Below are 288,358 nucleotides of genomic sequence, written 5' to 3'. Positions count from 1 at the left end.
AGAAATGTAGGTCCAAGTTTATTATCTTGTACCCTGCTGTACAGACTGATGATTACTTAGTACAATAATATGTTGATGCTTTCATCAAATGGGTATTGAGTTCCTACCAGTTTTCTGGGGGAAAAAAAAGAAAGAACCAATTCCTGCTCTCGTGAGACCTAAATTTTACTAATTCAAAAAATGAATGGGTAAATGTAATTAAAAATCATGAAAAATTTATATTTATTATTAGAGAACATGGACCTTTATTAGAAAGATTTTTTTTAAGATGAAACTTGAAAAATGCAAAAGAATTGGGCATGCAAATTGGGCATGTCAAGAAAGAGAGCTCAAGGGCAGTAAGTACAAAGCTTGTAGGGGGAAAAAAAGAACCAGCTTTCTCCCCATGCTCCAGGTCAGCACATCTAGAACCTTAGTGGGAGAGAAGTTGCAGTCACAGAAACTGAAACTAATGCAAACAGACTTAGACCATGACATGGCATTTGGATTTTATCCTATGTACAAGAGGAACCTATCTAAGAATTGTAAGGAGGAAAAAGATGTAATCAACTTGCTATTTAAATACCATGCTGGTAATCTTTGGAGAATAGATGAGGGTAGAGCAAGAATGGAAAGAGAAGTATAACCAGAGGAGTTTGAAGTGAGAAATGATGGAGACCTACTTAGCTAAATATGACAGCAGTAACGACTGAGAGGTGTGGAAAGATTTGAAGCACATGATTGGAGAAAGTTCAGATATGACTTTATGCTGGTGGTATGTAGATGGTGAAGGAAGATGCAGAATAAAGGATGACTCTTGGGTTTCTAGCTCTGGATGGCAGGTCAGAGACATCCAAAAGGAGACATCCAAAAGGTTTCAAGTAGGTAACTGAGTGTATGGATCTGGAGTTCAGAGCAGAAGGCTAACCTGTAAGCTATGGGAGTTATCAACAAATGGGTAATATTAAATATCATAATAATGAACAAGATAATTAGAGATTTTAGAGCAATAGAGCTCAAATACAGTCCTGAAGAATTCCAACACTTAGAGTAGGAAAACAGTAAGAAAACTCAGTGAGGATAAAGGAAAACTAAGAGAGTGTTTCAAGAAGGAAGAGAGGGTCAGGAGCATCAATGGTTTCCGAGAAGTGGAACAAGATGAGAGTAAAGTGACCATCATGGGGTAGCATCAGGAAAATGGCTAGAGATTTTGACAAAGTATTAATGGAATAGTACAACTAGAAGCAGAGGAAGTGCATTAAAAGTGAGAAAATGTAGCAAGTATACAGATATTTTGCTGGGAAAAGGTATAGTAGCTAGAGGGCTTGTGTGGTCAAGAAAGGTTTTGCCTCTGTTTTCCTTAAGCATCTTAGCACTTGGCAGCATCTTAGCACTTCCCTCCCCATTCAATGCCATAAAAACTAAATTCCTGTGATTAAAACAAGTTTGACATTACCCCGGCTCTAAACCAGTTGGTTTTTAAACTCTTTTCAACAGAAAGTTATATTTCTGGGAGGTTAACTTAGGGCTACTGCAAGAGCCAAGGCAAGCCTCCTTCATTACAGCAAAAGTAATTGAAATTTAAACCATTTTATATGTGGTAATTTAGGATAAGATATCACTTGAAAACTACTGATCTAAGGGGAATATAAGGTGTCCAAAACATCTCACTGTACTAGCCTCATAGATGACAGACCACCTGATGAATCTATATATGTATGTAATCTTAATTATGTCACCTATGCCTCTTCAGGCAAAACATGATGATAAATTGTATCTGTAGCACAGTTTCAGGATGCTAACCAAGTTTGTCATTGTTTCACAGCCTCTTGGCAATGATAAATTAAGTAGTTGCTTTTATACTAAATTCTTCAGGAAGTTCAACATACTCAAACCTTGGTTTTCAATAATTTTAATTAATATATTCCACAGTCAATAGTTTTGATAAACTTGAGACATCTCAAACCTGTTTTAATAAAATTGACTTACTAAATAGAAAGGAAGGAAAACTGCATATAGATCTTGACAGCTAAACAGACTAACTCTTTATGTACTCAGTAAACACAATGTTTTCATAAAGAGATTTCCTGAGTTTTAGATATGCAAAATAAGACATGAGCAATGATTTTGAATACAGAAAATGCAATACAGAGCACAGATAATTTTTTAAGCATTTGAGAAAAAATGTTGTTAGGCAATAGGGAACAGGAATAGGCTCGTAAGAAATTCATTACTCAATTAATCAAATAAAAGTTATTTTTCTAAAGGATATTTATGATGGTTATGACCTTCTATAAATTACTCTTATATTAACTGATTGTGTTGGTCATTAAAATTTACACTGATTATTACCTTAAAACACTATGGCTCTGTTTCTCTACAACAGGATTTCTCAACCTCAGCATTATGAACATTTTTGACTGGATAAGTCTTTGTGATGGGGGACTGTCTTCTGCAGTGCAAAATGTTTAATAGATTTCCTGGCCTACATCTACTGTATGTTAATAGAACTTCCCTCCCCACCAGTGGCAACTTTCAAAAATGTCTCTGGACATTGCCAAGTATCCCCTAAGAGTCAAAATTCACTCCCAGTTGAGATTTTGTTCTACAAGATAGTATAATTTCATATTCTAGAGCTTAACGCTATTTTCATAATTCTCAGGAAGATACTTTGTCTCTAACTGAACAGAATGAAGATATTGTAACACTCAGACCTAGCTGTTCAGGTAACTGGACTAGGGAGAGTAAACATACCTCAGATGTGACTAAATATTTATTCATGAAAAATGATTCAATAACACATGCCAAAAAACCCCACAACATCTAGAACAAGGTTGATGCCTTACAACTAGAACCTCATCACAAATGATCCAGTTATTGACCTTCACATGAGGAAAATGGTGAATAAAAGCACTTTCTGGAGTGCTGCTATATTTGTCCTTCCATTAAAATCAGCAGAGTAGCAAAACTACATGAAAAACCTCGTCAAGACATTAAAGGCAGGCAGATCATGTTTGGCTATATCCATTGTACATGCAGTCATGAATTATATTACTAGTTTTTAAATGAAATGCTAGTGAGAAAAATACTAAGAGGGAAATTTTTAAAGGCAGAACTGAGCTGCCACCTAGAGAAAAATCGAAATGGCAGCATCTTAGCCTGCTGCACTTACTGCCCGAAAATTCCTGTCCTAATAGCTGAAACAGATGAATTCAAGATCTCAAAAGCAATGATAAATTTTAAAGTTCTCTTTAATAAGAGATTATTATTCATAAAATACACTTAAAGTTCTTAGTACTTTTAAAAACTTTAACAAGAACAAATTAACAGAGACAATCTTTCAAAAGCTTGAAATAATTTTGAAATGATCATTACTAGACAGTAGCAGGATCCCTACACAGAAAATAATGTACTATTAATACATCAATAAAGCCTTCATCAATTTTTTTAATTCTCAATAGAAAATTTATTAAAAATCAATCAGAAGAATAATGAATGAGATCAAATGGCAGACTTTCAACGTTTACCACCTTTCCTAAAAATCACTCTTTTAAATAAAGCCAGTTAGGGACACAATTACAGCATCTCAACTCCAATAAAATCATTAACTGGAGGGAAGGGAGTGCTATATAGGCAACGTAATAGAAGCAACATATAAAATGTAAGAGAGAAAAAAATCTGAAGGGAGCAAGAAGGTTAAAAATAACCTGACTTAACTTAGCTAAAGCATAAAGCAGATGTACAGTTTCTGGGAAAATATGAGTCTCCTTTTCTAAATGTAATAGTGTAATTGAACACTCATTGGGTTCTCCAGACCATAAACCATTGCCTGGTTAAGGTAGGCATTTGGGAAGCTGTGTGAACTCTTTTGGGTCATGAGGGTCCCATTTAGTAAATTACTACTTCAATGCACTGAATGATACCCTTGTGGCCTGGTAGTGGATTCCAAAAGAGCTTAATTTACGTACTGGGAGAGTCTGGTGCTCATTAGGAATGAGAAGTATGCCTGCTCACATGTTCACAAAGAACAGGTAGTACTATCCTCATCGAAAGGGGGAGTATCACAATATGGCCCAGAGATTCAAGTGTCAAATTATCTTGGAGTGGTATACCCACATGGCCTAGACTATACTTTCTTAAGACTTATATTTGAGATATCCCCTCTTTACAATTTGAATTACTGCTTTATCTTAACATAAGTTTTCCCAATCACCAGTTTTTAGTTTTGTATGAAGGATTCTAAGTTTTAGAGTGGCACAACTACTTCTCAGGGATGCTTATCCAACGGTCCTCCATGCCTAGATCTACCTGTACACATCAGTTAATAAAAAACAATTGTGTAGATGTGATCATCTCAATCCATTTTTGGTAGCATAACACAAACTAATATCTACTACTACACTCTACTGAAACATTTTATTCACCAACTTGCTGCTATATCACATACTAGAGATAATATCAGGGTTTCTTGTGTTCCAAGAATTCAGCTTAGATAGTTATAGGATTTATATTATGTATATTACATCATTTGACCTAAAACTGAGCATTTACAAAATCAGTAATTTACATGATGATTAACATCTTACCTGTTCTCATATCGGACCAGTAAAGTAATATTTTACATAAATCTCTTGAAATGCAGATTTCTAAAGATGACTCACACATACATGTGTACCTCAGATGCAATTACAAATCTCAAATGATAGCTATTCATATCACATAATTGTATCACCCATCTCAAAGCTATTCATTTGCCTATTCTTAGATAATGTGAAGTAGAACTACCTTTTATATGGTAAATACATTGGATCTCTCAAAAGTGCTTATGACATTTTAATGCCCCCTCAAAAAAAGAATGTTTTCAATGAACATGAGTTTTCTTGTGTGTTTTTTTTTTTTTTTTTTTTCAGAAATCTGAACTAAATAATCTACCAGAAACACACAGTTCAAAAAATTCTGAGGCTCATTTCTGAAATGGTAATGCCTCTTTATGTGAATATTCTAATTTTAAAGACAATATTATAATTGCTGTGTTTAAAAGCATGGTGCTAGGGAGTTCTGGTTCAAGATGGTGACGCAGGAGATCCTGAACTCACCTCCCAAAAACATACCAAGGATACAGCTACATATGAAACCATTTCCTTTGAAAAACACCTAAAACTAGTGGAGTGATTCCTGCATATTGGGCAAGAGAGAAGGAGATCACAACAACGCAGGCAGGAAGGGCTGAAAAACAATCTTCCTTTAAACCCCTGCAGCACAGTGACCCACAATGAGGAGAAAAATCAAAACTCAGAGCTTCTCACTAGGAAGCAATGGGTTTGAACTCCGCATCTGATAACCCAACTATTAAGACTTACACCTGAAAGAGTAGTTCCCAGAACATCTAGCTTTGAAAACTAGCAGGGCTCATATTTACCAGATCCACAACACTAGAATTAAGAAACTACTCTTAAAGGACTTGCCTGTGGATTTACTTGCCACAGGGCCTAGAGCAGAAAGAAGCTGTTTGAAATGTACCCACATTTGATGTGAAAGAAGGTCAATTCCCTGTTGGAATGTACTCCTGGGACGGAGTTTGATGGGTGCCATATTTCTTTATTACTCTAGATTTTTTTCCCTCTTTCCAGCAGATAACATTTCAAGTCTGTCCCTGAAGCTATAAAACTCTTGGAAGAAAACATATGGGATAAGCTCCTTGACATAGGTCTTAGTGATGATTTTTTAATCTATCATCAAAGGCAAAGGTAATGAAAGCAAAAATTAAAAGGGGGGACTACATCAAACTAAAAAGGTTCTACAGTGCAAAGGAAATCACCAACAAACTGAAAAGGGAACTTACTGAATGAGAAAATATATTTGCAGATCACCTATCTAATAAGGAGTGAATATTCAAAATGCATAAAGATCTCATAAAACTGAGCAGCAAAGAAAGAAATAATCCAATTGTTCAAATGGGCAGAAAATACAAATAAACATTTTTCCAAAGAAGACATAAAGATGACCAACAGATAAGTGAAAAACACTCAACATCACTGATCATCAGGGAAATGGTGTCAAAACAACAATGAGATATCACCTCATACCTCCTAGACTCACTAGTATCAAAAAATCAAATAACTAGTATCAAAAAACCAAATAACAAGTGTTGGCAAAGATGTGGAGGTGCTTGCCTGCCTTCAGACTAGTACTGAAAATGGCTCTTCCTGACTCTCTAGACTGAAGCCTTTAGCCTGGAAAAACTTTGGGTCTCCAGGGTCTTCAGCTCACCAAGTGAAGATCTTGGACCAATCAGTCTCTAATTGCACTAGCCAATTCTTATAGTAAATTTATATCTTATTAGTTGCATATATCTGGAGAACCCTACACAAGCAATGGTTCTCAACATGTGGTCACCAAACTAGCAGCATCAGCATTATTTGGGAATTAGTTAGAAATACATATTCTCAGGTCTCACCTCCACCTACAGAATCCGAAATTCTGGGGGCTGAGTCCAGCATTCTGGGTTTTAACAACTACCTGCAAATGACTGCAGTGCATATTTGGACTTGAGAACCACTGCACTAGTGCAAGGTTCCTCAACAGGGAGAAGGGAGAAGGTTCCTCAACAGGGAGAAGGTACAGATAGAGGGCCTGTCTTAGAGGAGGGTATAATTGTGTACTATAAAAGGAGTAAAAAGAAAAGGAACTTGGTAAATAAAGGTAGATTTGAGATTTGGTCAAGGGAATTTAGATGAGTTCTTACCCTGGCTTCTATTTTTTCTGTAAAGCAGAAAACAATATGGTTTCCTGGGAGAAAGCAGGGACATGGTGGGTGAAGAGATTTGAGAAAAGTAGGGGGTAGGGGTAGGATGAGGGAACTCCTGAAATGGCATTACGGAAGTACAGATTGTATACAAATCACTCCAGTCAGGTGCAAGGTTTTACCAGATTTGATCAACAGTCCCAATATGCAGGGAAGGATTATAATTAGATCCATCCAGTACTGGGGTTTTGCCACATCAATAAAATAACAATGAAAAAGAGAACATATGTGGCATGAGAGCAGTGCCACTGCTCATTGAATCCAAGCAGGGTAGAGACAGGAGTGATAAAAAGAGGGGCTGGAAGGAACAGAAGCAGAAAAGTCAAGGATTTCAAGTGAGCCTGATGATATTCAGGGACACCTGAATGGAGTTCTCCTCCATTCAGGGACACCATTGCCACCTCCTGAAAAGTGTGCTAATAAATTTACCCAGTGCAATGAGATAACAGGAAAAAGATTTTACTTCTGGTGCACATGTACAAAGACCTAGATGAGGAGGTGGAACATAAGCAACCTTGAAAAATTTTGATACACAAGCTTGGCATAGATTTAATAGCACAGACAGAGTATATGTGGAGCAAGTGGAAGAACAGAAAACATTCTTTCCAATACAACAAGGATTTCAATTTAATGGGGAGAAGTCAAGAAAGGGGTGAAGAAATAATAAAAGAAAAGAAATTGCATTAAGTGAACAGATTAAAAGATACACAGAATTTATATTTTGGAGAGCTCTGGATTTTACTTTTACACTCTAAAGAGCTATTAAAGGCTTCTGACAAGTAGAATGACATGATCATGGCAACTAGCACTTTTCCATCATAACATTTGTAAATATAGTAGAGACTGAACTGCCTAACTGATAGGCAAACTAGATGCATTCCTGAAGTTGTTCATTAAAATTAAAGTTAGTACATGAACTAATATTTTACCTTTAAAAATGAACATTCCTGACATGAAAAATAGTAATCTCCCTAATCAAATGGACAAAAAGGATATAAATAAACATTTTACAAAATAAGAATGAGACTGGTAAACAGGAAAAAAATGCTCAAAGAAAAAAAATTAAATATAGTATTTTTTCAGGCTTAAATGACATCACCATTGCTAAGATGAAGTGATTATATGGATCACATTACTTCTGATAATGTAGTTGGTATAATCTTCCCAGAAAGCAAGTTAACAATGGATATAAATAATAATTTTTTAAATACTGACCCTTCTGACCTGTATTTCTACTTCTAAAATGAAATTTTGAAAAAATTATCAAAATTATGTTTCCATCAGTCTTTGGTTTTAGTCCTCTAGCACTCAAATATTTATGAATAAAATGTTATTATAACTTGTTATTAAAATTTAATATAATATTCAATATCAAAAGAGTGTTAATGAGTCATGATAAATCTTATGATGGAATATTTGGCCTTTAAAAATGGTGTTTACAGAGCATATTTAAACAGTATAAAAAATGTCAATAATACACTCTGATAAAAACAGTGAAAACAGTAAAAATGTATAAATAATATAATTTCAACTATGCAAATGTGAGTTCAAAAATATGAAGAAATATACTGAAATCTTAAGTGTTGTTAGCTATAGAGTTAGGAAGGTAAATGCCTTTTTCTTCTTTATGTTTTCTACATTCCATAAATTATTAATAACAAGAATCCAATGTGTAATTAGAAAATTAAATAAATCTTTATGTTAATATTGAAGGAGAAAGTTAGGAAACAGGTAGAGGTGGTCAGTTAAGAAGAGGATGCCCCAAGCTCCTAAGTCCATTCATTCGTCTGATTGGAACCAGAAGGGCATCCCTCCCTCCCCATCTTTCCCTCCTAAGCCCTGGGCCCATTTATGAGTCTGATTGGAGAGTTCAGAATACCAGCACAATAACACAGTGCTAAAGCAATGGAATAAGGCTAATTTCAGGAACGTAGACCATGTAATATGAACAAACTCAGTGGGTCTGTGTAGCCTGGGAGAACCCCACAAACTCAGTAGACCTAGGTAGCCTCGGAGCGCCCCCCCCATCCCCACCAATAAGCAAGAGACACAATGCAGAGACACCCAACAACAAAACCCCCACTCCTTACCCACAATTCCCACGTAAGCACCTACTTCTCACCACCTCAGTAGCTACCTACTCGGGACCCCACTCCACTCAGAAAGCTTTCCTGTTCTTATTTTTATTGATCAATATCAACTGGCTACCCACTCGGTACTTTCTCTGCTCAGAGAGCTTTCCTATTCTTCTTCCTCCCACTGTCAATAAATCTCTTGAGTTTTTGTAACTTTAGTCTTAACATTTAATTCATTCCTCCATGAAGACAAGAACTGAGAAAGAGCCTGCAAGGGATCCTCAGACTCCAGACATGCTCCCAACATCCCCAATTCAATATGTCTGTAGCAAAAATGAATCAGCACTAGAAAGAAAAAAGTATCATTCCTTGCTGCCCACAAAATATTTTTTTCTACAAAATCCATTCAGGTCTATCTTTCTCCAAAAAATGGTATAACCCATTTCTGACATTTCGCAGTTTATGGAGGAGGTGGACAGGCATTCCTCCTCACTCTTAATGCCACATGGATATTGTTAATTATCAAAAAATGATTGTGTATGACAATTCTATTTTCTGCCTGAATTTCTCCATTATAGGTTAACCATTTCCCAGCAACTCAGACTTTTGGAGCAATGTTCCCTATTCAGATTTCCTCAAATCTGAGCTCAATCTTTGTTATAAAGTGCTCAAACTGTAACTGTACCCCAAAGACATAACTGAGCCTCTACTTCAGTGGCTCTTTACTGCTAGGTGTGAGCATGTCTAGACAAAAAGAATGGTCAACAGACCACAGGGTCATTTTCACCAATAAAAAAATAAGAGAAATAAAAAATAAGGTTCTCATTCTATAGACTGAATGGGTCCTTTTAAAATTGTGTAGAATTTTCCAGGTAAGGTGAAATGAATTTCTTCCTTGTTTCATAATCCCCAATTTGATCAAACTCTTCATTGGGAGCTAGTTTTCAATACACAAAATTTAAGAATTAAAAATATAGTAAAAATACCCATTCTTCTTGTCACATTTTGAATTACTTGAACCCTGCTTAGTAGGTGAAAAATAACAATGTTTGAAATTACCCTGATGAGGATACTTAGTGATTCCTCTTACTTCAACTTATAAGCAAGGTTTTCAATTATCTTTCTAGAAATAAATTGGTAGAGATATGAACTTACTTAGCAAAGAAACTATGATTAAATACTGTTATCTACAAAATTGCCTATATCCACTAATTTCATTTCAGAAAAGCAATCAAATTTATGAATATATTCTGCCTCTGCTATCCTCTACAAGTTTATAGATGCTCTCAATTTATACTATTATTTTATTATTCTTGCTATAAAAGAATGATATTATTATGGCTTTGTTTTTTAATAATTCATAAAGTCTCATGATATGTTTCAGGATACTTCCATCTACTCTCTCAGTGCCTGCTTTAAGTACACCAGTTAAATATTTCTACTGTATGTTTAATCTTCTTCCTTCTCCCTATTTATTTTAAAGTTCACCCAGAAAAAAATCTTCCAGCAATTATCCAACATCTGCGATATTTCACTTGCTTGAAGAGAAACCATATAAGCAAATAATAGCTGTTTTCATTCTACACAACTAATCATGCAGTCACTGAATTCATTTCCAATTTCCAGCTACAGATTAGATGAAATCACCCATTAATATGATTTTCATGTCACCCTAATGTCTTTCATTACTATATAAGGGCTAAATATTTTTTAAATGTGTTTATTTCTGTATGTGACTTTTGGAATCAATTGCATTATGATGTGGACATATCACATGGTTAATTCTACCCCTAGCACATTATTGTGGGGAAGAAAAAAAACTACAGCCAATTCCCTGTTCCAAAGATTTCACGGGGAAGCTTTCAGCCAAATAAAATCAAGAGTTAAAACAATCACACATTCTCAAATCAAGTATCATCGGAGAGCTGAGAATTGAAGGTAGAATATGAAAGGAAATAACTGTGTACTTTCAATTAAAAAAATACTTTAGTAACTTGGAAAAAGTCATGAACAAAAAGAAAAGGGATGAGAAATTTTTATACTGGAACAAAATAAACAATGACAATATAGATCAGTAAACAAATGGTTTCATATCAGCCTTTGACTTTAGCCCTAACAATACTTGAATTTTAAATACCCTTTTTCTTGACAAACACTGCTGAGTACCTGCTCTTAGATTTGTTCAGAGCCCAGAGTATAGGAAATTTCTATACTTTATCACAATTAACTGTAACATGTGGTATATTTTTACTCCTGTTTTCCTTTCTATTTCCTTTCCACCCCAACACATTGGAGAAAATGTCACAGTCTCAATATATTGATTCTGTGAATGATCAGTCTTTATAGTGGGCATCTAGGAATATATGTGGGCGGACCACAAACAGTTAAGGTCAGTACAGGGCCAGCCAGCCAAATTGACATCAAATTCTGCATCGTCATTCCACATTAAAAGACTCATACTAGGTATAAAATCTTACAATGCCAGAGTTCATTCTCAAATATAACACAGCAAGTGGAGCTTAGACATAGCAAAAGTAAAATATACATACATTAACACCCTACATTCAAATCAGTCATGAGTGACCATGAAGATAATAAATGTTCAGATGGAGGGATCAAGAAAAATACCTCAGCGCCTAGTGTGTTAAACATATGAGCACATACTATATGGCAGGTAGCATTCTGGGGTTTGCAGCAGTAAATAAAATAGATTAAAAAATCCTGAATTTCTAGGGTATACAGGGAGTAGATGACAGGTAATAAGCAAGATAAATACAGAGTGATAAGAAATAAATAAAACCAGAAAGGATGCAAAAGATAGTCCCAAAAGGTAGGCACCACCAATTCCACCCCTTCCTGTAGTCATATTCCGTTACCCTACTTAAATTACAGTGTCTGTTATCAATCTCTTTTAATTTGAGCTGGCCTCATGAATAGTTCTGATTAATATAATTGGCAGCACTACCAGCTCTAAGCCCTCAAGAAACCTGGTAGCTTCTGTTTGGGTTCTCTTGGAACCCAGCTGCTATGCTCTGAGGAAGTCAGACTATCCTGCTGGAGAGAGAAGCTACAAGGAGAGACCTTGGATAATGAGATGAAGGTGGCACATCTTGGATAACAGATCAAAGAGCAGCATATGAGGACTTGCACCAAAACATCTCACACACCTGACCCTCAAGCCTAAGTTGGAGGTCTTCATAGGTCAAGATTCAGGGGAATCTTTGCAAGTGATGAGTATATTTTGTAGGTGAGAGGGATGTATATCACTTGTGGCCAGAAGCAGCCTACCCCACGCTGGGATAGACTGTTAGGTAAACAGCCACAAAGCCAGATATTCAAACCCTGTGTAATTTCTTGCCATATTCACAGTGGTCTTGGTTATATGACTGGCTTTGGCCAACAGGACATTTTCAAGTGTGACACAAGCAGAAGCCTGTGAAGTCAGTGACCCTGGGGCCTGTCCTCCTGGAACTTCTATTTAGACAGCAGTTTCCATGATTTAAGGAAAGCCTGACTATTCTGCTGGAAGCACAGGAAAAGATCCTGTAAGGGAGTCTTGCTGCAGAGAAAGAGGCCATGTGAAGAGAACTCAGAGATACCGTCAGAGCATAATACGGAATGTAGGAACTCCATGGAAGGGAAGAAGAATCATCCACCTGAAGAATTGTCTTAAATAACAAATCATTGCTTCTTAAGTCACTAACTTTTAGACTGGTTTGTTATGTAACGATAAAGAGACAATCTGACATAGGAGATAAGGCATAGGAATATTTCATTGAGAAGACTCAGAGGTGAGAAGTCATGTACATATCTGGGAAAGGCAGTCTAGTTGGAGCAGAATGAGTTAAAGGCAAAACTTTTTAAAAAATATTTATTTATTTATGCATACAAGAGCTGGAGTATAGACCAAAGGTGTGGGGGGGGTGGTGAGAATATTCAACAGAGGCAGAGTGGGGAACAGAACAGGCAGACCAAATGAAATACACTGCTGAGGGGAGCAGCAGGCACGACAGGAGAGGTCTGCTGCACCATGTGGGCTGCTCCCTGGCTGGCTGGGGATCGAACTCATGCTGCAAAGGCTGCAGATTGCTTCATAGTGCTGTGCTTAATCCCTTGCACCACCAGGGAGGCCCTAAAGGAAAAACTTTTAAGAGATGAAGTCAGAGCAATAACATGCGTCAGATCAGTCTGGACTTTGTCCATCATTATAAAGACTTTGACTTTAGCCCAGAGATTCGTGAAAAGCTATTGGATATTTTTATGCATTAATCAATGCATTTAACAATTATCTATTCAGCCTATGTGCTAGTTTCATAGTATTTAACATGCAACAACTTATAAGATTGTATGCACATGCGTGTGTGGGGGATGTGTGTATGTGTGGGGGGGTGTAGGAGGAGGAGGAGGAGAAAGGGGGGTGGTGGTTGGTAAGTGTTGGGAGAATTGAAGAAAAGGAATGGGATGAGGGAAAAAAAACTATATTGGGGAAAGATGGCAAGAAGATTGTTTTTAGTTGCCTTAAGCCAACCTAAAAGCTAGAGATCCCTTCAACCAGGGCACCTATTTGCTTTCCTCAAAGTCTCATTTCAGGATAAGTTGCTACATTATACCTGCATAAAAAAGCATGCCGTTTTGAATGCAATTTAATTTCCTAAAAGCCTTTTCCAAACAAATGGTGACGTTTCATCAGTCATGCACATGTATTCTTGAAGATCTTGCCAGGCTCTAGCATTCTGAGCTCTAAGTGTGTGTCAATACATTTATAGAAAAATGCTCTGCTGTATTTTAAAAGAATCTCTTCAAAAAGACACTATGTACTTCCCAAAAGGTACTTTACAAATATAGTACTTTACAGATTGCAGTGAGTTTTCAGAACAATTGACTCACCATGGCATCATATTCTTATAGCTAAACTAAATGACAAAGTAACAAGCAAGAAGGGCACAGAGCTAACATTATTGTAGTTTTAAATAAAAGTTCAAGGAGCAATTTTCGTTAAGTGTGGTGCCACATACACCAAAGTATATTTGATAATGATGGAGTAAAAAGAGGATTTTGTCAGGATTTGACATGAATAGTTGCTGGAGGATTTTGTGCAGTTCTGATTGGGGGAGGGAGTATAAATTGTGATCCTCCAGCTGGTTAACCCATCAGTTTACAAGTTAACACTGAATCTGGTCTCCCTACTCAGTTCTGACTATATTTAGAATAATAATATCATAGAACTCTTGTCAAACACACTATCTTTGTGGGAAGGAAACAGAAATGCTCCCTCAACTTAGGCTATACTTTCAAGAGTTGGTAAAGATGGAAAAAAATCTCAAAAGACTTTGCTGCTTTAGAACAGACTTTTGTTTAACTCATTTTTCCCACCAATACAGAATGGTCTTCTTCATCTTATATTGTTTCTTAAGTTCTAATTACAGAATTTCAATTTCTGGTTACCTGATAGTTGATGACTTTATGGAGCATTTGTCCCTTACCAGCAGCTCCTATTTTTCTGACTTAGGGCCACATAAAATAAATAAGAAAAATCTAAAAATACTATTGTGTCTACTAACTCTATTACCCTGTGTCTTTGAAAAGCAATCTTTCTATAATATTTTTGTTTTCCATTTTAAATTACTCGCTCTCTAAGACCTATTGTTTAGCTTCTCTTTGAGTATGATTCTGATTTTAAGATATATGACAAAATTTCTGGTGCTCTATGTCATTATTGCAATCTTTGTACCTGCTCTCTGGCCCTACACTTTACTCTCCAACACAATCTGAAACAATAATTTCCAAATATTCCAATCAGTCTTATTTATTTACCTCTTCTCAATGGGGTAAGCCAAAGTTTCTCTAAATGTGTCTCTTGATTCATCTGAATCATCTCATTCGTTGTTAAATGCTCCAGATCCTGAGGTTCCATCTCAGACTTCTTGCTTGCAATTTCTGGATGTGTGGCTGGGAATTTTTGAAAAAAATTCCAATTGATTTGGATGTAATAGAGGTTTGAGGAACGCTACACCAGGCAAGCCCTATGAGAATCTGATAAATACCACCACAAATGCACAGAAAATGCACAGGACAACTATATCCTCTAAATTCTCTTCAGGAATTCACAGAAGCCCCGATACCTACCAATGAAAACTTTCCCCAGCATGCTAGGACTTCAGGATCAGAACTCCTTCTTTAATAACCTTCACTTTGAGGCTTCCAGGGAAATCATTGTGGAGAAAGCTGTTTAAGCACCCACTGTGCTCTGTTCTGTTTTGTTGAGAGGAGCCAGTGACAATTTACATCTTATATCTCAACCTCAAAATGAAGAGTGTTTCTTCTTATCCAGTTCACACAAGCATTGTGAAGCTGAAATTGCTTTAAGAGCTTTAGAAGAAAGGTACCATATAAATGCAAATAATAGGAGATTTGATATAAAAAAGTCACATCGAAGTGCACAATGACTGCCCTATCCAAATGAACAGTCTGAGGTTTCACAGCTATTGTCATTCACTATGCATCAGAGAACAAAGACTATGAAGTGAGTCCTCTAAAATTCTTTTCTGCTTGAATTGCAGATATATTTTTTTCATGCTAATCTGCCACCTAGAGAAATGAAAGAAGACATTAAGGATCATACATTCTATAGACTTGCTACCACCACTTCAAAAGTATAAAAGGATACAGGGTCTCTATCACTGAAGGCGAAATTCTCTACAACTTCCCGTTCAACCACAGCAAGGAAACTCGGGGAGCTCTGAAAAAAACTCTCAGATTGCCACTCTCTTTCTCTCTCTGTGGCAAGATATATTGTAATGCTTAGCACAAACATCCATCCCCACATTACAAAGTCTGGCATTTACCACTTTAATTGCTCAGGTTGGCATGCCTACCCTGCCCCCTGATCCATCAAGTTGGTTTTTGTAATCAGGGCAACAGTGCTGGCAGTCAACCTAAGGCAATATTGGGGAGTTAATTCAATATCAAAAATAATAAAAAGCAGAATCTATTCTTTCTAGACACTCCTGTTCTTTGGATGATATATAAGCAACTATTCCCAGACTTTCTCTGAAACTACTTACAAGTTAGCCAATAGTGGACCACTGCAGCCCTCCCTTGGTTGCTCCTAATTGAGGAGCAGTTGAATAAAATACATGGCAATGAATGAGTGGTCAAGGAAATTTTAATGGAAGATTTCTAATTCTGTATATGATATAACAAAGCCCTTGGAGAATAATGAAGGATAGGAAAGTAACTTTACCTGTAGAGCAGCAACCTCTGCACAGATTATTTTAGCTGAACTCCAGAGCCTAGAGTAGACCCTCCACAATTGCACATGACAAGAAAGGAGAAACTGATAGCCTATCACAACTCAGGCAGAGGAGACCTTACCTTGACTTGACACTATTATTATTCTTTTTATAATTAGTGCTCTTTTAGGTCAAAGTATTAATTTTCCCCTTGTTTGAAGAGATGGGCAGTTGGGGATATTTATTTTACTTTTCAATAAACTCATAATCAATCAATCCTGATGGAGTTAAGTTGAGGAAATTGGTCAAATACAAAAGCCAAGACCTAATCCAGGAACTACCAGATGAGAGATGGAAGATAGGAGAGAAAACTCATGCTTTTGAATAAAGACTGTGGATGCTATAAGTCCAAACCAATATATTATCTTACTTTCTTCCCATAGCTTCCCTACAAAAGAAACACAAAACCAAAGAGAACTACCTATGTGGCCCAAGATCAGTCCCCAATTCTATATACCTCCTTGCATAGTTATTGGGCCTGAAGGGCAAGAAATTCAATGCTTAAAAATAGAGAGCATTTTGTGTCTTTAGCATATCTTTCTGTCCATTTAGAAAAACTTCTAAATATTCTAGCACATATAAAAACCAAAGTCTCATAACCACAGCAGGAAATACTGTCTAAAGAAGAAAGCTGACAATTCCTACTTGAATAACTTTTCTTTTGCTTCAGTTCACAAACTTTGAACCTACAAAGCTTTGATGATAGCTCTGTTCAGAGGAGAGATTCACAGAGCTAAATAATTCTATTTTCTTTGTCATATAGATTAGAGCTACTATAGATAGGACTGGAAACCTTATAAAAATCTCCATTTTACTGGATATATCAGTAGAATTCTTCCATCATAATACCAATGAAAATAATAGATCTGCATAAGACATTTGGAGTAAATGTTACATCTTTCTTTGAAATTGCTTATTATCTTTCCTTTTTAAAACCTAATACATTCCTAGCACAGCCTGGGTGTACTATTTATGAAGAGGACAGAAAAGTTCTACCTGTGATAGAACTAGGATATTGTTCTCTCTCATGTTCAAAAATGCTTCCAGTGCTATTTTCCATGCATGCAAATGGGGTTTTAAAAAATGAAAAGCAGTTTCTTCTCCATTTGATACATGTAAAATCCATTTTTCATCAACAGCTCTTCGAAGAACCCACCACTGATTGCTGCTCTGCTTTTCTCATCACAGTCTGATGGATGGTTTTGCTCAAAATAAGCTGCCCTTTGCTGATTGCTGCAGGCTGCTTGGTCTGTCAATTGTGAAAATACAGCATTCCCCAGCTAGGCCGCATTGCTTATTATAATCAAAGAGTCAGATGCAAACATTCATTCCAATGATACCCTGACTGAGATCTCTATTTGCTCTACTATGATGTTCATTTTGGTTGTAAGGTGTCCTCAGAACACAAATGCAACAGGTTAGAGATCAAGTTACTCACCCCCAATGAGTTAAAATCTTCCTCTCAGTTAAAGAATAAGACTCTCATTGTTTATGAAAGATGTACAAGTGTTAAGTTTGCTTTTAAAATACAACTGAGGGGCCTCCCTGGTGGCGCAAGGGGTTAAGCACCACACTATGAAGCAATCTGCAGCCGCTGCAGCACAAGTTCGATCCCCGGGCAGCCAGGGAGCTACCCACATGGCTAGGCAAACCTCTCAGCAGTGTACTTAGGTCAGTCTGCTTGCTCTGTTCCCCACTCTGTCTCTGGTGAATCCTTTCATCCCCCTCCCCACAGCTCTGGCCTGTACCCCAGTTCTTGTATGCATAAATAAATAAATCTTTAAAAAATAAAATAAAATACAACTGATTGGAAGTTGTGATTTTTGATAAAGATGCAAGAAAATACCAGTAACTAAAGAACTTGCAACCTTGACAGCAACTTTGAATGTTATGAACTTTGATCTGGTCAATCAGAGGAGTGTGTGTCAACACATTGCCTGAATATGTCATGCAACAATATGGAGAATGAAGTGGTTAAACAAAAAGGTCCTGTGATACTTCCTAAGCACTGCCGGAAAGAGATGTGGGTTTAATGATGTTAATAAAAAAAATATCACTACACTATATTCACATTTATATGCAATGAAGATCCATTTTAAGCTGCTCTTCCAAGTAGGAAATTACTTTTCCTGCCAAAAGGGGATCACATTCATATTAACTAGGACTAGGTCCAACTACATTTAACAGAAAATTAATGTCTTAAATTTTTAGAAGAGAGAAAGAACTTATGTATCTCATATATAAGAAATCTGGAGATAAGTAACCCAGTGCTGGAATGAGTGGCCAGAGCATCATCTCATACCCAATCTTTAATCTTTCTTCCCCATCCTGGTGCATGATTTCCATTCTAAAAATCAGCTTATTGTCCAGGTGACTGCAAGAGATCCAGCCATTTCACCCGCAATCTAGATAACAGAAAGAAAGAAACAAGGAAGAAAATCTCTTGATCTCTATTTTTTTTTAATTTTATTTATACAAGAACTGGGGTACAGGCCAGATTCGCGGGAGGGTGCGGGGATTCACCAGAGACAGAGCGGAGAACAGAACAGGCAGACTGACAAAATACACTGCTCAGGGGAAAAGCGGGAGAGATAGGAGAGAGGTCTGCCACGCCATGTGGGACCCTCACCAGCCAGCTGGGATCAAACTGGCACTGCAGAGTCTGTGGACAGCTTCACAGCACTGCGCTCAACTGCCTGCGCCACCAGGGGAGGCCCTTGATCTCTATTTTTAATAAGAATTTTGGGTAGTGCCACACAAGACTTTCATGTGAGAACCTGGTCACATGATAATACCTAGTTGCACCAAAAAGGGAAACAGCCTAGGCCATAACAGGCCAGCTAAAACTTAGGGTCTCTGACTAAAGAAGAAGGAATGGCAGATATTTATAAAAAAAAAAAAAAAAAAAAAAAAAAAAAAAAAAAAAAAAACAAGCAATTCTTGCTATAGTACTCATTCTTCACCAGCATATCTGCCATTAGAGATATTAAACGACCTTGTGCAAGTCACATAACTCTCTCTGGACTTTAATTTCCTGAAAACTAAAATGTCTACCATGTACATTTATTTGAAACTTAAGTGAGATGACATGTACAAAGGGACCTAGGGCATTTAGGTGCTCAGTGAATATCAGTGTCCTTCAACATATCAATAGGAGTGAGATTAAACTTAATCTGATAAACTACTTGGAGCCTGAAATTGGGACCACTGTCCCCTCTCTAGAACACAGGATGTGTTCTAGTTTTTTGTCTGATACTGGATTTCCTGGCTTTCTCTTTTTTCCTATACTATATCCCATACCCAGTCTTTGTGACAGAAGCCTAGGCAGACCTGACAACCGGGTCCATTGAGGCTGTGACAACTGGAAGACTCATTGTATAGGTAGTATTGGAGAAATAACACAGATGGTTATGACTTCATTTGCCAGAAGGACTCGAAATTTTTGGGGGGAGAGCAGGGAGTAGGGAAGAACAATAAGCCATTCAGATGTCTAGCAATTTCTATCACCTTCTCAAAGGTAAGTCTTTCTAGATAGCCCCCTCCCCTGTGTTTTATTTCTCAAGTCATTTTTTTCTGAGAAATCACTGAAAGACTAAATGATTTGGGGATACTCCATTACCTCTAAAGACCAAACACTATCAATACACGTCCTCTTATAATGCCCTCTCTTTTATGAGGAAACCAGAGAATTGCAGATCAATTACCTACCACCATAGACCAGATTCTCTGGAAGCAGATGCCAAGATGGAGTTTTAGATGCAAGATGTTTGTAGGAATAAACACTGTGAACAGAAGGAGAAGTGAGATTTAGTAACAGAAGTTAAATTGTATTGAAGGCCACACAAAGTTGCCAGGGAACTCTAGAGCAAGTATTGCCTAATAGAAGGTCCTCTATCAGGTTGCAATGGTCTGGTCTTTATACCATCGGTCCTATTGGCCAAATCCCACAAAATCAATTGTGAGCAGCTGTTCTAGAAGGGCATCACCTCAGTTGAGGCGAATCCCATAAAGAGTGGTCAGCTTCGGGCTGTCTGCTAACTGCCTCCCCCACACACAGCTGGGTAGCAAGACCTTCTTGAAGGGGGACTGGAGTGGCACAAGTCTACCTCACTTGCCATAGAAAGTAAAATCAGCCATAAAATAATTTCACTGCATTCATGGCTCTGCAGTTCATACATTGATTTCTTACCACAAATAAAGTTAGCACAATAATCACTGTATTTCACAACTCAACTCACACAACACAGAATGTATGCTTAATTGATAGTAGGCTTGTAATTCTAAATAAACAACTCAATTTAGATTAGAAGATTGGAGTCAGATTTACTCTATCAGCTTTCTAAACATCAATGTATATAAATAAGATTTTTTCAATTTAAAAGAATATTTGAATGTACTCTATAATCAATAGCAAAAACCATAAAGATAAGGACTGTGGAGGAAAATGATGCTTTGGCAGATTTCCAATATTTTCTAAATTTTGTTTTACCAGGAAGCAAACTTGTTTTCATACTTATTTTCCAATTTCCAGTTTCTACTGAGATGCAATGGATGCTTTTACTTTTCAACTTAAAATGTTCAGTGGTAAGCGGAATTTCCTCAATCTCAGCATAATCCTGCAATCACTATGTGTGTCCTTCTATGGGGATTCCATCTAAGAAATGGTAGGCACCCTGTTTATTTCACAAAATTTCCAAACTCTCAAGAAGCAAAATACACCAACAGGGTTTTGCTGTATAGGAATCAAAATCATTCCTTTGATTCACCAATGAAACAAAGTTTTTCATATTTCTAAGTGCAAATCTACCACAGTCTAAAATACAGACCAAATTCACTTTGTAATAAATCATTGAACTTTTTAGGGGGTGATGGTGGGAACCATTTAAGAAACTAGCACCATAACACAGCAGATCACCCAAACAAGATTTCACCTTGGAATAATAGAATTAACTGCCAGGTTCCATTTTAGCTTTCTTAAGGAGTTGCTTTTCCAATAACTATTAAAAAAACTTGTTGCCCAAATAATATCATTAGGGAATGTACCAGAAGGAAGAGAGAAAGGAGAAAATATGAAAGAAAGATGACAGCATTTAACTGTGTGGTGGTGTTTATGAAGAAGGAATCTTAGCTGGAAAAGAGCTTTTGAAAGGACACCAAACAAGAGGGACGAGTCTAGATAAAGGGTCAAGAAACCACAGCCCGGGCCTCCCCTGTGGCGCAGCGGTTGAGCGATGGATTGTGAAGCTTCCCAAGGCTTCTGCGGCGCCAGTTCGATCCCCAGCTGCTCCCCGGCCACCGGAGGAGGGTCCCACATGGCGCGGAGACCACTCCTGCCACCCTCTGCTCCCCTCAGCAGTGTACTTCGGTCCTTCTGCCTGCTCTGCTCTCCACTCTGGCTCTGGTGAATCCTCTCACCCTCCCGCGCTTCTGACTGTACCCAGTGCATGTATAAACAAAACAAACAAACAAATTAAATAAATAAAATATGCCTCTATAAAATAAAAAAAATTAAAAAAAATAAAAAAAAGAAACCACAGCCCATCTGGAACAAGACAAGGATGTCCACTCTCACCACTGCTTTTCAATATAATACTGGAAGTCCTAGCCAGAGCAATAAGACAAGAGAAAGACATCCAAGGAATCCAAATAGGAAAAGAAGAAGTCAAACTATCACTATTTGCAGATGATATGATAATATACATAGAGAACCCCAAAAACTCCACAGAAAACTAATTCAACTCATCAGTCAGTTCAATAAAGTGGCAGCATACAAAATCAACACGCAAAAATCAGTAGCCTTCCTATATACAAACAATAAATCTGAAGAGGAAGAAATAAAAAAAAACCATCCCTTTTATTATCGAAACAAAAAAAAATCAAATACTTGGGAATAAATCTAACAAAAGAGGTAAAGGACCTATACAAAGAAAACTATAAAACACTGTTAAAAGAAATAGAAGAAGACACAAAGAAATGGAAAGACATCCCCTGTTCATGGATTGGAAGAATAAACATTATTAAAATGGCCATCCTACCAAAAGCAATATACAGATTTAATGCTATTCCAATCAAAATTTCAATGTCATTCTTCAAAGAAATAGAACAATTATTGATGAAATTCATATGGAATCACTAAAAACCCCAACTAGCCAAAGATGTCCTGAAAAAAAAAGAAGGGAATGGAGGCATCACACTCCCAGACTTCAAACTATACTACAAAGCCATAATCATCAAAGCTGCATGGTATTGGAACAAGAACATACACACAGACCAATGGAATGGAATAGAAAATCCAGAAATAAACCCACAGATTTATGGTCAACTAATCTTTGACAAAGAAGCAAAGAATATGCATTGGAGCAAAGAAAGTTTGTTCAATAAATGGTGCTGGGAAAACTGGATCTCTACATGCAAAAGAATGAAGCTTGACTACTACCTCACACCATACACAAAAATCAACTCAAAATGGATTAAAGAGCTAGACATAAGACCTGAAACCATAAAATACATAGAAAGAAATATAGGCGAAACACTACGGGATATGCACATCAAAGACATCTTTACAGACACATCACCCAAAGCAGTGAGAGTGAAGGCAAAGATAAACAGCTGGGACTACCTCAAATTAAAGAGCTTCTGCACAGCAAAAGAGACAATAACAAAAACAAGAGAAACCCCACCGACTGGGAGAACATTTCTGCACACAACACTAATGATAAAGGACTGATCACAAAAATCTACAAAGAGCTGATGAGACTCAACAAAAACAAAAAAAATATTCCAGTCAAAAAATGGTCAGAAGAACTAAAAAGAAATTTCTCTGAAGAGGAAATGCAAATGGCCAACAGGCATATGAAAAAATGTTCAACATCACTTGTAATCAGGGAAATGCAAATCAAAACTACCATGAGATACCATCTTACACCAGTGAGAATGGCACATATTAAAAAAACTAGCAACAACAAATGTTGGCGAGGTTGTGGAGAAAAAGGAACTCTTCTGCACTGTTGGTGGGAGTGCAAACTGGTCCAACCACTATGGAGAGCTGTGTGGAGATTTCTTGATGTACTAAACATTGAGCTTCCATATGATCCAGCAATTCCACTCCTAGGTATTTACCCAAAGGACACAGAAACATCAATTCCAAAGAGCACCTGCACCCCTATGTTTATAGCAGCACTGTTTAAAATAGCTAAGCGTTGGAAACAACTCAAATGTCCAAAAACAGATGACTGGATCAAGAAGATGTGGTACATATGCACCATGGAATATTACTCAGCATTCAAAAAATATAAACACATGCAATTTGTAGCAACATGGATGGCGCTGGAAGAGATCATGCTCAGCGAAATAAACCGGAAAGAAAAAGAAAAATACCGGATGGTCTCACTCAAAGCAGGAATCTAGAAAACTTAAATAAGGGACCAGTAAAAAGAATAACTATAAGAAAGTGAAAACCAAAATCAACAAACAACTATGAACCAGAGACACTCTATGGGAGTGGGGGGGGGGAAGGGATTGGGGTCAAAATAAGGGGGTCACAATTGTATGGGGAATATAAAAATAAAATTTATAATAAAAAAAAAGCTAATAAAAAAAAAAAGAAACCACAGCCCAAAGGCCAAGTCGAACTCATCCTGTTTTTGTCAATTAAGCTCTTTGGAACATGGCTGACTCCTTTGTTTGCAGATTGCCTATGACCACTTTTGCACTACAACAGATGTCACCATTGAGCCCATGCTACACAAGATTATATGATCTACATAGTCAAAATATTTACAATTGACCTCTTTACAGAAATAATTTGCTGACCTATGCTTTAGATGGTTAAGCAGCTGACTCACAGATAGCACCATGCCAGTAGCTATGATGCAGACTTAGCTCAAGTAGAGCTAAGGCAGGGTCTTCATGATAACCAATGATCTCTTTTAATTTCTATGTGCCACAAGAGACTATGGTGATGATTCACGGATGATGTGGTGGTGGGAGATTTATGGTGACTACACCTGAGAGGAGAAATCAAATATGGTATAAAAATGAACAACAATATAATAAAATAAGAAAGTTTAATCAATAAATAAATAAATAATAAATAAATAATAAATAAATAATAAATAAATAAATAAATAAATAACTTCTATGTGCCAAACCAGCCAAGTTATATCTATCTTCAAGAAATTGTCTCCTCTGGCAGTCCCTTGACATGGGATGATTCACATATTTTAGTACTATAGCTAATTTAGAAATGATTTGTTTAAATTTTCTTTTCATATTAGTCAAGTCACATCATCACCAGTATATTCCTTTAAAAAAAAAAAAAAGCAACTAATACCTACGGGCATGTTCTCTCTAACACTTCTCACCTTGTAGCCCAGTCACTGCAACTTGCAGGATTCAGATGTCAGTGAAATTTCAATGTTACAGGGCTTGAAAAGACAGAAGCTAGTTTTATAAGCAAAATTAAGGAGGCCTGCAGCTGAAAATTTATTATTTTCATGTAAAAGGATCTTTTGGACATCACAAACACTTTTAGACATTTAAACACTTTTAAAATCAGAAGGAAAGTAGGTAAAAGGAAACCCAATCCTTTGGGCTTTTGATCCTCTGTGTAGCTTCAATGAAATCATTTCTTTCTGTACCTCTTTTTCTCTGTTTTTGAAGCAATAACTGTCATCTCACAATCTTGAAAGTGTTATTTAAAAACTAAATTCTATGAGTTTCTCTTGGCCTCATTTTCCCATTTGAAAAATGATGAAATTGTATCAGACACTCATCTAAGTTTGTTTTTAGTTTCAAAATGCTATGACTCCAATAGGTCAAATTTACTCCCATTAAACTTAAAGATATTTTATCCAGAAGGTACCTGGCCAAATACAGCTATGTTATCCACACAGAATAAACATTTAATTATTAACACAAATAGAAAGTGTAAATTTAAGTTGAGAAGGGAATGAAACATCTGATAGGAAATAGAAGGTCAGAACCACATGACCTCCAGAAAGAAGAGAGCCATGAAGAGGTTAAGCCCAGGGCTCTAGTTCAAGAGTGCTTTCATCATGGTAGATGTGCACGGTAGATGGTAAACTTTCTTGAAAGCAGGAGAGGGAATCAATAGTGCAAGGATAGGGAAGACTCAAAAGAGAAATCTGTGGACCATGAAAGACTATTTTTGTTGAATCTGTGGGTGTCTTGCTGTACAGATAGATTTTTTTTCCTAGAAAACTTTGCATGATAAAGTTTTCGCCAGCACTTAAGAAACCAATTTTGCAATGCCCATGAAAAACTTGAGAAGTTTTCAGCTAAGGAATAGTTTACTATTCTGACAGAACAAAACATAAGGGACACAAAAAAAATTGTTTAAGAGGCAATTGTAAGGTACCAAGATTTTCAGATAACTTAGAGAGGTCTTTTTTTCTTATGTAGAGGAAATATATGATATGAAAAAATCCTGTTACTTTGTGGGAAATGATAAGCAAAATTCAGTCCCACAAAATAGCCTGATTATAGGGTATCAAGAAGACGACTTGATAACACTGTTGATTTTGTAATACCTCCCTTGCTGTGAGTATAGGATGATTCATAAAAGAAAAATAATACTTGTGGAAAGGGAAGGATAAAAAAGGTGAATCATGACAAAAAGGAAGCTTCATTTATAACATATACTCATTTATAGATGGAGTCATTCTTTTAAAAGTTTAGGTTAGTCATAATTAATCTATGATTACAGGGTTATTCTGTAGTCTGAAGCAAAAATGAAAGTTGGTGTAATTATCCATGAAATTCAGGGATATTTTTTAAAACCACAATTTTGGTCTAACTTACTCAGATATGACACTGACTGTTCAGTTTGTTCTATGGGAGAAGTGCATTCACCGCCACTGTACAGTAGAAGTTGACATTATCCCTGAGCTTCTTCAAGTGTTTCTGAACATCTGATTACTCATAGCCTACAACTCACAAATTACATAAACCTTTTGAGAATTGAAAACCAATGTTTTTTTTTTGTTTGTTCATTCCCATTACATTAGAAAGTAATAGCAGTATCTCTGAAAGAAATTAGAGGCCCACAGCTAATATTTACTGTGGACAATCTTACTCAGAGTAATCCTCAGTAAATGTCAATTGTATGTACAGTCTACTAATCAAAGATAACGGGAGCCCTCTAAGGGAATTATGACCCCACAGAGACTTGAGTCTATATGCTCTTTCTAGAGTAAAAGACTCATTTCCCTAAAACTAGAATCTGAGTTTTCTAACTTTCAGGTAGGGTTCTTGCCATTGTCATGTACTTCACTAGGAATCAGGGGGCAGGTGGAAATATTTTGACCTTCTAGTAGGATCTACCACCTCCCAGCAATGTGGTCATGGAAAAAACCCTGACTCTCTAATTTTCTTGTGTGTGAAATGAAATTTTGTATTTAGCTCATATGATGACTACAAAGCTATGTAGATAGATGTAGATATATAGATATGTGTTTGTGTATAGACATACATGGTTGTATACATATACATAAAGTTTATATTACCTATGGTTGCCTAAGGTCATGTTGCATCAAAAACCTTAATATCTTAGTGGCTTTCAGAAACAAATATTTATTTATTTTTGCTCTCTTGTACTTATCTGAGGTTATCCATGTGTTACTATTCAGAACGTTAACTGCAGTAGTAGTCAGTGTTGAGTTCAGGAACAATAGTCAAGAGTTAGAGGGCAACTAGATACTCACCATGAGTCTAGAAACCTCAGTTCACTGAATATTTTTATTTCTGCCCATATTCCAATCATTACAGCAACTCATGCAGCCACGCCCAAAGTTAATAGGGAAGACTACCACCGCTCAAGAAGAAGCAAAAAGTTGGGAATGATGAACGGAGCATCAGAGTACATAGAGAGAAAATATAATCAGAGCTTCCTTAATGGTGATCCCACTCTCTATTACCTCTCTGAGTCTGTGTTCCCAGGTTTGTAGATTATAGGTGTTCACTAATACATTGTTGAAATATAAAATAGCTGGTTGGCTAATAATTGTCATCAGACAAGAATTAGAAACAATAACACAGGCTTTAGTCTACAAATATAACTAATCTTCTTTTGGATACCTGAGCACATATTTTAATCACATGGATTTTAAATTATATTGTTCTACAGTTTCATGTTAAATTATTTCTAAGTCTTTAGAGAAAGTATGTTTTCCAGTTCAGAAACTTTCATTAGTAAAATGTTGAAAGTATTAAAATCTCTAACAATAGCTTCTTAATTGCATAAGTTGTACTTTAATAACAAAGTTAAAGTCTCAAATAATAATTATCATGACTTGGATAACTACAGTAAAAGTATATAACATTTTGTTTTTGTTTTGTTTTGTTTTGTTTTGTTTTTAAATAGAGGCATGTTTTATTTATTTATTTGTTTGTTTGTTTGTTTTATACATGCACTGGGTACAGTCAGAAGTGCGGGAGGGTGAGAGAATTCACCAGAGCCAGAGCGGGGAGCAGAGCAGGCAGAAGGACCGAAGTACACTGCTGAGGGGCGCAGCGGGCGGCAGGAGAGGTCTGCGCGCCATGTGGGACCCTCCTCTGGTGGCCGGGGAGCAGCTGGGGATCGAACCGGCGCTGCAGAGGCCGGGGGCAGCTTAGCAACCCAGCGCTCAACCGCTGCACCACCGGGGAGGCCCAAAAGTATATAACATTAACCAATATGCATAGATAATGCAGGTTGAAATAACTTCAGGGGTAGTTTTAGAGTAGTCACAATTCTAAAAGTCTTCAAAAACAATCACAAAGGCATATGATACAAGAATATATTTATTATCACTTAATATTAATTTTTACCAACTAGCATCTTGCATCAGAACTCCCAGGGCACCAGGAAAATGAAGAAACTATAATTAAGAAATAGGTGTTTCCACTTTCATTCAAAACTACCATTTGCATGAAGGTGACTTTGTATAAATTACATTCATCTTTGTTGAGAATCTTTGGCTGTATATCACAATGAAATATTAACTTGTGTATTCACAGAATGCCTAGTTAAGAAAGATATTCTCTTGGGTTGATTACAATGATGCATTTAGAGTCACTGTTCCTCTCTCTCAATGAGAGAGTCTATTTTATATAGGACAGCTTCATTTATAAAATGCCTCAGTATTAAAGTGACCCTGAAACAATAAAAGATGGACATGTAGTGCATGAAAAGGACTGTTTAGAATGCATTTATTTATGTACCATTCATCAAAAGAGATTAGTTATTCTCTAGATTAGTGTTATGCCATCATTACTGCCTTGTATAGATAAGACTTTCACGGTGATTTTTCCATTTTCATCAATCTTTTAAATTAAATTGATTTTTAGCTACAAGAAAAGAAAGCAGTTTCCCAAGGGAACTGGTTTTGTCCTGAGCACTGTTCTTCAAAACCACACCCTCAAATCCCAGGACTTTATGCATTCACTCTCTTTTAATATCACACTGATTTCAAATATGAGAAACATTGCTAAGAAGAATCCCTAGGTAGGATGCATCAACAAATTTATTTAGGGAACAAAATGTTTAGGGAATTTTAAAGGAATAGGATTAAATGCAAGAAAACTGGCAACCAAAACATTGTGTGATTTTTAGCAAACCAACAGAAATCCCTTGCCCAACCCTCCAAAATCTCTCTCACCCAGTTGTTGAAGTTTAAAATTCCTCCACACAAGAAAATAATGCCTTCTACCCATAGTCAGGCATAATACTTAAAGTGTACATAAACTGTAAAATGACAGCACATTATAGTCTTGAAAAATACATAACTAATTCTCCTGGAAAGCATCACTCAAGAGAGTGAGAAATCAGTCTGAAATGGAGTATCCCAAAATGGGGTGGGGTTTAATCCATGGGGGTGGGAGGGCAGAGAAAAGAAGCATTCTATAGTCAAGTATGTTTGGAAAAACTGAGTTAATACTATTAGACAGAGACAGATTCTCACAGACTTTAGCTATTCATCACAATTTTAAGTCTCTAAGAGAGACTCAACTGAATCAGCTTTTGAACAGAAATCTGCAGGAACTGTCATTCTAAAGAATGAAAAAGAAATATTGGACTTACAAGTTTGGACTTAGTATCTAGTGTTCAATGAAAGTTAAGATAACAAAACATGTACTTAGAGCCTCATCATAAACATCTTAGCTAATTCTAAAGACCAGAGACAGCACCCATTGTTGGGCATCAGCTAAGTATCAGTCCTAAACTATGGGCTTTACATATGCTATCTCCTTTAACAGCCCAATGAAATAAATACTATTGACCCCACTTTGAACTGTCCATCAGAAGTTCCTCATGTCAGCTTCTAAGTCCTTTTGTGTTTGTGGTTTTAAATTTAGGTTGGAAATTGTCACCAGTTGGAGAACATTAGGAATACACCAAATGAACTTTATTTTCAACCCTCCTCATGAAAGAAACAATCTCTACAAAAAATATTCAAATAATAAAGAGAGAAGTCTTTTGAAGAGGGGGGCAATGAAGATTTGAATTTTCAAATGGAGCAGCTGAAGTTTCAGAGTCACGAATGATACTAGATAATATATTAGATGTATAAAACTAAAGCTAAAAGCTCTCAAAGAACATTTATGGAAAACCTCCAGCTTTACAGGAGAGGAAATGGGACTCATTATCAAGAATAAGATATCAAGTATGCCTTGTGAATCAGTAGCTCAAAGAGAACTAGAAACAGCAAAGTTGCCTCTACTAAAGCTGCAACTGTGCCTGGCACTTAGTAGATGCTCGGTAAATGAGATTAGGCTGTCATGCATCATTCTAGAACAAGTATAGTTCCACCAATAGTGAAAGCTGGGAGCCTGCTATGTTCACTTTCTTTCTTTGCAAGTGAGCAACATCGATGGTTGAAATTTAAAGTAGTACCTAGTTTTTCAGCACTGAAGTAAAGGAGCTGGGAACTTTGCCATTTTCTTAGCACACATTCCAGCATTTGTTGTGTAAAAAATTAGTTCAAAATTTAGTGACTTACAACTACAAATGAGTGATTAAAGAAGATGTGGTATATATATATACACAATTGAATGCTACTCAACTATTTTTAAAAAATGAAATCTTGCCATTCACTACAACATGGATGGAACTGGAGGGGATTATGTAAAGCTAAATAAATCAGAGGAAAGACAGATATTGGATGATTTCACCCATATGTGAACTATACAAGGATAAAACTAATCAAAACAAACCCTAGAAATCAGACTACAGAACTGAGACTACTAGAGCTAGAGGGAACAGAAGAAAAGGGGGAAGGGGACCTAATGGACTACTGGTAGAGGATTACTGGTGCTTTGGTGATGGACATGGTACAGTAATAAAAATCTGAAGAGGTGTGAACCTATACCCCTAAATCATGTACAATGTTGTAAACCAGCATTACCTCAATACAGAAATATTTTAATATAGTTTTAAATTTTAGTGGCTTAAAATAACAATAATAATTTATTTTGCTTACAAATCCATGATTTGGGTTATCCCTGTAGCAACAGGAATTGCTAATGTGTGCTCCATGTGGCATCATCAGTGGCAGCTCAGACGAGAGTCAGGGACCCACTTTCAGGAGGACTGTTATGGCTGGCTTGTTGGAGCTGCCTATAATTTGACAGTTCACCAAGAGCTGTGTGCTGGATGTTCCATGAAGGCTGTTGTCCTGGCTGCTCAGACATCCTCAAGGTGGCTGGATTCCAAGAGCAAGCATTCCAAGAAAGAGAAGTGGGAGCTGCCAACTTCTTAAAGCCTGAGCCAGAGACTGGCACAGTGTGATTTTCACTGTATTTTACTGGTTGAGCAGTCAGAGAGTACTCAGTCAAGCAAGCAAAGGAAACAAAGATTCTACCTTTTAATGAAGAAGTGTCAGAAAAGTGCGTGGCATTGTTTCAAAGTTATCTTTTTACAGCAAATAGGATTCCATTTTGTTGCTTTGGTAAATAATTGAGCATTTTTGGATATGAGTCATAGATATCACAATTACAATCTATTCAAAGGTATTGATAACTCACAATACACTAATCAGCCCAAGCAGACAACAGATCTACTAGTAACAATCAATCTTTTCTTCCATTTACAGTTCCACACAAGCAGGCTAATAATAAGCTCCCATGGGAAATGGGAAGGCTTATTTTTAGTTATAAAGTGTACTTATAATTGCCTTAATACATGCCTATTGATGGTGAGTTATCTATGAAACATCCTACAAAGATGAAAGGTATAATCATTAGGTACTTAAATAATTTTGCAACATGCATCCTTATAGGTTCCTTGGACAATTACCCATGACCAAATTGCAGAAGCCCCCAATTAATTAATTTTGCTGAACATGTAGTTAAATATCAAATCTTATTTTTAAAAAAGATAGTTATTGTACAATTCTTTTAAGTACTTGATTAGATGACAAGGAGAAAGATTTATTGGTTCTAAATTTTTACAAAAGAAGCAGTGTCTGATGACTACCATAGAATCTCAGAAAATCACTGCAAATAAATCATGTTTTTAAAGCTATGCTTAACACAATCTATTTCCTCAGATTTCCCCAGATCCTCCAGCAACAATCTTACTCAGAATCTAAATTTTATCCAAAGGTAGACTCTTTTTAACATTTTAAAACTGCAGAATCAAATTGCCTTTCTCACTATAGCAAACAGGACATTTTCAAGTTTAAGGTGGTGTGACTAAAGATCTTAAAACTAGCTCTGCTGGTGAGGAAAAGCCAGTCAGTACCTTATTTAATCCACAGGCAAAGTAACCAATTGGGATTTTCCCACAGGGGTCCTAGGATTTAGGTTAAATGACTTTCTATTAGGCAATTGAGACCACAGAAAGCTATAACTTCCTCAACTTAGCCACTTTGGGAAAGAGTAAGTAGTTAAAGAAGATGAAATTTGTCCTAACTAAAAATGGGGCCTACAGCTGGGAGGTTGGTTTCTCAGGGACCAAGGAAAAGAAAGCTCTATTATCCAATTAGCATTCCTACTGCCAGAAAACAAAATGAGTATAAAACAAGACTCGCATCCAGCCAGCCAGTGGGCCTTAGTTGTGTATGTGTATTTTGTGCTCAAACAGTAATTCAAAGTGCAATGCTTAGCTTCAGTATGATTCACTATCACCCACTTATGTTTGTAACACACAACTCCTTTAGGAGCTTTGCAGTTTCTCATTGTAGACCTATAGATCAGAATCCAGATTAGCTGGATTAATATGAAAGTATTTTCAAGGATCTCTCAGAGAGTACATTTGGTGTAAATCTTTTTCAGCCAGCTGAAAGATGACACCATATGCCATAAGCCAGAAACAGTGCAGAGAGAATCTAAGCTGGTGAGGAAGTGTGGTCTCTATCACACCCTAAGACAATGGTCTCTCTGCTGTGCCTATCCTAGGCCACCTACTAACACCTTCTCTTGCTTTAGTTTAGGAGATATTGGTGAAATGTTGAAAGTAGCCTTTAAGAAACAGAAAACAAGGATTTCAAACCTCAAAATGATTATCGGCTCCAAGTTATAAATAGATAGACAAAAATGTTAGTGCAACTTTAAGTAAGACCAAAAAATGAGTGAGGAGACATTCTTAACAGAAAGCAGATAACCACTTATCTAAATACAGGACTATGTGCAAATGATCTCAGTTATCCAGAAAGGGTCAACAAAATTTGCCTGAGCTTCAAAAACACCTATTTGATTATGACTATTTGATGATGGCCAATCCAACTGACCAAAATGGAAAGTCATGTTCATGACTTGAGTCACTGATAATATATAAAGCATTTCCTTCAATTTGCTAACGTTGAAATATTCTGTCACTTGTTAAATTATAAATTAGAAGCCATTTTTTTAGCATGCCCTCTCCAATATTTACAGAATTAGAGCAGTTGTGAAGGAATTGAGAAATAGGCCTTGACTGTAGATTTCTCCAAAATCCATCCATAAAACAGTGAAGGCTGTCTTTTTAATAAATTCGCCCAGAAAACCACATACTGTGCTCACTGAAGCAAGAAGTAAAAAAGAAATGATTGGACAATATTAAAAGGTGGAAAGTCAGACTCTTTTCTTTATAGTGTTTTAATGCTGAAATAAAAGGCACTAGGTAACCCTTGGCTTCACCAGCTGGGACACAAGCGCCCTGTCCCTCCTCATGCTTCCAGGACAAAGAGTCACTGGAAAACCTATTCCTTCTCCATATTAAGAAAAAAATTAAAGGCAAAGCTTCCAACTAGACTTTCCAATCTCACATTTTCTGATGATGCTATCAGCTTGTCTGCTAAAAAAAAAGTTGGAGAAACAGATTTTGTTTAGACTTGGACTAAAGTTACTACTGCCTCAATCCATTTTCCATTTCAGGCTGGGTTTTTTTTTTTAACCAAATATTTTGTTACCATTCAATGGTACTTAATATTTTTAAAGGTCTAGGCTGATCATTGAAATAAGGAATGGTGTTGCAAAATACTCTAACTTCTAAACTTCTAGTAAGATTTCCACAAAACCTTATCACTGAGCATCTTGTATAAGCCCACACTTTCAGTAGGAAGAACATATAAGGGTAAAAGGGACTTAAAATGCATGCTTGATAATCACCCATTGTCTGTATTAAGCATAAGCAGAATCAACAGGCATGAGAGTATTTTCTTGCGTTTTATGTTCAAAATTTTTATAGTGGAAATACTGTTTCCCCATTCCTCTTTGCCTCCATCCACTCCACTACCACCACTCACAGGCCAGGAGGAAGAACCTATGATCAATTGCAGGCCCAAAATTTTAAATATTTTATCTCTAGGGAATTTATCTAGCTTGTTAGCAGCAGAAACAACACATACCAAAAACATCTAGCATTAAGATAATCCTTTTTTTTTCCTACATGTCTATACTTTGTTTCTATACAAATTGTTTCCCCCCAAGCACAGTTGAAAACTGTCACCCATCATGTGTCCTACAGGTGAATAGTCTCACTTTCTCTTTCAGATATCTGTATACAAAGATTTTTCTTATCACAACATGATTTATTTTTAAACTGCCTTGTTCTTCAGGCAGAGACTGATTCTTAACAATGTAAAGCACATAATACCTATAAACAGTGAGAAGGTATAATTTAAAATTTTTTAATTATGTTTTTGAATACTTTTAATGGAATTTTCAGAGTTCAAGAGCTAAAGCTGCCAATGAGTAACAGAGAACAGTGTGGTGGGGGGTACACACAACCAAAGGAAGTTATAAGATCAATGGTTTCATTGTTGCGGACCTTAAATACAGTTCCATGCAGCTTTTAGAAGTGTCTGCCTGGGTCAGAAGTCTCCAAAATCCTAACAGGCTTTCTTTTCTTTTCTTCCTTTCATCAATCTGAGAATATTTCTCCTTTCATATACTATTATAGTATCTTCTGCTATTGAACTGTTACTTACAGCATGTTCTGTCTTTGTTCGATTGCATTCCTTTTAATATCTGAAAAAGTGACAACTCATTTTATTTATATTATGAATACAGGCTCTGGATTCAGATTTCCTGAACTAGAGTATCAGTTCCAACACTATTAGTTGTATGGCCTTGGGAAAGTCTTTATGCCTCAGTTTCCTTCTGATGGGAATAATCAGAAGGTTGCTAAAAGAAAATTCCACTTTTAAATGTAGACAAAGCACATAAGAAAGTACATTATGATAGTAAATACTCAATATTTATGAATAATTAGAAGCTGGAGGGATTTTTTTAACTATTATGCACTGAATTTACCTGCATTGCTCTGTTAATTTAATTACTTAAAATGTTTTTATTTATGGTTTCAGCATGGAATTACAGCTCTTATATTTGCAACAAGAAGAAAACTTGACAGACAGCAAATAAATAACATTTGGTGGAGCCATCAAAGATCTAAAGTCACAGGACAGTCTTCCTGAAATCAGGAGAGATGTGGGGGTGCCCATATAAAAATAAAAAGGGTGTGCTAAGCATTCAGGGATCCTAAAAGCAACCAGTCCCTTCTGATGAACTATTTTTCTAGCAATTAGTGCTTCAAATATAGTCTTGGTAATTTTCTTCTTTCCCATACACCCTCTACCTGCCTTCTCTTCTCCAGGCCACAGGAAGAATAGAAAGGAGAGAATTTTCAGGAGATGCTTGAATGAGCAGCAGCAGAAACACTAATAATGAAAGTTCACTCCCAACCAGATCGAAAACTCAAAGTCACGCATTGTTAATCTAGCATTTGGAAGTTATTTTCATTGCAAAACAGCAAATAGAAGAACCCAGGGCACATATGCAAAAGTGATCAAGTGATATTTACCTTTCACTGCTTTTATCCCATCTCCTGAGTCTCTAGATCCTTCATGTAACACTATCATAATCCAGTCCCAAAATCCCATTCACACGTGCTTTCTCAAAATGTACTTCTCCATCGTCCCCTGTTATTGAAACTACTGAAATTTCCCTTTCTCTGGTGGTTTCTGCTCTCAATGAGGAGGATATTTATTATTTGTTTTTGACATGTATTCTTTACAAATTACTGTTAGTATTAAGGCTCCCCACTTAGGAAAACATAATTGTTATGAACAAACCATAAAAATAGTGTCCTTCTCCCAATCTTTTCCACCAAAAACTACTCTCTGTTGCTCATACTCTATCCAAGCTGCACTTAATATGATAAATCTGAATATTACTATTCATGTAGCATCACCAAAAGCATGTTTTTATTTAATTTATTATTTGAAAGGTAGAAAAAATGAAAATTACTCACAATTTCATATTTTATGGTTATATTAAAGCATGCCCTCATCTAATCCAATCCCAGAGTTAACTACCATTAATACTTTGGGGTATACAGTCTTCCCATTTTTTCCAAAAAGACTAAAGTCAAAATGGTAACAACATATTCTCATATATCAATAATCAACCTAAAAGTAAATGACTGAATTCATCAATCAAAAGGCAGAGTGGCTGGTTGGATCAGAAAACAAAATCTAACTTTCTGCTATCTCCAAGAGACCCATCTGAGCTCCAAAGATAGGCTGAAAGTAAAATGTGGGAAAACAATCCTATAAGCATATTGAACCCAAAAAATGGCAGAAAATGTTATACTAATATCAGATAAAATAGACTCTCAGCTAAAAACTGTAACAAGAGACAGTGATGGACATTATATAATGACACTATAAGGATCAGTACATCAGGAAGACATTACACTCGTCAAATATGTACAGCAAATGAATAAGCATCATTCATTTATTACTTGAAAAGTGGAAAAAATGAAAATTGCTCACAATTTCATGTTTTATGATTATATTAAAGCATGCCCCATCTAGTCCAATCCCAGAGTTAACTAGTATTAATATTCCTAACCATCATATTCATACTTGCTTTCTCAAAATGTACTTCTACATCCTCGCCCTCTGGAATTGTAATTGAGATGCAGTGACAGACATCTGAAGAGGTCTGTGTAACCTTATGCCTTTGGTCAACTTACAGTGTTGTAAACCAATGTTACCTCAATTTTTAAAAATAGATACAAATGAAATGAGCAATACTAGGGCAGTTTGAAACCACTGATACATTATTTTGTAATAAATACAAATTTCAAATTTCAAATATAACATTCAAAAAGTATTCTTAAACTGAGTTTATCCTAAAATAAACTCAACAAAGAAACAAAAGAATATTTCCCTAAATACAAGAATTCTTTCAACATTTTAAAAGCAACATAATAAATAGAAATCCATAAAGTGTTGGTGAATAATATCTCTGAGGAAAAAGCATTAGATGATTTGACATAACTGATTAATAAAGTCTTTCAAGTGCTACAAATAACCATTATTTATTATCTATTTTCCTGAACTTCCCTGTAACTAGAGGGAAACGTCTTGTTAAAAATGGTAATAAATCTGAAATGAGGGCTACCTCATTCTTCTTCAAGTAGGAATCCATTAATCATAAAGGGTTACATATTCTCCTTTAAGATCTTAGAACTATTAAATTGAAGGGCAAATTATAGTTGTTTTGAGAAAAGAAAACTTACACTTAATAAAGCATTCTTCTCGGTTAGCATTAAGACCATAGACACAGTCTGTAACAGAAGATCACTTTCTTTGAATTACATGCAATTGACTTCAATGTAGTTGATAATGTGTTGATTAAGGAAATGCAAAGATAGACAAAATCAACAGGAAGGGAGTAAAAAGTGTGGTGGAGACAGTTTTGAATTACAACTCATACAATCTGTATTCAAGCCTCTACTCTTAACATTTACCCTCTGTAATTAATATTATTAATCATTTTCAGTCAGATTCTATATTTTGATAATGAGATAACAAAGTTATCACAGAGGTATAGTGAAGAATAAATAAGATAATGTGTATTAGAGTATTTTGAAAATGATTTTAATGATGTAAGATGTGATTAATCATTTAAAATAGATTTTACAATAAATATTGTAAAAGATGCATTATGATTGTTAATACAATAGGCAAAAATTTTGCCCAAAAGTCCAACACCATACACAATTCAGAGTAAGGTACACTAACGACACTGAAATTTTCAAATGTCCAATAAACAAATTCGATAATAGGTTGTAATATTTGCATACAAAAAGGCAAAGATTCTGGAAATTCTATCCTCTAAAATCAGCTGTAAAAAAAAAAGTTGTTTGGAACCTTACTTAAGATTTTCAAAACTTCATTTTGCAAATTATTATTTACAGACAAAATTATGCTAGAAATTTTTTTAAAGATTTATTTATTTATGCATACAAGAACAGGGGTACAGGCCAGATGTGTGGGAGGGTGAGAGGATTCACCAGAGACAGAGCGGGGAACAGAACAGAGAGACTGGCTGAAACACTGCTGAGAAGAGCAGCGGGTGAGACAGGAGAGGTCTGCCGCACAATGTGGGTATCTCCCTGACCAGCTGGGATCAAACCCACACTGCAGAGGCTGCAGACAGCTTCACAGCACTCAACTGCCTGCACAACCAGGAAGGTCCTAGAAATTTTTAAATGATGGGTTTTTTCCACATGCTTCAACTTTGTCACCTTAGCTTAAAATTAATGAAACTTTGGAGTAGATCTGGCATGCTATCAAAAGTGTAAGTAACAAAACTATTAGTGTTTTCTCCTTGATTTTAAAATCATTTCATAACTCTGTTTCTTTTCCATACCATAAGGAGATTCTTCCAAGACACTATAAAGGTTCACAAATTCCTATGTAAACTAGCACTTAGATATGAAACAAAAATTGAAGGAAAAAAAGAAAATTAATAAGTTCATGAATAAAAATGAAAAACTGAAAACAATTTTAAATGATTAATCCCATCTTACATCATTAAAATCATTTATATCCCACATCATGAAAATCATTTTCAAAATACTTTAATACACATTATCTTATTTAGTCTTCACTATAGCTTAAGGAGATTTTAAGCATTAAATAAAACTCATGGAACCTGGAAAATCTGGAACCTGGAAAACTCATGCAACCTGGAAAAACTCAAACAGTCACAATATTTGTTTTGGAGTAGTGTACAGAAGCAGCTCATACTATTAATAATAAAACCAAAATTGTGAAGTGAGTCATCCTGACGGGAAATATTTTTGAAAGCTTTATTCAAACAATTAATTCAGTGAGTTGACTCAGAGTTCCTTTTGCTACTCACATCTAATGTGCTAGTTCTCAAATTTCAATGTGCTTATGAATCACTGGAGGATCTCTTTAAAATGTATATTCATCTTTACAGACACATCACCCAAAGCAGTGAGAGTGAAGGCAAAGATAAACATCTGGGACTACATCAAATTAAAGAGCTTCTGCACAGCAAAAGAGACAATAACATAAAAAAGAGAAACCCCACCGACTGGGAGAACATTTTTGCACACAACACTAACGATAAAGGACTGATCACAAAAAGTCTACAAAGAGCTGATGAGACTCAACAAAAACAAAGAAAATAATCCAGTCAAAAAATGGGCAGAAGAGCTAAAAAGAAACTTCTCTGAAGAGGAAATGCAAATGGCCAACAGGCATATGAAAAAATGTTCAACATCACTTGTAATTAGGGAAATGCAGATCAAAACTACCATGAGATACCATCTTACACCAGTGAGAATGGCACATATTAAAAAAACTAGCAACAACAAATGTTGGCGAGGTTGTGGAGAAAAAGGAACTCTCCTGCACTGCTGGTGGGAGTGCAAACTGGTCCAACCACTATGGAGAGCTGTGTGCAGATTTCTGAACCTACTAAACATAGAGCTTCCATATGATCCAGCAATTCCACTCCTAGGTATTTACCCAAAGGACACAGAAACATCAATTCCGAAGAGCACCTGCACCCCCATGTTTATAGCAGCACTGTTTACAATAGCTAAGCTTTGGAAACAACCCAAATGCCCAAAAACAGATGACTGGATCAAGAAGATGTGGTACATATACACCATGGAATATTACTCAGCATTCAAAAAAGATAAACACATGCAATTTGCAGCAACATGGATGGAGCTGGAAGGGACCATGCTCAGCGAAATAAGCCAGAAAAAAAAAAAAGAAAAATACCAGATGGTCTCATTCATAGCAGGAATCTAGAAAACTTAAATAAGGGACCAGGAAAAAGAATAACTATAAGAAAGTGAAAATCAAAATCAACAAACAACTATGAACCAGAGACACTCTATGGGGGGTGGGGGGCGAGAAAGGAGGGCTTGGGTCAAAATAAGGGGGTTGTAATTGTATGGGGAATATAAAAATAAAGTTTAAATTAAAAAAATCAAAACAAATAAACTTATTTTAATAAAAAAATAATTAAATAAAATGTATATTCAGATTCAATAGATCTGAGGGGATGCCTGAGATTCTGCATTTCTAATAAGCTCCCAGGTAATGGTAATACCACAAGTCTACACAGACATACTTTAAGACAACAGATTACCAAGAGGCAATGTCACCCAAAGAGAAGTTATTTGTTGATCAATGTTAAAGTTTCACAGTGGTAAATTTGCCTAACAATCCATTCCCTCAAAAGTATCCAAGCAAGGATATTCTCCCATCTTTAAAGCACAAAACTCTCAGTCTTAACCCAAAGCCCTTTTTAGCGACAGAATAGATTTAGAGCTAATGTTCAAGAAAAGTCTGCCTCCTGTGCCCACATGCATGCAAAATTGGGAGGCTCTCAACTAATCCTAGACTACAAATTAGGCAAAGATCAGCATCTTCACTGTCTGTGCTCCTGGCACCTAGAACATATTAATCTTCCTTCAGTCAACAACGGAGACTGAATGCCTTCGCACAGACACTGATTATCCATCTCAGTGGGGAATTACCTGTCCCATGGTTCCTTTGTAAAGCCCTGTAGAGACTATTGATATTCTAGAGGGGAAATGTAAATTAGGTTGCTCCCAGATATTATTTTAGCAATAAAACCATCTGTCAAAAAAATTGAGACACTAATATAGACAGTAGTATTTATTTATTTTAAGTTTAGCTTAACTCAAATTTACAGAAAATGAAGTTGTTCTATTAAACCCCTAAGATTTTCAACTGGTGGTAATATGTTGTCAATTGTAGCTACATCATTTTCAGCATTCAATTTGTTTTCATATTTTGTTTTGGTTGCATAATATTGATACAATATTTCCTATATCCCATAGAAAATTAATCTCAACTGCTAGCAGTTTTACAACATTTCAGTCTGCACCCTCAGAATTTTCTTCACTAAAACAAAGATGGGGCCTCCCTGGTGGCGCAAGGGGTTAAGCACCACACTATGCAGCAATCCGCAGCCTCTGCAGCAGGAGTTCAATCCCCAGCCGTCCAAGGAGCAGCCCACATGATGAAGCAGACCTCTCCTGTCTTGCCCACTGCTCCCCTCAGTAGTGTATTTCAGTCAGTCTGCCTGTTCTGTTCCCCATTCTATCTCTGGTGGATCCTCTCACCTCCCCCCTCCCCCTGCATCTCTGGCCTGTACCCCAGCTCTTGCATGCATAAATAAAGAACCCAGGTTAAAACTCATGTAAAAGACATATAAACCTCTTCCTACTAATTGCTTTACCTTATGTTGCTCTATATTAATTCCTCAGAAAGTTATACACCTGGAACATACTATTCTGTGAAACAATATTCACATAACTAAGTTCTAACTTTCTGATTTCCAGATTAACCAGAAGATGACAGAAGAAATGCTATATGTTGTTCCACAATATTTAGAGCAGGGTTATTTACAATAGCAAGGATAGGGAAGCAGTCTAAATCTCCTTTAAATAATAATTCATCCAGATGTGTTACATATACACCATGGAGTATTACATTGCTATAAGGAAGGGTGAAATGCCGTCATTTTCAATAAGGTGGAAAGAATTTAAGAGAATTATGTGCAACGAAGTAAATAAGAATGATAAAAATAACATTACATTTTCACATAGTAGAAAATTCAACAACAATAAAATACTTTAAAAACTAGTGGACATCAATAAACATCCTAAGGGTTTTGAGGCTAAGAGGGAACTTCTGAAGTTAAGAGAGTTCTGAGGTTAAGAGTGTAGTAAAAGGGACAAGGGGGACACAAAAGATGATGGCTAGGGAAAAAATGTTCTGCTAACTGAATAAAACAAGCAGATGAAAGGAATATAGAAGTTTTGTGAGCACTACCAAAGCATTGTGATCAATTAAAAAAAACAAAAACTTTTTTTAAAAGAAACAATGAAAGAAATAATGAATTCCATTTTTATAACAGTTCATTAAAGATATAATTTTGTCATGGACTTTTCTTACATACAAGTTTTAAATAGCTACCTAAAAATATCCTCAATAAATTTTTCTAAGGTCAGGAACACACACACACACACACACACACACAAATCTCTTTCCTTATAAACTCATATTTCTCAAACACCTACAAAAAAATATTTTAACAAATGGTTACTTTAGCTTTTTTAAGTCTTGAATGTTTTATTTTTTTTTTGATTAAACGGAAGAATGGATCAGTACTATCGAAGATACAGAAATAAAAAGAGCCAAAAGAGAAAAGGAGACAGAAGTGCAAATGAAGCAGTATGAGGAGACTCTTAGACAATTATCAGACTCCATGAAGAGAGGAAATGTAAGAGTTATAGGCATTCCAGAAGGTGAGGAGAGAGACAAAGGAACTGAGAAATTATTCAAGGAGATAATTGAAGAAAACTTCCCAAGCATGAAAAACGAGATGAATATAGACATACAAGAATCGAGAAGAACCCCCAATTACCATAATGAAAAGAAAACTACAGCAAGACACCTAATAGTAAAGTCTTGAATGTTTTAAATAAAAAAAAATTATTATTTTCTTTCAACTCTCCTTTTATATGTCACTTTGTCTTTTTATTATTTCTGATTGTCTTATTCTTATTGCATCTGGGTGTCTGTATACAGGACATGCTTCAACAGCGTAGGTGTCAAATAAGATCAGCATTTGGTACAGAATAGGTTAAACTGAGGCTTCATAGAAACTCAAAAGCAGGTGAGTCAAGATAGAAATATCTCCTATGTAATAGTCAGGGCCTTAACTCAGAATACAAACATCATATTGCTCACATCTCATTGATCAGAATTCAATGATATATCATCCTAAGATGTAAGACTAGAAATGTAGACCTTACACAGGTTGTCCAATTGCAGCTAAGACTCAGGAAGTTCTATTTCTTAATGAGCAAAGGGAGAATAACACCTGAAAAGCAAATAACAATTTCTACCAGGCAGTCCTCTTTTCTCCTCCAAATTCACCAATTGTCCACCCAAAAAGAAATTCACAATTGGTTTCACTAAACAAAAACCGAATTCAGGATCTTGCATTACTATGTATCCATAAGCCCGAGTACTGATGATGTTTTAATAGTCATCTCAGTGATAAATGAGTTTTTTTCTGACATTGTTATATCATTATGGACACAAGATTTTCACATTTTTTATTTTCTTTATTTTTCAGTACACTGTTTATATTTCAACTTAGTGTAAACTATTTACAACTTAGTGTAAATATGTTTACCACCAAGTATGGTTTCCAATCACCACCATACAATTAATTTCCTTTACCCGTTTAAACTATCACCATCCCCATTCTCCTCTGGTAACAATTACCCCGTGACAGTCTAAGGGTTGGGTTTGAATTTGTGGTGTATGTTCATTTTCTTTGTTTCTTTATATTTCACATATGAGTGGTATTGTGGTATTTGGCTTTCGCTGCCTGACTCCTTTCACTTGGCATAATACCCTCATGTCCACTGATCAATCACAAACTTGCTTTCTGTCCACATTCTTCCTATTCTTGATACTTCATTAAATGGAAATAAGCAAAACGTGACATAACATACCTGAACTGCTTTACTTAATATAATGTTTTCTAGGTTCATCCCTTGAAGCATATATCATCATTTATGATTGACTAATATTTCATTGTATTAATATACCATATTTTGCTTATTTATCAATTAATAGATATTTTGGTTGTTTCCACCTTTTAACTACTATAAACAACTGTGCTGTAATGATTGCTTGTACGTAAATTTTGTTTTCACATCTGTTTGCAATTCTTTTAAGTTAGGTGTAGATTTGTTGGGTCATATGGCAATTCTGTTTTTAACACTTGACCAACTGCTGAACTGTTTTTTCTAGCAGCTTCACCACTGTACATTCATATCAGCAAAATACAGAGTTATAATTTCTGCACATCCTCACAAACATTGTTACATATGTGAAGTGGTATCTCAATATACTCTTGGTCTGCATTTCCCTATAAACTGATGATATAGAGCATCTTTTCATGTGCTCATTGGCTATTTGCATCTTTTCTGAAGAAATGTCTTTCAAATCCTTTGTCCATCTTTTACTTAGGTTGCCTTTTTGTTAAGAGCTTCTCTATATATGTCTTTTATTATATATATGATTTGAAAATACCTTCTTCCATACTAATTTTTCACTCTCACAATAGTGCCCTTTGATGCACAAATTGTTTAATTTGAAGTAAGTTAAACTAATTTTTTTCTGTTGTTGCTTGTGCTTTTGTTTTCATATGTATAAAAAAATTTTCAAATCACAGATCTGATAAGGGGCTATTCCTAGAATACACTGGAACTGCATTTACTATTCCACTCATTGAGAAGTAGAATATTTTTCTATCATTTTGAAACTAGGCAATTTGTTTCAACCAATAGATTGTGGTAGAAGTAACAGGCCAGCTAGAAGCCTATGTTTGAATAGATACCACTTGAAAAGAAGGGTCAAATGGAGGAAGAGATAGTTACCCAACCAACAGTCAACACTGAGGCCCCAGACATGTGAGAGAGGTCGTCTTGCAGGCTACACCATTAGGCAACTAAACCATATGTGGAATCCTAGCCAATATTACACGGAGCAGAACTATCCAGGCAAGTCAGAGATTTAAAAAAAAAATTGTTTTAAGTCAAGTAGTATAAACGAAATATTAGCAAGTTCTAGTTGTAGGAAAGTAACATTAGATTTAATACATCATTCAGTTGGATATTGACAATAGTTCCAGAAAGGAAAAGTCATATGAGATTCCTAAAAAAGTGGCAAACATAATTTGATGTTTGATTTCTAGTCTATATTCAAAAAAGAGGAAAAACCGCTGAGTAAGATTATACCAATAATCTATTTGACTCATTTAATTTGACAAAATTATTTTAGTAAAATTAATGTGCAAACACAGTTCTCTCAAAATGAAAATAATTTTTAAGAAACTTTAATTTGAAATAAATCAAAAGCACAACAAAATATGAAATACAAAGATGGAAGAAATTCAAATGAATTAGAAAATGTGAAAGTCTTTAAAAAGACTCTTTAAGAGACTGCTCCAAATAAAACTAAAAATGAAAAAAAGAGAACCTATTCCAAGACATATAATGACACAAGTAATAGAAATATTCAAGGTTTTTAAGGAAAGGATAATTTAAACCTGTTAATATTAAACTTTAACGTTCTAATATACTAAGTTATTTCAACTTACAGGGAGCGAGATAAAAGCATGATTGCAACTGAAGAATGTCAAAAATGATAGCTTATAAGTTTTCTTTACCAAAAAGCAAAAAACAATGAGTCAACATAAGGTTTCCCAACAGAATTTTATTTGAAAGTTAATGTCACTTCAAAATCATTTCTCTGCAAGACTGAAAAGACTGCTTTTCATTTTAATATTCTTCAAAGACTTGTTTTAATGCTATTTACCATGATAAGAAAGACAATTAATATTAAGCCACAGTAAAGTGTTATGTTCCAATTGTACAGATCTGTTACTTACAATGTGTCAGAGAAAAAGAGAAAAAGGGCTATTGAAATATAATGAAAAACTGCGGTGCTTAATAGTAATAGGATTTTTTCCAAATGTTACTGGCAAGCCCACAAACTGAAATGTCCCGGTAGAGATCTTTATTTAGTTTGTAAATTACTTTTAAACTCTAGGTTTAAGAAGAAATAAAATCAAACCTCAAACTTTCAAACCTTTCATAAAATATCAGTGAATATTTTTATATAGCATCCCTCAAGGATTCTTCATTCCATAAATTATATTTTCAAAAAGTCAAGTAAACTATCACCACATTTTTAAAATAGTTTAAAAGAAAGCAAGTGTGTGTGTTTCCTGACACAAAGTGCATTGTTAATTTACTGTATCAGATACAAGCTCACAGATATCCAGAAAAGAATCTTAAGAGACTATTACATGCCTCAGTATCAATCTATTATTATCAGATCTCTTTTGTAACAACTCCCTCCAAATTAAAAGAAAAACACAAAGCCAAAGAGCATTAAAGCTATTTAATATAATGTCTATTTCTTCAATGGACTTGTTAGCAAATAATTAAATACAATTATAATTAGTTTTAATACAAAACATTATTGAAAAGTGTTATGACAGACACACACACCAATGGAATAGAACTGAGAACCTAGAAACAAACCTGCACAAGAATGGACAGTTATTCTATGACAAAAAAAAAAAGACCCAAGAGTGTACAGTGGAGGAGAATCTCTTCAATAAACCATGCTGGAAAAACTGGACAGCCATATGCAAAAGAATGGAAGTAGGTCACCATCTCACAACTTACACAAAAATTAATTCATAATGAATCAAAGGCATAGCTGTAAGACTCAAAACTACCAAATATACTGAAGGAAAAACAGGCAAAACACTCCACAACAGTAGCTTCAGAAATATCTTTGGAGATTTATCTCCAATGGTTAAGAGAAGCAAAAGCAAATATAAATAAATTACAAGCTAAAAATTTGCCTAGAGAAAGAAACCATCAATAAAACAATAGACACAGTATTGAATAAAAGGAAACATTTGCATATAGCACATCTAACAAAGGACTAATATCCAAAATATATGAAGAACTCATATAACTCAAAAAGAAAACAATTTTTTAAGATTTATATATTTATGCATGTAAGAACTATGGTACAAGCCAAAGGTGCACGAGGTGAGAAGATTCACCAGAGATAGAGTGGGGAACAGAACAGGGAGACTGACTGAAATACACTGCAGAAGGGAACAGCGGGCGAGACAGGAGAGGTCTGCTGCATCAAGTGGGTAGCTCCCTGGTGGGCAGGGGATTGAACTTATGCTATAGAGACTGCAGATAGCTTCACAGTGCTGTGCTTAAACCCTTGTGCCACCAGGGAAGCCCTCAAAAGGAAAACAATTAATCCAATCAAATAAATAATGGGAAGATGAACTAAATAGACACTTCTTCAAAGAAGACATACAGATGGCCAACAGGTACATGAAAAAATGCTCATCATCACTTGTCATCAAGAAAATGCAAATCAAAACCACAATGAGATTATCATTGCACACCAGTAAGAAGAGACTACATCAAAAAGACCAGAAACGGGTGTTGGTGAGGATGAGGGAAAAAAAGGAACCCTGTGCACTCTTGGTAGGAATACAATACAATACAGACAATAGAAAACACTATAGAAATTACTCAAAATATAAAAAATAGACTTACCATATGGTATCTAGGTATCTACCCAAAGTATACAAAAGCACTAATTCAAAGATACATATGTATACATATATATGTGTGTACTTGTGTGTGTGTGTATGTATACATACTCCTATATTCATGGCAGCTCTATTTATAATAGCTAAGTCATGGAAATAGCCTAAGTACTCAAGGACAGAGGAGTATATCAGAAAAATGTGGCAGGCATACACACACACACACACACACACACACACACACTACTACTACTACTACTACTACTCAGCTAGAAAAAAGGACAAACTCTTGCTATTTAAGAAAATATGGATGAAAGTGGAGAGGATAATTCTAAGTGAAATAAGTCAGGAAAAAGACAAATACCCATAGGGCCATAACACACACAATGATAAAATTTTGGACCTTGTTTTATGGAAAAAAATTAAGAGCTCTTTTGTTGACTTGGCAATAAAATGTAAAATTTGAAATGCATTTCACTATTTAAAAACACCCTGCCAATAATTGCATTATTAAATTATTTATTTATAATACAATAAGTATATGATGGTTAAAACAAAATAGACACTTATTGAGAATTTGAAATTAGCTAGGTAAACATTGTTAGGTGTTAGAGATATAGCTACAAGAAACACAACTTTTATAGGAGTTAATGATCTATCAAGCAAACACATGTAACATAATGCAATGTGAAAAGTATAGAAATTAAAGTATGCTCAAATTGTTGTAGAATAAAGAAACAAATTGGCTTTGTCTAAATCAAGATTACCAACAAGTTTGTCAAGTTGAAAACTTTTATGATCAATTTCCCCTTCTTACATTTCTATATTATTCTACACAGATTTTTTTCACCAACCTAAATGTTCACACATAAAGAAGAACAAATGGACTTTGGTTTAGATTAGAAGTTTTCAAATCAGCATTTAGCATTTTCTATGATAATTTTTCAACTTTTATTTATATTTGGATAAAAATCTCAAAGAATTAAAATAAGCATATTTTCAATCATCTATGACTATCTTTTAATTTAGTGCCATGGGTAAATTATTTCCTTCAAGTGAAGGTCAACTTAATTTGTTGTGTTAATGAAATATTCACAATAGTGCAAATAGAGAAAAGCCGTAGAATAATTGAATTCTGACATCCCACAAGAGAGTATAATAATGCAGAACTGAAAAATGCATCCTTATAGTCAATAAAAGCAACATCATTAAAAGTAAACATGAACAGTATTAGTTTTTAGTTTTAATACATTTCAATTGCTAATTTACCTTTTACTGTTGCCTAGACCTTATAAACAAAGGACTAGCTTAGTTTGATATTAATATACATCTTAGTTAGGTTTTGAATAAAAATGCTAATTCAACACTGGTAATGCCTATAAAATTGTGAAAAGTTGCCTTTGAAAATAGGAAATATCTTATGAAATGGAGTATTATATAGCTTTGCAAATGACAAGATTTTGATTTATAACATTTCACAGACTAGAATACAAAATATGATTGAAATCTCATTTTTTTCTATAAGGGCATTCATGACAAAAAATTTTCATTGATTATAATGAGTTCTTATAGATCAATAAAAAAATCAAATAGGAAAAATGGGCAAACAACATGAACAGAAAATTAAAAAAGAAATAGAGATGATCAAAATATCCCAAAAATCTCAACCTCCTTAGTAAAGAACTAAAAATTCAAACAATCATTTTTCATCAAATATAAAATATTATGGTATTTTTGGTGATAATGTCCTGTATTATCCGGGTTTTGTGAAACTGGACAGTACTTTCAGGAAAATAAAACAGTGGAATATAAACTGCACAGGCTTTATGAAGGATATTTTGGCAACACATATTTTAACCCATTAGGTATATCTCTAGTGTTTACACAAAGAATGTAGCACCTAAACAAGGAGGTTCATCTCAGCACTGGAAACAAGCTAAGGTCCAACAATAAGAGTTAACTATGTATATCATTGAATAACTATACTGTAGGTATATTCTATACTCTTGCCTATTTGAAATTATGTGTGAATTTTCTTTTTTTTTTTTTTAATAGAGGCATGCTTTTTATTTTATTTGTTTGCTGGTTTGTTTTGTTTTTTTGTTTTTGTTTTATACATGCACTGGGTACAGTCAGAAGCGCGGGAGGGTGAGAGAATTCACAGAGCCAGAGCGGGGAGCAGAGCAGGCAGAAGGACCAAAGTACACTGCAGAGGGGAGCAGCGGGCGGCAGGAGAGGTCTGCGCGCCATGTGGGACCCTCCTCAGGTGGCCGGGGAGCAGCCGGGGATCGAACCGGCACCGCAGAGGCCGCGGGCAGCTTCGCAACCCAGCGCTCAACCGCTGCGCCACCGGGGAGGCCCATATGTGTGAATTTTCATGCTGTAACGTAAAACATATTTGTGGTAAATGTTGTTTTTAAGACGTGTGTTACAAAAGTGTATAATCCCATTTTATGAATTAAATTATATTTGTGCACTACTATACACATATATACAAGAACACATACACATACACCTACAAAGGACAGAATCAATAGTGCTTCTCTCTGATTATTGGAATTATAATTAATTTTTATCCTTTTTCTGTGTATTTTTCTATGTATATGTAATAAAAATAAAGGTATTATTTAATAGAAATGTGCCTATACCTTAACAGTGACCTGACATAAAATTCTGAGAACCAGAAAAGTTTTTCATTTTTAAAGTTAAGCTCAAGGGCCTCCCCGGTGGCGCAGCGGTTGAGCTCTGGGTTGCGAAGCTGCCCGCGGCCTCTGCCGCGCCAGTTCGATCCCCGGCTGCTCCCAGGCCACCAGAGGAGGGTCCCACATGGCGCGCAGACCTCTCCTGCCGCCCGCTGCTCCCCTCAGCAGTGTACTTCAGTCCTTCCGCCTGCTCTGCTTCCCGCTCTGGCTCTGGTGAATCCTCTCACCCTCCCGCGCTTCTGACTGTACCCAGTGCTTGCATAAATAAACAAACAAACAAACAAAAATACATGCCTCTTAAAAAAAATAAATAAATAGGACCTCCCCTGGTGGCGCAGTGGTTGAGCGCTGGGCTGCAAAGCTGCCCGCAGCCTCTGCAGCTCCAGTTTGATCCCCGGCCACTAGAGAGGGTCCCACATGGCATGACAGACTTCTCCTGCTGCGTCCGCTGCTCCCCTCAGCAGTGTATTTCGATCCATCTGCCTGTTCTGTTCCCCACTCTGGCTCTGGTGGATTCTTTCACCTTCCCACGCTTCTGACTGTACCCAGCGCTTGTATAAATAAATAAATAAATCTTTTAAAAAATAAATAAATAAACAAATAAACAAACAAATAAATAAATAAATAAAAATAAAGTTAAGCTCAAAAGAAAAGACACTTTAAAGACTTTCCTATCAAGTTATATGAGAACTCATTTACTCTGTTTTGTTGAAATTTGCATTTATTTATTTTGATATATAAATGTGCCACTTGATTGTTCCAAAGCACAATCTCAACCTAAAATTTCTCACATCACTGACTTCATTGAATATCTTCAATATTTTCCTCCACAGCATTTTGAACATTGCAAGTACTCAAAGAATACACACCACATATACTGTATTAGTAAATCTCATCATTTTTCTAGTTCATTCAAAGAATGAATATAGACTGTGTTCCAAGAGCCCTTCAAGGAACCATCGCTTAATACCTGTTAGTGAAATTCATACAAACAGCATTTGACTGTGTATTTTGAGAAACTGGCACATTAGCCAAGAATGGCACTGCATAAATACTTTCCTATGGTGTTTTTGGTGGCACATGAGCTTACTCATCTGCCTTCATTGCATACAACTTAAAGTCACTAAATTAAAGTTTAACTCTCTAATAGACTGATCATTAAATGTTAAGAATTTTTCTGCTCTTTAATATGTAAATTGGAGTTAATAGAAATCTTTTATAGGCAGCTATTACCTTCAATATTTCAACTTCTTCATGCTGAGATCTTTAAAACCCATCCACTTTTCAGAATGGCTTTCTCATTAAATATCAACCATACTGACTACTAAGTAAAGATAACTCCTCTACTCCTTGGGAATTGTGGAGGAGGAGAGGAAACTTTAGTTGATTTTGAAAAACAAGCTATTACAGTATTTTCCTGCTGTCAAATTTTTTAATGTTTATAATAAATACATATTCTGTTTTCTGTTACTCTGCACACATCATCTGGATGTTGTTTCTTAGCTTACAACACCCACAAGTTAGTCAGTGGTTGTATCAGCTACAGGGGAGGCAGAAAAAGTTATGATCCTTTGATGAATTAAGGATAAAATATTTTACAACTCAAAATATATCATAGAAAAAATGGGAAATTATAGTAATAAGATTGATGGACCATTTCTTACCTTTGTGTTAAGGGATAATAGGCTTTATAACTTTAACTAGTAAATAGCCCATATGCATTCTTGCTTATTTCTTCTAGCCTTGTTGAGGCAACAGTAGCTTTATTTTAACCCTATGAGACGGCATGCTATCTTTCCCTGAATTTTCATCATATAAATAGAGGAATATATCAATATAACCAGTTTGGCAGCCGTAATTTCATCATGCACTACATAATATCTTTCATCAATCAAATCCCTTCATCAATAAATAAAAAATTTAATGAGGAACAGAACCATTGGAAAGAATAAATAAATGACATTTAGATGTCATAAGTTTTCTTTATTTATAAATTTATCATGCCTGGCATAGTAGCTACTCAGTAGTTTTTAAAATGAATGTATGAATGAATGAATGAATTACATCTAATATACAACATTAGTAGCTTCCCCTTAAACATCATTTCACTGGAGGGAGCAGTAGAAATGGAGAGGAATGCATGAGATTAAGTGGCAGCTCAGAGGGGTATAGTCACCTCTCTTGAAGCTTTCACAGAGGAGATGATGCCTGAGCAGTCACTTGAAAGATGAAAAAGAGTTCACACTCTCTACAATCCAGAACTACTCCTAGTTTTTTACCCATGTAAACGAAAAGATAGGCCAACAAAAAAAGTCTAGTATAGGTGCTCATGGCAACTTTATTCAAAATAGAGAAAAACTGGCTACAACTCAATGTCATCAAAACAAACTTATTGAGAACATTCACCCAATGGAAACCACTTCATAAAAATGAAGGCGAAATTGATTCACTCAACAATAATGAATATTACAAACATTATGTTGGACTAAAGGAAGCCTAACAAAAAAAGTACATGCTATATGATTCCACTAATACGAAGCTCAAATGAAGGTAAAATTAGATTAATAGAACAGTAGTTATAAGAATGAGGCAGGGTGGGGGATGTGGCGAGGAAACAAGTGTTGACTGGAAAAGGGCACAAGTGAACTTCTGGTGCAGCAGAATGTTTCAAATCTTGATTGGGGTGCCATTACATAGGTACTTACATAGGCACTTACATTTACCACAACTTGCCAAATGGTAAAAACTTAAAATCAGCACATGCCACTGTATGTAAAGATATACTCAATAGGAATAATGAACAAAAAAAAATTAATCAGGCAATATTAGAACAAATCAACAAACAAAGACATGGGGGCTGGCACAGCGTAGAAACCTGCAATTAATTCAGTAATGGTGGAGTGTTAAAGCAAGGAAGTAATTGGGGATGACCCTGAAAAAATAAGTAATGTAAAATTCTGAACAAAGAAAATTGGAGCCAGAGTAAAAGAACATACCTGGGAAGTTAAAGTGTGATTGACTAGGCAGAAACCTCCAGAGGGTTCAGACTTACCTCTCCACATGGTTCTTTATATAAGGGGATGACATCCTGAGCCTTCAAGCCAGTCAATTACATTCTAAAGAATCGTACAAGACTAGAGGGTAGCTTTTTCTCCCCTCTCAAGAAGTGAGAGAGGCAGCATACAACCTATAACTACCACATTTATAATTCTAAGGCCTCCCCACTGCAGTATAAACTCTCCCATTCCCCAATACTCGGACTAACATCTGATGTTCATTACATCATTAATGAATTATTAGGTGTGGGAAATGAGAAGTCATTGCTGTAATACTAAGTCTTGTGTCTGTCTGAAAAAGAAATTCATATTTGCTTTCAAGACAAATATAAACTTTAAAAAATCGATCAAATGGGTGCCAGATCATGAATGCTTCCTATAACATACAAAAAAAAAAAAAGTCTAGATTTATCTTGTTGCCAAGCTTTAGAAGGGTTTTTAATGCAGGGAAAAGATCTCATTTGGGTATAGAAAGATCACTTTGGCAACATTGTGAAGAATTCAATATGCCAAGACTGAAGGCAGCCAAGATGATTTAGAGAACAACTACAAGGGCCTCCCGGGTGGTGCAGCGGGTTGAGCGCAGCACTGTGAAGCTGTCCGCAGCCTCTGTAGCACGGGTTCGATCCCCGGCCGGCCACAGAGCTACCCACACAGCACAACAGACCTCTCCTGTCTCTCCCGCTGCTCCCCTCAACAGTGTGTTTCAGTCAGTCTGCCTGTTCTGCTCCCCACTCTGTCTCTGATGAATTCTCTCACCCTCCTGCGCCTCTGGCCTGTACCCCAGTTCTTGTATAAATAAATAAATCTTTAAAAAAAAAAAAGAATGAGATAAGCATTAATAATGAAGAAGGAGCAGAGAGGACATGAGCAATGTTATAAGGGTAAGATTAAGAAGATTTAGACTTCTATCAGATGTGTGAAGAGAAGAGAAATTATCATGACTCCCCCACAGAACCTGGCTGGACACCATCAAAGAGACCTGGCAAAATACCTCAGACATCAACTTCTTACATTTCTCTGAACTTCCATTCATTCGTCTTGCTTTTATCTTTTCATTGTTTTCAGCTTCCACCATGAAGAATCCTGAAGTTCCTTAACCTACAAAGTAAACTAGGGTCCTAATGTTGGTCCCTCTCACTGTTAAGGTACTACAGTACTTAGCCACGTCAGAGTCCCTAACTCAGCACTTCTACCTTTGGAGTGTGATTATGTTTTCATGCCTGGCTTCCCCACGAGATAATAGGCTATAATCTCATGGAAAGATCCTATCTTGCTCACCATTATATCTCCAGTACAAAGCAGAGATTGGCATAAAGTAGAAGCTCAACAAAATTTTTAGTAAATTAATGAACATTACTCTAAGTCACATTTTACAAGATCAAGAACTAGAAGAGCATGTTATGTCATTTTCCAAACTTCCTCTAAGACTACAAGCACTTTGTGTCCTCAATAAACTCAAACCATTTGAGCCTCTCTCCTTTGCTTTTCATTTTCATTATAATAAAATATAAACCTTATAAGACTTTCATAAAAATGAAATAAAGAATAAGTCTTACACACATAAATTTTTCAAGATATCGGTTGATCAATCTGTTCTTCTCTTAGAGGGTCCTGGATACCTACCAGAGTGGAGCTATCATCTGGATGTCATCCTATATGTATTTGGCGACTTTACTTTTAGCATGGTAACATTAATGAGATAACAGTGGTAAAAATAACAGTAATACTGTCATATACAGCATGCAAACAAATAGTGCAAGTTTTACCTTTCCCTCTCCATCCACAACTTTTTTGACTTTATTATCTGTCCTAATTTTTATTTACAGATGAATCTATACAAACTGATGAAATTTTCACAGCCTCACTGAAAGTCACAAATAAGTTCTCTTTTCTCAAATTAATGGGCACCGAAATTCATGATACAATTAAAATGTGCTTATGTTGCATAGAAAATAAACCATGGCAGGAGAAAAACTTCTTTCTTTCTCTTCTCAGGAAAACAGAAATATATAAAATATACATTTAGTATATATCTTGCTATTCTATTTAATGATTTCAGTAAATATGGTAGAAGATAAAAACTGTATTACAAGAATATAAAAAATGAATAGTTGATCATCCTAAATAAGGGAGTAAGATGGAAAATGTATATGTTGCCACCTTTATCCAATTCCAAAAATTGAGGACATTATCTCTTCCCATTTAGTATCTGCAATTAGCACTAAATATAGAAATACTATCCTTTATTTCTTACTGAAAAGCAGGGCCTAGAACTGGAGTTATTCAGAATAGTATTGCAGTCCAGTGGTGTCAAGGGTTCCAACCTTAAACAAGCTTCAAGTCTAGTGCATGCATCTGAGAGAAGCCATTGATCTACACAGCTAATTTCTTCAGCTCCATAATAAGAATTTTATCAAAGTTCAAATCCACTAACAACGAGGCCAGCAAACTGGGACTAGACTACAAATTCAAACTCCAGTTTCACTTCTTTCAAGATGCAGAATGTCTTGAGAAAGCTTGTCCCTAGAATAGGGAAAAAATGCCTGAGAAAAAGCACTGTGGCAACAGAGTCAGAAGATTAAGAACATGGGAGGGTTAATGTCAAAAGATGGTACAATCTAGACATGATGTCCCACAAGTTCATACCTCCAACCCATAGACACCCAGCTTTTAGGGCCCAACATTTACTCAGTACTTACTCTGTGCCAGGATTGTAATTAGCAGATGTCACTTCTAATACATTTAAATTCCCTGCCAACCCCCAAATTCCTTACTATCTTCGCATTATAGATAAGGCAACTGAGATCCAATGAGTTAAAAGGACCCAACGTGACATGGTTGGGGAAATGCTGGGCTAGATATGACTCTAATCTCTTATCTCTATGAGCCAATAGTCTATCCTCAATACCACAACAGTATCACTCCAAAATGTCATGAAAAGTATAGGAAAGTCATGAAAAGTATAGGAAAGAGAATGCAGGGCAGAGACAGAGGAGTAGCACCTGCAGTGACTGAAAGGGGGAAGTTGGAGATGAGGGAGAAGGTGCTCCTGGGATGCTGTTATAGTCTCTGACTGGACCTGTGTGCTGACTACCTGGGTGTGTTCAGTTTGTAAAATAATTCATCATGGTGTATACTCATGGTATATGCACTTTCCTCCATGCATGTTATACTTACAGAAAATATTTTTAGGACATCCCTGGTGATGCAGCGAATTGAGCACAGTACTGTGAAGCTGTCCCACAGGCTCTGCAGCATGGCTTCGTTTTCCGGCCAGCCAGGGAGATACCCACATGGAGCGGCAGACCGCTCCTGTCTCGCCCACTGCTCCCCTCATCAGTGCTTTCAGTTCGTCTGCCTGTTCTTCTCCCCACTCCGTCTCTGGTGAATTCTCTCACCCTCCTGTGCTGCTGGCCTGTACCCCAGCTCTTGTATAAATAAAACAAATATTTCAAATATATATTTTTAAATTATGGGGTGGTAGCCTAAACAAGAATCCCACATTTGTTCCTTTCTAGGACTATGTAATCTGGATATCCTCTTTCTCACAGGGGAAGATAAGCCTTCTTTCCTGTCCTCTTAAAGTAATCAACAACAGGGCCTCCCTGTTGGCTACTGCAGCATGAGTTCAATCCTCAGCCAGGGAGCTACCCGCATGGCACAGCAGACCTCTCCTATCTCACCTGTGGCTCCCCTCAGCAGTGTATTTCAGTCAGTCCACCTGTTCTGCCCCTCACTCTGTCTCTGGTGAATCCTTTCCACCACCCGCCCCGCACCTCTACCTTGTACCACAGTCCTGGTATGCATAAATAAATAAATCTTTTTTTTAAAAAGTTATCAACAACAGCAAAAGTACCTAAAAGAGACTATACTAGTCAAACGCTTACTATCTTAAAAAGCAAAATTTGTCTTGAAAATAAGATTCAACATATTCATATGTAGTTTGGACAAAATAATAAAAATACAGTGGATGAGAGTTAGAGCATCTTTCCTCTGGTATTAAAGACTCTTGGTCTCAGTTTATTACCCATAAATGGGTTTGAATTAGAATACCTCTAAAGTCCATTTTCCCATACACATGATGTTGAATATATATACAAAAAATATCCATAGTAACATTGTTTATAATAGAAAAAAAAAAGGTGAAGAATGGCCATTCATTCTTCATGAATGAATAAATCATAAAGTGAAATATTCCATGGGAATAAAGTAAGTTTATTATGACATTACATATGCACTGTACAAATCTTAGATGCACATAGAATGAGAAAATCAAATCTGCTTTGGGCCTCCCCGGTGGCACAGCGGTTGAGCGCTGGGTTGCGAAGCTGCCCGAGGCTTCTGTGGCGCGGGTTCGATCCCCGGCTGCTCCCCGGCCACCAGAGGAGGGTCCCACATAGCGCGCAGACCTCTCCTGCCGCCCGCTGCTCCCCTCAGCAGTGTACTTCGGTCCTTCTGCCTGCTCTGCTCCCCGCTCTGGCTCTGGTGAATTCTCTCACCCTCCCGTGCTTCTGACTGTACCCAGTGCATGTATAAACAAAAACAAACAAACAAATAAATAAAACATGCCTCTATAAAAAAAAAATCAAATCTGCTTTTAGCTATAGATACATAAAGATGTGCATATGCATATATTTATATACACATATACATATAAAGATACAAAATACATAAATTTAAAAGGAAGCAAATGAAAATAACATGTGGTTTAGGATGCATACATATCTGGGAGAATTATAAAGAGCACAAAGCAAATGTTAAGTACAAAATTCAGGACACTGGTGATTTCTGAAGGCAGCAAGGTAATGGGCGTAGAATAAAATAGAATTTTCAACAGTATTAATGATGTCTATTTCATAAGGAGGTCAGTAAATTCATGCATATTTATGGTTATTGTCCCTCATAAACCACATATATATCACACATAGTCTATTATGTTTCAAATAATTCATAACATTTATAAAGATTATGTGTATTTTTCCTGGAAACTGTTAGGGATAAGGGAGTAATTACTCAATCTTAAGTCACCAATAAATAATTACTCTAATGTTTAATTGCCATAATACCAGGGTTTGCTCCCTGTGGAGAAGAGTACCATAATCTTCTACAGAAATGTGCCTCCCCAGAAGATCAGGTAAACCATTTTAGTCCTCCTTTTTCTTGTCCTAATGGAAAACATGAAATAAAAAAATGTATTGGAAGAAAGCCAGCATCATCACTGAAAGGAAGAGCTACAAGATGGCACCCTCCCACTCCTCTATGCCAATAACACAGCTGAGTGTGCCCACAAGGCCTGTTTATTGGAAGCATTCTTCCTCTCAGCACAGCCCAAATGGAAGCACCTCGCTTGGGGAGCAAAGGTAGGTCAGATTTCATCCTCCAGTCTACCCTCAGCCATAACTTAGTGTAATAAACAACTGAAGTCAAAAGTAAACATAACAAAAAACTCTTCACTCAGACAAGGAATGGTGTCTCAACTCCTACTTGGAAGAAATTATTTATAGGTGTATTCCATTAATATTTATTGTCTGCTCAAGATTTATTTGTTTGTTTGTTTATTGCTTGCACTGATCAAGATGTAGGAATTCAGGGGTAAGCGCAGCAAACCCTGCCCACCTAGAACTCACATCCTACTGAATAGACTACAAATTCATAAGCAAGGAAATATACATACATATATAGGTATATGTACCCATATATAAACATATATGTATAGGTAGGTAGAATACTAAGCTGAAAACATTGATTTTTATAGTGGATCTTCACATTGGGCCTCAGCTAATGAGAACATGACTTTTTGCTTATATTGTTTCTATATTCAATTTGAAAAAAATACAGAACCTTATGTTATACTATAATAAAAGTAACTACTATGTCATCAGGAAGACAAAATGAATGTCATAATGGCCTTTTTACTGTGTCCATTTGACTAGGCTAGAGTTCACAGCTATTTAATCAAATACTAATCAAGATATTTGATAAATGTGATTAAAGTCCATAAACAGTTGATTCCAAGGGCCTGATTGAGTCAGTCAAAAGGTCTTAATAGTAGACCTTATAGTTAGTTTCCTTGAAGAAGAATTTCTACAGAGACAGCTGCTTCAGCCCCTGTCCTTTTTTGACAGCCTATCCTATGAATTTCAGACTTGGCTAACCAGTCCATACACTGTATAAACCAATTCCTGATGATAAATCTCTTTAATGTTTATCTACTATTGGGCTGCTTTTCTGATTAAAGTCTGACTCAGATGATCTAAGATGCATTGTTTTGGACTCCCAACATAAAAGATCCTGGTCTAAATATATTCTGGGGTAGATGTTTCATCAATAAATTAAAAAATGGTTTGGGAGAGGGTAAATGGGAAGTGAGTTACATTTATTGAATGCCTTCTCAAGACCCAGTATATTTCATATGCATTGTTTCCATACATCCTACCAAAATCCATGCAAAGTTGTCATTCCCACTGAACTTAAAAGGAATTGAAACTCACAAAAACCGTGCAACTAACATAACATCATTAGGTTAACAGGCAACCAAGGGAGTGTTGACATGAAGATCCATGTAAGTCCAAAAAAGGAAAAGCTTACCATGGGGCCTCCCTAAAAGGATAAACATAATCTTGTCAGCTTATACCATGAAGTTAGCAAGTGAGACACTACAATGACACTGGAAAGAAAAGTGTAAATCAGCAAATAATCCAATTTAGTTAAAGGATTGGGAAAAATCTGGAGGATAATCAAATTTTTCCTTAGGCATTGACAGAAACATATAAAACTCAATTTTTATTACAAACTGTTGAATTTCTCAGAGGCATGCTGAAATAGATGCCTAAGTGACCCAGAGGGTTCATTGAAGTATCTCCATTATAGAATCTGGGCTTCAATTTAAAGGCGGGGGAAAGTGATTCACATTAAACCAAACAAATCAGGGTCTGAAATGCAGCTGTATGCCAATCTGCCACTTAATGGCTTATCTAGAAATACTTCACATTTACTTTTCTTTCCTAAGAGTCTCTTCCTTTAAGAAATTCACCTTGATTATTCTGTGTCTTTAAAGTGCTGAAACTGAACAGCCAAAATCCCAATTCCATTTAAGTTTGCTTCCCTTGGAGCCCAGGGCAACCTGTTACTTAAATATAACAGCTGAATTTCACTATATTTCAATGATTTGGGTGACATTTCCTTGACATTCACAATATGTCTATAAATTAGAAGTGCTATAGTTTCAACACAAAATGAATAAAATGATCAAAAGAATCCTCCAGTCACTGCCTTCTCCTGGAGGAAGGGAAGCCAATCTGATTGCTATTCTCTGCATATATCATGCTACACACTGAAGAATAGGGAAAGTGCTAATAAATTGCCTTTTCTCATTATATTTTGGTTTACCTTTATGTTTTGTAATTTATGTAATTACTCACTGTCTTATATCATAGCATGTTATAGAAAACCTTGATTGATCTATGAAACCTTCAATTTTCTATAATTTAATAGCCAGAAATTGCTTTCTAAATGTTAAGACTATGGAGACTATGGGGAGGTAAATGACACCATAACCACCCATAGCCAGCTTCTTTTGTTTTCTCTTTTCTCCTTTATGTATTACTTTTAAGTACATATTTTCTTCAAATAAAACATATAAATCCAATCTAAGGATATTCACACATAAAAGGGCAGGCAGCACAAGACACATGGAGATGACTCTCCAAAACTTCGCAGACTGAGGGTTATGCTCTCCAAGGGAATTCTCAATCACTCATGCTGTGGACCCAAAAATCACATGCTGAAACCCAACCCCCAATGTGATGGTTAGGAGATGCAGCCTTTGGGAGTGAATAAGGCTTAGATTTGGTTGTGAGGGCTAAGTCCCTATGATAGGAATCCTTCTCCCTCTCTCACTCCCTCTCTCACTCTCCTCCAGCACTAGAGGATACACCAAGAAGGTAGCAAACCAGAAAGAGAATCTTCACTGGACTCTGATCATGACAGAGCCCTGATCTTGGATTTCCTGTCTCCACTGCAAAAAATAAAGTTCTGTTATTAAAGCTACCAACTCTCACCTGGCACAGGAGTAAGAGAATCACTCTGGGGCCTAAACATGAGTGAGCACATAGCGTGGCAACAATTACAATTACCACATGCATGACCCTAATCTAATCTAAGCACTACAGGGATACTAAAAACAACTCTGAGGTTAAATATTAATGATGTCTTCATTTAAAGGGGATGAAATTGAAACACAAATACATTTAGCTCTTACTCAAGTTCATACAGATAGCAAACAGAACCAGGATTCAATTCGAAAGAGTTAGCTTTTAGCTGCCTGTTTTCTCTTACCGTTATAAATTACTTACAAATTCTGTATTATCTTAGCAGCCTCAGTACCCAAACCATATCAATACTCGAGGACTAAAATAAAATTATATGAACTGAGAAGTGGGGGAAGAATGCCTAAGGACATATTAAACACACTAATCATAAGGACAAGAAATAACCAGCAACCACCGCCATACCCTTGCCTTTGCACAGATCATAAGAAGAACATTAAGAAAACAATGGCCTCCCCACCTTCAACAGGATTAGAGTTTACAATCAAATTCAGCTTTTATGCCAATAGAAAAATCAAATAAAATATGGCAATATTTATGAAACTGTGTGGCAACAAAAATTTAATAAAAGGGCTATTCTAATTGGTCATGTAGTAACTAGAGAACTTAGCTATCCAGAACACCTGATTTCATAAGCATTGCAATTAAGCAGGTTTTGGTTTAAAGTGGCTCAGTTCTTGGGTGTTGGATATAACAGTTGCTCAGTGTTTGGCTTGGGAGCTGACATGTGGGTCATCTACAGATTCATTATGTCTTTGTGAGTCATTGTCACAACGCTATCTTGTCATTTTGGGGATTTCTATCTACTACTTAGTTTTAAAAAGGAAAGACCTGAAATGCATGTTTTTAAATTATATCCAGCACAACACCTCCATTTTGAAATTCTTCACTGGTTAAATAAAAGATCCTCTGACAGTTGCTAGATAGAAGGGGAATGTCAGTCACTTCAGAAGCAGAGAAATAGATGATGAACTACTACTTCAATTCTTGAAAAATAAGCCCGTTCAAAGCTAGCTAGGACTGTGATACTCCAAAGAAAATGCTAAATCTAGGTTGCATTTCTTGTCATTGCTAACAATGAATACAAAGAGTGCCTCTAAGGATATACTTTTTCATGAATGTTATTGGAGGAAAGGTTTCTTCTCTCTTATTTAGTATCTGTAGTCTCATTATGGTGCGATGTCTTCTCAAATTCCCTGGAATGATTATAAAGTTGTGCCTCTACAAGTCTTTTTACACAATGTAGTGTCAGAGAAATCAGATCTAGTATTGAAATTCATCATACACAAACTATCAAATAAGGGCTATGTAACCATATAAGCACAAATTACAAGATGTATTTCTATTTTTTCATGTCCCTCTAAATTTATTTGACAGAATTGCAGAAGGGAAATGTTTTTGCTACAGGGCAGGTTGATTTTGCTTTATGGAATCAGCAAAGTTGCTGAACGCCTTTCAACTTTCTGTGCCTTTATTTAAACCTCATCACCTTAGACATCCAGCCACACTGCATGCAGCAACAGTGGGGATGTGCTCTTAAATTGCCCTTTGTCTCCAGTGTTTCTCAAGGCATTTCTAGACAGGTTTAAACATTTCAAAGTCACAGTTAGTTTTAAAACATTCTTATACCAACACCCAAATATAAAGAAAAAAAAAGCTTTTTTATCATAGTTCAATAGCCACTGGACCAAGTACTTAAACTTTCCTAAATATCAAGTTCCTTCTGTTATTTTTAAAAGTATAATTCTGAAGCTCTTCAGCACCTGTAGACTACAAATATCTCTTTTCCTCTTGCTTTCAAAAGAAAGTTAAAATTATAAGGAGTACTTGATGACTTTACCTCTCTACCACCCTTGAATCCTCAACCCACTGTTACCTTATTCTACTTTTGCCATTTCAATAAAATACACTCTTCCCTTGATCTGTGGTAGCCTAACCCAGCATCAGTTTCAAATTTGGCCCCCAACAGCATTTGACATTGTTAACCAATATCTTCTTATTGGAATTATTCACTCACTTTTACCCTAGCAGTAGTTCTTCCTGATTTTTCTTTTACTTCTCCTTTAATTCTTTCTTAGCTCTAATGACTCCTCTCATTATCATCATAATTATTAGGAATCCTTGGGTCAGTCTTGCAGCCCTTCTTTAATGTGATGTATTCATCCAGAGCAATCTTATTCACTTTCATGGCTCCAAAAACCCCTATACATCGATGACTCTAAAATCTACTACCTCCAAACTTATCTCACTCTTAAACCTCAAGACTAATTTACCAACTGTTTTAAGGTCATCACCAACCATCTCCACTTGAGATTCTGCAGACTCTCAAACTCAATTCAAAACTGAATCTCAGGGCCTCCCTGGTGGTGCAAGGGGTTAAGACACAACCTGTGAGGCTATGCGCAGCCACTGCAGCATGAGTTTGATTCCCCAGCCAGCCAGGGAGGTGACCCACATGGCTCAGCAGACGGCTCCTGACTCGCCTGCTGCTCCCCTCAGCAATGTATTTCAGTCTGCCTGTTCTGTTCCCCACTCTGTCTCTGGTGAATCCTCTCACCCCCCACACCTCTGACCTATATCCCAGCTCTTGTATGCATAAATAAATAAATCTATTTAAAAAAACCTAAATCTCAGTCTAAAACTCAGTATTTTCCTTTCCAAAAACCGGCCCTTCTCCTTTGATTAATGAAACAATAAACCACAAAGTCAGAAATGGGGATTCCCCAGTCCAGACCTCCATCATTTCTGCCCAGGTACCCATCACTTTCTCATCAAAATGAGTACAATTGGTTTCCAACTGGTCATTTGGAATTGAGCATCACTTACCCCCTCTACCATCCATTCTCCATTCTTGTAAAATTAAACCCTTCAAAAGCCCCAATGTCTACATGTTGAAGTTCAAAGTCCAAAGTGGGATATACAAGTCTTTTCATAACTTCTGTTACTGTCTATCTTTAAAAGTTCTATCTGCACAAACCCTGTTCTCATGGCTGCTTCACATCTTCCTGCTTTTTCTTATAAGCTATCTCTCTAACTATACTGCTCCTTATTTTTATCCTGGGAAACTAATTCATTTTTCAAAATCTACTCAAATGATACCCTCTTTAAAAAGCCATTTCTAATCTCTCCAGGAAAAGTTAAGTGCTTCCTCTCTTGTGCCTTCTCAGCATCTTGTTTATCCTTTATTATAACATTAATCCCTTTGTTGTAACTGCTCTTACAGTGGAGGGCAGGAATGATGGTTTATTCATCTTTATAACCCCAATGCTCAGAACCATGCCTCACATATAATAAAAGCTCAAATATAAATGCTTTGAGAATGGATTCTGCAAGGGTCCTATATAATTCACCTTCCAGAAAGTATGCTTGCCTATGTATTTATGTGTGGTTTCCATCTGGAATTCCCATTTTAATCCTAAATAGAGATAAAGCCTAGTGGTCCTCACTTTATTGATTTTCCTTCCTTTCATTGTCTGGGTGGGTTCAGAAACATTTGAAAGAAACATGAACTTCTAGACAATCCAATGTCACCATTTAGCTAATCAGAACTCATATACTGGAGGACACCCTCAAAGTTGATTCCTATATATACTAGGGGAAAGCTAAGGTTGAAAACCCATTTTTCCCCACCAGTTGAAGAGAAAATTTCACAGTGTTATATCAGATTCTGCTGCTGTCAAAGTAAAGTATGACTAGAATTTCCCTGACACAAGTCCAGTCTCACACAAAGTCTCCTAAAGTATGGCATTTGCTTTGCAATATTATGTAGCCCACACAGAGTTGGCCTCCAGGAAAATCACTAATGAGTCTTTTAATATAGCAAATAATTTTCTTATGCCATCTTTACCTAATCAATTATCAAGAAGGATCATGGGTCTCTCAATGCATAATTATACCCTGAATTATCCAGCCTATCACCCAGAGTCAAATTTATCACTCTATTACAGGAATGAAAGTCCTATTGTCTTGAACAGCTTAATAAATTTGCATTAGTATCAACCGAGTAAAAACTTTTACATATTTGCCCTACCTTTTCAAGGTAGAACTGGAACCAATTGCTTCTTAGTGTGTATGTGCTTTGAACCGAATGAATTTTGAAGTTCCACTATATAGTACTAGAAGTACTTAACAACTAAAAATTTACATGCCCACTTCCTTTCCCACATGCATTTTTTAATGTGGTTAGGTTGATTGTTGCATAGAGGTTTAACTAGCTATCAGACAAAGTCAAGAGGAAAGGTTAGCTATTTGATATCCTTGTACACAAGCCCAAACCATGTGGGTTGACCCTGTGGTTAAATCTGGAGATGATACCAAAACCTAACAATACAGAATCTTTCTTGTGAGCTTTAATTGATTTAAGTTGCTAGACTTGTCTCCAAAACACAACAAATAATTCTGTTTATGGCCTAAATTTTTGGCTTTAGTTATGCTTATTAACAAAATATTTGTCAATCAGCTAATGTATTTTAGATACCTTTTAATAGTATAAAAATGTTTTTTATTGGGGGTGTTTTTTGTTTGATTACTATGTTAGACTCTATATTTCTTGAGAACTTGTCATACATTTGTAGTGTATTACTTAAATAATTTATACTCTGCTTTGAGGTTACACCTATTCAGTGAAAATCCAAAAAGAAAATAAGACCAAAGGCCAGAATATGAAAACCATAGGAAAGGATATGTAGTGCAAATGCCAGAATTCATTATAATTGAACAGAGAACAGCTTAATGCCCATTACAGACAGGAAGCAGGGAACAGCCTAATGAATGTGGTTGTGCTTACAACAGACTTCACACTCTCTAATGAACAATTATCTCTTATAGCTTGTGCTAGACAAGAGTTCCCTTTGCCTTCCAGTTTAACTTCTCCACAGAAGAATACATTTGTTTTTCTGCCCTTAACCTTTTAAGCCAAATGGATATTAAAGCATTTTAATGCTTGCTCCAAAGGCAGGCACATTAATGTTGCAACAAAACATCTGGGAATTAGTCGTTGTCTTCAAAGATTACTCCAATTTTTTTCTCCTTTCTTTATATCTATTACTTACAAATTAGTGTGTGAAAGAATTCCCTTCTTTAAAATGACTTTCTGAGATTATACAAACTGACCCAGTTAAATAGATATGATAGCAATTCAAGCTTCAAATCTTCATTAAAGGAGAAAAAAGGAGAGAGCGTAGGGTAGGACATATGGTCTTAGCTGTCAAAAAAAAAAAGGAATATTCAAAGGAAGCATGTGAATTTTAAGATCCTTCAAATATGATTGGGAATAAAGTGGTTGTCTATACCTTACTTTCTGGAGGATTTTGTTATATGTTTAAAATAGCTTATAACATAAGATTTTTAAAAAATTTAATGTCTTAGCAAGACAAACGAAATGGAAATAATGATTATTTAGAATTTCCCACCCTCTAAATATTCACTAATCTTGCTTTGTCAATCCCCATTCTTGATTAAACTTTTTCCCCAGTCCTACTTACAGATCACCCAACACTATTAAACTGTCCCACTGCAAATCACTCCAACCAACTTAGACTTTCATTGCTACTTAGCAATTTCTTTAATCCCTCCACTTCAATCCACTGTTATCACAGTATCTATCTGAAATATTCCAAACCCTTTCTGCCTTGTTCAGACCTCAACACTTTTACCTCATTTCCTGAATTACCTTTATAAAACTTGTTGGCCTTTCCTAAGTTTCTTAACTTCAAAAGGGTTTTTCAAGGTAAGAACTTTCATTTCACACTTTCTGTTGCAGTCAGATTTTTCCAAGAATTCCTGATATCATACCATATTTTGATAACTTGATTAGAAAATTAAAAGAAAATTAATGTTGGGGACTTTTAGCCTCGTTGCCTCCAAGAAAGCAAGATGGGTCACCAGCAACTCTACTGGAGTCACCCAAGAAAATCCGGCCAGGGTTCTCGCTCTTGCTGAGTCTGCTCAAACCGACACGGCCTGATCCAGAAATACGGACTCAACATGGGCCGCCAGTGTTTCTGTCAGTATGCCAAGGATATAGTCTTCATTAAGTTGGACTAAAGGAACTTCCTTGAATTGGTTGTGAAGAAATCTACCGTAAAGCAGAAACAATGCTAGCTCTTTGTACATACAATAAAATACTTCAATTAAAAAAAAGAAAGAAAGAAAATTAATGTTATGGAAGAATGTAGTATATCCAATAACAGTACAATTCATCAAGCACCTGGACATAGCACACAGACCTTAATGTCACACACACATAGACATTGTTCAGTTCCTAACAGCCACATATTTTTGTAATCTCCTCATCCATGCAGGAGAGATATGACTGGCATCAAACAACAGAACTTGACAGAGATGATGGGACAACACTTCCATGTTATATCACATAAGACTCCATAAGATGGAATGAAATTCTCCTTGATGTCCTGACAAAGCAAGGAGGCCTGTTGAGGAAGCCATGTGATGGAATTATGGGAGGTCTCCGGTCAATAGCCAGTAAAAAATCTTGCCCCCAGTGACACATCCTGAAGGGAAAAAATGCTGACAATTTGAATAACTTAGAGACAAATTCTCCCTCAACAGAGTTCCCAGATGACATAACAGCCCAATCCCAATACTTTCACTGTCCCTGAGCAGAAGGTACAAAGGAAACAGACCTAAGCTCCTTACCCATCAAAAGCATGAGACTGAAAATGTACTACTTTATAATAAGGTAATATCCAAAATCTACAAAGAGCTCATACAAATCAACCACAAGAAAATAAATAACCAAATCAAAAAATGGGAAGATCGAAAAGTCTTCTCAAAAGAAGACATACAAATGGTATACAGGCACATGAAAAAATATCCAACATTACTTATTATCAGCAAAATACAAATCAAAATCACAATGAGTTAGCTGTTGGAAAAGGGAGATATTTAAAAGTATAACACAGGCAGTATCGTGGAATTTTTTCTACTTAATAGAGGGGAGTAAATACATATTAGGCTTAAGAATCAACCAGCAAACACCAATAATGATGAAACGGTTGCTATATGCTAGTGCTGTGCTGAGCACTCTGTCTGTATTGCCTCATTTAATCCTATCAACTAATGAAGAAGGAACTATTATGACTCCATTTCAGAGATGGGAAAATTAAAGCAAATAAATGTCTAATGACTTTTCCAAGATCACACAGCAACTAACAGTGCTAAAATTTAACTCAAACCTGTCTCATTCCAAGGACAGTGAGGAGAATGAAGAACAGGGAGTGCTACACAGGAAAAATGAGCAAGAACCACAAGGAAAGATGAATGGGATAGTACAGAGGCAGCCACAGGGCAATGACCACCAACCATTTAAGGAGAAAAAAATAAAGCAGGTACCAGAATTTTTCAGAACAAAAGGAATTAAATATGTTTCACAGTATCAACAGAAAAATCATTCCAAAACTGGTATTTGAACAAATAAGTTTTATCACTAGGAAGAGCACAGTATTTAAAAATAGCACGTGACATATAGAAAAGGCTCAGAGGTGAGTTATAACACTAAATATGGTCAACTAAGAATTCTCAAATGAGACCAGAACAAAAGCCATTTCTCTGGCTAGTAGTTTTCACCAAGAAATTAGAAATGAATACCAAAAGTCACTGCCCAGTTTTATTGTTTGTGATATTGAACTGTATGAACTAGAGAGGCTCTTCCAGAATGGAATCATATACTGTCCACAAACTCTTTTGTGTCTTAATAAAGTTATGAATCAGAGAGCTCCTCATATTATTAAAGGTAGACAACTGGATTGAAAGAACCTCGAAATTATTACAATCAACATCCTGGTGATCAGAGTGAGTGAAATTCTTTGCTCAGATCTATTTTAACAAGGTATATTTCTGTCCAGGAAATATAGTTAATAAGACATGGTGTGATCCAGGAAGGTAAATCAGAGCCAGCTATCAGGAATTCACATGAAAATATAATAAGCCCAGGTAGCAAAGACTCCAGGGACATAGGTGAAAGCAGAACTTAAAATCAGTAACCAAAGAAAATGGGTAACTAAGGGGAGGGAGTAAATAGGAAGTAGATACAAATGTAAACCAAGTACAGAATCAGCCCTCTTGCCTTTACTCCAGAGCTGCTTTTCTAGGTTAAGCAAGTCCTTGATCAGAGAACAGCCTGCCCAGTTGGACATCAATCAATTTGCACAGTGGCCTTGTTTCCAATCCTTAATTTCCAGAAATTAACTTCCTGAGCTACCTCATCAATGATGCTGGATTTCCATTCCTCAAAATGTGATACATGATACATGAAATCCTTAGTATACCTACTCTGAAAACAATGAGTTTCAAGTCATCTTAGGGCATCTAATTTGCAGTTATGATTTTCTTTCACAAAAGTCAAACACTGCTGAGGCATCTAAGCACTTCCAGTGGTATTGGATCCATCATCAAAAGTATGCTTACAGATTGTCAAGCATTTATTGATTTTGGGGTCTCTACTGTATCTGATAAAGAACTTTTTTTTCCCATGGATACACTGCCTTGTTGTGTTGAAAGAGTTCTTGGCTGCCTAATACCAGATGAACAGTTGCATTTAACTGGTCAGTTTTTCTGATCTGCCCCTTGATGAGAAATGGTGGTTGACAGAAAACAAGAGTCAGAAATGTGGTGTCAGAAGTCACATAATACCTTTCAGATATCCTAACCAGAGCCATGCCAGCTAAAACTACATCGCATTACAACTGAATCTCTGTATGAGTTTCATGTTTGCTCCCTTCCTGTTCATCTGGAATAATTTGCTGCTCATTTTGGCCCCCAATCTTGTTTTGCTCCCAAGACTTTAGATCATGAAAAAGCTATTTCATTTTCTGCTCCAAACTCAGTTGTTTTCCTTATAACTAGATACAATTCTGTCCCAAATTCAGCCCAGCTCATACTGGTCTACTGAAACTGTTCATGTGGAAAGTCACTGATTATATCTTTATGCCAAATACAGTGAAAGATTTTCCATAGGTCGTGTTATAACTTTTGGAAGATTTCACACTAATAACATTTCATCCCTCTTTAAACTCTTTCTCTGTTTCTATCATATTGTTCCTCTCTGGTTTTCTATTACATTGCTCTCTCTTACCTCTTACTCTTCCTCTGTATCTATCTCCTCTTAGAGTTCCTCTGATCATCAATAAAATGTCTTCCCAAGACTCTAAACTCGGCCCTCACTCCATTACCCTTGAGGTTTAGCATCCATGTCTAAGACATCAGTTCACAAGATAATTCTATCTCTTGTTCAAAACATTCAGCTGGTTCCCTAGTGGTCCAGTCTTCTTATATAACCAATGAGAGTCTCTACTTCCAAAAGTCAAAATCTGAAGTTTCTGCTTTCCAAAATCAGATCTTACTTCTATATCCTCAGCAAATAATCATATTAAACATTCAAATATCTAAATTAAATATTTAAGTTTATTCCTGTCTGTGAAACATGCTCCAAGGCCCATACCATCTACTTCTTTAATTAATCCTTGAGTCTATCCTTCCTCATTGTTTTTCAGCTACCTTAGTTTAGGCTTCATCCACTTCTTCCCCAGATTTCAGCAGTAGCCTCTACAAATTTTCCTGCCTCCAATATTGCCTTTCTTAAATCCAGTTTCCATTCCTGAACCAGAATAATATTTCTAAACTAACCACTTTATCACATTAATCCCTTTCACAAAATCCGATAATGGTTCTCTATAGCTTTTAGGAAGTTATTTAAAGTCTTTATTTAAACCCAGGGTGCATAATTATATATCTTCTTTCTACTTCTCTAATTCCATCTCCTAGAATTCTCCCAATATGCCCTCTTTGCAACTATAGAAACTATTTGTAAACCTTTGATTGTGACTTTAAATCTCTCCCTAGCAGATACTCTCCCATATTACAGCTCCTTTTTCAGTCCAGCAACTTCCTACTCATCTTCAAAACTAGTTAGAAGTCACCACTTTCAGGAAACCATTTCTATTTCCCCTTCCACTTGCAGGTTTAACTGAATTCCCTTTTTATACTCCTCTACCAGAGCACCTATGATTCTACACCCACTAGACTGTCAGATCCCTACAAACAGGAATTTCATCAATCCATATCTAGCATTCAATATAATATATGGCATGAAACAGGTATTTAATAAATATATTTTTAAAAAGAAAGAGAAAGAAGAAAGAAAGAGAAGCAGGGTACACAGATTTGAATAAAGTATTTAAAAAGTGAATTTCAGTTTAAGTAATAGATAACAAATGTAGCTGGAGAGTTAATGGCCTAACAACTGTGCCCCACCTAAATTACGCAAATTCTGGCGCTGCTGGACATTAATTAATAAAATGAAATCTAACGTTCAGAAGATCAATCTACCTCCTTCAAGCACCAATTGATAAAAATGGCCCCAAGATAACACTAATCCTCTTCCAGCCACATCTCCTTATAAGAGATTGTTAACAATAAGAAAATTAAGTAACCATAGGGCCTAAGGAAAGGTCTTGGACTTTAAATACAAAAAGCACTATAATGGAAGTTCCTAGGGTCACTTTATCCAAATCAATTCGGAAGTTAAAGCTGTCTTTTTTTTTACTTATACCAGAGATGGCTATTCTAAATTCATTGTGGCAACTATTATGAATTATCTGTGCAGGAATAGTTTTATTGGTTTATGTTTCTACGTGTTGTATGCTATAACTGCCCATCTATTTACTAATGAAGAAATCACTCAGGATATATGATTAATAGATATAGCATATTTAAAATTAAATATTGTTCCTTTGTACTGTGTCCTAAACCTCCCTCACCAAGACTTTGCATCTTTAAGAAATAATATCAGCCTTTTAATTTTATTCCTATTTCAAACTAATAGATATTCCTTGCCATCAACCCAACACAAGCCAAAACAAATTCATCTTTCTCCTATTAACTAGTCTTCACCAACTGATTTCTTGAATTCAAATATGCTCTTAAACTTATAATTCACAAACTCTTATAGGCCTCCAAACTCTAAAATTATCTTTAAACACACCTTCTCAAACACACTATTGATAGATGCATGCATAAGCATTCAATCAACTTCCCAGTCCTATCAAGTATGATTCTAAAATTTATCATAATTTATCGCTAATTCTTTACTCCCGTTGATGTCATCAAGTTCAAGACTTTGTTTCTTGTTTATACAACCTCTTCTACTCTGCAATCTACTTTTTCTAATCTGTACTATTTTCTAATATATCTATATCATTTTCTAATCCATACTATTGCAAAAGCCTTCTAACTTCTAACCTTCAGTCCCTTTCCATTTCACTCAATGCTACACATTGCTGCCAAAGTAATCTTAAATCTGTGCTTACAAAGCACACTTCTGATTGTGTCATTCTACGACATTTGTAAGACTATCAACTGAAGATAAGATGTCATGAAATATTTTTTAGATTCACTTCCTTAATAAAACCCAAGTGCTTTGTCATGGCATTCAGGGAATTATCAGATAATAAAATTGTTTTAAAAGGAACTTAAATATCATGTTGTACAAGCTCTGACCCCAAGGATCCTTTCCTGTCTTACCTTTTTCATTATCTTTAACATGGACTATACCCTCATCTAGTAGACTAATTTTCACTTATTTGACATTTATGCCTTAAGATTATTCTCAAACTCTCTCCTATGCCTGGAGTCCCTTCCCCTGAAATCTGTCAAAACATACACATCTTCCTAAGTTCCAGGTCAAATGCCCCTTCTTTGATGAATACTTTCCTGATCTTCGCAGATGAAAAATAACATTTCCTTTAAATTTTATAAATCTGCTTGAATATTTTCTTAAGGCTTTAAAACATTCTAACCTATATTGTAAATACCATGAATATCTTCCATCATTGCCACTTGGCAGTGAATTAATTCCCAAAGAATAGAGATCTCAAATCATTTATTTGTATCTCCTCTGAATATTTTCCTTTACACTTTAAGAAAAATAAATCATTATTTAAAAGCAGTTGTTTTCTTTTTAAAAAAATGAAAGCATTGATGAAGTGAAAATTAAAATATTTCAACTGTGATTTCACATTTTAATTACCAACCATTTAGCACTATTTGGAGAAAGACCAGTTTTTACCCCAAGATCTTTATCAGGTAGTAAACAATGTCAGGTTATCAAACAGTTTTATTCTATATTTGTAAAGCATTTACTACATGCAAGAGGCACTATGCCAGAAGTTTAAAAAATACAAATATACAACCCTATTCATTAAGAAGAACATAGACTAATGAGATAAAACAAAAAATGAGGTAACTGTAATTCCAATGTAAGTGCCTTATGAGAAAAAAGCTTCTGTGAATATATAATTAAGTGCAAAACTCAGAAGGAAATATCAGTAGAGGACTCAGAGACATGTGGGCTTAGGAGTTATTCAGACTAGTTTGGATTCTGGCTGACTTCTTATAACTGGTGCAGCTGGTAGAAACCAGTTAACAATTCTAGGTCTCATATTTCTCATCTGTAAAATATAATGTCTACATTTAGCTAACACATCTAAACGTAGTATATGTTCATGAAGTAATTCCTTCTCTCCTCATTTCTTATTGACCTCAAAAGAGACCCAAATAAGTTAATCGTAGCCTTGTGTTAACTTTAGTTCAAAGCATCAAATTTGGAATGATTTGAATGTTCTCACCACTTTTCAAAATGGCAACCCTAGGAGAAAGTAAAATGAAATTATCAGTAATTTAAAGTCACAGTTCTGGGGCTAGAACATAGCCAGAGGTGAATCACTGAAAAGACAGCAAATCTGCTTTTTTAGATGATGACTTGAGTTTGGATTAGTAAAATTAAGTACCATTAATCTAGAATATCAGAGTCAGTTCTACTAGGTTTCTCATAATAATTAATAATTGCCATATTTCACAGTTACAAATATATTTCAATCCTGAAATACTTCCAAAAAATTTACCATCTTTCACAAATGAATGCTTTACTATCAGAATACAGGTACTCATTCCCGTTATATTGGCATTGAGCAATTCAGGTTTAAACAAGTTCAGTAAAACACCAAAACAGGTGTTTTATAAGGCTTCAACCTGCCATCATAAAGAAAGTCCATTTTCAATAAGAAGTATGCCTTCCTGCTTCCAGCCTCCCAGTTCCTCTGGACTCCTTTAGTGGCACAAACTTCTCCAAGTAAAGACTGCGATTATCCAGATTGCTAACTTTACAAAGTAAAGGTGAAAGCAAAGACAATTACAAACTTAACTACCTTTGCCAGGTCTGTTGTTTCTAGTAACTCCATGACCTTAAGGCTAGATTCCGGGTAAATGTCTAAGAGTCATCAGAATCCACTGTTTATCTAAAAAGAGATAGGAAATCTGACTTCAAGATCTTAATTCCCCTCTCAACTACCTGATTACCCACTGTCAAAGGTCCTAACTCAACTTGTTTCAAAATGCATTTCTCAAACTCCTGCATATGTCAGGAGCTCTATGAAGTATTAAAGATAAAAACATAAATAAAACAGGGTATGCTTTTAAGAGCTTTTAAAACTGGGATTCTGCAAAATGAAGTAGGCAAGTTATATTATAGGCATGTCTTTTTTTTTTAAGTAAAATAAATATGACTTCACATCGAGGTGAAGAATAGCTTCAGAATTGTCAAGAAAAAAATCCCTGAGAAAGACAGCATGTGCTTTCCAGCCTGTATTGTCCAGACAGAGGAGCCAGGTCACCCACTTGAGCCCATCACCATCCTTTATTATCTAGGCAGCTCTCTCCTGTGCCCTGCTCTGAACATAATATAACAAACATGGTCCCTGCCCTTGAGGCTAACAATTCAGGCTGGAGAGACAGCTTGTTCTGACACACTCTTAAATAAGCTTCAAATGTACAAGAGAAGCCAGATCAAATCTAAGGAAGCAGCATCAGAAACACAGTAAATCTAGGATGACTAACTGACCTAACTTATGATCTATAAAAATCATTCTTCTTCCAAAGATAACTAATGTCCAATAGTCACCACTATGCCAAAATAAGCACTTGATAAATCAATTAATTCCAAATTGATAACATGTTCCAAAAATAGTGTTGTTTGAAATAACTAAACATTTTCCTAGCCTCTGAGAAAATTTACATATTTTTAGATGAATCTTGCAGAGCATCCTAAAAATACTTCATTAATTCAACATGTAACTACTGAGTTCCTGGTACATGCACAAAACTGCAAAGTATTCAGCAGACATAAATAACAAAGCTCTGCCCCTGAGGCATTTCCTATAAAAAATAAAATTTACAAAGTTAGAATCTAATATGTATTACTTGCTCCTGATTGCATGTATTTATCCTAATTACATAATTAGATGCAATCATTCTGAAAACAAAAGGGAGACTGAATTTTATTTTAAGAAATCTTTTCAGGCACAAGATGAAAAAAAATTCAGTAAGTCAGTTAAAGGCCAGAAGCCAAAAATTCAGCCTAAACTATTAATACCAAAAAGAGATTACAAGTAAAAAGAAGTGGTAGTTACAGACTATATAGAAAAGTAAGTGTACTCTGGAATTTAGAAAATAAATGTAAGGTATGGAAGATTCCTGAAAAAGTATCTAAATCAGCTCCATGGTTTAAATATTTAATAATTTCTTTAAAGACATCAAATACACTACCCCAGGTGTCAAAGGAGTCTTGTTACACAACTAGGTAACTTAGAGGAAAAAAATGCCAAAAACACTCCCTTACATTTTATGATATTATGAAATATAATATCTTCTCTTTATAATGTTTAAGTCCCCTGAATTCTAAGTACAGAGAACTGGAAAAAATACTGATTGTCAATGTGCTGGTGGGTGAGGTGCCACATAATTGGTCATTACCATAGAATAGTAGGTATTTTTCCAAACCACATCAACAGGATTAGGGGTTAGGGATAGTAGTAGGTGCAGTGCAAAATCCAATTCCCTAACTAATTGAGTAAAACCACTGTACATACAAATTCCGTATCCCTGTTCTAGAAAGTAGAAACGGTGCCATCCTTGGCTAAATCATTCCTTGGATTCAAGTGTTAATTGAGGGACCTCACAAACTGAAGCAATTTTCTGATGTACTTGAGCAAGGTCCCCAAGCAACACCAACCATCCCCAGTAAATCTGAGAGGCCATCCTGGATGATGCAGCTCGATGCCACCTGCTTGCAGGCCATCTCCAGGGCCCTCCCACCCTGCAGCTGCACTGCTGTCTCCTCCTTAGTGAGCTCCTCTATAAGGCAGACATTCTTTCCAGTTGGCCTCCTTTAAACCCATAACATAACTCCTTCTCTGATTATCCTGAGTTGCCACACCATAAGTCAGCCTGCTACTTCCTTACAACACTGGGATGGTTGTTTTATTGCAGATTCTAAAAATGAAGATTTCTATCTTCCTTTGGCTCTCCTAATATTTCAGCCTCCTCTCCCTGCTCCAACCCCAGCAATAAATTCCATCAACCCAGATCATTTACTGTGGATAAAATGGTCTTTTCTCCTCACTATTTGCCCAATCTCCTCACCCATACTTAAATACTTAATACTTAAATACTTAAACTTCAATCCTTGGTTGCTATTCAATTTTATCAACTATCTATTTGTAAACAGCATAATGGAAGAAAGACACATAAAAAAGTAAACAAAAATATTCTCCACACTCTTACATAGGTATTTACACTCTTTGTGGATTACATCATACCCATAACCTTCACTGCTGCCCACCAAAAAGTACCATCACATCATAGGTATATTACATAATATAGGAACTTTTTGCTCTATAATTTCATGACACTCAACAGGGTAATCAGAATCACCCCAAAGTGCTGCAGAAAAACAGGAGAGAGCTATTGTTTGAAACTTTAGTTAAAGGCAGATAATGTTATAGATTACTCTCAGTGTTCACTAAATATATAAGCTGAATTACATGAGTATGAAACTTGAACAAGAATTCCAGATTTGACTTCTAGTTTCCTAGACTTCAATGTCGACCTTATAATGAGTGATAGTGTTCATTCATTTTACAACCTGAGGTTAAATTACAAGAAAAGCATTGACTAAAATATGGACTTGTACTGGAGTTACTGTATCATCATTAAAAGTTGTAGTCCCAACTCTGCTACTTCCGAGTTTTAAGTCCTGTACTACAGGACCCAGCTATAGGATTCTCTGCGCCTTAGTTTCCTCATTCCCAAAACAGGAATAATATAGTACCCACCTAGATACATATTAACATATATATATGTTATTACATGTAAATCATTTAAGTCAGTATTAGCACATTGTAGATTCTTTGTGAATTTATTAGAAATATGAATAAATTAGATGATTGGTCACTTAATATAAGAGCAGGAAAATCTTATCTTTAACAGAGATAAGAACTCATTTTCACCAGAACCCATTTTTAATTATATAATAATTATAAAAACTTTTATCAACTGATAATTTTGACTTAATGAACCTATGCATAAAAAATGTAAGTATCTTCTTTATGAAATATATGTGCAGACACACACTATGCAGGGGGAGGGGAAAAGGGATTAGGGTCAAAATAAGGGGGATGGGAATTGTATGGGGAATATAACCAAGATGAAAATGCATACATTGTGCAAAAATGAAATATGATGTAAAAAAAAAACAAAATAAAATATAAAAAAGAAATATATGTGCAAGATTTACAGTCATAATCTTAATTCAAAACAGAAGTTTAATTAGTATATTTGAACTTATTTAACCAATTAGAAGTTCCAAATAAAATGAAAAATGTCATTAAGAAAAAAAAAAAAAAACTAAGGATAAAGAAAAGCAATAGTGACATCTGCTGTCTGTCTTTACAAATTCCTTAAAATTATCATTGACGCTTCAAATCTTTTCCTTTCATTTTCCTCTATATTTATCATTGCCATATCTATAATTTAAGAATTCTCTGATGACTAACATTCTACATATTCACTGATTTGTTCCTCGAGAATAATGTAGAGCAAGCTATTTTTGAATATATGATGTGTCATGTATCTTAAATATATAAATCATTAAATACACTGATCAAAGATTTTACCAGAATTTGGAATGCATAATAAAGGAATGCAAATAAAGACTTCCCTTTAATTTCTATGACATTACATGAGGCACAGTGCAGTTATGACATAATAGCATTTTAATTCCGCCACAGAAGATGAATAGAAACACACAATGTTAAAACTGCACATTCTTAGATTGTTTTTACCACTACCAGTACCAATCTTACAAATGGTAAGGGTAGGCGCTACTTACATACCCCTTCTGGATGTGCAACACCTTAGCGTCCCACCTCATGGCAACAGAAATGCCACAATTATTGAGTGAATTCCTTTGTTAGTGAATTCATAATGAAGTTCTTACCTGTTCCATCACATTCATTTTCATCGTAGAAGAATAAGACATTGGGTCATTAATGACTTTCTATGTGATAGCCAGCTGGTGAGTGCTTTAGTGGGAGAATGGTTTATCATTGGGACACTGACCCAAAAGGGCAGGCAAAATGTATAGAAAATTAAGTAAATGGGATGTAAAGACTCTAAGTAACTGGCCAAGGGTCAGTAGGAAAGAAGACCTCATAGAAAGAGAAGTAGGATAAGACTACAAACAGACCCAAACTGCTTTGCAATTTTGTTCAGTTCCTAAAATGCCACTAAGACCATCTTTACATGGATATTGGTAAATAATGACAAAGAGCTGTGAAACCATGAAAAATAAAGAATGAAAACAACCTTAAATCTCCCAACAGTGATAAACGACCTGAAAATCACAGAAACAAAGAATAAGTGACCCAAGTACAATTGTCTTATTTGGGCAGAGAAGGGCTTGTTTTTCTTAGTTGGCAGAAGAAGAAAGGATGCTACTCATTCTAAGATGTGACAAATGACATCCTTCCACTGACAGCACCACCACAAAACAGACACTGATCCCAAAGTTCCACATGAGGGAAAACAATTCATATATAAGGGCTATTGGTTTGATAAAAGAAAATCCATTTTTAAGATGACAGTATAAAAAATCCTCTATTGGCAAGAAGCAGTTTTCATTCTAGGGAAAAGTGAAATTCAAGAGCTCACAGGGGAGAAAGAGATCATTTGCTCTGTTTATTCTTGCCAGAACAGACTATTCTAAATTGATCACCAGTGAAGAGTAGGATAAACATTTGGGAGCAAATGTACCTGTGCTCTTAATCCTAACATTTAAAGAAAATTTATAAGGAAATTTTAGATAAAAATTAATCTTCTCAGAAAAAAAGGTGGGGGTGCAACACAGTTCAGGAATTTAAAGTCACAGTAAATGTCCCAAGTGGATGAAGTAATGTTTTCAATGAAATCATTATTTGATCATTTAACTTATAAAAACAGTATATCAAGCTGATGATCAAAATGATTATTGGAAAGTGCAAGGATGAGTAAGTCATGGACTCTGCACCATGAAGTTTTCAATAGATGAAAAGGACATAAACATGTAAAAGAAGAAAAAAATATCCTTGCCTGTGACTTTCTGGTCCTGCATAACTGGTTCACAATTTGAGAAATCTTCCTGGGTTATTTACTTTAGGTCGTTTCATTCTTTGTTTCCCTTTACTCAATATCCATATAAAAATTACCTTATGAGCACTTTGGGTACAAGGCAATATAAAGCCAGTTTTCTGTAGGGAAATCAGGAAACACTGATGCAAAAAATATATTTAATAAAATATATAAAAGAAATATATGTGCAAGATTTTACAGTCATAATCTTAATTCAAAACAGAAGTTTAGTTAGCATATCTGAACTTGTTTAACCAATTAGAAGCTCCAGATAAAATGAAGGAAATGGGATGCATCTTTGAAAATAAGAAGACTTTCAAAATGCAGAGAGCAGATTGGAATTTTATGTGGAAAAAGAGGTGAAAGGAAGAGCTGCATGTTAGCGAAATGTAGTCCTGTACAATTGAGCATGGGACATGAGGTAGAGAGGGGAGAAATAAGGGATAAGGAAGGCAGGGGTGGGGCGGGGAGAGGAAGGACTAGGGTCAAAGGAAGGGGGGGGGGTGAAATTGTATGGGGAATATAACCAAAATGAAAAATGCATACATTGTGCAAAAATGAAAAATGATGTAAGTAAGAATTATATAAAAGAAAATATTAAAAAAAGAAAAAAGAAAATAAGAATAGAGCTAGTTTTGTGTTAATTTAACCAATACAGTGAAAATCTTTCAAAGCAAATAAATGTTTCTACAGCATCAATTTTAATGACTAAATACTATTTTAGAAAAAATATTTACCATACTATTAAAATTCAATCTTATAATCAGATGTTCACATAGGTCCTTTATTAGCTGTCTTACATTAAAGCTTTAAAAAGGAAAAAAAAAAAAGAAAAGAAAAGAAAGGCAGGAGTCAGATCCTTGAAGGATCAGTGTGGCATGGTTCAACAGAACTCAGCATCACTTTACACCTATTTTTTTGTTATTTTATTATGTTTTTTAAATACAGGGATGGAGAACCTTTTCAATCATGTTTACTTATAAGAAATGGTTTGTAGACTTACACACACACACTGATTTGAGAAAAGGGACAATAATAACAATAAATCTCAATAAACCATTCCAAAACTTTAGCAGTAAAATAAATGAGAATGCAAAAATAAATATAGTGTCTTAATAAACAGTAAAGGTTTTATCATTTTAAATACCTTCTTTGCACTGCCTCAGAAGTGTTTATCAGTAAGTTACAGCCTTAAGAACAATTGGGAAAATAAGCCATTTAGAGACATCAGTTGTCTTCATTAAACATTCTTTCTGGGCACACAGCTGGAAAGTTTCCATTCATTCAGCATTTGTTCATGGGTAACACAGTCTAAGTCCTTTCCCAGAGCATGTGTGCCAAGACTTAATGGGTCTGGACAGACATCTGGTTAGGGCTATAAGAGCCACCTGGACTGCAGAAAGCTTTTTGGTTCCAGAAGGAAAACCTTACGGGGTTTTCTCTCATGACTGCATCTGTGACAGGCAGGTGCCTCCTGAAACGAGAATTTACGTGATCTTTGCAAGGAAAGTCCACATGTGGAATCATGACAAAGAGAAAAAAGAAGGCAAAATGTTGGTCCAAGCCAGTGATAGCTATGAATGAATTATCTCTTAGTTACCATATGTCTTACGAATTCTGTAACACTACTTGGAATATCAGAACTTGGAAAAATAAAGGAAAAACTCGGTAAATATATTAAAGTGAAGAAACCTGGACTCATAGTTACATGCTTTATAGCACATATTAGTATTTCTCACCTATATGGATTTTTTTAAAAGATTTGTTCATTTATTTACTTATACAAAAACTGGGTAATTCAGTCCAGAAAGGGGCAGAAGAGCTAAAAAGAAACTTCTCTGAAGAAGAAATGCAAATGGCCAACAGGCATATGAAAAAATGTTCAACATCACTTGTAATCAGGGAAATGAAATCAAAACTACAATGAGATACCATTTCACACCAGTGAGAATGGCACATATTAAAAAAACTAGCAACAACAAATGTTGGTGAGGTTGTGGAGAAAAAGGAACTCTCCTGCACTGTTGATGGGAGTGCCATCTGGTCCAACCACTATGGAGAACTGTGTGGAGATTTCTTGAACTATTAAACATAGAGCTTCCATATGATCCAGCAATTCCACTCCTAGGTATTTACCCAAAGGACACAGAAACATCCATTCCAAAGGGCACCTGCACCCCTATGTTTGTAGCAGCACTATTTACAATAGCTAAGCTTTGGAAACAACCCAAATGCCCAAAAATAGATGACTGGATCAAGATGTGGTACATATACACCATGGAATATTACTCAGCAATCAAAAAAGATAAACACATGCAATTTGCAGCAACATGGATGGTGCTGGAAGGGATCATGCTCAGTGAAATAAGCCAGAAAGAAAAAGAAAAATACCGGATGGTCTCCCTCATAGCAGGAATTTAGAAAACCTAAATAAGGGACCAGGAAAAAGACTAATCAATACAAAGTAAAAATCAAAATCAACAAGCAACTATAAACCAAAGACATACTAAGGAGGGGGGGGAGGAAAGGAAGGGGGGAGGTGCAACTGTATGGGGAATAAAACCAAAACAAAAATGCATACATTGTGCAAAGATGAAAAAAGATGTAATAATTATATAAAATAAAATATTTAAATAAAAAAAAAGAACTGGGGTAGAGGCCATAGGCGCAGGAGGGTGAGAGAGTTCACCAGAGACAGAGTGGGGAGCAGAACACGCAGACAGTATTATAGATATTCATAAATGATCTTTTTATCTTTATAATGTATTTGAAAACAGAACAAAGGAAAATACATAGAAGAGACTTAATTGTACATCTAGTCTATACTGCACTCTTGCCTAGACATACATATGTTTTTTCACTAGGGCACCAAAATCTCTTCTATGCAATAACATGCAAGACATCATCTAGAAAGCATCGCAAATTCCTTCATTTGCTATTCCTATTTTATTCTTTCAGAAACAAAGATATTTCTAACAAGCTTCCAGATGATGCCAATACTGCTGGCCCACAGGCCATACTTGCAGTATCAAGCTTTCAAGCATAATGAACATAACTCACCCGTCTTACCAAGATTTTTCTAATTCCTATAAAAAGGCATTCTATCCAAAAGCCTCATTAGCCTCTGGCCAATGACTCCCATTTGGAGCACTCATATTTCTCTGATTTCCTTTGTTAAATATGGATCCTCCATATTAACTTTCTTATCAAATTCTATGTAATTCTGACCAGAGCAGATAAATCTATTCCATGATAACAGACAGAGTTACTTAATGGCCTAAGTGAGGACTTTATAGTCATAAAGCTATTGGTCCAAAGTCCACTCCTGCCAACCTAGCTGAATGACCTTAGGAAACAGATATTCCAATAGCAAATGCTTCAGAAGTTTAATCGTTCAACCATATAAAATAATTCATGTAGCTTTACTTGATGAGCACTTAATAAATGCTAGTTACTACTATCACAATGCCACAGTCTCTACAATGCATCTACTGTGCATTCACCTCTTTATTGTTGATGGAATTTAAGACTTGAAACTCACAAGTTGATTGAATCTAGTAGAATATTTTGCTCTCACAACCACCATCTGTGCACATCCTCTAGGTATATTAATCAAGTTTTTTGGTACAAATACTGAGTGAAGATGAACATCTCCAAACTCTTCATGTACCTTTTAGCATAAAAGATATTTATCATTCTTTTGGGTCATGTACCATCTGACACTCTCTATGAGTCAGGACTTAAAAAGCATGGAGACTCAAGCCAAAAAAAACTCAGTGAGAAAAAAAGGCACAGCTGAACTCTGGATCTGTCCTAAGAGACTCCATTGAAAACAACGCTCACAAGTGAGTATAATTGGTTCAGAATGCCAAAAGCACCCAGAGCCACTCTGAAAAATATCTCCTTTACAAACATGCCTGTAGAAGGTTCAGTCCCTGCACACAGACACATTACTTGGCTCTATATCCCGAACTTGTAGAGATGCTCTACAGTGGCAATGGAGCCTGGAAATAAAATTCATTGTTTTCCTGGCAAAGTCTCTCTACAAGAGGCTTGAGGTGCTGAGTGCTGACTTAGTCTTTGCCACAAATTACTCCCTTTATTGTGGGTATTCCCTACTTTCTGAATATTGCAGGTAGCAGAGCCTGCCACACACAATAGAAAACAAAATGCTAACTATTCACCTGTTCCTCACAACAGGGATATAGCCCATGACCTAAGTTCCAGTAGCCAGATACATCCGCTTTAGATTTTTTTTTAATCTCCAATTTATTTTTTTAATTTATTTATATATATTTTATATCATTGTTCCTTTTTTAATATTTTTTTTTATTTTTTACATCTCTGTTCATTTTTAAACAATATTTGCTTTCCTCCACTCCCTCAGGTGTACTCCCCATAGAATTTCCTTCAATCTTGAATTACAAATCAGTAATGAAAAGGAGGTCCTCCCTGGTGGCGCCAGAAGGTTGAGCGCAGCATTGTGAAGCCATGCGCGGCCTCTGTAGCACGGGTTTGCTCCCCGGCCAGGGAGATACCCACAATGCACGGCAGACCTCTCCTGTCGTGCTCGCTGCTCCCCTCAGCAATTTTTTCGGTCCATCAGCCTGTTCTGCTCCCTGCTCTGTCTCTGGTGAATCCTCTTACTCCCTTGCACCTCTGGCCTGTACCCCAGTTCTTGTATGCACAAATAAACAAATCTTTAAAAAAAAAAGAAGAAAAAAAAAGAAAAGAAGAGGAGAATGTGAGCAATTTACTCTGGCAATAACAAGAGTACGATAATATCCCTGGGTGGCAATGGCAGCAGTGCTAGTAGTTCCAGCCCAACGTCCATTGTTACTGTCCTCAATAATGCAGACAGAACAGTCAAAGTAGCAGCAGTAATGATTTCCTTATAAGACATGATTTAGAGCACTATTCCTAACTCTGTAGCCCTGAAGCTTCTGTGCAACTACATAGCTTAACAATTAATTATTTCCTGCTTATATCACATAGAGTTGCTTTAGTTGAAAACACTAACATAAATTGGTACCCACTGCAGCTGCAAGAATGGTGCCTCAGAAAAGTAGAATTGGATATATGGCCTGGTTGAAATAAAAAAATGAAACTTATGTCAGTATTAAGGGATGGAAATATGGAAGCTCATGACATAATTATCAAATTATCACTTTAAATAAGTTCTTTTTGAAAGCAATGCTAACACGGACCACATTTGCCATCATCACAGAAGTGTATGACAGGTGTGGGGAATTCGAGAACTGTGAGCCATGCAGGTTGCCTCTAACAGTTCTACAATACTTAAAGGAAAAGAATGACAAGCTGAAATCACAAATTCTTGGCTAGCAGCATGAAGTGAAATCCCAAGTTTCTCTGACTGCTAAAAGAATCTCTTATCGCTTTCAGCCGCAGGGCAGAGATAACTGAAAATCAAACTCAAACCTTGATCCTGCAGGTTTCTAAATTATAATGTCAGCTGAATTCACAACCTACTGAGATCATTTATGTGAACGTAAAAGCACTGATCAGGGTAGAACAAAACTGAGCTATGGAATGGGAGAAAATGGATGAACTCGGGTGTCATGAGTACCCAAACCCACCAAATCCAATGACAGATGAGGCACAAAAGGAATAAATTATCTATGATAATAGAGGTAACTGTCACAAAAATCAATCTTTAGGTAACAGAAATAGCAGAGTGATGATAGCTTCTGGAGTCCATCACTAGGATGTCAACGGAGTAAGCTGTAGTCCTTAACAGCAGTGACAGCAAGGTCCCCGTTGAGATAGTTCTGCAGCAAGATTTGAACTGTTGATCAATCTGCATAGTCCAAACCGATACTCTACCCTAGTGTCCTTTGAGTAATTTTCTTCTCATATCAGCCAAATTTGATTTCCATTACTGACAACTTAAAAATATTATGCTTGAAAGTTTCCATTATGGTTCTTTATTTTATCTTTAACCCTGCCCACCCACCAAAAACTATAGTCAAGATGTAAAACACTTCATCTTTGTTTGATTGCTTTGAAACAGTAAATCTATAACTGGTCTAAATTTTCCTTACAATAAGAATTCATGCTTAGAGTGGCAGGCTCCCTGCCTGGAAAATTTAATAAAACATTCATGGCTGTTTGCTACTTACAGAGAAAATTTATTCCCTTACACCTTTATCCATCCTTGTCTCTTTTATATGCAATATTATTATTCACAGTTTTCCAGTGAATTATCAAAGAAAAGGCAAACACAAACTGCTCCCTATGTAGCAGCAGTCATCTAATTTATCAAATCACAACCTACAAATTCCACACGAGCAATTGCCTGGTCAATCTAACACCATGACAAACTAAATGCCTGATAAACAATCACAATCCCTTGGAAAATTTATAGCAAAGACTTTCAAAACCTCCAGCAAAGGGTATTATTGGTGTTGACAGTGAAAAACCACAGATCAATCGTAGCCTGTACACTGGGTTGGACTACTGAAGTCCTTGAAAATCGGAATACTCGTATGTGGATTTGATTTTTATTTTTTGAGCAGTAAAAAAAGAGAAGTTGTTTAGTTGCATGGACCTGTAAAAGGTCACTATTCATATGAACTCATTGGATTATGCACCTTTCCAGATAGGCTCCACCTCACTATCTCCTGGTCTTGGAGGTTCAAGGAGAACCCAGATACCCTCCCAGTAGTCCCATCTCCTCGTTTCTTTGCACCACTGCCTAGCACATCCAGCTTGACCTTCACCAGCTCTACTACAGATATAGCCACAGCTATTTTCCCACTACATCTAGGTTCATATGGAGCCTATGCCACAAGCATGGAATCTGAATTTTTGAAAAGCTACTCAGAGCACAAAGATAATACTATACAGAAGTGTGGGGCAAATTTTGACCTAGGAATAAACTTTGATTTCAATGTATGGGAGAAGACAAGAAAAGTCATGCCCTTATCTTCCCCATAAATTCACATGGAAAGAAGCCCCACAAGTGTTTGTATAAAGCTATGACCAATTTGATAACATCATTTACTTTCCTTTCTTTCCTGACTCACTTCCACTCATTCCTAGTGCCTTGGATTGTATTTCCCAAAATAGAATTAAGTACCATAACTTTATCATAGGCTCCTTTTTCTAGGGAAACCAGGCTACTACAATTACAAGTAGAATTAGAAATGGTAAAGAAGGAAATGAAACAGACTTGCATAGGCAAGAATCATGCCTAAGTGTAATAACATTCATGAAAACACATTAATGTTACATCTTATTATTATTACTGCCCCTATTGCCTGTCTTCCATGGAGGACATTAAAGAAAACATTGCCACAATGTTTTAAATCATGGGTCACTGACTCCTTGACTAAATTACAGTCTTTAGTAATCTAGAGTCAAAATGATAGGAATCCCAAGTCTTATAGATCTGCCTTCTAATTATTACTGCCTCCTCTTCCTCTCCACATCACTAACATATCTCTCTTCCCAGTTCTCATTACCTCCCACTAAAACTAATGAAAGAGTATCCTGATGGATTTCTACCTTCAACCTAGCACCTGCCTGTACTTCATCCTAAATTCTGTGGCTAAAGAAATCTTCATTTGGTTGCCTACAACTGACTCTTCAGCACCTGTCTCATGAAGTATTCTTTGCCTCCCAGTTTGGTGTTATGTCTCCTCTCTATGCTCTTTACACACTTCCTTTCCACAAGTTGGCACATTTAACTGCTCGTATTTCTGTGTGTCTCCACCTCTAGAGAGTAGCACCAAGAGGGAAGGAACTATCATTCCATGCCTTTACTTCTAGCAGTCTGTGGAAAACACTGGGTACTCAATTTAATGTCTGAGGTGAAATTACAATGGCAGGAGAGATTCCAAAAATTAGAAAAGTGATTTTAAAACTCCATTTTTCAGATGCCAATCAAAATAATTAAAAATAAATTTATCCCTAGATATAATAAAATTTGGAACAGCAAAAACTAAGAAAAACATTAAAAACAAGCAGAATTAGAAAATTTATTTAGAAAGAAACAACTACCACACAATGGAAACCAAAATAATATATCCCTATAAAGAAGCATGGTCAAGCAAATGTTGCAATCAGTTAATACTTTCTAAACAGGCTTGAAAGCTATGCAGAGATGCATTGTACTTTTCCTGCAAAATTCTTGTAAGTTTCAAATTATTTCCAAATATATGACTGCAATTTGTAAGCTACATGGATGATAAATCCAGAAGATCAGCATTTGCCTATCTAAGTTCCATAAGATTTGATCAAAAATTCAGCAGGGGAAGTAATTAAGAAATTATTGGAAGATAAATTCATACAGCTAAATAAAGACCTTGGTTTTAAAATTTGAGAACTGAGGAAATAAATGAAAAAAATGACCCACCCCTGGACACATTTTTACATAATTTTAAACCAATAAGGATAAAGCCAAATGATAAAATTCTTGGGAGATGGGTAATTATCTATTAAAATATAAGTATCACAAGTAATATCAACTTTAGATTCAGAAAGACATTTGAGAAATATCTCCATTTGAGAAATATTTGCAAAGTTCTGCATGAAAATTATTTTTAATCTAAAAAATTCTCCATATTAAGTCAAAATATTATTGAAATCAAAATATGAAGGCAAAGTAAATAAATTTTCAGATTATTAAGGACAAAAAAAGTTACCTCCTATACACCCCCTATAAACAATATCTGGTATATGAAAACATCACATTATATACCTTAAATATATATACTTTTATTTATCAATTACAGTTCAACAAAGCTGGGGTGAGGAAAGAAATCACTACATGAATGCCAGAAAACAAACAAATAGAATCTAATAAATGGTCCAGACAAAACACTGATCATCAATGGAACCAATAAAACACTAGCTAAATAAATTTAAAATTAAATAATAATGATCCGGAATTATTATCTCAAATGATCTCAACATGGGAGGGAAATGTTGAAAGGAAGAGGTAAGATGAAGTAAAAAATACTGAGCTTCCTGCCTTGTTCAGCAAGGATGTTAAGTGATTTATTTTAAATATTGATAGAAAAATATGGTCAAATATATATGTTAAAAAGTTAAAGTACACTTCTAGAGTGTAGAGGAGGAGGATGTATAATTTCTGAATCACAGGAAGGGAGAAACAGAACATAAATATTTTCATCAAAATAAAAACAAAAACCCGGGACAATGAAAGGATAAAATAACTTGAAGTATATAAAATAGACAGTATAAATTAATATGACTAGAAAAAATCCAGATATATCAGCAAAGATAACAAATGGCAAATGAGGTAAATACCTCTATTAAAAATAGAAATTCATGGGCCTCCCCAGTGGCGCAGCGGTTGAGCGCTGGGTTGCGAAGCTGCCCGCGGCCTCTGCGGCGCCGGTTCGATCCCCGGCTGCTCCCCGGCCACCAGAGGAGGGTCCCACATGGCACGCAGACCTCTCCTGCCGCCCGCTGCTCCCCTCAGCAGTGTACTTCGGTCCTTCTGCCTGCTCTGCTCCCCGCTCTGGCTCTGGTGAATTCTCTCACCCTCCCGCGCTTCTGACTGTACCCAGTGCATGTATAAACAAAACAAACAAACAAACCAGCAAACAAATAAATAAAGCATGCCTCTATTAAAAAAAAAAAAAAAAAAAAATAGAAATTCATGTTATATTATTAAACTCTACTAGCTATAAACTATCTATCCAGGACACATCCAAAACAAAATGACTCAGGATAAAAATATGAGGATATTAAATCTTATATTAAGAAGTAAGCATAATTAATTAGAAAAATTATAAAGGACAAAATATAAAGTGGATAGATATGTAATTTGAATGTTTTATATGATAAAGCTTACAGTCAAGCTATATCTTGAAATTCTAAGAACATCCTTAAAACATATAAAAATGGACAGAAATATAAAAACAAATCTACAAACACAGTAAGAGTCTAAACATTATTGTCTCCATCAATATCAAACCAAATATATAAATATAAGCAGAGAAGTAGTAATTTTAAATAAAACAACCAGGTTTGATCTAATTGTCATGAAAAAGAATATAGCATAACCTGCTTACTAAGCAATACTCACTAGAATTTTCACAATGATCTTAGAGTTTATATAATTCTTCAAATTTATTTCTGACATGAAGGGTTGTTCTAAATCACTCACTCATATCACTATTAAGCAAATATTATAAAATTCCACAGTGTGAGGTCTTAATGATACCACCACCTAAAGATTAACAAATGCATCAGGAAAGAGGAAAGGTTTGGGTTTGAAGAAATTCTATAAAACAGTGGCAGATGGTAAAGCCATTTTTTGACATGGAAAATTGGAAAATCAATACATTTAGAGTAGGAAGTATAGCACATATCCTGTACTTATTACTGAGTTTAAAAGGTGTAACTACAAAATATATGACCTTTTAAAACCATGAGTTCATTGAAAACACTAACATTTGTAAGCACAGCATCTGTTACAAATCGTTCACTCTTCTTTCCCTTACTATTGTGCACACAAATAACTATATTATCTTGCCTCAGCAAACTTAATTTAGCCCAATGTTGAATGAGTTAAAGTGATAGTGATCCATATTACAAAATAATTCCTCAAAAAAGTCTTATTTTATCAGTGAAATCTTTTTAACAGAAAAAAATAAAAATAGAACTAGATATATTGAAATTGCTAGTCTTTCTGCTTTGGTCTCAAAAATTTACCTTCCAAAATTGTCCTTTACACAATTATAAAGGTTGTTTGAGTCCTATGCAAACTTTTTTTTAAAGGAAAAGCAGAGATAATAGTGACAAAAAGATTTCACCAGAAGTATGGCGCGCAGACCTCTCCTGCCGCGCCCGCTGCTCCCCTCAGCAGTGTATTTCAGTCCATCTGCCTGCTCTGCTCCCCGCTCTGGCTCTGGTGAATTCTCTCACCTTCCCGTGCTTCTGACTGTACCCAGTGCTTGTATAAATAAATAAATCAAAAGAAAAGATTTATTCAAAAAAAATTTACCAAAAGTTACCAATTCATTCCATCAAATATTGTCCCCATGATTACCAAAAAAACTGCCCTGCATATCTGCATTCTAACATTATGAATATTAAAGTATTTGAGGAAGGTAAGAGAAGGGAAATTTTAGCTAGACGGAAGACTCTCAAGTACTAACAGTCAATATCATAAACTTAAACTCCAGGATGGGTTTACAGTAATGAATATAGCACATTTTTGATAAACATTTATATAGACTTCGGAGATTTTAAAATGCAACATAATGTAAGAGGTTACTGTATTGGTTTCCTGGGGCTGCTCTAACAAAATACCACAAATTGGGTGGCTTAAATAACACAAATTTGTTATCTCACAGTTCTGAAGGCTAGAAGTCCAAGATCAAAACATTGCCATAGGTGGTTCCTTTCAAAGGTTGTGAGGGATAATCTATTCTATTACTTTCTCCTACTTTCTGGTGTATTGCAGGCAATCTTCAATGCTCCTTGACTTGTAGACACATCACCCCAATCTTTGCCTCTCCCTGTGTGCTTGTCTACCTCTGTGCCCAATTTCTTATTATAAATACACAAGTTATAAAATGGATTAGGAACTACCCTAACTACTTCATTTTAACTTAACTCTGCAAAAGAGCCTAACTCCAACTAAAGTCACAGGCAGAGGTAATAGGGATTAGGATTCCAAAGTATCTTTTTTTTTTGGGGGGGGGCTAAGAGATGGGGGTTACAATTCAATACATAACAGTTATCTTAAGGTAAATATTAAATACAACTTTATTAATCACACAATGAACTTTGACAGTGATAAACACAAGCAATAAAAATAGTTTACTAATTTCAATGGACCAGGACCTATAATCTGACCTCTTTCCTGATTTAAATGCATCCTGACTTCCTATTTCCCACTAGTTTCAAATGCACATGTTCTACTTCTGATAACTGTTGAGGAAAGAATTATGCTTTTACCATAGTATTCTTGCTGTACACGTATACACAGCAAACCTCTGGTTGGATGAACACAAAATAATCTTTTTTTAATGAAACCAAAAGATGAACCTATTTTCCTTTGGGATAAATTGACACCGCAACAGTACAGATTGGGGGGGGAACCTAAATATTAAAATAAATGAATTAATTTGTGAAATGAATATAAAATGTTATTTCATAACACTATAGAATAAGAGGTCATTATTTACAGGCAACAGAATTTATATCCTAAGTAATTATTTTGCTCTAAATTGTTATTTCCTGCCACTGTAGTCTATCAAGTGTGTGTAAGAACAGTACATGTAAAGGACACTATTTTATAGAGAAAGGAAACAAAGGGTAAGACAAAAATAAACTTTAAAACCAACCCTTGAAAGTTGACCGTAGTACTGAGGCATCCAGAGGTGTAGGGGAAGGAAAGAGGAGTGAGAACAGGGTGGGGAGAGCGTAATGAACTATGGTAGAGGACTTTGGGCACTTTGGTGGAGGATGTGCTTTGGTGACTGCATGTAAGGTGGAAATATTATACTTCCAAAACATTAACAAGGATGTAAACCAATGGTACTTCAAGAAAAAAAAAAAAAAGTTGTTTTTAATTAGATGGTGGATTATGAAGCTACAGGCTCTCCTCCATAGAAATACTAAATTAACAATATATGTGCAAAAATAGCTCTGTAAGAACTCTAGAGACCTGTTGAGAAGCTACAATAACTAGGCCACTGTAAAGTCAAGATGACATTCTATTGAAAGTGTAGGAAATAAAAGGTGGACTAGGAATCCAATATTCTGGCACGAATAGAGGCTGCCAAGGGATTGGTTTCTGTCTTGCCTGACTGAGAGCTATCAGCAAAAGTGGAAAAGTTTGGAAACCTTTGAAAACAAAGGCAAGCAGTACATTAGAGCTGCAGTTCCACAGACAAATGCCAAAGAGAGCAAGATATCACAAAGTTTGAGAGATTCTAGAACTCTGCTCAGGCTGATTGGCAAAGGTCCTTGCTGTACGAAGCCAGTAGACAAAACTGGAAGAGATAGTTGTTTGTTTGTTTGTTTGTTTTTTCAAATACCTAAACCCAATGAGAAATTACAAGAAAATACGGCCCAATCAAAGGTATGAAATAATATGCCACAGAAATACCCTAAAGAGGGCCTCCTCTGGTGGCACAGCAGTTGAGTGCTGGGCTGCGAAGCCGCCTGCAGCCACTGCAGCGCTGGTTCAATCCAGCGAGGGTCCCACATGGCGCGCAGACATCTCCTGCCGTGCCCGCTGCTCACTTATGCAACCTATTTCTACCATTGCCTACCATCTGGCAGGCTAGTCGTTCTTTTTTTCCTATTTATTTTACCATCTGATTCAGAATCTCTTGCAACACCTTCAGGTGCTCCAGCTCTCCTGATGATAAATTCCAGCACAGCTCCTCTACACAGTAACTACAATTCAGATAATCTCTCCTCTTCAGTCATACCCCCTCCATACCACCACATAGTTCACCTTACCATCCCAGTTTTTCTTTTACTTTTACTTTTATTTTGCCTTGCTGACTCATGCTCCCCCCTTTTACGTCTTATACTTCCTAACTCCTAATTGCTCTTACTCTTTACTCCAAAATAACCTATTCTTCTATCCTTTACTATTCTTTTGCTCAATGACCCTATTTGCATATATGTACATCACTTACCAATTGCTAGCTTCATCTATTTATTAGAAACTCACTGTATATCAGGCAATGTTAAGTGCTGAGGGTAGAAATTAATATGATATACTACTGAACTCAAAATTCCTAATCTATGAGCCTAAACAATCACAATTGCTCAGTACATGCAATAGAAAACATATACAATAATGAAATGGTCTAAAGAATGGTATCAGTAACTAACTTAGAATGAGAAAAGTAGACAAAACCTTCACAAAATGGGACCTTAGCAGAATTTTGAAGGATAGCTAGTTTTCCATATCTAACAGAAAGGAGTTGGAGGCCTGAGAGGGTCCCACATGGTGCGACAGACCTGCTGCACCCGCTGCTCCCCTTCACAATGTATTTCTTCATCAGTCTTCCTTTTCTGTTCCCCGCTCTGGCTCTGGTGAATCCTCTCACCCTCCTGTGCTTCTGACTGTACCCAGTGCTTGCATAAATAAATAAATCTTTAAAAAAAAATCTGCTCTCTGCAGCATATGACACTTTTGGTTCTTCGTTATTGACCTCTCCATCCTCCCGCTCCTCTAGCTTTTTTCCTGATACTCCTTCTACTTCATTGACTGTCATCTAATTCCCCATTCTATTCTTGGTTATATTGAATAGTCTTTTTTTTTTCCCATTGTATTTAAGAGTTATAGGTTCAAAGCACTACAAAATGTATGTTTCCACTCCATGTTTACCACCAAAGCCCCAATAATCCTCCACTATGCTCCACTAGACACCCACTCTTTCCAACTCCCACCTTGTGGCTCTCCCATTCTTTTCTCTATATATGCTCTCCCCTTCAAATCTCATCCAATTCCATGATTCATAAATCACCTTTATGTCAGTCCCTATTAACTCTGGTTATACATTACAGTCATCTGAGGAGTTTTATAAAATAAACAACTGCTAGAGCCCCACCATACACCCATTAATTCAGCATTTCTTGCCTGCCCAATTAAATCAAAATGTTTAGACTTCACCAATTAAATCAGAATCACTGAATATATCAATTAAATCAGAATCTTAGAGGATGGCAATGTACATTTTAAAGCTCTCCAGGTGATCTTAATGTGCAACTATACTGAGAATTGCTGCTCTATGTAGTTAGATGAAACTGAAATGTATCCTTCTAGATCTGACTTTTTTCTAATCCTTATTCAACATTTCCAAATTATTGGACAATTCTCCTGCATCCCACCACTATTTCAACCTAAAAACTCCAAAAATGAACTCATTACTTTAACATGTGAATACATAAATTCTTCTTACCCTCTGTAATTTTATTAGTGGAATCATCTTTGTCATTATCATGGATGGAAATTTCGGAATAATCCAATCCTCATCTCTTCCTTGATATTGACACCCAATTAGTTAAGAATTACTGACTCCATTTATTCCTTTCATACACCCCCATATCCATTTTCTCCCACTACTTCTTTCAACAAGCTGTATTGATCCTTTGCCATTTCTCAATAGTCAGCTTCCAATCTAGTTTGATCTCTAGTTCTCCAAACTCCAGATGATTCAAGTGTTTCATCTTCATATAGCAGAGATCAACTGAGACCCCTCTGCTCAAAGACCTTCAGAGTTCCTTCCTACATACAGAATTAAATCCAAATTACTTAGTCTGGCACTCATCCCTCTCAACTCATATTCTCCAGCGCTCCATTTTTTTGTTTGTTTTGTTCATTCTAAGCAAACTGGAATACTCACCATTCATCCATATATGCTTTGTAATTTCCTACCTCCATGGCTATGGAATATCCTTCCTCCCTATTCGCAATATTATAAACCACTCACCTTTCAAAGTCCAGTTTGAATTAGACTTGTGCCTGAATTTCCCTGATAGAAGAATCTCTTGCCCAATTAATTCCAAAGGCCTTCTGTCTGTACTCTTATGACACTTCCTTTATGTAATTGTACTTTATGTAATTGTACACATACTTTAACTCTAATAGGATAATGCTACTGTTGAACATAATGTTTACAAATGATCCTAGCACACATTGCCTTCTTTTTACCAAAATGTTTCTTTTAAACTAGTAGGAAGCTGGAAGAAACAGCATAGTATAATTAATCAGAGTCAAATTTTAGACTTCAGAGTCAAATACACAAGCCCCAACTTCACCACTGTCTGAAAAGTACTTTAGCTACAACTTTTCCTAACACCAGATTCCTCATCTATAAAAGTAACTATAAGAGTACCTAATAGTGGCTACTTAATTTGGTAGTTATAAGACTTAAAATGAGATGATTTATGTAAAAAGATAAAAGATAGTTCCCAAAAAATGTTATGGGTTTTTCTTTTTTTCAGCATTATTAAGGGATAACAGATATATATATATATATATATATATACACACACACACATATATATATAAATATAAATATGTTGTACATTTTATCTTTTATCTGTTATTATTAAGAGATAACAGATATATATATATGTACACACACACATATATAAATATAAATATGTTGTACATTTTATCTTTTATCTGTTATCCCTTAATAATGCTGAAAAAAAGAAAAACCCATAACATTTGTTGGGAACTATCTTTTATCTTTTTACATAAATAATCTCATTTAAGTCTTATAACTACCAAATTAAGTAGCCACTATTAGGTACTCTTACAGTTACTTTTATTGTTACTTTTTATAGTTACTTTTATTGTATGTATATATATATATACACACACACCACTGAAAGGATTCTCCCCATCGATTAATTAAAACTTCCATCATTTCACATAATTACCATTTTTAGGGCAGAGATATCTAAGATCTACCCACTTTTTAACTATTTATTTATTTATGCATACAAGAGCTGGATTACAGGCCAGAGGTGCAGGGATGAGAGGATTTACCAGAGACAGGTAGGGAGTAGAATAGGCAGATCTACTGAAATACACTGGGCCTCCCTGGTGGCACAAGGGGTAAGACACAACCTATGAAGCTGTCTGCAGCCTCTGTAGCACGAGTTGGATCCCTGGCCAGCCAAGGAGCAACCCACATGGCGCAGCAGACCTCTCCGGACTGGCCTGCTGCTCCCTTTAGCAGTGTACTTGGGTTGATCTGCCTCTTCTGTTCCCCACTCTGTCTCTGGTGAATCCTCTTACCCCCCATGCCTCTGGCCTGTACCCCAGCTCTTGTATGCATAAATAAATAAATCTTAAAAAAAAAAAAGAAAGAAAGAAATACACTGCTGAGGGGAGCAGCAGGTGAGACTGGAGAGGTCTGCTGCACCATGAGGGTCACCCCCTGGTCGGGCATTGAACTCACACTGCAGTGGCTACAGATAGCTTCAGAGTGCTGAGACTTAACCCCTTGCACCACCATGGAGGCCCCAAATCTACCCTCTTAGCAACTTTCAGATATTATTCATTCTAGTGACCATTCTGTATAGTGCCTAGGATCAAATCCCTACAACATATTAATCTTCTAACTGGAAATGTGTATACTTTGACCAATATCTCCACATTTGTCCTATTTCCTACACCCTGACAAACACCACTCTGAGTTCACTGTTTTAAGTTCCATATATGTGATAACATGCATTATTTTTTTTTCTGTCAGATGTATGTCACTTAGCATAATGTCCACAAGATCCATTTGGTGGTGGTGGTGTTGCAAATGGCATGCTGTGATATATATGTATTTTCTTTATCCATTCATTTAAAGATGACCACTTAGCTTGCTTTATTATATTGGCTACTATGAATGATGCTGCAATGAATATAGGGATATAGATATTTCAGTGAGCTTCTGATTTCACTTCCTTTGGATAGATACCCAGAAGTGGCATTGCCGGATCATACAGTAGCTCTATTTTTAATTTTTTGAGGAATTTCCATACTATTTTCTGGAGTTATTGTATCAGTTCACATTCTTACCAACAGTGTACGAGGATTCCCCTTTTTACATACCCTTTCCAACATTTGTTATCTCTTGTCCTTTTGGTAATAGGCATTCTAACAGGCAGAGTGATTTATATTTGACTTGCATTTTCCTGGTGACTAGTGATGTGTACCTTTTCATTATCCTATTGATCATTTTTATGGTATTTGGGGAAGGAGGGGAGAGTCTATTCCACCTCTTTGCCTATATTTTAATTGGTCTTTTGGTTTTTGTTTTGGTGTTTTTGGTGTTTTTTGTTTTTTGTATTCTGTTTATTGCTACTAAGTCATGTTTCTTATTTTGGATAGTAACACCTATTGAATATGTGGTTTGCAAACATTTTTTTCCATTCCAGAGGTTACCTTTACACTCTGTTTATGGCTTCCTTTACTGTGTAGAAGTTTTTTAGTTTGTTGTAGTCCCACCTGTTGTTACTTTTCCTCTTGGTGTCAAATCCCAAAAATATCATTGTCAAAACTAATGTGTTGAAATTTCTGTTTCCTTCTAGGTGTTTGATGGTTTCAGACATTATTATCAAGTCTTTAGTCCACTTCGAGTAAATTTTTGTGCATGGGGTAAGGTTCAATTTCAGTGTTTCACATGTGGCTATTTTCTGCTCATAAAGGAGGCTCTGAGGCTAATAACTTTGTTGATGCATTTATAATACTACAACTTCCTGGTTGTGACAAAGGTAACAGCCCTTTGACAGTCAATATGGGCTTAAAAACCATTCCTAGACAACCAACCTAGAATCTGTGGGCCATTTAATACTCTGTGATGAATTTCTTGTGTTTAAATCAGCTAGAATGAGTTTTTATTCTCCACAAATAAACACTCATGAAAATACTATGGTTATTATTTCTTCTGGAAAAAAATCCCATTAAAGAAAAGATCTGCGGGCCTCCCCGGTGGTGCAGCCGTTGAGCGCTGGGTTGAGAAGCTGCCCGCAGCCTCTGCAGCACCAGTTTGATCCCCAGCTGCTCCCCTGCCACTGGAGGAGGGTCCCACATGGTGCGCAGACCTCTCCTGGCGCCCGCTGCTCCCCTCAGCAGTGTACTTCGGTCCTTCTGCCTGCTCTGCTCCCTGCTCTGGCTCTGGTGAATTCTCTCACCCTCCCGTGCCTCTGACTGTACCCAGTGTTTGTATAAATAAATAAATAAACAAATAAATAAATCTTTAAAAAAAAAAAAAGAAAAGATCTGCAACCAAATGGCCTTTCTTAAACAGATTTGACTTAAAATGGCAACCATATTCATAAACAAAGAATAGCAAGCGTAAGAAGCACGAAAGTATTCAGAATCTAGGTCTCTTAGTGCTAGGACCTCAACACTGTTCTGTCTAAATTTGGCTCTCTTCTTTCTCCACCTCTGTGCCCTTGAGAAACTCTCAATATCATATCCTAGACCTTTAACCCTACTTCAAGTAGTGACTGATGAACAGTTGCAAAAGATGTGTGGAACTCTCCATGCCTTTGACTTCCACGAGCCCATGATTATTTTCTAGGTGAACAAGCAATAGCCATAAAATATCCCAGCAAATTTTTGTGGTAGATAGTCTGGTGACAACAAATATTTATTGAGTGCCAAAAGTAAAAAGCATTCCAGGTAGCTGAGATACATATCAAAAAATAGACCGAGTTTCTGTTCTTAACACACAGGCACTGGCCATTTCACTTCTGAGTGTTTCTGCTTGCTTCTAATGTCACTGAGATCAAACTGGAAGAACAACAAAAAGCACAGATGCAGACCTTAATCTGAGATGTGTTTCTGCACCTATAAAATAAAAGTCACCTAAAATCTCTTATGCTATAATAAGCAATTTCCTCCCAATAGTTTACTCAGACCTGGAAAAGTCAAGAATTTAACCATTTTATGCCTCCTGTGAGTGGAAAAACTAGCAACCAGATAGATCCGCTAAAATTTTCTACATTTTGACAGGGGTTTGGGTAACCAAGGTTTTGCACTTATCAACTTATCTAAGCATACACTTAAGATTTGGATTTCATTGCTAGATAAATTTTACCTCAAAAAGAACTGAAAACAAGTAATAGACTCCAGTTAATTGCATACATGCTAAAATGTTAGCAGTGAAGTATACCTATTCCTACAACTTAGAAATGCATCAAAAAGAAGAGTGGATAGAAGGTAAATATAACACACCATTAATAATCACAGAATCTAGGTGATATATTTCTTCAAATTTTATATATATATATATATATATATATATTAAATTTTTCATAAGCAAAGTTTAGGTGTGGAAAAAATGGTCTCCATAAAGTATCAACCACAATTTTGAATTGGCACTAATCCTGGGATCACACTGAGTTGTACAGATACAGAACCCTAACAACAACAAAAAATCAGTAGCCAGCAATGCAAATAAGATAGATAATGGAAGGAACTAGGGTTTCTTTTCTAGGCACATGGATGATGGACAGAGGAGTAAAAGCATTAAGAAGCTCATTAATATCACCCTGCCAAAAAAAACCCTACAACCACCAATAAAAATCATGATTGCCATTTGAAAAACATCTATAGGTGGACCTCCCTGGTGGCACAGCGGTTGAGCGCTGGGTTGCAAAGCTGCCCGCAGCCCCTGCAGCTAAGGTTCGATCCCCTGCAGCTACGGTTCGATCCCGGCTCTCCGGCCACCTGAGGAGGGTCCCAATGTCACGCAGACCTCTACTGCCGCCCGCTGCTCCCCTCAGCAGTGTACTTCGGTCCTTCTGCCTGCTCTGCTCCCCGCTCTGGCTCTGGTGAATTCTCTAACCTGCCCGCGCTTCTGACTGTACCCAGTGCTTGTATAAATAAATAAATAAATGCTTAAAAAAGGAAAAAAAGAAAAATCTTAAAAAAAAAAAGAAAAATATCTATAGGGTGTGTTTTTTAAATATTTTTATTACATTGAATACATTTATTACATTGGATACATTTATTACATTTTCTGTTTCAGAAAAATAAACCTCCTTCACTGCCCTATAAAAGGGAGAATGACACTGAGTGTGTGCCCTCTACTATAGAGTAACTTGGTGGGTTTGGCGGAGATGGGGAGAGACAGGAGAAGGAAAATGGAAGATGGGAGGAAGATGTAAAAAGTGAGAAGGGGGAAATAATCGGAAGTTTTAGAGCCAAGAAGGGAAAAAGAGGAACCGACCATATAAAGGTTAACACAAACAAATAAAAATTCAGTAAATCCCTATGGTGATGGGTGGTCAAAGGACATTTTGAGGCCTGGGAGGTTGCCTGTCTCATTCAAGATTGTTTGCATCACTGCTGTGTAAACTCTGCTGCTATTCTTTCCCCAAATCTTCACTAAAGGCTCTTAAACTCATGAATGTTTTATGTGAATGGGCTTTCAGTGCACATCAGGCAGGGAGCTCAGTTTTGTTTCTAGGTCAATGCAAAGCAGAAATCTTAAGAAGGGCTTCAGACTCCCACAGGCCTTGGAATGAGAGGGGTCCAAATCAATTTTATGGTGCTCTCTGGGGCTCAGGCTGAATGAAAAAAAGGGGGATTCAGGCATTGGCTTATTCAAGGAAAAGCTCGCATGCAGAGAAAAAAAAATGTCAAACTCATTTTCCTCACCAATTTTTAACCCAGAACACCCTCATTACTACCTTTTGAAATTCAGGAAAGTCATTTTCAGCTTTTGGTGATCAGCCTTCTTTCATGGGGTAATATTGCCACCTACTGGTACTTACAAAAAATACATCTTATAATAGTTTTAAACTTTCAGTTGCTTAGAGGGTCTTTCATTTACTGATAACTTCTCCTTTTGTGCTGGAACACAAACGTACATAAGATGAGGTGGTTCTTTGTCCTCAAATAGTTTTTATTTTCTAATGACAAACTTAACAAAAACATCCTTTAACCTTTTAGTCCAAGCCAATTCATCATATTCTTGACAGCACATTTCTTATTCTTCTGAGGCAGAAATTGACCACTCCTGTCCCTTGAGGAGTGTACTTATTTCTTTCTTAGCAAATACAACATATTGTGTATTTATTTTGTTACAATGCCTGTCTCCCATATTGTCCATAGCTCCTTAAAATTCTGATCAGTATCTTTTCTGTACTTATATTTCCAGCACCTAGAATAGAACATGCACACGGTAGCTAGTAAGTGTATGATAAATGAATAAACGAATGACAATCAGAAAGCACAGACAAGACAAACATCATTCTATACAAACTTTTATTAATTCAAAACAATTTTCAACATTTTAATTTCAGATATATGCATTATGTAATTCCTTGAGTATGTGGTATCTTTTATCTTATTCCAAAAGCCTACATTTTACAAAATTCATATAAATCAAATCAGAAAAAACAACAAATATGAAGTTACCTTAGCAGGCAATCTTCCCATCAGCAAATAACTCATAAACTCTTCATTATCATATGATAATCAAAACAAGATATTGATGAACTCTGTCAGCTCTTAAGAGGACCAACTAATACGAAACATTGAATGCAGATAAATTTATTTGATGAGTCAACATTGCTAAGGTACAAAGAAATTTGAGACTTGTACTGTTTGGATTATCATATCAGTTACATAACCCAGGATCACAACTGGAGTTCAGTCTGATTTATTGAGAGCCTCATATCAATTCTGGGGGATTCCAGAACTCCCAGGCCCCTCTGTGGAACCTATTTATAGGGAAAAGAAACTTGGCCCTTAACCAAGTCTCTTATTTGAGTCTGAGCAAGAATTAAAGAACTCTCTCCTTTAGGACTCTCTCAGAAGGCACTTTCAGGGATCATGATCACCCACCTTCAGTCAAGAAAGGGTCAAAGAATATACAAAACGTGTAGGAGGAAGGGGTACAAGCATTATGACAGCCATTTCATGATGCAGTTCTCACAAAGCTCTAAATACATGCATTCTTAACAGATAATCTAGACATCTAGTTCACTGAGAAAATCTGATGGGAACTCATGTTCTTTCCATTTACCATCAGGTCTTCTATTTTTCATCCATTCCTTTCTTCTAGTCTTCCATTCTCATACTTTCCCAGTTAAGTTCTGAAACCATAAATGACAAAATATTACTTTCTTCAGTTTTCATTTTCTTTCCACCTACTATCTCCTCCCTAGATGTTGAGACACCACGCCCTTCTGTCTTGAGAGGCAAAGAGCCCTTTCATGAGTTTTGTTTCTAAAAACCCAAGTTTCATAACCTAATTTCTTCTTCTCTTCATTGTCCATTTTCATAAAATCCCTTACTTGCTCTATTCTCCCTTTTGTGGCACAACTCTTGAGATCTGAATTTTCCCAGAGTCATTTGTTGGTACCACTTTTCCCAAGATTACCAATAACCCCCAAGTGCTTAATTGCAGTTGCTCAACTTCTGAAGCAACCATGATCGTCTTTATGCAAACAAACCTCTTCACACTTCTCTCCATCAATTCTTCTGTTTCTTTCCTGGAACAACTTCTGCCATCTACTCTAAACTAGAAGGCAAGAGATATTCTAAATAGCGTAGTCCTCGTCTTGTTCTCACTTGTCATGTTCTTCCTTGGGGATTTCATTATTTCTGTTCTTTCCCTCAATGACTTCAGATCTATTAAGGGCAAACCATGTGGCAGGTATTATTTTTGAAGTTTGTGATGTAGTAAACAGTATCCAAATAATTTTGACTTTATATTCTATTGTGCAAGTGTACTGGAGGAGCAGGGTGGGCAGTGACAGATACTAAACAAATTAAAATGCAATAAACAAAGTATCAGAATAAACTCTGCAACTAAGTCTTGTCAGAAAAAGGCTCTGAGTTAGCATTCCCAAGGCTGACATAGGCCAGTTGCAAAGCATCTAACTAGGCAGTTTGCCAGCTGATGTTTCTGTGTGTAGGGAAGGATCACAGGTCAAAATGAACCACCCAAGCTTAGTTTACTGCAGCCCTAGGCAAGATTTCAAAGATATCTTTAATATAAGGTCTTTTCAGCCAGAAAGCATCATTAGAAGTCCAAATGCTGTCAGAGAGCTTAGTAACCAACAAAGAACATCACCATGGCAACCAGAGGAGCCTTTAGACAGTATATGAATCAGAATCCTGCCTTCTTCAAGCCATAAGATCATAGAAGCCACTCCTCTAATACATACCCAGATGCTACCTTGGAGAAAGAAGCTGAGATCCCAAGCAAGTATACAAAGACATTAAGCACTATTGGAAGTACATGTTTAAATTCTTATGTGAGCCTATGTTTTAAATCTGATTAAATCAATGTCCTTGTATTTTTGCTGCTGCTGCTACTCCCAATTTCCCAATAACTAATAAAAAGGATATTAGAGCTGTGATAGCAAATAAACCTTTCCCTGCACTTCTGAGTGGCAAAGATGGCCTTATGAAATGGCTATTTGTAAGTCTCGCTGTTCTTGAGTTTCAGATCAAGATTTCTAAAAATCTGCTGATCTAAAATATATTTCTTTTATCTACAAGTCAACTTTCCCCAAATTCCTGTCCTCAATTAAAAATGATTTTCCAATCTTCCTTAACCAAGAATGAAAACTTTGGCATCTTCAGAACATCACAAGCCTAACCTGAAAAGCTACTCATATAATGTTGTAGCTTTACTGCCACTTTACTGCTAGTTTAGGACCTCTTTAAGTCTCACCTAAGAGATTACAAGGTATCTTAACTGGTTTTCCTGGAAACAGGGTGAGAGTGGACAAAAAAGTGTGAAAATATTTGTATGGCATATTAATACCCACCAGAGAACATCCACCAAGGAAGAGCTACTCAACAACTTCTGCCATTGGACACCTTAGCATTGGCATAATGGGCATGATGGCAGGATGGAGGCTATGCATGGATCCAACACTATGGGGTCCCTCTCACCAAAGTTGATGGTAGTAGATACTGCTGAAGCAGATTATCCCAGCTATCAGTAACAGAAACCAAACTTAGCCCCCACGATGACATATTCTCTCAAAGATATTAACCAGACACTTAGTATAAATTAATTACACTGGAAACTTTCACTATGGAAGAGGCAGTAATGCACCCTGCCAAAAATCTACACATATTATAGGTAAGCATTTGCCTTCCCTTACCATAAGGCCTTAGCCAGCACCATTATCTGAGCGCTAACATTTCTGGCCCACTTTATGTAATTATATAAGTATATAACATTGCTTCAGAACAAGGAATCCTTTTTATAGCGCAGGAGATGTGAGCATACCATGGGATTCACTGATCCAGACTATGGGATCCACTGATGCTATCACATACTGCAGCATTCAGAAGGTGCCAGCCTAGGAGAATCAGGGAAGACTATTCTGAAGGCACAGTTGAAACACCCCATTGATGATTATACTATGTGAGGATAGAGCACTCTCCTCGAGGATAAAGTTATACTCTAAGTCAATAACCACTGGTGCACCTTTAGTGGGTAAAATACATGCAGCCAGGAAACTAAGAGGGAAGCGGGAATGATCTCACTTGCTATCACTCCCAGTAACACAATGCTAAGTTCTATAAATGCAAAGGTCCTGTTCTGACCAAGAGACAGTCTATTAAACAATATGCAAATCTGAAAATCCTGCCTCCTTCAAGTCATAAGATCATAGAAATCAACCCTCCATTAAATACCTAGATGCCATCTTAAAGGAAAAGCTGCGATCTTGAGCAAGAGCAAGTGTATAAGGGACAGCCCCATGCCTAATTCAGGACAACTCTGAAGAGTCACCTCAGGTCTAGAACTCCAGATGCAGAAGGTGAACTGCATCAAATTCAATTTCTCCTCTTCCAATCCCGTTCTGTATACACCTTTACAGGTGTTTTTCCAAAAAGTATACCCCTATAAATACATCCATATGTAAGCATTTCCTTGATTTCTGGCATGTGAAAACAATGCAGACTCACCTACTTTTCCTGCCCTGAAATCAGCCATTTTCAAAGAAGTAGTATACCTTAATTAGAAGAGAAATGTTAGCCCTCAGATAATGGTGCTGGCTAAGGCCTTATGGTAAGGGAAGGCCAATGCTTACCTATAATATGTGTAGACACTGGTGAATCTAGGCAAAAGTCTTGAAATTTGAGATTTTTAAAATTGAAAGTTGCATCCCAAAAAAAAAAAAAAAAGGGCCTCCCTGGTGGCGCAAGGGGTTAAGCACCGCATTGTGAAGCAATCCGCAGACTGCAGCACAAGTTCAATCCCCGGCCGGCCAGGGAGCAACCCACATGGTGCAGCAGACCTCTTCTGTCTTGCCCACTGCTCCCCTCAGCAGTGTATTTCAGTCAGTCTGCCTGTTCTGTTCCCCACTTGTCTCTGGTGAATCCTCTCACCCTCCACACCTCTGGCCTGTACCCTGGCTCTTGTATGCATATATAAATAAATCTTTAAAAAAAAAAAAAACCCTCCTTCTTTGGCATTACAGCAAACATTTCTAGCAGCTGGTCATCAGCCACTGAGACTGAACCATGTGTATACTAGCAAGTTTGTTGCTTATCACTACTTCATTTTTCTCATCTCCCTATATTCTACAGTTTACTCTTTTATCACTTAGCATATATACTCTTTTATCAGTTAGCATATATTCTCAGACTTCTCTGATCTCTCAATCCTTGGATATCTACAAATCTCTCTCTCTCTCTGACAGGGGACTGATAGCTTATCCTAGTATAATATTCACGGGTGTAATATTCTTCTACTTCATTATCATTATCCTATCATCTTCTAATTTCTGAAATTGTAAAAAGTAAATTCAATCTAAGTCTCTTTATTTTTTTATATTTTTTATTTTTTATTTTTTGCTTTTGCAAGTAACTTGTGCTTTTTTTTCCAATCTGGAACCCAGTAAGATTTTAGAATTATCCTTAAAGTCGGAAAAAAATACATAAGGAGATGCTTATTATTAATTTTTCTCATCAATTCTAACTGAAATTTGGAGTAGGTAAGGGAGAGGGTACACTTTAAGATGCAGACATAGGTCTTTATTCTAATAGTTTTTACTATTTTTGCTTTCCTTTTCTCTTTTTTACCTGGTAGAAATCCTAATACATCTCTTGGCTCTAAAATCTCTGTTTTCTCTCATTATTTCCCTTTATTTTAAATTCAGGCTTTGGCTGTTTTATTTTTAACACAGTTATATATGTGCACCACTTAAAACTCTGCAAGATATGTTCCAAAAAACATTAGGCCTCACACATTTTGAATTTCTCACTACCTAAAGCTAATTGCTTTCAACTCTTACTGGCAGATTTTGGTATTTACCCTCAATCTCTAAATAACATTCTCATAATCTTATATTTTACCAACTTTTAGCTACAGATATTATTACCTACTGATAGCAGTTATTACGAAGTATGAGAATTTCACATGTATCCAACATTCTTACTAAGCACATAAACATACATTTGGGTTCCCTAGTACTCCCAAAATCTTTTTATGTTATGATAGATCCATACCCCTGTTTTTCCTATTCTTATTTCTCCATACTGCCCCCTGGCCACTAGCAACCCTACTGGAGGCTTGGAATCAGAACCACAGGGTTAATAACACAGGATCCTTGTCCATTATGTAGACTAATATCCATTTTTATTTTTTTAAGATTTATTTATTTATTTATGCATACAAGAGCTGGGTGCAAGGGGTGACAGGAGTCACCAGAGACAGAGTAGGGAACAGAACAGGTAGACTGACTGAAATACACTGCTGAGGGGAGCAGCAAGTGCCGTGCTGCAGTGGCTGCAGATAGCTTCATGGTGCTGAGACTTAACCCCTTGTGCCACCAGGGAGACCTTAATGTCCATTGTTTACATTGACTGTGAAAAGCCTATGAAAGCTGAATCATGTAGTTTACTATGATTATTTCCCTAATCAGTTAAGAAATATTTTTCCATTTTTTTCTTTTCTGTCGTTTTACCATTATTTTATTCCCTATATTCGCTATAATTTCTTCAAATCTCTTCTCAGTACCTGCAAAACCCCTAGATATTTTATTAATTTCACCTTCTTGTAGTCTCCTTAAGGATTCTAACGTGTTGCAATATGGACTGGTTTATTTCCAGGCTTGTCACAACACATTTGGTAGCTCACTTCAGCAACTCTCAGTAAGCTCCTTTGCCTCTCTTGTGTTGGATCACATTTCCTTAATTTAATTTTGCCTTCTTTTGATTTATGCCATTATTTTGATGTTACACAACTTCAATTATTTCCATAGAAACAGTATGTAGAAAATGAATTTTTTTAACTGAATGTCTTTCTATTGTTCTCAGTTTTTAAATATTTTTTTCCTCTGGCTATTTTGATATTTTCACCCTTCATGTAAATTTCCAGTGTGACCTTCCTTAAATTCATCTATTGAAGACTTATGTCAAGACCTTTTTCTACATATGTATACATATACATGTGTGATGGTTAATTTTATATTAAACTTCACTAATCATTATGTGCCCGTATTAAACATTATTTCTGGGTGTGCCTGTGAGAGTTTTTCCAGATAATATCATCACTTGAATTGGTGGTCTCAGCAGATTGCCTTCAGCAATGTAGTTAAGTATGATTCAGTTTGTTGAAGGCCTAAATATAACAAAAGTTGGAGGGATTTTCCCTTCTTTTTTCGCTGCTTGAGTTGAGCCATCTTATCTCATCTTCTCTTGCCTTCAGACTGGGATTCATACAACTGGCTCCCTGGTTATCTTTGTTGCATCTCCAGTCTGTGCAAAGTCCTGGTTTGCAGAGGAAATAAACTATGTATCTTTTTTTTTTTTTTTAATCTTAAATTTTATTTTTATATTCCCCTATACAATTGCAAACGCCCCATTCTGACCCCAATCCTTCCCCTCCCGCCCCCCACCCCCCAAAAAGTGTCTCTGGTTCATAGTTTTTTGCTGATTTTGATTTTCACTTTCTTATATTCATTTTCCTGGTCCCTTATTTAAGTTTTCTAGATTCCTGCTATGAGTGAGACCATCCGGTATTTTTCTTTTTCTTTTTGGCTTATTTCGCTGAGCATGATCCCTTCCAGCGCCATCCATGTTGCTGCAAATTGCATGTGTTTATCTTTTTTGAATGCTGAGTAATATTCCATGGTATATATGTACCACATCTTCTTGATCCAGTCATCTACTTTTGGGCATTTGGGTTGTTTCCAAAGCTTAGCTATTGTAAACAGTGCTGCTATAAACATAGGGGTGCAGGTGCTCTTTGGAATTGATGTTTCTGTGTCCTTTGGGTAAATACCTAGGAGTGGAATTGCTGGATCATATGGAAGCTCTATGTTTAGTAGGTCCAGAAATCTCCACACATAAACTATGTATCTTAATGGAAATTAAAAAGATTCTAGATGAGCATATGGAATCAAAAATATTTCTGAAATCAGTTTTGGAAAATACAGCATACTATACTGCATCTTCCAGCCACAGCAATTCACATCTCTTCACATGCAATAACACTCATTCCCTTCCCCAAGACCCTGAATATCAGGTTGAAACTTGAAGTTCAAGTATATTAACTTTTGGGGTATAGTTCCAGAAGCATAGCCTCTTCGATACAGTTTCTCTTGATATGAGGAACTATAACCAAAACTGAAGTATCTGGGCACAAGGGTTAAGATACGACCTATGAAGCTATCTGCAGCCACTGCAGCATGGCGCAGCAGACCTCTTCTGCCTCGCCCACTACTCCCCTCAGCAGTTCAGTCAATCTGCCTGTTCTGTTCCCCACTCTGTCTCTGGTGAATCCTCTCACCCCTCATACCTCTGGCCTGGACCCCCAGTTCTTGTATGCATAAATAGATAAATCTTTAAAAAAAAAAACTGAAGTATCTGCCTTCACAAACACTGAATACACAAAGATGGAACAAGCACAGGACAACTGCTACAGACACTCCACTCAAAAAAGGGGCAAGGAGAGAGCAGTAGTATTAGTCTTATAAAAGTCTGAAACCCGGCTGGGCATGTTACTTCTAGTTCCCAGATGAGTAACTAGTTGTTGTTCACTGTGGCTCAGTTGTTCACTATGGCTCCCCTCTGGGCTACTGTTTCCAAGCTAAGAAGTAATGTTCTTAACATACTTCCTATCTCTAAGTTTGGGATTCATAGGCCCTTTTCATTTTGTTCTGTCTCTAGTCCTTTTAGTTCAAGCTGAAAAGACTACATATGATTCCAACTATATGACATTCTGAAAAAGTCAAATTATGGAGATGGTAAGATTAGCAGTTGTCAGAAGTTGGAGAAGGGATGGAGGAACAGACAAAGCATAGAGGATTTTTAGAGCAATGAAACTATGACACTAAAATGGCTCACATGTATATTTGTCCAAACCAAATGAACATAAACCAAAAATGTACTAATGTAAACTACGGACCAGGAGTGATAATAATGTGTCAACAGGAGTTCATCAGTTTGATGAATGTACCTCTCTGGCATACCAAAAGGGCAGGGATCATACGGGAACTTTTTTGTACTTACTGTTCAATTTTGTTGTGATCCTAAAGCTGCTCTAAAATATAAAGTCTATTTTTAAAAGCTATAGATTTCCTATGAACTAATTTGTAATCTACTCTAGTAGTCAAATGCTATACCCATAAACCTCAAAACAAATGCTTGAGCTCTCTATAAGGATATTGTGGGACAGAGCTCTGAAAATTCTTAGAGGACCTTGTGTTTAATAGAGGATCCGCAGGCATGGCAGTCCTCAAGATCTTTAGAGGGCCTATTGTCTTTAGGAGGCATGATGTTGCCCTGAGGCCTTGACTAAAAATTTTACAATTACTCCCTAGCTTCACAGTTAAACTATGTTTTCTGGCAACTCCCTACATTTGCTCTCTTTCCATTAAGCCTTTTCTTTTTTTTAAAATAAAAATTGTTTTATTAAAGAAGTCTTAATAAGCTAGAATTAAATTTAGCAGTAATGATTTTAGATTTTTCTATCATTTTAAGTTGCTAAAAACAAAAGCTTCATGCAAATTGCAGTTGACAAATTCTCTATATGAGTCTCAGGAGATGGGGGTCGGGGTGAGAGTGAAGTTAGGGAAGGGCTGCCACAGGATTCACTCTCAATTGACTCCATAAGCCTTTTCTTTTTTTTTTAATATTGTATTTTATATATTTTTTAGATCATTTTTCATTTTTGCACAATGTATGCATTTTCATCTTGGTTATATTCCCTATACAATTCCCACTCCTATTTTGACTCTAATCCCTCTTCCTCCCCCACCCAGTGTGTATCTTGTTTGTAGTTGTTTGTTGATTTTGATTTTTACTTTATTATAATTAGCCTTTTTCCTGGATCAAGAAGATGTGGTACATATACACAATGGAATATTACTCAGCAATCAAAAAAGATAAACTCATGCAATTTGCAGCAACATGGATGGCGCTGGAAGGGATCATGCTCAGCGAAATAAGCCAGAAAGAAAAACAAAAATACTGGATGGTCTCACTCATAAGCCTTTTCTTAATTTCATAATTGTCCACCATCTGGTGAAACTGAAAAAAGAATTTTAATTTCAAACTCTGCAAGTTCTGGTTCCTTTCTATTTAACATTTTTTTTCCTTAGCTTATCTTTCTTAGTCCAGTTATTTTGCTGTAACAAAATACCAGTTCTGTGTGGCTTGTAAAAATGCAAAATTTTTCAGTTTTGGAGACCAGAGGTCCAAGATCAAGGTATCAGCTTGATAGGCTCTGGGGAAGGCCTACTTCTGGGTTGCAGACTGCTAACTTCTTGCTGTGTTGAAGGGTCTAGAGAGCTGTGTTAGGTCTCCTTTTTAAAAGGAGAAGGATTTTTTTAATGAGAAGGATTTTGCATCCAGTGACCTTTTTTTTTCACTTTCCTTTAAGCCTTCACTGATACCCTCCGTGAAGGCCAAGGTCCTCTCACCCTCTTCCCACTGTCTAGACCTATCCAGTATAGCTTTAATCGCTGCTATAGTTTTTATAGTTTCTGTTACATGGACATCAGTTCCAGATGCAAAATTCTATTTCAGTTTCTATGACTGCTGCCCCCAAAATCTAGTGGCTTAAAAGGATGACATTCTGCTCAAAAATCTATAATTTGGGCAGAGCTCAGTGGGGATTACTGATTTCTGTTCTACTTAAGGGAGATACAAGCAACAAAGAATTATAGATGCTATGACAGATATTTAGACTATAGATGAGGGGCGCAAAGGAGGCAGTGGTAAATTCCATTTGGGAAATCACAGAAAAAGTAATCCTTGAGCCAAAGGAAGGGGTTGACATGAAGAGAGGGAATATCAAATATCAAATATGGGTCATATTTGGGAAGCCTCAAAAAAAATTAGTATGAATAAGTCCATTAAAGCAGAAATCTGAAAAGAAGTAACTGGTGAGGAAAGAAGGCTGAGAACAGATGATGTTTCTAGAGGAAGAAGCAAGAGGCCTAGGCGTGGAATCAGCTGCAGAACTCCCAAGAAGTTAGGCCCATGGGGAGTGGCTGCTACTGGTAATTACTGGGGACTGTGAAGAACTGCAAAGGCTAAAGAAAGGTCCCTAAAATGAGGGTCAGTTATAAGAAAGAATGCTGAGGTGCTGTCATGGAGAGAGGTTGCCAAGAGGTGTCATTATATTGGTACCTAATAGAAATACTACCTAGAAAAGCCCTCCAATGAAGTAGTCAGAAGGTCAGCCTGTGGTTCCCTGTATGTTCTGTATTTCTAATTCACACACCCCAACTTTTACCTTGAAGGAAGAGGTTATCCCCCACTGTCTAACTCTGAGGCCTGTAACTATTTATACAGGCTGGATGACTTAAGTTTACGGAGAAAACAAACATGGAAGAAAGGGCTGTTTCTTTTTATCTCTCTTCCTTCCTCCCCTCCCATCTTTTCTCCCTCCCTTACAGTGGTTTGCAAATAATTTTCCCATTCCACAGGCTGTCCTTTCATTTTGTTTTTTTCTGTCTGACCAGAAGTCTTTTAGTTTGATAAAATACCACTTATTTTTGCTTTTGTTGCTTGTACTTTTGGTGGCATATTTAAAAAATCAGTGTCAAGACCAACGTCAAAGTGATTTTTCCCTACGTTGTTTTTAGGAGTTATAGTGTTTTGGGTCTTGTATTTAACATCCTTTCTTTGTTTCTCTACTGTAAGACTATTTGCCTGTAAATTGCATGATGCAATTCTATAAGGTGTCTTGTACAAGTTTTGCAGAAAACAGATTTGTGTCTGCAAAATTTTAAGCCTATGATGGGGAGTGGGCTTTGTAGCAGGTGACCAGTACCATAGTTTGTGGTGCTTTCCTCTTTCTTCTCAATCTCTTCCCACACATGTTACCATTCAAACATAATTGTCTTTATTTTTCTGCATGTATATCTTTTTTTCAGTCATCAAAATAAACTCATGTACTCTTCAGAGAAGATTATTATATAAGATTCTAATTAGCCAAATGGTAACAGTTGTAGTGAGAAGCCCTTAAAACATTTTTAGATACACAAAACACACTGTCTTGCTTGTTTTTCCCTTGGAGATAGCATAGGAAACTTTTTGTTTTGTCTTTTAGTGGAATGGAATATGAGCCCCTTTGGGTGTCCTGGGATTTCTCTGGGGCTACTTCTGGGATAAAAACTGCATACACTAAAAGAACTTAAGAATTTCTGTTGCCAAACTGTTTTAAAGATTTTCTTAAAAAAAAAAAAAAACTACTAAAATGAAAAATTAAAAGATAATATAATGCAAATTTCAAAGCAGGCTAATGCAACAAATTGACAAAAAGGAATTTTCCTGTTCCCTTTGATTTTGGACTGATGGACCAGAGCTGGGAACAAATCATATTGGTGACTGGAAATTCTAAAATGGATCCAATGCCATCTGTGTAGAACTTACGATTAGCCACAGGCGGTATAAGAGCAGTTCTAGTCTGGTCCATGCATATAGTTGAGTACCACATGACTCGGTCAACTGTGCTACAACTGATTGGTGATTGTTGGGTCAAGTGTCCCCTCGCTTCAGCTGTAGGCCAGGGACCTACAAGATCCTGCCATGAAGATGCCGCCAACCTAGGGGCAACAGCCAGCAAGCAGTAAATAAGACTTTTTCATTCTTGGTGATTTTTCTTTCAAACAGAAGTTACAGTGATATAAAAAGATGTTACAGGAGAGAAAAATTAAAAAAATTAGAAAAACACAGATAAGTAACTGAGTAATATCAGTACTGAAACAATAAAATAGAGATCCACCAACTCCTGAATCCAAATCTTAAAAAAAATACTGTGTCATCTGATCTGGTTCTATTCAAGTTTCATTGAAGCTTATTTTCAAGTATAAGTGAGGCAATAGTGCTTAAGGTTTGTCAGTTTATGGCAGACAAGTTTTTCTGCCTCCATTCTCCATACTGCTTGAAATCCTTATCTGAGTGGTTACAGTTGTTACACCAGTGATTCTATTTGAAGTTCCCACTATAATTCTTGTCCACTCAAGCTATAAGAACTGACAGCATCTTCTGTTGCCATCATGACTCCTTCAGACACTGAGAACACAGATTTTGTTTCTGTCAGGAAAGGAAGGTTTGATAAGATAGTGTTTATTTTACAAAGTAATAATCTTTTCTTAAATGTCGTTCTCAATTCTATTCTAAAAAGTGTCACTGCCAAATAAAAACTTAACTTCTAAGGAGAAAATGTGATAGGATTCAGCATAGGGTCCATGCTATTGACTTCCAGTGGGTTTGAAATAGATTAATGAGTAGTTATATAGAAATGGGATAGATTAAATGAGATGGGATAGATTAAATGAGAAAAGAGAGTGGGGAGAGAGAGAGAGAGAGAGAGAGAGAGAGAGAGAGAGAGAGAGACTCAGAGGCAAAAAAAAAAAATCCCAAACAATCTTCAAAATGAGAAAAGGACTTGAATTGACATTTTTCCAAAGACATACAAGTGACAAAAGGTCTATAAAAAGATGTTCAATATCACTAATCATATGGAAATGCAAATTAAAGCCACAATGAGATATCACCTCACACTTACTAGGATGGCTATCACTAAAAATAGAAGATGACAAGTGTGAGCAAGGTCAGGAAACTAAACAAAGGGCCAGAAAAAAGCCTAAGCCATAACAAATGCTAGAAATCTTACTGTAGAACTGAGGCTACCAAATAGGGAAGTGGAAACACAATGGACTATGGTGACAGACAATGGGTAAGTTTTAGTGGTGGGTGTGCTCTGGCATTAACACCTACAGGGGGAGATCCTATATATCTAAATCACAAATACAAACAATGTTGTAAACCAGCTTACCTCAAATTAAAAATAAAGGTGAAAACATTTGAAGTTTATTAAAAAAAAAAAAAGAGGTACAGAGAAAAGGCTTTTTTTACAAGGAGTCTATATTAGATGGGAAAAAACACTGGCAAGTGTAAATCAACAATAAATAATAAAGAGAAATAAGAATTGTTGCTGATCAGAGGAAAAAGATCATTAAAGTCTGGAGCAATGAGGACAGTACTTTTTTAAAAAGTGAAATTTTATTTCAGCATTTACATTTACATAGAACTCAGCTATGGAAAGGATAGTAACTCTGGAGAGTAGAAAGTGCATTTACAAAGGCACAGAGGTGAGAATAAACATAATATGTTGATAACACAATAAACAGAATAGCTCTCCCAAGAGGAGCAAGTATTTACAGGCAGGGAATTGAAAGTCAGGCAGAGTTTACATAAGGAAAGATGAGCAAGGAAAAAAATCATGAAAAGTTCCTAATACTTTTCTAACACTGAAACTTTCTAACACTGATAAATAGATATTTAAAATTATCTAGTACTGATAGACTCTATGTTCTACAAAGATAAGTCATCAATGATATCTAAGTTGGATTAGAGTGGGTAGGAATTTTTCATTTGTAGTGATTATATACATTACTTTTTGACATATTCTCTAAAACCTAGAGAAGGGCTGGACCATGCATGGTATACAGTAAATGCATCTTCCTGAAGCAACACATATTTAAAAATAGTAGAAATCCTACTAGTGGTACTAAGTGAAGATATTCTATACTTACTTCACTGATTCCTGAATAAGTGCTGGTGAATAGAAAAAGGAACCCTCTTACACGGCTGGTAGAAATAAAGACTGGTTTAACCCCTGTGGAAAGTAGTATGGAGGTTTCTCAAAAGACTAAAGATGGATGTACCATATTTCCACTCCTGTTATCTACGCCCAAAATACAAAAACACCAATTCTAAAGGAAAGCTGCACCCCTGTGTTCATAGCAGCACTATTTATAAGATATGGGAACAACTTAAGTCCCCAAAACACATGAGTGGGTAAAGAACATGTGGTATGTATCCACTGGAATATTACTCAGCAATCAAAAAAGATAAACTCATACCATTTGCAGCAACATGGATGGAGTTTGAAGAGAAAATGCTAAGTGAAATAAGTCAGAGAGAGAAAGATAAATGCCAGATGATGTCACTAATATGTAGACTATAGAGAAACATACTAAGTAAGAACTACAGAAAAACAATTTTAAAAGCTAGCTCTTGAAAACTGACTATAGTACTGAGGCAGTCAAAGGAAGACTGCTGAGAAAGAGGAAAGAGAGACTGAGGTACTTTGAGAGATGAAGAGCATAACTCTAGTTTTTGCTTTTAGTTCCTGTTTTGAGTCCCTCTGAAGCTCAGATATACTTTTGATGCATGTATATGATGGCCTGTACAAAATGTTAACAGTGGTTTTCTAAAATGTGTATAAAAAAACCTCTCAGTATCCGGTATGTATGTAAATTGTCATTGGTGATTGTCACCTTGTAATATTGTATAATTCAATTGTTTCATATCTACAGAAATTGTTTCTGGAAATATAGGGGAAAAAAGGTCTCAACAGATTCCTACTGATGGAACTGTTGAGAGTAAAAACTTTCCTACAAAGGACTGAATAGACCTGGAAATACACCTGAAATTTACTAAGTTTTCTTTGACATGATGCTGGTAATTTTTTATGCATTCTGTCCTGAATCCACAAAGTTTTTGTTTTGTTTTATTTTGTTTTGTTTTGAGTAACCAGGATCTGTAGCAAGGTTGCAATTTTTTCCAGCAAAGCTAACTTGTCACATTTTCTCTCCCCTTGATACCAACACAGCATACAAATAGTGGTAGTAATTTTTGCTACGTATCTCAGAGTCTGTTTTTGCATAACTTCCATAGGGATTTTGTCTGCTTAAACAAAAAAAAATGGACGTGAGTTTGATTGTGTGGCTTTGTGTGGAGTTCTTCCAGGAAGTTGAAAAAGAGCTGAACCAAGAAGAGGAGAACCTGTTTGCTTTGTAGGGTTCCAGAAACCTCCAAAGAAGGTGAGGAAGCTTGCCTCCATTGGCAGGACTGGACAACCCGGCCAACGAAAAAGCCCTGATACCCTTGAGAAGAGGAAAGCCCAGGTGGAGGCTGATGAGATCAACTTTGTACCTGAAGCCTACATTGACCAGATGCCACCGGTTCGCTCTGATCCTATATAGAGTATTTCAACAAAGCCAGCTAAAAATTGCTGTTAGTTATTTCTGCCCTGTGATTTTATGCAAAAATAGAAAAAAAATGGTTTAAAAGTAGATTTAATTTGCAAACTTTTGCTATGTTGTTAAAAGTTTGGGATCAAGGTTGAGAAAATTTGTGTTTTACATCAGTTGAACCATTTTAAGATTTTTTTTTTCCCTGTGATTTTGACATATCTACTGTCTTGTTTTAGCTAATGCTCCAGATTTTTTTTCTTTTGGCTTAAATAATGGACTATTTTCAAGTAATGAAAAACTGTCATACTGGACATTCATAGACAATGCTGCTAATTGTTGCTTCTCTTACACACATTGTAACCCTAAAAAAAAAACTGTCTCCTAAGACTACACCCTGAGATTTGTGCCACCATAGATATGGTGGAATAAAAATTAAAAGGGGGGATTGTAACAGGGTGGTCCCCAGGAAAGGGGGAAGTTCCAGGTTCCCTGCCCCACCCTAGGGAGGGTGGAGCAGAGCAGGAAGAGGAGAAGCTGCAGAAGAGACTGAGGAAGGAAGCAGGATGGAGCCTAGAGACACGTGAAGAAACTGCGCTTGTCTTTTGGTCGTGGACTGGGTGACACAGATGTGGGTGAGACCCGTGGGGAGGTGACAATGGCAGCTTTTATGTTGATGGTGATTTTGCTCTTTTCCTTCCGGGCTTGTCCAGTTGTTTCTGACCCTTTTCTGTGGGTCCCCACTGGAAGATGCTTTAGACTTGTGACAGGCTTTGGGGCCTTGTTCTGGGCCGATCCCATATGGATGGACTTTTACCCACGAGGGGACGGGTAACTCTGGGTGCTTCATTTAGAAACTAGACTCTTTGCCTTACCTGTATTGTTTCCTAGTTTTATTAAAGTTCCTTCCCATTAAAGTCTCATATGTTTTGTGTTGATGAGGCGGATGGCAGAACCCATTTAGAATAGGCAGGTTTGCGGGGTTTTGGGCTGCCCCTCTCCCTGCCCTATAACACTTATAGCAGTTATTGTTAAAAGAACAGAAAAATCCCCTCATTACTTAAGCTAGTTAAGCAACCAAAGGAACCCAATTAAAAAAAATTGCTTTGGATACTGTGTCTTTTGAGCAACAGTACTATGAGCCCCATTGTGGGATACTTCCTATAATGAAAGCTATACGACTCCAAAGTAATTAAAATCAGTCTATTATTGATTTTAACTAAAGTAAAGGAACCCTCTTGGCTCAGTCAAATATATTAAAGTTACCAACACTAAGTTTTTAATATATTTTTAGCAATAAAAGATACCTCTAAAAACACGTCAAATAAAATTTAAGAAACCAGCACTATAAAATAGACATTCAAGTTAAACCGTGTCTTCTTTCTTTTTCTGTAAACTCTTAAAGGGAAAGATAACATATAATAGACCTTGGAGTGAACTTAAAACACAGCTACTGGAACACTAAGTGGCCACAGTTCACATATATGACAGATCTTCAGTAAAGAAGTTGTAACCTGGTATTCCGCAAACTAAACCTGGTTTTGTTTAGCCGACAGAATATTTTTAATGTGCATGAGATGGCAATGAGGACATTTTATTTTTTAAGAAAAGACTTTGTTTTCTTTTGAAAAACTAGAAAATCTGGAAACATAGTGCTCACATTCTCATTGGAGAAAACATCATCAGTCCTCCCCATTCCCCATCACTGTTCAGCACCCAATTCTTCTCTCACTGTTCCCATGTGACTCTTGCAAAATGAGTGATCAACCCTTGCTTTATAATACAGACCTTCCAATTCACAATTGGTTACTATCAGTTCTGGTATCAGCAACACATGGTGTACCTAACAGGGCTGGGGGAGAGGGGAAGTTTGAGGAAAGCTATGAATTGATCTTTTGTCCTGAAATCAGTTCACCAGTACAGATTTCCCCTCCCTAAAGACAAGTTCCCGTCAATCCCTCATTTCTTTTTCCTGTAATATGACAACACTAGAAACCATTCCAATCCATCAGACAGGGTAGAAAGGAAAGAATCAGTTTCCCAGTTTTATTCTCCCAGGAGGCATCAATGCCTCCAGGTAAATATATAGATGCATTCAAATAGATAACTGGAAGGGAGTTATGTGATCTCTATCTTCCAACTGTATCTGAAACCCAGACCTTGCTCAGAAAAGAACATTTTTTTCAAGAAATGTTTGAATTTAGGCAATTTGCATGTTCACTGGTAGCTATGAACATCTTTTTATAATGAAGCTAAAAAACAAAAAAAAGCAAACCCAAATCATGGGAGGTTTTTTGTTATAAAATTACAAGTTATTCAGCATAATAAAGGTATATTTTTATAACTATTGTTTGGCAACTTGCCAGACAATCATGAAGCGAAAACCACAGCAAAAATATATTTAATATCCTAATAACTTAGCTGGAAAAAGCTAAGCACTTAGCACATTAAAAAGAATATAAGAATGTTTAATTTCTCTCTGGAAAGATATATTAACAAGAATTAAGATGTCTCTAAAAAAGAATCAATAATAATAAACAGAACAAGAAAAACAGAACAAACCCTTAACTATCAACAGGCAGGGATATCAATCCACAAGAAAACATAGCCATCTTGATGTTAAAAATCTGATCCACCATTCGATGCCTGGGTTTCAAATTCAAATAAGCATGGTAGTTGCCATAGTGACAATATGCCACTTTTGGAATGAGAAGTTTAGTACTATTGGGTACTCATGAGCTTCATAATGTCAGTACTTCCTCCCACACTTTGAATTGTAGCTCAGGCATTTTAACTTCACAAATGTAGTTTAACTGGGTGCTTTAGAAGTCAATTTTGTTACTTTATCAATACAGTATACATGTCAAGAGAAAATCTAACTCAGCTAACATGCTAACATATGTACTCTGTAAATATTTAGCTAATTAATATTGAAGATGTTGACTTAAGATAAAGTGTAAGTCATCATTGGAATCTGTTTTATTACTGTAACTGGACAAGACCATATCTTATAAATTCATATTTTAGTTCACTGTCATTAGTAATAGTATCCCTATAATCTTTCATTTAATATAAAAGTAAAAATTTCAAAAATAACCTAAGAAGCTGAGTTTTATAGAAAATTGGTACATTTTTATTTCCTTTAGGAACTATTCCTAATACTAAAGACTAGTTATCAATGATATCCAGGTGAAAGTGGGTTATCTTTAGTAAAATGCTAAGAATAAGGAAAAATATCAATCCAAAATCAATCAGAGACTATTTCCAGATCATCAGAAAAGTCAAGAGAACTGGGAACCCTCTACACCGCTGGTGGGGATGGAAAATGGTACAGCTACTTTGGAAAGCAGTTGACAGTTTCTCAAAAAGTTATACAAAGAGCTACAATATTACCTATCACTTTCACTTTTAAGTATCTACTCAAGAGAAATGAAAACATAGGTCCATACAAGACTTAACCATTAATCTTCACGAAAGCATTATTCACAATAGTCCACAACGATAAACTTAAATGCCCATCAACTCATGAATGGGTAGAAGAAAAAAATTAATATAATGGAATGCCATTCGGCAATTTTAAAAAAAGGATTACTGACACTTGCTATATCATTCATGAACTTCAAAAACATTATGCTAAGTTAAAGAAGTCAGACACAAGAGATTGTATATTGTATTATTCTATTTATATGAAATGTTCAGAAAAAGTAAATTTATACACAGAAGGTACATTAGTAGTTGCATGGGGCAGAAGTAGCATTAGGAATCTTTAGTAAAGGAATGAAAATTTTCTAAAGCTGATTTACAGTGATGGTTACACCATTTGGTAAAATTACTAAAAATCATTGACATATATTACAAAAGGATAAATTTCATGATATTTAAAATAAGTATCAGTAAAATATTTCTTTTAAGTCTAAGACCATCAGAGTTGTGGGGAACCTTGCCAAAATTTTCTGCTCCTACAGATGAGGAAATTAAGGCACAAAAAGATCAAGCAACTTGTTTAAAGGTCACCCAGCTAGAATCTGGCAAAAGCAAAAAACATAAAAGGTGAAAATCCAGCCTCACCCACCCATCTAATTCAGTGTTACATCTACTAAAAGGGCACAAGGAATTTTAAAAATTATAATAATTACATGGATTTCTTTAAGTGTTCTGGAAGCATCAAAATTTGAGAACAAAAAAAAATTTCTGAAAGCTAGAAAACTTACCTGTCACTGTGATACCATAAAACTTACTTTCAAATTGGTAATCAAAAGAGCTAAGCACATTTTTCAGCCTTTGCAAAAGGAGTTATATGTTCATATAATTAAATGTTGTTACTTTCTGAAAGAAACCTTCTACTTTACAGAAGAAAGCAAATAAATGTAGATAAACTTGTAATGCAGTCAGGATTGTCAACTGTTGCTAAGGCCATTAAGTGAATGGTTAATAGGAGAGTTGGCCATTGTAGGAAACAGTACCCCCCCCCCAAAAAAAAAAAACCCTCGGATTACTTGTTTTAAGGGGGAAACAAAATAAAGAACCTTTTTTTGTTAAAGATTTATTTATTTATGCATACAAGAACTGGGGTACAGGGCAGAGATGGTGGGGTGGGGGTGAGAGGATTCACCAGAGACTGAATGGGGAGAACAGGCAGACTGACTGAAATACACTGCTGAGGGAAGCAGTGAGCGAGACAGGAGAGGTCTGTTATGCAATGTGGGTTGCTTCTTGGCCGGCCAGGGATCGAACTCGTGCTGCAAGGGCTGCATATTACTTCACAGTGTGGTGCTTAACCCCTTGCGCCACCAGGGAGGCCTCCCAAAAAAGAACTTTACAGGGAGGGTAATCACCAACCTAATCAAATCTTTAGCATTAGTGTCTAGGTTTACTGGAAATGCAGGCACTAGAGGAGTAAGCTAAACCACCAATAGAATAATCTAAGAAGGTGAGATATAGGTCATTATACAGGAGGATAGGCCTGCTGTCTTTGACAAATCAGAAGGGGAAAAAAGAGGTGGGGGGCGGTGACTATTACAGAGTAAAAGAGACTTGAAATACAAATCCAAAATCAAGTAGGGTCCTTAGTTGGATCCTAATTTGGACAAGACAGCTGTAAAAAACATTTGGGAGATAACTGGATAAGTCTGAACAAGGAATATTAGATAACATTAAAAAGCTACTGTTCACCTTAAGCATGATATTTCAGTTAAATAGTAATATGTTTTACATAGGCACACACTGAAGAACTTAGAAGTGGAAGACATAGACGTCGATAGTTAGTTGACTTCAAAATACTTCAACTAATTTATGAAAATTTTTCTCAACTTCCTAATTCACTGTTTTCATAATGTTCATAATTTGTCAAAAAGCCATAACAACAACTACATACAACAGATTCAGAGAAGTGACCGACGACGAATACCAGCTTTTTTTAAGTCACTGAATTGAAGAGAACTGAAAGGTAGTAACGCAAAATTGCCCGGCAATATGGTAGCAACAAGGCACTAAAAGGCATCAAAGCAGCATAAATGGGAAGTTTTGCCCTCAAAGGGCCAGAAATATCTCATAGAACATTTTCTTGGCGCTTATCGCAAGAGAACAAGGCTGCTTCAAGATCACACTCAAGGCTGTGAAGCGATAGCCTCACTAGAGCAATCCTCAATTATTACATAAAATCGCCTACCCCTTTCTGACTTCACCGCCCCTTACAACTAGTTACCTACTTCGCAGGTGGTGATGAAGTTAAGGGGCACTTTGGAAAAAAATCCCTGTCCCAGGTTAAGGACGCCAAGATAAAGCCTTGACCATAACCATCAGCTTCTTTTCAACAAAAGTCCTTTAACCTCACAACCGGGAACTGCGAGCCTCCCTCACAGCGTGGAGAAAAAGCGGATAATCACTCAAGCAGCAGAACTTACAGCCTTTTCCCCCTCCCCTCTGCATCTAACTCCAAAGGGGGGGGGGGCGCCATCTCCACGCCTTCCTCGACACCTGGCGCGAAGATCTAAGTGCTTGGTCCGCCCGGAAGAAGGTCCATTTCGACCAGAGTCCGGCCTCCCGGCTGCCCGACCCCTCGCGTCTCCACCGCCGATCCAGGCCGGCCGGGCGGCCCCGCGACAGCGTGCGCGCCCCGCGAGCGGCTCCTTAAAAACTCGTAACAACACGCTGGACAGGCGGGACGGCGAGAAACACCCTGCGTACGGGCACGACGGCTCAGTCCTCAGCCCCGCAACTCAGAAGCGCCACCGCCCTCGCGCCTTCGAAGCCGAGTTCGGCCCCTCCCACCACCTGAGCGCCGGACTTCACCCACTTACAGACTCGGGGGGCCACAGCTGCCGCTCAGAGGCGCGAGGGGGCGCCCGGGCAGCATCCTCCATCCTCTCCGCGGGCCCCGCCCCGGCTCCGGCTCCGGCCCCGCCCCGTCGCGCGGCGCCGGCTGCGTGCGTCAGCGTCAGCGTCACGTGCCGCGCCTCCTGGCCCTACCGGCAACCCGGCGCTCTTTTCCGGAAGTCGCGTTCCCCGGCGCTGGGCTCCTCCCACCGCCCGCGACGTCAAACTCAGCTCCTACCACTGCTTTGCCTTCCTCCCCGGGCGCGGGGAGTCCTGCCGTTTCCTTGTGAGAAGCGCTCCCGCTTCCGGGCTCCTCAACCATACCAGCGAGGGTTGGGGAAGTGACCGAATTTGGGGAGGCCTCGGACGGGCGTGAGTATCGCGGGGGAGGCCAGAGGCTGGCTCTCAGGAGGCTGCCCTCGCACAGGCCTTTCCCCCTCTCAGCAACGTGTGCGGCACTTGGTTCCGCCGAGACCCACGACGGTTCCGCCCCCTTCTTCCTTGTCATTGATGTTGTTGTTCTTGTCAGTGCCGCAGCCCCGACCGCCGGGAGCTCGAACCCGAGCCGGGGCCGCCCGGGTGGCGCGGTGGCGGCGGCAGCGGCTGCGCTTGCAGCAGCTGCGACGGCTGCGGGGGCTGCTCCGGGGACTGCGGGGGCGGCCGAGGGCCGGCGGCCGGCGGCGGGGCCGGATGGCTCTGTGCGGGCAGGCGGCGGGCGCCGCGTCGCTGCCCAGCGAGCTGATCGTGCACATCTTCTCCTTCCTGCCGGCGCCCGACCGGCTGCGGGCCTCGGCCTCCTGCTCGCACTGGCGTGAGTGCCTCTTCTACCCGGCCCTGTGGCCCCAGCTCCGCATCTGCCTCCGCGTCTCGCCCGTGGAGCAGCCCCGGCTCGAATTCCTTATGCGCAAGTGCGGCTGGTTCGTGCGAGAGCTGCGCGTTGAGTTCGCTGCCGAGAATTACCTGAGCGGCGGCGGCGGAGGCCCGGGGGACGGAAGCGGCGCGGACACCGGGACTGGCGGAGAAGAAGTCGAGGCCCTCCAGCTCTCCACGCGTTGGCTGGAAGTGCTGCGCACCTACTTGGAGCTGGTGCTGTGCGTGCTGGTCAGCATCCGGAACAACAGGTAGGTTTGTGTGGACCCACCTTCCGACCTCCTTCCCCCAACCCCCACCCTTCCTGGGTCGCTGGGCCGCCTTCTTCCTCCTGCTCGGAAATAGATTCTGTGCGAATATTCCCGACCCTCTTCTGTGTTGCTTTCTTGGGTGACGGGAAGGTGGGGGCGGCGCGTCAGGTCTAATCAGGCAATTTCCTTGAAGCGAGAGGGCATAACGGGACACATCATAATGCTTTATACACAGTGATGGACTTGGTGTTATCAAACACTCCTCCCCACCCCTTCCCCGCGCCTTCCAGGGACTCTCATTCATCCTCTCGGTGATGGTAGGATGGACTGACAGGCTCCGTCCCTCTTCATGTTAGGAATGGGAATGCTGAAGTTTGGAGGGTGAGGCCCATGAGTGAATCTCAGAATAAATAAAACATAACCTCTTTTTTTCTGACTCTGAACCTGTGCATTCAAAAATACAGTAGTGGGGAAGCAGAGGTATGTTACTGGTGTCTCTTTCTAAAAGGAATCTTTGACAGCCATTTTCTTACCTGGAATAGTTTTAATTAATTGCGCCAGGCGTGAGGAGTCGGAGTGTTGTTAAAGGGGTTGAGGAAGAGCCTGATCGGCAGGCTTGGGAATCTCTCCCCACGCAGCTTCACATTCAGCTTATACCCATGATTCACCAAAAAGCAGCCCGGTACAGCTTGGTGTTTGTGTGTGTGTTGGGGGAACTGCCCAGTGTGTGCAGAAGGTAAGCATGTAATGTAACAGTCCTAGTTTTGCATCAGAACTTTCCTGTAATTCTGGGACTAACTTCCCGTGTCCTGACACAGTATCCTAATCAGTGTATTCCTTTATGTCTATCATTCTTTTCAAAATCCTTTTTACTTAGATTTTTTGTATCTAGATACTCTAACTTACCTTGCAGTTAAACTGAGGCTGGGCTGCTCTTATTGTCCCATTTTAGAGAACTGACACTTAACAAGATCAAGTGAGGTGCATATTGCTGTACACTATCTTGTTCTCCATCATGTTGAACATCTTGCATTGTGTTGAATAGGATTGATAGCTGGCCCAAGTTTAATGCTAGGTGGTATACACATTCTTAATTCTGTGTTTGAATCAAAAGGGCAGGAGATAAGCATATAGTTCTGTGGTCTGTGTATTTCCCCACCTTTTCACACCAGGCTGTTCCATTTCCTTACTTTGATTTTATGTGGATGGAAAGAATATACATGCGGCTTGATCAGATTGAAGACTCATAATTGAATATATGACTAGAGGACCAATTGACCAGAAGTTAAAAAGATTGTCATTGGGCACGTAATACGTGTCAATAGTGAATTCAAAGAATACCAATTAGATTTTTCTGTTCTAAGATCAGATAGCACTATTTAACAACCACCCAAAAATGTGTGCCTTTGGTCCAAGTGAAAACATACTCAGTGCCTAATTCCTTTTAAGTGTTGTGTAACTTTGGTTAGATAACTTTGTAAAAGCAAAGTAGTGGTGAATCACATCTTCCCTTTGATATTTCCTTCTCTCCTGTTCTCATCATTTTTATTTTTTCCCAGCTTTATTGAGGTATAATTGACAAAAAAAATATATATAACTACCACTTTTATTAGCATCCCAATCTACTGTCTATAAGGTAACTCCATATCCTTTTTTTTTTTTTTAAGATTTATTTATGCATACAAGAACTAGGGTACAGGCCAGAGATTGGAGTGGGGCAGTGAGAGGATTCACCAGAGACAGAGTGGGGAGCAGAACAGGCAGATCGACAGAAATACACTGCTAAGGGGAGCAGCAGGCGAGTCTCGAGAGTTCTGCTGCACCATGTGGGTAGCTCCCTGGCTGGGGATCGAACTTGCACTGCAGTGACTGTGGATAGCTTCACAGGTAGCATCTTAACCCCTTGCGCCACCAGGGAGGCCCCACTCTATATCCTTTTGAGTCTGTTTTCACTTCTTACAAATACAACATACTGTCATTCTGCTTTTAATGTTTTCTTGTCATCTTCTGTAGGGATGGTGCCATTTGTAGTGCTATTTGATGGCATTTTCACTGTGTATATCTGAAATTAAAGTGTAATGTCATTACATATATGATTTGCTGATATCTGAAAGGGATTTTTTAAATATATGTTTGGAAGCAAGTTACCCTTTTTTTTGGAAAACATCTTCAGATATTGTGGTAATATTGGCAGTATTGGTATGCATGTTAAAAACATAAATGAAACTAGTAATATTTTTGATTTTAGCAAATTTGAAAATGTTTTAAGCAGAATTGCTTATTCAGCAACTGATAAAGCCTCTTATTCCTTCTGTAATTACATAAATTGTGGACTGAGGTTTATGAAGACAGCAAACAACTTCATTAAATGTTTTCTAAAACCATAAATTTTAATAACTAATGAGAATGAATATTTGACATTGTTCTTTGCATTTACAAGTTAAATTTACAGTGCTTCTGTATGATTTCTGCCAGAAATCACAGAAAATGGAAATATAAAACCTACCAGGTCATAAACTTAATGTTTCCATGTTTTATGTTGAATTCCTTTATATCATTCATAAAATTCTGACTGTCATTTCATTGTATTCCAGTTATTATCATGTCCCTCAGGAAAAGCACTAAAGTTATAACCTTGAATTGTTGGAACTTTTCGTGTGTGCTGTTTGCTGTTCTAAGAGGATAATTGGCATTTTGTTTTACTTGATTAGTGAGTTTCCTTTACACATGTATTCTCTGAGTGACTATCGGCCGGCCACCTTACTGGTATCTTAGATGTTAGAAACAACTGAGGAAGATCAAGTCAATAAAACACAGTCTTCCAGATTATGAAGCTCCTTTCTCTACAGAGACCTAGAATACCAGCCTTCTTGATGACCAGTACAACCAAAATACAATGACCATACAACTGTATTGTAAGTTTAGGAGGCCAAATTGCTAAGTTGTTCTGCAACAAATTGTATTGTCGGTTGAAATACTGTATTGCAGACTCCTAGGAAAAAATTAAAGTTCATGGACAATAAGACTTATGACAATATATTCGGTCACAAAAAATACTTATTCTTAAAGAGTAGGCATAGGTACATTGTCATTATCTGCTTTATTCTTTTCTGAATATTTTGTGTAAGCTTATTTTTGGATGAGGTACTAAATTGGGATCAGTGCTTTTTTTAAAAGATGAATACTGCTACAAGTCGGAGAGATTTTGAATGAGGTGATGTTCATGTTAAAATTCTGATTTACAACTCTAACTGCTTTTGTTAGAAAAGCATTTCATGAGTATACCTAATTATATTCCTTCTACAAGGGTCTATTAATAATTCTTAATTTGGGCTTGTTGATTTGGCATGCTCAATGGAGGAGAGTCTTACTTTTGTATCATCAGTCTGCCAAGACCTGGTAACTGATAAGGCCATTTAAAAAGTACATTTTGAAATAGGTTAAAAATTCTTCGGATATTTTATATTACTATCTAAAATGTAAGAAATGCCTTGGTGTTATCCCCATCAACCCTCCGCCTTATTTTTTGTGAAATATTTTTTCACCATAGTGTAATAAATACACATTATTATGTCAATTTCACTTTTGAGAGCTTTTATTATTTGCTTAAAGAAGCTCATTTACAGTATATAGTAAAATATATTGGGACTCTGACAAGGAGTGCTCGCCTATAGAGAAGACAAGGAGACATGATACATACGCAACAAACACCTTACTTTAAAACTACTTAAAGTGGTTCCATAGGGATTACCTCAAGGTCATTGAGAAGGGAGGAGAAGTTTACCTGCTTAAGAAACTAACCACCTGGGAGAGCTGCTGAGAGGAATTAGAGCTTTCTCTAGTCTGAAGGTACTTTCTTACAATGATTGAGAACTAATGGGTAGAGCATAGAATATAAAACTCAACACAAGGTTATTAATGGTAAATATAAAATAGTATTTTCTTCTGTGATAATGAATTTCAGAGCAACTTTTGAGTGAAATAATTACATTTTAATGTATTAGCTCTGAGGCAGCCTTGAAAAAATTTACCTAAATTGATCAGTTGATATAGAACCTATGGTGATAGTTACAAAAAACTAGGGGTTTTTCCCTCTAAATATTGAGATCCTACTATGAGCCAAGCCATGAAGACAAGCTCCCTGTTCCCATAGAGTCAACATCCTAGAGAAGAAAGACAGACAGAAATAAATAAGCAAATGAAAGAGTATTTTGGTTGTAAAAATAAAAGATGACTATGTAACAAAGACAAAATTTTGTTCTGTTGAAACAATAGGAAAGAACTTATGGCAGAACCATGCAAATGAGGAAAAGGTGAGAGTAGCTTGCAGTATGACAGAGATAGTGGTGATGAAGAACAGTGGATAGATGTGGAATATATTTGGGAATTAGAGCCAAGAGGATTTGCCATGTAGATATAGATAAAAGGGAAGACTCAAATATTTTTCATCAGTTCTCTGCCCCTAGTAGTATTAAAATCACCTTTTAATAGCAAGTTAAATATCAGTTTTAAATGTTGATCTTATTTAAATATGCCTTTTTAGTGTAGTCTCTGGAATTTGAGGATGATGGTAATTCTTAGATGGTAATTAAGTAGTTTTTGAAGCAAATTCTAAAAAAAATCGCTTTTAGTTCATGGATGCTAATAAACTAGTAAGGAATACTATAGGCTTCTGAATAACTTCTGGTCTCTGAAGGAAGCTGTACTGTTCAATATGGTACCTCCTAGTCACATATAGCTATCAAAATTTTAATTAAGTAAAATTAAAGATTATGATAGTCACGCTTGTCACTTTTCACGTGCTCAATAGCCGTTTGTGGATAGTGGCTACCATATTGGACAGCATAGAATAGAGCTTTTCCATCATGGCAGAAAGTTCAGACATTTCTCTGAAGTGTGTGCTTTGTTTGATTTGGCTGTGGTCATTTATTAGTATTTGAGAGAAGAGAAAATACCTTATCAAAAGTGATATGTGGATATAAACACACTTGATAGACTGAACATGGGCTAGGAATAGAATGGACCTGAAAGAATTTCATATAGTGATATAGATTTTTTTAGACTTTATTTAGAAAAGCAAAGAATTATATTTAATGAGGTCATTTACAACTTTGGGGAAAATTTTAACCTTTTAGAGCATCTTTGAAATACCAAGTTCTTATGTAGTCCCTTTTTCCATATTAGTTAGACTTAGCTATATTAACTTTAAGGTGGTTGCAGTTTGTGTTTTCTTTACTGATGGTGGTTATTATAACAAAGAAATAAGTTTGGATCTCCAAAATGAAAGGAAACTTACTAAATTTATTGCAACATAAAAAGTTCCCCAGTACTGTTCCACAGAAAAGAAAACAAGGTCATGTGACCAAGATATGGTCTGTTATAATTAATAGTCCAACAGAAATTCAGAAAAAAGATGAAAGATTTTTATCCTGCATTTAGACATTGAAGAGCATTTCTTGGGCCCATAGGTGGTTAATACTGTTTTTGAAGATTTGTCCAAACTAACCCACTTTAACCTACAATATATGTGTAGTTTTTTAATAAAGGCTATCAAAAAAATTGATGGTTATTTAGTTCATAGAAAAATTCTTAATCTGAAAACAGGATATCTTTTTTAGTGGAATTTTTTTAATATACTTGCATGCAACTGAAATATTAAAGCTATCTAGTTGAAAAATAAGTACAAATCATAGGTTTTGAGAAAAGAATTCTCACTTTTGTGGGAAAATGTTATTTTAGAGAGATTCCTAGTGTACATTCTACACCCTGAATTTGAAACTGATCTGCACCATAAATTTGTCATGTGTGAGGTATACCTAAATAGACCCAGTGTTTGTTATTCCGCAGATAACTTACTGAATGCCAGTTCCTGTTCTAGCAATTTGGTATCTTGCAGTTATTAAAAAAAAAAAAAAAAAGTCCTGCCATTAGTGCTTGTTCTAGTGGGAAAAGACAAAAGTAAATAAGGAAAATATAGTATCACAGTTGGTGGTATATGTTATGAAGCAAAATGAAGCAGTGAAAGGAGATGATATGGTAGGAATGAGTAAATGAGTGTTGCCATTTAAAATAGGGAAGTTGGGGTCTCCCTAGTGGCGCAGTGGATGAGCACCGCACTACAAAGCTGTCCGCAGCCTCTGCAGTGCTTGTTCGATTCCCCGCCAGCCAGGGAGAACCCCACATGGCGCAGCAGACCTCTGCCTCGCCCACTGCTCCCCTCAGCAGTGTCTTCAGTCCATCTGCCTGTTCTGTTCCCCATTCTGGCTCTGGTGAATTCTCTCACCCTCCTGCACTTCTGACCTGGTTCTTGTATAAAATAAATAAATCTTTAATTAAAAAAAAAATAGGGAAGTTGAAGCTCTCAGCTGCTGAAGTGGTTGGAAATGAGTGAGAAAGTAAGCCATGTTTCTCTCTGGGAAGTGATTCCTTGGCAGGGAAGTAGCAGTAAGGGGAGGAGTAGCTGTTTAAAACTGCAAGGACAGCCAGGAAATGTATAAGAGGTGGGCCAGGTAAGGGTAAAGATGACATGGGAATCAATAGGCCCTCATTAGTTTCTTGTAAAGACTTTGACTTTATTTTTTATTTTTTTAAAACAGAGTGCATTTTATTTTTTCCTAAAATTTGTTTATTTATGCACACAAGAGCTTGGGTACAGGCCAGAGATGCGGGGAATGAGAGGATTCACCAGAGACAGAGTGGGGAACAGAACAGGCAGATTGACTGAAGTACACACTGCTGAGGGGAGCTGTGGGCAAGTCAGGAGAAGTCTGCTGCACCATGTGGGTTGCTCCCTGGACGGCCAGGGATCGAACTCGTGCTGCAGAGTCTGCGGATTGCTTCATAGTGCGGTGCTTATCCCCTTGCACCACCAGGGAGGCCCTAAAGACTATGATTTTTACTCTGAGTAAGATGAGGAACTATAAAAGGATTTGAGCAAATGAGTGACATCATCTGATATTTCAAAAGGAACATTCTAACTAGCTGGTTTTGGGAATAATTTGCAGTAGGATAAGGGTAGAAGCAACAATCTGGATTAGACTATTGCAGTATACAAGCAAGAGACAGTGATATTATGGACCAGAGTAGAAATAATGGAAGTAATCAGTAGTATGATTCTGTATTTATTTTTCCTGGGGTACTTTGAGAAGTAAATGTAAGAATAAAAAATTAGACATAATTTTTCAGTTAATATTACAATGCATTTTTAATTAAACATGTCAAAAATATTTTTTCTTTTTTAAATTTTATTTTATATATATTTTTATATCGTTTTTCATTTTTGCACAATGTATGAATTTTCATCTTGATTATAGTCCCCATACAATTCCCACCCCCCTTGTTTTGATCCTACTCCCTCCTCCCCCTTCCCCATAGTAGTGTGTCTCTGATTTATAGTTGCTTGTTAATTTTGATTTTTACTTTATTATAGTCTTTTTCCTGGTCCCTTATTTAGGTTTTCTAAATTCCTGCTATGAGGGAGACCATCCGGTATTTTTCTTTTTCTTTCTGGCTTATTTCACTGAGCATGATCCCTTCAGCTCCATCCATGTTGCTGCAAATTGCATGAGTTTATCTTTTTTGATTGCTGAGTAATAGTCCATGGTGTATATATACCACATCTTCTTGATCCAGTCATCTATTTTTGGGCATTTGGGTTGTTTCCAAAGCTTGGCGATTGTCAATAGTGCTGCTATAAACATAGGGGTACAGGTGTCCTTTTGAATTAATGTTTTTGTGACCTTTGGGTAAATACCTAGGAGTGGGATTGCTGGATCATATGGAAGCTCCATCTTTAGCAGGTTGAGGGATCTCCACACAGCTCTCCATAGTGGTTGGACCAGTTTGCACTCCCATCAGCAGCGCAGGAGAGTTCCTTTTTCTCCACATCTTTGCCAGCATTTGTTGTTGTTAGTTTTTTTTTTTTTAATATGTGCCATTCTCACTGGTGTGGGATGGTATCTCATTGTAGTTTTAATTTGCAATTTCTCTAATTACAAGTGATGTTGAACATTTTTTCAGATGCCTATTGGCCATTTGCATTTCCTCTTTGAAGAAGTTTCTTTTTAGCTCTTCTGCCTATTTTTTGACTGGATTATTTACTTTGTTTTTGTTGAGTCTTATCAGCTCTTTGTAGATTTTTGTGATCAGTCCTTTATCATTAGTTTATGTGCAAAAATTTTCTCCCAGTCCGTGGGGTGTCTCTTTGTTTTGGATACTCTCTCTTTTGCTGTACAGAAGCTCTTTAATTTGATGTAGTCCCGGTGTTTATCTTTGCCTTCACTATCACTGCTTTGGGTGATGAAAAAATATTTTTCACTGACACTTTTTGTCTTCCATTTTTGTTAATGATTTGCATTCTTTAAAAAAATAATTGGGTTTTAAGCATAGCTTGTTTTCTGAAACATGACTTTATATTAATTCCTTTACCACCTGGTATTTACAAGCAGTATTCTGTTCACTCTGACTTTAAATAAATTTTAGTTCATCTTTTGATTGCCCCAGAAACTTGCGAGTTTCCCTTACTGTATAGTCACTTGAATTTTTTCTTTTCCTTTTTTCCCCTCTCTCACTCTCCTGCTTCATGTAAATCCAATATTCCTCAGAATTTTCCCAAGCCTGGCCCTCATATGAACTGTTGGCTTAATAAGGTAGGACCTAGAGTAGAAAGGAAGAAGCAGGTGATACTCTATACAGGAGTCTTCCTTTCCTTTGCTCTCCCCATGTCCAAATTACTTATCACCTAAAACACTAGACCCAGATAAATCTTTTTCTACTCAGATATTCATCATGTATGCTCTTCTTCTCAGACCCATCTTCTATTAAAATCCAAATCCTTTTAGAGTCACCACCAAGCTCATGGGGCTGGAAGACCTAGTTGTGTTGTCAGTACAGTTGCAGATGATTGAGTAGATAAGTTCTTCATAGTCCTTAAAATCCTAACCTGGTTCTTCTAAAGAAACAGCAATATTTGTGGGCCTCCCTGGTGGCGCAAGGAGTTAAGCACCACTCTATGAAGCAATCCACAGACTCTGCAGCACAAGTTCAATCCCCGGCCAGCCAAGGAGCAACCCACATGGTGCAGCAGATCTCTCCTGTCTCGCCTGCTGCTCCCTTCAGCAGTGTATTTCAGTCAGTCTGCCTGTTCTATTTCCCACTCTGTCTCTGGTGAATCCTCTCATCCCCCGCATCTCTGGCCTGTACCCCAGCTCTTGCATACATAAATAAATAAGTCTTTAAAAAAAAAAGAAACAGCAATATTCGTACGAGGTAGGCAGAAGTGTTGCCTTATGCATGTTTGAAGAGTTTAATTATCAGACACTTTATGATTTTATACTCTCATAACATAGCTCAGGATTTGCAAAGGGCCTAATAAGTAGGCTATACCTATTACTATTGCCATAGGAACAGAGCTAAATTTGAAAAATTAAGATGAAAGAAAACTTCTATTTATCCTGTAATGTTTCCTTAGTATGTTTTTTAACAAGTACCTGTTGTACACATTGTACAGGAAAGAAGCCCTATTTGCTTCTTTTGGTCTACTTGCTGGTTCAACAGTTTAAAAAAAAAAAGGTAAATCAAACTCAGGTCAGGTCACAGATTTCATCTTTAAGTAAAAAGATTATGGGCATAATTCCCATATATAGTATCCTGGCCTCAAAATGAGGCAGCTATTTATTGTCATGGCTCAGCAGGTCTGTTCTACGGCTGTTGCCTACGTGTTCTTTTCAGTCCTTTCTTACCATCTGAAACAATCACCTGGAGATGACATGCAGTTTCCTTGCCTTTGCCATGTGATCCATAATCTAATTCAAACATAAATTTGAAAGCTGCCCTTGAGTTGTCAGCATTTTTTTCTTCTGTTCGTCTGAATTTCAAAATGAATTGTTGTTTTCTGTATCAGTAAATGAAATTTCATTTGGGTTTTTTTATTATATTTATTGAAGTAACATTGATTGACAACACCATTTTTCAGGGGTATAGGTTCCCACCTGTACAAATGTATGTTCTGACACTGCACCCACCAACTAGAGCACCATGGTCAATTGAGTAGCCTAGCGCCTCGGTCCCTACCCCACCTTCCCTTCCGGTAGCCTTAGTTCTGCTGTCAGATTTCAGGGATTTGGTTTGTTTTGTTTCTGTCTGTTCTTTGTTTTGTCTTTTAATATTCCACATGAGTGAAATCATCTTTGATTTATCTTTCTCCTTCTGGCTGACTTTATTTAGCATAATCCCTTCCAGTTCCATCCTTGTTTTCACAAATGACAGTATTTCATCTTTTTTTTAATAGCAGAGTAGTATTCCATTGTGAATGTGTACCACATCTTTATTTCTTCATCTGTCTTTGAGCACTTAAGTTGGTTCCATAGTTTTGTAAATAGTGCTGCAGTACACATAGAAGTTTGTATATCCCTTCAAATTAGTGTTTTTTGTAGCCTTTGGGAGGGATTTCTGGATCGTATAGTGGATATAGTTTTTATTATTTTGAGAAACCTACATGATGTTTTCCATAGAGGCTGAAGTAGTCATCATCTCCTTGAATAGTGTACAAGGGTTCCTTTTTTCTCTACACCCTCGCCAACACTTGTTTCTGGTCTTATTCTATGGGCCATTCCCACAGGGCAGGGTGAAGGTGATATCTCATTGTTGTTTTGATTTCATTTTCCTGGTAATAAGAGATGATGAGCACTTTTTCACATTGGCCATCTGTTTGTCTTTGAAGAAATGTCTGTTTAGCTCTTCCATCCATTTTTTCATTGGATTATTTGTTACATTTTTGTTGAGCTGTATGAGTTCTTTGTAGATTTTGGTCTCTTGTTAGAATATGATGTGCAAAACTTTTCTTCTGTTTGGTTGAGTGTCTTTGTTTTACTGTACCAGAGCATTTTAATTTTATGTCAACCTATTGGTTTATTTTTGCTTTGTGTCACTTGGCATTGTAGTCAAGTCCCCAAAGACATCCCTGCATCATAGTATGTTTTGCCCATTTTCTTATATTTATTTTATTATTTCTGGTCTTAGATCCAAGTCATTGATCCATTTTGAATTAATTTTTGTGCATGATGTGAGATAGTGGTCTACTTCCATTCTTTTGCTTGTGGCTATCCAGTTTTCCTGAAACACCATTTGATGAATATACTTTCCTTTCTCCATTGTATAATCTAAGACTCCTTTGTCATAAATTAACTGCCCACAAAAATGTGTTTATTTCTGGGCTCTCAATTCTATTCCATTGATAAGTTTATCTGTTTCAATATTAATACCATACTGATTTTGATTACTTCTGTTTTATACTGTGGAAGACTGGGAGCACACCTCCATTCTTATGTTGAAGTATGTTCTTTCTATCCCTATATTACTGAGAGTTTTTAATCAGAAATGGATGTTGGATTTTACCAAATTTTTTTGATGGCTCTATTGAGATGATCATATAGTTCTTTCCCTTTGTTGCTATGGTGAATGATATTGATCTGTGTATATTAAACCATCTCGGCATTCCTGGAATAAATCCCACTTGGTCATGGTGTGTGATCGATTCAACTTACTAAGATTTAGTTGATTTTCGTGTCTACATTCATCAGGGATGTTGGTCTATAATGTGGGCGGGGTTGGCACTTGGTGTGTGATACCTGTATCTGCTTTTGCTATCAGGCAGTATTGGCCTCAAAAAATATATTTGGAAGCATTCACTCTTCAACTTTTTAGAAGCATTTGAGAAGGATAGGTATTGGTTTGTCTTTGAAGTAGAAGTCAAAGTAATGACTTGGTAGAAGTCAATAGTAATGAACCTCTGATCCAGGCCTTTTACTTTTAGGGAGACTTCTGGTTACAGTTTCAGCCTCCTTGTCATTGTTCACATTTTTTTCTTTCTGATTCAGTCTTGAAAGGTTGTGTGATTCTAAGAATTTGTCATTTTCTTCTAGATTTTCCAATGTTTACATAAAGATGTTCATAGTAGTTTCTTAATGATCTTTATTTCTATAACATCTGTCGTGACTTCTCTTTCATTTCTGATTCTTTTACTAGAGTTTTCTTTTTTTTATCTTAATGAGTCTAGCTATAGGTTTGTCTACTTTGTCTTTTCAAAGAACCAACTTTTGGTTTCATTTCAGTGTCTGTTATTTCTATTTCATTTATTTTTGCTCTGATTTATATATTTCCTTCTATTGGGTTTTGGTTTTATTCTTTTTCCAGTTCCTTTAAAATTTTCATTTTCAACATAAAAATAAGTATCTAAAAACTTTTTTACACAATGTCCATCATCTAATACTCTAAATATGTCACTTAACAATTTTTCTAGCCACTTTCAATAAAACCATTATATTCAAGACATATCTGGGAGAGGAGAAGATGGAGGACAGACACACTCTTCGTGTCATCACTCCCCCCCGCCCCATAATACCAAGGATAAGTGCCCAGGGGGTGCAGCCACATCTAGAACAGAGCTGGTGAAGTGAAGATCATTGTCTCAGCAAGAAGGAGAGCCAGAAACCATCAGAAAGGGAGGAAAGATTGAGAAACAGTAAGTCAGGAATGGTGACAGTTCACTGGAAGGACTATGAGCCCTTCCCCCAACAGCCCTCCAGGCTCTCCCACTAGCCTAGAAAGAAGAGAGCATAGTCTGTTCTACAGTTCAACAAGGGACACCAGGTGACCAGAGACTAGGTGTGGTAGTGGAGAGAAGCACACAGTTGTTGCTGATGTGGCCTCTGGACTCTCAGGAGTGTCTGTGGATGAGGCAAGGAACCAGGAAGACATTTATACCACCCACGTAACCTCCAGTCTGCACTTAATGGGAAGCTACAGCAGGCCACAGTGAACTTGGTCTGCTTGGTGGCTTTTCAGAGCCACTTGGATCATATTGGGAGCATAGATTTTTCCAATGGGGTTTTTCTAGAACATTGACTTCCCAGAGACTGTGACCATACCACCCACCACTCCCCCTCCTGCCTGTGTAAAACCTCAGGACTATGCTCACAAAGAAGCTGCAAGTAAGGAAGCCTGTCTAACCCCAGGTAGGGGAAGGAGCAGCCAGATCGCACTTGTGCATAGACTTTTCCTAAGGGGATTCTAGACCACAGACTTTACATCTGACTGCAAAAGTAAGGCAGTTGGGGTGGAAGTGGGGAGGGAATGAGCCCAGTGAAACTTAGTTTAGGATTGTTGGGGTGCTGGTGATGGAAGGGGTGTGAAAGTATATATTTGTAGACATTTGAACCTATAACCCCTGCCAGAACAGTTACAATGTGTACCCTAATAACCGTAATATAAAGGGGGAAAGAAGGTGGAACAAGCCTGAGAAAGACAGGCATTCCCAATATCCCTTACTCTTTCCCAAAAAGGGGGGAGGGGGACTCTTAAAATTCAGCAATAAAAAAACAAACCAACTCTATTAAAAAGTGGGCCAAAGATCTTAAGATACACCTCATTAAAGAAGATATATAAATGACAAATAAGAATTTGGAAATTTGTGCATGCCTATGTTTATTGCAGTAGTATTTACAATAGCTAAGATATGGAAACAACCTAAATGCCCCGGAACAGATGACTGGGTCAAGAAGATGTGATATATATTCACAATGGAATACTATTCATCAATCAAGAAAGTTAAACTCATGCCATTCACAGCAACATGGATGGAGCTGGAATGGATTATGCTTAGTAAAATAAGTCAGAAAGAAAAAAATATCACATGGTTTACTTTTAAGAAGAATATAGGGAATCTGAATAAAGGGCCAAAGAAAAGAGAGAGAGGCAAAACTTGCAGGTAAACCAAAAGCCTGAGGCATACAGCAGGGGAGGGAGAGAGGGTTGAATCAAAATAGGGGAGGGATGAGCACAAGATATGATTAGAGTTCACAGGTGATGCAGTGGTGGGAGATTTATGGGGACTACACTTGAGCACATAAATAAACAATATAAGAAAAAATAAATGAATTCATAAAAAAAAATTTGGAAAGTTGTTCCACATCATGTCATCAGGAAAATGCAAATTAAAAGAATGACTCATCTATTACACTGGCCAAAATAAAGAATACTGACAACACAAAATGCTGGTTAAGGACGTGGAGCAACAGGAACTCTCATTTATTGCTGGTGAAAATTCAGAATGGTATAGTTACTTTGAAAGACAGCTGGGTGATTCCTTACAAAACTAAACCTACTCTTACTATATAATCCAAGTCATGCTCCCTTTCCCAAAGGAATTGGAAAAATTTTTTGCCCACACAAAATCCTGCACAGTGATAATGTTTATAGCAGTTTTATTCATAATTGTCAAAATTTGGAACCAACTAAGATTTCCTTCAGTAATGGACAAATCTGCAAATGTAATGTTTAACATTTTCAGCATCTCAGCTCTTCAAGATGTTGACTTAACTATTAAAGTGTACCTTTTACAAAATACTCACTGAAGATAACACCAGCAACTTGGCAGAACAGGAGGATCCTCATACACACACACATTCATTTCCCAACTTAATAATAATTTGGCGCTATCCACAAACAAAAGTTAACGCTGTAGGAACTTTGCAATCTAGGTTAAAGATTATGAAAACCTGGTGGAGTCCAAAACTGAGGAGGGCTATTTTGAGAAGACAGGCTCATACCTGGATGGCAGACTCACTGACCATGGTCTCTGCTACAGACCTGGAGATAACCCAGTTCCCCTGTGTACTTCACTACAGTCTACAATGGCCTTGTTCCTGCCACTAACACCACCCATCAAAAGAAGTCATGCCAGTGGACCTTGGTCCTGGCTATGGACCCAGAAGCAAGCATTGACCCAACTCCAGCCCCTCTCTCCAGGAGAAAGTCCCTCCCACCTAGGGACTCCAGGAGACACGCTGATCTCTACCTCAGAAAGCAGGGTGCTGAACTCAGTCCAACTGCAGATTCTGAAACAACTCTATTAACTCAGCTCCAGCCTGTCTCAGACACAATTCAGGAGGAATCCTACCTGCCCATAGATGTGCTGAGAGACTTGTCTGTCCAGTGGCAGGCCTGCTAACCGCAGTCTGACTGTGGATCTTGAAGTGACTAATCCAGCTCCATTCCCTGTTGAACATGGTCATAGATAAGTCCTGCCTATTCAGAAACCCACCACATATCTAGGCCCCTGGAGGTAGTCCGCTGACCTCGATCAAACTGCAGATGGACCAGCAATGGTCCAGGAATATTCCCATTTATCCTTACTCTCATTGGAGGACAAGCCAGTTTTACCTCAAGTCAGACCTACCCACAATGGTCTAACCGCAAATCCTCAAGCAGTCCTGTGACCTGACTCCATCCCCACTCAGCCTCCATCTGAGGGTTTTCCCGTGCTTCTAGAAACCCAGCAGGAGGTGCTTCCACCTCCTGACTGGAAGTCCCTGGTCCCAACTGTGGACCTTGAAGCAACCCTGGGACTCATTCCAGCCCCTTGCTGCTATCCTGGGCACTCCACCCCTCCTAGAGACCAACCCAGTGACAACAGAAGCCCACCCAGAGACCCAGTGGGAGCCCACACCTACAATTGTATCTAGCAACAAGCATCTGTCTGCTGACCCAACCGTAGATCTTTGTTCCTACATCAGCCCTACTTATCAATGTCCTCAAGGTTGTCCTGTCCACCAAGGATCAGACAGGATCTGTGCCTGCTCCCAGGTATGGTAACAGATACACAATTTGTGGACCCTAGTGCACACCCAACAGCAGCCACATGACCTTCTCAAATCCAGCTCAGATCCTGGAAGGCAATATCATCCCAGAGACCCAACAGGGGGAATGTTTACATGCTGAAAACAGAAAGAGCTGTTTGCTCCTTCATGTGCACAAACTCTAACACCATGCTAAACAGATCATGAAAAACCAGGCAAATATGGAGCTACCAATGGAAACTAATAAAATTCTAATAACAAATCCCAGAGAAATAGGAGCTATGAATTGCCTGACAAAAAAATTAAAAATAATCACCCTAAAGAAGCTCATTGAGATGCAAGGGAACACAGACAACAAAATAAAATCAGAAAAGCAATGCATACACACGAGAGAAGTTAATAGACGTTGTTTAGTCCTTGTCAGACCTCATGACTTGGACACAATATTAATTACTGTAATTGTAAAACATTTATGTTTGGGTCTCTGTGATTTCCACACTCCTGGCTTTTCTCCAGCAAATATGGAGCGATCCTTTGCAGCCTCAACCTTCTGAAGTTTAATTGAGTACCTCACAACTTTTTTCCTGCTTTTCTTCTAATTTATACTCTTCCTAAGTGCCATTGTTCACATCTATGACTTCAGTTATCATCCAGATACATGCTCAACTTCCAGATCTAGAATAGTCTATTTGACATCTTAACTTTTAAAGGCACCCCACAACATGTGTAAAATAGAGCTCATAATCTATTCTACCATCTTACCTCCACCACCACTCCCAAATACAATGCAAAAGCCCTGCTTAGTTTCTGATTCATAACTTAAGAACTTCTGTCTCATCAAAAAGCTCTAAATATCTATGGTGTTACACAATTCATAAAAATCAGGAGTTTCCTTGACTGCTGTCTCTCACCTCCTATAGCTAATCCAGGACCCTTCCACAGTTCATTTTAGCTCCTTAGTCAATGTAAACTTTGAAGCTATCCATTTTCTCCAACACTACCACCAACACCCAGTTTGAACTACCCTATTTCTCATTTCTATTACTTAAATACTCTGTTAACTAGTATCCTCACCTTGACTCCGCCTCTTTCCAGGCTATTCTAATGCTACAGCAATATTTTCCAGACAATTTTAACCTTGTTATTCTCTGCTTAAAGACATTTAGGGGCATCTCATTTTGGAATATAGATATGTTCCCATTATATCCAGAGCACTACACAATTCTCATTGTTTTGAAGGCAAAAAATCAACAGGTTTTTGGGTTTTTTAACCATACAACGCAATTTACCTTTACAACCTCCTTTTGCTTTATGTTCACTTTCTATACTCTAGATATCCTTTAGTGTCTAAAACTCACTTTGCTCCCTTCAACTTCAGGAATTCTGCACATCCTTTCCCTTTTCCCTCTAATAACCTCTCCTCACCCTCCTTATTGATTGCCATGTATCTTTAAGGTTCAGATGTAAGCAGTTTATTTAGGAAACCTCTGATTTACAGTGTCAGGATACTCCCACCAATAGGCAGAACTATATGTTTGTCCTTCACACTTAATCGCTGCTGTGTATTCAATAAAGTGCTCAGTGCTTGGCACTTAGTAGGTCCTCAGAAAATACTTGGTTGAAAGAATTGAATCAGTAATTATTCTTCAAGCTAAATTTTAGAATCATTAGGAATTTTAGTGAAATTAAGGTTACTCATTTGAGAAAATGTGACATACTATCAAAATTGTTACTTACTAAATCTTATTACTCTTGTGAATATGGAATCACTCATTCTTATTACAGTACTTTAGGCCAGTTAGTTTTATGCTACTGTATTTAGAATGTTAGAAAAGTATGTGTCTTGTAGCTAAAACTAGTATTTATAATTTTTTCTACTCAATCATAAACTTGATATTAAAAAAACTGGGGTAAGTTCTCTAGATTTTAGGTGAAGGATACTTTGTTACTGAGAAGTAATCTTCAGAGCAGTGCCCTACCCTTGAGAATTTAACACATTAACTGGTTTGGGAAATTTTTATATTATAATAAACATATGTATAAAACTTAAAGCTTATTCAGTTCTTTCATATAATTTGTTATTTATTCATCCCTAAATCCTTTAAGGTAGGAAAACTACTGATAAAGAATTGAATCTCAAGGATATTAAGAAACTTCTGTGATGATTAAAACAATGAGTTTCTGAACCAATTGTTATATCCCAGCAGTTACTCTTTAAACCTTATGCTTTTCATTGTTATGTACAAAGCAACATGAAGGTACTTAGTTGGATTCTAAGTAACTTATAAGGCAGAAACTCTTCTATAATATTCCTTCTTTTTTTTTTAGTAATTATATTTTTATATGTTATTCGTAACATTTTAAATTACTTTCCTTATAGAAACCTCCAGAAGTTTAGCCTTTTTGGAGACATTAGCGTTCTGCAACAGCAAGGAAGTTTGTCAAATACATACCTCAGCAAGGTGGACCCTGATGGCAAAAAAATTAAACAGTAAGTTATCTAATTAATGGAAAGAGATTTATATTAATGATAATTCTAGATGTTCTAAGATATTGTAAGGTACAATCAGAAAAGTAGTAATTTTTTTGCAGTAAAAATCTTATGTCCCAGAAATGCCTTAACCATAAAATATGGTGATCATTATATGCCATTCTATGTCATAAATCTTTAAGGCAAATCAAAGGAATTTCCTGGGTAATTATTCTGTTTCAAATTGTTATCTTCCTGGTTGGCTTTGCTATAACATAAATTATCATCTTTTTGGCTATTCTGGTGTAAAATGCCACTTGCATGAAGAACTTATATCTAAATGTTTAATACATCTGTATGTTCAATCTATGTGTTTAATATATCTTATATTTTAATGTGCATTTTAATAGTATTTATAATAATACTGTGGATTGGATAGAAATTAACTAATGAGATGGGTTTTAACTTTGCATGCCATTTCCCTACCTATTTCAAAGTGACTTAGAATAATAGACCTAAATATTAACAGAATCATTGTGGCATGTTTTCCTTACAGAATTCAACAGCTATTTAAAGAAATACTCAGTAATAGTAGGCAAATGAAATGGCTGTCCTGTGGGTTTATGCTGGAAATAGTAACCCCAACATCACTGTCATCTCTCTCCAATTCTGTTGCCAACACCATGGAGCACCTGAGTTTACTGGACAACAATATTCCTGGTAACAGCACCCTTATCACTGCAGTTGAACTGGAGCGATTTGTGAATCTGCGCTCACTTGCCCTGGATTTCTGTGACTTTACAGCTGAGATGGCAAGAGTCTTAACTGATAACAACCATGTGCCTTTGCAGCGACTATCTCTCCTGGTCCACAATGTTTCTGTGATGCACAAGTCTCTGGACAACATGCCAAATGATGAGCATTGGAAAGCCTTGTCACGAAAGAGCACCAGTCTTCGGGTTTATATAATGGCTTTTGATATCAAGAGTGAAGATATGTTGAAGATTCTGAAACCCAGTATACCACTAGAGAAGATTCATTTTGATAGCTACATCACTTGTGTTTCAGGAGCTATTGTTGATCTTATATCCAGGCAGTATGATAAGTTTCTCACTCATTTTATACTGATGAATGATGTGATTGATACATCTGGTTTTCCAGATCTTAGTGATAACAGAAATGAAGATCCTTTGGTTTTATTAGCCTGGAGGTGCACAAAGCTGTCTCTTCTGGCAATTCATGGTAAGGTGACTTCTGTTTATTATAAATTGATATTGACATTGGTATCATACCTTAAACATTTTATGCCAGTACAAAGAGAGCACTGATATTTGTAGTGTCAAGAAATCTTACAAGTTGATAGGCAGTAAAGCTAGTAAGATACACCGCTTGTCATAGAAAGCCATGTTTCTTTCCACTGTCTTCCATGTTACTTTTTTCTTATACGCTGTGATTGGTGCTATTTTACAAAAATGGCATCTGAAATTAATTTAAGAAAACACATCTACCTGCAATAGATCTATTTCCTGAAGATTGCTATAAAACATAACATAGACGAGAAAGTTTGATGTCTGTTATGCACATTGCCTCATGTTCTAGATTCCAGGTACCAACATACTCACTTATATGACATTTTTTTAAGTAATGGTTTCATTAGTTGTTATATGCTCATTGTCCTTAATCTTAATGTGAACTATTCTCATTTTGATCAAGAGCTGCTGTTCTCACAAGAGAATGTCTTCCTTTCTGGCACTTAGAAGGCCTTTATAGGATACAAAGTAGAACATCTGTATGAAATCACCTCTCTTTATTTGCTCCATTTCTTTATTTTTTATATTTTTTAACCTGCATGTGTGTATGAAAAAGTATATATCTTGCTTTTCAAGTTCTGCTGTGTAATTTGGCCAATCAAAAGAAGTACTAGTAAAAATAGGTCAATACTGAAAAATAAAGATTTTTTAATATGATAAAGAGATGTCAGATGATTAAGTTAAGCCAGTCTTTTTTAAGGCTTTTTTTCATCATTCAAGAAATAAAATGTTCAAGTCTTACTAGATTATGAGAACAAAATGGTGGTCACCAGAGGAAACAGGGTAGAGGAGAATGGTAGGTGCATGTACTTCAGGTAAAGAGGGTCACTTGTGTGGTAGTGATTGGAAACTAGACTTTGGGGATGATAATGTAGCATATACAGATATCACATTATCGATACACCTGAAACCTATGTTAGAAACCAATGTTACTTCAATAAAAACCAAAAAGAAATAAGATGTTGAAAGCCCCTCCACCCATTTCTCTTTATTCCTTCCCAGAAGTACCATTTCCATAACTTTTATGCTTTATATTGACAAGTAGCATATATCTTTAAAGCTTAAGGTGTCACTTCATAACTATACTACAAAGCATCACAAATGATTTTTCACTAATGAAAAATAACAGTTTACTGTGTTTTATAATTGAATGCATACACATGAAATAAGAATTTCTTTGAAACATCACTATCCAAAGCTATAAAATTATACTTTAAGCTTTAAACATCTCAATTTTAGCCAATGCAACATCAGTATAGGATTACAGCATCTATCAGTTCACCACCCACAATGTTCTTAAAGACAATGTCAAACTTCCAGCCATTCCCCCAGCCCCTCCTCCGCCACGTTTAAGCAATAATACTTCCTTTTCCAATGTCAATATATTTTTAAAGAAAAATGTCCAAAGTGGTGAGAAACAAATTTGCTTAAAAGACTAATTTACCAAATAGACAAAATAAACTGCAAGGAAATGACATTGCTTGTCTTTGGCTTCTTTTTAAGGTTATACTGTATGGGCACACAACCTCATTGCCATTGCTCGTCTTCGTGGCTCTGATCTAAAAGTGCTTGAAGTCACTGAAGAAAGCATTGATTTTGACCAAGGTGAACTGGCTGACCAGGATGTGGATCCAGTGCATAACCTTATTGAGCAGGTATCCCTGGGCCTGGGTCAACCTTGGCATGCGGTCATGGACATCGAATCACTCAGTGTCTTCACTGAACCAAATCGTCATTTTTACAGAGAGATGCAAAGCTTCAGCGAAGACATTTAGCTTTTTTTTTTTAATGTACAATTCCTGTGGTTACATATGCAAGTAGGGTCCTATTATGTTTTTTTTTTTTTTTTCAGTAGTGTGAATTAATCCCTTTGTGCTGTGTTTAATCAGTATTAGCTTTATAGAATTATATATGTATATTCTACTTCTTGATCAAAGAACGTAGTCGGGTATTGGTTTAGAAGTTCAAAGTGACATTGTACAGGGCTTTCACGGTTAATGGACTTGTTACCAAACCTTAAGGATATACAACCGAAAGTTGTCTGAGGTTGCTGGCTAACTTTATTTTTCACTGAGTTACTCTGCCTTTTTGATGTTTTTATTCCTTGTGTGTCAGAGCTCAGGAGCCAAAATATTTTTATACGTATATAGCTATATATCCATAGCCTGGCGTATTTGTATGCAGTGCTCTGCATTCATACATTTTGATAACATTTCATTAATTTTGATTTGAAATAGAAGGGAGGATATGATCCCAAATGAGTTATCTTTAATAGAAAAAGCCAAGACTTTAACTTTCATTACATATATAATAGTTGATATCACCAATTACCATTCTGAATTTTGTATAGTACTAGGTTAGAACATTGCTTAATCCTTTTTTAAATGCATTTACATAAACATAAACAATTTGTTGAATGTTTTAAAACTATATCTGACATAATTTTATTCATCAATTATATTATACATTCAAGTTAGCTTTTTAGCCCAGATTTCAGATAGTGGAGGAATAAACTACTCCAGGGTAAAACCTCCTAAAAGAAAATCAAATTACAGAATTGTAAACACATATGCTTGCAAACAAACATTAGTCGTGAAATCCCTAGCAACAAGTCACTGGATTTTTCTCTGTCAGCACGCGTGTCAGCTGCCAAAGAATAGACTTAACTGAAGAAGTGCCCACATGCTGGCAGGGGCCGGCTCACTCTGGCCAGCCAGATACTGCTAGATTGTAATATTTAAGGTCGATTTTCGACCTGTGGTACACAGCTGTGCTGTGGCTCAGTCAGCAACCTCAGAACTCTGAAAAAAAACAAAACAAAAAAAAGAAAAAAAAACATGCACCTGTTTCACTGTGAATAGTGAATGTAAAGGAAAGAAAGGAAAAACAGAAAGCTTGTTCTATCACAGGTATGAGCTGCTATGATACATGAAGAACATTCCATGAAGTATGTTTTAAAACCTTGTTATATCTGAGAGGCTTTAAAAGCCGATTTAACTGTTTCAGGGCAACCGCGGTACAGACGTGGTCTCTGTGAGACTTCCACCTGACCCCAGTTTTAAGTGGTACGAATGTTGTGCATTTAATGTTAAAGGACAGTCTGCAATAATAAAGTAAGTAGCCAACATGGGTGCCCAGCAGTGCTGAGACCTGGCTGCTCTATTGTAAGCTTTGGAAACACAATTTATGCAACAGATGTCCAGATATGATTCTATTTATGGAAAAAGTTTATATGTGTTTTACAAATGGTTTTACCATCTTATATTAAAATGACCTTTTGACAGGTGTGCACTGTTTTGTCTCCAGTGAGCACATACCATGCGGATTTTATATGTACATCAGTAGTGTGAATCCACTGGCACAGTGTGTGTAAATGCCAGATGTGGTGAGATTTTATCTTATAAATGTGATCAGATAAAATAACTCCTGACAGAAACTGTAAGGAAACCAGCTGAATGTTTGACCTGATGACTGATGTTGTATGGTTTATGTTAAATGTATATTCTTTTAATCAATGAATAAAGCATTAAAAAGTGATCATTGTAATATATTTTATTTATGTGAAGCATGAAAACTTTCAGTGTAAAATAAACTGCAATAATCCTTATATTGTGTATAATCATGTTAGCACCTACTATAGGTGCAACAGAGCTTAAATTTAAGAATATATATCATAAGAAGTCTTAGGCTGAACAGTTTGGAGCATTTTAATATTTTTTAATTCACTTTCACAAAATACAAGTTCAAAAATAATAAACTGGTTAGCACAAAATCCAGTGTATGCATTTAGAATATTTTATTGATATGGTAAAACTTACAGACTATAGCAACTTAATATCTTTTAAAAATCCCTATACTAGAACTCCATAATACTTTGATATGTCAGTATTAAATAGTTCATAAACCTCTATATTGCTTTAGTTTGCCTTTGTAATTTCCTTTCTTGGTCATTGAGACAAACAGCAATCATTTATGAGAAAGAAAATGGCTTCATTTCTTTCTTCCACCTTTCCTGCATTAATCATTCCAGATACTGACTCTTCCAGGCACTGCCTGATCGTGGAATAAGCCGGTGTTTACGAAGAACTATCATCATACCTACTGAGCCCTCATTTCTTGAACACACCTAACTCCCTAAAATAAATCAAACTTTTTATGTATTTAAAATACCAAAATAGTACCCAAAATGTATGGAAAAGTCCATTTACATATATGAAGAGCAAACATGTCAAAGGTATTGTAAACCCTGAAACCAGGAGACTCAGCATCTGTTTTCTACTCTAAGATCTGGCTATAATGCCACATGGGCACAAACTCTTCCTTGAGTTTCAATTTCCCATCTGAAATTTTATTATCTAAAACTGATTTTTCATTGAAAGTAATTAGCCATTTAAATGGCCAACAGGTATATGAAAAAAATGTGCAACATCACTTGTAATCAGGGAAATCAAAACTACAATGAGAATACCATCCCACACCAGTGAGAATGGCACATATTAAAAAAAAACTAGCAACAAATGTTGGCTAGGATGTGGAGAAAAAGGAACTCTCCTGCGCTGCTGATGGGAGTGCAAACTGGTCCAACCACTATGGAGCGCTGTCTAGAGTTTCCACAATCTGCTAAAAAAGGAGCTTCCATATGATCCAGCAATCCCACTCCTAGGTATTTTACCCAAAGGTCACAAAAACATTAATTCAAAAGGATACCTGCACCCCTATGTTTATAGCAGCACTATTTACAATAGCTAAGCTGTGGAAACAACCCAAATGCCCAAAAATAGATGACTGGATAAAGAAGAGGTGGTACATAACACACCATGGACTATTACTCAGCAATCAAAAGAGATAAACTCATGTAATTTCCAGCAACATGGATGGAGCTGAAGGGATCATGCTCAGCGAATTAAGCCAGAAAGAAAAAGAAAAATACCGGACGGTCTCCCTCATAGCAGGAATTTAGAAAACCTAAATAAGGGACCAGGAAATTTAGAAAACTTAAATTAAGGGACCAGGAGAAAGACTAATGATGATAAAGTAAAAATCAAAATCAACAGGCAACTATAAACCAGAGACACACTACAGGGAGGGAAAGGGAGTAGGATCAAAACAAGGGGGGAGGGGTGGAGAATTTTACAGAGATGATAACCAAGATGAAAATGCATACACTGTACAAAAATGAAAAATGATGTAAAAATATATAAAATAAAAATTAAGTCAGCAATTTATATACATTAACAACTTATATGCAAGATCATCTTTGAAAAAATGTATTAAATATTTTCAAAATATAGCTTACAATTCTAGCAAAAATGGAAACATTACACACCCAGACTTCAAATTATACAACAAAACATTAACAAAACAATGTGGTATTGGAATGAAAATAGACACACAGATCAATGAAACAGAATTGAGAGTCCAGAAGTAAACCCACTTCTAATTCATGACAAAGGAGCCAGGAACACACAGTGGAGAAAGGAAAGTCTATTCAACAAATGGTGTAGGGAAAACTGGATAGCCACTTACAAAAAAGTGAAACTAGACCACTGTTTCATGCCACACACAAAAAATTATTTCAAAATGGATCAAAGACTTGGATGTAGGATCTGAAAACTAAAAACACAGGCAAACCACTCCAAGACATTGTCTTTGGGGATGTGTTTGGTTTCTCAACTCCAAGGGATATGAAAGTAAAAGCAAGGAAAACAAAAGCAAAAGTAAATAGGACTACCTCAGCTATTTGGAGTTGTAGCCAAGGATCCACAAGTAAGTATAAAAGACTTGGACCAGATTATATCTTACGCTATGACTAAAGGCACCATATTCAGAAGAGCCATTCCACTTCCTTTTAGTACACTTACTATTTTCAGAATTAACTGTGTGGTTTTTCGGTCTATGAAGTAGAAAGACTGCGACAGGCATAGTTCTTTTACGGAAGAACTTGAAAAACACTTAGCTACCCCTATATAAACTTGAAATACATGGCAATGAATAAATACTTGTAATAACCCTGAATCAATAGGAAAATTTATCTTCAGAATGTGTAATAAGTTAATAGAACATTAAATGTTTTAGGAATATTTTCACATAAGATGGTTAAAATAAGTTTGTGCTTAAAAAAATACACTTTAATCAAGAAATACTCATCAGCAAAAACTTTGAGAAAACAGGATAAATTACCTAAGAAATACAATTTATGTGAATACTGTGGTGAGCATTTTATAAGCACTTTTGAAGAATTTTCTAAAATCTCTCATGGCACCTCTGCACTATTTATTCCCATTTCAAATGAGGAAACAGGCACAAAAAGGGTTATAACCTTCTCCAAGGTCATAAAACAATTAGGCAGGTAATCAACATTGAAACCAGGTTATATTACTTCTATACTTTCAGTCCTAAACACTAAAACCTGTTACTGGGCAGATAATATTTCTTTACAACCTAGTTCTTCAAAAGTATCAATATTAAATTTTAACATTCCATCTCACCATTCACCAACATTCTTGAGGTATTTCTTGAATTGTATTAACTGCCAGTCATATGTTTGTATGTGGAAAAACACCAAAAATGTAAATGTACTACATAATCTGTATAATTTTCTTCTAATTTACAATAAGAAAAATTACACAATTGGTATACGGTTGGCCTAATTATTGGCAAAAGGCAACAAAATAAATATTAGTATAACCACTACATTGTAATTATAATTCTTTCAAGAAATTAATCAGTTTACTTACCAAGGATGACATATTGTTGGGGATTTTTCAAGTGACTGGAATATATATAATTTTGGTCCTCTATAGGCACTAGCTTAGCTATGGAGGAAATTTTTAAGACTAGTTGGTTAAGTTATAGTTTTGTTAACATCATTAGTTGCCTAATTTGACCCTATTTTCCGCCAAATTAATAATTTACCAATAGAAAAGATCAAAATAATAGAAATGAAGATACTGAAGTTAGGTGATAAATACATGGACAAAGTTTCAACCAAAATAAAGAAAATATTAAAAAGTACCCAATGGAAAACAAAGAGCTGAATAAAAAAAAGTGAAAACTTCATAGATGTGTCAACAACAGACTCACCAACAGTTTTTTTTTTTTTTAAAAAAAGGCAAGAGGCAATCTATGACATATAGGTACACTCCCAACAAATCAATACAAAAGGCCAACTCTCTTCACAGACCTAGAGAACAACTAATATGTTTTTCAGCAGAACAAGGCTTCAAAGACAAAAAATTTTAATAACAAATATCCAACAGAAAAGACATCAGATAATTTTTTAAAAAACAAGATACAGTAGTAACAATATGGGGGGGGGGGAAACAATAGAAAAGTAGGGAGGGATACTGTATCCTTGACTCAAGTGTAAAACTAAAATGTGTTATTATTCTGAATGTGAGGGAAGAGAGAGGGCTAAGAAAAATTCATTGTTTAGGAACATTCTCTTCAGAAGTAGCCCCAAAATTATGATAATGGTATTTATAGAGAATGAAATGTAAACTTAGTATGTGATTCGGCCTAACAGTGACTGTTTATTTATATGATGATAATGCAAAGACCATGACAGACTTTCAAATTTTAGATCAGCAACATATTATGCTTTTAGGCACAATATATTGCCAACCATGAAAATTAAATGTATAATAAAGAGAAAAATAGGATTCTGGCCAGGGTGTGGTAAAAAGGGAAGTGGAGTAAAGGGAAGAGATACTAATAGAGATTTAACCACATTAAAATTACAGCAGATGACCTCTGCTTTCCTGCCCACTGTTCTTCTAAGCAAGTGTAATTCAATAAATCCCTTTGCTGTTCTCAAAAAAAAACTTAAAAATTAATTAAAATTACAAAAGTAACAATAGAAAACTTTAAATATCCACCCCCACTCCTGAAAAGGAAATAGGAATGGAAATAGGATTTAATTTGCCATCTTAAGAAATCAATCTACAAATTGGTAAGTTTAATAAATCAAGTGGATAAATCAGGATTTAGTATAAGGATATCTTCTAAAATCACCAGAATAGGGAAAAGGAGAAACTAGGATAAGAAATGCAGAAAACTTGATATTCATACTAAGAATCTCTATTACTTGATCTTTTCCCATTTAGTTATATGCTTCAATAAAAATATTTTAAAAGTTAAAAACATTCATTTATTCTAGAACCTCAAAGTATCTTAAACTACTCAGTCCATATTAAGTTTTCTTGTCTGCCACTGTGCTCTATGCAAAGCTCTCCTTGCCTCCTCTTAATTTTGCTTCCTCATTTTTCCAAGTCTGATCTGCTTTCTCTACTGTCCTCTTTAAGTCATGACAGGCCACCCCCCTCCTTAGATAAACCAAATACCTTCACTTGATTGGTATATTCTGCACAAGTTCCATCTCCTTTTTCTTTCCTTTTACTTTCCAACCCCCCAAAAAAAAGTCTTTAATTCACCCGCTAAAATATCGTTTTTAAACACCAAATGAATAATGATTTTTATGTCCCTCATTTATCGAAGCATTTTACTTAGTGCCTGTCTTCTTTTTTTCTTTTTCCCCCAAAACATGGGTGAGAACAAAGAGGAAGGGGAAATACCTCACTAGAACAGTGTTCTAAAGAACATCTAGGGAAATGCTCTCATGAAATATTCCAGTTACAAACGTGTTACTGCTTTGTTCCAGAACAGTTAATCTTCTGGCCTTTGGCAATGAAGAAAAAAAATCCAAATACAGAATTAAAAACAAGGACCTCCCTGGTGGTGCAAGGGGTTAAGACGCAACCTATGAAGCTGTCCGCAGCCTCTGCAGCACGAGTTCAATCCCCGGCCAGCCAGGGAGCAACCCACATGGCGCAGCAGACCTCTCCTGACTTGCCCACTGCTCCCCTCAGCAGTGTACTTCGGTTGATCTGCCTGTTCTGTTCCCCTCTCTGTCTCTGGTGAATCCTCTCACCCCCACACCTCTGGCCTGTACCCCAGCTCTCATATGCATAAATAAATAAATCTTTAGAAAAAAAATTAAAAACAACCAACTTGTAGGCATAAATATTGTGATATTAACTATACTTAATTGCCTTTCCTTTCATAATCATATTAATGTTCAAGAATACAAACCTGAATTAAGGAAACATTCTAAAACTACTGAGTCCAAAATTCAAAATGATGGCTCATTTCCTCAATACTGCCCTATAGTAAACTTCAACATGCCCACTAAAAACAGCAATATCTTACAAATTAAGATAAAAGCAAGAAATAAAACTGTATCAGAAGTCTAAATAAACTAAAAAGACTGAAATTTAACATGAAACAATATCCTGGTTTGCTTTAAAATATAATCAATTCTTGGGGCCTCCCTGGTGGTGCAGGTGGTTGAGCACAGCGCTGTGAAGCTGTCCGCAGCCTCTACAGTGCCAGTTGGATCCCCGCCGGCCACAGAGCAACCCACATGGCGAGGCAGACCTCTCCTGTCTCGCCCACTGCTCCCCTCAGCAATGTATTTCGGTCATTCTGCCTGTTCTGTTCCACACTCTGTCTCTGGTGAATCCTCTCATCCTCCTGCACGTCTGGCCTGTACCCTGGTTCTTGTATAAATAAGTAAAATCTTTAAAAAAAAATTTAAAAAAATAAAATATAATCAATTCTTACTTTAAAAAATGTATAGATTTGTTGCTTTTTCATTCACTTATCTTAACAAAAATATATCATCTTTCTTGTAAATAGACATGAATGACTGAAAGACCCATATAAAAGTACTGGTAGAAGAAAAAAAACTAATGGAACCATATGGAAAAACTAGCTGATCTTATTATTATCAATGCCAAACAAGTCTTTAAATGAATTAAAATTTATTTAATTAAACATAGTTACTTTCACAATTGTCTACAGTCATAGTAAATACAGTTCTTGGCATAAACACAGCCTTTGGTGTTTAAAACATACCTGCAAGATTGCATATATAAAACTCCCATTATTATTTATGTGATAGTGGCTCTGTTACTCAAATTAAAATAATTACACTATCTAGAATAAAATAAAAAGGAAATAATTTACTCATAAGATTCATATTTAAATCATCTTTATTTACAAAATACTATCCTGAGAATTATAATTTCATGAAGCTTCAATTTGAGCAAAAGTATAATCACTTAAGTAACAACAGTTACTTAAACTGAAAATGAGAGAAGTCAAAATTACTTTTGAAGAGGACTAAAAATTTTGTCAAGTTTCTTGTGGTTCTGCATTTTCAGTAGTAGGCTCATTTGAAGGCAGAATCGACTCTGAAGGAAACTCACTTCTACTTTCAGGATGTGGGGGAGGTGAGGGAAAATATCCAGCTCTTGGGGGTAGAAAAGGAGGGAAACCTCTTGATGAATAGACATTTCTCACTGTTGAAAGATTGGTAAAAGACATTTTTAATGTTAAGCACCTCTACTGCAGTCCTAATAAATCATAAGCTTATAACTTCCAGCACTGATTTTTATATCGAAAAATTGACACCAGAATAATTACTTAATCTAATAAATGAAATTTTACATTTAGAAAAACATACACTCGCCAACTACACATGACTAAAGGAAACACTATTAATTTTACATGTTTTTTGACCTATGTAAAGCTAACATCTTAACACTTTAAAAGATAGAAATTATTTCCAAATACACAAAACTTCTTTTTAAAAGTTTTCACGTGTAATTTTCACCAGACTTAAAATTCAAATCAGTAGTTCCTAATTCTAATTTGGCATTATCCTAAAACATTTCCAGTTAAATTAAAAATCATATCGGAAGCCTCCCTAATGGCACAAGGGGTTAAGCACCTCACTATGAAGCAATCCGCAGACTCTGTAGCACAAGTTCGATCTCCAGCCTGGCAGGGAGCAACCCACATGGCACAGCAGACCTCTCCTGTCTCACCCACTGCTCCCCTCAGCAGTGTATTTTAGTCAGTCTGCCTGTTCTGTTCCCCACTCTGTCTCTGGTGAATCCTCTCACCCCCTGCATCTCTGGCCTATACCCTAGCTCTTGTATGCATAAATAAATAAATCCTAAAAAAAAAAAATCATATTGGAAGCGCTCCCACCCAGCTGTAACTATGCAGGTGCTTCTCCTTCCCTTTCTCCTTTTGGTTATAAACCGATCCTTTCAAATGTTTAAAAAAAAAAATACTGAAATCCCCCAAATAAAATTCATTTTAATTCACCTTGAACATTAAAAATAATGGAGAAATAAGGGAAGGGAATGAGCACATGAGACAAATAATAGGCTTTTTGTGTAGCATTTGTAACCATGTATTTATTCTGTAGAAACATACATTTCTACATGAGAATGTATAGATATAAAAACAAATTTTTTGTTTCTTATGTGATCTACAGAATTGACTAATCAAGTGATCAACTGACTAATGAAACACATTAACTATTAATTAAAGAAGATAAACATTTGAGGTTATAAATAAGTAGGGCTACATTGGGACTACTTATAAAAAAATTTTGTTAAATACTTTATCAGCAATTTTAATGCTAAAATATAAATTGTAATTATTTTTAATAGTTGACAACAATAGCAGTTTCTAGCAAGTAAGGTACAAATAACTTTAGTCTTAACATATGACTGCTACAAAAAAGCTAATGATTTTCTTGACTACAGTATCCATCTAGTGATAGCTGGCTAATTTCCCAATTTGAAAAAGTAATGGCACACTCCCAGAATGTGAGAAAAATTTTCTTCCACTGTGTTACTACATGAATAGAAAGTGAAATTAAAAACTTTGATTTATTCTATAAGACATATATTAAGTTTTTTAAAAAGCATACTTGCAAATGAAGGAGGTGGTGGGCCAGGGAAATCCCTTGGAGGAAAATAATCTCGGGGAGTTCCATACATGCTTCCTGGAGGAGGCGGAGGAAAAGGAGGACCTCTTCTCATGAACGGGCCCCTTGTGTCCACTGGAAACAATGGACCTCTGACTGGATGAATCGGTGGGGGGACAAAACCAGGGCCGGTTGCTTCACTTTCAGCAGGGAGAGATGATTCTGACACATTTAAATTCTATAATAAATTGACATACAACAGTCACTAAAACAACATAAAATTTCCAATAGTTTTCCAGAAAATCTTAGGCTTAAAGTAAAGCAATCACAAATATTTTAGAAACTCAATAGAAAATAGCTATAACCAACAAAATAAAATTCTGGCTGAAGATAAAATACAAAAATGGTCCCAAGAGCACCATCAAAATATACATTCTTTTATGAAGTACATACTGAAAAAATTTAAAGAGCTTATATTTATATTTTCAAAGAAACCCAAAGACTGTAAACACAAAAATAAATTATAAAACACTAAATAAAGGACCTCCCCGGTGGCACAGCAGTTGAGCACTGGGTTGCGAGGCTGCCCTCAGCCTCTGCAATGCCAGTTAGATCTCCAGCCACCGGACGAGGGTCCCACATGGCGCACAGACCACTCCTGCTGTGCCCACTGCTCCCCTCAGCAGTGTACTTTGTCAGTCTGCCTGCTCTGCTCTGCTCTGCTCTCCACTCTGGCTCTGGTGAATTCTCTCACCCTCCCATGCTTCTGACTGTACCCAATGCTTGTATATTTAAAAAAAAAAAAAAAAAAAACCTAAATAAAAATCCAAGGGAAATTCCAAATTCTTGTTTAATTAAAATAAACATATTCAAGTTTCTGGTCTGTAAATAGTACTTTATCGCCATGGTAAAATCCAAGGAAAGGGAAGAAACAGCTGTAATGCTAATTAAGAAATATTTGTTAAAATGAGAGGATAAGTTTGATATAAAAACCTAGTAAACCATTCCATTTCCATTCTAGTAAACCATTCTAGTAAACCAGCAGGCTCCTGAACATATAAGAAATTCCATTTCAATACTTACACTGAGATCTTCTCTGCTATCAATTCTATTGGATTCCATTTCCAATGGTCCATCTAGACATAAAAATTAAACCATGAGAAATACATGACTTATCACTTCATTCCTAGATATCTCCAGATCATAAAGGACACTGATTACCTCTTCACTTCCCTTGTTGGCACATAAACCAGCGTGACACCATCATTCTATGTATTAGGGCTACAAGAACAGTTTGCAATACCTGGAAATTTTGCAGATGCCAAGTTCTAGAAAGCCTGTGGCAGTGATTTCCTCAGTTTGTTCCCAGGCAATCCTGCTGCAGAAGCAGCATAAGGAGATTTCTGGGAGGTAGCATCCCTTTCTTCATTTTTCTCCTGCCCTACTTCCCCTTCCTTTTCTCCCTTCCTGTCTCTCCTTCTTTTCTTTCCTCCATCTCATCCTTCCTTATTTGTATATGAAGTGACAGATTAACATCCATTTAGCCGCTGTTTGTAAATAAATGCTTCTTGACTTTGTTAAAATCAAGAACTGCTCAGTCTCTGAGAACCTAAATTCAAACCCTTTCTCTGGCCACAACTACCTCTCCTCTCCTAGTTTTCTGAGTGACTCACTACCCCTGTTCTTCCATGTCACTAAAGATTCTAGTCCTCTCATCTAATCTCAGTCTCCTCCTTTACTTACTTCCTAATTAAGTGAACTTCAAATCCATTGACAATTTTTCACCTGTGCTTCACAACATCTAGTCCTATATTAACCCAACCCTCCATTTCTACCTTGTCTATACCTGAGTCACTTAGTACTTTTAGGGTAAAATAAATCATAGCGCTGTGCAGACTGGCACCACTCCAGGATGACAGATCCCCAGTCAAACTTGCAGTAGCTCACTACCAAGCCTACCTTCTGTATCTTCTAAGCCAGCTTTCTCCTCAGCAATTTCAAACCTCCATTCTCTTCAAACCTAATACCAGTCACTTAGAAACTCTCTTTAACTTTGTATAAATACATCAATGTATCAGCAACTAAATTCCTATGATCTTTCTTCCTATTTTCATGGAATCTATCAGCCTGATTCTATGCTCAGATTTCCTGACCCCTCCCCCAGCTTCCTTAGTGTCCTTCATCTTTCTGTTGCCTCCCTTATCCTTTCCTGCTAGAAACATCCTATCAACAAGTCTCTCCCAACTACTATTTAAGACTGAGGCAAGGGCCTCCCCGGTGGTGCAGCAGTTGAGCGCTGGGCTGTGAAGCTGCCCACAGCCTCTGCAGCGCCGGTTTGATCCCTGGCTGCCGGCGAGGGTCCCACATGGGGCAACAGACCTCTCCTGCTGCACCTGCTGCTCCCCTCAGCAGGGTACTTCATCAGTCTGCCTGTTCTGCTCCCCACTCTGGCTCTGGTGAATTCTCTCACCTTCCTACGCTTCTGACTGTACCCAGTGCTTGTACAGATAAATAAATAAATCTTTAAAATTAATAAATAAATAAAACTGAGGCAAAAACAAGACTCCCCTTTGCAGCTGCCCCTTCTCCTTCACAATCAAAAACTGTTAATGCATACTATCTGTAATTCCTCCTATTTTGTCCTCACGGGCAATTCCACTGCCCCACTAAGACCTTATTTTCACCAAGATCAAAAATAGTCTTTTTTAAACTAAAGCAGGCACTAACAGTCCTTTTGCTTCTCACCATTGTTGATCACTCCCTCCCTCTTTATTCTCAGTCTTCAATCTCTGTAGCAGACTCATCCATCTTCCCTCTGTCTCTTCTTTCTAGCTGATCCTTCTCAATATGATGGCTTCACTACCACTGACTACCTTTAAATGGTAGTATCTAGGAAGTTTCACCTTCAGTCCTATTCTCCCCTCCTTGAGGAGCTCTTACAGCTTTAATTTGATGTATATCAATGACTTCCAGATGTGTCATTCATATCTAGATATTTCCCCAAGGACTTGAACTGCCTACTTGAATATCCATGCAGGTATTATCACAGGTGCTTGTAATTTTTTAACTTCAAAATTTAAACTTAAAATCTTTCCTGTCAAACCCTCTGCTGTTCCTTTTTCCTTGTATCAGAACAAGCAATAGCCCAGGTGGCACAGGCAGGAAACTGGGCATCAGCCAAGACTCCTCCCTCATTCCCACATGCTTTCAATCCTATATACTCCCAAATTCTATTTTCTTGAAATCTAATCTTATCTATCCATTCTGCTAAATTATCACTATCACTCCTATCAGTCTCCTAAAAAATTACCTTCCCCTCCAATCTTGAATACTATCTTTAATCATAATGCAACCAGATTAATTTCTCTAAAATGCAGATTGTTTCTGCATCAAAACTATTTAATATATTGGTATTATCCTGAGAATAGGATCAAATTTTCTAGACAAGTTTGGAAACTCTTGGAAACTTTGTGCACTGCTACTTCTTCATTATTTGTTTCAGTATTTCCTGGCTGCACTCCATGCTACAGCCATAACCTACAAGGCACTCAACTTTAAATCTTTAAAAATGTCATTCTCTTCCTAGAACATTATCACTATCATTCTGATTCAGCTAATTTCCCCTTTAACTTTCAGCTTATATGTCACTTCCTCCAAGATTTTCTTGACTACCACATACTCAAAATACCAACAACTTATCTGGATTAGTGCCCCATATATTCCCATATTTTGTATTCACTCCTTTTGTCACTAAGTAGTATAATCACCTACAGGCTTTTACTAGATCTCAATATACAAGGAAACACAGCAACTATCATAATGCCTGTCATTATACATTCTATAGACATCTGTGGCTGGATCTACCACTCCTTCATTTCAATAAAGTATAGACATCAAGTGACAGTTTGGTAGTCAGACAGACATGGGTTCAAATCCTGCCTCATACATCTCCTCTTGAGATCTCATTTTTTTAGTTTTGGATTCTGCATCTTTAAAATGAGGATAGGGCCTTCCTGGTGGCGCAGGCAGTTGAGCACAGCACTGTGAAGCTGTTCGCAGCCTCTGCAGTGCGGGTTAGATCCCGGCTGGCTGGGGAGATACCCGCATGGTGCAGCAGACCTCTCCTATCTCGCCCACTGCTCCCCACACCAGTATATTTCAGTCAGTCTGCCTATTCTGTTCCCCGGTCTCTCTCTGGTGACTCCTCTCACCTTCCCACATGTCTGGCCTGTACCCCAGTTCTTGTATAAATAAATCAATCTTTAAAATAAAATGAAATAAAATAAATGAGGATAAAAGTATCTACTTCATAGGTTCATTGTGAAGTATGAATGACATAATTTAGTTTCATTCAATAAATGTACCTCTCACCATTTAACTTCATGTAAATATCATATACTGCCAAACCAGTACCTCCTTCATTGTGTTTTTTCTGATCCTTCAACTAGATGGAAGTTCTTTCTGTGAACACAGCATGTTCTCTAGCAGGACTTATTATTCTTACCAGTACTAATTAAACATATATTTGATTTGCCCTTCTACCGCATTTAATTAGCTTCTTAAAATCAGAAACTATATCCTATAATTATTTTATTTGCCATGGCATGCAGAGTACCTTCTAAACAAAAAGAAACTAAAAATTATTTGCTAAATTGAATATTGTTCAATTATGGGAAAAAATGGACATGCAAAAAATTTTAACAAGATTACTTTAAAAATCGATGTTCGATCACACATGAAGCTTGAATTAATGAGGGGAAATGATTTCAAAAGTCAATCAGAAAAAATTAATTTGTAGTTAATAATAGAAATCCAGATCAAAGGTCTGCTTCTTTGCTTATGACTCAAAAAAGATCGATTATCCTTTAAATATTCTAACCAGATAATAACCCCCTACGTACACCCTTTCCTGAGGAAATTTTTACCAATAAATTTAATTTTCTACTTATTCTTAATCTTTTTATTTTGTTAATGTTATATATGTCTGATTGACACATGGATATATGTATTTCCCAACTTCAATTAGTTGCTGTGATAAAGTCTGAGTTAAAGAGTACCTAACAAATAGTAGGTAGCTCAGTAAACATTAGTTAATCCTGTCTAAGTATGAAATGTTTAAACAAGGTAATTGAGTAATCAATTAAACAATCAACAAGGCATGTACTCAAATTATTTTGTTTGTAGATTTTCACATGTCCATTCATACCAGTGTATTTCCCTTGGTTACTCAACAGGATATATGTAAATGGAGTGAAAAAGTAGAAATACAGTCTAGGAACAGAATAAAATTAACCAGCGTAGGTACATATAGTGAACTCATTACCATGGTACCCAAACCAAGCCCAAAGTATATGTAGATGCTATGGATGTATACAATATAACAGGAAACATAAAACCAGGAAATTTTCAGGAAAGAGATTTTGGCCTTAAAAGTTATCAGAGAAAGCAATTATATTAGTTCTTGACTCAGATTTTAAATCTTTAATATAACACCATTATTAAGGGGAAAAAAATACATACACAAAATATTCCTTACCTACTTTATCCAGAGATGGCATATTAAAACTTCTGAGTTCTGCAGGTCCAGATAGTCTGCCAGAATTTGTATAAAATCTGTCTTGCCTTTGTGGAGGAAAAGCTGGATCAGGATATGGTTGGCCTAGAAACAAATTTTTAAAATATTTTCATTAGTATTAAAAAAAATCAAGTTTACGTAAATTTAAAATATTGAACAAAGATGTTTTTCTTGTTTCTACATTCCTGACAGACAATAATATACAGTGTTAGAAAATCAGTTATTTTCCTAAAGGTAGTAACTTTGCTTTTGAAATAAACACAGTGTAATATGCTACTTTGTATTTGAAAGTTTCCATTAGTATGCATTAATTAGAATACATAAAGGGAGTTTAAATATAGTAATCTAACTTTCAATTTTAGTAATAATGAAGTAGATACACCAATATATCAAAAAATACTACCATATCAAAAAAGCACAACACAGTATTGTTCTGCTTCCTAACAAAGAAGGAAAAAAGCAGTATGTTGTTAAGAGCCTAGCAAGAAATTTAGCAAAGCAAACAATGACAAAAGAAACGGTCACACTAAAGTAAGAGTATCATTCAGAGGTCATCAGAGATCAAATTTTCATTAACTTCAATATTTTGGGATTTAGCATCTCTCCAAAGCTAAAGGGAAAGATCGTTAACTCATCAGATGAATAAAAATCTCACAATGTTCAGCTTAAGGACATCTGAATAGATACATTTGGGCACAGGCTCCAACACAGGTGAATCTACAGTTACTCTTCTTTATTCCCAGGAATCACTTATGATGACAAAATGGCAATTCTGGGATCTTTGTACAACTCATCATTCTTTATATATATATATATATATATATATATATATATATATATATATAGGTAGTTATCTATTTTTGCTAAGTGATGACAGATTAAGCATCTGCCCAAGTCCAAAAATAAAAGATCAAAGGGGGTGAAGTGTAATTTTCCTATCCTCATATATATGATAAAAAGTCCTAAACTGGGGCCTCCCCGGTGGCGCAGCGGTTGAGCACTGGGTTGAGAAGCTGCCCGCAGCCTCGGCAGTGCCGGTTCCATCCCCGGCTGCTCCCCGGCCACCAGAGGAGGGTCCCACATGGCACGCAGACCTCTCCTGCTGCCCGCTGCTCCCCTCAGCAGTGTACTTCGGTCCTTCTGCCTGCTCTGCTCCCTGCTCTGGCTCTGGTGAATTCTCTCACCCTCCCGTGCTTCTGACTGTACCCAGGGCTTGTATAAATAAATAAATAAATCTTAAAAAAAAAAAAGTCCTAAACTGTCTTCCATGACTGTCCTTGGCAGTGATTCATAATGTGAACTCCATACAATGTTGGATATGTCACTCCTCATCTGATTCAGCCACATGGGACCTTAATGACACATACTTTTCGCATGCAAAGCCAAGGAAACTATCTGGCATCAACCAGAATCAACAGAAAGTATTATATTTAATAAGCTCCCAAGGGTCAAGGGATGTGACTTAAGAGAGAAAGATCCAGATAAGACTTGAAAGTTCAATTCTTCCCCACTTCAGAATCTAAGCAAAGAGCTGTCTCAAAGCGTCTGAATTAACCCAATGGAAGAAACGCAATACTAATTGCTGAGATTTAAACTGAGTTTTCCCTTTCTACTTTGAATATGAAAATAATGAAACAGCAGAACTGGGCAAGGACATAAAGTGGGGAAAACATGCAAACTTCCCAATTCTTTCTTAATCAGGTCTCAAGATACCACATTATTGTTTTGCTTCTAAAATATATTCCTAACAATATCAGCAACCTCAGAAAAAAAATTTTGCATCTATAAGAACCTATTGTTGGCTAAGCATTAGTGACACAAAGTTGGTTTTAGTTAGTCCTTTTTCAGCCTCACAGTCTAACAGTTACAGAAACAAGTAAATACAATGTAATATACACTGTGACCCTCATAAAGGAGCACACAAATAATATGTTGGGTGGTTTATCTAATTCTAAATGGAGTGAACAGGTGTCATAAAGGAGATAAAGCTTGTCCTGAAAGAAAAATAAGGAAGCTTAAACAAGTAAACAACAGTATTCTGCTCCAACTGTAAAAAACATATACAAAAGGCATATAATAACACTCACTTCATGTAAGATAAAGTTATGCGAAAGGCCTATCATAAATGAAAGACTGAAATTACAGAAAATAAGGACATTTCCAGTGGGATCACCTTATCACATCTTTCAACAGTTGTTCTAGGTACTACATAACTTAGAACAATTTTCTAGTGTTGGTAAACATTTTACCCATTTGAGGAAACTAGGAATAGGAAGTCTGCCAGTAAGAAGTTTTTTTTGTTTGTTTGTTTGTTTTTAAATTTTATTTTTTTAAGATTTATTTATTTGTTTGTTTGTTTGAAACTTGAAGTTCAAGTATATTAACTTTTGGGGTATAGTTCCAGAAGCATAGCCTCTTCGATACAGTTTCTCTTGATATGAGGAACTATAACCAAAACTGAAGTATCTGGGCACAAGGGTTAAGATACGACCTATGAAGCTATCTGCAGCCACTGCAGCATGGCGCAGCAGACCTCCTCTGCCTCGCCCACTACTCCCCTCAGCAGTTCAGTCAATCTGCCTGTTCTGTTCCCCACTCTGTCTCTCATGAATCCTTCTCACCCTCCCGCGCATCTGGCCTATACCCTGGTTCTTGTATTAATAAATAAATCTTTAAAAAAAAAAAAAAAGAACTACATTACAGATAATTTCAAGTAACTAAAGAATCTATATTCATCAAAATTTAGTTACCTTATTATATTTTTAACACAATATTTTAAACTATAATATTTTAGGGCCTCCCTGGTGGCCTAGAGGTTAAAGTCTCAGTGCTACACAACACTATGGCCTGAGTTCAATCGATCCCTAGCCAAGAAGCTAACCCACATATGTGCAGCAGACCACTCCTGTCTCCCCCACTGCTTCCCTTAGCAGTGTATTTCAGTAAATACGCCTGTTCTGCTCCCTACTCTGTCTCTGGTGAATCCTCTCATCCCCTGCACCTCTGGCCTACCTCCAGTTCTTCTACACAGAAAAATAAAACCTAAAATATTTTAAAATTTTAGAAAAATCTTAAATACATAATTACTAGGAAGCAAGATTTTTGAGTACCTAAGCAATTTCTGATAATAAGCCAAGTTTGAGGTAATATGGATGGATCTGGAGGGGTATACACTAAGCAAAATAAGAAAAAGAAGATAAATACTGGATGGTTTCACTTAAATGTGGCATATACAGAAACAAAACAAAAGGGTCAGATAAAATTTGTGAGTTTTCTATAGGAAGGTCCTCTACATACACAGATGTAAAATATGACTCCACCAGAACTTTGCAATGAAGTCCCTTGAGAAATGGTTTTAGTTTATTAATCTTCATTTTGTCACACCCAAACTTTTCAATGAATTTCAAAGTCAAGAAAGAATCTCTGAATGACTGCAGAATAGAGGCTACTATATGGGGAAGGAGGGTGGAAGCGAGAAAAAAAGTGAAGGGGTCCAAGAGTAAAGGACTATGGATGCTTTGATGTTGGCAATGGTATGGTAACATCTGAGGATCTGAGGTATGACCCTACTCCCCTAAATCACATACAGTTTTGTAGACCAGTTTTACCATAGTAATGAGAAAAAGAAGAATCTTTGAAAGACATTCTATGCCACCCCCTCCAAATTCTTAAGCTTGAAAGTTACAGAGTGCGTGTATATGTAAACAATAAGAAAAATACTCAGCTTTCTCAGAATTACGCAGGAATTCATTCACCAACAAATATTTACTGAGCAACTATGGTTGAGCATTATTCCAGGTGCTGGAGATATAGTGGTGAACAAGTGACACAATCTGTGTTTTTATGAAGTTGATATTTTCATGATATTAAACAAAGGAAAGCCAGAATATAAAGAGTCATCACTTCACAGAACATACACACACACAAGTATGGCAAGACTAATTCTTGGAAATTAAAGGGCTTTTGTTTTTCACTAAGATATTCTTCCCTCTCAAGGGAAATAGTATTTCTTTAAGTGCAATGAATTTATACAGAGCAGGCAGGGCCTACTTCACATAATAGTGTCTTTGAAAACAATGCATAAAGGAAAAGTTTAGCAAACTAATTTAAATATATTCTCTGGGGAAGTATTAGAACAGCAGATAATTGTCTTAATTCAATGAGAAAGACAATTACAGGAAGGTGGAATATAACTGCACAGAAGTGATGAAGGAATTTTTATAACTATGCTTATGAGTATACACACACAAAAATCCCTAAAATACAAAACTAAATTCTGAGAGGAGAATGTTAAGATGATGACATTTTGGGTGGTTTTGTTTTTTTTTAACTTTACTAATTATATATTTGCACATTGTTTGGACTTCCTAAACAAATGTATATTGCTTCTATAAGCAATAAAAACAACAAAGACATCCCATTTGGGGATGAAAACAGCTTTCTATAATGTGAATAAAACCCCTAAATACTGCGTTTGAAAATTTATGTTACTGCTGCTTTCTAGTATGTATTATGGCTTTTCTTAAGACAAGGCACTCTACTACTACTGTTCTCTTACATTCCCACATGTTGTCTTTCCTACTAGCGGTCTTTCAAGTACAAATAACTATACTCTTTCCATACCGGAAGGAGGGATCATCATCCTACGATCCTGTTCCCATGGAGGTGAGAGGGACCCAGTGTCAGACGGTGCTCTATGAGGATCAGTTAGCCTATCACAGCTTGATTCTCCTCTTTCATTGGGAATCTGATGGTCCAGAGGATTCCCAGGGCCTCTTGAGCCTAATTAAGAAAAGAAAAACTATTTTGTCTTATATAAAAAAGTATTCTGAGACCTATCATCAAATAAAATCCAGAGACTTTTTTAAAAAGTAAAAACAGACTCCAACAAAATTACCCAAAGATACATTAGATTATAACTCTCTACCAAAGTCATCTATAGAACAATGAGTAAAAATAATTTTGTCGTGTGCATAAACACTTACCTATAAAATGTTTTAAAATTTATCACATTATCATTTATACATATCAGTGGTTAAATTGTAAATTACAAACACTTGTCTGAAAAATGAGAGGAGAAAAGTAAATTGAAAAGTAGAAATTTCTATATCAGATTACAATAAGTATGAGTTTTTGTTGCCTAACCTAATACAAAAAAAGTCAAAATGAATATGATTTCTTTAAAATAATCACCTTGGGGACTACATACCTATTTCAATGATTCCGAATTACTGTTTTTTTTTAGAACAACTTATTTGGAAATGGAGTCAAATAAGAGTCACTGAGGAAATTATATCTCAATGTTGCAACATGACTCCGTATTTCTAGCCAAAAATTATTTTTTATTTTAATTTAATTTACTCATTTGCCAAAAAATTATTTAACCATGCTGATTACAAACTTTATACCCATTAGATAAATGTGGCTCTAAATTTAGCAATTTCTAGATATCACACATTTACCTTCAAGAGGCATTAATAGCTCTAAAAGTTAGTCTAAAGCAAGAGTTTCAAAAATAACCACAATTGTTATATAAACACTTTGAACAAGATAACATTCATTTAGCTCAGAAAATCAGGCAAGTTTACATTTGAAAAAGAGGAAAATCATCTTAAAGTTTCCTTTTTATGACCACAGAAAAGATAGTACCTCAATAAATAACCCATATTCAATTAAAGTTTAAAAGGCAAATATAAAAAATTTTTAAACCTTAAGTAACAAAATATATTGGGTTGTCAGAATTCATTACGCAGTTTTGCTTGAAAACCACAGAAAAATTACATCATGACCTTTCCAACAACCAAATATAATTAATACCTTCATTTATCTGTTGTGGAGGAACAAATGAGGTATTCTCAAAATTATACTGCCCAGAAGACAAAAGCTTATTCCTTTCAAGGAAACGTTTTTCAAAAAACTCATCTTTTAAATAAAAATCTTTCCAAAATACAACCCATGTTTCAATACCTCCTTTAAGAGAGGACACTAAAACTAACTGTAACTTTTCTTGGTAAATTGTGCAAATCAATAAAAGCATTTTTTTTAATATATAGTAATCTCTTAAAATGTTTTCAATCCACTGTCTCTCATGGCATCAAGAAGTCAACTGACTTCTATATAAGAAAGCCAACTATCTCTTTTCCTTACAGATTTACATTTTGTTAAATTCCCCAAATCTTTCCTTCCAATTTGTTCATCCTTCTAATCAGTTCATTAGAAGAAGACTGAGAAAGTAGAAAATCAAACTGGCAAGAAATGTTAATAAGGCTGAGTTCAGGCAGAATGAAGCTCAGAGCTTTAAAGGAGACATTCAAAGGTTTTCTCCTGATTACTTAATTCTAGAGGACCAAAGCTCCCTGCCAACTGACTGACTACGAGCTGGAAAATTTTAAGTTTGAAAAATGCTAAAAGTTAAAATTTTTCATTCTGACCAAAAATTATATATATTTTACTCTAAACAAATTATTTTTCCTATATCCATCTTATTCAGCCATATCTAATCCAAATTTAAAGGCAGTGGATATCCTTCTGTGGCTCATAGATATTTTCAGTCCAAAGCAACTATTTTAAGACCTGCTGATAACTTATCTAAAACTTCTATAGCTTTTCTAACAGCGTAAAACATCCTTGCAAATAACCTACACAAATCGTATCTCACAAGTAAAAAAGAGGAAGGAATTTAAATAGGAGAGGAGAAACCAAAGGTAATTTTACTCTTATTCCAAATAATCAATAAACTACAAGCAATCCTTGACTTATGTCATTCAACATCCAGTAATTCACATTTGTCAGGAAGCCAATTATACCCTTTTTTCTAGGGCACTGTTTTTCAAATTGCTAATTGCAAACCCATTGCAGTACATGAAATAAACTTATATGCATTTTTTTCAATGAAATAGATTAGAACAGAAAATATCAAAGCATTAAAAGCTGTAAGAATTCATGTAACTAGTTTCCATTATATTGATATTGGTGTGTAATGTGACATGATATGAAATGTATTTCTTATTGTCAATCAGAATAAACATTGGGAGGAAAATGGATTTAGAGCACTTACAGAACATATGTGAATGTTAAAATTAGGAATGCTCAGAGCAAAGCTCTCCTAGGTTGCTATGTCAGTGGACAATTCATTCTCTTTCTCTAGGATCTCCAATTCAAAGCCAATATAAATAAAGTTCCCTTCAGTGTCCCCAGGTTGTGTACCCAATCTACACTAACACTGGGAGGCAGGAAGGATCATTGCTGAGTGTAGCTAACTAAGAATGGGGAAAGAAGATCTAAATAGGAAACAGGCAAAGGGAGAATACCTTGTGAACATAAAGTAACACATTAATTTTCTCATATTCTTTGAAGATAAATTTTAAAAATGTCCAAAAATATTTAAAATGTCAGCTTCCACGGGGAAATACAGACTTTCTTTGTAACTGTTTTGATGAGTAGTATCCATTTGAATATATAAGCTTTGGTATGCTGGGTTCAGACTGCTGTTTTTATTAAGTCCTACCACTTTCTGTTTCTATCTAGATTATTCAATATGCTAAAATCACCATCAAAAAAAGAGGCCATGACACTGGTAAAACATTCTATCAGATCTTATGAAACATGGACTTGAGACTAAAAACCTAAGATTTTTGATTTTGGAATAAACAAAATTCTATAGCTTTGAATTCTGCCACAATTCAAGGGAAATTTTTAAGGTAACTTGCAAAGTCACTAAAGAATAGTGAGAGAGCACTAACACCAAGGATAAAGGCTATGAGGTGAATGCAGAAGACCAACAGCTAACATTTAAGTTTAAAACAAGCTAAGAAGTTATTTAAAAAAACACAGCAGAGGGTAACATAGCAGACAATCTTGAGTATGTTTTTCAAGGTACTAACAAATGATTTAGTTCTCCTTTAACGTTTCTATCAGAACTGTCTGCAAGAGAGAAATTCTGAGTTCCTCAACTCTAAAAAGAGATTCTTTCATTTTCTGATTTTCTATAATTGAAGAGAAAGTGATAATGAAGTAAAAAAAGATTTAAAAAATTCTCCTTTCTAATGTTACATCAAATACAATTTTATGCTAGGTTACATTATTATTGTATTTTATGTACTCTTTAAATAAAGTTTTATATTATAAAGTATGATGTATAATTTTTAAGAAGTCAAAAATGATTTAATTTCTAAGAGAAAAAAATATATTGAACTATATTAGATGCATAAAGCTCCTTTTCCAAACAAAAGTCACCCACAATAAGTACAAGGAATGCCTGTATTTTCTAAAGGGTTACTTTTAAGATCATTTTAAAGATAAGTTGAGATGAAAATATAAAGTAAGGAAGAAATATAGAGTAATAAAGATGTTTAAACAATATACCTCTTCCTCCTCCCCCTGGAAGCAAAGGTGAGAGTCTGAGTGGACCCTCCAACAAAGTTGGAGGGGAGAGAAAAGCTCTCGTTTCAGATGAAGGTCGACCCAATGGTGAGGGACCATATGGGGAATGCTCTGGAATAATTAAAACAGCATATTTAAATTCAATTAACTACACTTTAGATTAGAATCCCATTTCAACAATTACCATCAGGTCATCCTATTGCCATTTAAGTCTAATCCACGCTCTGAATAAATAATAAATATGCCTTGGAATAAATAAATATGCCTTGGATTTTGCTACTATAAAACAGAATTAAATATGGAACCTTGAGTTATGAAAATCTATAATCAAATGGTCACTTTAATCAACAAAAGCATTACCCTTAGTAATTAATACACTTAACCATATAATATTAAACAACAAACTGGTGATGTTTTGGAATTATAAGAGGATTTGGGAGCATTAAGTTAATTTTGTTTTGAATAGCAGGATTCTCCCAGATATTTCAGCTGGTGAATGTTATAACAATGAAGGGCTCAGTTTAAATCAGGGCCAGATAAGCTGTGCTGGGTCATGAACTATTTGAGTGAAGTTCAGTTTGAAAAGTAGGGGAAAAATACCCAGAAAATATTAGAAATTACTTCTACTCCTTACTAATGAAAATGTTTATATATACTAAGTCAGCAAATAAATCCCTTTATAAACCACACAACCAAGAGCCATATCATTTTACAAACCTTACCACTCCCAAATAATGATTATGCTCTTAAAAAGCAACTTTCTTTTTTTTTATTTTATATATTTTTTACATCATTTTTCATTTTTGTACAATGTATGCATTTTCATCTTGGTGAAATCAACATTCTTAAAAAATAAACTGAAATATCACCAAAATAATACTTTTTAAATATGATACATTTTATTGTGTCACTTACATAATATACAAATTTAGTTATAAGAGAAGATAACAACATTATTTATCCTCTTTGAGTCTAAACAAAAAATTTCTTTTGACTACAATTCCCCCCCCAACTTAGTTAAAACTGAAATGCATATAACAATTTGTTATTTTTTTAATGTAAGAAAACTTTCATTTTAATGAAACAGGAATCTCAAAAGTGATTTTTATAAATTTTAAATGATTATTAAAATGGAATTTTTACCTCTATAAAGATAGGTTTATTTTTTCTGGCTCAGATGCATGATTACAATTCAACCAAAATTATTTTGAAAACTTAAACTATTTTTAATAGCATGAGATCATTAAAGATGCTAACTCATTCATAAATTAAATGGACAGAAATATTAAATACACCTTCCAAAGTTTTGATCCTTTCTTAGGGATAATGAAAGCAAGCAAAACGCAGATTATGAAGTTTTTCCATTTTTTAAATTAATACTTTTAATTAGAAACCAAGTTTTAATTCTCTTTTATGTCAAGTAAATTCCAAAGAAATAGTTACTAACAGTCACAATGCTATTACTTTAAGCACTCCTATTCATTCTCCAATAAAATAATGAGTATTTAGTTATGTGCCAAGCACTTTACTTCTCAAGGAGTTCAAGGTACTATATAAGTATCCTATTACAAAATCCCACTGAGAAAAGGAGGCAGCAATTATTTATATTATTGCTAGGGAAAACAAACCTCAGTGACTTGGGAGATTAATTTAGAATCTCAGCTCAAAAACCTAAAGTATTTATAAAAGTGTTAATTTATACTAATATAAACTATATGTGCAATATATATGTGTGTGTGTGCGTGTGTGTGTGTGTATATATATATATGTCTATATACAGAGAGAGAGATTTTAAATGAGTGGTTAAAAAAAAAAGACTACCTCTGCCAAATGCTGTATTTGGAACATCAAGTGCATAGGGATCTTTTTCTAAAAGTTCAAATTTAAACTCTGTTTCAGTTAATCTGCAAATAAAGAACAAACATCTCTAAGTTATTTGTCCAAGAGAAGAGCCCACATTTCAAGAAAAATGTCACTATCAAGTACAAGCTACTGTTCACTATCTTAGTATTTGCATGGAAGAAACATCCTTTAAAATTATTCTGACCAAAATACCTTTCTATATCCCCCATTACTTGTTTGAAGTTAATGAGTTAATTTTTGCTTACTAATAGTGTTTTATTGAAGTTTGGGATTGTTTTGTTTTTCTCTTCAAACTAAACTAGACAAACACTAGATCACAGAATCCAAATTTTATAAATAAAAGGGTCAAGGTCAAGCAGTTCAAGTCTATCATTTTATAACTGAGGAAACTAAGGAAAGGAGTTAACGATTTATTCAAAACAAAAGCACTAGTATTAAAACATAGGTCTCCTGACACTAAGTCAATGTATGATTTCCATTTTAATATTATCCATATGATAACAATCACAACATAAAATTAGAATCCAATTAACTCACTCCTACTAGCATACTTCTTAAACTTTTTATCTTAAGAATAGGTGTAAAAGGGCCTCCCTGGTGGCGCAAAAGGTTAAGCACCGCACTATGAAGCAGACCCGCAGCTTCTGCAGCACGAGTTCAATCCCCAGCCGACCAGGGAGCAACCCACATGGCGCAGCAGACCTCTCCTGTCTCGCCCACTGCTCCCCTCAGCAGTGTGTGTATTTCAATCTGCCTGTTCTGCTCCCAGCTCTGTCTCTGGTGAATCCTCTCACCCCCCTCATCTCTGGCCTGTACCCCAGCTCTTGTATGCATAAATAAATAAATCTTTAAAAAAAAAAAAAAAAAAAAAGAATAGGTGTAAAAAATGTGACTTTTTTTAAATTGTATTTCTTGTATTTGACCATTAGACATGCAAAAAAAACAATCATTTGTTTTTAATTTCTGAGTAGAAAAAGCAAGCAAAAAGACTAAAACTAATATTGCAAAATGTTAACAGTACATTCTGACAAGAAATTAAAACACTGGGAAGACTGTTACAATCCTCATAGAAAAGCATTTACTCTTTTATTATTCTCCCTTTCATTCTATAAGCAATGCTACCCAGTGCAATAAAACCAGGGGATGAGAGAAATAATGAACAATTATCCTATCCACATTAGTAGATGCTGATACTTGACAACTACTATGTCAAAAATATTTATTCTTTCTCTTTCTGTTCTTCTTTCTCCCTCTACTACATTGGTTATTTTGTTTTTTTCATTTTAAAATACTTTTTTAATCTGAGAATTTAAGTTTCCTTCTCTGTCAGAGTGACTTTCTAAGATAAGTCTCTCAAACAAAAATATCTAGTAATACCTAGCAAAACTAATCACTATTTCACCACTACATTTAATTCTCTATACGTTTCCTTGTTTATCCTTATAAAAGTATTAACTAATTAATAAAATAACAAGAATAAAGTAATAAAATTTCTAAAGTGTTCCCACTGCAACACTTACTTTTGTCTGTTGTGAGCATTTTCTTTCCTTAACTCATTGAGATTTCTTTCAGCGGTCCGAGCTGCCAACTTAAACAAGAAAATACATTTTGAAAATACAATCATACCAACTTAAAATGAAAGATAAGCATACTAAATATCATGTGATGGTATGTAAATACCACAATCACTAAACAAGTATACATTTCAGTAAATTCAATGTAAATGAATTTTAATTTAGAGAATTATTTTAAAAGGAAATGAGTTTCCTTTTAGAAGACATAAGGTTAAAGCTGGAGTCTATATGCTTGCAATAAATGCTATTATCCAGAAATGAAGTCAGGGATTAGCACTATTTAGTGCTGTAAATATTCAAATAACAAGACAAAAGAAATCTAAGAGGATCCAAGCTGAGGGTAACCAGAATGGAGACTCAAAGTCAACAGGCATGGCAGCATTGGCTATGAAACAAAGGAAGCATCTCTGGAAATAAAAACACTGCAATGAATGAAAACAAAGGTTTAAAATTGTTTCAGAGCATACTAGTATAGCCCATTTCTTCAAATAACTGAAAATAATCAAAACATGCTGCATGTCTAGGAGGTATACAGAAGTATACATAGCATATTCCTATAGTTTTTTATTTATTCAGAGACATTTCATAAAAGGCTAGAAAATCAGAGTATATATGTTATACAAAACAAAGTTTATACTTAAAATAAATCCAAAGAACATGCAGTGTACCAAAAAGCTGAGGGAAAAAGTTAAATATATACAATATGGCATGTTTTCCAGTCATTCTTATGCAAACTCCTCCAGATTAGAAGCAGCACTAGTTGGAGAATCTCATACCTGCCTTCTAATGCAATCCGCTAGAGTAAATATATCAGTCATAAAAAGGCAGGTAAATTAACTCAGTCTATGACCATAATTTCCTATAAGTAAGAATAACTACAGAATCAACTGTGTTCATTTAAAATTGTGTACTACACATTAATTCTCTGAAATACGTAGGACTGGTATCTCTATCTCAGTCTTACAAATAAGAAAACTAACTGGTGGCAGGTGTTAGACACAGGTGTCTCTAGACCCCATGTATTCATGCACTGTACAAAAAATGCCTTCCCTTACTGACTCCTTGCACAAGTCCTCCAAAGACTGGCTATTACAACAGTTGTACATAATAGAGGGATTACTCTTACAATTAGTCAAAATCTGCATTGTCAGTTCTTCATACAGTTTTTCTAAGGCACTAATTCATCATTGCTCATGAAGGCCTTTTTTCTTAATAAGTATAAAGTAATTAAACATAGAGAATCAAACACCAGAACTGTATGAATTTTAGAACTATAAGGGGCTTTAGGTATCATTTAACCCAACCCACTATTTTATAGATGAGTAAACAGGCCTAGAGAATATTTAGTAATTTGTCCATAATTAGCACAATCCAGTTTCCTGAAACAATGAGTCCAAGAACATTATATTACTTCTCCCAGAAATAGTATTAAGCGCTTTTCAAAGAAACAATGCGCTGAAAGCACAAAAAAACCTAATTTTGTAAATATCTGTTATAACAAAGTATCTAGTTCATAAGGAGCATAATTTCATACTAGTAAAATTAAAAGAAACTTTATTTAAAATACTAATTTTTGTTCAATATAAAAGTATACCTTTTACATTGCTCATTTATATTAGAAAAAGAACAATTTTATGAGTCTAAGAGAATTTAACACTCACCCAATTATCATGTGCTTTTTTCTCATGGGAAATAATCTGAAAAAGAAAGCCATTAAAATACTATTGGCAACTACTTTTCTTAAGTAAAAAATATTCACAGCGACCATTATCATTTAGTTCACAATTCAGAAGCTCAAAATTGACTCAAATATAAATAAAACCGAGGGCAGATCAATATGGCTGTGAGGAAACGCTAAGAGTAAGATCTCCCATTAAAAAAAAGTTAATAGGGAGGAAAAGCGGCAGGTCCCAGCGAGAACTGGGACACGGAAGATAAAGGGGCAACTCCAGCAAACCACCCGAAGAAGAAAGTTGCCATAAAAAAAGGACTAGAAGGGAGGAAAGCTCAGAACTCTGCTACCCTCCTCCACCCACAAAAGTCGGCACTCTCCGACCAACAGAAAGAAGGAAAAAACAAAAAAAACTAAAATAACCAACAAGAACAAACTACGCATCAAGCGGGACTGTGAGTGGAAAGGAACTATTTCAGCCACCACACCCCGTGAACTGGAGCTGAGGAGAACCCTGCAGGATTCGCTGTGGAGGTGAGCGAATGACTCCAGGCGCCATTAGAGAAAAACAAAGACTCCCAGAGACCTACACACAGCCCCGGGCCAACTGGGAAGCTTGTGCAGAAAAGCGGCGAAAGGATACGCGGATCGCGGCTGCCCAGGTCCCCGCACCTGCAACCTAGGCTTGCGGGGAGACTCGAGGGGGGGCGGGAGACGAGCAGGGGCCCTCACTGAGGTGAATGTCCCTCACTGAGTAATCACAAACCAGGCACCTGGACACGGGAGTGGGGTGCAAAATGCGCCATTTCTGTGGACACTGAACTGGGCTACAGCCCACGTCCTGGACCTGAGGGCTTTGGAACTGAGACTCGGGGCACGAAATTCGGGGCGTGGGATCCCCATGATGGTGGGGCACAAGGCAGACACAGCACCCCAAAGCCGTTGAGGCTTTCCCCACCACTCCCACTCTGTTCCCCTGTTCCACGGGGTAAAAAAACCAGCTCCCCAAGGACCCTAGGAGAGATCTCTGGCGCCACCTAGCGACCAGAAAAGAAATCACCAACACCCCATAGAATAGGGACCTTTCTTCAGTAAAGACTGCTTGAAACCAGCAGAAGGCTCCCAGAGCAGTCAGAGGTGAGCTGGTAAGTTTGCCCAAGCCGGGCCCCTTCTGACCAGCAGTCCGAGCCCAGAGGGGGAACAGGCACCCAAGGCCCGGGCAGATCCAACATGTGGGAGTGTGCACCTGTCTCCGAATCGCCATTTTAGAATACAGACCTTTCTTCAATAAAGACAGCTTGAAATCGGCAGAAGGCTCCCAGAGGAGCCAGAAGTGAGCTGGGAAGTTTGCCCACGCCAGGCCCCCTCAGGCCAGCAGTCCAAACCCAGAGAGAAGGCACCCACGGCCGGGCAGACCGGGCATGCGGAAGAGTGTGCCTGTCTCCAAAGCGCCATTTTAGAAAAGGGACCTTTTTTCAATAAGGACTGCTTGAATCTGGCAGAAGGCTCCCCATGGAGCCAGAGGGAGAAGATTCCCTGCACAGTCAGAGGTGAGCTGAAGGCCCCCATAAGCCCGGTCCCAACTGGCAGGAAGTCGGAGCCCAGAGGAGGACCCAGAGATTTGGAACCCAGAGTGCAATCCACCTGCCCCACCTCCAGGGAAGTCTGTGGGACTTCAAGACGCACATTGGTAACTAAACACAGAAGGAGGAGAGATTCTGTGACAGTGACCATTAACATACTCAAAGTACCACTGCATCACTAGACTTCTGGCATAACAGTTTTTGACTCGTTTGGATTGCCAGTTTCTGAAACTTCCGAAAGAACACACCAAAAAGATGCCAGCCAGTATCAGCGGCACAGTATCCCAACGCATAAGGCAAATTAGAAGACAGGTTGCAGGGAAAAGAAAAACTACAAGCAAAGTAGAAACGCCTCAGAAAAAAGACACCACAAAAAAAAAAAACCCACCCAGGGGCTCCCCAGTGGTGCAGGAGTTTAGCGCTGGGTTGTGAAGCTGCCCACAGCCTCTGCGGTGCCAGTTCGATACCCGGCTAACTCCCCGGCCACCGGAGGAGGGTCCCGCATGGCGTGCAGACCTCTCCTGCTGCCCGCTGCTCCCCTCAGCAGTGTACTTCGGTCCTTCTGCCTGCTCTGCTCTCCGCTCTGGCTCTGGTGAATTCTCTCACCCTCCCGTGCTTCTGACTGTATCCAGTGCTTGTATAAATAAATAAATAAAATCTTTTTTTAAAAAAATAAATAAAATAAAATGGTTAAAATAAAAGAAAAAAAAAAAACAAAAACACCCACCACCTTGCAACTACGGTGACTTGGAAGAACTTCTGAGCCTTCCAGAAAAAGAATTTAAAATTGCTGTGATGAAAAAACTGATGGAAGTCATTAAGGAAAATAACGCTCAGAAGAATGAAATTGAGTTCCTAAAGAGGGAAGTAAAGGAAATGCAGGAGATCAAAGAATTAATGGAGGAACTAAAGAACTCTGGGAAAAGCAATGAAAGCAGAATAGATGAAATGGAAGAACGAATAAGTACTCTTGAAGACACAGAAATAAAAAGAACCAAAACAGAAAAGGAAAAAGAAGTACGAAGGAAAAAGACCGAAGAAAGACTTCGGGAACTATCTGACTCCATGAGGAAAGGAAATGTGAGAGTTATAAGAATCCCAGAAGGAGAGGAGAGAGATGTAGGAACACAGAAAATATTCAAGGAAATAATTGAAGAGAACTTCCCAAACGTGAAAGAGCTGAAAATTGATATACAAGAAGCAAGAAGAACACCAAACTTCCAAGACGAAAGGAAAAATACAGCAAGACACATAATAGTAAAGCTCCCAAGAATCCAGGACAAGGAAAAAATAATGACACTGACAAGAGGGAAGAAACAGATAACATTCAAAGGAAAACCAATCAGACTGACATCAGACTTCTCCGAAGAAACACTACGGGCAAGGAGAAAGTGTAGGGAAATAGTCAACAGACTCCAAGTAAACAGATGCCAACCAAGAATACTCTATCCCGCAAAGCTCTCCTTCCTCTATGAAGAAAGAATAAGGACCTTCCCAGACAAACAGAAACTCTGGAATCTCATTACAACTAAACCCCCACTCCAAAAAATACTACAAGGAGTCCTAAAGCCAGAACCTCAGAGGGACGAATAACAATGAAAGAAGGCCAAAAAAAAAAAAAGTTATTCAAAGAATAAATAAATAAATCAAAGGAAAGACAAACACAATGGCAAATACAGATGCTAACATATCAATATTAACTCTAAATGTAAATGGACTAAACTCTTCAATAAAAAGACACAGAGTCGCAGGCTGGATTAAGAAATAAAACCCAACCTTTTGCTGTCTCCAGGAAACACATTTAGGTACAAAAGATAAAAATAGGCTCAAAGTTAAAGGATGGAAAACAATCCTACAAGCAAATGGACCAAAAAAGAAAGCAGGAACAGCTATACTTATATCAGATAAAACAGATTTCAAACTCAAATAGGTAAAAAGAGACCCCAATGGTCACTACATTATGATGAAGGGGACAATACTTCAAGAAGAAATAACACTCATTAACATATATTCACCAAATGAAGGAGCACCAAAATATATCAGACAACTATTATCATCTTTGAAAACAGACATCAAAGAAAACACATACGTAGTGGGAGACTTCAACACAACACTATCAACAATGGATAGATCGAGACAAAAAATAAGTAAAGACACTAAAGTTCTAAATAAGGATTTAGAATGCTTGGGCTTAACAGACATCTATAGAACACTAAACCCAAAAATATCTAAGTACACATTTTTCTCAAGCACACACGGATCATTCTCCAGGATCGATCACATACTGGGACCCAAGACAAACATCAACAGATACACCAAGATTGAAATCATACCAACCATCTTTTCTGACCATGAAGGCATCAAACTAGAAATAAACCATAAAAAGAAGGCAAGGAAATCTCCTACCTCATGGAGATTGAAAACCACACTACTGGAAGACCACTGGACTAATGAGGAGATCAAAGAAGAAATTTAAAAATTCTATGAATTGAATGACAAGAAGGACACCAATTTCCTAAATGTATGGGATGCAGCAAAAGCAGTAATAAGAGGAAACTATATAGCAATAGAGGCTCACATCAAGAAACAAGAAAGAGGGCCTTCACTGGTGGCACAGCAGTTGAGCGCTGGGCTGCAAAGCTGCACACAGCCTCAGCAGCACCAGTTCAATCCCCAGCCGCCAGGCGAGGGTCCCACGTGGCGCGCAGACCTCTCCTGCCGCCTGCTGCTCCCCTCAGCAGTGTACTTCATCACTCTGCCTCTTCTGCTCTCCACTCTGGCTCTGGTGAATTCTCTCACCCTCCCACGCTTCTGACTGTACCCAGTGCTTGTATGAATAAATAAATAAATCTTTAAAAATAAATAAATAAATAAATAAATAATTCTTTAAAAAAAAAGAGAGAGAAACAAGAAAGAACTCAAAGAAGCAACCTAATCTCGAAGCTCAAAGATCTAGAAAAAGAACAACAAAAAAACCCCAAAACCAGTAGAAGAAAAGAAATAATAAAAACCAAAGCAGAAATAAATGAAATTGAAACTAAAAAAACAATCCAAAAGATCAATGAAACCAAGAGCTGGTTCTTCAAAAAAAAAAAATCAATAAAATAGACAAACCCCTAGCCAGGCTCACAAAGGAAAAAAGGGAGAAAGCACAAATAAACAGAATCATAAATGAAAAAGAAGAAATCACAATGGACACAGCAGAAATCAAAAGAATAATCAGAAACTACAATGAACAGTTTATGGAAACAAGTTCAACAAACTAGAGGAGATGGACAAATACCTACAACTATACAATCACCCAAAGCTAGATAAAGAAGAAATAGAACACCTAAATTACAGACCAATTACAGCAGCGAAATTGAAATGGTAATCAAATACCTTCCCAAAAACAAAAGCCCAGGATCTGATGAATTTACAAATGAATTCTACCAAACATTCAGAAACGAATTAGTGCCTATCCTTCACAAACTCTTCCAAAAAATTGAGAAGGAAGGGATAATACCAAACACGTTCTATGAAGCCAACATTACACTAATACCAAAACCGAACAAGGACAACGCAAAAAAAGAGAACTACAGGCCAATCTCCCTAATGAACACTGATGAAAAAATCCTCAATAAAATTTTAGCTATCAGAATCCAACAATGTATCCATAAGATAATTCATCACAACCAAGTAGGATTCATTCCAGGGACACAAGGATGGTTCAACATCCGAAAATCAATCAACATTATCCAACACATCAACAAAAAGAAATATTAAAACCATATGATAATATCAATAGATGCCGAGAAAGTTTTCGACAAAGTGCAACACCCATTCATGATAAAAGCCCTTGAAATTCTTGGGATATAAGGAACATACCTCAACATCATAAAGGCCATATATGACAAGCCAACAGCCAGAATCATTCTCAATGGCGAAAAGCTGAAAGCATTCCCATTAAGTTCTGGGACAAGACAAGGATGTCCACTCTCACCACTGCTTTTCAATATAATACTGGAAGTCCTAGCCAGAGCAATAAGACAAGAGAAAGACATCCAAGGAATCCAAATAGGAAAAGAAGAAGTCAAACTATCACTATTTGCAGATGATATGATAATATACATAGAGAACCCCAATAACTCCACAGAAAAACTATTTCAACTCATCAATCAGTTCAGTAAAGTGGCAGGATACAAAATCAACACGCAAAAATCAGTAGCTTTCCTATACACCAACAATAAATCTGAAGAAATAAAAAAAAAAATCCCTTTTATTATTGAAACAAAAAAAATCAAATACTTGGGAATAAATCTAACATAAGAGGTAAAGGACCTATACAAAGAAAACTATAAAACACTGTTAAAAAGAATAGAAGAAGACACAAAGGAAATGGAAAGACATCCCCTGCTCATGGATTGGAAGAATAAAAATTATTAAAATGGCCATCCTACCAAAAGCAATATACAGATTCAATGTTATTCCAATCAAAATTTCAATGTCATTCTTCAAAGAAATAGAACAATTATTGATGAAATTCATATGGAATCACCAAAAACCCCAAATAGCCAAAGCTCTCCTAAAAAAAAAAGAAGGGAATGGAGGCATCACACTCCCAGACTTCAAACTATACTATAAAGCCATAATCATCAAAACTGCATGGTATTGGAACAAAACAGACACAAAAAGTCCTGGGCTTTTGTTTTTGGGAAGGTTTCAATTATTTTGATATTTTGTTGTATCAAAAGTAAGGGAATACTTAAAAAGGAATTGAATAGAAAATCCAGAAATAAACCCACAGATTTATGGTCAACTAATCTTTGACAAAGGAGCAAAGAAATGCATTGGAGCAAAGAAAGTTTGTTCAATAAATGGTGCTGGGAAAACTGGGTCGCTACATGCGAAAGAATGAAGCTTGACCACTACCTCACACTGTGCACAAAAACCAACTCAAAATGGATTAAAGAATTAGACATAAGACCTGAAACCATAAAATACATAGAAGGAAATATAGGCGAAACACTCCATGATATGCACATCAAAGACATCTTTACAGACACATCACCCAAAGCAGTGATAGTGAAGACAAAAGATAAACAGCTGGGACTAAATCCAATTAAAGAGCTTCTGCACAGCAAAAGAGACAATAACAAAAACAAAGAGAAACCCCACCAACTGGGAGAACATTTTTGCACACAACACTAATGATAAAGGACTGATCACAAAAATCTACAAAGAGCTGATGAGACTCAACAAAAACAAAGAAAATAATCCAGTCCAAAAATGGGCAGAAGAGATAAAAAGAAACTTCTCTGAAGAGGAAATGCAAATTGCCAACAGGCATATGAAAAAATGTTCAGCATCACTTGTAACCAGGGAAATGCAAATCAAAACTACAATGAGATACCATCTTACACCAGTGAGAATGGCACATATTAAAAAAACTAGCAACAACTATTATTGGCGAGGTTGTGGAGAAAAAGGAACTCTCCTGCACTGTTGGTGGGAGTGCAAACTGATCCAACCACTATGGAGAGCTGTGTGCAGATTTCTTGACCTCCTAAACATAGAGCTTCCATATGATCCAGCAATTCCACTCCTAGGTATTTACCCAAAGGGCACAGAAACATCAATTCCAAAGAGCACCTGCACCCCCATGTTTATAGCAGCACTATTTACAATAGCTAAGCTTTGGAAACAACCCAAATGCCCAAAAATAGATGACTGGATCAAGAAGATGTGGTACATATACACCATGGAATATTACTCAGCATTCAAAAAAGATAAACACATGCAATTTGCAGCAACATGGATGGCGCTGGAAGGGATCATGCTCAGCAAAATAAGCCAGAAAGAAAAAGAAAAATACCGGATGGTCTCACTCATAGCAGGAATCTAGAAAACTTAAATAAGGGACCAGGAAAAAGAATAACTATAAGAAAGAAAATATCAAAATCAACAAACAACTTTGAACCAGAGACACTCTATGGGGGGTGGGGGGTGGGGAAAGGAGGGCTTGGGGTCAAAATAAGGGGGTTGTAATTGTATGGGGAATATAAAAATAAAATTTAAATTAAAAAAACATATAAATAAAACCAAAATTTTTGCCTAGTAAATTTCTATTTCATGCAATAATAAAATACAACAAGAGTTCTCAATTAAGATAACTAACTAAATATGAGACCTGATGCTGATATATGTTTATCTATGCTACAATCCACGTTCCAAGGCAGCATGGAAACATTAAACACGGCATTTTATTTGAGAACCTTGGGCTCTACAGAAACAATTCACAGCCACATACAAAATCTCAAGAGAAGTATACCACCTGTCTAGTGACTATAATCCTGCATCAAAATAGAAATACCAATTCAGAGAAATCAGAATGCTTTTTTAGTTACCTGCCCTTGATAAGAATGTACGGTTCTTTCCAATTCTTCTTCAAGATCTTTGGCACGCTTTCTATAAGGAACAAATAATCATCCTATTATTAATGTACACTAAGAAATGATGAAACACACAATCTCTACTGAAAATATTAAAATATTAAAACATAGCATGCTGTGCTAGGTTTACATGGAAAAAAAATAATAACTCCAGAACTCCACAAGTTAATCACCTTTAAGAAATTATTAAGTGTATTTTTTGCTCATTATAAATTTTAACATTAAACTTTACAAGTTTAATTAATTAGTCAAAATCTGCATTGTCAGTTCTTCATACAGTTTTTCTAAGGCACTAATTTACCATTGCTCATGAAGGCCTTTTTTTCTTAATAAGTATAAAGTAATTTAACATGGAGAATCAAACACCAGAACTGTATGAATTTTAGAACTACCACTAGCATGGGTTTGCCTAAACCAAAGGTCAGTGGAAAGACTGATATGGAACATTTTTTCATTTTTATTTTTTTTTTTATTTTTTTAAATTTTTTACATCATTGTTCATTTTTAAACAAAATTTGCTTCCCCCACCCCCTCAGGCATAGTCCCCATAGTTTCCTTCACCAATGCACCCGTGCACTACTACCTCAGTCCACTGTTCTCCCCCCTCCCTCCCTCTGTCTTCATTTTTATTTTTAAGCAGCTATCTTGGAAGACTTATTACTCAGATATCTCCAATCTTAATATAATTCTTAAGAATTAACAATCTGTGTGAAATAAAATGTTAATACATTTATAAATAAAGTCTAACAAGACAGTTCCTTCTTTTGCATAAAACTTGTTTATCTCTTCCTAATATAAAATGAAATATCCCAAAAAAAAAAATATTAAGTAGCTCAATTATTTGGGATACGGGTGAATCTTGCCCCTCCTTTTCTACAGGTTTTCTATTATTTTCACGGTAAAAACTAGACAGTCTTAGAAACACTTCTTTAGAACTATAACTGTGGCTCACTTTGTTTTGTGGCACACTTTTTCATTTACTGATACTCTACACATTTTTTCCCAATTGAACCAAAGGGATAAAGACCTTGAAATTAATGGGTAGTCAAAAATTACCTGACATTAACAATGTGAAAAATTTTAAATAACAAGAGAGATAACATATTTTTCCGCTTGCATCTTTCTGTGTAACAGTAGTAAGATATCTAAATGAAATACAATGAAACAAAAATATGCTGCTTTATTTTGGGGAAGTGGTTATTTTTTCTGGTATTGGGTTTTTTGATACCCTCCCCACCTCAGTACCTATAGGTTTCCAGTTCTTCAGCTGCATAGGTGATCTTTTCATCTGCTTTGGAAAGTTTCTCCTCTTTCTCTAATCGGTAATTTTCCTCTACTGTAAGTTTCCTTAAAACAAAAAGTTTTATTTCTTTCACTTTATGTCATAAAATAATCAATTATATATCACAACTGGTACTTCCCATAGGCAACCAGAATACCGTAAAACATCACATGCACAGAAAAAGTACCTGTGTAAATATACATGGTGTGGAACTTAATGTTACAGCTCATTATAAGACATCTTGTCTAGTACAGTACTACTAATAAAGAGGTTTCATGAGTTTTCAATGAAACTACATCAAACTAAAAAGCTTCTGCATAGCAAAAGAAATGCATCAAAATGAAAAGACATCCTACTGAAGTTATCCGTACATTATGTCTGACAAGCAGTTAATATCAAAGAAATCATAAAACTCAACTATAAAAAACAACCTAGCTAAAAAAATGGGCAGAGGATCTAAATAAATACATCTCCAAAGACATATAGATGGGCACTAAGCACATGGAAGGATGTTCATTATCTCATTATTAGAAAAGGGCAAATCAAAACAATAATGGTATCACCTCATACCTGTGAGAATGGCTATTATCCAAAAGACAATTAACAACAATTGTTGGAGAGGATGCGGAAAGAAGGGAACCCTTATACGCTATTGGTAGGAATGTAAATTAGTGAGACCATTATGGAAAGTAGGGTGGAAATTCCTCAAAAAATTGAAAATAGAAATTCCATTACAGTTATCCCTCTTCTGATTATTTACCCCCCAAAAAATTCAAAAATGCTAACTCAAAGAGATACATGTACCACCATGTTTATTGCAGCACCATATTATAGTCAAGAACTAGAAATTACCTAAGTGCTCATCAACTGACAAATGGGTGAAGATTATATAGTATATATACACAATGGGACACTAGTCAGTTATAAAACAGATGAAATTCTGCAACAACATGGATGTATGTAAAGGTAATTATGCTTAGTGAAACAAGTCAGAAAGAAAAAGACACTGTGATTTCACTCATACATGTTATATAGAGAAAACAAATAGATAAATTAAATAAAACAAAAATGAACTTTGAACTATAAGACCAGTATGTGGTTACCAAAAGGGAAGGGGGAAAGGAGGTTGGTAAATTAGAGAAAAGGAGATAAAGGAATGCTGAAGGTTAAATCTGACCTTAATATAGTATGTACACATGTTGATTCTTAATAAAGAATACCTAAAAGTCATACATAAATATTATAATGCACTGTTACTTCAATTTAAAAAAAACTAAGAATTTATCATAAAATATCAAAGATAAAGATTAAAAGCTATAATGACTATATGTTACTCACCAAGCAACCTTATAAAAAGTTTACATTTATTAGATAATAAGTCACCAACCAATGAAACTTTTCAATAATTTGTAAATCAATTTTTCAATTATTAAAAAGTGATTAGGCTTCCAAGCCAGTCACAAAAATATAACAATAATAATGAACCCAAAGTAAACTAGAACTCCATCAAGTTCTTTTACTAACCTACCACGTCATAGCATGTGCCAGAAACCGTCCTTGGTTAAATTTTTATATCTATTAATTACCACAACAACTCTACACAAAGAATATTATTTACAAAAAGGAAAACAATGCACAGATAAACTAAAAATTGGACCATAGAGTTATCAAGGAATGACGCCACTATACTATATTAGCCAAGTTGTTTCAAATGCTATTGTTAATAACACTGGTCCCTGAAGAAATACCAATTGAATACTATGACAAAATATACATCTTACTTTATATTTAAAGCAAAAAATCAAGCTTCTATGCTATACTATTTAGGCTTCTCTAAAATTAAATTTGGGGGCCTCTATGGTGGCTCAAGGGGTTAAAATGCAACCTATGAAGCTATCTGAGCCACCACAGCACAAGTTCAATCTCCAGCCAGGGAGCTACCCACATGGGGCAGCAGACCTCTCCTGACTCGCCCACTGCTCGCCTCAGCAGTGTATTTCAGTCAATCTGCCTGTTCTGTTCCCCACTCTGTCTCTGGTGAATCCTCTCACCCCCCACACTTCTGGCCTGTACCCCAGCTCGTGTATGCATAAATAAATCTTTTAAAAAATAATAAATTAAATTTGGAAAAGTGTAGTATAATATCAGGCATATAAAATATCAAATCAACATCTAGAAAATAACTCAAACTATCTGTATGCAGGCAAGAATTCTGATTTAACATCTTACTAATACTAGCAATCCTCTATATTTCACTCTGGAGAACAAGCACTGGCATAATTCACTGAATTTGAATAGCAAATGCTTTCATTTAAATCTAAGAATGGGACATATAATAGTTGAGGAATTTAAAACATTTCGAATTGATGAATAAAATCACAATGTGAACAACACAAACACAGCTAAAATTACACTCAGCTTTCCATCCTTGCTATGAATAGTCAGAGAGGACAACTTTTTTAGGGGGGACTTTTAAATATTATTAATGAAAATTCTATAATCAATAATTTATTTTTATTCTTTTACTCAGAAGATATACCTTTCAAAAGAATACCTTTTGGGGTCTCACTAGTGGCGCAAGGGGTTAAAGTCTCAGCGCTATCAAGCCAGCCACTGTGACATGAGTTCAATCCCCAGCCAGGGAGCTAACCCACATGGCGCAGCAGACCTCTCCTGTCTCGCCCACTGCTACCCTCAGCAGTGTACTTCAGTGCACTGTGTTCTGCTCCCCACTCTTTCTCTGGTGAATCCTCTCACCACCCCCTCACCCCCTGCACCTCTGGCCTGCACCCCAGTTCTTGTATGCATAAATAAAAATCTTTTTTAAAAAAAGTATACCTTTAATCGCAAATAATTCCTTTTATGTCCAAATATTACTCATATCTTTAATTCTAATCTAAAAAGAAGGTTTATTTCAAGGTTTACTGCCAGTGGCTCTCTGTAGCTTTTCCACTAAGTCAAGTTTATTTCTCTTTCATACCCTGAGCTATCCCAAGAGACCCGAAAGTTGATGACAAATAGCAAAGTTTTAAATTTTGCATTGAATCCAAATTATGATTGAAATATAAAGCTTTGCAGTAAATGACTTACTCAATCACCTAGCATCCTGATGTATGAACAAAGTGTTAATATTTTCTACCACTTTCAAATACATACAACAGAATTTCATTATGCCTGCTAAATTATGTTCTATTGTCACTACAAAAACTAAATTAGAAAATACTTAAACACTGCTCCCAAGGGAACATGAATTTTGGTCACAGCATTTTCGTCAACCAAGCAATACATAACCTAATTTCATGTGCTTCTGTTTTGAATATGCTTTAATGTGTATTACTCATTTTTTAATAATGAACTCACAATTAACATTTTAATGCATGTCTGAACAAAACAGCAAATATATTTTCTCTGTAAGACACAATCTTCTTATACTTAGAAACACTAGACTGTACTTCAGTACCACATGGGGGCCATTATAAACAGCTAAATCACTAGGAAAAAAGCATACAAATGGGGCCTCCCTGGTGGCACAGGGGTCTAAGTCTCAGCGCTATCACCAACCACTACAATGAGTTTGATCCCAGCCAGGGAGCTAACCTACATGGCACAGTAGACCTCTCCTGTCTCACCCGCTGCTCCCCTCAGCATGGTATTTCAGTAGATCTACCTGTTCTGCTCCCTACTCTGTCTCTGGTGAATCCTTTTACCACCTCTCCTCTGGCCTACACCCCAGTCCTTGTATGCATAAATAAATAAAAATAAATCTTTAGCAGCACTCCCTCTGCCCATCTGTGACTATGCAGGTGCCCTCTTTTCACCAACTCTCTCCCTCTGCAGGGCAGCTGCCTTCCTCCATGCCCATGACCTGTCAAGGCTGCCTGCCAACAAACATGCAGGCCTCTCTTAGCAAACCTGTCCCTTCTGGGGCAGCTCTTCCTGTCTGCTTGTGTCCATGCAATTGTCTTTTACTGTTTTATGCCTTCCCTAATAAACCTGCCCTTTAAATATAAAAATAAATAAATGAATCTTTAAAACTAAAAAACGCATAAAAATGTGGCACTTAATATACTACAGAAAGGATATTTGTTTACAAAGTGAAAGTGTTCAAACAAGACAGTGTCGCCTTGCTGCACCTCAACTGAGAATATATGCCACAACTTGGGCAATTCAAAATTTTTGTGTGCAGATCTTCAAGTGACCACTAAAGTTCCTTGAGTGTTAATTGTGGGGTTACAAATGAATTTTCACAAGTATGCAAATTCAAAATACAGAATCTCCAAGTAACAAGGACTAACTACAATAACTTTCATTAAGTTTTTAAAGGGACTTGAAAGTCTGTACATTGTCCCTTTTATGATAAATGAAAATATGTGCAATGGTATTTGGGAATCTCAAGTCTCCAAATAGGTATCTTGAAAGTATCTTCTGTGTACCTAGTCATTTAGGCATCAGTATACACATAATCTTTCACTCTGATATATAAAGGTACTAAGCATATTTATTCATATATCCAACAGATATTTACTTAATAGCTACCATGTAAGGATGCAGAAAAAAATAAACTCAGTTTCTCATGGAGTTTACATTTAATATTGGGAAGATTTTTTTAAATGACAATCATCTACAGAAAATAAGGGAGGGCCTCCCCTGGTGGCGCAGCGGTTGAGCACTGGGCTGCGAAGCTGCCCGCAGCCTCTGCAGCGCCGGTTCGATCCCCGGCCACCGATGAGGGTCCCACATGGCACGCAGACCTCTCCTGCCACGCCTGCTGCTCCTCTCAGCAGTGTACTTTGGTCCTTCTGCCTGTTCTGTTCCCCGCTCTGGCTCTGGTGAATTCTCTCACCATCCCACGATTCTGACTGTACCCAGTGCTTGTACAAATAAATAAATAAATCTTCAAAAAAAAAAAAAAGAAAAGAAAAGAAGGGATACAAAGGAAAACAAAGCAAGAAAAGGGGATAAGGAGTAGCAGCTATTATTTTAGCTAGGGTAGCCAAGGATTTCTTGAGGCAACATTTGAATCAAGACCCAAATGAAATGAAAGACTGAATATTATAAAAGGAAAACCATTTCAAGCGAAAGGATAAAGTGCAAGGCCCTGATGTACAGATATGCTTGACATGCTAAATAAACATCCTCAAAAAAGCCATTGTGATTAGTGAGATAAAAAGAAAATTAATAAACTAAAGAGGTAGCCAGAGATCATCCCTTGTAGGCCATGATAAAAATGTAGGTTTAAATTAGGAATGTGATATGAACATACTTTGAGGTTCGAAACAAGAAACCAATACCCATAATCTAATTTGTTCAAGGGTCATACTGTTAAAAACAGACAGCAAGTCATTAAGAGTGAAAAGAGACCACTGGAGAGCTACTGTAATAAGCCAGGTACTAATTGATGATGGCTCAGATCTAAGTAGCAGTACAGAAAGTAGCGAAAAGTAGTCAGATTCAGGAGATGGGAAAGCTGACAGAATATTGGCTAGAAAACAGAGAATTCAAGAATGGTTTGACCAGTTGGCCTAAGCAGTTATGCAAATGACAATGCCATTCACTAAGCCAATTACATGGGGGAAAGTGATAAGTTTTATTACACACTTTACTAGATGTTCACCCAGATGCCCTGACCTGGCTTGAAATATTAGGAAGTGTAATTTGCAAAAAAATTTACAATTAGAAGTTAAAGAGAATGTGAATATTTGGAAATTCCAGTATCGTTTATAACATTTTCCTCCTTATGAAAATGGTTCAAAATCAATTAACTTTCTTAAAAATGAAGTGATAAACAAAGGATACCTCAGTGGTAGGTGTGGTATGGTAATATATGCTTGAAGGGTCTGATGCTATGCCTCTAAATCAAATACAGCATCATAAACCAATGTTACCTCAATCAAATAAAAAAGAATGAACAAAATGTAACCCAATCATAAATGGAGAATTTTGAGTAATCACATAAACTACAAATGCAAAATTTTAAAGCTGTTTTACATGCCATTCAGTGGAATTTTCAACATAACTTTTATTACCTGTGAAGTGTCATTTCATTTTCTTGATACAGTTCAGTCATTACTTTAAGTTTCTGCTGAAGTTTTTGAGTCTCACTTTCAAACTGTGCATTTTCTGACTGTAGAGATTCTTGTTCAGTCTGGAGAGTTTTTATACGCTCTACAGAAAAATTTTAAAACAACTGAAAGTAAATATTTTGAGTTACATATTAATAGTCCACAAAGATAAAAACTACTAAAAATAACAAATTATTAAATTAAATTTATCAACAGTGAAAACCTATAAAGAACTTTTTTTACAAAAGTGCTCTCTAACATTTTAATTAAAGCTATATAAATTGTTATTTTCATTATTTTTGAAAGATTTCCCAAAATCTTCAATACTGTATTTCTAGTATCTAATTTTCAGTCTTGACATCAAAAGTCATTAAAATTATTCAGAACACTAGGTAGATCAAAGTTTTGAAGATAAATATTTTAGTTGAACATTTCCTGTACAACTACTTCATGATGAAGAAAGCCCGTTTTTAATCCAGTAAAAAAGTTTAATAAACCTGTTAATAATTAAGTTCTACCTAGCCCTACTTTGAAGCCAAAATTTTGATATATAAGTCAAAATCCAAAATTTGGATATTCTGATACAAATGCTCAAAAGTTCTATTAGCTTAAACCAGATCAAGAATGATATAAAAATACCAACTTTGGTTTTGTTTCAACTGCTAAACTACCTAAAAGAATCACCTATAAAAACAAAAGTAAGCAGTTCTAAATATTTTTAAATGCTTTATAATTAATCCACCAATTGTCTTTAATTTCATTTCTCTTCCATCACAATAATCTCAATTCTGAACTCCTCGAAGATTAAAGTACCGCCTTCTAATACATGTATATATGAATCACCACCACAAATCTTAATGAGATAAAACTCATTGTCAATTATACCTCAAAAAGCCTAAAAAGGTATTCTACAAAGATATATATTCTAGAAATTCTATATACAGTATTGTAAACATCTCATAAAAAAAAAAAAGTCAAAACTCACTCTACCTAAAAGGACAGTTTCAAAATCACTAACAAGCATCAAAATTTTAGTAATTCCATATAATGGTATGTAATTATTCTAAAACATTAACAAAATTTATATCACAAAAGGACATTTAAAGTAAATGTCAACATTAAATAATTAAATGCACAGCAAATTATGCACATCTGTATTTTCAGAGAAATTTAAATCAACATCAGAAAAACAGTCTTTTGACCAAGGCTTTAAATCATTGCCAGAAACAGTTACTTAACAAACATTAATGCTGGAAATAATCAGTTAAAATTGGATCATCCCTATTGAAAAAAAATTACAAACCAACATTTACTTACATCTCCATTACATTTTTGTAGTTCCACTATAACTATTTTGTTTCAAATCTTACATAGCTTAAAAAAGCATTAATGAATACCCAAAAAGGCAAGAAGAGGGGAATTAATTTAAAGGAAAATCTTCCTGTTGTGAATAGATCAATTACAGAAATTTATTACACACAGTTCCTCACTGAGAGTATGTAATATATTAAAATACAAGTTCCTTGAAAACAAGCTTATTTTTCTTTCTGTGAATGTCCCATAGCTTTTAGTATTATGCCTTAATAGAGCAAAACTTCACTTTAAGTTAATATTAATGATTTTCAAATTCCAAAACTAATCCAACTACCAACAGCATGTGAATACAATAATGTTTTTTCTTTTGTTAATCTGTATCTTTAGTGGTTCAATCTTTTCAAAGAGTGTTTTACTATAGATACAATAAACTTACTGTAGAAATTTTTGAATATACAGAGTAAAAAGAAAACAGAAACCTGTCCATAATCCCACATTCTAAGATATTCATTGTTGACCTTTGAATATGGGCTCCTATTGTTTTTATGCAAATGGTTTATAGTGAAACATTTTTTTTAATATATGAACTTCAAAAAATTTCAAATGCAACTGACATCTGATTACTAAAAAGAAACATTATCAATAAATTGTTTTTAATGAAAAAAGTCTTTAGGGGCCTCCCCGGTGGCTCAGGGGTTAAAGTCTCAGCACCATCCTGCTATCACCAGTCACTGCAGCTTATTTTGATATCTGGCCAGAGAGATGACCCATATGGCACAAAAGACCTCTCCTGTCTTGCCTACTGCTCACTTCAGCAATGTTTTTCAGCAGATCTGCTAATCTGCTCCCCACTCCATCTCTGTGAATCCTCTCAACCCCTGCACCTCTGGCCTGCACCCTGACTCTTGTATACATAAATAAATAAAAACAAATCTTTAAAAAAAAAACAGAAAAGGTATTCAGTTCTATAGTTGTAACATCACTAGATATTACTATATTATGTACATATAGTAAAGGAGGTAACCATACTACAAAAAGATTTGTAAAATATAGTGGCACCACTACCAAATATAAATTTTGTGATTAACAAAGATTTATAAAAATTAAGTTTTAATTTGCTACTTCTTCCATGTAACCATATCACATATTAACAATGAAATTCAAGTATGGTTATATATATTAAAAAATAATTCCATTATCTTAATTTCATATGAAAAATGATTATTTGAGAAACTAATATGGCTTTATCAAGAACAAAAAGCTCGAGTATAATTTTTTACAATCAATAAAGTAAAATTAAAAATGAATAAATTGGATTTTTATCTTCCAATAGAATGATTCAATTAATGATAATATTAACTATAAAGAGATGTATTAAGAAAAACTTTAAAAGTATGTAGATTACCTACCTGTAAGCTCTTCCTTTGCTTTTTCTACTTCAGATAACTGAGTATAAATTTGGTTTCTTTCTCCTTCTAAGGTTTTTAAAGAAGCATTTAACTTCAAAGAATGGAAAAAAGCAACATTAATCAATTATAACAAAAAAAATCTCAATACACCATCCCAAACTTTTGGGGGTTTTATCTTCTGGATGAAATTGTTATCTAGAATGCACAAACCAACAATACAGCTTGGAAAGTTAGCCACATCATCACTGATTGTAAATCTCATTATAGGGATGAAGAAATCAGTGATGTGCATCAACAATAATTTATATCCTTGAATTTACTTTCAGCATATATGTTTTGATTAAAGCATCCTTGAAACTACATTACCAAGACTTCACATAAAGATCAGGAATCTAGCATTTACTTCTCAAAATAGGACATGCAGCAACAGGAATAGGAAAATACTAAGACCAGAGGAAGACTAGTCAAAGAGAGAAGGATGAAAGAAAATGTAGCAAAAATTTTTAATATAGTATTTATAAAAAGAAATGAGTTCACACCTTGAAATTTTTAATGATAAATTCTAAAAATTAATAATATGAATTTCTAAAGATATAAAAGTAAAAGGCAATACATAAATTTTAGATCACTTCTGAAAATTCTGATCATTTACATGGTAATATACAGTAGCATCTTTTTTTTAAGATTATTTCAGCGTCAAACAACTGGGTACAAGCCAGAAATGTGGGTGGAGAGTGGATTCACCAGAGTGGGGAGCAGAATAGGCAGATATACTGAAATGCACTTGTAAGAGGAGCAGCAGGCAAGACAAGAGAGGTCTGCTGTGTCATTTTTGGGTTAGCTCCCTGGCGAGGGATCGAACTCAGGCCATGGTAATGATAGTGCTGAGACAATCCCCCACACCACGAGGGAGGCCCAATATACAGCAGATTTTAAGAATAGGTACTGAGCCTCGCTGGTGGCCTAGGGGCTAAGTCTCAGATCTATCATGCTATCACTGCTGTGGCCTGAGTTCGATCCCTCGCCAGGGAGCTAACCCAAAAATGACACAGCAGACCTCTCCTATCCTGCCCACTGCCTCCCTTAGCAATGTATTTCACTAAATCTGCCTGTTCTGCTCCCCACACTGTCTCTGGTGAATCTTCTCACCCTCTCGAACCACTGGCCTACACCTCAGTTCACCTATGCATAAATAAAATAATCTTTAAAATAAAAGAACAGGTACTAAGGAAATATGAATTTAATCCATGTTCTAGTCCTTCCTCTCTATTTTTACATTTCTGGAAAAATGCAAACCTTAGCAGCATCAATCAGTTTCTTCAAAGCTCCTTTTGGCTGATTATCTATATTGAAAAACAAAAATACAACAATAAATTGAAAAAACATTACAACACTACAACAGACATCCAAATGATTTGATAAGTAATATCAGGTAAAGCCTTATAATTCCTCTTCTCACTACAAGAGAAAATTTAATATAGCATGGAATGATTTTGGATGTGCTCCCATGAAACTAAACAATAAAAGCACTGGAATTACCATATTATCATTTGGCTAATTCCAAAAGCAGTTATAACAAGGATTTTTGGTATTCACCTAAATAGTCTACATTCCCCATTATTCTTAGAATCCATCAGCATACAAAATGAGTGGGATTATACTCCAAATTAAAATAACATTAAGCAAGCATGAGTTTTCTCATTAGGGGAAAAAAATCATTCTTATAAATACAAGTGAAAAAACAGAAACAAATCTAGAGGTGTATACCTTGGAAATATAATTTTCTTCTAACATGCTAATGCCATGATCGAAGAAAATGTTGTTAAACCACACCTTCTCCTCCTTTACACACACACACACACACACACACACACATATGTATGCATGTATTCATTATGCATGGGATGGAGAGAGAAAAGAGTAAGGACAAAAGCCAGAACAACTACCCTTGGGAGAAGCTGTATGAATGATACAGGAGACCTCTCTTTATACTTCTTTTGTCACTTCCTGTGAATGTATAATTATGTCAAAATAAAAAGCCTTTCTTTTTAAGTCAAAAGAATTGGTTTGACAATATAGTGAGTGACTATAGTGAATATAACTTTTGCCACAGTTTCTGAAATACAATTAGCAAGAGCAATAACAATTTGGGATGGCCAAGACTAAGCTACTATAAACTGTCATCTCAACCATCTATGAATAACTAAAGCAAAAAGAAAGTACCCTAAGGTATTTCTTTTTTTTTTTAAGATTTTTTTTTAATTTATACAATAACTGGGGTACAGGCCCGAGGTGTTGGAGGGTAAGAGGATTTGCCAGAGACAGAGTGGGGAGCAGAACAGGCAGATGGACTGAAAACACTGTTCAGGAGAGCAGCGGGCGAAACAGGAGAGGTCTGCTGTGCCATGCGGGACTCTCCCTAGCCGGCCAAGAATCAAAACCGCGCTGCAGAGGCTGTGGACAGCTTCACAGCGTGGTGTTCAACCCGCTGCACCACCGGGGAGGCCCCAGGTATTTCTTTAAATAATACTCATTTTTAAAACTTTTTACCCAACCATTTGATTAACTTTATACAGAGGAAAACAGACCCAGAAATGATTATGATGTAATGTGAAAACTGCTATAATGCAGATATATAAAATCATAAAAAGGAAGTACAATATATAAAAATAATGGGGAGGAAAGAGGCTCTAAGTCTGAGAAGCAGGATTTACTAAAAAGTGGTACTCCAACTGACACTTAACTATATGGAACAATGAGAAAGGAACAAGTAGTAGAGACAGATGGACAAGATGTGTCAAAGCACAGTGTATAAAGAACATGGTGCACGTGGGGAGCTAAAAGGAAATACAAGAACCAGTCATCACTTTCAGCAAGAAGTTGATTTCTGATTTAACACTTAAGTACGTACCATTTTCTAATTCATTGTTCATTTCTAAGTTATCATCATCTGTTATGTCTTCTCCAAGCACAGTAGCCCAGTCTTTCATCTTTAGCAAGCGTTCAGTAAGGGACTAGACATTAAGCAAAGGGCAGGAAAAAGAAAAGGTAATGCCTTATGCTAACAGCTTTACAACTTCTGAATATACAGTTTAAAAATCAATGCACATGGGTAACAGTACTGAGCTCTTATTATCTACCTGAAAAACTATAACATTTATTGACTATTAAACTCTGTAACTTAAAAACCAAAACTGGTTATTTCTAACCAAACATAATACTTGGTAATACCCATTTTTGCTAAGTATATCATATTACTATAAAGTAACAAATTTTTTTTTTATATGACATTCCTCACATGCCACAAATAAGCATGGTCATTAACATGAACTAAATTTTCTGTAAAGTCAAACAATCAGCAAATGAAGTACATGATATATGAAAAGATCACATTTCACAGACTTGATATATTCAAGTAAACTAGCTGAGGAGGTTCAATTGACATAAAGAAAAAGAACTAACAAAAAGAATCTGAATTGGAACATTACAAGTTTTCCAACAATACTTTTTGAATTTTCTTGAATAAAGGAAGATTTTTGGAGCAATAGAGATCATAAAATGACTGTGCCATGTATTTCTGTGGAAGGACCCACCTAAAAACCCATCTGCTCTACGATTTCCACCCTTCGATCTCCTCCCTCTTGAGAGTTCCAGGCACAAATAACACGGCCTACAGCTTTGAGTAGAGCTTGAGATTAGCACCTCATTCTTGTTCTGTTTAGAAAGAATCCCAAGTCCTTTAGTAAAGTAATTGTGGGAGGAAGAAAACAAATGCCAACTTCTGAATACGACTCCTAAAAACTAGAATCTTGAAAACATTCTTAGAAGTGACTAGCAAAAATGTTTAACTTTCAAGAGGACAACATTCATTTCACTGTGTAGATAACAGAATGTTAGTTCTACATCTTAGTACCTGATAAACACATTTGAGTATCTGCAGCCTGACAGCATAATATTTAAAAGAAAAAGGGATGGGGGAGAAGGAACTAGGAAAAAGTCAACAAGTCCTAAAAGCACTATCAATTATTTCACTACTTTTAGAGTAGTTTTAGTTAATTTATTTCTTTAGAAGTATTCATCTTTCGGAAGGTACACATACTTAGCTAATCTAGGTAATAAATATATTAGGTCAATACATATAACTTCATCTGTCCAATTTCTAAATCTTTTACAACCTCTTATCAACAGATACAGAGGGTAGTCCAAAGATAAAAGGGAAAACCCAATGTTCTTTTTCTCTCTTATTAAAATACCTAGGCTAAAAATACAGAACAGGGGATACATGGACTCTCAATACATATACTGCAAATTTACAAGTCCTCATGGAGCATTTGGCATCATGGGTGATGATGACAGCACAAATTAGAATGTTTGTCCCAAAAGTACACATTCTCAAATTTGGCCAATTATCAAAATAAAAAATGCTAAAAACAAAACTTCAAATTTCAGAATTAGTATAAAATTCTAGCTCACACATCACTAAAACCAACAGGGCCATTTACCTTTATCTGATTTTCTTTATCATAAAGAACTTGTTCCACATCTACTTTGGAGACTTCAAATGCTATTTTCTGTTTATTAAGTTCACTCACTTGTTCTTTCCATTCTTCAACTTCTTGTAAAAACTAAAATTCAAATCCCACAAAAAAAAAAGCAACTCATATTATCATATTTATGTGTAGATATATTTATTTAGATATTTAGATATATCATTAATTGATATTATACAATTCATTGTTTTGTTGAGAAAGGAGGGTAGGAGGAGTAGAAAGTGGAAAGAGAGGGCAGACTCCTTTCTAAAAACTTTCAAAATAGGAATAATATAAAATAACATACTTCGACATTCTTCGACTGATTTACTTAATAAATTTATATCAAATAAAATGTTGCCTGATATAGACATATCTGTTAGATTTGATCATCTTACCATTCCTTATATTCCACACACAATATGCCACACCTTACTTACGTTAAAAAAAAAATTTTAAATCATGTGCCACTTTATAGTTAAATTAACTAAGCTTCAGAAATACCATTAATCTAGGACATATCAAATTTTGTATAATCTTTTACTGTATATACTTTTACATGAGAGAAAAGACTTTCTAAATATGATACAAAAGATTGATATAAAAGACAGATTTGACTATACAATGCTTTAAAGCTTTTCAAATCACACTTTGTATCTATCCTATACAAAAGAAACAACAAAAGACATATAGGAGGTTATCCTGTTGTCCTGTTGTGGGGTGGGGGGAGCCTTCTCTTGCCCCTGGTCTGGGTCACTCATGAGTATGCCCAGGACAATGAAGGATCTACAATACAAACCTGTTGCTGTGTTTCCTGAAGTTGGGAATTTTCATTCATTCCATCTTTTATAGCTATCTTAAGTCGTTCTTCATTCATTTGAAATATTTTTAAGGTTGTTTTGGCCTAAGTGAAAAAACAATGTATTAAATTTATAACAACTTAATATAATGCAATAGCTTTTTTTATACATACTTTCTAAAACATGGAATAAACAAAGTCAAAAGCTTTGATTTTATTATAGAGAAGCAGTACAGTGTAGCAGAAAAAAGGCTAACCCAGAATCAAGATCTAGCCATGGTTTTGCCACTAATTTGCCATGTGATCTTGGACAACTGCTTTAATATTTTGTAACCTTCCATGTACTATGTAGCAAATCTTATTAACTGGGTGCTATATCTGCCTTACCAGAATGTAAACTCCATGAGGGTTTTCCTATTTTATCCAAGCAAAGTTAAGTGCCATTGTCATACCTTCAAAAGTGACCAGTACATAGAAATAATTCAATAAAAACTTGTCCCATGAAAATGTGAATTTTCCTGAAGTACCTTGTATAATATATATATATTTAACCACTAAATCACAAATTCTATTTTATCTTATTCCTTAATTTAAATGTAATCATAAAATGGGCCTCCCTGGTGGCACAAGGGTCCCAGCGCTATCAAGCTACCAACAGTCACTGCAGCATCAGTTCAATTCCCTTATCCCCAACCAGGGAGCTAACCCACATGGCACCACAGACCTCTCCTGTCTTGCCCACTGCTCCCCTCAGCAGTGTGTTTCAGCAGATCTTCCTGTTCTGCTCCCCACTGTCTCTAGTGAATCTTCTCACTCCCCGTACCTCTGGCCTATACCCCACTTCTTGTATGCAAAAATAAAAAATGATAATAATAAAAAGATCTACTTAAAAATAAATGTAACTGTAAAAATCATTTTAAAAAGCAACACACCTATACACTAATTCAACTTACTTCAGCTACTTGTGATTTGAGGGATTTTGATTCATCTTCTAGGGATTGTATCTTTTGGGAAATATCCACCATCTAGAAAGACAGCATCAATAAACAAACAAGTATTTACTAAACTCCAGTTTCCAAGATGCCATATATATTAGACATGCTGTTCATCTACTATTTTGCTTCAAAAGCGAGGGCTCAAATTAGGACACCTTCTCAGCTATATGCTTTAAGGGATTTTATATGAAAGTTACACAGTATTTCATCTCTGTTTTTCAGTGTTTCATAACTTGTAAGTCATGTAGGTTAAAACATGGTAAGTCCACTTAACATCACATCTTACTAAATAAATTCACTCACTTTCATAAAATCTTAAAGTCAGATTTTAAAATAAAATGACTAAGGAAAGTTAAAATGTACTTGACATATCTTTTGAAAAATAAAAAAGATCTACTATGTGATTAGTCAACATAAATTATGTGAGCTACTTCTATAGGGCATACAGAAAATTTCTTTAAGAATCTGCAAGAAATTTAATATGGTAATGGAGCCAGTGAATTTGAAAAAGTTTACTCTCCACTTTATGCTGGATTTTTGCAGCCTATGTAATACTCTAATCATCATATTATTCATTTTTTAAAACCCAGTAACTTTCTTTCTTATCGTTTCCTCAAATACAAAATCCTTACCAATTTGTCTTGTTCAGAATGTTTTAACTTCTCTTCCTCTAACTCTTTTTCTAGAGAAAGTATTTCATCTTCAAGTTCAGATTTAGAACTGTTCAACTTTTCGTACATTGCCTAAAAGAAGAAGTCAACTTTGTAAGACAGATATAGGAACTTTTGGTTAGGGTAAATCAGATGAGTATGATCTAGCACATATGCCGTAATTTAAATAAGCTTATTTTTTAGATTTGCTCATTTTTATAACATTAAAACAATAGCCATTCTAGCAAGGGTTAAGAAAATCTTTTCTACAAAGAGTGATTGAGTAAATATTTTAGGCCTGCAGACCATGCAGTGGTCCAAATACATAAATAAATAAGCGTGGCTGTATTCCAATAAAATTTTATTTACAAAAACAGGTGGAAAACCCACTGAATAGAGCTTACCATCCACTGCTCTAAAGTATTATAAAGGAAAAAATGAGAAATAAGCCCAATTTAATATAGACAACAAGAAATAAACTTAATCAAGATTGCTTCATAGTAACATTGTAACTGAATTAAGGCATTTATGTGACCTTTTTAATTAAAAATGATTTATTAGATTTTAAAATAGATTCCAATTGGATTTTAAAAACTATGAAAACATACCTCTGACATTTGTGATCCTTCAATAAACTTGTTTGAAAAAATAAAACAAACCAAAAGATTCAAAGAATTTAGTGCAGGCCAAAATAAGAGCATAACAAATACATACTGTATATAATGTGGTTTTAAAAAGCATGGATATGTATTTCCCCTAATGTAACTACTTAAAATATACAAATTCTGTATGACTCAAAATTACTGTTATTTTGACTTTAATTAGATTCAATCACCAAATTTTTAAAAATTGTATCACATTACATTTATATTAAAATTTTGAAACTAATCTTGAAAATAGTAGATACTTGTAAAACTTACTAAACTACAGAAAAAAATTTCAAAATATTTTTTTTCAAAGTAAAAATACAACTAATTTTACTGGTTGTAATATAAATTCAATGCTTTGAGGACAAACTGGTGCTTTATTTTACCCACAACACTACCAAATCTGAATAAATATCTTTGCTCTCCAGTTTTTGCTCTTTCATTACCATGTCTAATGTCTTCTAAAGTCTTTTCTTTTAATGAAACTAATAAATTTATACTGAAACAGTAGTTAAAACCGAGGGTCAAATAAAATATAACTATTTTAACAAGCTCTTGAAGATATTTAAAGGTAATGAAGGAAAAGAAAATAGTTACAAGAAATGCACTTCAGGGCCTCCCTGGTGGCTCAAGGGGTTAAGCACTGCACTATGAAGCAATCTGCAACCTCTGCAGCATGAGTTCAATCCCCGACTGGCCAGGGAGCAACCCATATGGCACAGCAGACCTCTCCTGGCTCACCGGCTGCTCCCCTCAGCAGTGTACTTCGGTCAATCTGCCTGTTTTGTTCCCCACTCTGTCTCTGGTGAATCCTCTCACCCTCCGCATCTCTGGCCTGTACCACAGCTCTTGTATGCATAAATAAATAAATCTTAAAAAAGAAATGCACTTCACTTGGAATACAATCTATAACTCCTGTTGGATTAGGAAATCCTGAATTATGACACAGACTTTCTAATGATTACACACACAAGTGACAGAGAACTGCCAACCAGGACTGATAGAACACGTATACCAAAGGTACAAGGTCCATTCTTTCCTACTTTAATATTAAGCAGAAACAGGCTTCCTCTCTTGTGACTACTACACTTTTTACAATATTTCAATCTCTAACAGTAGTAAGACATTCTCATTACTTACCCAAATCTGATATAGCTTATCTACATGAATACTCATCACAAGTCCTTCCTTACTATTAACCAGTTCATACCAGGTTTGGAGAGTCAACTATGTACATATCGCTTCCAAATTCCACATTCAGTGATATGCTGGTACTTTGAAATTGGTCACAGTGGGTGTATTTACACAACAGAAATCAGTGAATGTTACAAATAAGAACTCCTGCTTTTCAGAGAGCCAGTTGATAAAGAACATTTACCAGCACATCACTGTTTACAATATAAATCTCTGGTCTAATTCTAGTCAGTTTCTAACATACTGGAGATGAAGTAAAGGCAAGTACTGCCATAATGTACATATATCTTTGCCAACAATTCCTCAACAAATGAAAGTGAATCCTATTTCTCCTTCCCAGAGCAAACAGAGTAATACAAAGGAAAGGTCACCTAATATAGTTTACACAAACAAAAACTTCTATGTGGCCCTAGATTCTAATGAACTGAATATGCCTCACTCAAAATAAATTAGCAACTGAAGCTGAAAATTTTGAAATGTTTTATGCTATATGCTAATGCTATATTCCAAATATTTTTTTCTTTAAATTTCACATCCAGGCACATTTTTCAGATTTCCTTTGAAATAGTTTCTTTTTGATTTTTTTTGTTATTTTTTTATTTTATATTTTTTACATTGTTCTTCATTTTTTTACAATGTGAGAGGATACATTACTTTCAATGTTTACATTACTTAGTAAGAATCTTTTCCCCATCTATTATAATTACACTCTTATGTTTTTACCTCCAAGGTTTGGGCATCTGTTGACTCTTTCTCAAAGTCAGCATCCTTTACAGATGACTCTAAGCCGTTATACTGAAAAGAAAACAATATTAAGTAAAAACTCTGTATAGGCCTCCCTGGTGGCCCAAGGGGTAAGTCTCAGCATTACGAAACTGATTACTAGTCACTGCAGCATGGGTTCCACCCCCAGCAAGGGAGCTACCCACATGGCACAGCAGACCTCTCCTATCTTGCCTGCTGCTCCCCTCAGCAGTGTATTTCAGTAGATCTGCCTGTTCTCTTTCCCACTCTGTCTCTGGTGAATCTTCTAACCCCTCGGGCATATCTGGCCTACACCCCAGCTCTTATATGCATAAATAAAATAAATCTTTTTAAAAAAAATTCTATATAATTTTCTCTTTTATAGGTACTCTGTCTCTTTAGTAGACAGAATCCACTTCATATGTAGATTTAGCTTGGCTTTAAGTTCTTCAAATATGATGGTCACTCTAACAAAGTGAGGGCAGTTAACTTATCGTAACATACACCGTGTGCAACAAATACATCTTGCGCAACTAGAGCTTCACCCTTAAGACTTAAAGGTCTGTACAAAGTCTACATATTTATTGAAAAGAAATGTATACTAACTGATTACCAGAATTTGTACTTCTAATTCAAGTCATTCAACAAAGTTAAGGAGGAAATAAAAAATTTTCAAAAGATAAAGAGACTAATGAAGAACAATGCTTTAAAAAGGACAATGAAACATACAATGATACAAGGTTTGGAAAAACACACTTGCTTCAATGTTCAAAAAAAGGGATTAAGTGGAAGACAAGGCTGTATGGATCAAGTTTCTCACTAAGTACAAGAGAAGAGGGCCTCTCTGGTGGCGCAAGGGGTTAAGCACCGCACTTTGAAGCAATCCAAAGCCTCTGCAGCATGATATCAATCCCCAGCTGGCCAGGGAGCAACCCACATGGCGCAGCAGACCCTTCCTGGCTCACCTACTGCTCCCCTCAGCAGTGTATTTCAGTCAGTCTGCCAGTTCTGCTCTCCACTCTGTCTCTGGTGAATCTTCTCACACACACACAACCCCCCCGCCCCAACCCCGGCATCTCTGGCTTGTACCCCAGCTCTTGTATGCATAAATAAATAAATCTTTAGAAAAAAAAAAAGAATAAGAGAAGAGTTGGACAAAAATACCAAGAACAGAATATGCCTAAAGGTCTCAGAGGGCTATCAATAGAGTAAAAATTTATCACAGAAAAGGGAATACTCAAAATTCAAGTTCAGCATTTGACATTTCCTTTACCCTCAAAGGTAGAGGGTAACAGGGAGCCAAGAAGACAAAACCTGGATTTTAGAACCTGTTGAATATAAAGAGGCACAGAGCACATACTGTTTTATCCCATTTAAGTGATTTATCCAGAATAAGAAAATGTACATCCAGCATAGATGAACCTTGATTACATTATGCTATGTGAAAAAAGACCAACCACAAAGGACAATATAGTATGATCACATTTATGTGAAATGGAATCCAGAATACACAAGTTCATAGAAAAACAAAACAGGTAAATTGTCTAGGGCTTGGGAGTGGGGGAGACTGGGTGCAGGGCGACAGCTAAAGGACACAAGGGTTTTTTTTAGGATAATGAAAATGTTTGAGAATTGTGGTGATAGATACACAATTCCATGAATATATTGAAAGACATTCATTTGTATAATTTAAATGTATGTGAATTATATCCCAACAAAGCTGTAAAAGAAAAACTGCTATATACAACAGTTGCAAAAACCATCAAACTCAAGGAAATAAACCTAAGAAAAGACATGTAAAACCTCAGCATAAAAAAGCTACAATACTGAGAGAAATTTTTAAAGACGATAGACAATGGGTAAGAACTTGGTATTATAAAAATGTCAATTCTCTCCAAATTCATCTACATAGTGAAAACAATTCCAGCGAAATTCCTAGCAGTATATATGCATGCATGTATGTGTAAACTGATGAACTGATTTTAATTCTAGCATGAAGATTAACAATTTCAAACTTCCCTTACCTCTTTTTGGACAAGGCTCAATTTTTCAAGTAGTTTACATTTTTCTTCAATTAGTGTAGAAAGTTCTACAGCAAGCTTTTTCTCTCTTCCTATAAAGAAGTTAGTATTATCATGTGCAAATTGTTTTAAGTTTTAAAATTACAAGCAACAGGGCCTCCCTTGTGGCACAAGGGGTTAAGACACAATCTATGAAGCCATCCGTAGCCACTGCAGCACGAGTTCGATCCTCTGCCAGGGAGCAACTCACATGGTGCAGCAGACCTCTCCTAGCTTGCCCGCTGCTCCCCTCAGCAGTGTATTTCACTCAATTTGCCTATTCTGCTCCCCACTCTGTCTCTGGTGAATCCTCTCACCCCCCATACCTCTGGCCTGTACCCCAGTTCTTCTATGCATAAATAAATAAACCTTTAAAAAAAACTACAAGCAACAATGAAATCTAATATAAAGAACTTACCCATATAAAATCGGCTTCTAACCTGTAGAAACAAATTTTTAATAGAAATTACATTAAAACAAATATACATTCAAGTGCATCTAATTTATTTAATTTCTATTTCCATCTTAATATTAATGGATTTCTTACTGCCTTAGTATGAATGTTAGCCAAAAGAGTTCTATTTTCAATGAAAAAAATGTTATACATTAAAATCTCCCTATTGGAGATTCATCTTGGACATTATAAAAGTTTATTAAAGGCTTAAAGATACTTCTTTAATTTCATTTTACCCATTGTTCTTTAAACACATTTGATCCTAAAACAAAACTTCAGGAAGTCTCTATTATCATCTGCCCTAGTGCTAATACCCAAAATAACAGTTTGAGGAATGTTACCATAGGGTCATAGATCTAAACTGATATAAAGAACAAACAAAACCTTTTCCTTCTTTAACTTCTCAAATAATGAAGGAAAATTCCATTTACAAGGGGATCAGGCATAGAGCTATGGGAAATGAGCAAAGAGAAAAACCAGGAACTTAAATCAACTATAGAAGATGTATGGGAATAAAATTAAAATTCAGAGACAAAATTTAAAAGCCATAGGATAGTAGAATGGGTATAGATGAGGAATACATCAGTTAACTGAAAGATCAGATAAAGGAACTATCTCAAAAGACAATGGGAAATCATTTGGAAAAATTTAACAGATGTGACATCCTGAAGTAGAAAGGCCAACATCTAAAACACAGCAGCCACAAAAAGAAAAATATACAAAGTGCAGAATAAATTTCCAATAGAAGATTGAATTTATGGATTCCAAACCCTCGTATACTATTAGTGGTAATATAAAGTGTGCAGTCATTATGGAAAACAGTATAGAGATTGCTCAAAAAATTAAGAAATGAAATACCATATGATCCAGCAATTCCTCTTCGTGTATTTATGCAAAGAATATGAATACACTAACTTGAAGAGCTAAAGGCACACCTATGTTCACCACATTTTCACAATAGCCAAGAGATGGATACAACCAAAGTGTCCATATACAGATGAATGGATAAAGATGAGGTGGATATACACACAATAGAATAATTTTTTTTTAATAAAATCCTGAAACAACATGGAAAGATCTAGAAGGTATTATGCTTACTGAAGTAAGTTAGATCAAGAAAGATAAACACCATATGATTTTACCTCATGACATACATAAAGAAATAAATGAAAGAACTAAATAAAACAAAAATAAACTTTCAAACTATAAGTGGCTAGTAAAAGGGAGGGAGGAAAACGAAGTAGATAAATCGGCTAAAAGGAGTCAAATGTATGCTGATGGATTGAAACTAGAATTCTGATAGCAAACACCTAACACCTAAAATGTTATAAATCAGTATAACTTGAAAAAGATTCCAGAAGATCCTAAAAGAGGAATAAGAAAAAGGAAATTCAAATATAAACATATTATTTTGAAATAAGACTATCAAAAGATTCTAAAGCTACCATAGAGAACAGATCACTTATGATTAAGAATCACACTGACATTAGACTTTTTCCATAAGTAACATTATTAAACGGACTGAGAACTATGGGTATAAAGTATTAAAAGGATATAATATTGGACCTATACTGATTATTTCAAACAAATTATCATTCCAATGTGAGGGCTTATTTCAAATACCATCAAGTATTCAAAATAAAGTCTCAGGTGATTTGCCACACAAAGCCCAACACTAAAAACAATCTTATTCAAATATGGGAAGAATTAGATTCAGGAGACCTTCCAAGAGACATGTCACTAAGGGTGATCAAATACTTTGGTAAGCTTTGTTGTGATCCTCAAAGGTTAAGAAAAAAGTTAAGAAAAAAGATAAGGAGAAATAGATCAAAAATTCTAGATTATACCAACATCATGTGCATCAAAAGTGAAAAAGCATGGAAAATGAGAGTATACTAACAATCTTCTTAGGAAGACTTACTTATCAATGTAGAAGAAACTTAAAAGAAACATAAAAACAAATTAATAAATTAAACTAGAAGAAACTAATCGAAAAACCCTCAATAATCAATAGTCATAATATATAAAAAGTGGGACCTTTACATACCCTATGTCCCAGTAATCTCTCTCCCAATAAGTCCCAAGAAAAACTTACAAATATACAACAGGAGACATGTAAGAATATACACAGCGGCACTATTTGTAATTGAAAAACAACCCAAATGCACAAGACCATACAATCTATAAAGTGTAATAATCTAGAGAAAACAAAATGGAAAAAATTATAGGCTCATCCAAATATTCAAAACATAACACAGTCATGACATCAAGTAAAATTACAATTTTAAAGACTATATGTAGATATGACCCAAAAAGATATTTTTTAACCCATAAAATAATCAACACAGAATCCAAAAGAGGGTTAACCTCCACTTCAGGGAGACAGAGGGATTAAAAATGAGAAAGGATCTCCTAAACATAAATGATAGTCAACATTTTTAATTCCAGGTTGGGTAGTATATTCACAGATTATCTATACTGTTAAAAAGAAACACAGACCCCCCAACACCAAATAAAAAATGAAAGCAGGGCTTTAGTATTAGTGGGAAATATTTCTACCAAGAAGTTTTTATAAAATTTTATGCTTAAAAAAAATTCCTCTAAATCTATTTTCAGTTTCTCATGGATACATATTAACATGGGTAACCCATCTAACTACAACCTACCATTTCCTTAAAATAAAAGATATGTTTCTCACATTACTTGTTCAAACTGAAAACATGAATATTCTCTCAGAATATTGTATTGATTACTCACTGATCGAAAACTTCTCCATAAAAACAAGAGAACAGCAAACAATCCAACAAAAGTTGCACATATCACCAATTCCCATGGAAAACCATAGGGAGTAGGACCTGGCCTCATATCTTCAGGCAAAGCTGCAACAACCTTCAAGAAAAAGAAAATTAACTTTAAAAAATGAACTTTCATCACTGCAAAGGAAAAAAATCAACCTACAAAATAGGAGAAAATATTTGCAAATCACTTATATTATAAACAGTTAATATTCAAAACACATTAAAATCTCAAACAACTCAATAACCAAAAAAAATTTTTTCAATTAAAAATATGGACAGAATAACTGAAAAAATACTTTTCCAAAGTCGACATACTGATGGCCAGATACATGAAAAGAGGTTTAACATTATTAAATCAGAGATGTGCAAATTAAAACTACAATAAGATATCACCTTATTCTTGTTAAAAGTTATTATCAAAAAGACAACAAATGAGAGGCCTCCCTGGTGGCACAGGGGTTAAAGTCTTGGCACTGTCAAGCTATTGTAGCCACTGTGTCATCAGTTCGCTCCCTGGGCAGGGAGCTAACCTACATGGCACAGCAGACCTCTCCTGTCTTGCCTGCTGCTCCCCTCAGCAGCGTATTTCAGTAGATCTGCCTGTTCTGCTCCCCACTCTGTCTCTGGTGAATCCTTTCACCCCTCACACCTCTGTCCTACACCCTAGTTCTTGTATGCATGAATAAAAATAATTTTTAAAAAAAAAGACAACAAATGGTGAAAACATGAAGAAATGAGAACCTGGAGCATAAATTAATGCAGTCAATATGGAAAACTGCATAGAGGTTCCTCAAAATATAAAACAAACTACCCCATGATACAACAATTCTACTTTTAGGTATTTATCTGAAGAAAACAAAAAGACTAACTGAAAAGATATCTGCACCTCCATGTTTACTGCAGCAATATTTGCAATCGCCAAGATACAGAAACAACAGATAAATGAATAAATAAATCTGCCAACAGATAAATGAATAAAGAGCATGGTGTGTATATGTATGGAATGGAATATTACTTGACCATGAAAAAGGAAATTGGGACGCTTGTGACAATATCATCAGACCTTGGACCTTAAGGACATTATACTAACTGAGATAAGTCTAAGAAAGACAAATACCTTATGACCTCTCATATGTGGATTCTTTAAAAAACAAAAATACTGAGCTCATAAAAGATTGATGATTCTCAGAGGTGGGGATGTGGGCAAAATGTGTTAAAAAGTGTCCACTTTAAATTTCCAGTTATAAAATAAATAAATCCTAGGGATAATGTATAATATGGTGACAGCAGTTTATAATATTGTATTGAATATTTCAAAGTTGCTACAAAAATAAATTATTTAGGACCTCCCCTGCTGGCGCAGCGGTTGAGCGCTGGGCTGCAAAGCTGCCCGCAGCCTCTGCAGCTCCAGTTCGATCCCTGGCCGCAGGCAAGGGTCCCACATGGAGCCACAGACCTCTCCTGCCACGCCCACTGCTCCCTTCAGCAGTATCTTTGCTCCGTCTGCCTGCTCTGCTCCCTGCTCTGGCTCTGGTGAATTCTCTCACCCTTCCGCGCTTCTGACTGTACCCAGCGCTTGTATAAATAAATAAATAAATCTTAAAAAAAAAAGTAAATTATTTAAAGTTCTTATCACAAGAAAAAAAATTCTAACTATGCCCAGTGACTACCACCTTTTAAGGTAATTATTTCACAATATATACACGTATTAGGTCATTATATTGTAGACCTGAAATTAATGTTATATGTCAATTTTATGCCTCAATTACAAAGTAAATAAAATTTGCTTTTGATTAAAAGTGTTGCAATAGACTAAATGTTGGTATCCTCTCAAAATTCATGTTGAAAACTCATCCCCAATGTGATGGAATTTGGAAGTGAGGCCTTGGGGAGTATTTGGGTCATGAGAGTGGAATCCTCATGTATAGGATTAATGCCTTTATGAAAAACACCCCAGAGTATTACCTTGACCCTCCACCACGTGAGATTATGAACAGAAGACCAAGAAGCTGCCCTAGTCAGACACCAGATGAATGGTCATTGTTTAAGCCAACCATCTATACTATGTGACAGTGGCCCAAACACACTTAGACACAAACCTAAGAACAAGTTTATGTATATACATGATAAACCTTTGCATGAGATGTGCTGCCAGACTATTCAAATGCCAAAGAAAATATATCAGAACATATTTTTCTGGCAACTTTCTACCACTATTACCAAATGATGAAGAATAGCAGTACAGTGTATACAATTACTTCAATCAAAGTGAAATTCTATACGGGTGTCAGAGTCTTTTAGGATGAGAATAAGAGAGAAGGCCAAAGAAAGGTCAAAATAAGTTAAGTTCAGGTACTCTTATCCCAATTTCAACCAGTTTAGGTTTTATTTATTGTATATAGCAGGTTCCCTTAGGGGAAGGGGAGATAGTTGGAACCGTAACTTTAAAAATGCTTAAAAACACAACAGAGTTTTAGATTTAGAAATTGAATCCCTCTACTATCCCTCTGGATTTCTTCTCTTATCTATAATGGAAATAATGCTATTTGAACATACAGAGCAAGCACACAATAAAGTAACTAACCCTTCAATATTATTCCTCCTCTTCCTATTACCCCGGTAACCTTGGCCTTTCCACAATACTTCTCTCCTAGCAGGTCTGCAGCACAAAACAGCTTAAAGCTTTTGCAGCTACTTCTGTATTTCATCTTTCTCTAGGTCAGCTCATTATTCATCCTAACCCCATGGAGAGATTCTTTATTACCAGGACCCAGATATAACTCAATCATATAGAAAGGAGAAAAGCAGAGGAAAGATGGGGAAGAAAAATGCCCTGTTAAGAATCCAAAGTCTGTTCAGGTTTGATTCTTTCCAGGGTTGAATCCAAAATCTCTAAGAAACAGTTCCCCTTTTAGGTGCTTTCTATCAAGAAAACACCCTTAACTGTCTATTCTCTCCTCCAAAATTTTTTTTCATAACCCTATCCATATAAGTCCTTCCATATTATATCTGCAGTTCACTAACCTGTATTAAACAGGACCTGGCTGGTGGCACAGGGGTTAAGCACCCCACTATAAAGCAATATGCAGCCTCTGCAGCACGAGTTTGATCCCCGGCCCACTGCTCCCCTCAGCAGTGTACTTCGGTCAATCTACCTGTTCTGTTCCCCACTCTGTCTCTGGTGAATCCTCTCACCCCCCCCCCACACCTCTGGCCTGTACCCCAGCTCTCATATGCATAAATAAAAAAATCTTTAAAAACAAAAAACCCTGTATTAAATAAAGCTGATTACACCTCTTGTAAAAAAAAAAAAATACATACACACACACACACATATAGCCTTTACCCTCATCACTTTTTTTCCTATATTAACCCAGTTAACAGTTCACAGAAATGCTGCATCACTAGTCAATCAATAATAATAATATTATTATTATTTCTGGTTAAGAAAAAAGGGCATTCAATACACAATAATGGGGAGAAAAGTTTTCATTACCATTTACATATTCTCTAAGCATCTTATTTAAGCTATTTCAAACCATAAAATGAACATTACTTAAAAAAACTTAGTCAGTATGATTTCTTTACAATACCACAGCACTTTAAGGGACAATTCTAAAAGCTGCTCTCAAATCAAACATGCAATTATGTTCAATACAGTAATATTGCGTACATTTAATACAGTAATATTGCTTACATTAAATAGCATTTTGTCAGCCCTTGAATTTTAAATGGAGATGTTAAATTATAGGTTAAAGCCTTGAACTGGTTATGCAGTGAACAAGAAAATGAAGCCCACTCTCTCCCCATTTATTGAACATTTTACTGGAGAGTCTAGCAAATACAGTTACACAAGATAAAGAAATAAAAGGCACCCAGACTAGAAATAATGAAATAAAACTATCTCCTTTTGAAAATGATATAATCTTATATAAAGAAAATCCTAAATAATCCACACACCAAAAAAAAAAAAAAAAACAAAAACAAAACTACTGAAACTAATAAACAAATCTGATAAAGTTGCACAATACAAATACAGGGGGAAAAAAATCACATTTCTATACAACAGAAACAAGCAACATGAAATTAAATTAACATTTCTACTTATAATTGCTTCAAAAAATAAAATACTTTGGAATAAATTTAATAAAGAACAAACATTATACTCTGAAAACTACATAACAATTTTCTAAGAAATTAAAGAATATCTTAAAAAATGAAGACCCATATTCATAACCTGGAAGCCTTATTATCAAAATGGCAATCCTCCTCAAATTGATCTAAGAGTTAATGTAACCCCTATCAAAATTCAAATTGCCTCTTGTAAAAAAGTGGAAAATCTGATCCTAAAATTCATAAGGAAATGTGAGGGTACCCAAATAGCCAAAACTATATTAAAAAAGAACACTGCTGAAGAATTCACGCTTCCCAATTTCCAAGCTTACTACAAAGCTATATAATAAGCTAGACAGTTTGGCAATGGCCTAAGAACAGACTTACAGGCAAAAAGAAAAGAAATGAACATACAGAAATAAATTCTTAAATTTATGGTCAGTTGATTTTAAACAGTGGTATCAAAACAAATCAATGGTCAAAGAACAGTCTTTTCAACAAAAGGTACTAGGAAAAGTAGACATCCACCTGCAAAGGAATGAATCTGGACCCATACTTTATTTTATATTTAAAAATTAATTCCAATGGATCACAGGCCTTAATATAAGACCTACAACTCTTAGAAGGAAATACAGGTGTAAAATTTGTGACCTTATTTTAACCAATAGTTTCTTAGACATGACACCAAAACCACAAGAAAACAAAGAAATAAACTGGATTTCACCAAAAATTAAAAACCTCAGATTGCTTCAAAGTACACCACCAAGAAAGTTAAAAGATAACCCACAGAATGGGAAAAAATATATGCAAATCAAACATCTGATAAGGGTTAAATATAGTGGATATGTAAAAAACTCCTAAGAAACAGCAAGGAAACAAATAATCCAAACTTTTAAATGGGCAAAAGAATTGAATAGGAATTTCTCCAAATATACAGATATATAAATGGCAAATAAACACATGTACAAATGCTCAATATCTTTAGTCTTTAGGGAAAGGCCATCAAAACCACAATAAAACATCACTGTTTCTAAAAAAAGTAAACTGTTAAAGAGGATGTGGAAAATTAAACTCTCAAACTGCTGGAAGGAATGTAAAAAGATGTAGCCTCTATGGAACAAAATTTAGCAGCTTCTCAAAAAGTTAAACATTCCGTAAACATGATCCAGTAATTCCACTTCCAGGTATACACCCAAGAGATCAAAAACATTCATTAAAAAAGGAAAAAAACTTGCTCAAGAAAGTAGATATCAGCATTACTCATAATTGCCAAAAAGTGGAACCATACAAATATTTGATAACTATGGATAGTCAAAATGTGGTAGGTATTCCCATATAATGGAGTATTTTTCACTCATAAAAAAGGAATTAAGTACTATTAAATATCATAAAATGTACAAATTTTAAAAAGCAAGTTAAGTAAAAGACCACACATACACAAAGAGCCACATACTGTATGATTCCATTTACATGAAATGGCCAGAATAGACAAATTCACAGAGACAGAAAGTAGGTTAGTGATTGTCAAGAGATGAGGAAAGAATTGGGACTGATGAAGTTTCTTTTCGGATGACGAAAATGTTCTCAAGTGGTGGTGATGATTTCACAATATAGTGAATATGCAAAAAAATTACTCAACTGGACACTTTAAAAGAGTAGATTTATATTTGTGAATTACATCTAATAAAAAATGAAGTAAATAATACTGAAATTGAAAACCAGACCAGTATTGCACCATCCTAGCCCTAGGCCAGTCTGTGAGTGTACTGACATTCAGCAAAAAAACATCAATCACATGAAGATGTTGTTAGTCCGGCAACCTTTCTCCATGTCTCTCTCCATTAACAGTTCTAAGACCACTAAGTTTTGATTATTGCGTTTTCAGTGAAGAAAGGGAAATGTGGGCAAACTGAAATGATCTCTCATATCACAATATGCTTTTCTTCCCATTATAAACCCATTCTCTGTGAAGGGATAGGCTACTGTAACCAGAAACCTGGGAGTTATTCAAGTTTCCTTCTCTCTCATCCTTCTCATCCAATCAATAAAATCCTACCCATTTTAGCTCTTAGTTACCAAGTATTACCTCATTCAGTACCCTCTTCTCCAACTCTACTACACCGTTATCTCTGCCCTACGCCCTGCTTCTAGTTTGGTTTTCTTTACATCTAACCTACATGCTACTATTAGGAACATCTATATAAACTAATAGAATTAACCACTGAAATTTTTCAATGGCTCTCCAGCATTTACAGCACCTGAAACCTACTTATGCCTCCAGGCAGCATCACTGCATATCAATCCCTCAACTTACTCTACACTGTAGTAACAGCTTCTAGTTCACTATACATACCATGCTGTTTCAAGCCTCCTGTGCTTAACCCATTTGCTCAGTACACAAAGGCTAACCAAAATAATCAAAAAATGTAATCTCTCCCACCCCTCAATTTCTCTAGCAGTTTTTTATGTATGCTTCCCTAAGCAATTCATCAGTTTCTACTTTGCACTATTTTTTGTCGTCTTTCTCCCTTAACAGACAGAATGATACCATTAGCCTAAACTATGTCTCAGTCCTTTTAGAATCTCCACAGACTATCATTCAAACATATGATGGGGGACTATAACCAAAATGAAAATGCATACATTGTGCAAAAATGAAAAATGATATAAGAATTATATAAAATAAAATATTAAAAAACATATATGATGATTGATATATGACACATATATAAGTGCTCCAGAAGCATTATCAGATTTCAGGACTTACTTGTAATCTAAAATGTTGAGGGGGAAGGGTAGACCTTTCACCCTCCCTCAGGCAGTCAGTGCACTTTTCCAATTTTTGAATGATTACCATTCCAAATAGTAAAATCATAGATTAGGGGCAAATACACGTTATATATGTGTATGAATGTATGTATGTCACTAGACACACGATAACTGAATGAATACCATGCACCACTTTTTTTAAATTTATGTAACAAGAAACCAACAATCAAAACTGCCTTAACATTTAAAGGGATTTAAATGCAGATAGTTTTTTTTTTTAAACACAGAGACATAAACGCCAACAAAGGTGTCTTTAGATACACTTAGAGACACAGCCCCCTGCAACCTAATTATAAACTGAACCTGAAAAAACAAATTTTGAACACTAGTTTAGTATCTCCAAATTTTACATTGTTACAACCTCACACATCAACACGACAAAAAAGAAAAAGAAAAAAAAAAAAACAATTTCGCTTATAGTAAAGGATCTCAAAAGCACCTTCTTTATTAAAAGAACGTGCAGAATTAAAATCCCAACTCCCCCTCCTGTCTTATGTGTCCTTCCAAGACAATGACAAGTTTCATCACTAAGAGGAACTCATTTAAAGAGTCACAGTCCTCAAGTTTGTCACAGGAAAACACGTGTCATGGACCCCCTGTTCAAAATAAATAAGAGGACTGAAAGGCTCATTCAATGTTTTGGGAATTGGAAAACACTTACACACCTTTGCAAACAGTCCAGGACAGCAAATGCTCTCTTCACCTCTCTGACATCGAGGTCCCCTTTCATCACAAATGCACGCACGCACACACATACACACACACACACACATCCTACCAACCTGGCTACCTGGCTACTGCCTCGGACACGGGCCGGGGCCCGGCGGCGCAGGGACCGGCTTCGGAACCTGCGCCCACAGCCTCTCAGACACCAAAGCCCAAGCCGGCTGATTCCTTCCCCGGCGACTCCCGCGACCCCTGGGCCACATAAGCCAGCTCGCGCCCCGACTCACCCTCTGCAGCTTCTCCAGGACCAGCCCCAAGTACTGCTGGGGGGCCGTCCCGGGCCCCTCCATGGCGCCAAGGCCACCTGGCAGTCGCGGCCGCAGCCAGGGCTCGGCCGGGCCCCGACGATCGCCGGAGAGCACGCAGCGTTCGGTCCGGAACTCACAGCCGCGTCGTCCCCTGGAGCGCACCACTGCGGAGCCGGCTGCAGGGGGGTTCGCGCGGAACCGGCGTCCCACGGCCCGCGGGGTCCGCGCTGCCCGCCCGGGGAGCCTCGGCCCGCGGGTTAGGCTTTACGTCCCAAGACTCTGCCCGCCCCAGCGCGCCCCGCAGAAGCCCGAAGCGCGCCCGCTCCCCGCCGTCACACCCCCGGGTTTGGTTTCGGCCAGGCGGGGGCGGGGCGGCGCGCAGCTCCCCGCCCATCCCGCGCCAGCTCCGCAGACGTGTCGCGGCCGTTCGCTCTTAAAGGGGCCGCGCTTTGCCTGACGGAGTCACCCGCCCTGAAAGTCGCGCGGCGGGCGGCTGAGACCCAGGAATTTGGCGTCAGGCTTTGCGCTGTAGCGGGAAGCGCGAACCCCGCAAGACCAGGGCCGTGACCCCGGATGGTCGCGGCGGCGGGAAGGCTGCTCCTGGAGGCCCTTCGGCCCTGGAGCGGGCGCCAGGTCCTGCCTCAAACCCCAGAGGTTTTCCCTCTCAGCCCCGCTGGCGCCTGCAGCTCTGTCCCCCGCTAGCTCCGCGGGCGCCGTACCCCGGGAGGCCCAGCCCGCTCCGGAAAACCGGCCTCCACCGTCACTGCTGTGTGGAAATGGCCTGCAGAGCCCGCGCTGGTGCGTCCTGCCAAAAATGTCCAGACTTTGCACTGGAAAGCCTCTCGGGTCAGCTGTGCGCAGGCCAAAGTTCAGTGCTCCAGGCGAGAGAACAGGAGTCCAGTCACCTCAGGAGAACGGAGGGTTCGAGGGCTTTACTCACTTTGACCGGAGATATCTGGGCACGGGCTGGGCTGAACGGTCTTAAACCCCTTCAGCGCTTAGGTAATCTGCCTTCAGCCCTCTGAGCCTTCGCTGGGTGCCTGCTTTCTCTTCTGGGCCCAGGAGCTAAAAGTAGCATTTGCTCTCTAAATTTAGGACCCTATCTTTAGTTCCGTTGAATCAAGTCCTGAGACGGTTTTAGCTGACCTAGGTGTAATGGATAAGCCTTCTCTGGCCTTTCTTGCCAGCCTAAGGACCGTTCTCACCCAATTGGGCCTTCGAAGTCAAGTCCTCAGTGAAGCAACGCAGAAGGGAGCACATAGCATCTTCCTCAGCAGATCAGCCAAGAGAACGCAACAGGTGAACAAAATATAAGTTCTTGGGAAATTTTCTTCATGTGAGTTCTAGCAACAACATAACTGTTGTGCCAAAAAGAATTTTAAGGAAATAGCCCAAGTTCACAGCAGGTGGTTGTTAGGACCAAAATGTTTTCAGAACTCATATTTGCCACATCTGCCTAAGAGTTTCAGGAACTCTCAGTTACAGAAATTGCATAAAAAGTCCCCTTTTTTACAACCTTCATATGAGGTAGTGTGCTGAAATTAAATTTGGTGAATAGTTGAAAGTCAAACAGAAGCAGAACCAAAATTTTGTCTTTAGAATGTCAAAGACTGAGGACAAACTGTGTCTCAGTTGGAACACTGGATTACTGGATTAAAATTCTGAAGTCTAAACATTTTCAGAAAGCTCCTTCAGGACCTATTGTTTATAACCTAAAACGTTTTAAGAAAACAAAAACAAAAATATACACCCCCTTTGCCCTCCCAAGCAAGTCCTTGCCCTTTTCAGTTATTCAAAATCACCATTCCAAATATTAAAAACATAGATTAGGGAGAAAAGAACAAATGAACAAATGAAGTTTTAAAAAAGAAAAACCTTAAAATTTTCCCTGTAGCAAAACACAGTAAAACTTCAACTCAGTGCCAAATTCAAACTTAGTTTCTATACACACAACAGTCAAATAGAAACTTACCTCTTCCTCTAGATCTTTCAATTTTTTATAAGTTAAAATATCCCAGAATATGAAAACAAAGCTCTACTAAATACTTCATATCCTTGAGAAAGATTTCAGATTGTAATATATCCTGCACTCTTTCCACATTGATTGTGATCCTGTTTTGACAGTTGTGTGGTAAAGGGGTGCTCTAGGTGGAGTTGTGACTACCAACTCATAAAGCCATTTCATGGACACCACTCCTTATTAAATATATATAAACTCCTTAATGTTATACTTATTACTACCCTCTAACATCTACAGTGGAAATGAAAAATTCTGATTTGGGAACTTGATTAAATTGTTTAATTCTCTAGTTTGCTCATCAGAGTATATGATTTTTACCATGTAAAAGATAAACAAAGGTTGTTCCTCACTTTTGCAATATGCCTACTTTTAAATGAAATGGAGAACAAATATTGTTTAGTGTTGATGACAGATACTAGAAAGTATCTCAGAACATTGGAAACATACTAACCAGGTAACCCTGTCCACACTTAGGACTCTATTTCCCTTATGAAGGGCCCCATTGCAAAGCTGTAAGTAATAGTTACTCCCATTTAATTAAACAGGCAATGACAGCCCATCAAATCTAGTCCTTTGGAAGAAAATCAAACATGCTGAGCCACATTTACATTCTCTGTACTAGTGATGTAATAGTTCTCAGAAAATACTGAATCAAGAACTACCTGTTGAACAAGAGCTGGGTAATTTCCATTGTTTATTCAACATATAAATGAAACATTCTAGTTAAGAATATATAAATGGTAGAACTGAAAGACCCTCCTCACTTATAAAATAAAATTAGATTAAAAGTGGCCTGATTCCTATTACTTGAATAATTCAAAGAAATTATATTCTGTACAAAATCTAACTGAAATTACCCAAATAAAAATCACCTGCTACATTTGGGCAAGTATAAAAGGAAATGTTTTTAACCTAAATTTAACTGGAAAACTTAAATTTTCCATTCACTGGTTATTCAGAACTACATTATGGGTGCTATGCGCTAAGATTGTAGAATTCTAGATCTGTCAGGAACTCTTCAGAACTTGTAGTCCAAGCATTATGAACTTTAAGCCCTGTAGAGGCCAGGTTAAAATAAATGTAGGGAATTGAAAAGTTAGGGTCTGGGCCTCCCCAGTGGCGCAGCGGTTGAGCGCTGGGTTGCGAAGCTGCGCAGCCTCTTTAGCGCGGGTTCAATCCCCCGCTGCTCCCGGGCCACCAGAGGAGGGTCCCACATGGCGCGCAGATCTCTCCTGCCGCCCGCTGCTCCCCTCAGCAGTGTACTTTGGTCCTTCTGCCTGCTCTGCTCCCCGCTCTGACTCTGGTGAGTTCTCTCATCCTCCCGCGCTTCTGACTGTACCCAGTGCTTGTATAAATAAATAAATAAATAAATCTTAAAAAAAAAAAAAGTGAGGGTCTTTGAAATGCAAGTACTATGCAGTTTGAGCTTCTTGTCACCATAGGAGAATGGAAGACTGTATATTAGTTTTCTACTTTACAGAAGAACTCAGAGATACAGATTTTTATATGAATTTACCTTATAAAAATGTTGTCAACGAGTGCATAAATTAATTTTAAACAATGCACAAGTCAGGTTCAATTAACAACCTGTCATCTCAGCTTTTAATACTTGAATTTTAAACCTGAGACCCCCCCAAGAGAATGAGTTTACAAAGTTATTTATTTACACAAAAAATAAGCACACTTAGCATATCTATATTAAATATTTTTATATAGAGGTGAATATGGAATACTGATTAATAATTTTTTTTTAACTGAGTCACTTCACTGGTATTATTTGTGCGGGAGGGGAATGACAGATGAGGTATATCAGTCAGCCATAGCAATAAGGAGAATTAATTCCATGGGGAGTTGAAAGTTTTTTTATGACTAATTTTGTAATCATCAGTATTACTAATTAGTCTATGCCCCGCAAGAACAGATTTCTCAGTAAAGTTTTCAATCAATATCTTCAAGACCACATAATACAGGCTAAATTAATCACTGATCTGGGTTCATTTGCCAGGCATCCCCTTTGGAATAGAGCAAAGAAATAAAATGAGAGGAGGCCTCTGAAAGCAAGATGATATATGTTATTAAGCCAATTTTCAAAAAGACATCACAATCAGCAGCACCACAATCTACCTGTTCACCTTAGGTAGAAACCTGGTAAGTTATCTTCACTGTTCCATTTTCTCCGTGCAACATTTAATCAATAATTAAATCCAATGAGTTCTATCTACAGAAGATCCATCAAGTTTGTGCTTCCTATCATTTTAACAGTCACCATTGAATATTAGGCCAAAGGTTTAAAAAAGTAGTGAGCCAAACTCAATCCACAAAACATTTTATCTGACCTGCATGTTTTTTTAAAAAGATATTCATTTGACAGCATACCTCTTTTTTGGGAGGGATTATTTATTTATTTTAGATTTATTTATTTATACAAGCACTGGTACAGTCAGAAGTGCGGGAGGGTGAGAGAATTCACCAGAGCCAGAGCGGGGAGCAGAACAGGCAGAAGGACCCAAGTACACTGCTGAGGGGAGCAGCGGGCGGCAGGAGAGGTCTGCACGCCATGTGGGACCCTCACCCAGCGGCGGGGGATAGAACTGGCGCTGTGGAGGCTTCGGGCAGCTTCGCAACCCCGCACTCAACAGCTGCGCCACCGGGGAGGCCCAGACAGCATACGTCTTTTAGACAAACCATATCTCCAGTTGACTACAGTTATTACCGCTACCTCTTTTCATCCAGTTTGTAAACCCTGATGTGGACTTTCAGCATTTATTTTCTAAACTAAAGCAATAACTTTTGACTGGGCTTCCTGCCTCTGGCTTAACTCATTCAATTCGCATTTGACAATGTTGACAGATCAACTTTATAAATGAAACTTTTTCATTTTACTCTTCTTAAAATTCTCCAGTAATGCCCTGACCATCTACAAGATAAAAATTCAACTTCCTATGGTAACATACAAAGCTATTCTTTATTCAAGCCCTTTATCTATCTTCAGTCTCACCCTATATTAATTCAGAGTGAATTGTTGCTGGTCTCCCAAAATGTCATGATCTCTCCCACCTCTGTGTTTGTCTTTCTTCTCAAACTAGAATGCTCATCCTTTCTTTGTCTGGCTAACTTCCACACTTTCTTCAAAATCAGCTCAAGTATAATCTCCTGTGAGACACTTTCCCAGTCTGCTCTTCCTGACCCTCACTACCTACCACTTCCAGGCAGCTCCTCCTGCTTATTAGTGGCATCCTATGATTATTATAGCTCTGAATTAGGATTATTGCTTGTCTTACTGTGGCCTCCAACTAGAGTAAGCTCTTTGAAGGCAACCATTATAAAATTTCATCCAAAATAGATAAGAATAGATGTACTTCCCAATTATTGTATGAAAGGAGTAAATGAGAAAAGGAACTATTTTTTTGTTGTTGAAGATCTCCTGTGTGTCAAGTACTACAGCTAGGTGCTTTAGCAGTTTTCAGTGTTTCATTTACAATCTATGAGGCAGGATGTGGTAAGATTTATAGTAAGTGAAAAAGTGAATAGAGTTTAGAGTTTTAGTTACGATTTGGTTAAGTTTTGAGGTATTAGTCGCTTTTGTAAGGGTCTCACATTATGCCATTTTGAGGTAATAGTTTGCATTCAGATATAAATAACTTGTTACACTCATTTTTATTCATAAAACTTCCAAACTAACTCATTTAGTATAATTTTCCCTGATTTGGAAAAATAATTGTAAAGAAACCAATGGTGATGATCAAGAAATCTTAAAGGTTAAAAAAAAAACTCCTTAACGTCACTGCAACTAAACATTCATGGAAAGAGAAATCTTACATTTACGATTTTATGGGGAAAAAAAATTATGTAATGTTTACATAAGAAAGATTCATTCAAACATAAATTTCAACTGTTCCTATAGTGAAATTATTGCAAAAATTTGAAAGGCCTACTTACCTTTTCTGCCAGAATTAAAATTAGTGAAAATGCAGAGTTCATGTAATCATAAACATCCCATTGAAATAAATACTTCAGAATCTGATACTCGGAAGCGTCTTCTGTTGATTCATAAATAAAAATATGATGTAACTTTTGTATCTAATTTCTTCTTTAATTTCTAAATTAGAAAAAAATTACTTGCTTCTTACCTTTTTGAGCAATGTAGTTTTGAGAAGACAAAGAGTCATCACCTGAAAACATCTGATTGCTTAGCAAGTTATTTTCCATAGATCTGTCATTTTCCACTTGAGTAGATGCTTCAGTATACACTGATGTTTTTGATATTTCACCATGATTTTTAGAAGGATTTTTGAAATGTGCTTCTTCATGAACTCTATTAGGTAATTCTATATCAGAGCCTGTACCTGCAAATTAATAAAGAGAATTGTTTTTTTCTTTTTCGAAAACTTGACTTATTGTGGGTTTCCCTTTTGTTTTCTAGGCAGGTCATTCTTGGAATCTTTGTGGTCATTGTGACTTCACTAGGGAAAGAATTCACTAAAACATAGTAATTATAGCTTGATATAAAAATTACCCCACACTTAATGGTTTAAACAATACATTCTCTCAGACTTCTGAAGATCTGAAATCAAGGTATCAACAGGTCCATTTTCTTTCTGAAGTCTATAATGGAAAATCAATTCCCTTGCCTTTTCTACTTTCTGGGGGCCACCTGCTCTTGACCCCACCTCTTAGCTTCAAAACCAGCAGTGCTCATTCTCTCTCTTTCTCTCTCTCTCTCTCTCTCTCTCTCTCTCTCTCTCTCTCTCAATGGCTCTCCTGCCTTCCTTTTATAAGAAACCTTGTGATTATATTGCACCTACCAGGATAATCACTAATTCTAATATCAGGATGCTTAACTTAATCACATATCACATCTGCAAGGTCCTTTTCTGCATTGTGATGTAACATATTCACAAACTGGGGATTAAGACATGGCATCTTGGGCCTCCCTAGTGGCACAGAGGTTCAAGCCTCAGCCCTATCAAGCTATCACCAGCCACTGTGACATGCGTTCAATACCTGGCCAGGGAAGCTAGCCTATGTGGCACAGCAAACCTCTCATTTCACCCGCTACTCCCCTCAGCAGTGTATTTCTGCAGATCTTCCTGTTTTCTTCCCCTCTCTGTCTCTGGTGAATCCTCTCATCCCTACACCTCTGGCCTACACCCCAGTTCTTGTACGCATAAAATAAATAAAAATAAATCTTAAAAAAAAAAAAAAAAAAGACGAGCCTCCCTGGTGGTGCAGGCAGTTGAGTGCAACACTGTGAATCTGTCTGTCTATCTGCAGCCTCTGCAGCACAGGTTCAATCCCCGCCAGCCGAGGAGATACCCACATGGCACTGCAGACCTCTCCTGTCTCACCCACTGCTCCCCTCAGCAGTGTATTTCAGTCAGTCTGCCTATTCTGTTTCCCTCATTGGCTCTGGTGAATCCTCTTGCCCTCCCGCATATCTGGCTTGTACCCCAGTTATTGTATAAATAAATAAATCTTAAAAAAAAACACATGGCATCTTTAAGAGAACATTATTCAATTTACCACATAGCCTTTCCCTATTCCTTGGTCTGGGGAGAATTTTAAAAACTGTTTACAATTCTGGTCTCAATATTCCTTTTCTTCCCTTAATACCACCTGGGAAGCCCCTCCCCGCACCTCACACTCACTCATCCTCGCTCAAACTTTTAATGAGGTTGCTCCAAAGTTGGAATTACCCACTACTAAAGAACCTATGTTAGCCATAGTTAGGATGTGTACTAACTTAGGATATGTAAAACAAATTTATAAACTATGAGGTTCCAATTAAATATCAAATACTGTACTTTTTCTACTTTCCCTCAATTTCAACATCCAAGCTTTTTTCCCCCTTCATCCTATGTATTTTATATTATTATATAGTGTAGTGTAGTGTAGTGTAGTGTAGAATAGTACACACTGAGCATATTAAACAAAATAATGAGTGAATAGAAACTTTTTAAGAACCCAAATTAGATGCATTCTTTGTAGCAAGTGAAAATTTCAGAGGAAGATATGATTGAGAGCAATTCTTATTGGTTATCACTTACAGAATACTCTAGATTTAAAAGCACATCATGTTATTTGCTAATTTACTTCAGTGTGTTATGTAAGACAAATATAGTTAATGTAAGTCCAAAATACTTTCTTGACACATGATTTAAATTGTTTTAGGAATTATCCACTTATTTTAGAAATGTCAAGGTTGATAGCAATTAAACATTATGTGTGTTTGTATTAGCTTGGTAGAGAGAAAATACTATTATAAATACAATAATAACTGCAAGATGTTTTCATCCAACTGTTAACAAAATATGTGCTGCAATAAGCATACACTAATTTATCCTTTTTTATTCAGACCCAATAGTAGCATAAAACTGTACTAAGAAATCATGTTAAAATCAATATTAAATTGTATTTTGCATTTCATTTCTATACTATGAATGTGTCTGGCAAAGGCAAAGCTTCACATGAGAGTAATGTTTCCCTAACTTGGTGATCTCGTGAAATTCATATATTACTTCAATAAGATATGAATATCACAAATTATTGAAAGAGAACTGAAGAAATCGTAAATCTTAGCACTGCTTTATTAAGAAGTCAGGTAAATCTACACTGTCAGACCAACTGTAATATTATCCAACTGACAATATGATCGTGACTTTAGGGAAAATTTAAGTTTTTTTTTTAAGATTTATTTATTTATGCATACAAGAGCTGGGGTACAGGCCAGAGGTGTGGGGAGTGAGAGTATTCACCAGAGACAGAGTGGGGAACAGAACAGGCAGATTGACCGAAGTACGCTGCTGAGGGGAGCAGCCGGCGAGTCAGGAGAGGTCTGCTGCGCCATGTGGGTTTCTCCCTGGCCGTCTGGGGGATGGAACTCTTGCTGCAGTGGCTGTGGAAGCTTCATAGATTGCATCTTAACCCCTTGAGCCACCAGGGAGGCCCCAAAGAAATGGAAAATTTAAGTTTTATTTTGCATTTCAATGAAACAGTGCTGGTAGGGGTTTAAATAAAATACTCCTCATTTTTTTTTGCTTTTATACTACATGTTAAATATTTAAATGATTAATACATTTAAATAACATACCTGCATTCAAATCTGGAATAGCAATATTTATGTACATTTCTTAGTAACTTTCACTTAAAATGATCACTTTCCAAAACTAATTTATACATTTTTATTTGACATGTATGGCAAGATTTGTACATTTATATAATGTTGCACCATATGTTATGCACATGCCATGTCAAATGCCATCAATTTTTTAAGACAATTCAATTCTCAAACATAGTTTAAACTGTTTGCTTGATTGAATGAATGAATCAGTTTTTTTAAAGTTCTAACTAGTTCTATATTAAATGAACTATTCGAACAGTTTTTTAAAAGTTCTAACTAAACTATATTACTCAAGTAAAATGTGGAAATTGTTTCTCAGTTACTCTTTAAAACAAGAATATAAATATATCGGTTCAGTCCTAAAAAACAGTATTAAAAAGTAGTAAATGGATTATTTAAGGTCTAATTGTGCTTTAGAGCTATAAATTTAACACAGCACTTTGATGATGTCATTTATTTAGCGTTTTCTAAAAGCCTCAAGTGAGCCAAAACACACAATGCCATGGGAGGATGTTAAAATTAAAAATGAGCAATCAACTCAAGAGTCTGAATACAATGGGACTGTTGTAAATACAGTGCTCAAATATTAATCTAGAATAATTTTTAATGGCATTGGGGAAAAACAGCTTATTCAATAATAACACTCAAATTTACATGTGGCTAGATTGATTTTTTAAATATGTTTTAAACTGCATTAAATGAACATATAAGAAAATTAAACCCTTTCTATAGTAATTTCATATTTAACTTGCTCTGAGATATTATTTTCATAAAACTTATACCTACACTTTCATAAGACTTATACCTACACTTTCATAAGACTTATACCTACACTTATACCTACTCTTTAAGATACCTACACTTTAAGACTTACACCTACACTTATACCTACAATTATAATTACTTATAATTGTTTTAAAGTCAAATAAAATAATGAGTAATTGTTCATATTTAAGTGTACTTGGGAAACTAAAGAAGTTCAATTGTAGTTTTTTTGTAAAATAGATATTAGTATTATAAGTAATTATTCCCTAATTTATCTCTTTTGTAAATTATTTTCTCAGTATATTAGTTTTTCTCTAATTTTCGTTAGCTCAAGTCTCAGTCTTTCATAAATATTGCTTCAAAATCAGTGATTCAGGGGCCTCCCTTGTGCCCTAGAGGTTGAGTCACCATGATGGCCCACCATGGTGGCCTGAGTTTAGTCCCCAGCCAGGGAGCTAACCCATATATGGCGCAGCAGACCTCTCCTGTAAAGAAGTAAAGGAGAAAGAGGGACCCTGATGAACTGTGGTAGAAGATTATGGATGCCATGGTGATGGGTGTGGTGTGGTTACACAGCTGAAGAGCTGTGAACCTATTTCTCTAAGTCATATACAGTGTTGTAAAGCAACATTGCCTCAAAACAAAAGTGCAAAAAGAAAAGAAGCTATATGTTGAGGATCTTGATCAAGCAAAGAGCTCATGTTTTGGAAAAGGCTAAGAAATCACATATAATGTTTTGGAAATTAAAAAAATCCACTCGTTCTAACAGAAATGCACTTTCTTCTGAAATTCCAACACAGTTCATCTTTTCTTATGTGAAAGGTTTTTTGTCATTCTAGGATTCAATTGTTTCTGTATTATTAGACAATATTTACTGAGTTTCTAATCTGTCCTCATAGAGACATCAGAATGAAGATGTGAGAGTCCTATTATGTAATTCCTTACTTAAATACAATCTACTTGTTTTTAATCATAGGACTTGCTAGATACCTAGACATCTGCATCTAGAAGTGTCCTCTGATACTCTATTCTCATCTGTTTCCCTCACTTGAGTTCCCAGAATTGAGATACTTGAGGGAGAAAGTTGAAAACTTTTTATCTTACTTTTGCTGAAGTTTCTCTATTACTTTATATACTTAGAATCTTTGTATCATAGTTTTTCTTTGGGGGAAAAAAACTGCAGATCTAGGAAAAATTTTCCTTAGGATTATTGAATTGTTTTGAATTATTAAATGTTCCTCAACTTAGATGTCTTTAAAAATCATTCAAATAAAGTTATATTGGAAAGGTATCTATAAACTAAACCATGAGTGTAAATGAGCAAAAATCTTCATCTACCAAAATGGGAAGTCAATGGACTTTGTCTAAAATAGAATAATCAAAGCAGAACAATATGAAGATTTTATTTAGAAAATGAAGGTAAATACTAAAAGAAATTTGCCTTGAAATTAATAAGTTTTTGTCTCTGGGACAGAGTTGGGAGTAGAGATGGGTGGGGGGTGGCTGGGAGCTAGGGCATAAATTCTTTTGTTAAAAAAAGTTTTAGCTCTATTTAAATCTTTTGACCTGTTTACATATAATACTTTGATAAGAATAAAATTTATTGTAAAATACCTTAAGAACTTATGATGGGCCTCCCTGGTGGCGCAGGCGGTTGAACGCAGTGCTATGAAGCTGTCCGCAGCCTCAGCAGTGCCGGTTTGCTCCCCGCTGGCCTCAGAGCAACCCACATGGCGAGCAAACCTCTCCTGTCTCGCCTGCTGCTCCCCTCAGCAGTGTATTTCATCAGTCTGCCTGTTCTGTTCCCCACTCTGGCTCTGGTGAATCCTCTCACCCTCCGCGCATCTGGCCTGCATCCCCAGCTCTTGTATAAATTAAAAAAAAAATCTTAAAAAAAAAAAGATCTTGGGCCTCCCCAGTGGCGCAGCGGTTGAGCTGGGTTGTGAAGCTGCCCGCAGCTTCTGCAGCACCGGTTCAATCCCCAGCTGCTCCCCGGCCACCGGAAGAGGATCCCACATGGCGCGCAGACCTCTCCTGCCGCCCGCTGCTCCCCTCAGCAGTGTACTTCGGTCCTTCTGCCTGCTCTGCTACCCACTCTGGCTCTGGTGAATTCTCTCACCCTCCCGAGCTTCTGACTGTACCCAGTGCTTGCATAAATAAATAAATAAAATCTTAAAAAAAAAATCTTCTGTGGATATCATTACATCTCCAATCATTCTTTTCTCCTTAGGATTTTATTTTTGAATGTTAAGATCTCTGCTCCAGAGTAAACCAGAAATTGATAAAAGTAAGGTTGATAATGTTGATTATTGAGTAATTTGAAAAGCATAGATTCCTGGAATTTTTCATCTGACTAGTACTTATAAAAATAAATTATGTTTGGGCTTCCGTGGTGGCACAGGGGTTAAGTCTCAGCCCTATCAAGCTATCACCAGCCACTGCGGCATGAGTTCAATCCCTGGGCAGGGAGCTAACCCATATGTCATAGCAGACCTCTCGTCTCCCACACTACTCCCCTCAGCAGTGTATTTCAGTAGATCCACCTGTTCTGTTTCCTACTCTGTCTCTGCTGAATCCTCTCACTCCCTGCAACTCTGGCCTACACCCCAGTTCTTCTATGCATAAATAAATAAAAATAACTTTTAAAACATAAATAATTTTCAAAAATTAATTATATTTAGATATTTTTATACCAACCTGACTTACTGTATCTGCTTTTTAGCATCATAATTTTCTTATCATCTGTGGGATAACTTTCAGCTGAAAATAATTCTGTTTCATCATTTTCAGCTACATTATTTTCATCTGGTACGTGTTCAGAAAATGGTAATTCTGCTTTCTTGGGAGTGTTCTGGAAGTTCCAAGGGTTGTCAAAATTATTCAAGAACTTTTGAAAATATGGTAAGGTAACAGAATCATCTATTTTCTCTAAAACATTTTCTTTGCCTACTTGATCTTCAGTTTCCATAGTTTTTGTTATTTTTATCCCTTGTTCCTTATCAAGGTCAAATTCACTTATTGGAGGATGTTCATGTTTGTCTCCTTCACCTCCTTCTTTTCTTTCATCATCTGATTTAATTTTATCTTCATTGGCATATGCAAGACTTAGCACACCAAAACCAAAATCAAACCAATTTGGAATGAAAATTGAGCTGCCATTAGTGATTGTGTCTTCTTTTTCTGTTAATGTTTCTGTACATGGAACTGTAGGTTCTTCATCAGAAGATACAGAATTAGGAACATCTGGTGGTGTTAGATTGCTTTCTTGGGACAACAATTCAAGCTCTGTATCCTCCCCTCCAAAACCTAAATAACTTGTAAATCCACCGCCAAACCAACCAGTGGCTTGAGTTTTGTGAATGTGCTCTGATTCAGATACTAATTCAGGCTGTTTCTGTGGCATTGAATGAGATTCTGATTCAGGTTTTTGCTTATGTTCTGTTTGGGGCTCATCATCATTTAATTCCTCTAGATAATTCTCATCTTCCATTGCTATTTTTCTACTTTGAAATGAGTTTTCATGTAGAGATTCAGTAACTGATTCAAAAGTCTGCTCTTCAGCTTGTTCCATTCCAAATCCAAACCATCCTGTCACTTCAGGCATAGCTGAAGATGGTGGGTTGTGATCCACCTCTGGAATGGGATCATGTGCTATACTTCCTGCTTCTACTTCTTCCCAGTCTTTTGATTTACTGGTAATTTTGACATCTTCCGGAGCCTCTGATGTTGGAAACTGGTGTTCAAACAAAGTACTTTCAGAAATTGAATAAAATCCAGATTCAATCTGAAAATCACTTGCATAAGCACTAGATATTTGTTCTTTATCTTCTTCATAGGAATATATATTTTCACCGTTGTCACTATCTAATTCACTGTTTTCATTTTCAAATGTGTAGCTTTCTTCAAGAAGACAAAAAAAGTCAGATTCCTGAAAAGAAAAAAATTATGAGTGACATAAATATACTAAAACTCCTTGTTTTTCCCTGAATAATTATAGATGGATGACTATGCTGACCACATGACAGCAGAGTAAAAGCTCTAAAATCACATCTCCTAATCTCAAATACATTTATCACAACTGACTTTCTCATGGTTAAGGATATAAATCTAAATGAAAATCTTTTTTATATTATAACTTATTTATCATGAAATAGTTGAAAAAATTGAGAAGCAGAAACAATCAAGACTTTAAGTACATTCTGCAAATAAACTGATGAAAACACATACCTACCCACAAAATCTTGCTCCTCCTGAGAGTACATTGAATGGACATATGCAATTGTGTGGTGACTGAGGAAAGAAAATTTCACAGTACATGGCCATAGCACAGATAGACTGGGATTAAAGCATGAACCTACTTTAAAGCAATACTAAGACATTTAGACTTCTTTTATTACAATATCACCTATAAGGGCCTCTCTGGTGGTGCAAGGATTTAAGTGTCAGCACTATGAAGCTATCAGCAGCCACTGCAGGACTAGTTCGATACCTGGCCAGGGAGGAGACCCACATAGGACAGCAGACCTCTCCTGTCTCACCCGCTGCTCCCCTTAGCAGTGTACTTCAGTCAATCTGCCTGTTCTGTTCCCCACTCTGTCTCTGGTAAATCCTCTCACTCCTGCATCTCTGGTCTGCACCCCAGCTCTTTTATGCATAAATAAATAAATCTTTAAAAATATATATATTGCCTATAGCTAATGGAGGTGGGGATCTTCTAGCTTATTTCATAGAATCAAATCATCAAGAAGAAAAATGGGGAAGCTATTTTTTTTTAAATCTGAAGGTATGAAACAGTGATATGTACTGGTCTTATGCACCATTTTGAAATGAAAATAACATTTATATTTTTAAAAAGTAAACCTCAGAATTATAATTTTGCAAATTACTTTTGATATTGCAATATATAGTGGTGATCACAGACCAACTCTAGAGCCAAATCTCTTGGGTTCAAATTCTGATATCATCATCTACTAGCTCTATGAACTAGGTGAATTATAGGAATTGCTTTATATTATATTATATGCTTCAGTCTGTTCAATTGTAAAATGAGGGTAATAACAGTACTTAACTTACAGGGATTTTATAAGAATTAAATGAGTCAATTACTTAGGATAGTAACTGCCTCTAGGAAACACTAACCTAGCCCACAGTTAACACTATCACAAATGAGCCAGTGATACATGGGTAAAAAGCCCATCCTCTTGCACCTGTTTAGGACTCTGTTTTTTTTTTTTTTTTTTTTTTTTTTTTTTTTTTTTTTTTTTAAGATTTATTTATTTATACATGCACTGGGTACAGTCAGAAGCACGGGAGGGTGAGAGAATTCACCAGAGCCAGAGCAGGGAGCAGAGCAGGCAGAAGGACCGAAGGACACTGCTGAGGGGAGCAGCGGGCGGCAGGAGAGGTCTGCGCGCCATGTGGGACCCTCCTCCGGTGGCCGGGGAGCAGCCGGGGATCGAACCGGCGCTGCAGAGGCTGCGGGCAGCTTCGCAACCCAGCGCTCCACCGCTGCGCCACCGGGGAGGCCCTGTTTAGGACTCTGAAAGACCATCCTGGCTTCAGAGTTCCCTGTAGAATCAGCTGAGACTTTTCTTGCAAATGCATCACAGTTCAACTTCTCTCTCTCTGCCCGCTCTGTGTTTTCTTCTGTTCCATCCCAGGTGCTTTACCCAAGACTACCTTCCCAGATGCAAAGAGCTATCTCAGAGTCCATTTCCCAGGTGACTTGCTTCAAACATTTGGGATTTCTATATGCTCACTATATGCCCAACACTGTACTGGTTGCTACAGTAGACAATAGAAAAGAAAATAATTATAAATTATGATAAGTGCTCTGGAGGAAATAAATACTGCTAAGTATTTCTTTTCTTTAGAATCATCATAGCGATCTCCTCTGTGACATTGATGTTTATGCTGTGACCTAAAGGCTAAGAAGGAACTAGTGCATTGAGGAACTTGGGGAAAACATTCCAATGGAAGGAAACAGCTTTTTTGCATCCCTGGGCTGGGAAAGAGAATGGTATGTTCTAAGAACATGGTAGTGGGGCATGGAGCATAGTAAGAAGTGAGTGGCATAAAACAGGAAATGCAGGAACAGATCATGTTGAGCTGGGGTAAGGAGTCAGGACTTGCCTCCAGGCTCAATGAAAGGTTAATAAGGAACTGTAACCTAAAGGAATGACATGATTAATTTTTTTTTTTGGCTTTGTTTTTTTTTTGCCTTTATAAGATCCATTGTTTTGGGCCTCCCTTGCTGGCACAGCAGTTGATCGCGGGGCTGCGAAGCTGCCCGCAGCCTCTGCAGCGCCGGTTCCATCCCTGGCCGCCGGCGAGGGTCCCACATGGCGCGACAGACCTCTCCCACCGCGTCTTCTGATGGTCCCCTAAGCAGTGTCCTCGTCTGTCTGCCTATTCTGCTACCCGCTCTGGCTCTTGTGAATTCTCTCACCCTCCCGCGCTTCTGACTGTACCCAGTGTTTGTATAAATAAATAAATAAATCTTAAAATATATATATATATAAAAATCCATATTTTTTTTAAAAAATCCATTGTTTTTTGGAGAAAGGTTTGAAAGAGGGCAAAAGTAGAGGCAAGGAGACCAGTTACAAGATTATTGTAGTATTCTAATCAAGAGATGTCTTGTGTTATGAGGAAAGTGAAGAAAAGAAAATGTACTCCAAATATATTTTGGAGACAGAACTGACAGGACCAGTATTCATACAGTGAATGGACAATTGGTCCCAGAATTTGTGCTGGGAAACAGCCAGATAATAGTTTGCTTAACTAGGCACAGTTTTCACACTGACCTTGTTTCAGATAAATTGGCTTAACCTGGAATCTGAACTGGATGAGCTAATCAAATTTACATATTGAAAAGTCAGCTTCTGATACACTTTCTCGCTATCAAACACAACATTACCAACATAATCAAGCCTATTTAAAACTCTACTAGCACAATAGGTAGATATAATATGTAGAAAGTGTGATAGGAAATAAATGTCCCACTAGGACAACAATATTAGTAACAATACCTAATGGCTACATATACTTACTAAATGCTCGTCTATATAGTTTACACATGCTCATTTTTCCTCAATAAATTTACTAAGGGTCTCCCTGGTGGCATTAGGGGTTAAGTCTCAGCGCTATCACTTTATCACCATTGCAGCCTAAGTTGAATCCAGGCCAGAAAGCTAACCTGCATGGAGCAGCAAACCACTCCTGTCTCTCACCCACTGCTCCCCTTAGCAGGTATTTCAGTAGATTTGCCTGTTCTGCTCCTCACTCTGTCTCTGATGAATCCTCCCACCCCCACCCCTCCACCACACACCTCTGGCCTATGCCCCAGTTCTCCTATGCATAAAAATAAATAAATAAATCTTTTTGAAAAATTTAAAAAATATATTTATCAAGAAGTAGTACATTGGGCCTCCCCTGTGGCGCAGCGGTTGAGCGCTGGGCTGCGAAGCTGCCCGCAGCCTCTGTAGCTCCGGTTCAATCCCGGGCCACTAGCGAGGGTCCCACATGGTGCACAGACCTCTCTTGCCACGCCCGCTGCTCCCCTCAGCAGTGTACTTCAGTCTGCCTGCTCTGTTCTCCACTCTGACTCTGGTGAATTCTCTCACCCTCCCGCGCTTCTGACTGTACCCAGTGCTTGTATAAATAAATAAATATTAAAAAAAAAAAGTAGTACATAATAATAATTACCCCAATTTTACAGATTAAAAAATTAAGCTACATCAGGCCACAGAGCTACTAAGTAACTGAGTCAAACTTTAAACTCAGTCCACTTCTAGAGTCCATGATTTTAACCATTACACTTTACTACCTGTTTGTTAATTGTTTAGAAAGAAAAATCTCTGCCTGTCTCCAAATCTCTTACCTAATTTTATTCATATATTCAGACTATTCCTAAAGTTCTCAAACCAACTATTTTAGCCAAACAATTTTAAGGTCAGTTAATAACCATGTATGAGTTTACTCACTTTAGTTGATATTTTAACTTCCTCGGATATGAACACCTCTTCAATCTGTACTGCATCTCTGGGAAAATATCCAAAGTCCTTTCCTTTCTATCAAAATGAAGAAAAATGATTATCAAGGTAGAGTGATCAAAGAAATAATAACTATTATGTCTAATTTGCCCCATGTCTGGCATCTCTTTCAAATCACAAACATTAATTGACTTTCATTTGCCATATAAAAGAAAGTGAGTGAAATCATATTCTTCTTTTATTCAAAGGAACTACATTAATTTGAAGAAACAAAGAGCCAATCTTTAAAATTCTGCTTTTTCTGACTTCCCAGAGAAAACCATCCCACCTACTCACTTTCTTCCTTATTGTGTTCCTTAGAGACCTTCCCTGCCCAAATGGACAGCTGATTTATACTGGTAAACCTGGGATATCAGAAGACAAGGGGATGGTGACAGTAGCCATGGTAGATGGAGCTGTGACATGTTCAGCATTAGGCTGTCAAAATTGGGTAAGAAATTTAATTAAACTCTTCAGGGCTGAGTGGGTTCATCAAAATAGTAAATACCTATCGAGTCCTCCATGGAGGATTTAATTCTATTCAACTACCAAGCTACCAAGGACCTACCTTGGTAACACAGTTCCTCTTAATCCAGTTTACATGCAGGATGTCACCGAAGAGTGAGGGCTTCGCATAATCACTCTCAGCCCTTTTTCTCTCCCTGTTAAAATCTAAAGACTTACTTTGTTTGGTCCTTTGATCCAGCATCATTACACCTCAATTGTGATTCTGCCAGCTCTCCAGTTGCTATAACTATTTGGAAACTGACATGCTACAGGTGATCTTCACAAAGTTGTTCCTTAAGCAGCATGGACGAACCAAAACTAAGTGTGCTTGAATCTTTTCCCTAGCTTCAAACACTGACATTATATACTGCGGAACTATTATTTTCACACAAAGATAACAAGAGAGAATGTTTTCTTTCCCTCTTATGATATTACTGTGTCAGTTTTTGCATAGCTGCATTGGATGTTTACAATGCATTCAAGACACAGACAGGCTTGTTTGAGACACAATAAGCTGTAAGGAATCTTGGAAGTTGCAGCAGCCAGGCAAACAATTCTGGCCAGTAACAGTCAGAGGTTCGGTTATACAACCCCTGAGTGTAAAAAGAAGAATAGGTCCAGGATATCTGCTTCTTTAAATGGCCTTCACAAAGGATACACATGGAAAGATCTGTCCATAGACAATGTGCAAATGATAATGTTGGTCATACTTGCTCAACTTGGTAGTATAATTACTTACTATAACATCTTTTCATTATAAAATATAATGATACTATCAAAGTTACAAGCCTATTTTCAACTGAGAATATTGATCATTAATATTCCTATGTTATATATTCAGAGAGATGATTCAGGCTTGTAGGAGTTTCAGTGTAATAGGATTTTAGGCAAAATAAAATGCTCTCCCAATAGTTCTTTTTCCATGAAAAATTCATATACCTCATTTCATTAGACTTCTTTTTTTTTAAGATTTATTTATTTATGCGTATAAGAGCTGAGGTACAGGCCAGAGATGCTGGGGTGAGAGGATTCACCAGAGACAGAGCAGGTTACAGAACAGGCAGATTGACCAAGGTACACTGCTAAGAGGAGCAGCGGGCGAGTCAGGAGAGTTCTGCTGCGCCATGTGGGCTGCTCCCTGGCCTGCAGGGGATCGAACTTGTGCTGCAGAGGCTACAGACAGCTTCATAGGTTGCGTCTTAACCCTTTGCACCACTAGGGAGGCCCTCCTTAGACTTCTAATCTTTCTGAGAATCTCTTCAATAACAACTCAGTCCTTTGCTCAGAAAGACATGTCTTCTAATCTGATTAATTTAACTTCCCAATCTTTCTTAAACTTAGCACTGAGGGATAGCTAGGGTTGCCCAGTCATCCCATAGCCTTTACTGATGTCACTAAAGTCTCTCAAATTAAATATAAAATCTAAGCATACAATTTTAAAATAATTTCAAGGAATTCTTAGTACTCCATCCCAATTACACTGACTTCCCAAAAGTTACTTTTATAGAAATTCTGGAACTACCAGTGAACATGGCCATTTTGTTTGTTTAAAAATGTCTATGTGTACATCCATCTATCTATCTATCTATCCATCTATCTATCTATACATAAACATGTTTAAAGATATGTATATCTATATATAGCTTTGAAATTTTTAGATAGAGCTCTTTTAAAAATGGAAAGAAGGGGCCTCCCCGGTGGCGCAGCGGTTGGGCACTGGGTTGCGAAGCTGCCCGCGGCCTCTGCGGCGCCGGTTCGATCCCCGGCTGCTCCCGGGCCACAGGAGGAGGGTCCCACATGGCGCGCAGACCTCTCCTGCCTGCGCCCGCTGCTCCCCTCAGCAGTGTACTTCGGTCCTTATGCCTGCTCTGCTCCCCGCTCTAGCTCTGGTGAATTCTCTCACCCTCCCGCGCTTCTGAATGTACCCAGTGCATGTGTAAACAAAACAAACAAATAAATAAATAAATAAAAACATGCCTCTATTAAAAAAAATAAATAAAAAAAAAAAATGGAAAGAAGGTCCTCCCTGGTGGCACAGGAGTTAAAGTCTCAGCACTATCAAGCAATCGCCAGCCACTGTGGCATGAATTCGATCCCCAGCCAGGGAGCTGACCCACATGGTGCAGCAGACCTCTCCTGTCTTGCCTGCTGCACCCCTCAGCAGTGTATTTCAGTAGATGTGCCTGTTCAGTGAATCCTCTGTCTCTGTTGAATCCTCTCACCACCACCCCCAACTCTGGCCTATACCCCAGTTCTAGTATGCATAAATAAATAAAAACAAATCTTAAAAAAAAATGGAGCGACTCCCTTGGTGGTGCAGGTGGTTGAGCACCACGCTATGAATCAGTCCGCAGCCTCAGCAGCACCTGTTCATTCCCGGCCGCCGGATGAGGGTCCCAAATGGCATGGCAGACCTCTCCTGTTGCTCCCACTGCTCCCCTCAGCAGTGTATTTCATCAGTCTGCCTGTTCTGTTCTCCGCTCTGTCTCTGGTGAATCCTCTCACCTTCCCGCACATCTGGCCTGTACCCTGGTTCTTGTATAAATAAATAAAAAGTAAATCTTAAAAAAAAAAAAAAGGAAAGCAGGTATCCTTGTACAAGCTGGTCATTTATTCTGCTTTCAGTTTTTAGGATTAGATACTTACACTTCCTGCCCACAAATCTTCTCTTTCTCCTGCAAGTTTAACATAAACAGATATCTCTTCTCCCTTGGTGAAGTTCAGGAATCTGCAGTCAGTTCCTCTGTAATCTCTTATGGCCAAGACTCTGCTTATTAAAGCTAGGTAGACATGTAAAAAAAAGAAACACATTTTAAATTACAATCTTATTTCTCCTCCATCTATTTTGCCCTTCTCCAGCCCAGTCTATGTATTTCCAAATGCTAACTTCTTCATATAATTTATGGCTTCAAAAACTTACATATACTTCTAACTGCACACAAATCAATTCTGAACTCTTTGGCTTGGTATCTAAGACTGTCCATAACCTCGTCCCCCTTCCCTATTTAAAAAGATTTCCGGGGCTTCCCTGGTGGCACAGGGGTTAAAGACATTGCTGCAAGCTGTTGCCAGCCATTGCAACAAGAGTTCGATCCCCAGCCAGCCAGGGAGCAAGCCAGATGACACAGCAGACCTCCCCTGTCTTGCCCGCTGCTTCCCTCAGCATGTATTTCAGTGCATCTGCCTGTTCTGCTCCCCACTCTCTCTGGTGAATCATCACACACACACACACACACACACACACACACACACACACACACATACACACACACACACATACACACACCCCTCCCTGCCCCCGCACCTCTGGCTTAAGCCCCAGTTACTGTATGCATAAATAAATAAATCTTTAAAAAATTAAAAATAAAAAGATTTCCTCTAAAAAGACAAGGCCCATGGGCCAACTATTGATCCCTGTCTTGCAGCAAGGGAGGAGTGGGGGAGAGAGAAACGGGGGAGCTGGGTGATGGTACTTGAGTGAACTATTGATGGGAGTGCTGCATCTAAGCGAGGGCTGCACCTAAGGAGAGCAATGACTATAGAAAGATGACCCACGATGTAAGAAAATAAATATATTTTTAAAAAATAAAAAGACTTCCCCTCATTTCCTTATCGTCAAACTTTTTTATCCACTGTCCCTGAAATCTGACATTATCATTCTTCTGTCATCAGGGAAGGGAAGGAAAAGATAGTTTTCTTCCTGGGACCTAACTATATTCCAGGCATTATGATAAGCTCTTTCATAACTTTAGTTGATTAAATCCTCAAAACAGACCTTGGAGCTAAATAATCTCACCTCAATCTAACAAGTGAGTCTTTAAGTCTCAGAGAACTGGTCATATATCTGATAAATGGTGGAGCCAAATTTGCACTGAGGTTCTTTTCACTGCAACATCCGCCTTCTGTAATCTGAGCTTTTCCTTCTCCTAAGATTAGACACTTGTCTCTCTTCATGGTCAGATCAACCCTGTGTTCTCCAGGAGACTTCCCTAAAGGGTCCAACCTACTTTGCTCCTTTTCTAAACTTCAACATTACCAGTTATCCTTATGTTGCTTTGCTATTTACTATTTCATATTGCCCCGTACTCACCCGGTATTCACCATTCACCAGAATGAAAATTCCTGGAGGGCAAGAAACTTACCTGACACTTCATTTTATTCCCTTAGGTATACACCACCCACCCACGCGGGCCCAGCACATAACAGTCCCTCAATAACTATGAATGATTGTAACCACATATGCTAGATTTAACCCTTCACAATGCTTAAAGTAATATACAGACAATTAACTAAAACAATTATACTAACATGTTAAATATTTTAAGTCATGCAGTTAAAGTTAAAATAATTTACTATAAATTTGAATATGCCCTTTCCATGTTCTCTTCTTGGCCCTAAGAAAACTAATGAGGTTGTAAATATGAAAGAAAGATTTATTATTGTTGTAAATATCATCTAGTAAGCCTTCCCCTATATTAAATTACATACCCAAACGGTTAATGAAAATGTAGTAAGTAAAGATTTATTTACAACCCCCCAAATTAAACATTTTTTAAATAGTTATTATTATAAATTTATTTACAAATTATGGTTATCCTTATGATATTTTGTATTTTTAGTTTACATGTTACAAATCAGAAATAATTCTCATATACTATAAAGACAACTTACTTAAAGCATTTCTTAAAAATTGGGATGTAATTCACTTGCACTATAATGCTAATAACAGAAAATAAATTAAGTTCTTAAGCAATAAAATGAAAAATAATTTCTCCTTGTAGAAGATAGAGGAATTTTAATATTCAAGGATAGAAATAATTTTATGTACTCTTAATGCTGATTTCAGTTTTTTTCATATAATAAGTAAACACAGACATGACTAATATTTGATAAAGTTTAGACAGACTAAATTATGATGGCTTGAAATAAAAACATTTTTGAAGATTCATGAGAATCAGAAAGTGATGTTTGTGAAATGGAAACTAAAAGGCATAAGGGCTTCATAAATAAAGCTGAAATTGCTTGATACCTTTTAAATACAAATTGATTATATTTCTCTTAAAAAGTAGTAAAAGCACTGATTAGTTAGTTTTTGAGTAATGAATTTATATCTTTAAAATTTCTGATATATTATGTATCAGGTTAATCATTGGTCCTTTATATATTTACATTAAATACTATCATAAAATATTTTGCGTCTAGCTTTTCCTATTGATACTGAGCTATACTTTCTAACTTCAAATATTTCTCAATGGTATAAATTCGCATTTTTATCATGCAAGTCCACAACAACATTTTATGTCATTTCAGAGTAAGAGGAAAAAGAAGGAAAAAAAGTAAAGCAAACTTACTTTCACATTCCAAGTCACCACATTTTTTAAAGTCGGCCAGCAGTTTTGTGCCTTCCAGACACTTCATCAGCGAAACAACCAAAAGGAGGATCCTGTGAATCCCAAGCAATGCCATGCTAAAGCAAGCAGGAAACCCAAACAAGGTAAGCCAATTGTTTAGGCTGTAAATATTCAATCGAAATAGAAGATACCCTGCTCTCTTTACTAATTATAAGAGAAAAGGGTTTTATTACCTCTGTAACTACATTTTTCTGTATATAGAGCAGGGACAAACACTGTCTGTTCTCAATCTGCAGTGTCAGGTATCCAGATAATACTTAAGAGTTTAATAATTAACAGGGATTTTTAGTTGGACTTATGTCGTAATTAAGGTGGCCGGTGTGAAACAGTCTTGCTTAAAGGCACCTTGTATTCCACCAGACAATTCTTAAGCAAATCTTCACAAAAATCTCTTTCTGTTAAAGTCCTCAGGTAATCAGTCAGTAATTACAAACTAAGTATTTACTGCTTACAAAAATCAGTATCGGTAGAAAAATTACATAGTTTTATATAGAATCAGTAATAATTTATGTTAAAAGCATGGTTTTGAAATATTACTATGTGTTATTTGAAAAAATATCCCATTTTCATATGTTATAAATCTTCAGTGTTACTATAAAGTTGAAACATAGTGGGCTTCCAAGGTGGCTCAGGGGTTAAAGTCTCAGTGCTATCAAGCTATCCCCAGCCACTGTGGTATAAGTTAAGAGCCCCCAACTGGGAGCAAGCCACATTGCACAGCAGACCTCCCCTGTCTCCCTAACTGCTCCCCTCAGCAGTGTATTTCAGACAGTCCTCCTGTTCTGTTCCCCACTCTGTCTCTGGCGAATCCTTTCACCCCCCGCACCTCTGGCCTAGATCCCAGTTTTTCTGTGCATAAATAAGAAAATAAATCTTTTTTAAAAAAGGTGAAACATTTAATAATAGTTAAAATGTAGTAAGTACTAATTATATTCCAGGTATTATATTAAACATTTAAATATATGATCTGATTTAATGCTCACAACTTTCTAAGGTAGGTTGTTATTCCCATTTTTGCAGACAAGGAAACTGAGGTATATAGAGATGGGTTAAACCATTTGCCCAGTGTCACATAGTGAGTGGAGAAGAAATTTAAACATACACACTGTGATGTCCCCTGCCCTAACCTCTATGTTTTACCACTAAGAATCAAGTCATGGGCCACAGAAAAATGTCTACACCATCAGTATCAATACTCTCCCAGCAGTAGTAGGTACATTTTTATTACATGTATTTAAAATTGTATGCATATTTATTGGAAAGAGAATGAGATGTCTGAAAGATCCTCTTCAGTATCGTGGGAGTACATAATGTGATTTCAGCTTGTGTTCATGTAATGTTGGAACATTTCTATATTTTTTTTACTTTTTTAAAATCAGTGAGCATATGCCATTAAAAAAATAATAAGGCTATGAAAACCAAGTTACTTGAGTGTTATTGTCACTTAAAAGGGATCAAAATTCTATACTGGATTTTTGTGTGTAACACTATATCTCAGTAGATTTTGGAAACCACAGTTGTTCTATTTTAATCTTGAGAAAGTAATTTTCTAAACCTTTCTCTGCTGTTCCTTTCCCCTATATTTGGGCATGCCCGCTTATTTCAATACAAGTTTTTTAGAATGCAGTCCTTGTGTGACACCACACTCCCCTCTAGCGCCTGACAGAAACAAGACAAATACCCGGTCCTGAATAAACTATAAACTAAATGAAGTCCTTTTGCTTTCATGATCCTAAAATAAAAAAGGTGTGTATTTTGTTTGCTTGTTTTCCAAAAACAGTAACTAAAAGGAAAACTGTTCTGTCAGAGCAAATATTTTTTACATTTTTAAAAAGAATCTAACAACATGAATTTGAGAATCTTTTGATCTGCAATCAGAGCCGTACATAGCTATACACACTCAAAAAAGTGTAGATTAGTTTCCCCAAACACTTTTGCATATCTATAAACTATGATGTCAAAGATATGTAAAGAAGGATTACCTTTCTTCAGCTTCAAATTTTGGTACAAAATTATTTGCATAGTTTATTATATCAAACAAGAATATTTAATAACCATATTAATGTATCCTTTTTGTATTCAATATTAAAGACATTATAGGTAAATTCTGTACTAATTAAATGATGTTCTAAGTTAAGAGACAGAAGAACGCAACTGAATTTAAATTTGTCTATTGATTTGTGAAAGGAAATTTGGGTCAAGACAAATAACGGAAACGCTCTTGCCCAACATACCACCCTGAAGAGATTTTCCCCTACTAAAAGCATTCCAATTTTCTTGCTATTTAAAACATTCAGATGATCTCATTTGTGTTCAGATAATTTTTAAAGATTTGTTTTTATGCATACAAGAACTGGGGTGTAGGCCAGAGGTGTTGGGGAAATGAGAGGATTCACCAGAGACAGAGTGGAGAGCAAAAGAGGCAGCTCTACTGAAATACAATGCTGAGGGGAAGAGCAGGCAAGGCAGGAGAGGTCTGCTGTGCCATGTGGGTTAGCTCCCTGGCTGGAAATCGAACTTATTTTGCAGTGGCTGGTGATAGCTTGATATTGCTGAGACTTAACCCCTTCCATTACCCGGGAAGTCCCAGAGAATTATTTAAATATAATTTAGCAACATATCTGAAAATGTGGTAGCACACTGGTAATAAGTATTTAATTTAATGAAACCAAAGTATCTATTTCAGTTAATTCAGTATGGCTAAGTTAATAAGGCACATTAGTTTACCTAATTAACTGCGTATGCATTTTGCAGATGTAGTATTGTGTTAATATGAAAATATAATACTGCTGCCGAAAAAGAATTCATGATAACAGGAAGACAGCATTTTTCAGAAACAACTCAGGAGGTAAGAGTATCTACTGTATAAAGATAAATAATAAGTCATCAAAACTACACATGTATAATGTCTTGGAGATAATACCATAGAGCATCTCTTTCAATGAGATTGTAAAGACATGTGAATGCTGCAGTCCTACTGCTTGATGATGTTATTTCTGATATTTTATATACTATCTTTTCTACAGTTTAGGTTTCCTAAACTGTGAATGCATTTTCTTCAGCCAACTGCCTGTTACTTTGACAATTTATAAGACAGAGAAATTTTACTACAAGTTTCTTGGGAAAAGCTGAACTGACTGAGCTGGAGTGGTTTTTGTTTGTTTAACCAGGGAGCAGGCACTAGAACAGAGGATTTGGAACAAGTTTCCAGGGTAGCAGTTGTGATGAGAGATAAGGCTTAGGAGAGACTAAAATTCAAGCTTTTGTGGAAGACATGGAGATAGCCTCCCAATCCCCTTTTTAAGGTAGATGTTCTGCTCAGCTTCAGGGAGTGAAGTCTGCACACAAGATCAAGCTGCTACTTCAAGGTCTACTACTTCAGCTTCAGAGAGCCATCTTATCCAAATCACCGCTTTTTGGTTGATGTAGTGAATCTAGTGAATAAATAGCAAGAGAATACAAGGGCATGGTCATTTCAGCCTAATGTGGAACACTCTGTCTGACAGGCATTCCTCACTACAGAGATTTGTGGGCCCGCATTGCATTGACTTTCCCATCTGCTCAGTTCTGCTTTCTCCCCTCTCATAAGTTTTGATCCCCTAAACCCCAAACTCTTCTCAGCCTCTAAGTTCAATCTTAGAACTTAGTGATCCACAGATATAAAAAGAGATGGCAAAACATGCACATTTCAGCCCATCATTTGAGCTCTTCTTACCTTTGTTGTTTTTGTGTTACTGAAGCCCATTTTAATTCTGCCCACTTTATCTCACGCTGTCTGTATTAGGGTCCTGTGAGAAAACAGATAGGTATTCCATTTTGAAGGATGGCACTCCACAAATGATGGAAGAAATTGTAATGAAAGACTATTTACAAAGGTGTTGACAGGGTTAAGGGAAACCGGTAAGGGATATTACATTCCCAGGTATGAAGGAGGGGTGACCATTGTCTGGAAAGAGCTATAGTAGAGAACTAAAAGCAACTTGAAGCCTTTGGTAAAGGAACCTGGTCAAAATTTCTTCACTCAAAATTTCTTCACTCTTCTATTTTCTGATTTCCTGAGGGCACCTCATATTGAATAAATCCACTTAGATGTCAGAATAAGGCAACCCTCTGAAGCAGTTCTAAAGGTCTATGTCCAGAGACAGAGAACAGTAGCAAATAGTGATAGCAGATTGGGAGGAGCGAAAAAAGAATACATGTACTGTCATTATTCCTTTACTCTGTGTTTTTGAATAATAATGTGTATATTCTCTACATCTAGTCCAACATTCATATAAAACTTACTGATCAGGGGACTGAGTTGATTGGTCTCAGCAGAGGGTGGGAAAGGAATTTAATGTTTGTGGAGCACAAACTTTGTACCAGTGAGCTTAATATTTCACACACAAATCTCATCTTCCAAGATAGTTATTAATTATTGAAGGCCCATAATGTGTCACTCGCTATTCTAAGGACTGGAGATACACAAGTGAACAGGACAAAGTCCTTGCTTTCATGGACCTTGCATGCTGATGAAAGGAGACAGACAGGCAAACAAATAAATGAACAAGATAACTGCAGGAAGTGATAAGTTATTATGGAGAACATTGTCTACTTGGAAGGAAGTCATCTCTGGAGAGTGACATTTGATTTAAGATGGAATACAAGGATGCAGAAAATCCTGTGCAAATGGAAAAATTAATGAGGAAGTTATACTTCATTGTCTGTAGTTTTATTACCAAAGGTTTACAGAAAAAAAAAGAAGCTATATTGGATGCATTCCAGTATGTCAGAAACAAGACTTTAAGGTAGAAATGAACTTGATGTATATAATCAAGAAACAAAAGGCAGGTAGGGAGTAGCAGGAGATGAATAAGAGATGAAGGCAGAGGTCCAATCTTGCAGGAACTTTTGGCTTCAAAAATGAGTTTTATTTTTTTTTATTTTTATTTTTTTAAAGATTTATTTACTTATTTATTTATGCAAGCACTAGGTACAGTCAGAATCGTGGGAGCGTGAGAGAATTTACCAGAGCCAGAGCGGGGAGCAGAGCAGGCAGACTGAAGTATACTGCTGAGGGGAGCAGCGGGCAGCAGGAGAGGTCTGCGCGCCATGTGGGACACTCCTCCAGTGGCCGGGGAGCAGCCCGGGATTGAACCGGCGCTACAGAGGCTGCCGGGCAGCTTCGCAACCCAGCGCTCAACCGCTGTGCCACCGGGGAGGCCCAGAAATGAGTTTTATTTTCATTTTAATGGGAAACCAAAGAAGTTTTAATGACAGAAATGACATTATTGGGTTTTTATTATAAATTAACCTTTTTTTTTGTTAACATCTACTTATCCTACAGGCCTTTTAAGTTAAATCAGTTAATGAGTTCACCACTCAATATTTATTGAATGAGTGAAAAAATGTTTGCATGAATGAATAAATTAATTCATTTCTTCTCCAGGGCATAACTCGTCATGCCTCATGGCTAAATAAAATTTTATCTTTGTCTCTGTAACTCAACTGCTCTCCATTTCCTCATTTCTTTTTTTTTTAAGGACTTATTTATTTATGCATACAAGAGCTGGGGTACGGGCCAGTGGGGGGGGGCATGAGAGGATTCACCAGAGACAGAGTGGGGAACAGAACAGGCAGAATGACTGAAAGTACACTGCTGAGGGGAGCAGCGGGTGAGTCAGGAGAGGTCTGCTCCGCCATGTGGGTTGCTCCCTGGCTGGCCAGGGATGGAACTCGTGCTGCAGAGGCTGCTAATTGCTTCATAGTGCAGTGCTTAACCCCTTGTGCCACCAGGGAGGCCCCTCATTTTCCTCATTTCAACAAGAAAGTCAAATAATCTTTTCGAATAAACTTTTCTTTTCAATAAAAAATTTGGCCAAAAAAATTGGATCCCATCTTATTGGTAGTATTAGTTTCAGCAGTAAAAATGTAACTATCAACACCCAAAAGAAAACTTTTGGATTCCCAAACACCATAGGGGATGCTTAACAATTTTAAGAACTAAAAAAAAAAAAAAAAAAAAGACAAGTTAAATAGCCACTTCTCCAAAGAAGACATATAGATGGCCATCAGGCACATGAAAAAATGCTCATCTTCACTTATTAGGGAACTGAAAATCACAATCACAATGAGATACCCCTCATCCCTGTAAGAATGGCCCAAAAGACCATAGACAACAAGTGTTGGTGATGACGTGAAGAAAAAGGAACCCTCCTGCACTGTGGATGTGAATTTAGACTGCTTCAACCCCTATGGAAAACAATATGGAAGTTTTTCAAAATATTAAAAATAAATCTCCATATGATCCAGCAATTTCACTCCTAAGTCTGCCCGAAGAATACAACACCAATTCAAAAGGATATACATACTCCTATGTTCATTACAGCACTATTTACAATATTCAAGGTATGGAACTAACCTAAGTGCCTAAGTGCCCAACAACGTATCAGTGGATAAAGAACTATACACAATTGAGAGAGAAAGAGAGAGAGAGAGAGGAAATCTTGCCATTTGTGATAACATGTGTAGGGAGTTACGCTAAGTGAAATAAGTCAAAAGGAGAAAGACAAACACCTAATGATTTCATTTATATGTGGAATATAAAGAAACAAAACGAAGGAACCAACAAAACTAAACCAAAACAGGGCCTCCCTGGTGGCGCAGCGGTTGAGCGCTGGGTTGCGAAGCTGCCCGCGGCCTCTGCAGCGCCGGTTCGATCCCCGGCTGCTCCCCGGCCACTGGAGGAGGGTCCCACATGGTGCGCAGACCTCTCCTGCCGCCCACTGCTCTCCTCAGTGGTGTACTTCGGTCCTTCTGCCTGCTCTGCTCCCTGCTCTGGCTCTGGTGAATTCTCTCACCCTCCCGCGCTTCTGACTGTACCCAGTGCTTGTATAAATAAATAAAAATAAATCTTTAAAAAAAAAAAAAACTAAACCAAAACAAACCCTAGATATCTGACTACAGAACTTGAGACTACCAGAAGTGGAGGGTGAGGAGTAGCAGCAAATGAGGGCGGCAACCGAATAGATTGTGGTGGACTATGGGTGCTTTGGTGGGTGTGACTCTATTCCCCTTAATCATATACAATATTTTAAATAACAATGTCACCTCAATATAAATAATAAATTTAAAGATTAAAAGAACAGCTTATATGGGTTAATTTTATATACTCTTACAGCATCCCCCAAGACCATCCTCTATCACTCCTTGCTGCCATTACTCCCCCACTTATGTAACTTTTCCTTCTTGTCTCTTTTGGTGTCCATGTCCCTAAGTAACCCCCAAGTTTCTTTAATAAAGAAATTAACTCAAAATCAGTAACCTCCCCCACTTCTTTCATTTATCTACTTTTTTCAAAATGTATAAAGTCACTAATACTACTGTTTTCCTTATTTTTTTTCTCTTCTTTTCCCTAGAACATAGAAATAAATGTCCCCATCAATAGACTCATGCTAGAACTTTTAAACTACTTAACTTCTTGGAGCCTCAAAGTCTTTGTTCACAGAAAGACTTGCATAAATGATCTCCATAATTATTTCCAGCTCAGATATTCCATGATGCTCTGAAATTACACTGACTTCTGCATTCAGAACATCAAATTAGACTTAGTGAAAATTCTGTTAATGAGGAGGTCCTACCTGATTTCTAAAAATTGATTACCACATATTGAAAATAAGTAAAGTAGGTATGTAGAAACAGTCCACTATATTAGACACAAGGGATTAGGATATGAAAATACCATGAAATAGTAACAAAAAATAAAATAGATGTTCATTCTCTTATTTAACAAATAGATTTTGAATATCTGCTATCTTCCAGGCATTGTGCTAAGCATATTGTACACATGGGAAGGAAAAGCAGACAGTACCCTTGCCTTCATGGTGATTATAACCCATGGAGGAAGACAAACAAGACATCTAAATTTAAGAATATGGATAGATGCAGGATAGTAGGGATTGGTAATTGATTCATTGTTTTAAATGAATGAAGAAGGAAATAGTCAAGGATGACTCAATTTCCTAGTAAATAACCTAGTGAGAGTGCAGAACGGAATATCTAGGATACAATATATTTAGTTATCAAATCTCAATTTTTTAAAGATGTATTTATTTATGCATACAAGAACTGGGGTGCAGGCCAGAGGTGAGGAGGTGAGAGGATTCACCAGAGAGAGTGGGGAGCAAAACAGGCAGATCTACTGAAATACACTGCTGAGAGAGGAGGGGGGCGGTGGACATTGTGCCATGTGGGTTAGCTCCCTGCTGGGGGGGGTTGGGGGGGATGAGGGAATGATGAGAGGGATATGGGGATCTAACTCAGTCTTCACTAGCTGGGGATAGCTTGATAGCGCTAAGACTTTAACCCCTGCACAACCAGGGAGGGCCCTTGAGTGTCTCTTGATTTAGGTTTATCTGATTCTTTTTCCTAACTAGACTAATGTTGTAGATTTTTTCATAAACAGTGTGCCCTTCTCATCACAGCATAGCAGTGGGCACATGTAGCATTATGTCTAATTATCAATGTTGCTAACCTTGATTACTTAGTTCAAGTGGATCTGCTAGCTGTTTCCAATGTAGAGTAACTATTTTTCTATGCATTTATTTGAAAGGAGTTACTAAATCCAGCCTACTTTCAAGGCAAGGGAATTTAGTTCCATCTCCTGGAGGTAGGAATATCAAAGAATTAACTGTATTAATGGTACTGTCAAAGAATCAACAGTAAGCTCTCCCAACAGTAAGAAATATGGCTCATTATAATATATTCACTCATTTGTTCAGTCCTACTATAAATATAGATGCAAAGTAGTTTTCAAAATTGAGAGCCCATACCCTGGGCTTAGATTAGAGTTAGATGTTTTACATACTACTCTTTTTGTCTGTAGCTGTATAGTATTTAATCAAAACACTCTACAAAGTAGGTCAACTACTTTCTTTCCCATGTATGGTTATGCCATACATTTGTGACATGGTTAGATTTTGTGCCATAGGCTACATTCCATCTTGTTTCCTCTACCAGCCAAATTAATTTTTTTAATTTGCATACAGTAAAATTAACTTTGTCCCATACAGTTCTATATGTTTTGACAAATGCATAAACACAGATCCACTAGTGCTGTACCATAAAGAACAGTTGGGGGTAATTTTTATGTTACTATTTAAATCAAAAACTTATTTGGTCTGAAATATGTGGAAAATTCTTAGCTTTCTCAACTCTCTTTAAGAAACTTATTAATTTTTAGTGCAATAGAAAGATAGTTAATATATGGGCCTCCCCTGGTGGCGCAGCGGTTGAGCACTGGGCTGCGAAGCTGCCCGCAGCCTCTGCAGCACTAGTTCGATCCCCGGCCACCGGTGAGGGCCCCACATGGCGCTGAGACCTCTCCTGCTGCGCCCACTGCTCCCCTCAGCAGTGTGCTTCGGTCCTTCTGCCTGTTCTGCTCCCCACTCTGGCTCTGGTGAATTTTCTCACCCTCCCATGCTTCTGACTGCACCCAGTGCTTGTATAAATTAATAAATAAATCTTAAAAAAAAAGAAAGATAGTTAATATATAAGATATTGAAAGCAAAATAAATATGTATTTTAATCTTTGCAAGATAAAATTTCTGTAAAGTTTATCTTTAAGCCTTCCTACCAGTTCGAAGTTGAGACTACTTAATCAAATACATGTATCTCTTGCAACTTATTTTCATTAGGGTTATATAAATTGCATATCTAATATTTAGTATACAAAAGGAAATGCTAAATAAAAATCAATTATTGGACTTACCAAGCTTAATTAAACTCATTTGGAAACGTAATAATTGATTTAAAAACTTTCTCACGTAAATAATTGCTAGGATCCATTCTGGTCCCATTACACTGTCAGGCAACTTTGAGTACTCTTACACACTATTCTCCAAATAGGTTTGACTCCTAATGAAGTGTTGGCAAAAGGTAGTGATAGGAAGGGGAGAGAGAAACAACAGGAAGGTTAGGAAGGAAGGAAAAACAGCAGCCTCAGTTTTTGCAGCCTTAGGTGAGGGTTGAATGAGTTAAGGTGGGTCCAGCTTGGCTTTGTGAAAATGAATTCTACTTTGCCTCCGCAGTTGGCCTCATGCAGCAAAAGGAACTAGAAATGAAGTGAATCCAGCAGGCAGTACCCTAATTTATGCATACATTTATTCTTCTCCTAAGCCTCCATTTACAGGATAACAGTAGTGACACACCACACATGCACTTGCTATGTAGTATTTTTAAAAAAACAATAAGAATGTAACTTCAAAAGTAAGCATATAATACCATGTTAATTGATCAAATTCTATTAAAGTACTGCTGATAATGAAGAAAACAAAGAGAATCATTTGAGAAGATGCTTTTCAAGGCTTTGCCCATCAACTATAAGTTTCAGCCCACTAAATCCACTGTACCCATTCTTTTTTTTGGTACCCATTCTTTTTTGTTAATATTTATTTATGCATACAAGAGCTGAGGTGCAGACCAGAGAAGTGGCGGGAGGGGGGTGAGTGGATTCACCAGAGACAGAGTGGGGAGCAGAACAGGGGTTAAGTCTCAGCATTATGAAGCTGTCCACAGCCACTGCAGCACAAGTTCGATCCCCAGTCAGGGGTCTAACTCACATGGCACAGCCGACCTTTCCTGTCTTGCCTGCTGCTCCCCTCAGCAGTGTATTTCAGTCAATCCATCTGTTCTGCTTCCTACTCTATCTCTGGTGAATCCTCTCACCACTCCCCTCCCCCACACGTCTGGCCCACACACCCCAGCTCTTGTATGCAAAAATAAATCTTTTTAAAAAACAAAACTGTTTTTTTATTGACATTAACACTGCATTATAACATATGTTTCTGGTGTTCATTGCTGGGAATCAACATATGTACGTATCACATCACATAAAGTTCATGGCTGTAAGTCCAAATAAGTCCATTTCCCCCAACCTCCAATTTAGCCATCTCCAAGGGGGACCTTTCCTCTTGGTAAACCACTAATAGATTTTATAGCCCAAAGGTTTATTGTTATTTTGTTTAATTTACCTGTTAGTTTTCTCTGTATACCACATATGAGTGAGATCATATGGTGTTTGTCTTTTCTGTCTGGCTCATTTCATTAAGCACACTTTTCTCTAGGTTCATCCACATTGTGGTAAATGGCAGGATTTCATCTTTTTTATAGCAGAACAATATTTCATTTTGTGTATATTACCACATCTTCTTTACACATTCTTCAATTAATGGACACCTGTGATTAGTCCTTTTGCACTTTTCAGCATGTGCATTATTGGAAACAACACTAGAAAAGACCATAATATTTTCACTAGTATAGCTATGTAGAGTATGATTCTGTGACTCAGCTCAACAAGCAAAGTACAGAGATAACTCTCTGAACTCGTGGAAGAGTAATGAATGAATCATTCTGCAGATGACTTCTGTATGCTTATCCTTCACAGCCTTTATTCCTTCTCTTACCCTCACTCTACTTCCTCCTTCAAAAAAATACAACTTAGATTTTGTGAAACACAAAAATTTGGGAATTAAATTAAGGACTCCAGACCAATGGCATTTATCACTATAGCTAGGTTATAAAAATATAGAAAAGGTTTTCCTATGTGAGTATGTACATATGTATAGATGTGTACATATATGTATGTAAAATATTTTTTTAATTTTTTAAAAGATTTATTTTATTTATACAAGAGCTGGGGAATAGGCCAGATTTGGGAGGGTGAGAGGAGACACCAGAGACAGAGGGGGGAGAACAGAACAGGCAGACTGACTGAAATACACTGCTGAGGGGAGCAGCGGGCGAGACAGGAGAGGTCTGCCATGCCATGTGGGTATCTCCCTGGCTGGCGGGGCTCAAACGCACGCTGCAGAGGCTGCAGACAGCATCACAGCACTGCGCTCAAATGCCTGCACCACCAGGGAGGCACTATAAAATATTTTTTAAAAGAATAACTTCATCAGCTTGGTATGAGTATAAATGTTATGTAAACTTTAAGAATATCATCAGTAAAGTGAGGCTTCAGCTATAATTAAGATTCCTATTGTCACAAAATAAATATATGACATACTGACAAGATTAAATAAAATGAACAGAGAAGCTTTGATTTTATCACTGAAGCTTTCAGAATATCCAGAAATACTTTTGCAATGTAGCTACCCAGAATAATCTGAGAACAGTTTGAGATAATAAATATTTAGTGAAGAAGCACTAAACTTCTACTTGGGAAAATGCTAAGTACCTGAAATTATGTGTTACTTTTGTTTGCTGTACTATTATTATTTGGCTGTGCTATTTGTTTGAAATGTATAAGCATTTGACTTCTGATAGATCACTAAATTATAACTTTATAGAACTATAACAAAATTGATCATACCCTTCTCATAAATTTACAAATTGCCACATCAGCCTCCATGGACACATATATTATTTCCACATTTTTGTGTTAGCTATATTTCAAAAACGGTTCACTTACTAGATGATGGGTACATGTAATTCGCAAATTATGTCATTTAAAAAAATTATTTTGTAGAAGAACTAGAGTGTAGGCCAGAGGCACAGGGGTGGGGGATGGGGGTGAGAGGCTCCACTAGAGACAGAGTAGGGAGCTGAATAGGCAGATTCACTGAAATACACTGCTAAGGGGAACAGCAGGCAACACAGGAGAGGCCTGCTGCACCACATATGGGCCAGCTACCTGGCCAGCGATCCAACCATAGTGGTGATAGTGCTGTGACTCAACTCCTAGGCTACCAGAAAGGTCCAAATTATGTCATTTGAAATAAACTTACCTATGTGGTTCCAGAATTGAACAACTCCTAATAGTCATTATTAAATAGAACTATGATAGGATAAGCTATGTTGAATAATAAACAAGCCACAAAATCATGTGACTTAAAACAGCAGTGCAATAGTTATGTAAGAATAAAATGAAAGGGCCTCCCCAGTGGCGCAGTGGTTGAGCGCTGGGTTGCGAAGCTGCCCGCAGCTTCTGCAGCACCAGTTCAATCCCCAGCTGCTCCCCGGCCACCAGAGGAGGGTCCCACATGGCGCGCAGACCTCTCCTGCCGCCCGCTGCTCCCCTCAGCAGTGCACTTTGTCAGTCTGCCTGCTCTGCTCTCCACTCTGGCTCTGGTGAATTCTCTCGCCTCCCGTGCTTCTGACTGTACCCAGTTCTTGTATAAATAAATAAAATAAAATCTTTAAAAAAAAATAATAAAATGAAAATATTAATTCTTTCCCAAAAATCAGTAGCTAGTTTCTCACTTACAGATTTTGTCATGCAAATTTCCTTGGTAGTTTTCTTCCACACGGTGACTCCAGGATCTAAAATTCTTCTATTTTGTGATTTTGCCATTTTAAACATGTGGCCTCTATGGTCATCACAGAAGAAGAGTATGTGTAAACAATACTACTTGTGTTTTTTTGATTTTTTAAAGATTTATTTATGCACACAAGAGCTGAGGTACAGGCCATAGAAGCAGGGGGGTGAGAGGATTCACCAGAGACTGAGCGGGAAACAGAACAGGCAGACTGACTGAAATACACTGCTGAGGGGAGCAGCGGGTGAGACAGGAGAGGTCCACTGTGCCATATGGGTTGTTCCCTAGCCAGCTGGGGATCGAACTCATGCTGCAGAGGCTGTGGATTGCTTCACAGTGCAGTGCTTAACCCTTTGCACCACCAGGAAGACCCACTACTTGTGTTTTTATGGTCAGGCCTGGAGGAATGTCTCCACTATAACCACTGGACAGAACCCAATTAGATGACAATCTGTGAGGAATGCTAAAATGTGCACCCAGGAAAAAGAAATACTTGGTGTCAATTTAGATAGTTTGTACCTCAAAAACCTTATAGCATGGTTTGTACAAATATCTGTTGGTAGTCCTGAACCAGACTGCAGAAAGACATGTAACACTTATCTTAGCCTCTATGATTTCAATAGCCATGACCTCTTTAAATGAGCATTAAATTGTGGACTATGAGTCTGAGGTCATTTTCCTGACAGTATGCACTGTGTCCTACCCTTGACAACTGTCCTATGTGCCTGTTAATGCAGAAAGACATGCTTAACTCTTAGCAGAGTGGAAGTGAGATTGATACTGTCTTCTGACAACTGAGGAGTACAAGAAGTCAAATGACTAAATAGAAGGTCACCTCCTCGCCCCATCCTAAAAGTAAGCCAAAGGAAGGTTTGGGATAGCCCAAAGATCTCAAAAAATAATTTTACATTTACTCTAACACATGGAAGAATGGTTAAGCCATGAAGTTCTAAATCAGTAACATCTAATAGAAATAAATAGTGCATCACATGTGTAATAGTCAAGCAGCTACATTTTAAAAAGATAAAAAGAAACAGGTGAAATTAAGTACATTTTATTTAAAATAATATATCCATGGGCTCACTGGTGGTGCAGGGGTTAAAGACAGCGCTATCAAGCTATCGCCAGCAACTGCAGCATGAGTTTGATCCCCAGCCAGCCAGGGAGCAACCCAAATGGCACAGCAGACCTCTTGTGCCTCACCCTGCTGTTCCCCTCAGCAGTGTATTTCAGTAGATCTGCCTGTTCTGCTCCCCACTCTGTCTCTGGTGAATCTTCTCACCCCCCCACACCTCTGGCTTACACCCTAGTTCTTGTATGCATAAATAAATAAATCTTTAAAAAAAAACCCTAATGTTGCCAAAATATCATTATTTTATTATATAACTGCATTAATTTCCATGTACTCTTGTAACAAATGACCACAGTGACTTAAACAAGTTTATTTGTTCATTCATTATTTACTTTCTGTAGGTCAGAAGTCCAACCTAGGTCTCACTGGGGAAAACAGGGTGTCGCCAGGGCTCCATTCTATTTTGGAGGCTCTAGAAGAGAATTTGTTTCCTTGTATTTTCCTGCTTCTTAGAAGCCCCTTCCTCTATTTTCAAAGCAAATAATTTTGCATATTTTTCTTTTTTTTTCTATAGTCATATCTTCCTATTTTTAAGGACTCAATGGATTTCAATTTAACTACATGAGTTGGGTAATTTTCTAATCATATGATATATAAACAAAATAAGCATAATTTTACTAGCTCATAGTATATAGTTTTTAAGTAGCAAAAAGCAGGAAAGTTATGTCTACTGTGTTAAGATACTTCTGCATTATCAGAGAACCCAGTGGTGAGGAGAATGCAGTGCAGTGGAAGGCAGAGTTTATGCTGTCACATTGCTAATGCTGATCTGCTATAGTAGATGAGTTAGAAGCTTCTACAGTTCCCACACAGATTTCTGAAAAGGGTGCTTGCAACCTTATGAATCAGACTTCTTTACTTTTGATCATAAGAGAAACCATTATTTCCTATGAATCTGACAAACTACCAGGGGTAAGCATACTATATCATGTATTTTGTTTACTAAATAGTTGGCACTATTTAGTAATAACAATTAACTACTCTGTTTGATATCCCTACATTAAGGGATGGTAATGTGATCTGTAGAAACTCACCAACAGTTACAGTATATAAAATTCCTTTAATGGTGAAAAATATAGAGCTCTAGGGAGGTTATACAACATAGAAGCTAATATGGTATCATCCCTACAGTGTGCATTTGTCTGGGGGGAAATTCACTAACTGGGGTAGCAAACAGCCCATAAATCTCAGTGGCTTAACACAATAAATACTTGTTTCTTGTTTTTACAACTTGTTTCTTGATGTGAACTGTCCTTGAAGCAACAAAACTGTAACTGTGATAGAGATGAAAAGAGATAGACAACTACACTCAATGCTGTTTAAAACAAGCCTGAAAAAGGTTTTTATTAAGGTCATGACTCACCTAAGTATGAGTTGGAGGAGAGGGGTAACATTTCCTCTTCCTGTCTGCCAGGAATAATGATTATACACCATTGCCTCTGACATAGAGGTGGAGCTTCTGAGGCACCAAAGTTCCCAACAGGGACAAGGAACTGTGTTGATATCCTGACAGAGGAAGAATTCTGCTAGGCTCGTGAAGCTTTTGTTGCCATTCCCAAGGGCACATTGTTTCTGTCTTGGCCCCCATTCTCATTTGACAATTTTTCTAATGTCTACTAATTCTTCATTTTTCTTTTTTTAAAAAAGATTTATTTATTGGGCCTCCCCGGTGGTGCAGCGGTTGAGAGCTGGGCTGCAAAGCTGCCTGCAGCCTCTGCAGTGCCAGTTCGATCTCCAGCCGCCAGTGAGGGTCCCACATGGCGCACAGACCTCTCCTGCTGCCCGCTGCTCCCCTCAGCAGTGTATTTCGTCAGCCTGTCTGTTCTGCTCCCTGCTCTGACTCTGGTGAATTCTCTCACCCTCCCGCGCTTCTGACTGTACCCAGTGCTTGTATAAATAAATAAATAAATCTTATAAAAAAAAGATTTATTTATTTAGGCAAACAAGAGCTGGGGTGCAGGCCAAAGATGTGGGGAGGGTGAGAGGATTCACTGTGTCTCTAGAGAGAGACACAGTGGGGAGCAGAATAGGAGGACTGATTGAAATACACTGCTGAGGGGAGCAGCAGGCGAGAGAGGAGAGGTCTGCTGCGCCATGTGGGTCACCTCCCTGGCCAGGGATTGAACTCATGCTGCAGTGGCTGCGGATAGCTTCACAATGCTGTGTCTTAAACCCCTGCACCACCAGGGAGGCCCTTCACTTTTATTTTCAATCGAGAATATAGGTCAGGGATTAAAAATCATTCAAACCTGTCAACCTAGAATAATAAAGATATGTAACAAATATCAAGGCATTCCCTTAATTTTTTCTAGTCAGTGCAGTAGAGATAGAAAACAGAATAGTTAATTGTTATTACCAGGCTGCTCTAGAGAAGTAGAACCAAGAGGAGAGACTAAGAGAGGTAAGTGATTGATTGATAGATAGACAAATAAAGGAATTAGCTGAAAAATCTCAAGATCTGCAGTCAACAAGCTGGAGACCCCAGTCCACGTTTGGAGGCCTGAGAACCAGAAGACCCGTCGTTATAAGTTTCAGTCTGCAAATCAGCAGGCTCGCTGCCCAAGAAGAGCCAGTAATTCAATTTTCAGTCCAAGGGTTGGAAAAAACTCTATAAGCCAGCTTATAGCAATTGAGTAGAAGGGAATCCATTCTTATACACAGGGGTGGGGGGCAGCCTATTTGTTCTATTAGGGTTTCTCAATTGATTGGATCAGCATTAAGGAGGACAATCTGCTGGGGCTTCCCTGGTGGCGCAAGGGGTTAAGATGAAACCTATGGCTGTCCGCAACCACTGCAGCACGAGTTCAATGCCTGACCAGGGAACGACCCACATGACGCAGCAGACCTCTCCTGACTCGCCCACTGCTCCCCTCAGCAGTGTATTTCAGTCAGTCTGCCTGTTCTGTTCCTTGTTCTGTCTCTAGTGAATCCTTTCATCCACACCTTTGGCCTGTACCCCAGTTCTTGTATGCATAAATAAATAAATCTTTAAAAAAAAAAAAAAGAGGACAATCTGCTTTACCCAGTCTACACATTAAAGTGTTAATCTCTTCCAAAAACATTCTCACAAACACACCCAGAATGACATTTTAATCAAACATCTGTGCACTGGTGGCCCAATAAAGCTGATGAAGTTTACCATCACATAATCCAAAGAGCAGAGGATGAAGCTAAATGCTTGTTTAGTATTGTTTCTATTATTGTGAAATGAAAATTCATCTTATTGTCTCCTGTAGTCCCAAAAAATAAAAAAACAAAAACTTCAGGGGCCTCCCTGGTAGTTTAAGAGTTAAGTGTCAGCTCTGTCATGGTATCTCTGCTGCAGCCTGAGTTCGATCCTGGCCAGGGAGCTAACCCACATATGGTGCAGCAGACCTCTCCTGTCTCTCTTCTGTTCCCCTTCCAGTGTATTTTAGTAGATCTGCCTGCTCTGCTCCCAACTCTGTCTCTGGTGAATCCTCTCACCAATCCCTGGGCCTATATCCCAGTTTGTCTGTGCATAAAAAAAAAATCAATAAATTTTTTTTTAAAAGATTTTATTTATTTATGCATATACAAGTTGGGTTCTAGGCCACAGGTATGGGGGCAGGGGGCAAGAGGATTCACCAGAGACAGAGTGGGGAGCAGAAAAAGCAGCTCTACTGAAATACACTACTGGAGAGTAGCAGGAGAGACAGGAGAGGTCCGCTGTGCCATGTGGGTTAGCTCTTTGGTCTGGGATCAAACTAGTGCTATAGTGGCTGCTGATAGCTTCATAGTGCTGAGAGACTTAACCCCTCGCACCACCAAGGAGGCCCCTAAATCAATAATTTTTTTGATAAATAAATCTTAAATTATTTTTCAGGAAGAAAAAGTAAACTCTTGTAAAACACTGACACATACTCAAATGATTGGAGAGAGGAAAATGTCATCTATTTTGACATTAAAAAATAATAAAATCACAATCTCTCATAAGCTCCAAGTAATAAGACCTATACAAAACGGCTTTCATCACATCTTTAAAAAGATCTCAGGAGTTAACATAAACCCTACTTTATTAGCACAATTAACAATTTCAGGTAACAAGTGAAATAAAGTCAAAAGGATCCTAGCAGCCCTCTGCTGGAAAGGGTGTATGCTGAAGGCATAAACAGACTAAAAAAAGGGCAAGAAATTCTTTCAGAATGTATTTGGCAACAATAGCTCTAGAAATGATATATAGGTTGGAAATTCAAACAGGTTGAAGGGAGAAAGGGGATTTGTCTTGAAATAATGTTTATATAGGAAGCTCACTGTTTTTATTTAGCCTACAAGTATTAATAGGGTGGCTAGAGTTTATGAGGAAGATGTAGTCTCCTGAAACACCTCTTGGCAACCCTGCTGGCATCTTCACCTTAAATGCAAAAATGAGGCAGCCCAGAAAGATGAGCAAGGATCTTGTCTTTTGAATTTTTATGAAAATTTCAAACATACACCAAAGTATATGAACTTCATGGATATGAGAGTATAATAATCTTTATGTATCCTTCATGAGGCTTCAGTAATGACCAGCTTTTTGCCATTTTCATTTTACCTGTTCCCCACATTCCCAGCTCCTATTTATGCATGACATACAGTAAATGCTCAACCAAATATTTGTTGAATCTAAGATTATCATCAGTCCTTAAGAGAGTAAAAGAAATCAGTTAAAAAAAAAAAAAAACAACAAAATATGCTGCCTATAACACAATGCCTTAGGTTTCAAAATTTATGTAAATGGAATTGTATTCTTTTGTTCCTGGCTTCTTTTGCTCAATATTGTGGTTGTAGAACTACATGCAGTTGTAGTTCATTTATTCTAGTTGCTGAGCAGTATTCCATGGTATGAATATTCCACAATTTATCCACTGTATTATATTAAGGGACATTTGGGTTATTTACAGATTGAGACACTATAAATGCCATTAGAGACATTGTGTATCTTTTGGGAAACAATGCATACTTTTCTACTGGAGGTATACCTAGAAATAAAATTGCTTAGATATAAGATAAGCAGAAATCTATTTCAGTAGATAATGCTAGTTTTCTAAGGTGCCTATAGATTTCTCACCAGGAGTATATGAACATTTCCTTCACTCCAGCCTTACCAATCTTACTGGATATTGTGTATTGTGCTGAGTGTCTATTTCTGGAATTTATTCTTCTTCATTGGTTTGACTATATTTTTTGCACCAGTAAGTCTTAGTTTTACCCTTGCTTTTTTTTAAAAAAAAATTTGATATCTGGTAAATGTTTATTTTGTTCTTCAACATTTAACTCTTTACCTTTTCTTATTCCATGTACATTTTAAAAACATCTTGCTAATTCTCCTACATCCTTATCTCCCCACCCCTCTCCGAATGCTGCTGGAACCTATACTGGAATTGTATTGACTCCACAGATCAACTTCGATGACACTGACATCTTTATAAGTGAGTCTTTCATTGATTGAACCTGGTACACATCCTTCCAGTTACTTAATTCTTCCACTATTTCTCTCATTAACTTAGTATTTTTGGTCTTCCATTTTTCCCTTCCAATCTTCCTACCACTATTTATTTTTTTTTCTTGCCTCATAGTACTAGGATTGTCCATCCAATAAAATATTGAAAAAAAGCAGTAAATGTGGAAATCCTATTTTGTTCCCAATCTCAACAAGTAAATATTTTTAGGTTATCAACTGACTTCTCATCTTCATAGTTAAAGCAAAACAGAAGTGGAAGAGAAATAAGACTGTATTCAGTAATATTAGTGTCTCCCTTTTCAAATTCTGAAGTACTGTGCATTGTTAATTTGTTATTTATATACAAACTGCATTCTACTTTATTTTTTTTTTAAGATTTTTTTAATTTATGCATTTAAGAACTGGGGTGTAGGCCAGAGGTGTGGGGGGTGAGAGGATTCATCAGAGAGAGTGGGGGGCAGAACAGAAGGATCTACTGAAATATACTGCTGAGGGGAGCAGTGAGCAAGACAGAAGAGGTCTGCCACACCATGTGAGTTAGCTACCTGGCTGGGGATAGTACTCATACCACAGAGGCTAGCAATAGCTTGATAGCACTGAGATTTTAACCCCTGCACCATCAGGGAAGCCCCATTGTTCTTTAATTCTAAACATACTAATTCATAGGAAAAGTGAAGCAATTTTAAATGTGTATGATCTCAGATCATTTAAAATAAAAACACAAACCAACAATCATAGTGGGATATATTAACACACATCTTGGTAACTGATAGTTGACAAAAAAGCAGTAAGGATTCTAAAAGATTTGAATGGTACAATAAAATGGGCCTAATTGATAGAAATTAAACTGAAAATGGCTACAAAATCAAATTTTCAAGGACACCTGGAATAGTTACCAAACTAAATCATGTGCAAGGCCTTTTAACAACTCTCATTAAAATCTGAAAAGTTGGGCCTCCCTGGTGGTGCAAGGGGTTATGCACCACACTATGAAACAATCCGCAGACTCTGTAGCATGAGTTTGATCCCCGGCCTGGCAGAGAGCAACCCACATGGTGCAGCAAACCTCCTCTGTCTCGCCCACTGCTCCCCTCAGCAGTGTATTTCAGTCGACCTGCCTGTTCAGTTCCCCACTCTGTCTCTGGTGAATCCTCTCAGCCCCTGCATCTCTGGCCTGTACCCCAGCTCTTGTATGCATAAATAAATAAATCTTTAAAAAAAGAAAGAGGGCCTCCCCTGGTGGCGCAGGCAGTTGAGAGCAGTGCTGTGAAGCTGTCCTCAGTCTCTGCAGCGCTGGTTTGATCCTGGCTGGCTGGCAAGGGTCCCACATGGCACCGCAGACCTCCCCTATCTCTCCCACTGCTCCCCTCAGCAGTGTATTTCAGTCTTTCTGCCTGTTCTGTTCCCTGCTCTATCTCTGGTGAATCCTCTCACTCTCCCGCACATCTGGCCTGTACCCCAGTTCTTGTATAAATAATCTTTTTTTAAAAAAAAAAAGAGAAAAAAAATCTTAAAAAATAAAAAAAATCTGATTTTTCAATTAGAATATGTTCTTTAACAGCAGACTTATTAGATATCAATAAAATATAACTAGAAAATTCCCATATTTGTATTTGCCTTTCAAAAAACTTTATTATGCCTATTGTGTTGTTTTATTATAGTTGAGCTTCAAGATTATGGGCCGAGTTTCTTCAGTTGTGGAAAATACTGCTATTTCATTGAACCATCTCTGATCTATTGTTAAATTTGATAACTGGGGGCCTTCCCGGTGGTGCGGTTGTTGAGTGCCGCGCTGCGAAGCTGTCAGTAGCCTCTGCAGTGCTGGTTCGATTCCCCGCCAGCCAGGAAGATACCCACATGGCATGGCAGACCTCTCCTGACTTGCCTGCTGCTTCCCTCAGCAGTGTCTTCGGCCCGTCTGCCTATTCTGCTCCCGGCTCTGTCTCTAGTGAATTCTCTGACCCTCCTGCGCTTCTGGCCTGTACCCCAGTTCTTGTATAAATAAGTAAATATATAAATACATAAATAAATTTAGTAGCTGAATTCTTGACTTCAAAAATACTGTTTTCCAAAGAGACAGCCCACTGATTGGGAGAAAATTTTTGCACACAGGGCCACCGGTGAGGATCCCACATGGCGCGACAGACCTATCCTGCCGTGCCCGCGGCTCCCCTCAGCAGTGTATTTCGTCAGTCTGCCTGTTCTGTTTCCTGCTCTGGCTCTGGTGAATTCTCTCACCCTCCCGTGCTTCTGACTGTACCCAGTGCTTGTATAAATAAATAAGTAAATCTTTAAAAAAAAATTTTTTTTTGCACACAGTACTAATAAGGGGCTGATCACAAAGATCTACAGAGAGCTGACGAAACTCAACAAAGTATACAACCCATCAAAAAATGGGCAGAAGAGCGACAGACACTTCTCCAAAGAGGAAATGCAAATGGTCAACAGACATATGAAAAAATGTTCAACATCACTTGTAATCAGGGAAATGCAAATCAAAACCACAATGAGATACCATCTTTACATACTAGTGAAAATGGCACATATCAAAAAAACTAACACCAACAAATGTTAGTGAGGATGTGGAGAAAAAGGAACTCTTCCTACATTGCTGGTGGAATGCAAACTGGTCCAACCACTATGGAAAGCTGTGTGGAGGTTCCTCAAACTACTAAAAATGGAGCGTCCATATGATCCAGCAATTCTACTCCTTGGTACTTACCCAAAGGACACAAAAACATTAATTCAAAAGGACACCTGCACTCTTCTGTTTATTGCAGCACTATTTACAGTAAGCTATGGAAACAACCCAAAAAAAGATGACTGGACCAAGATGTAGTATATACACACAATGCAATATTACTCAGCAATCAAAAAGGATAAACTCATGCCATATGCAGCAACATGGATGGAGCTCTAAGGGATTATGCTCAGCGAAATAAGCCAGAAAGAAAAAGAAAACTATCGGATGGTTTCACTTATAGGAGGAATGTAGAGGAACCAAATAAGGGATCAAGGAAAAAAAAAAAAAACTATAATAAAGTAAAAATCAAAATCAATAGGCAACCATAGACCAGACATTCTGTAGGGGAGGAGGGAGAGGGATCAAGACAGGGGTGGAGGGGCCTCCCTGGTGGCGCAAGGGGTTAAGCACCACACCATGAAGCAATCCGCAGCCTCTGCAGCACAAGTTCAATCCCCGGCCGGCCAGGGAGAAACCCACATAGTGAAGCAGACCACTCCTGTCTTGCCCGCTGCTCCCCTCAGCAGTGTATTTCAGCCAGTTCTGCTCCCCTCTTTGTCTTTGGTGAATCCTCTCACCCCCCCTGCATCTCTGGCCTGTACCCCAGCTCTTGTATGCATAAATAAATCAATCTTTAAAAAAAAAAAAGCCACAGGGATGGAAAAGAACACAAGGAACCACGGTGATGGTGCATGGGCAAAGTGGCAGTGGGAATTTCACAGGAAATCATACATTGTACAAATATGAAGGATGATGTAATAAAGTTTTTCAGTTCTAGAATTTCCATTTTTAAGTTTTCTACTTTCAGTTGTAATTGTCAATTTTACCTTTTAGTTCCTTAAATTTAATAGTTAGAAGTCAATGGCTATTTCATCTCTTGATGGTGTGGTCTCATCTCTTGTACTCCTAGTCATGTTTGATTCATCTTATCTGAAAAAACTAGAGCTAATTTGAGAGTAACAATGTCCTTTTCATTCAAGATTTAACTTTGCTCCTGGTCAGGCAGTTAGGCCAGAAGTACCAGGAATCCCAGATCACCATAATCTCAAAGGTTAAACCCTTTTTATTTGTGATTCATGCTTATTCCCAAGGCATAGCATTTGGGGGTTTCAACTCAGTCTGGGGTATGGGAAGATTTAACAGGGCCCTCCACTTCAGGGAATGTGAAACCCCCAATTTTGTCTGCCAACACCCTTAATTCTGTAGAAAGATGTTTAACAGTCTCCTCTATAACAGATTCGATGAGGGACAAAGTCCCAAATGCCAGTAACTTTCTTGGGTTTTGTTTCTTAGATCTTTGCCTGTAATTTTTTAGTACCTCTTCCAGAAGGTTTTCTAGTTCTCAGTATTAAGATTGGGCCAATTTAACAACTGGAAGTGATGTTTTCTTCCCCATCTCAGTCTTCTATCACTTACCCTCTTAACACTCCTCAAACTATTCTTTTGGTTACTAATAACTTTTGTTACTAACCCCAATGGCTAATTCTTACTCTTCATCTTCACTAACTTGGCAACAATACTTGGCATGTGATTACTACCTTCCTCCTTGAAACACATTCTTCTCTCATCTTCAAAGACAATTTTTGTTGTTTCATTTCCCCTACTGCTTCTCTTTTGCTATTAAACTCCTCTGCTGGCTCAACTTCAGTTCCCCATCTTAAAAGTTTAAGTGCCCAAAGTTGTCATTAGACCTCTTCACAATCTACATTAACACCTTGGCCATCTTACCATTAATATGCTCAGAGAGCTCTCAAATTCCTATTTCAAGTACAGAACAATCTCTTGAACCCAAATACTAGCGTCATTTCAGGTATCTAAAAGGAATCTCAAACTAAGCTACTGACTTCACTCACCTCGGTCATCCTCAAACCTTTTGTTAGAGTCCTTCCCATCTCAGTTAATGGCAATTCATTGCTAACAGCAACTAGAAACTTCAATCATCCTTGACTTTTCATGCCACACTGTCCACCAGCAAACCCCTTGAGGACAGTCTCCAAAATATATTCAGAATCTCATTACCCCCTTCCACTACAACCCTGGCCCAAGTCATCATACTTTGCCTAATTTTGCAATAGCCCCTTAACTGCTTCTGTTCCTACTCAATCCCATTTAATCTATTCTCAGCACAGCAAATTCCACCACTTTACCAATCTGCTCAAAATCTACAATGACTTTCCATAGAACTTAAAAGGGTGCAAATGCCTTACATAAACCGGTCCCTTTTAACACATTAACTACTCCACTTCTCTCCCTTGCTTACTGTTCCAATTACAGTGGCCTCTTTCTTGTACCTAGGTTGTTTCAAACATTTGGATGTGCTGGAATAGGCAACTAAAACTGAAAGGAAAAAGTGAGAAAATCAAATAAGGCATGTTAAGGACCTGTCATAATTCATTTAGGATACTGCCTGTCATACCCAAAGCTTTTTAAGTTCTTATCATAGCTTGTAATCTCTGTGGCTGTATAAACCTAAAAATTTCAACAGTAAAGATGTATTCGAAATAGTCCATTAGTTCTTTACTAATTAACAGCTCCAAACTGATTTCAGTTCTTGGTCACTAGACCTAAACCCTCTTCAGCTTCTAAACTATCCGTTAACACTAATTTGTAACCTCTTAACAGGTTTGTCGTCTTCTCACTAGGAACTGCCATTACTTTCACATTTCTATCATTTTTTGATTTTTTGCATGTAACCAAGGTTCTCTCCTCATAAATTACATAAAACTTCACTTCTAAGGATAAAGCATTAATTGGAAACAGAAGAAACCAATTTTAAAGAGAAACCAAATTTATAAAATCATATAGCTTAAAAATTTTATTAAAATTTGCTCACCAGGGCCTCCTCGGTAGCACAGGGGTTGAAGTATCAGCGAGCGCTATCAGCTATCCCCAGCACTGCAGCATGAGTTCGATCCCCAGCCAGGAAACTAACCCACATGGTGCAGTAGACCTCTCCTGTCTTGCCTGCTGCTTCCCTTAGCAGAATGTTTCAGTAGATCTACCTGTTCACCACTGTCTCTGGTGAACCCTCTCACCCCCCACACCTCTGGCCTACACCCCAGTTCTAGTATGCATTAAAAAAATAGATTTTTAATCATCCCTTGTAGGTTTTTACTAATCTTTACCCTGTGATAGCACACAGGGAAATGCTGAAATATTAAAATCCCCGGAAAAGCTACACTTATTGGAAACAACTGGCATAGGAATGTAGGCAGCTAGCACTGCAGTTTGAGTTCTTTTACTGCTTAATAATTATTCCAAAGGAAGGATTTTAAATAATTCTTTAACACATTCACTTACATTTATACAATGCTAGAAATGCTTGTTGACATTTTTACTGTTAACATTAACTTGTCAAGGGGAAACAAGGTATATTGAAGCCTCAAAGCTATAGTCAATATTAATTATGTACTCAAAAAAGGCCATTTGCAATTTAAGTGCGCTCTTATACAAAGCATCAAAGTTAATACAAGTACTAGTCTTAAGCAGTCACACAAGTCTAAGCCACATTTATTTGCACATGTATAGTAATGGGCAACAGATACTCCAAATCCATACAAATTTATAAAACAACATAGTTAATAATCATTTGGTACACTTGCGTGTTATCTTGCTTACAGATTCAAGTGTGGATGAACTTCCTTCATTTTGTCACTTTCATAACAATACTTAAAACAAAATTTCTTAAAAACAATATTGGCATGTTTCAGTTAGAGCCAACACAAAAGTTAAGACAAGACCACAAACTTAAAAACCAAATTTAGAATACACTTTTCTACCTCCCTCCCCTAGAAAGTGATTATTTTAACAGATGCATATGCTGTATCACACAAGTAGCCATGGAGACAACTGATGCTCCCATTATTGAATAGAAAATGCCAGCCAAATCATAGTTTTATCTACCAAATATGTTTAGATGAGAAACTGCTTAGATTAAAATTAGAAAAAATATAAGTGATTTTAAGGAGAACAAATTATGTTCCCCATTAAAGCTGCAAAGATCTGACTTTGACAACTCAAAATAATCTGTCTAAGGCAAATGAAAGTGAGGAAACCTTCAAAGACATTCTGATCATGTTCTCTACCTAGTGATAAAAACTGAAAAATGATATCAAGAAAATAGTTACTATACAAGTGTCAACGAGGACATCCCAAAACTACTGAAAGAAATGAACATTTATTTCTACTAAAGCAATGTTTGATACAGAATTAGAAGGGAACAGACTTAAAGATTTACCTATTAAAATATACAGATTCTTACTGAAGAGTATAGGATATTTAAAAAAGATGACAAGGGATGTTAATCTTTTTTTATTATTATTATTTTTACATATTTTGGAACCTCACATAATTTTGATAAATAACTCTTACAAAATTATGCAAAAAGTACAAGAATGTCTGGTAAACAAACAGTCTGTATTTTCCAAAAAATTTTTTACAACATGCAATTCTTAAGGCAGCATCCTCCTTATAAGGAAAGGTAATCCTTTTACTCATCAAGAAATCTTCTGCTGCAAAGAATAGGCTAAGAGAGCCTGGTTTCTTCCATTAACGCCTTTTGTCTTTCCTGTCTGATTTTCGGTCTCTTTCACTTCTTGAAGATCTTTTGCCTGATCGACTACTCTCTGAGATAGATCTTTTCCTGTCAGACCGGGAATTCTTATCCTTTGATCCTTTTGTATCTCTACTACTACCACCTTTTGAAGATTTGTGACTTCTTTCTAGTCCTGAAGTATCCCTTCGCTTCCGATCCACACTCCTTCTGTGCTTTCTATCTCTATTGTGTCCCCGGCCTCTACTACGACTTCGACTTTCACTACTACTAGTAGTGCTGCTGCTACTATCTCTGCTGCTGCTGCCACTTGTACTGGAGCTACTACTGGAACTACTTCGACTACTACTACTGCCACTGCTGGAACTGCTTCCACTGCTGCTACTGGTTGAACTGCTACTAGAACTACTACTGCTACTGCTTCTACTTCTACTCTTGCTTGTTTTATTTCTAGCTCGACCTCTACTTCTGCTCCTAGTTTTGGTTTTGTTTTTGATCTCTGGATGTGCTGTCAAAACTGGCTCTACTGTCATATCAGTGAGTTTTACAGATTCTACAGGAAACTCCTTCCTCTCAGGTAGTAAATGCCCTTGTTCCTGAATAACCTGAGGTGGTGGCTGTAAAGCAGCTAATGGCAACGTCTCAGGTTGCGAGACAGGCTGGGACTGGAGTACTGGTTGAGACTGAGATTGAGACTGAGGTTGAGGTTGAGGTTGGGGTTGGGATTGGGCTTGGGGTTGGGCTTGGGGCTGGGGTTGAGGCTGAGGCTGGATCTGAGGCTGAGGCTGGGTCTGGAGCTGAGCCAGGGGCTGAGGCGGAATAGTAGGCTCAGGTTGAGGTTCAGATTCTTTCTCTTCTTTTTCCTCAGGCTCAGTTTCCATTTCTAGAGCACTAGCATTCTCTTTCACAGGAGAAAGAGATTTAGATTCTTTATCTGGCTCAACTTCAAATTCCATTTCTGGCTCCAGTTCTTTGCTAGTTTCATTTTCTGAAGGTTCTATGCTTTCAACTTGATTGGTTTCCATTACCTCCTGCTCAGCAATTACATTTTTGACACTTTCCACCATCTCTAGCACATCCACTACTTCTTCAGGCTGACTATCCTGCTGCTTCTCACCTTCCCTTACCTCAGTTTCCTCTTCCACCTTACCCTCCATTTCCTGTTTTTGTTCCTCCTCTTCCTGTTCTTTCTCTGCATCACTATGAACTATACCTATTTCCTTCTCCTCTTCCTCTCCTGCTTCCTCTATTTCTACATCATTGTGCTGATTACCTGTCTCCTCCAACTCTTCCTCTCGCTGAGCCACCTTACCCTCTTCTTGTTCCGCCTTCTGTTCTTCATTACGCACCACCTGATGCTCTTTTTCCTTCATTGATTGTCTTCTAGGCCTAGCCTCCATTTTATTTATTTGTTCTGCAAATTCGATGCGTCTACCTTCAAATAAAGCTAAAGAATAAAAATTCATGTGTAAAATGTATAAGAAAATTCAAAGTCACAATTTGATACTTGGTTACAAGTTATCACTGAGTTTTAGTTAAATGTCTTTTTGTGAACAGATGACAGATTACAAATTGATATAAAAAGCAAAGGTCAACTGTCAACCTATAGGCTAAGAAATTAGTGCAAAAGTATACAAACTAATCTTTTGCTACTTAACTTTACACTACCTAAAAAACAACAACTGTTATAGATAATGGTTATAGTAGCATAACAAACTTTGATTTTTCTGAGCCTAAGAAGTTAATCTAAACACCATCTTAGTAGTGTTTATCCTCTATGAAATATATTAGTGTTTACTCTTCCCTTGCTTAATTAGCATTACTATCTGGCTATTAAATATTGAGGGGAAAAGTCCTCTCACTCCAGTGCTTAAGAAATACACATACATGGTGTCTCACTCATAGCAGGAATCTAGAAAACTTAAATAAGGGATCAGGAAAAAGAATAACTATAAGAAAGTAAAAATCAAAATCAACAAACAACTATGAACCAGAGACACTCTATGGGGGGTGGGGGGGAGGGAAGGGGAGGGATTGGGGTCAAAATAAGGGGGTTGTGATTGTATGGGGAATTAAAAAAAAAAAAAAAAGAAATACACATACAACAGACACTTCCTACAAAGTAATAAATTTCAGGTTACACTCAGTCATGAAACGAATAAATCAACTATTAAATTACAATTATTACCTGAGGCAAATATGTGTGTCTATTACCTTACTTTTAAGAAAATTTCAAATGGCCCCTTCATGTACACTTACCATTCATTTTTCTCTGTGACTCTTCTATCAGTTTTTGTGTAGCTGGACACATTCTTCCAGGAATATAGAACAAATGGGGCTTTGTCTTAGTTCTTATATATTTAATTATCTTGGCATTATGTTCATTCCATTCTTCTTGCTAAAGAAAAGGTAAAATGTCAGTGCTTTTGTAAACATAAAGGACTATCAATCTAAGAATTCCAAAATACTACTTACCAGCTGCGCAAGCTCAACCTTCTGTTCCAAAAGCCGCAGTTCTGTCTGTTTAGCACGCCTCTCCTCAAAGAGTTCTCTCCTCTCATTTTCAACCTGCTTTCTTTCTTCCTCCGCCTGCACTTCAAGTTTTTGTTCAATTTCCTGGCGCCTCTTTTGCTAAAGATAAATAAGCCTCAAGTTTGTAATTCAGGATACTAATTCAAACTTAACTTGTGAGGGTAACTGTATTTCTTTTCCAGGAAATGGGGACCAAAGCTTTTTTAAGTAAATACCTAAATTTCAAGGCCATTTAGCCACATTAGTAACTCCCATTCTACCAAACTTACAAGTTCTTTCACATCCTAAGAAAGAACAGTTTATAGGCTCTCTTCAGTTAGTCTTTACAAATGAAAAATTGACAGAAGAGATGCGCTAATGAAGTAACTAGTAAGTCATACTTCCTCTCAATCTGTTTTTTAAGAATTCTGCACTTGTTAAAATGCCTTTACTCCTTTCATATCCTCTTGCAAAGTTTACATAAAGGTACAAATAAAAATGCATTTATCTCCTTTGAATTACATCCCTTTCCACTCCTTTCCACTGCAGTTCTCACCCAAGAAGCATTAACTTGGTGTTCAACACCAAAGACACATTTTTGTAGCTTTAGCAAAACCAAGAGTAAAAATTCATGTGTAAAATTGACAATAAGAAATTCCAGTCACAATTTGACACCTGTTCACAAAAGACCAGCACTCAGGTTCTATGCCTTAGACAGAGTTCTTTGCACCATAAAGAGAAATTCACACAATTATTTCATACCACCACAAAAAAGAACTAGTCACAGAGTATTATAGTTTACTCTGTGGCTTAATTTTAGGCTTGCAAAATCTTATGAGTGCTCAGCTCCTTTCAAAATACATGTAAACAAGCATTTGGATAACTTATTGAGAGGAAGCAAAAGGAGAAGTTGTATAAATACCCTTTCAGTAGCAACAGTAGATTCTTGTTTAAATTTCTGAAGGGTGCCCATCAACAAGCCAAAAATTCGCCGGTTCCTAAATAACAGGGAAAAAATTCAATTTTACTAGGATTCACTTCACTGAAAGTTGTCATTCCCTAAAGGAAACATACTATAGACACTGATTCCTTAAATTTTCTTACCTTTGCTTTCCCTTTTCATCCATATTTTGATCCTGGATAAGGTCTCTACGTGTGCGCTCTTTGGAGGTAGCTACAACTGAAGACTGCAAAGCTGGCTGCAGGAGGAAAAAAAATCTCAATAGTTTATAAATAGTACAGGGCTGCTACTCTTTTAAATACAGCAAGGCAAAAATACTATATTCATGTCCAAAGAGTTCCTCTAATCCCAAATTACCTTTTTTTTATTATTTTATTTTTTACATAATTTCCCCCAAATTACCTTTTTAACATCATCATCCTCTGGGTCGCTTTCTTGGCGTGATTCTCTCCGAGTCCGACGCTCCCCGCCCAGCCTATCATAGAAAAAATAATTTTAACAACCATTGAAGTATTTAACAAGTGCATATAGAGAGCAAATCATTTTTCTAGGACTCATTTACAGAAGCCTTATTCTATCAGCCTTCCCATCTCATTCTTTCCGCTGGTAGTAAAAAAACAAATAAATGTATTGCCAATGTCCAATCCAAACTCCGATCTGTATTTGCCAAGCTCCTTAGGTTTTTGTATTACATAACAGAAAAGTGGCACAAACTGATTATTGCTTCAGCCTCATTCTTCTCATTTTATTATTTTGGTAAAATTTCTGTTATCATTAGTGAGGAGCTGAACTATAAGGGACAGTAGCTATTTCAGGTCAAATGTCGGGAAAAAAAGACTCAAGGAAGTGGTGTACTACTCAATCCTGAAACAAATCAATTCATTATTTATTTAATATTTATGCCTGTACACTACCTCAGAAAACAGAGTATATGAGTATGCCTTCATAATCTTTTCCCAACATACCTACTGACTGCCCCTTCAAGGTCTCTCTGTTTGGCTGGGGGTCCTCCTCCACTATCTGAGAATCCACGCCTGCAAATAAAATGCCCAAGGTAAGAGTCCTTGAAAATGATGCTAAACCAACACTTTTATTTAGCAAGATAATTTAGTTGAATTTTTAAAAATCCTTTAAATTATAGCAAACTTAAATGGTCTCTCCAATATACTTCAGAATTAAAAAAAAAACACTATAATTGTAAATTAAGTTTACACAAAACTGACATCAACTAATTTGTAGTTTTGCATGTAAATGAAGTACTTTCCAAAATATCGTGAAAACTACAGCTGATCACAGCTTTAAACAAAACACAAACATCTCTTACATAGGTTCTACCATAAATTTTGTTTAAATCGATACAACAATTTAGTATAAGTAATAGCAAATTTTAACATAAGCGTTAAGTCCTAAGGAAATCGTACCTCAGCAATAAACTACCACGTCCTCTACCTCCACCAGGACCAGAAAGGGCCAGCAATCTAGCTTGGATGGGCCTGTAAGAAATTTACACATCGGTATAAAAATCCTACGTAGATATATCCAATGGCACCAAATATTTTCGCGAGTACAGTTCAACGTAAAGAGGAAAATAACCAGAAAAGTTCTAAAATAGACGATTTCAAACCCACGTGTCCGAAACAGGGCAGGAAGTACTCACTTCCTTGTTTTCTCAACCCTAGTATCACAGAAATGATATTTACCCACGATGCCAATACACAGTACAGGTTTGGGTCGGGTTCTAATCCCGCCAACCCCAAGGAAGCTGCACGTGGGCAAGAGCCAGGGGACGAGACGGTGAACCGCGTCCTCGGGGTCTCCGCGTCAGCCCCGCGCCGGGTGGCCGCCGAAGGGGAAGGGGCTTTGTGCTGCAGCTGCGGGCCTGCAGGGCCGAAGGCGGGAATCGGCAGCCGGGGCCTTTCCGCAGGCAGGGAAGACAAGTCCGCACGTCTGGGCCCGGGTCTCCCTCCTCAGGTACCCGAGCCCCGGAATCCTGGGCGGGGGACTGGGAGGCTCCCACCTCAGGAGAACGGGTTCTACCGCGGCCACGGGCACAGGCCTCGATGTTCCAGCCTTTTCAGGGCTGCCCGCCCTCCCCGCCCCCAATTCACCCTGGCCTGATGGCTTTCCTCTTGGAGTCGGCCTCTCCCATCCAGCCCTTACCTCACGTCATTAGGATCTCTCCCGGTGAGCTTGCGGATATTCTCATCCACGTTTTTTAGGCTCTCTTTGGCCTTTTCTAGCTGCTCCTGCAAAGTTCTCACTGCGACCGCCATCTTCTCCCTGCAGCAGGCTTCGAGATTGCTCTACAGGCCGCGCCTGACCGTGTCGCGCCGCCAGACGCGAGAAGACTGACAGCTGGGCTCAGCCAATGACGAGAGGCGTTGTTTTCCGGCCTCAACCACTCAGCGGCCGGCAGGGGAGAAGCTGCCGGCCTTTGTGACTCTGGACCAATGAAAAGTCGGCCAGGCGGTCTCCTCCCGCCCCTGTTAGCTGCGGGTGGCTGGGCTCCGCGTCTGGCGCAGACGGCGAGGCGGGCTCCGGAGTCTCCGGCTCCTTGGAGACGGGGCTGCGCGGGGCTGCGCGGGGCTGCGCGGGGCTGCGCGGGGCTGCGCGGGGCTGCGCTTCTACCCTGCCGAGAGGGGCCTTCCAGCGATTTCAACCTGTGATCGGACGTGCCATTGCCTTACATCGTTTTAACGATCTATCCACATCAAGAGTGGGAGGAAACGAGTTCTTTCCTTTCTCCCGAATCTAATAATTTCTCCCGGGTAAAAGATTTGATTAAAAAGGGTGCGGCCTTTCTGTTGCTGCGCATGCCCAGAGAGGGAGTAGAGGGCGCCCGCTCCGCAGGATTCGGTTAAACCAAAATGAGCTGAGGGGAGCAGAATGGAGGGGCAGAGGTCGTTAATCGTAATAGCTAACTATTTTGTTTTGCACTCTGCGTGAAATGCTTTATAGGCCTTATCCCTCACAAACCAAAAACTTGAATAAAAAGCCTGTTATCACTGATGAAGAAAACTGAGACTGGAGACACCGTAGCAGTCCCTTAGTAGCTGAGAAACCATTCTGTCAGACCCCGTGCACGACTTTACAACAACAAAATTATGACAATGAGGCAGATGAGGATGAACATAACTAGAGCTGAATGGTTTAAGACGAGGGGCGCTGCATTATTGCTTAGTGTGAGCGTCCTCCAGCTTCTAATTCTGTCCTGTCTGCATTGCCAAAATGAGGTCCAGTTTTGTTTCAGAAATAGATTATCACTGAAAATTGTAACTCATGCAATTTAAGTCATATAACTTTCCTACATAAGCCCCGTTATGAATATTCATTGGGTTCAAATCCCCCATCTTTGAGCCAACCTTCCTTCTTGTACCACATATTAGTGGTATAACTCATTCATCCAACCAATTAAATTTAACCGCTCCTTCTGTGTATCAGCAATAAACTAGACTCTGAAGAAAAAGCCTTGAGCAAGATAGCTGTGATCCTTGTGTCCATGAAGTTTCTGGGATCCTCAGGGTGCAAAGATTGTTAAGAAAGTATTGAGCGCCTACTATGTGCCAGCACTATTCTAGGATCTTGGGTACATCCATTTTTCCCATAACAGCCTCTGATTTTGTCCTTTCTGGGAATGTCTTTTAGATTTTCTACCTGAATTTGTGTATCCCAAATTGTGACTTTGATCCCAAATAAATGCACTTCTCTTTTTTATTGCCTCCTGAATTTTCAGTGACACTGCAACAGGGTGGTCCCCAGGAAAGGGGGAAGTTTCAGGTTTTCTGCTCCACCGAAAGGAGAGTGGAGGTGAGCAGGGAGAAGAAGCTGCAGAAGGGATGGAGGAAGGCAGGAAGCAGGATAGTCAGACGGAGATCTGGAGGAGGCACATGGAATAGAGAGAAAGTTAAGAAACTACCTTACCTTTTGGTCGTGGACTGATTGAAACAGATGTGGGAGACAGACCCATGGGGAGGATAACAATGGCAGCTTTTATCTTGATTTTGATTTTGCTCTTTTCCTCCCAGACTTGTATAGTTGTTTCTGATCCTTTTTGTGGGTCCCCACTGAAAGGTGCTTTAGAGTTCTGGCAGGTGTTCAGGGCCTTGCTCTGGGCCAATCCTGTTTGGGTGGACTTTTACCCACGAGGGGATGAGTAACTCTGGGTGCTTGATTTAGAAACTATATTCTTTGTCTTTCCTGTATTGTTTACTAATTGTATTAAAGTTCCTTTTCATTAAAGTCTCGTTTTTGTGTTGATGCCACGGATGGCAGAACATATTTAGAGCAGGCAGTTTTGCAGGGCCTGTGGTGCCCCTCTCCCTGTGCTGTAACAACACAACCTTGTGTAGTGAGCAGGCAGTACATAAAGCCAGTAGATCTAATCACTAAGTATAACAATGTTTTCATGGGGGAAATGCTTTTAGAGTCAACCAAAAACAGAATCTATTCCTGCTTCTATCAGATCTATTGCTAGGGTACTGGGCAATTTGTTTGCTTTATGGAAGTGAATCAGTGAAGTGCTATACTTGACATTCAGTAAGTACTCCAATATTAGTTCCACCACAGATCTCTAAAATAGTCTAAGAAACACATGTTGTTATAGTTTGAAAACTCAACCTTAGTAAATTAGTCAGTTGCATACTCTTTGACCTCAAGTCGTGAGCTTGGATTCCTCTTTCTTGAGGGGGTGATAAATAAAGTGCAATCAGCACATAAAAGAACTGATGTCATTTATGGAAAAATTTGGTGTTGGAAAAATTGAGATTATGACTGCAAAACTCTTCAAAATGATACTTTTTAGGCATTAAACAAAGGTGGAATTCTTGATTTATGTGATGATTGAATAAGTTGACTTACCCATTGGGAGAAACAAAAGAAAGCTTCTATAATTCCAATTATGTAATATCATCTTAAAATTCTTGCAAAAAACATATAAAGAACTTAGAGGTTGTTAGCAAGTTAAGAAAATTCAATATGTTAAAGTAGAGAGGCAACGAATTGGAAAAACCTTTGTGAATTAAGGAAGAACTAATTAGAGGCTAAGCAATGCATTTAAGCCAGGGTCCTTCAAATTTAAGATGTGCATATGACCTAGCATATGCATTTGCACCTTTGTAAGAGTTCCCACATTCACTTTAGGTTCTTAGAACTCATCTCTTAAGTCTTTAACACTTTTCCATTCACCTAATTCTCTGGGTTTTTTTGTTGTTGTTATATGTATCTCATTCTACACTTACTCCATCCCCGTTATCCCTTTACTGCTCCCAGTAACGTTCTAAATCTTTTTGCATATCCAGGCTTAATCCATTAAGGAGTGGTGGGATAATTTCTCAAAATATCTAACATGTATAGCTGATCCCCCCCTTTTTAAAAAAAGATTTATTTATGCATACAAGCTGGGGTATAGGCCAGAGACGTGGGTGGGGGATGAGAGGACTCACCAGAGACAGAGTGGGGACCAGAACAGGCAGACCGACTGAAGTACACTAGCAGCAGGCAAGACAGGAGAGGTCTGCTGCGCCATGTGGGCTGCTCCCTAACCAGCTGGATCGAACTCGTGCTGCAGAGGCTGCGGATTGCTTCACAGTGCGGTGCTTAACCCCTTGCACCACCAGGGAAGCCCTGATTTTGCACTTTTAGAACCTTTCATCCTGAGAATATGGCAAGAAGTGGGAGATTTTGATGAAGATAATAGCCATTTTTGTCATTTCTCCTAATTCAGAACTCATTAACAGAGGGCCGCGGGTCCGCGCTTCATTCTCATCTTTCTCACCACGCTCCGCCTCCTCCCTCACAAGGGGGCGGCACGTTCCTCCTGACTGGGCGTCCGCCGTTCCCCTCGGGAAGTAGCTCTGCGACCATAGAGCTGGCGGGATGCCGGGGTAGAGGGGACCGGAAGTTGCTGTTTCCGCCCCTCGTCCAGGGACCGATCGGGCCCGCGGGCCGGATTTGGTTGTTGCTCCGGTCAGAGGCTTTTTGGGCCCAAGGGGTGGTTTTGGGGTGGGCTTGTCCTGGTGCCCGGCGCGCCCTGGTGCCAGCCTTCCGGAAGCCCGGTGAATTCCGTGGTCTCCTAGCAACCTGGACCCGGCCGCGGACTGACGGAGGGGCGGCGCGGTCCAAACCGCCCTCGAGCCGATCGGAACCCCCGCACCCGGCCCAAACGGGAGCTGACCCAGGCGCTTGAAGAATAAACAGGAAATGGCGGACGAGGCGTTGTTTTTACTTCTCCATAACGAGATGGTGTCTGGAGTTTACAAGTCCGCGGAGCAGGGGGAGGTGGTGAGTGCTGCCACACACACCTTTTACGTTCTTTTGAGGTGACACTACTTGTTTTCTCTCAGTTTCCTTCAATCCCTGACCTGTCCTGTCCTCAAAGCTTTCCGACGTGCAGACGAGCTGGTATCCTCAGCTCTAGAACCTGTCTCTTTTCTTTCCCATCTTATTTAATTTGATACATTTTGTCCATTTCCAAACCTGTGTCCTGCAGACCAAAGACCCTACTTTTAATGTTGCTCTTACTATAATTTATGGCAGGGTTGACTGTACAGCTTATTTTGACACCCCTGCTTAATTCTCCTCTCACTTGCAGCACTTCCGAGCCTTCCATGGGACAGATCTGTCACAGCCTGAGAATCCTGTTCTTCCAACTCATTCCTAACCTCCAATACCAGTACCACTTCAGGAACTAAAATAAAAGTCTAATGAGATTTGAAGGCAAAATAAAGGAAAGTTTGCAGATGTTACTGTAATCAGGAAATAGTTTAATTAATTGAAAAAATACTTAGTGATATGTAGGCTAGTTCTAGCTAGTTCAAGTAACCCCATGCCGCAAGGTTACTTGTAATAGAATGCTCAGTCACTCATTGAATCATTCATAAAATATTTACTAAGCATGTATTATGGGTCTGACACTCAGCTAGATGAAGAAAATAAAATCCCTATCCCAAAGATGTTGGGAAATAGAAGTTCAATGAATAAAGTGTTAGGTGGTAATTAGGTAGAGAGTCATGTGGTTGTAATGGTCCTTATCACATAAAGTCAAGCTCAAGTTAGAAGCCCCCCTTTCTATAATTCTGATGTTACAGAGGGATGGAAGGGGGGAAGGAAAAACATCAAATGCAAATGTAAAGGTGTGAGAGTATGATGTATTTAAATACTCTTAAACATTTCACTCTGACTATATTAAGTGGAAGGAAAGTGATTATTGAGCTGAGCTAGAAAGAGTCTTGTATGATTAAAAATTTGGATCTTCTCAGTGATTTTTCTAAGGAGTGGCCTGACATGCCCCCTCCCGCCCCCTTTTTACTTCTTTAGAAAGACAATCTGATGTTTGGATTTGAGAGGGAAGATTCTCTTTAAGGTTGTCCTTTATTGCCTGAATACATCAAAAGATGAAGATCTCAATTAAGACAGGGATAGTGAGGAGGAGAGATCAGGTTTGAGAGACCGGTAGAAAATCTAGGACTTAGATATAGAGAATTGAAAATTATCCCCAGATGTTTAGCTTGAGCAGCTGATAAGATGGAGAGGGAATACAAAGGAAAGAAGTGAAGGCAATTATATTTTGGACAGGCTGAAGATTTGAGGTGTTTATAGGACATCCAGGAAAAGGTACTGCCAGTTTGTAAACTATAAGAAAGATGGTGTATTAGTCTATTTGAGCTGCTGTAAGAAAATGCCATAGACTGGGTGACTTATAAAAAAGAAATTCATTTCTTACAGTTCTGGAGTCCAAAATGTTCAGGACCGAGATACCAGCAGCTTTCCTATCTGGTGAAGTCCTTCCCTGGATGTCTTTGGTCTGTGTCTCACATGGCAGAAAGAGACTGGCTAGCACTGAGGTCTCTTTGACACTAATCCCATTCTTATCCCTCTGTCATGAGGGCTCCATTCTTAATGACAGAATGACCCTCCCCCCTAACCCGGGGTTAGGATCTCATAGGAGTTTGGGGGAGGGGGAAATACAAACATTCAGCTTATGACAGATATACATAGATGTATTTGCATATATCATTAGGAAGCCATCAAGAAAAATCTTGGAAATAAAGCAAATTCTACTTATTCAGACCCATTTGTAATGGAGCTTTTTTCTTAAGCGACAAACTTTTGACTTTATCATCAATGAGTAGATACTAATATTAAGAAACTATGCTAGGTACTGAGTAGCACATATTTGCTATTTGTGCTGAACTAGCCTTCCTTTTACCCTTTTCCTTAAAGAATAATTAGCAATACATTATCCCTAACCTGTTTACTCTTTATCATAAATTTCTGGCTCCCTGTCCCCTGGACATGTGCAAGTTCTCTTCTTTTTTTCCTTTTCCATCTCTTGCTCAGGAAGTATTTTTTTTTAATTCCTCTTTTTTTTTTTTTCCAATGAATTAACAAAAATAAAAAATATTTTTTGTGATCTTGACAGCCAGCTTTAGGAGGTGTGCTAGTCGCATCAAAAAGGAAATCCATAAATTTTGAAACATTTACAAATAACTCTCCTATTGCAGCTTGTTTATGGCATGCAAAAACTTGAAATCAACTACATATAAACAAAAATGATTTTTAAAAAGTTACATGGCAGACTTAATTAGAATATGTGTTGAATTTAGGTGTGTGAATTAGTGTGCTTCAAATTTTTCACAATAAAAAAAGTGAGAAAAACTCCCATAATACTGTCATCCAGAAATGTTTTGTATCTTTTTTTCATACATAAAATAATAGGTTTTTTAAAGAAGATTTATTTTACTTATTTATGCATCCAGGAACTGGGGTGTAGGCCAGAAGTGTCAGGGTTGGAGAGTGGTTGGATTCCCCAGATACTGAGTAGGGAGCAGAACAGGTGGATTGACAGAAATACACTGCTGAGGGGAGCAGTGGGCGAGACAGGAGAGATCTGCTGCACCATATGTGTATTAGTCTATTTGATCCCTGGCCAGGGATTGAACTTGTGCTGTGTAGCTGCTGATAGCTTCATAGTGCTGAGACTTAACCCCTTGTACCACCAGGGAAGCCCCATAAAACCATAGCTTTGAAGTGAAATAAAGGAAAGAAATAATGTTCTCACTTTCCAATTCAATGATTGTGAAACTATGCTTGAGGAGGAATTAAATCTCAAAATAAATGAATAATTAAATATCAACTTGGGGGAATAATTTTTTTAAATTTTTAAAAAAAATTTGGTTCCTACTAGTGAGCACTCATAGTTGCCAAAGTGAATGAATAAGTAGTGACATCAGAAGGTATTTATTAGGGGCCTCCCCGGTGGCGCAGCGGTTGAGCACTGGGTTGCAAAGCTGCTCGCGGCCTCTGCGGCGCCGGTTCGATCCCCGGCTGCTCCCAGGCCACCGGAGGAGGATCCCACATGGCATGCAGACCCCTCCTGCCGCCCGCTGCTCCCCTCAGCAGTGTACTTCGGTCCTTCTGCCTGCTCTGCTCCCCGCTCTGGCTCTGGTGAATTCTCTTACCCTCCCGCACTTCTGACTGTACCCAGTGCATGCACAAACAAAAACGAACAAACGAATAAATAAATAAATAAAACATGCCTCTATAAAAAAAAAAAAAAAAGAAGGTATTTATTAGGCTTACTTTAAAGACTCTTAACGATAGGATTTGGGAATATCTCCATATATTTCCTGCTAATTGCTGTGTTTCTGGGTGATTCTATAAAGAGCAAAGTGTTCCGCAAAGAGCATTATGATTTACTGGTACCCATTATACATGGGCAAGTTTGTGGGTAAGTGTGGAATATAACAGAAAAACCAAGAAAAGGTACAATAATAGATGTATATGTAGAGTGTGATGACAGCATTGGGTTCAAAGGGGTGTCAGGGAAGGCTCTGGGAGGACATAATACTTGGGCTGAATTGAAAGGATGGGCAGTCTAGGGAACAAACAGCATGTGCAAAGATATGGAGGCAGAAAAAAGCATGACATTCTGGAGTTGCTGCAGCAATTTCAGAGTGATAGAGGGAAGGATGTTTGTGGATATGTGGCTCAGTGAATTCGGTTAGCTAGCCAGGGATCATTTAAGGAAAGATATATAACGCTATGCTAAGGAATTGCACTTTATTTTGAAGAAAAGTATGGGGAAGTTGAAAGTTTCTGTAGAGAAATATGATTTGTTTTTTAGAATGTCTATGCCAGAAGGTAAAATCAAAGGAAGAAAAAAACTAGAGACAAGAAAATCCATTGGAAGTTGAAAACCAGGAGACATGATAAAGGCTAGCTTCAGCAGTAAAGATGAAGATGGGTTTTGAGAAACATGTGGATGATAGGCTCTACAGGACTGCAGCCTGTGTGAAGAAGTTGGAAGCAAAGAGTTGTCTCTTGAGTTAGTTGGTGAAATAAGTTTTCTAGTTGGGGTAGTGGGTAGTGAAACTATTCAGTGAAGTTAGGGAATTTTGGAGGAAGAACAAGCTAGTACATTAAGATCATACCATTTTGACTTCCTGTGGGACCTCTAGATGGCTATGTTCAATAAAATCTCTATTAGAAGTATAGATTTAGGGCCTCCCTGGTGGCCTAGAAGTTAAGTCTCACCACCACGAAGACCCTCTAAGCCTCACCATGAGGGCCTGAGTTCAATCCCTAACCAGGGAAATAACCCACATGACGTGATAGACCCCTCCTATCTCACCCGCTGCTCCCCTAGCAGTGTATTTCACTGCTGTGTTCAGAACAGATCTGCCTGTTCTGCTTCCCACTCTGTCTCTGGTGAATCCTATTATCGCCCTGCACCCCGCACCTCTGGCTTACACCCCAGTTCTTGTAGGTATAAATAAATAAATCTTTAAAAAAAATACTAAGAAAATATGATTCCTTTTTTTGTTTCAATGAAAAAAAGATATTTACATTAATATTTTTAGCCAAGGTTTTATTTTTGTGCGTTTTTTAAAAAGATTTTTTTTTTTTTTTTTTTTTTTTTTTTATACAATAGCTAGGGTACAGGCCAGAGGTGTGGTGGGTAAGAGGATTCACCAGAGACAGAGCGGGGAGCAGAACAGGCAGATGGACCGAAAGCATTACTGAGGGGAGCAGTGGGTGAGAAAGGAGAGGTCTGCTGTGCCATGTGGGTATCTCCCTGGCAAGGCGGGAATCGAACCCGCGCTGCAGAGGCTGCAGACAGCTGCACAGCACTGCACTCAACCCACTGTGTCACCAGGGAGGCCCTTAGCCAAGGTTTTAAAACAACTTTCGAATACTAACATTCAGGCATCTAAAAGTACATGCATTTTTTTAATAGGAAAATGGACGCTGTATCACTAAGTTGGAAAACATGGGGTTTCGAGTGGGACAAGGATTGATAGAAAGGTGAGCAGTATGGATTTGAAAATTTTCTTCCAGGTAGGTTATGACAAAGATGATGCATTTGACAAGATTGCATATAACTTGAGATACTGTAAATTTAATTCCCAAATTTTATTCTGTTCTTTAAATCACAGGTTAAAATCTCCGTTTAGATCTCATGTTATTTTAACTCATTTCACAACTTCTATGTTTAATATTTGAAGACAGTGTGCTTTATGTTTTAGATTTTTTTCCTGAAAAATTTGGTATGCTAAAACAAATATCTAAAAATCTTGTTATATTACCTACTTAATAAGGTCTAATAGGTTTTTTAACCTAAATGGGATTTTGTTTAATACATGAAGATAGATGTTTTAGTCTGTTTATAAGTGTACTAATCATCCAATTTATATATAAATTCCTTTTATTATTGGTTTCTCACTATCAAAAGAGTTGAACTCAGATTATGTTTTACTATCCCTCATGACCACGCCCAGCTTTTGTGTGTACACTAAAATTAATAGTACCTAAATTACAGCTTATCGTTAGAATAATTAGAATTTTAGCCCCATAATTATATAACCAAATTGAATCCATTGAAATGGGATCTACTTGTTGCTTATCACTTTGTGACTGAATAAATGCTGCCCTGGCATTTGGAAATTATTAATCATTGGCCCTTCCTTTTTTTGAGGAGGAAAAATACTCTTACTTCTAGTTGATCTTTTTAGGTTTACAAAAGATACTGCAAGGTTCAAGGATGAGTTAGATATCATGAAGTTTGTTTGTAAAGATTTTTGGACTACAGTATTCAAGAAACAAATCGACAATCTAAGGACAAACCATCAGGTATTTATATAATTTAAGGCCTATTTTTAAACTTGATAAAAATGTTCTATTAATGATGTACTTATTAAAACTTAAAATAATTTCTAGTAAAATTATGAATATAATTCATTTTTTTCATACACAATACTAACCTTAGCTTGGAATTACTTGAAATGCTACAAGGAAAAAATTACTCTGATTATTGCCTTTTAGATACGTTAGTAATATGTAACTGTTAATTTTATCAAAATTTGTACTTCTGATTCCTTTGTACTAGACTGTGAGTTCTTTAAGAATAGGCACTGCTTTGTGAATATTTGTGTCTTCACTACCTACAGGCTTTCATTAAATGCTAGTGTTATAAAATACTGAAAAACCCTTTAGCTTGAACATTGCAAAACTCATTCATATAAAGAAAATTTGACCAATGGAAAGGAGAATTTTAATGACTTTTAAAAAGTTAAATTGTTTTAAAGTGGAGAGATAATTTTTAAGGAATACATACTATTGACTTTGGATTTTTTTTCTATTTTTGGAACAGGGCATCTATGTACTTCAGGATAATAAATTTCGTCTGCTTACTCAGATGTCTGCAGGAAAACAATATTTAGAACATGCATCTAAGGTATTTAATGGAATATAAGACGAGGGTTTTCTATTATGAAAAGAGTAGAAATATAAGGAAAATGATAATGCCAATCACAACTGACGTTGAATTTAAAACAGATTTTACAGGTATACTTTTTTGTGTGTAAAAATTTTTCTATGAAATAGAAATAGAAAATAAACATTCAATATTCATCATATTAAGATAATATTAAATTATAGCTAAATAAGCTTATAATGACCAATTAAAGAACATAACAACTAAATACCTGAAATGTACATTAATGGTAGATTCTTGAATTAGCATAAAAATGCATCAGAAAAGATACTCAAGCTTATAAAACTGATATTAGCCATGCAGAATCATCCACCTCAGAATTTATAATCTTCTTTAGTAGATTCATTTTTTTTTTTCCTAGGTAGTTAACATTTGTTTATAAGATTACATGTTTTATATTAGGTGTATCTATCTTTCCGGTTCCTATCGTTTTTGTTTTTCAAACTCATGTAGAAATCAGTAAGTTTAAAGAAAGCTGGAAAGTTTTAATGTAAGGGTTCCATTAAAGTGGAAAATATCAGGGGGTAGTAAAAGCTGTTATTTGTAAAAATTTGTCCATACCTAAATTATCTTAACACAACTGCATTATAGGTGTAGTGGAAAAAGTATGCACTCGGGACCAAATAAATGTACATTTTAAGCTAAGTTCTACACTTATTGATAGAATTAATGGAAAGGCTTAGAAAATGGGCAAGGACTATGGGAGGTGAAAGCATCAGAGACAGCCCAAGCACTCCATGTGGAAGGTCTAATTAGAAGCCTTTTAGGGAGCATTGACATTAAGTACAAGCTACCTTTGTCACCTCTAGAACTAGTTCTAACCAGCTACCCTTTTATTCTTGTCACTTATTGTAGATTCAGTAAGAGTAGAGTCCTAGACAAGAGCACCAGACAAGAGCACCAGTTGACGGAGTTTAAGTTATGTGTCTGTGTTTTATTTGTCAGTTATATGGGAAATCATCTAACAATGAAAATTTTCAATACTTTGACAAATTCTTCCATCCTTTTTAAATAGCAATAACTTATTAATAGCTAGTAAGGTTTTACTAAATGTCATATTTAATAGTTTTACTATCTCAGTGAATCCTTAATATTTTTTTTACATGCTTTGTTCCTTTTAGTATTTAGCATTTACATGTGGCTTAATCAGAGGTGGCTTATCAAACTTGGGGATAAAAAGTATTGTCACAGCTGAAGTGTCTTCAATGCCTGCCTGTAAGTGAATTCACATTTCTTTACAAATGTTTATAGTGATTATTTTTCAAGTCTGGTGTTTATTTTTGGTTTTTATTAACTTAGAGGAAATTAAAAATGCTAAAGCCATTTCATTTTGTTGTTCTCTATTTTAACAATGTACTAATATATAGCATACTTACAACTATTTTGATTTTTTAAAAAATCATTTTGTCCATTTTCAATTTATAATGGACAATGAGGGCCTCCCTGGAGCCCCAAAGGGTTAAGTCTCAGCATTATGAAGCAATCCGCAGCCACTGCAGCACGAGTTGGTTCCCCAGCCAGGGAGCTGCCCCACATAGCACAGCAGACCTCTCCTGTGTCACCTGCTGCTCCCCTCAGCAGTGTATTTTAGTACATCAACTTTGTCTCTGATGAATCCTCTCATCCCCATACGTCTGGCTAACACCACAGTTCTTATGTATATAAATAAATAAAATAAATCTCTGAAAAATTAAAAGAAAATGTGCTAGAAATTAAAATTTATAAGATAGTTTAAGCATGATTATTAACTTTTAAAGGAAAATTATCTGCCATACTTTTAGGATAGCAAACTCCCCTCTAGCATTGAAAATGTCTTCTTAACAGTTCTCTACATTATATAAAGCCTACTAGTTTTTAATCAGTAAACTTTTTTTTTTTTTAAGATTTTTATTTATTTATGCACACAAGAACTGGGGTACAGGCCAGAGGTGCGGGGGTGGTGGGGGTGAGAGGATTCATCAGAGACAGAATGGGGAACAGAACAGGTGGATTGACTGAAGTACACTGCTGAGGGGAGCAGGGGGTGAGTCAGGAGAGGTCTGCTGTGCCATGTGAGTTGTTCCCTGGCTGGCTGGTGACTGAACTTGTGCTACAGTGGCTGCTTCTTAAGTTGCATCTTAACCCCTTGCGCCACCAGGGAGGCCTTCAGTAAACTCTTCAACACATCTTTTTACCAGAACTACTAACCAAGAATAAAATTTACTTGAATTTCATTGTATTTCCTTTCTTTTCACAATGGTAATTAGCAATGAACTACCAGCTCATGAAAGGAACTGACTTTGTCAGATACTGTGAAGAGTGATAAGATTTGCTTGACATAGCAACTTTCTTGATTAAAACTATTTCCTAAATAGAGCAGAAAATTGATGTTTAGGCTTGTTTTTCTGTATGTAATATTAAAGAAATATTTTTCATGTTCTTTTTTAGGTAAATTTCAGGTGATGATACAGAAGCTGTAGAACATACTGAAAATGCAAGGAAAACTTCAACAGTGTAAAGAGATAAATTATTCATGTATAAAGTATTTCCAAGGAGCAATTATTTAATTACATTCTTGAACATTTGTATTGATATAAGCTATTTGCTAACTTATAAAATGAGATGTGCACTCTTAAGCAGGAGTAAGATATTTTATCAGTTTAACACAGGCCAAGTTAGACCAGATAAAGAAACAGTCTATTCATAATATACCTTCCTGAAATTATACAGAATGAAAACCTGATTTCAAATAACTAACATCAAGATTAGGGACCCTTATTTTAAACATTCTAATTTGTAGATAGTGATGTGTATTTAACTACAGATGGAGAAGCAAAACTCAGGATTTAATAAATTGTCATAAAGAAAAGTATGTGTCTATTAGAATAATCTGTGTAAGGATGAATAGATTTTGATTATGAATTTGTTTTATTTGAAAGAGTAAGCAGTACACTAAAGCTTAATTTTTTATCTTTTTGCTTATAATTTATTCCTGTCAGGGAGTATTTGACTGCCAAAATTGCTTAAAAACTTAATTTGATAAATAGAATTCGGTCTTTAAGAACTCCATTAATGTAAAGTGAAATATAGATTAATTTGTGAAATCAGTGACTCCAGGGCCAAAGAATATTAGGTATTTTAGGACGTTATTTTTATACTTAACTCCTGTTACAGTCTACACTTTCAATTTCTTTCCCCATACTGGAAGCACTGGAGAGGGTTCTAACATCTTTATTCCTTGTTTAGTCTCCTTGAGGGCAGAGGGTGGATAATTAGATTATTCACACCAACATTCATTCATGGACCGTATCTTCTCAGTGGGTTGAGATCAGGACTCCTATCTCTCACATCCTCCACCATCTGATGACCATGAAAGGGCAAACAAGAAGATGAAAACCATCACACTGAGGACAGCAGGATGCAAATTGTGCTTCTGGTCACCTTTGAACTCTTTGTTTTGTGAGATAATAAATTCTTCATATTGTTCAGTTCACTCTTGGCTTTGTATTGTGTATGTATTTGGAGCCAAAAGAAGTCTCTCTTAGCAGAGACAAAGGGAATGTTAGACAAGACATAGCATGGAAGAATTGAATTTTCTTTTTTCTGGGGGAGGCAGGGGAAGACACTTGTATGCATAAATAAAAATAAATCTTTTTAAAAAAGTTCTCACACATACAGAAAACTAATTTTGTGAGAAGGTGGATATGTTCACTAACCTAATTGCGTAATCATTTTTCAATATATACACATAACAACATGCAGTTGTCTACCTTAAATTTACACATGCTATGTCAATTTCAAGCTTGGGGTGGAAAATGAGTATGCAAACTTGTATGTATAAGGATTTTCACCATTTGGTTTAATGTTCATTGACAGCCCCTGATTAAATTATGGTACTGGTATATGGTGTGAGGAAATACTGTGCAAGCAGGTAAGGATGAGAAAGATCTACATGTATTTAATTACATGGAATGATGTTAATTGATATTAACAGTAACATACAAGATAGTGCATACAATATGTAGATATGTATTATGAATATAAATTTATAAATATCAAAAAGCTGTAAAGTTTTTTTTTTAAAGATATGTTTATACAAGAACTGGGGTACAGCTCAGAGGCATGGGAGGCAAGAGAACTCACCAGAGACAGAGTGGGGAGCAGAATAAGCAGACAGACCAAAGACACTGCTGAGGGGAGCAGTAGGCAGGGCAGGGGAGGTCTGCTGTGCCATGTGGGTTTCTCTCTGTCCAGCCGGGAATTGAACCCATGCTGCAAAGGCTGCAGACAGCTTCACAGTGCAGCACTCAACTCGCTGCACCACTGGGGAGGCCCATAAAGCTGTGAGGTTTTGTACAGTAGATTTGAGATTTTATTTTTTGCTTTCTGTTGTTAGGTTTTTAAAAAAATGATCCCCATGATAAATGTATTTGTACTCAGGGTAAAAAAATGTTAAACCAATTAATTTTTAAGCTTTTTTTTTTTTTTTAATCCTAGGAGTCTACAGGGTGACCTCAGCTGGGAGGAGCCCTGAAGCTAGAACTGCACAGGGTCAACTAACAGAGTGTCCAGGTTAGGGAAAAAGATACCATCTGGAGAGAATTGTACATGAAGATGCCCAGTGCCATGCAGAAGCAGTTGAGCTATGTGGCAGGCAAGCCAGTGATATAGATCATAAGTTTTCCTTGTTCATGGCAAGGAATGATCTCATTCTTTTTCAGAAAGCCAATCTAGATCAACACCTATAGATCTCATGGCAAAGACAATACTTCACCCTCATCCAAAGCTGTATCTTGCCTCATCCAAACTGCCCTTTTAGATAATAACTCCTTTGAATCAAGAGTTCTTGGGAGGAAATGTTGAAGGTGAAAACACTAGGATTCATATTTGGGATGGATGGAACTGGACAATGGTGAAAACTCATTTGCTTATGTGTAGGTTTTCTTAACCTTTATTGTGCCATGAACTCCTATTTGACAGTCTTAGTATTTATGATCCCCTTCTCACAATGTTTTTAATGCATAAATAAAATACGATGGCAAAGAAAACATACTGAAATAAGGTTATAGAAATATTTAAAAAAATATCTAATTAGCCTTATTTAATATGCTATATAAATTATATATATGGAGAAAGGCATTAGGGGAGGCATCTGTATGCTTTCTATATTAGACAATATATTTAAAGGCAAATTAAAGTTAAAATTTACTTTTAGAGAGACATCAGTATGATAGCTGTTGTTATTCAGCTGGCTAATAACATTAAACAGTGTGGGTAGTCTTGTGACTCAGTATATAGCATGTATAGTGGATATGGGAAAGCAGACACCTGTGTCATCAATGTGACACCACCACCAGTTGTCACAGCTACAGTGTTTAGTGATGGCCTCCAGGCCTCTATTATGTGACCACCCACATGACACCAGAAGCTATACATGATCACATATGATCTATAAGGTGGGTTTAATAGCTACCATATTTTGAGCTACAATGTGAATATTTTGAAGTATCTGCAATAATTCAGTGTAACACTTGTGACAGCTGATGCTAACAAAGTCACAGGTATCAAAAATACTACTATGGGGCCTCCCTGGTGGTGCAAGGTGTTAAGACACAACCTGTGAAGTTGTCCAAGCCTCTGCAGCACGAGTTCGATCCCCAGCCAGGAAGCAACCCACATGGTGCAGCAGACCTTTCCTGACTTGCCCGCTGCTGCTCCCCTCAGCTGTGTACTTCAGTCAATCTGCCTGTTCTGTTCCCCCACTCTGTCTCTGGTGAATCCTCTCACCCCCCCATACATCTGGCCTGTACCCCAGCTCTTGTATGCATAAATAAAATAAATCTTAGAAAAAGATTATTACTATGGTTTGTGTGTAAAAACAGACGTAATTTTTTTCCCCTTGGAGTTCACAGGCTACAGGTTAAAATCCCATTAAGAAATAATCACAATTAATATAAACATTGAAATCTATGTAAAGAGCACATTACCTGTTTTGTGTAAACATGGAAATAAAGAATAAAAATTTCCACAGTATATTTTGCTTTATGAACCTTTTGCAA

General features: G+C 36.9%; 4 protein-coding genes, 1 long non-coding RNA gene and 1 pseudogene across 13 annotated transcripts; 4 read left to right on the top strand and 2 right to left on the bottom strand.

Annotated features, from left to right (window-relative positions):
- Nucleotides 1-66,863: 66,863 nt before the first annotated feature.
- Nucleotides 66,864-67,034, top strand: LOC119239038 (40S ribosomal protein S29-like; annotated as a pseudogene).
- A 55,918-nt stretch (nt 67,035-122,952) lies between these two features.
- FBXO33 (F-box protein 33) lies at nt 122,953-146,849 on the top strand. Its single transcript, XM_037503242.1, has 4 exons — nt 122,953-123,901; nt 141,917-142,027; nt 142,563-143,248; nt 144,820-146,849. Exons 1-4 carry the CDS (start codon nt 123,291-123,293, stop codon nt 145,089-145,091), a joined length of 1,680 nt encoding a protein of 559 aa, XP_037359139.1. The 5' UTR covers nt 122,953-123,290; the 3' UTR covers nt 145,092-146,849.
- A 6,207-nt stretch (nt 146,850-153,056) lies between these two features.
- MIA2 (MIA SH3 domain ER export factor 2) lies at nt 153,057-239,332 on the bottom strand. Of its 5 annotated transcripts, XM_037503236.2 has the most exons (29): nt 238,831-239,332; nt 236,126-236,259; nt 232,925-233,011; nt 227,637-228,867; nt 221,185-221,400; nt 220,994-221,094; nt 207,078-207,209; nt 204,285-204,306; nt 203,831-203,919; nt 201,786-201,857; nt 199,204-199,314; nt 198,530-198,601; nt 197,577-197,681; nt 196,751-196,873; nt 195,160-195,262; nt 193,545-193,591; nt 192,249-192,339; nt 189,490-189,628; nt 183,427-183,528; nt 182,137-182,197; nt 174,157-174,192; nt 172,442-172,509; nt 170,880-170,962; nt 169,041-169,169; nt 165,300-165,458; nt 160,638-160,760; nt 156,185-156,237; nt 155,105-155,339; nt 153,057-153,677 (listed from the first exon to the last, which is right to left on the bottom strand). In XM_037503236.2, the coding sequence occupies exons 1-29, from the start codon at nt 238,943-238,945 to the stop codon at nt 153,511-153,513; spliced, it is 4,206 nt and encodes a 1,401-aa protein (XP_037359133.1). In that variant the 5' UTR covers nt 238,946-239,332; the 3' UTR covers nt 153,057-153,510. The 5 variants fall into 5 exon arrangements, with proteins under 5 accessions (XP_037359133.1, XP_037359134.1, XP_037359136.1 ...); XM_037503237.2 differs by lacking the exon at nt 169,041-169,169; XM_037503239.2 differs by lacking the exons at nt 220,994-221,094; nt 221,185-221,400; nt 227,637-228,867; ... (1 more) ...; nt 236,126-236,259; nt 238,831-239,332 and adding an exon at nt 215,014-215,127 and having other exon boundaries at nt 153,131-153,677.
- Nucleotides 215,648-261,793, top strand: LOC119239036 (uncharacterized). 3 transcript variants are annotated; one of them, XR_008549820.1, is made up of 9 exons: nt 215,648-215,832; nt 216,222-216,333; nt 219,060-219,202; nt 230,813-230,958; nt 233,294-233,423; nt 238,790-238,973; nt 241,645-241,738; nt 258,719-258,749; nt 260,443-260,546. It is a non-coding gene; the product is annotated as an uncharacterized LOC119239036 (long non-coding RNA). The 3 variants fall into 3 exon arrangements; XR_005123727.2 differs by lacking the exon at nt 260,443-260,546 and adding an exon at nt 261,101-261,793 and having other exon boundaries at nt 215,648-216,333; XR_008549819.1 differs by lacking the exon at nt 230,813-230,958 and having other exon boundaries at nt 215,648-216,333.
- A 2,544-nt stretch (nt 261,794-264,337) lies between these two features.
- On the bottom strand, nt 264,338-271,907 carry PNN (pinin, desmosome associated protein). Its single transcript, XM_037503235.2, has 9 exons — nt 271,709-271,907; nt 270,970-271,041; nt 270,514-270,582; nt 269,951-270,023; nt 269,692-269,786; nt 269,510-269,585; nt 268,552-268,707; nt 268,336-268,474; nt 264,338-267,523 (listed from the first exon to the last, which is right to left on the bottom strand). The coding sequence occupies exons 1-9, from the start codon at nt 271,819-271,821 to the stop codon at nt 266,073-266,075; spliced, it is 2,244 nt and encodes a 747-aa protein (XP_037359132.1). The 5' UTR covers nt 271,822-271,907; the 3' UTR covers nt 264,338-266,072.
- A 3,548-nt stretch (nt 271,908-275,455) lies between these two features.
- On the top strand, nt 275,456-286,774 carry TRAPPC6B (trafficking protein particle complex subunit 6B). Of its 3 annotated transcripts, none has more exons than XM_037503234.2 (7): nt 275,456-275,827; nt 280,785-280,852; nt 281,560-281,677; nt 282,198-282,281; nt 283,442-283,535; nt 284,748-284,813; nt 285,618-286,774. In XM_037503234.2, exons 1-6 carry the CDS (start codon nt 275,747-275,749, stop codon nt 284,777-284,779), a joined length of 477 nt encoding a protein of 158 aa, XP_037359131.1. In that variant the 5' UTR covers nt 275,456-275,746; the 3' UTR covers nt 284,780-284,813; nt 285,618-286,774. The 3 variants fall into 3 exon arrangements, with proteins under 3 accessions (XP_037359131.1, XP_037359130.1, XP_037359129.1); XM_037503233.2 differs by having other exon boundaries at nt 285,546-286,773; XM_037503232.2 differs by having other exon boundaries at nt 284,748-286,771.
- The last annotated feature ends 1,584 nt before the right edge of the window (nt 286,775-288,358 follow it).

The sequence above is a fragment of the Talpa occidentalis genome, unplaced genomic scaffold, assembly GCF_014898055.3.
Source record: "Talpa occidentalis isolate TD23 unplaced genomic scaffold, MPIMG_talOcc4v2.1 talOcc4.11, whole genome shotgun sequence".
Classification (NCBI taxonomy): domain Eukaryota; kingdom Metazoa; phylum Chordata; class Mammalia; order Eulipotyphla; family Talpidae; genus Talpa; species Talpa occidentalis.
Note: the sequence above shows the minus strand (reverse complement) of the source record. Positions and strands in the feature narration are given on the sequence as shown.

Coding starts and splice junctions, on each gene's coding strand:
- PNN (XM_037503235.2), bottom strand. CDS start 271,821: ATGGCGGTCGCAGTGAGAACTTTGCAGGAGCAGCTAGAAAAGGCCAAA. Junction 270,583..270,969: donor CGTGGTAGTTTATTGCTGAG/GTACGATTTCCT, acceptor TTTTATTTGCAG/GCGTGGATTCTCAGATAGTG. Junction 268,475..268,551: donor AGGTTGAGCTTGCGCAGCTG/GTAAGTAGTATT, acceptor CCTTTTCTTTAG/CAAGAAGAATGGAATGAACA.
- FBXO33 (XM_037503242.1), top strand. CDS start 123,291: ATGTTGTTGTTCTTGTCAGTGCCGCAGCCCCGACCGCCGGGAGCTCGA. Junction 123,902..141,916: donor GTCAGCATCCGGAACAACAG/GTAGGTTTGTGT, acceptor CTTTCCTTATAG/AAACCTCCAGAAGTTTAGCC. Junction 143,249..144,819: donor GTCTCTTCTGGCAATTCATG/GTAAGGTGACTT, acceptor CTTCTTTTTAAG/GTTATACTGTATGGGCACAC.
- TRAPPC6B (XM_037503234.2), top strand. CDS start 275,747: ATGGCGGACGAGGCGTTGTTTTTACTTCTCCATAACGAGATGGTGTCT. Junction 281,678..282,197: donor ATCTAAGGACAAACCATCAG/GTATTTATATAA, acceptor TTTTTGGAACAG/GGCATCTATGTACTTCAGGA. Junction 283,536..284,747: donor AGTGTCTTCAATGCCTGCCT/GTAAGTGAATTC, acceptor GTTCTTTTTTAG/GTAAATTTCAGGTGATGATA.
- MIA2 (XM_037503236.2), bottom strand. CDS start 238,945: ATGGCATTGCTTGGGATTCACAGGATCCTCCTTTTGGTTGTTTCGCTG. Junction 221,401..227,636: donor AAGCAGATACAGTAAGTCAG/GTTGGTATAAAA, acceptor ATTAATTTGCAG/GTACAGGCTCTGATATAGAA. Junction 174,193..182,136: donor TACATTCTTATCAAGGGCAG/GTAACTAAAAAA, acceptor TTTCTTTTTCAG/ATTATTTCCCATGAGAAAAA.